Source organism: Adiantum capillus-veneris, chromosome 7 (genome assembly GCF_014529385.1).
Source record: "Adiantum capillus-veneris isolate H3 chromosome 7, ASM1452938v2, whole genome shotgun sequence".
Taxonomy (NCBI): domain Eukaryota; kingdom Viridiplantae; phylum Streptophyta; class Polypodiopsida; order Polypodiales; family Pteridaceae; genus Adiantum; species Adiantum capillus-veneris.
This window is the reverse complement of record NC_140937.1, coordinates 27,567,083-27,855,440: the sequence shown is the minus strand read 5'-3', so window position 1 is coordinate 27,855,440 and position 288,358 is coordinate 27,567,083. Positions and strand designations below refer to the sequence as shown.

At 43.7% G+C, this 288,358-nt stretch overlaps 3 protein-coding genes, 1 long non-coding RNA gene and 1 pseudogene across 7 annotated transcripts; 2 read left to right on the top strand and 3 right to left on the bottom strand.

Annotated features, from left to right (window-relative positions):
• Positions 1 to 51,206: 51,206 nt before the first annotated feature.
• Positions 51,207 to 53,364, top strand: LOC147453603 (uncharacterized). Its single transcript, XR_015188747.1, has 2 exons — positions 51,207 to 51,807; positions 53,000 to 53,364. It is a non-coding gene; the product is annotated as an uncharacterized LOC147453603 (long non-coding RNA).
• Positions 53,365 to 58,872: 5,508 nt separating this feature from the next.
• On the top strand, positions 58,873 to 62,058 carry LOC147453602 (isoindolinone tripeptide biosynthesis cluster protein B-like; annotated as a pseudogene). The gene is made up of 2 exons (XR_015188560.1): positions 58,873 to 60,149; positions 60,235 to 62,058. The product of XR_015188560.1 is annotated as an isoindolinone tripeptide biosynthesis cluster protein B-like (transcript).
• A 22,488-nt stretch (positions 62,059 to 84,546) lies between these two features.
• On the bottom strand, positions 84,547 to 117,865 carry LOC147453601 (uncharacterized). The gene is made up of 2 exons (XM_086516939.1): positions 117,643 to 117,865; positions 84,547 to 85,199 (listed from the first exon to the last, which is right to left on the bottom strand). The coding sequence occupies exons 1-2, from the start codon at positions 117,863 to 117,865 to the stop codon at positions 84,547 to 84,549; spliced, it is 876 nt and encodes a 291-aa protein (XP_086373065.1).
• A 12,938-nt stretch (positions 117,866 to 130,803) lies between these two features.
• Positions 130,804 to 262,978, bottom strand: LOC147453599 (protein ZINC INDUCED FACILITATOR-LIKE 1-like). 2 transcript variants are annotated; one of them, XM_086515748.1, is made up of 17 exons: positions 262,708 to 262,976; positions 252,784 to 252,824; positions 252,644 to 252,704; positions 244,911 to 245,013; positions 244,699 to 244,801; positions 244,561 to 244,614; positions 244,406 to 244,468; positions 163,621 to 163,670; positions 163,459 to 163,534; positions 145,809 to 146,033; positions 145,640 to 145,727; positions 145,467 to 145,552; positions 145,128 to 145,235; positions 132,829 to 132,873; positions 131,557 to 131,645; positions 131,337 to 131,380; positions 130,804 to 131,251 (listed from the first exon to the last, which is right to left on the bottom strand). In XM_086515748.1, exons 1-17 carry the CDS (start codon positions 262,859 to 262,861, stop codon positions 131,079 to 131,081), a joined length of 1,563 nt encoding a protein of 520 aa, XP_086371874.1. In that variant the 5' UTR covers positions 262,862 to 262,976; the 3' UTR covers positions 130,804 to 131,078. The 2 variants fall into 2 exon arrangements, with proteins under 2 accessions (XP_086371874.1, XP_086371875.1); XM_086515749.1 differs by lacking the exons at positions 252,644 to 252,704; positions 252,784 to 252,824 and having other exon boundaries at positions 262,708 to 262,978.
• On the bottom strand, positions 132,882 to 145,117 carry LOC147453600 (uncharacterized). Of its 2 annotated transcripts, none has more exons than XM_086515751.1 (3): positions 135,499 to 145,117; positions 135,247 to 135,408; positions 132,882 to 135,126 (listed from the first exon to the last, which is right to left on the bottom strand). In XM_086515751.1, exons 2-3 carry the CDS (start codon positions 135,283 to 135,285, stop codon positions 134,659 to 134,661), a joined length of 507 nt encoding a protein of 168 aa, XP_086371877.1. In that variant the 5' UTR covers positions 135,286 to 135,408; positions 135,499 to 145,117; the 3' UTR covers positions 132,882 to 134,658. The 2 variants fall into 2 exon arrangements, with proteins under 2 accessions (XP_086371877.1, XP_086371876.1); XM_086515750.1 differs by having other exon boundaries at positions 135,247 to 135,865; positions 135,951 to 145,117.
• Positions 262,979 to 288,358: the final 25,380 nt, after the last annotated feature.

The window sequence follows — 288,358 nt, the reverse complement described above, 5'->3', positions numbered from 1 at the left end:
CACCTCGACGATCCAGCTTCAACTCAATAGCTTCCGGGGACGGAATCTACATCAGGAAGGGGGGCATGTTAACCCTCACGGCTCACGGACACCCCATCACCTACGACAGACGTGTATTATGTATTCGATAGAGTCAGGTACCGGGCTTGTCGGACCAATAGGGAAAGGTAGAGTGATCGCCGATGAGAGGCGCACTTTAACTTGGACATTCAAGGGATTAGTTGGCTAAGCATGGGCGCCCAAGTGTGAATGGGGTGAGCTCCTATAAAAGCCAACTAAACCTAATTTTTACTCATTCTCTCATTTGTGCAATTGAAGAGTGCTCTTGCTCCATCTCCATCTTCTTCTTCTTCACCTCCTTGTGTGTGTGTGTGTGAGAGAGAGAGAGAGGGAGAGTGTGTGTGTGATCGAGCATTACAAAGGCACGGCGGCGGCGAGGCGGTTGAGCACGGCACGACTGCAGCTTCTTCTTCATCGCGGCGAGGAATCCACCACGAAGGCGAGAGTAGAGCGGTGAGTGACACACCCTTTGTTCTCTTGAGCTTGCTAGTTTAGGCTTGTTGTGTGCTTGGAGCCGTTTGTGGCTCGCATACGGTGTATTGGCAAGTCCCTTGCTTCGACAGTGCGGCAAGGAGCGCACACAAGCCTCTGGAGCAATATCCAACTCCAAAACTTCAGTCTTGCTTATCTCCTTGTTATGGTTCTCTAGGGAAAATTCCTTGATGCAAGATACCTTTAGCTTGATACACTGTCCTTGGTCCATGTTGGTGCACAGGCTTCTGTTTTCAAATCCCTCCCCTTTGCTCGATATGTTGTCCATCTTCTGCAAAGCCTTGCTAGCAGGCTGGTCTTCCTCTTCTCTTGTATCTTCCATGCTCTTTGCATTCCTCTTACTCTGACGAGGCCTCATCAACACTTTACGCCTTCTTACCCTTATTTCCCAATGCTGTCGATTGATTTCTTTGGTGCCTATTTCATCTAGGGTTAAAGATGTACTCACATTTGTAACACAATTTTCTTGACTCACCTCCCCCACTGGGGTAGCATCTTTTGATTCTTTAAATTCTTGTTCCACTGCTTCAGTCCCTTGAATAAGATTCTCACTTGAACCTTCTTTTGTTATCTTCATCTTGACCTCTTCTGCAAGACCAATGATACTTGGTGTGCGGCTACCAATTGGTGGTGGGCGTAGGATGAGTGTAAGTGGTGATTGTGGTGGTGGTTGCATCGGTGGCTGTAGGAATTGAACTAGTGGGGCTAGCTGTGGTTGCACGGCTGGTGGTGGGATTTTAATAGGTGAGATTGATTGCCTGGGCGGCGGAGGTCTTGCCCTTGGTGGAGAGATCTGATTCTGTCTCCCTCCTCTATTGAAATTCTACCTCCTTGGATGTGGGTAGTAGTACATACCATGGCCGTCTTCCCCGCAATTGTAGCAGTGGTACTCTTTGTTCTACCTTCGTTGTCCCCTTCCTTGTTCTGGATTTCTCACAGGTGCATGCCCTTGCTGCACCAGATGCACGGATAAACTCTCTAGTTGGGTAGTGGTGTGACTCAGCAGGTCTTGCTGCTCCTCTGATGCCTCTTGTGGTTGGGCTCTATGACTGGCTGTTGCATTCTCTGGGGTTGGTCGGGCCGAGCTTGTTTCCTCTGACTTGTTTACTCTTGCTTGCATGCACAGCTTCTTGTCTTTAAGGCGGGCTACTTCTACTGCCAACTCATATGTTGCAGGAAACCTTCCCTTCACCTCTCTAAGCGGCGACCACAGGCCAGCAATGAAACAGTCCTTCTTCAGGAAATTAGGTTCTCCTTCGCCTTCCTCCAGTGAGGCAACCCATCTCTCCCATAAGTCCACAAACTTGGACTCTTAGGTGGCATACTCTAGCAGACCTCCCTACTTCAATTCCGTCAGTAGCTGCCATAGCTTCTCCGAGGTTGTGCCTCGACCAAACCTCTTTACAAAGGCAACCCGTAACACATCCCATGCATTCTTGGTAGCCTGGGGAAATGCATTGTACCAGGACTTGGGCTCTACTTTCATCAGTAGAGGAAAAATTTGAAGTCGTGAAGCGTCGTCATCCTTGTTGGAGACAACACAAGCAATGTCGAAATCATCCAAAAAGTCGGTGGTGAGATCTTCTCCCTTCTTTCCACTGAACGTGGGGAAAGAAACACTTGCAATGGTAGTTGCGGGAAATTACAAACCTTTTTCTCTTTTTTTTTTTTTAATGACAGTAGCGGCTCATAGCGGCTTTTTATAGGGTTGGGTGGATAGATTAAAACAAGATAAAGAATGGATCACAAAGCTAGAACAGAATAAAAATGCTTACATCAAAAGAGTGGTAGTAATCCAGAAGGGGCAAGATGATGGGGCATGGAGATCTCAGGATTTCATCAAGCATCTTGGCTCCAAATAAGAAAACAATCTTTTGCTCGTAGAATATCTTCCTATCAATATACACGTTTACATGCATGTGTTGCAAGAAACGGAAAGGAAATACTTCTAGCCTATTGTTATTATCCATGTCGGGTGTAGGGCAAGGATCTTGACAGAGTTGTCACCTCATAGGTGAATCAAAAAAAGAATCTCCTAAAATATGAGGAATCGCATGGTGTGCTTTATATCAGTAGATAGAGCTTGAGGAAGATGTTCTAACTGTCAAACCTTCACCAACTTTGGAGTTTGTTTGCAAAAATTTCTCGATGCGCCCATTTTGGTAGAGAGAGGTAAAGTCAAACTTCTTAAAGGGCCCCTTTGTGAGTCCAAATTTCACCTAATGATCATGTTTGTGGTGAGGATGTCTCCCAAACACCAAGTAGAACTTGTCACTCTACTTTGGAAGTATGATATGGACTAAAGAGCAGACGTGCTTGTGGTAGCCAAGTCTCTCGAGCACCAAATGGATTAGTCATCCATTTTGGACTGATGTCATAGGGTAAAAAGGTATCCTCTATCCGCTAAGAAGCATGGACTAATGACTAGGCTTTATCCTCTCTACCTCATAGTCAAGGACGACTATGATTTCAAGAGAGAGGTAATGTCATAAAATATAATATCTAACTTTACAAAATGATTTTTCATATGAAACTGATCATTTAATATGGAAGATAAAAGGGGAAGAAGAGTTAGGATATAGATATGTGCTTCCAGACCTTTCTCAACAGGGGACCAAAAAGAGAAATGGTTGCATCTCAATAGGGGTCCAAAAGGAGATGGTCTACCAAAGAGCCATGTGCAATAAGTGCTTCTAGATTTACGTCAGTAAGGGACCAAGAGGAGAGATGGTTACATCTTAATAGCAGTCCAAAAGGAGGTAGTATTTCAAAGAGAAATGTGCATCTAATGGAGCTTATAAGACCTTAGGGAGAGCTTCATTAAAGACCTCCAAAAGTTATGTTAAAAAGTCCTTTGAAAGTTAGGCAAGCTAGGACTATCCTTGAGGTGGGAATCCTACCCAAGCATGAGGTGCTAATATGCTTAAAGTAGTTGTGGGAACCTTGCCCAAAACTTGAGGTGATTTTTATACTTAAATGACTAAGGTTCTTTAAGTGTTCAATTCAAAGATAAAATCTCAAGAGGCATAAACTCTTTCCATGCTTAATTGACTAAGTGCTTGAAGTGTTCAATTCAAGCCAAATGACTTAAGAAGCATAAAAGACACATGTTAATATTTCCCCCATTTGAGCCCTCGTGATGTGCTTGAATCCTATTGTATAGGCTATCAGGGGATCCAATGAAAATTTAGATGCATAAAAATAAATAATTAAGTTCTTTCTCTCAAAGAGGAAAAAGAGGACACGTGTCCAAAGGATATAATTAGATAAAGAGAGAGAGAGAGAGAGAGAGAGAGAAAGGGGGGGAGGGGGGTGGACCAAGCAAGAGAGGGGGGTATACTCTCTTACGTACACACACTCTCATTGTGTGGAGTGCAAAGTGCAAGAGATCCATCTCCTTCTCCAAGCTTGTTGAGAAGTTGAGAGCCTACACCAACACTCTTGGCTATGGAATGCAAATACAACCAAGAGACATGCTTCAATGCTTAAGCTTGCTATCTTCTTCATCTTCACTACTATGCTATTATGCTATGCTAAGCAAGAAGAGTGATGATAAGTGAGGAACTATTTTTTTCTCCTATGATGATTCTTCTTGCTCTTTCCTACCCTCATTCCCCACTAGCTCTCTCCACCCTTGAAGGTGTTTGAGGCCTTGGTACTGAGGCTTGGGATAGTTAATACTTTTTGTACAGTTTATGTTATGCTCTTGATGCATGAAGCTTTCCATCTTCATAGAATCACCAAGGTCACAAGGAACACAAAGATTGTATTGTACCAAGTCTCTCTTGATGGGAGAATCTATAATACAAACACCTTTTGGAGGGGGGACCGTCGGCTCCATGTAAATGTGGTCCTCAACTATTGGCATGTTCTCTAATACTCTCTCTCTCTCCTGCAAAAGTATTGTTCATGACAAGTTAATTAAGTACTATGTTAATGTGGCTACCATCAATTAAGTTCACCTCTATGTTCTCAAAGTGATCTCACAAAAATGCTCACTCTAATTAAGTACTATGTTAATGTGGCTACCATCAATTAAGTTCACCTCTATGTTCTCAAAGTGATCTCACAAAAATGCTCACTATAATTCGCTTAATTCCGCTATTCTCAAAGTTCATAGGCCATTCCCATTACATGAAGCAAAGATCTACGCAAGCATGTTAGTAGTAAGAGATGTGAGAGTTTATGAATATAAACCTAAGAAAAATAGATGCACTCACTTGATGGCTTGCACTCTTTTCTTGATTCCTCTCGAGCCAAATTTCACGTCCTCAATGTCTCTTAGTTATCTTTCTCTTTGGCGAAGACCTAGCACTGTTTTTTTTTTCTCTGAGTTATTGTGTAAGCTCCTTGATGTTCCTTGCTATCTGCAACCAATTGAGCACATTGCACGACTTTCTAGTGTAAGCGGACATTCTTGTTGTATAGAATATCTCTCTCTTGTTGCAGAACGTCATTTCTTGCAGCCAACTGCTTTGTGTAGTCATACAAGCCCTAGTGGCCATCTCTGAGATATTTCACTAAGGATGTAATATCCTTAAAAGGTGGAGTGGAGTTTGTGACGGGATGATTTGGATACATTTTGCCTAAGGTCCACATTTTTCATGACCTGTGATCTTAAGTGCTCCTTCAAAGCTTCAAAAAGTGTCTGTTGTTTGTTTTTCTTACAGAGGGGTTCGTATTCTCGTGAGACCTCTATGTGCATGTGATCTACATCTCTCCTATTCCTCGTAGAAGTTATTCGTGGAGAAGCTACAAGTGTTGACTAAGACATGACTGATCAAAACTGTGCGCAAAAGGAGGTGGGGCTGATAGAAGAATGGAAATTTGAATGTCCTGCACGCGTGAGAGAACGCAAGAGGGAATGGGGGGAAGGAGGCGAGGAAACGGAGCTTAGTCTCAAAAATGCAAAAGATTGAGATATTCGGCATTGAATTCAATTGCCACCACGCACAGTGAAGTGTTATCATGATTGAAATACTTTTTGGGTTTTTTAATAAACGTACCTTGCATGAATGCGATATCCAAATTTTAGAAAACATGTATGAAAAAGGGTTAGAATTAAAATCTATTATCTCTCTCTACGCTGACATGGCATTTCTTATAAGGCCCAAATTTGAGTCCACATTTTTCCTCATGATGCATATCAAGATCCGGCTCTTATCGCCTTTTGTTTGGGTCCCCCTTTATAATTTGGCATTGGTCATGGTCCATAGTGCTCGAAGTTTTTTAAACCCCAGAACTTGGATATGAGAAAGAGTAGACATAAAGTAACTAAATTTTAAGATTTTTTCACTAAATTTTCCTCAATGTTGTAGATTTTCTCACCTTCCACTTTAGGTAATCATGTAAAAAACAACATTCTAAAGATTGAAAATATGGGATTTTACAATCTAAGCTGGTCAAAATACACTAGACCCCGGGTTTTTCCTTTTTCTAACACTATTACACAGCATGCGTAACCACTATTTTGCAAAGTCTTGGAAATCTCACAAATCTCGTTAATGCATAGCAAGACCCAGCTCTTATTCCCTTTTGTTTGGGTCCCCCCTTAATAATTTTCCATTGGCCATGGCCCATAGTGTCCATGGCCCATAGTGTTAGAAAAATATGTTTTCCCTAACTGGTGAAAATAAGGGCAAACTTGAAATTCTCACATATTTAAGGTCAAAATTTGAAGGTTTTGTCGGTAACCACACTAAAATGTGTGTTAATTTTTTGGTTTCCTTAAAGGCAAGCTCCCAATCTAGCCGGGATTTTACAATTTCAGGTGGTTAAAATATGGTTTTTTGCTAACAATGTCGCACACCATGGGTAACCACTATTTTGAAAAGTCTTGTATGTCTCACAAATCTTGTTAATGCGTAGCAAGACGACCCGACTCTTATTACCTTTTGTTTATGTCCCCTTTATAGTTTGGCATTGGCCATGGCCCCTCTTCACTCGCTTTATGCTTCATGTTCACCATGGACACAGATGCGCGCACACACACACACACACACACACACACACACACACACACACACACACACACACACACACACACACAGAGTCTATGTGGGGATGTGTGTGTGTGTGTGTGTGTGTGTGTGTGTGTGAGAGAGAGAGAGAGAGAGAGAGAGAGAGAGAGAGAGAGAGAGAGTTTATATTTGACATCCTTTCATTAAAGAGCCATATACTGACACTTGACACAAGAAAATTGGATAAAGACAAGTTTTTTTATATATTGAACTTATTCTTTGTTCATCAGGTTTTCATAGGAGGCTTAACAAGCCCCATAAACCATGAAAATAGGCGTATACCTACCACCATCCAACAAAAAGCAGCAAGTTAGAACTTGGGCTACCTTAATGGGAAGGCACGTATCCAAACACCCTATTCTACTTGTTATCATTTTCCCATAGTCCTAGACCCCCTCACTCTCCTTGTATATATCAAGGGGGAGGGATTTTGCCTTCCTATCGGGCATAATGCGTATTTTAATGACTTTTTTCACTGCCATGATGCATTCTAGCTTAATGGGTACTTCTGGTTTAATGACGAAGCCTAGTCAACGACCTTTTGGGAAGTCCCTTATGGCAGAGGGATGAGGTTTTACATTGGGCTTAGTACTATCTTTGGAAATTTTGGATCAACATCATCAATAGAGGGTCTATTGATAGGAAGTGGAGTATGGGTATCAATATTCATAGTTAACTTAAGACAACCTATTTCAACATATTCTCCCCCGTGTTTTTCAAGAAATTCATCATTTACCTTTATGGAAAATCTAAGAGCAAGAAATAACTCTATTCATGCAAGAATGAACCATGTCTACACGGGTATTTCAAAAGAAATTTGTAAGTCCCGAGATTTTGCAAAGTTTTGACAGAGTTCCCCCTATTTTTTTATTATTCTATAAAAAAGCCATACGTCGAGTTACCCATGGCGACCTCACATTGAGAATTTTCTATCAAAATTTCTCATACAACTTATTTTTCATGAATCTTTCCTAAAAAACCAACACCATATTAGTAAATTTTGGAATTTCCCAATTCCCACTTTCAAAAAGAGCTCAACATTTGAGCAAAGGGTCAAATCTTTGCCAAAGTTTTGAGAGTACGGCTCAAAAGATCTTTTCAAGTACTACCTTGTGGAAGGCTTTGGTCTTTTTAAAAACATGAGATTTGTCCATATGGCCAAATCTTCAAACCATTGGTGATTCCCAAACTGGCTCTAAAGTCTCGAACTCTCTAATATGTTATTAACCTCATAAAACCACATTACTTAAAGTATCTTGGTAGCCAGGTCAAGCTAACATACCTTGAGCTTTTTCTTCAAACAACTAAAATGAACTTAACTCAGCGCGGCATATTCCCAACCATCAACACATATATCACATTATTATTTTTCTAGTACATAATTTGGAGACAACCATTTATCAGACCAAATTAGTGTTTTATGAAACAGAATCCAACCATGTTAAGTTTTAAGTGTGTTTTTATTTAAAACAAATCCATGTTAAACTAGATATACCCGCCCCTAATCAGCATACCTTGAAAACGAATATAACACCTCTCCATGTTAAAGTAGATATACTCACTCTTGATTTATCTACTAATTAGCATACCTCTTGCAATATTCATCAGCATAAAACTCTAATGCAAGTGCCGATGAATGATGAGATGCATGAGAATATTAATTTTCCGTACAGTAAAATAAACCTCTTAGTAGACCTCAAAAAGAGTTTCTAGCTGGTTTGATGAGGCTTAGGCCATGGATGCCAAGATGAGGGTTGTTATGTTATTGAACCAATGTGGTCTCAAACCCATTGAGTACTGCCAAGAAGAAGCTTGATCAACAAAATTATTGTTTCCTTACGATGGGAGGTGCTGGGTCTTTCTAGTAGCTATGCATGGAGGGTTCCCACCGAGCCTGGCCAGTGTGTTGGAGAGGACGTTGTTAGGAGTTTTTTGGAAGAAGTGATTGCATATATGTACATACGCATGCATGGTGCATCAAATAAATAATTTCACATTGTTTAGAGTCGGCGGGTGGTTACGTGGGGCCCACATGTGTACAGGCCGTAGGACAATGTATACATAGTACATCGATTTTCATTATCACCACTGTCAGTGTCTTTTTCTATAATACTGAGGAGTTGGTGGAGCGTAAAACTTCTCAAGGAAGCTATGATCAGGCCGACGCCATGAGGTAAGCAGGTGTGTTAGATGGCATCCAGTGGCTCAATACTTGCACGTGGTAAGCGAGGACACAATGTGGGTGTTTTCTTGTGACGAATTATGCAAAAAATGTCATCACGAGAACTGTATTTGGGGGCCACTTCACGTGATTGTGGGATGCATTATTAAAAAAAGTTGAGTGCCAGGTGTGCGGATGGATGTAGAAGGGTAACAAAAATGCACTGCGTGGCCATTTTTCGGCCTGTTCGGGGTCTATTTGAGGTCATTTCAAAAGGCCGAAGGCACCCAAGTGATTAAGTGAAGTGTGGACACTAAAAAACCTAAGAGAAGAATAGAAAAAACATGGAGAGAGGAGGAGGAACAACCACAACTTAATTTTTGGTGTTTTTGAAGCCTGTTTTGGCTATAAACTGCTCATCCGAGGTCGGATTTGAGCACTTTGACATTGTATACTAGGGTTTTGGGCCGTTCCAAGTGCAATGGTACTGTCCATTTTTCCATATTCCTCACTGTTTTTTTGTTGTTTTGGTTGTGTAAGTTTCTCATGTGAGCGAAGCCTCTACTCAAATTTGTAATTGTATCTGGCATATTTCAACCATATTGTGTGAGCTATTTGCCCCATTGGTGTTGGCCCAAGATGAATTATATCTAAACATAAAAAATATTCCTCTTTTGAGCTGAGTTTTTTGGGTGTGTATGTGTGTGTGTGTCTCTGTGTTGAGTGGGCAAATGGATAGTCTCTCTCCTCTCACTCCATCGGTGTGTTTCCTGTCTCGGCCAGGTGGCTTTTGTAAGCCGAGTGCTGCCCCATAGTGTGTGTGTGTGTGTGTGTGTGTGTGTGTGTGTGTGTGTGTGTGTAATCCCAAGAGTGTGTGTCGGGTGATCATAGAGGCATTGTGTGTGTTTCCATCCCGCTCACATTCTTTTGGTGCCCCCACTCAGGATCTTCTTAATTTGAGTACCTTCAACTCCCCTTCAACTTCGGGATTATAGGTTGCAGATTACAGGTTATAGGTTATAGGATACAGGTATAGGTACAGGTGATCCATACAGATACATGTAGCTGGAGTAGAGTGATACATTGGCAAGTGGAAGTCACTTGCAGTTGCCATGGGCATGCATCATTTGGCTCCTGTTTGAGCGCATTATCTTGTATTGTATGTTACTTATGGATACTACCATTGTACGCCTTTGTGGAGCCATACTTGGTTTTATTTGGCAGTCCCAGTCATTTGTGAGACTTGGTCTAAAAGATAGTTATTTTTTAGACTTGACTATAGGATATTTGCATAAACCTTCGTGAGAGGGTTGTGGTGAGGTTTTATTGAGCTGGGGGATTCTTAAATGTGAGATCCTTTCGGTGATACAGGTAGCTGGAGCACCCTTATTGCGACCTCATCATACGCTATGTACTAGTGATTCCTACTTGATGCTTGTGTACCATTGTTGGTAGGTTATGCATATATATACAATTGATATTGTGATTGTTTACTACTCTAATTTTGAGAAAACTTTGCCAAATTTTTTCCAAGTTGTGATGGCTGGTTTTTTGGTCTTTTGAGCCATTTAGGCAAACTCAAAGGGTCATCAGTCAAGTGTGCTTTCTTGGGATCTTCATGTGGACATGAATATTTTTTACCAGTAGCACATAGTCTTTATGTTTGGGCCAAGAAGATTAAGAGAGATACTAGAAGCCCATTTGCTTGTTGTAATTCCAATGATTAACTATGAAAACTCAATTGATGTGCATGTGTTCATCCTTTTCTAAAGCTTGAGCTCCATTGAAGTTTTTGGGGATTGAGTCAATAAAAAGTTTTGAGTTCTTGCACCTGTGTTAGAAGGGGTTCTCAAAGCATAGAAACTTGGGTACCCATGGCTTTCTCTTATCCAAAATCTCATGGAAGAAGTGATGAAAATGTGGAAGACCTTTTGGAAAAGATAGAGGTTGCCTGCATTAGCAACCAGATTCATGATCCTACACAAATGTTACATCTTTTCCAGATTTGTTTGAAGAGTGATGCACGAGTTTGGTCCAAAGCATTTAGACGAGTTGTGTGCGGCTGATCCACCTGTGAGATGAAGTTGGGACAATCTAAAGGCATGGATTGGAAGTGGAGTTTGTGAAGACAGAATATCCTGACAAAGTGTGGCAAGAAGTATAGGGTTTTGTGAAAAGGGAAGGTGAGTGAGTAGATACGTACATACGTAAGTTTTCAATGGCATGGGAGCGGATGTGCAAGCCCTTAGCACCACAAGTACCCTCACCTGACATGATGCAGAAGGACAGATTCTTTGCTGGTCTTCGGGAGAATATACATTGGAGAGTGGAGCTAAAGAAGCCTAGGACATATAAAGATGCACTAGATGTAGCAAGGAACAAAGAGTGGAAGCTGAGAAGAACGAGTCATCTAGGAGTAGAGTCTTTGCCAAGGATTCAGCCTATGGATGTTTTGCAAGGTCGCATGCCAAGGGGTCATCATGAACGAGTGGTTTCTGTTACTCCTCAGGTTATGCCAGCAGTGGTCACTACAATAGTGCAAGATGATGGGTTAAGGCAAGACATGAGGCAAGTGGTAGATTTAATGAAGAATCTCAGCCTAAACATGCTAGGCAATGTGGGAAATAATTGAGGTCAGGGGGAGGTTTGCAAATCAGCCAGGAGGTGAAGAAATACCCAGTAATGGTGTTGGACAAAGCAATGGTAGATTTTGGAGGCAGACGCCCATGTGTTATAATTGTGGAGAGTTGGGACACGTCAGCCCACAATGTGATAAGCCACCAAGTATGGGGGGAGACAGGTATCCATTGCCAAGACAGGTGCTAACTAGGTCAAATGATTATGGAATTGAAATTATGGGAGAAGAAGGAACCAGTGGACTAACCCAAGAGAAAAAGGGAAAGACAAAAGTGATAAGTGTGGTCACCTTGGAGAAGGCAGCAAAATCTGGAGGATACATTAGTGATGCCTATTGGAAAGAGGACCACACAGAATAAGGAAGGAAGAAGTGGCACAGGTCCTAGTAAGAAGAAGGGAAAGAGCCATGAAGAAGAGGATGTCAAGGCCAAGAGGAAAAGAAGGGCTCATCGCAAGTTTCATGTTTTAGATTTTCCACTAGGGGATGGGAAATTAACATATGATATGAAGGAGGATCTAACAAGTAGGAAAGTAGATGTTACTTTTGGGAAATTTAAAGAGATGGTACCTAAGCTAAAGCGATAGTGAAAGAGGATGGTTAACCCAATAGAGATAGAACTAGAGAGAGGCTCACTGAAGGAGTTGGTGATGGATGAGCTACTAGACATTTGCCCAATAGTAGATGTGCGGCACAAAAGAAAAAATTTGGGACAAGGTTATGTTGATGGTGGAGCCCAAATATGTGTCATAACATACTCATGCGTTGAGAAGATGGGTCTTACAGTGACTGGGGTGTCAGGCTTTCGGATCAAATTGACAAACCATCAGAAAGTAAAATATTTGGGTGTTGTAAAGAGCTTAGAAGTGGAGGCGTATGATGCAAAGGCGGTGGTTGATTTTCATGTGATACCAGCGGGGTTGGGAGCATATCCTATCATACTAGGTAGACCATGGTTACATGAAATGGGAGCTATTCAAGATTGGAGACGTAGTATGATTAGCCTCTATGAAAAAACAAGTGCCAAGAAGCTATATAATATGGACACAAGAAAACTATTTGAGGAACTTTATGAAGATGAGGATGAGTCTAGTGATGAAGACTATTCCACAGCGATTGACGAGGGTAGTGTACTACCAATAGTGATGAGGATGTTGATGTTGTATTTTTTCTAATGGACAAAGAAATCCATGAGTCTAGTTTAGTTGCATTTGTAAATGAGATTAAAGATGAAAGTGAAGGGCCTTCTGAAGTGATTGAAGGGATGATGCAAACCAAGGTTGAATTGTCAAAGAAGTAGGAATTGATGACACAAATGATCAGTGGAAAGCTATGGAGAAGGAGATATATTTGCACATGTTGGCTAGTTTTCCTGATTTGTTCATTACTTCATATGAAGATTTTAGAGGTTTCAAAGGAGAAGAGATGCATATAGAGCTGAAAGAAGGTCCTAAGCCAGTGAGACAAAGGCTAAGAAGGATGGGTCAAGAGTAGATGGAAGCCTTGCGGGAAGAGGTGGACAAGTTATTGAAGGTAGGGTTCATAGTCCAAGTGGAGACCACACAATGGGTGAGTCTAGTAGTAGTTAGCCCAAAGAAGGATGGAAAGTGGAGGATGTGTGTAGATTTTAAACCCTTAAATGCAGCCCCCAAGAAGAACCCATATCCTCTTCCATTCATCAATTAGATCTTGGATTCAGTGGCAGGTTATGAGAGGTACAGTGTGTGTGATGGTTTTTCAGGCTATTTTCACTTGAAGATTTATCTTAAAGAGCAAAGGAAGACAACTTTCATTACAGGATGGGGTTGTTATTGCTACACGGTATTGCCATTTGGTTAACAAATGGACCATCCTTCTATCAAGAGAGAGAAAATTGGGTATTGGCACCATTCATTGGTAGTTGTGTTAAAGATTTTATGGATGTAGGACTGAACACCATGAGAAGCTGCAGATGGTATTGGTTCGATATGATGAGTGTTGAGGACAACTAAATCCAAAGAAATGTCATCTAGCACAACCAAGGGTGAAGTTATTGGGCCATATGGTGTCAGAAAAATGGCATTGAGGCTGATCTAGAAAAGGTTAAGTCTATTATTCTTCTTCCATCACCTAATAGTACAAAGTAATTGGTAACCTTTATACACAAAGTGAAGTACATGGCATGGTTTATTCCATTGTCTTCACAGCTCCTTTATCCATTACAACAAGTGGCAAAGCATGATCCATTGCAATGGGATGACAAGTGTGAAGAAGTGTTTCAAGAGGTGAAAGAGGTGTTAGGGGGGTTGTCAGCTATGCAGGCTCCTAATTGGAAGAAAGTGTTTTATGTAAATCCATCAGTAGGGGATGATGCCATTGGATCCATGCTATTGCAAAAGGGGAATGGAAGCTATTATATGAGGCCAGTGTATTATGCAAGCCAAGTGAAGTTGGTAGCAGAAAGAAAATTGTTGCAAGTAGATCTAGTGATGGCCAGTGTAATATTTGCTTGTGGACGATTTCATTATTACTTGCTACCACAACCTTTTGTTTTCTTAATGAGTTACGCCTTTTTTCCACAGTTAATCAATGGCACTAACATGTCAACTGTGGTCAAGAAATGGGTAATTGAGTTGCAAGATTTTGAGTTCTCTTTTTTAGTGGAAGACAGTACAAGAGCTACCCTAGCTGATTTGTTGACTTACAAGGAGAATCCCCTTCTTGTTAAGGAAGAGGTGGTGAGAAGGGTAGTTGAAGAAGTGCCACAGATCAACAATTCACATGTGTTGTTCTTTGATGGTTCATATAGAAAGAGCCATGATGTGGCTTCAGGGGTATAGCACTTTACGATTCAGAGGGGAAGCTAGTATGCAAGAGAGGGTTCAAATTTGATGCGCATAGTAACAATGAGGCTGAATATGCTACGTTGGCAACCGGATTACACATTCTTTTGAAGCATGGGATTAGAAGGTTGAGCATAAAAGGTGGTGCCTTGTTAGTTGTGAATCAAGTGTTGTGTGTGTAGAAGAGAAAGAACACCTCATTGAAGCCAAAATGTGTTTCAAAATTAAAGGCCTGTTAAAAAAGTTCGAAGCATGGAGCATCAGACATATTGAACATGCTCTAAATGGAGAGGAACATCAAGCAGCTCAAAGCATGATTGGAGAGCTATTTGTGTTAAGGACCAATTTACCTCTTTATCATGGCTGGAAAGTTTGGCTCTAGAAGAGGAGTTTTTGCTAACAAGAATCATTCTGAAGGACATTCAGAAGTCTAAGAAGTATGTTTTTGTGCGTAGAGCATCCAAGTACAAATTTATTGGTGATGTCCTATACATGAAAGGGGATGATATCGTGCTAAGACATGTACCTTGGTAGGAGGAGCTTTATAGAGTGTTGGAAGAGAATCATGAAGGCGCATGTGGTGGACATTTTGCTCTAAAGATCACCTTGAATAAGATCTTGCAAGAGGGGTATGTATGGCCTAGTTTGCACAAGGATGTTCACCATTGGTGTAGGTCTTGCTTTACGTGTCAAGCATTTGGGAAGATATTGTTGAAGCAAGAGCTATGAAAAACCATTATGGTGTTTGATGTGTTTGAAAAGTGGGGGTTGATGCAATAGGCCCGTTACCTATCACAAGCAAGGGCAAAAGCTATATTTTGACTGTAGTGGACTATCTCTTGAGATGGGCAGAGGCTATAGAAGTAAATCAAATCAGTGCAAAGGATGTGGCAAAATTTGTGTACGATGAAATATGTTGTAAGTTTGGGGTGCCACTAGAGCTACTTTCGGACAAGGGGCCAGGATTTAGAGCTAAACAGTTATACTTTTTATGCACGGAGATGAAGATTAGGCACTAGCATACCACTCATTCTTATCCACAATATAATGGCTTAAATGAAAGATCCCTTTGTCGGAATATTCCTTTTCGCTGGAATATTATGGCCGGGCGGCGGCCGGAAAGTAGTCGAAAAACAACCGGTCGGTTGGCCAGTGGCCAGTGGCTAGCTATCGGAAGTCAATGGCCAGTGGCCAAATTCAAAAGCGGACTTGTCTTCTCAAGGGCGGCCACACATGGGCGAAAGGGTCCGATTTGGACTTATCTACACAAGGGTGGCTACACATGGCTGCCTCTCATGAGAGAGGACAACCCTTTTGGCCTATAAAAGGAAGCCATTTCTACACACATTTCATAGTGTGAAGTTGATGCAACAAGGTGGGTGTGAGGTAGTGAGAGTGAAGCAAGGCGGGAGCTCTATTAAGGGTATAATCCCTTTGTAAACTACTTCTTGTTTTGAAGTACTAAAGCCATTGAGTGGCTGCTTTCCCATGGATGTAGCCCACATTGGGTGAACCACGTATATTGTGTGTACTCTCTCTCTCTCTCTCTCTCTCTCTCTCTCTCTCTCTCTCTACTCTATAATCTCTTGTGTGTGAAATCTATCTCTCTCCATTAAGTAATCTTCTCAAATATCTATTTAGCTACGTCTTATTTCCTAACAAAAAGTGCCATAGAATACTAAGAAATAATTGAAAAGAACTTTTACGTGAAAAAAGGTATCCCGGAGAAAATGTGTGTGTGTGTGTGTGTGTGTGTGTGTGTGAGAGAGAGAGAGAGAGAGAGAGAGAGAGAGAGAGAGAGAGAGAGAGAGAGAGAGAGAGAGAGAGAGAGAGAGAGAGAAAGAGAGAGAGAGAGAGAGAGAGAGAGAGAGAGAGAGAGTTTATATTTGACATCCTTTCTTTAAAGAGCCATATATTGAAACTTGACACAAGACAATTGGAAGGCGTATACCTGCCACTGGAATTGGAGCTGATCTCTTTAGATAGCTGATTCTAGCCAACATATAGTCACTGAAATCGTTCAAGATCAGAAGAAGAACATCATCCTCTAGATGCATCCTAGTTATAGCAACTTGCTGATGTCTTAGTCTCTTGTTCAGAGTGATGAGTTGTAATGATTGTTGCTCATCACCTTCTAGAGCCTCAATCACAGCTTTACCTTTCCCTTTCTCATCCAAAATGTGTTGTGACTAGTGTACTGGTGAATTCCCAGTGTTGTTGGGTTGTTGATCTCCCACCTAATGATCACCCAATTGCTGACCCCTATACTGGTTTGGCTAATTTGTATTGGGCTGATTTCCCCCTATGGCCCCTGCTCCACCAGCACCAGATCCTTAAGGTGGGCATGGAGAAAAGCCATCATCATCATGCCTTTCTACTGGTTCATCCTCCTTCTCTTCCTCCTCTATTGCTTTATCATCATCCTCATTGAGGTTATTCTGTTGTTCATTATAGTCCAGGATAGCTTGATTTGCCAAAGCACTGTTGTATTCAAAAAGTTTATCCTGCAAATCACTGTGCATTATTTCCATGACCCTTAGATTATCTATATTGAAACAACATTTCCCTCTAGATTCAGTATCTCAACCAAATCATTATAGATGTATCTTTCAGTTAAAGTGGATTTCAATGCAGTGTGGCTGGTCAGCAATGAGTTGAAACCAACTCTCTTCATTTGCAACAAGGTTCTAAATCTGTCAGCAACTCTCTCAGCCAATACCTTTTCTTCTTTAAGCATCATTATCTCAAACTCCATCTTTTCATTCGGAATGGTCCTAGATGATTAATTTTCAAGAACACTGTGCTGCAAGGACTGTGATCCTCTCCTGCTCCAACTTCTCAACTTGCTACTCGGTCTCCCTCAGTTTGGCCTTTAACTTGGTCAATTCATCATTAGGCAGTGAGGCATCCAACATTTGTCATATAGCATTAACAATTGTGTTCTAGGATGACTGAATAAGTACTGAACAACCATCATTCACCGTTGCTGAGTCACAGACAAGTGGCTCATAAACTGTGACAGAAGCCATATATGGTAGTGTTGCATAATCAGGTTTGCGCAGGAGTAGGCGTCCTTTGAGATGATAAGTCTGTGGCTGTTGTAACTCGTCAAAGCCATTTCATTGTAAGGGATGGAAACTTTACCAATTGGACTCGAAGGTGTTGGTCCTTTTCCCTTATCAGTCTGACCCACCGGCTGCTTAGCATTGGTCCTATCTGACTGGTCTTTTTTTGCACTGGTGTCTGCTTATCTTTGCCCTGCTTGCTAGCTGGTTCCACCAGTGGTCTGGACGAGAGGATGGTCTGGCTGGTCAGCTGAAGTCTCGTCTGCTGGAGTCTTTTCAACAGATACTGTTTTGACTTGACTTTCTAGCTGCTTAAGGAGAGCACTGCTTTTGGCCAGTTTAGCTTTTTATCTTTTTGAACTACCAGCTTCCTCTTGCGTGGCTTTTCTCTTTTGTCCAGTGAGAGATGACTGGTTATCTGGGGCTTCTTCATCTGATGATAAATCCACATTTTTAGTTACTGGAAAGAGATTCTGGCTCTAAGCCATCCTTACCTGGTTATGAGCGTCCGGAGGAATTGCCCAGTAAAGGAACTGCCAAATATACCAAGCTTTGAAAACAGTTTGGGACTTCAACTTAGCAGTCTGTTGAAGCACATTATGTGACATAATCTGACATAGATTTATTGAAACTATGTCATCCAATATTTTTGCCAGTAGCACAGCAAACAGTTTCTTTGACACATAAGTCGGGTTGTTTTTGAGACTCGCAGCTTCATCCACAAAGCGATAAGCAGCGGGAATGTCCAGACCCAGTACTGAAACCCCTTGCACACTGGCTTTACGTTTCTTCTTGGCAACATCATCTTCTTTTAGAGTTGCACTAATCTGTTATGTTGTTGCCACACATGGCTTTGGCTCATTTGGCGACCTGAATGCAAAAGTAATATTTTCCGGTGTTACCCACACTTTCCTACCATATATCATAGCAATTCCTTTATCAACATTGAAGGAATCAAGAACTTGTCTAATGATAGCTGTGTCAAAATCAATTCCTGTGGCTTGCACAACCATAAGCAAATCCCACAGTTGGAGTAACTCCTCGGCTTGCTCAGTAAACACATACCGTTGTATTTTACTGTGAGGGATAAGTGGAAGAGAGGCTTTTGTAGTAGCAATAAGTGCTTGGGTTTCCTCTATATTTTTTGCATCTTCTCCGATATTTTCTTCCTAACCATACACCGTGACGACGATGAATCAGTATAAGAAGAAGAAGTGGACTTACTTGAATCTTCAAACCCATATCCTGGTGTGGCTGGTAAAGATAGACAACAATCAAAAGTTTCCTCAGACGAAGAAGTTTGTGGTTGCAGTGATGAAGCTTCAGCGCTTGGCGATGGCAAATGGTTAACAATAGGCAGACGTCACACAAGAGATTTACGAGGAAAAATTCCTACTCGCCTTACTATTATATACGTTCATGTCATAAAAGCTCCACTACTTACCATTCCTAGAGTCCTGTGCACTACAATTGACATGACACACATGCACTGGCTAATACTCTCCATCTTCTTTGAAATGATTACTACTGATAGTTCGACTGACCCTTTTTTCCATAAAAACTGCTATTGGTTTTGATACGTTACTGATTCTGGTACTGACATGGTTTTGTCGTACTGAGACTTTTTTGACCTATTGACTGGCTCTGGAATTGGCTGTACATGAAAAAGGCTTAAAATAGCTAATTCTGGAAATTCTTGGTCTTCAGTTCCCAGACTACCAGTACCCTTATCACTGGAAGTCTCTTTGTCTTCTGAATAATAGAGCTTGATTTTGGTCCCATTATATACCCCTGGCAACAGTAATCCAGATAAATCTTTCAATCTTACTGTGCCATTGGAGAACACCGAATCAACTTCATATGGACCTACCCAAGCTATCTTTAAGTTCGGTTTCTTAGGGCCTAGTTTTGATTGATATAGCAGAACCAAATCTCCTTTCTGAAACTTCCTGACTTTGATTCGTCTATCATGCCAGTGTTTCCTTCTTTGCTGAACAATTTCCTGTTCTAGCATAGCCGTACTGGTCTGGCATCTAGTTTCAATGGTATTTGATGTTGACATACCTCTGGATATACTCCTTTAAGATCAGTATGCTCCCATGTGAACACATTCTTGTACTACTGGAACATATGTTTGGCCTTCTCTTTCATCTTAGAATTCAGATGTTTGTTGACCTTGACCAATCTAGTATTTTCCTTAGAAACTAAATTCCATTCCTCTATTTCCTGATCATCTGGAAGTAACCCAGTTAGGCTCTCCGCTCTTTCTCTTGGTTGACTCCTCAGCGTAATCCCAAGATGGTCCCCTGAGCTCTGAACTGCTATTCTGATTTTCAGTAACTTCTTCACAATGTGTTTGTTCAGAATCCACTGGTGCATTGGAATAAACTGGTTCTTCTCGCCTTCCAGTCAGTTGAACTGGCCGTTCTCCAAAATTTTGCTCAGTGACAAGATTTGGAGCTCTTCTATAAGTGGTGCCAAATAGATGTCCTTGTTCTTTGCTTTTTACTTTCCTGGGATGATCAATGACAATAGCATATGTTCCTTCTTGATAGCTAGCCATGGTGGAAGATTATAATTAACCAGACAAATAGGCCACGTGCTCTATGACGAACTTTGTAATCCGAATGGGTTTACTCCGTCCATTGCCATACCAGAATGGGTACATCAAGGCTCGTTCTTTGTGCACGTATGTCGCACGTGTCAATGCAAGAAACTTGCCGATACACCGTGTGCGAGCCACAAATGGCTGCAAGCACAAAACAAGCCTAAACTAGTAAGCTCAAAGAAGGCGATGGTGTGTCACTCACCGCTCTACACTTGCTTAGTGGAGGATTCCTCGCCGCGAAGAAGAAGGAGACGCCGCTACGCCTCACTCAACCGCTTCACCGCCATCATGCCTTCGTAATGCTCGATCGCACTCTCTCTCTCTCTCTCTCTCTCTCTCTCTCTCTCTCTCTCTCTCTCTCTCTCTCTCTCTCTCTCACACACACACACACACACACACACACACACACACACACACACACACACACACACAAGGAGATGAAGAAGAAGAAGATGGAGATGGAGATGGAGCAAGAGCACTCTTCTATTGCACAAATGAGAGAATGACTGGATTTTAGGTTTAGTTGAATTTTATATGAGCTCACCCCATTCACACTTTGGCGCCCATGCTTAGCCAACTAATCCCTTGAATGTTCTAGTTACAGTGCGCCTCTCATCGGCGATCACTCTTACCCTTTTCCTATTGGACCGACAAGCCCGATACCTGACTCTACCAAATAAATAATACAATGTCCGCCGTAGGTTACAATGTCCGTCGTAGGTGATAGGGTGTCCGTGAGCCGTGAGGGTTAACATGCCCCCCTTCCTGATGTAGATTCCGTCCTCGGAAGCTATTGAGTTGAAGCTCGTTCGTCGAGGTGGAAGAGCATTTGAGATGAATGTCCTTAGCCTTCTTCAGTCTCGCTGCAAAATCAAACAACATTGGCACAGTAATTGCATTCTCATAAGCGATTAAAAAGAATATGCAGTTTTAGGCAGACAAATTGATTGGTAACAGAATTTTAAACAATTTGTCAGAAATACACATTAAATTGCAATATAATCAAATGCATAAATAGATGTAAAAGTAAAAAATTAAACAAGTCTGGGGTCGCTAATTTAACGGTCGAAAGGCACTAGAGATCGACTATTAATACCATGGGTAAGCTTCTTAATTTTCTCTGGTCAATTAAGTTGTTTAATCGCGAGAGCCAAGTATTTCATGTGCGAGGGCTGACTAGAGGCTATACCTAGAAGACCTGTAGTTAAGCTACGATAAAAGGAATTTCTCATGAAATCATCACCTGACTGATTACCTTTTCTTTGACCCCCCAAATTCTTTTCACAGTGATTCAATTTTGATGTGTGTGCTTATTTTGTATGCCTTGGGTTTTTTGCTTTTCAAGGAAAAGCGCCCACACTGGGAACCTCTAGGGCTCTAGTACCATAGGCGATACATGTGAGTGAAGTACCCAATCAAGCTGAGATTTCTCTTTCAGCTTAAGATTTTACATTGTGGCACTTTGATTTTTTGTTTGTTCTTTTTCAGCATTTTAATTTTGTAACTTTGGGGGGTCATATAACACTGATACACCTCCCGAGGTTCATCACACAAGTAAACTCCCTTTATAATACTTAAGCTAAAGGTCAATAGGGTCAAGCCCACTAGAAAGCCCTAGTACATTTCACACAATGCTGCCTAAATCGAATTAAGAACCTAAGTAACCATTGATTATTAGGAAGGAATTCCCCATGGTATTAAGAGAAGATCTCTAACACCTAGCTTGGTCAAACTAGCTTAGCCGGACTGCTTGATTTTTAAACCTAGACAAGTGATTATGACAAAAAATTACATTGAATTTAATGTTTGATACTAAACAAAGGCACTGAAGATTATGCTACCAATCACAATCAAAGCAAACAAACATGGATGCAAAAAAGATAAGCAGCCATGCTAATGGACAAGAAGCACCTGTTTGTGTCGATGATCGCACTTGATTTGAAGTGTGAATGAGAGAAAGATCCCATGAAGGTCCAAATCCTAACAACAGCAACACGTTCCTGTACACACTAAGAAACACAAAGAATACCTCTAGGAGTCACATCAGTGGGAAAAAAGAAACTTTGCTAATCACTCAACTCTAAAACAGAACTCCCATTGTACTAATCTTACCTACCCTCCATCACTCGAGTGATGAGGATCAAAGGTGTTTAAGACATAGGTTTCTGTTTTAGTGTACCGGATGTGAATGTGTAGGTCTCGGTCAATGTTTTGACTTTTATTGTGCATCCTCGTTTGCTAATTGCTCTTGCTCTTTATTATTTTTGTTTTTTGTGCGTATAAGGCTTTATATGTATATTCCCTAAGATTGGGAGATTAAGAGGTCAGGGAGGAAGGTTGAGAGGGGAGTGAGTGAATGATGACTGTCAGCAAACACTCCCCCCTTCCTTGGGTAGATCATACCGTTTGAAATGTGCTCGTCACCCTTTGAAACCAATTATTCCAGTCGATAATAGGTGAGGATTTTTGCCAGTAGTTTTCTCTTACCTTAGGTGCCTCGTCAAGTTGCAAGGGTGGTAAGGTACTCTGCCAGGATCGAACTTGAAGTGGTTCATTAAGTGATTCTTGAACACTAGGAGGTGTGGATTCTTTTGTAACTTTATGGAGGTCCACTATTGTAGGTGGAGGTTGTGGAGATGCTTTTACCTCTATGGATGCATTACATGAGGAGCTAGAAGATTCATGGGACTCCCCCCTTCCTGAGCTAGGTGGAACAAATCATTCTTTCTTCGGTACCCAAACTAGCTCTGGAACGGGTGTGTAGCATTCCATGATTTTTTCCTTTCCGCGATCTTCAATTCGTTTTGGAGCCACAGGATTGAGCTCACATGGGCCCGGTGACAAGTAAGAGCACAATTTACTTTTTGGTACCCAGATTTGATCATTTCCTTCATAGTAGCCTTGGGCTTCCAATAGTTTTTTAGGAATCCAACGCAATGTTTCTTTACATTTCTTGGGGCGAATGGGACGTCTCTTACCAGGCTCTTGTCTTTTAGCACTGGCTATGGTCGCTAAAGAAGCTTTAGGGACCCACTTGTATGTTTTCTTTGTTACATGAGGATGAGTCTTGTCAAAAGATATATGCATTGCTTGTAGCATATTTAAGGGTACGAGTGGTGGAATTTCATCCCCCTCAGGTGTTACCTAGGCCGTCCCCCTATTTCCCCAAGTGTCTATGGTTGCTGCTAGGTGGACCAATCCACATTGTCCGACTCAGTCATCCTAGGTAGTACATCCATATAAGGAGAATACTCCCCAACATCAGTGTCCGCTTTACACATGTAACAATACTGCAATGGGGCCGAGTGAATTGTGGTGTCAGATCTATGATCAATTATAAACCTGTTTCCTAGAGGATGTGCTCGACCCGTCACAAGATCCACTCGAATGAAAGAATCTTGGAACTGCAAGTAGACATGGTTTTTAGACTAGTCATGCACCATTTTTACTTCCCTCATGAAAGGACGTCCTAAGATCATCTCTGATGCCATAGTGTGTTTGGAGAAATCCATAACAATAAAGGTAATCCTTATTTTATGTCCAAAGACCTTGATCTTGAGATCTTTTAGCATCCCAATAGGTTTAAAAATAGACCCATTGGCCATCTTCACTACTATGGTTGTGGTCGCAAGGTGAGGTCTTCCCATAGTTTCCCAGCAATTTTTCGTCACAATGCTAACCCCAGGGCCACCATCAAGGATTCCCTTCACAGTTAATCCCTTAGTAGTGATTGGTATACTTGCATTGGATTCATCACCCTCAAACTATTGTCCCAACTTTTTAACAGGTATTTCTATAACAAGGTTCTCATCTAGGTTGGATTGTGGATCTAAGTGTTCCTCCTCTATTGGCATCTCCCGAGCTCCATCCATCTGTGAAAATTGTGGTAGCCCAAACTTCAGTTCTCCATTGAGGAATGCTCGAAGAGCTGAGACTAGCTCGGGGTCTTTATATAGTTTGGACATGATGGTGGTTCCAACTTCTGAAGACATGAAATCCATCAATTTGGCAATGTTTAACGGCACCTTTTGGCCTTGAGTCTCTTGACATGGGGAAGATGGGATCTCCATTTCTTCGATAGGATTAGGTAGTCCCTTTGTAAACATTCTTTCCATCAAAAGAAGTGAGTACGCCCACTTTCCCATGACTTTAAGTCACTTTCTTCTTGGATGACACTAGGTATGTCCAAGGGTCTATGGACTTGGTGAGGTTGTTGTTGTGTAGGGAACACGGTGTCTGTAATCTGGATCTTCCTAGGTGCTGGTTCTAGATCCCTTTGGGTATCTTCTATCAAACTCCTTAATTGCTTGACTCGCTCAATCTCCTCTGTAGGGTTTGGGTAAGTTCCTATCTTCTTTTTGGATCCTGGACATTGTGGCTCATGAAGATCTTCCTTGTTGGTTTCTATGTTAGTGGTCGTTTTGGTCTCCATGGTTTCACCTGAATCCAAATCTTCTTCAGCGTCGTTCATATATACGGGGTCATCACTAGTCCCTATGTTGGTCTTTGAACTGGGGTCTGACTTCGCTGCTTTTTGCGATCTCTTTCTTTGTGTTTTCTTCTTTTTCTTCGATTGGGCAATTGATGCCATGTCTCTTTCCTCAAGAATATAATTTTGTTTCTGGAGCATCGATCGTGTGAGTACGTTTATTGGTACCACGGGTGTACTTGGTGATGGCTCCTCGGTAACTTCAATCAAGTTTAATGGCGTGATCTCCTGTGCATTTAGATTATTTGGACATTGGGCAATCAAGTGATCTATGCCATATCGATTACACATGAGTATCGGAATTGTAGACGTGCTCGCTTGATTGGTTTGCATTAGTGTGGCATTCTTTTGTAGCCTAATATGACACTCGGCTACACGATGTGGATCTCCACGCAAGAGCAGCTACTTGATATACAGGTTTGAGTTGTCCCCAATAGTCCTCCATGTAGTATTGTGGACTTTCTTTAAGCACATCCATCCCATAGGCCATATTAGGATCTATATCTTCCTCATAGCCTTCCAAACAAGAAATAAATGACTCACAACCCACTTGATTCGTAGAAGTGATTCTTGGATGTGGTGGTTGCGGTGCTAGAAATGGAGGTGGTAAGGGTGTTGTTTGAAAAACATTTTGGGCCCTAGGGACCATGTGTTGTGCTGTTTGTTCCAGAGGTGGGGCCGACATCAATGCAGGCACTCGAGGTGTGTCTGTCCATGCTAAGGTTGGTCTATTGGCCATCGCGCGCTTTAAATACTATGCAATCCTTAGCTTGATGACCATACCTTCCACATGCATTGCAGTTCCCTTTGAATTTTACTCTAAAAGTAGGGCATTCACTGGTACTATGCGGTCCATAGCATACTGAGCACCATTGTTGCTCCCTTCTTGGATACATATGATTGTTTTGCGGAGCACGATTGTCTCTAAGAATCTCTTGAATAGTCTTGGTGAGATCTGCTAAAGTCATCTCAAATATCTTTGGCTCCTTAGCAATAGGCTTTAGGGTTATTTGCTGATGCCCTGATGCTTGCGAGCTAATAGATTTCGTCTCAACAGACACTCTTTCTCCTTGAATCATTAAATTATCCTCCAATTGGATCGCATTGGTGGTGACTGCTTCCCAAGTGGTGATACCTCTAATGACTAGGCCATTGTAGATATCCTCGTGCTGTAATCCCTAATGAATCTATCAAGCAATTGGTTATTGTTGAAGTGCTCATTTGGATTACAACGAGAATTCAAATGCTTCAAGTGACTTATAAAGTCTCTCACCGACTCTCCTTCCTCTCGTTGGGCTTTCTGAAGCTGAGAGGCTACACCCCAAAGCACTCCCTCTCATATGTATTCTTTTAAGAACAGTCTCCTAAGAGTAGGGAACATCGTTTTTTCTTCCACCCTTAGGGTTCTATACCAATCCCCAGCCTTTCCACTTAAGGTTAGGCTTAAAGCATTGCTCTTATGTAGGTCATTGTGTTCTCCTAGAGAATTGCATATTTGTTCAAACACTTCGATATGCTTTCTCACATCGCCGTCTCCACTAAATTTTTGAGTGAGCTTGGTTATTTGTATTGCCTTACTTCTAGGCTCTCTATCAGGCGTGTTACGCATATTCTCAGCAATAGATCGACCAATAGCTTGAGCAAATGTTGCCAAGTCACCTAAATGAGCAGGCACCGTGGGTGAAGGCGCTCTAGAGACTACATGTGGAGTAGGTATTGGCATTGGGCTTGGCGCATAGGAAGCCCTTGGGTTCCACGTTGGGTACGATGTTGTGCCATGTGGTGGTCCATAGCTCATATGGGTGGCCTTAGGCATAGCAGACATCGGATGTGACATGCTAATGCTAGCCCGTATAGTCCCATGCAAATAATAACTTGTGTATTGTGGTTATGGAGCATAGGTAGTTGAAACAATGGGAGGGGTAGGGACTACATGAGTGCGATGACCCATAGCTGCATACGATTGGTACACACTTGTAGGTACTGTTGCAGGCATTGAGCTACCATGTAGTGGTTCTTTACTAACAAATGACGTCCATGGTGTGTTTCTCGGCATGCCCATCATTGGGGTAGGAATGGTAGCCATGGTGTCATCAAGGGAAAGATGAGCTAGACTTGGAAAGGTGAAGCTATCACGTGTGGGCTCAGATTGCATTGAGAACCCTAGAGAAACAACATATGGGGGATCCATCGGACTTACCGAGGGAGTTTCCATTTGCGATAAGGTTGGTTGTTTAGCCTTCCCTGTATCCAAGAATCTCATGAGACCCGTTGAAGGCATGTTGATCCCCTTGTTCTGTCTCTCTAACTCAATGACCCTATGGATGACCTCACAAACTCTTTGTTGTTGATCCTCTACACTAGTAGCACCCATTGTGGATTGTAGGACATCTAACCAACCCACATGATAGGTGTGACCTATGTATAGGTAGGTCAGAGTCTCTGTTTGTAATTCGTACTCCCAGTTCTCATTTAAGAACACTCCATCTAGGATTGAGGTGCTAGGGGTGTCCTTTGAGCTAGATGCAATGTTGCTTTCTAGGGGTTGGCCCTTAGCATTTGCTAAATCAGGAGCACTTGATTGCTCTCTTAGAAAAAATATTGACATAGGATCTTTCTCTTTTAACTCTCTTCGTTGCTCCGCCTTGCGTAAGCTCTCTACTTCCTTTTCCCTCGCTCCAAGGATATATCGCTCAACCTCTTGCACTTCGGCAAGGCTTCTACCATCGGGTAATATGACCTTGGAGGGAAATAACTTTGAAGAGTTAGGAGGTGCAGTGAATGAAGTATTCACGTGCACATTCTCTAACGGTATAGGGTCTACGTTGGTCACGAATGGAGAATTTACTTCCCCACCCCCCTCATTTTACATCATTAGCTCCATGTTCGAAGCGAGTGGCTCTACTAAAGGTTTCCTTTAGGCGGCTAAGCACACTCGGCCCGGACCGAGGACCCATGGCATGCATGTCTTGGCTCGAGCTATCGGGATTAGGCATTGGGAAACCCTGCATGACGTCGTAGTCTGAGGAAGAGTCACTAGCCGCTATATTCGGGTCTTGGTTTGTACTACCTTCGGTCCCCGCCGAGGGTCCAGAACATAAAGTAGGTGGATATTGAGAACTTGCGTAAGTCGAAATTCTCTCTAGTTGCTCTGTCTCTAGCACACGACCAGAGCGCAGATGCATGTGCCTTTGGCGTCGGCGATTAACCTCGAAGGTTAACTGCTTACCTTTTTAAGCGCCCATTTTCACTCGTGTTTTTTACGTTTTTAATGTCTTTTTTTTAATGTTTGATTTTTTTTATTAAAGTGTGTGATAGCTCAAAGTGAGCGTATCACTTCGAGGATCATTGTGTGCTTTACAACACAATTTTCGGGCATCTGACGTTCTGTTGGTCCTTAAAAAATCGATTTTTAGCTACGTGTGAAGCTAAAATTCGTTCTTTTTTAAAAAAGGAACTGAGGCCTAGGCCTGAGTGTGAGCTTGGTCTTGGGTCTGGGAGATATTCCCGATCCCGGTCCTACCTTTAAATTATTATTTAAAAAATAAAGGATAAGGTCGTTGCGGCCTGCGCGAGAGCACACACACACTCCATCTACCTACTTCTAACTCATACACCTACTCTTACACACTAACACACTCTATTAACTCTCACTAATCTACTTCCTACTTACCATACACAGAAAACTAACTACCTTAATACACAGAGAATAAACACAGTACCTTTGAAATCTCTATTAACAAAGAAAACTAACTATCTTAATACACAGAGAATAAACACAGTACCTTTGAAAACTCCATTAACAAGAAAAAAACACAGTATAACACCAAATCCCTCTTCTCAACACACACACACTCTTTCCCTACTTTTCCTATAATTGAAATTGCACCACGGAGAAGCACAGAGTGCTACTCGAGCTTAATGCACGGCATTGCCCGGCAACGGCGCCAAAAATGTGTGCGTATGTTGCACGTGTCAATGCAAGGAACTTTCCGATACACCGTGTGCGAGCCACAAATGGCTCCAAGCACACAACAAGCCTAAACTAGTAAGCTCAAAGAAGGTAATGGTGTGTCACTCACCGCTCTACGCTTGCTTCGTGGAGGATTCCTCGCCGCGAAGAAGAAGGAGACGCCACTACACCGCGCTCAACCGCTCAAACACACACACACACACACACACACACACACACACACACTCCCAAGCTCTCCCGAAAGGGAAGAATGGACACATGGCAGACTCCTAGGCTAGTTGCCCCCAATTTCCCCTCAAAACCTATTGGATGGCCATAGAGGTGGGCCAATGAGAGTTAGGCTAGAGTAAAACTATTCTAATCAATTTAAAAATTCTTGATAAATGAACCAATAGAAATTAAGCTCCCTAGAAGACTATAGGATAGTCTACCAAGGGTCCAATGAGCATCCAACATCCCAATGGCTTGCCTGATTCTTATTGGCCTGAAGACTAAAAGGTCTAATGAGAGTTTAAATGAATTATTTAATTACCTAAAGCTCTCACAAAAGGGGAAAGTGGGACACATGTCACAAGGTTATTAATTATGCTTCTAAATTGTGATAGGCTAAGCTTTGCAGGAGCCAATGGGAGTCCAGCATGAGTAAATAGCAAGAGGGGTTGACCAAGAAGAGAGAGAGGGTTGCATTTTAGTCTAACACATTGCCACAACTCATGTGTGGAAGAAGAACTCCATCTCCTTCTTCAAGCATTGGGAAGTTGAGGCCTACACCAACAACTCTTGGATATGGAATGTAAATCCAACCAAGAGTTAAGCTTCAATGCCATGCTCATCTCCTCTATCCTGCCAATTACTAAGCTAAGCTGTGCTATTAGAGTGATTATGTGAGGAGAATACTTCTTTCTCGTAAGATACATCTTCCTCCTCTCAATCTATCGTCATTCCCTGCTAGCTCTCACCATTTTTGAAGGTGTGTGAGGTATTGGGACTGAGGCTAGGGACACTAGGTGCTTTTTTCAAGCATAATTTGGTGCATGAAGCTTCCATCTTCATTACACCAACAAGTTTTGTCAAGGAACACACTAATTGTATTGTACAAAAGTCTCCTTTGATGGAAGAAGTTATAATACAAAGCCTTTATGGAGGGGGACTGGCTGCATGTAAATCCAATCCTCAACTTTTATGAATTGTTCTATTTCTCTGCTATCTTGGCTCTATTGAACCCTCTCTTCTATTCCTTGTAATTAATAATATTCGATCCACGGGTATAGATGCTTGAGTGCTTATCTTTGAAGGGAAAGAGGAGTAGCAACTAGGGCTTGAAGTGCCAGAGTACAAGTAAAAATTTACACCTAAAATTTGCTAGTATGGCTGACAAGGAAAAAAGAGATTAAAATGAATGTTGATAGCTTTGACTTTTCTAATGAAAGAGCATCTAATGATGTCCCTATGCTTGTAAAATATCTTGTTTCTAGGCTTCAACAAGGCCTCGGCAACCCATCCCTCCAAGGTGAAGTGCTACAGCAATTGCACACCCATGGTATTCTCGAAACTCCCTACCAAGAAGAGAGAGTACCTAGGAAAGCTCTTGGTGAGACTTACAAAAGAGGAATCTCTCCGATAAGGGACGAAGAGGAGGATCCATATGAAGGGCTCAAAAACTTACTACTTGATGACGTATATCCCTCCCAAAGGAGAACCAAGTTTCAATGGTAGAGTCCCCCACCAAAAGAACGAGAAAGAAGTGAAAGCATGATAGGTTAACATGAAAATTCAAGAAGAGGTTTCTCATCACAAAAGGATCTCCTCTATGTCATGCTTGGGGAAAGGTAAGAGAACATGATGCTTTCATTCATGTGGGAGGTATGGTCATCAAGATAAGGATTGCATAGTATTTAAGCGTGCGATGGCCAATAGACCAACCTTAGCATGGACAGACACACCTCGAGTGCCTGCCTTGATGCCGATCCCACCTCTTGAACAAACAACACAACACATGGTCCCTAGGGCCCAAAATGTTGTTCAAACAACACCCTTACCACCTCCAGTGCTAGGACCGCAACCACCACATCCGAGAATCACTTCTGTGAATCAAGTGGGTTGTGAGTCATCTATTTCTTGTTTGGAAGGCTATGAGGAAGATATAGATCCTAATATGGCCTATGGGATGGATGTGCTTGAAGAAAGTCCACAATACTACATGGAGGACTATTGGGGACAAGTCAAACCTGTATATCAGGTAGCTGCTCTTGCGGCAAGAGGCCAAAATATCAATTACACCGCTAAGTGACCACCTCTTCAATGCTATGAGTGTGGAGGTCCACATCGTGTATCCGAGTGTCCTATTAGGCTACAAATGAACGCCACACTAATGCAAACCAATCAAGCGAGCACATCTACAATGCTGATACTCATGTGTAATCGATGTGGCATAGATCATTTGATTGCCCAATGTCCAAATAATCCAAATGCACCGAAGATCACGCGATTAAACTTGATTGAAGTTATCAAGGAGCCATCACCAAGTACACCCGTGGTACCAGTAAACGTACTCACACGATCGATGCTCCAAAAACAAAATTATATTCTTGAGGAAAGAGACACGGCATCAATTGCCCAATCTCAGAAAAAGAAGAAAACACGAAGAAAGAGATCGCAAAAAGTAGTGAAGTCAGACCCCAGTTCAAAGACCAACATAGGGACTGGTGATGACCCCGTATATATGAACGACGCTGAAGAAGATTGCGATTCAAGTGAAACCATGGAGACCAAAACGACCACTAACATAGAAACCAACAAGGAAGATCTTCATGAGCCACAATGGCCAGGATCCAAAAAGAAGATAGGAACTTACCCAAACCCTATAGAGGAGATTGAGCAAGTCAAGCAATTAAGGAGTTTGGTAGAAGATACCCAAAAGGATCTAGAACCAGCACCTAGGAAGATCCAGATTACAGACACCGTGTTCCCTATGCAACAACAATCTCACCAAGTCCATAGACCCTTGGACATACCTAGTGTCATCCAAGAAGAAAGTGACTTAAAGTCATGGGAAAGTGGACGTACTCACTTCTTGATGGAAAGAATGTTCACAGACGGACTACCTGATCCTATCGAAGAAATGGAGATCCCATCTTCCCCACGTCAAGGGACTCAAGGCCAAAAGGTGCCATTAAACATTGTCAAATTGATGGATTTCATGTCTTCAGAAGTTAGAACCACCATCATGTCCAAACTATATAAAGACCTTGAGCTAGTCTCAGCTCTTCGAGCCTTCCTCAATGGAGAACGGATGGATGGAGCTCGGGAGATGCCAATAGAGGAGGAACACTTAGATCCACAACCCAACCTAGATGAGAACCTTGTTATAGAAATACTTGTTAACAAATTGGGACAATACTTTGAGGGTGATGAATCTAATGCGACTATACCAATCACTACTAAGGGATTAACTGTGAAGCGAATCCTTTATGGTGGCGATGGGGTTAGCATTGTGACTAAAAATTGCTGGGAAACTATGGGAAGACCTCACCTTGCGACCACAACCATAGTAGTGAAGATGGCCAATGGGTCTATTGTTAAACTTATTGGGATGCTAGAAGATCTCAAGATCAACGTCTTTGGACATAAAATAAAATTTACCTTCATTGTTATGGATTTCTCTAAGCACACTATGGCATCGGAGATGATCTTAGGACGTTCTTTTATGAGGGAAGCAAAAATGGTGCATGACTGGTCTAAAAACCATGTCTACCTGCAGTTCCAAGATTCTATCATTCGAGTGGATCTTGTGACGGGTCGAGCACATCCTCTAGGAAACAGGTTTATAATTGATCATAGATCTGACACCACAGTTCACTCGGCCCCATTGCAGTAAGCTGCCTGTTGTCTGCAAAGGCTCGACCGCCTTGCACTACCTTCGATAAAACTAGTGTTAGTAGTACAAAAATAGTAAGCTGCCTGTTGTCTGCAAAGGCTCGACCGCCTTGCACTACCTTCGATAAAACTAGTGTTAGTAGTACAAATACCTATTGATCTATATATTTATTTAGTTTATATTTTTTGTGAAATATATGGTAAATCCATCGATTAATTATCTATAACTTGATATTTCTATGTATATATACCAACCTGTATATATACATGGACGTCATTGTTCATCTATACACGAACTATCATAACTATCGTAGGTTATTATTTATATCCTATCTCGCTATCCAACAAGACCATACATGGAGTATCATCATTATTATCTCGCTATCCATCAAGATCATACATGCAGTATCGTCATTATTATCATGCACTATGTTTGTAGATCACAAATATCATAAACATCTTACCATAATTGTTATCGTGTGTTAATATCACCCATTAGCTTTGTATATCTCTAAGTTATATCCTATCAAGTGGATATGAGAAACATGCACATTATTTATTTCATAGCTCGTACTTGTTACTGTGGCTCATCATCTCTCTGAGTGTTCCATTATTATAACTCTTCTCCACCCCTTTCTAAATTCTTGTAGCACACTTAGAGCTTCCCTTCAATAGCAGATAGGTAGATAGAATATCAAAAAGTTAGTTCTATAGACAAATAGATACTATAGCTGATATCATCACGTTGGCCTAATTTATAGTTTTTGTAGAAAATACCTCTTGATATATAGGTATTTTAATTATTATCGCACATTATTTATATCATAGCTCGCAGTTATTGTTGTGGCTCATGATCTCTCTAAGTGTTCCATTATTATAACTCTTTTCCACCTCTTTGTAAATTCTTGTAGCACACTTAGAGCTTCCCTTCAATAGAAAACAGGTAGAGATAATAGCAAAAAGTTAGATCTATAGACAAATAGATACTACAGCTAGTTATGTTGATACCTTTGTTGAGATGTAGAGAGAAAGAGAGAGAGAGAGATGGAGAGAGAGATGAGACATTCCTTTCACCCACTAATCTAATGTCAACTTAGTTTAAATGCTTTCAAATACAGTTCATTTATCTCTAAAATTTTATGTTGGTAAGTACCTCTAAATTTTCAATCTGAAGGTGAGAAAACTTACAAGTTACAAAATAAAAAAATACATGGCAAATATCTCTTGATCTACATATTTGTCTAGTTTATAGTATTTTGTGAAATATGTAGGGCAAGTATAGTACTTAATTATCAATAATTTGATATTCTATGTACACATGGAGTTGTATACATGTATGGACACTATCCGTATATACAAGGGGTATCATGATTTTTCTTATAGGTTGATGTGTATATCCTAACTCACTCTCGAACTAGACTCATGATACCACTATTATTATCGAGCACTATTTACATCGTATATCAAAGATAATAAAAACATGTGCTATATTAGAATTCTTAGCTCAGTTCTCGCTCAGTTTTGGCACCAAGATTCCATCTGGTTTAGATGGTTTGGGCATACAAAAGGATGGGAGATGTCCCGGAGGGCTCATTCACAAATTTCATGCGGAGATAATATGGAGAGATGTGTACATATAGGGACACTATTGATCTATACATATATACATGTAGGGACCCCATAGAACTATACAAGGGGTAAAGTATTTGTTGTATGTTAGTGTTTATATCCTATATCACTATTCAACTAAACTAGCGGTGCCTTATTATTATCACATCACATATTAGTTATGTCGTAGCTTGCACCACATGTTCTACATTCTTATTTCTATCTTATCTCACCATGCAACTAGACTAGAGCTATTGTCATGCATTATTTCTATTGTAGTGCACATATATTATAATTATTATGTAGCAAATGCCTCGTGATCTACATACTTGTCTAGTTTATAGCATCTTGTGAAATATATAGGGCAAGTATAATGCTTAATTATCTATAACTTTTAATATTCTATGTGCATGCATGGAACTATCCATCTATACAAGGGGTATGATATTCTTATAGGTTAATGTGTATATCCTAACTCACTACTATTCCCCGCATAGTTATTCCTTTAATGCTCTTCTTTGTGTGTGACCAAGAATGACACTTAGTTATGAGTTCAAATAACTAATAACTAAGCCGCATGTGACCATAGCCTAACTATTAACAGGGATTTCAAAATGACGTGATCACACTATAATTTCAGGCTAATAACAATAGAAATGCAAAATAACAAATATTATGTTAATTGACATTCATCTTTTTTGACCTCCAAGAGACTTGGAGACCGGCTCGAGGCCCACCGGGTAAAGCAATTTACCCGCCAGGCCCGCCGTGGCTATATAAAGGCGACGCCGGTGCTTGTCTTTTTCACAAAAGAGGTACATTGAAAAGTCTTCTTCACCAAACTTTCTGGCAGGTTTCCACATTCTCAAAGCAGTGTAGCAGTAATTTTTTAATCCCTTCCTTATTTTTTTGATGTTTTTTTGAGTTTTTTGCGTTAAAACTTAAAGGTATAAAATTTCTTTTATCAAATCATCGTACGTGGATGCACTAGAATATGGTTGCAATGGCGGCTAGGTGTGTCATTGCAAAAGCGTACGATGATTATGTTTTATATTGCTCCCAGTCATTCATGCTTCGGCACATGGTTGCAATTGCGACTAGGTGTGTTGCTGCTAGAATTGCAGGAGCATCTGTTTGAAAGAAGTCACCGTGCGTGGATGCACTGGCACATGGTTGCAATTGCGACTAGGTGTGTCATTGCAAAAGCGTAGGGTGATTATGTTTTATGTTGCTCCCAGTCATTCATGCTTCGGCACATGGTTGCAATTGCGACAAGGTGTGTTGCTGCTAGAATGACAGGAGCATCTGTTTGAAAGAAGTCACCGTGCGTGGATGCACTGGCACATGGTTGCAATTGCGGCTAGGTGTGTCATTGCAAAAATGCAAGATGACTATGTTTTATGTTGCTTCCCGTCATTCATGCTTCGACACATGGTGCAATTGCGACTAGGTGTGTTGCTGCTAGATTGACGGTAGCATCTAATGCATGAATGTGTGCTCAAATAATTTTATAATGCTTCATATGCTTGAATCTTGAAAGAAGACATCATGCATGGATGCACTGGCACATGGTTGCAATTGCGAGTAGGTGTGTCATTGGAAAAGCGTAGGATGACTATGTTTTATGTTGCTCCCAGTCATTCATGCTTCGGCACATGGTTGCAATTGCAACTAGGTGTGTTGCTGCTAGAATGACAGGGGCATCTATTTGAAAGAAGTCACCGTGCATAGATTCACTGGCACATGGTTGAAATTGCAGCTAGGTGTGTCATTGCAAAAGCGTAGGGTGACTATGTTTTATGTTGCTCCCAGTCATTCATGCTTCGGCACATGGTTGCAATTGCGACTAGGTGTGTTGCTGCTAGAATGACAGGAGCATCTGTTTGAAAGAAGTCACTGTGTGTGGATGCACTGGCACATGGTTGCAATTGCGGCTAGGTGTGTCATTGCAAAAGCGTAGGGTGACTATGTTTTATGTTGCTCCCAGTCATTCATGCTTTGGCACATGGTTGCAATTGCGACTATGTGTGTTGCTGCTAGAATGACAGGAGCATCTGTTTGTAAGTTGTTGTACGGTGAGGCATTGGCACATGGTTGCAATTGGGATTAGGTGTGTCACTGCAAAAGCGTACGAGATCTATTGTCTATACTGCACTTTTTCTTTCACGTAGAATTTAGAAAAGATCCAAATGGAGTGGCACATAGTTATATTTCACAATGTGTTGTTTGCAATAATACCATTGCAGGAAAAATGGATCCTTCTGCTACTTCAATGATAGAGTTCAAAAAGAAAATTAGACAATTGTTGATTACAATCGTCAGTGCACTAGATCCCGACGATATAGCGCAAATTGTTGTAGATGAGTCTAGATTGCAATCATTATACAGTGAGATTGCCCGCAAAATTTTGTTGTTATATCCAGACAAAACAACCGAATCAATAATCTCATTACTGAGCAGTTGGGTGGGCAATTTTCCCAAGGTGGCCTCTGATTTGAAAGAGGAATGCCCTCAAGAAGTAGACAAGGGTAAGCTAGAGCATTGGAACACGAGATGGAGAGCTGAAAAGGAGAGGTCAAGGCGAGCATCCCACATAGACACATAGTTTGGCCTAAGCAAGAAAATGCGAATGGCTATCACCAGAGTTATGGGGAGTAGCCAAGTTGGAGAACCGTTTATTGAGGAGGCTGCCATTGAGGGAACATCGAGTTCTACTGCTTCTGCCAGTCACCTGGAAAGCAGTATATACAATTCTGAATGTAGTATGACTCTGGTCATTCCGAATAAGTCCATTAAAAAGATCAAGAAACTTGGGTCAGGGGCTTATGGCACAGGGTGGCAAGTTCAAATCAAAGGGATCAGTTTCCTTCCTGCAATGAATACTTATTGTGCAAAGGAGTTCAAAGGACAGGCCAAGCATCAGTGGAAAAGCTTTGCATCAGAAAGTGTGGTAGATCTCAACCATAGAGGGATTGTGAGGAGTATTGCCCACTCTGTAACGTTGCCATGGTTTCTGATATTCCCCTACTTCAATGGGGGAACTTTAGGTGATCTTATGGAGACAGTGCCCCTTCCACATGGCTCTTTCACGACGCTTGTAGCGCATCAAGAGGGGAAAGGAAAGATCCCTGAAGACTTTAAATGGGAGCAGCCCTCTGAAGACAAGAAAACACGTATCAAGAGCTTGTGCAATCATGCTCCCTCGTTGATCCATGCCTTGGTGAAGGCATTGCGATTCGCACATGACGAGGGAGTGATCCACAATGATCTCCATCCATGGAACATCATGTTGGACTTTACCAAGGATCTCACTCCCCGTATTGGAATAATTGATTGGGGATTGGCTCTGCGTGTTGGCTTAGAGACACAAAAGACCAACAATACCGATGAAAACTGGCAAAAGCTTCATCCTTGGCGAGCTCCTAAGTTACTAGATGGCAAGAATTTATGCCCATGGACCAAGGCCACAGATGTGTACGCCATAGGATGGGTGATATGCCAATTTTGTAAGTTTTCTCTGACTACTACAGCACAGATTGGTTCAAACATAAGGTTTCAGTGGAGGTACAAGCCACATCTAGGATTGTTGTGGAAGGTTGGGTGAGGAAGAAATCCACAGACAGAAAGACCTTGGCACTTTGGACGAAGAATTAGAAAGATTTGAAGCCCAGCCAGAACGATGCTTACGCCTTCCCTCTGAAATGAGTGTAGCCTTTTTTTTATGGATATTGTTGAGATGTCGAGCTCTACACCTTGAGCTGGCATCCACTACGGGTCTTGGCCGCTTACGGCATTTACTCACTGGCGCGTTAGGTGACCGACACGGAGGATCTCTGCCAGTGATTCTACAGCTGGACTACACTTATAGTGCCAGCCTAGTACGCTTCTAGCGAGTTCACACTTAGTGACCGCATGTACATATGTGCTACTTTTCAGCTTTAGCACTTAGTCATTTTGTACTCTCTTTTCTGAGAAGAAGAAGAAGAAGCTTTCCATCTCTGTGTGCTTTGTGCTTGTCTTGTGTAGCTCTCTTGCATCCTCATTCTTTACATGGTATCAGAGCCTGGTGTAGGCAAGAGAGGCTAAGAGAGCAAGAGCATCACAATCCCTTCATTCGCAATCCACGACCAGATGCCGAAGGCGCCTCGCGCAGCAAAAAAAATTTTAGGAATTTTTCGCACAAGTTTCTGAACAGGTCTCCAAAGTGCAGTATATAGAGATTTACTGTACAAGTACAGTGGTTGTATGTACGCTTGATTGTGGACACTCGTTGAGTGTAGAAAGCGTTACAGGAACCACGATAGCAGGTTCAGCAGATTTGCAGGTTTTTGCAGATTGCAGCTATTTTGTCTTAGTGCTTCAAGATGTCTGACGGTTTCAGTCAGATTGTTACTCAGAAGCTTGAGAAAAATAACTACCCTGCATGGAAGTTCAGAATAACAAATTTCCTAAAAGGAAAAGGTTATTGGGACTATGTAGAAGGAGACAATATAAAGGAACTAGAGATTCCCGAGGCAAATGCTACAGCAGAACAAAGGAAAGCTTTGAGGGACTGGCAACAAGGCCAGAGCAAAGTGATGTATTGGCTTTCTATGAGCATCACAGATGGCATGATGGGCTATCTACAGGATGCTGAAACCCCCGCCATTGCATGGAAAAACTTAGGCAGAGTGTTCGAGGTGAACACCAAGGCCAGGAAGCTTCAACTAAAGTCGGAGCTAAATCAGGTTAAGAGGAACAACCTCTCCATCAATGATTATGCTTTGAAGATCAAGAGTATCATTGAGGCTCTTGGATCTATTAAAGTCTCAGTGGAAGACGATGACATTGTCCGTGCATGCTTGGATGGTCTAGGAGATGAGTATGTACATTTTAGGTCTTCCATGAATACAAGAGACGACATCCCCGTGTTCCAAGATTTGATTTCTATGCTTATTCTTGAGGAGAAGAACCTTGACACATCTTCTTCTCATGGCAGAAATAATTCTGGACAGGCCTTCTATTCTAACTCCAATAGAGGTAGAGGTAGAGGTCGTGGTCGAGGCCCAAGGGGTTGCAGGGGCCAATTTCTGGAAGGTCAATCAAATCAAAACAATACAGGTGGCAGGGGAAACCAGTCTCAAGGCAGGGGGAGTCAAAGAGGTCGTGGTGCAGGATCAAGCAGGCAGCAACATACTCCAGATAGTAGAGAATGTTGGACTTGTGGTGAAAGAGGTCACATGTCACGTGACTGTCCAAAGGGAAAAGCAAGTAGAAAGAGAGAACAGGGCAACTATGCATCTACTAGCAGAGATGCAGATGACAGCAAAAATGAGCGCATGTTTGTTATGCAACATGTAATGAATACAATGACTGCAGAGAATTCCACCCAAGATGATGTTTGGTATGTGGATTCAGGTGCCTCTAATCACATGACGTCTCGTGGAGAGTGGTTTAGAGATATGCGCAAACCAGATGTGTCAGGCTATGTGCAGACAGGAGATGACACAGCTCACCCCATTGCTCATGTAGGGGACATACCTCTAAATACGAAGAGTGGGAAATCAAAGTACTTAGCAGATGTACTTCATGTCCCAAACATTACAAAGAATCTTGTTTCTGTTGGACAAATGGTTGAGCAGGGTTTGCAGGTTCGCTTCAATCCAAATGGCTATTATGTAGAAGATTTCCAGAATGGTTGTAAGCTGATCACAGAGGGCAAATGTGTGGGCAGAATGTTTACGCTGAATGTAGACATGCCTGAGGTAAAAGCTGCATTATTTGCACAGGGCACAAGTGTTGTGGCTGATGTTGACATTTGGCACAAACGCATTGGCCATGTCAATGAGCAGAGATTGCGCAGCATGCAATCAAAACAGATTGTAAAAGGTTTGCCCAAATTCAAGGTGGATGGTATGCATAAAGTGTGTGCAGCATGCCAGTTTGGAAAACAGTCAAAGGGCTCATTTCCACATGAGCGCAATGTATGTAAAAAGCCACTTGAGATGGTGCACACAGATGTTTGGGGTCCAACCGATACTGCAAGTATACATGGTTGCAGGTATTATGTCTCTTTCATTGATGACCATACAAGGAAAGTATGGGTCTACTTCATGCGTAACAAAAGTGAAGTGTTTGGTCACTTTCAAGACTTCAAAGTCATGATTGAGAAGGAGACAGATATGCAAATCAAGACATTGAGGTCAGATGGAGGGGGAGAGTACTTCTCCAATGATTTTTCAGATTTTCTGCGAATGCATGGTATACACAGGCAGTTTACATGCAGATATACTCCACAACAGAATGGGGTCGCAGAAAGGAAAAACAGGCACATTGCAGAGGTTGCACGTGCATTGATGAATGAGAAGAACATGCCTCATCATTTCTGGGCTGAAGCTGTAAATACAGCTGTGTACATTATGAACAGGACACCTACAGCTGCGGTGCATGATGTAACACCTGAGGAAAAGTTTACAGGTACAAAGCCTGATTTGGCACACTTGAAAGTGTTTGGCTGCATAGCTTACGTGCATGTACCAGATGAGTTGCGTAGGAAATTGGATCCTAAAGCAGAGAAATGTATTCTTGTGGGATATTCCCTTGAACAAAAGGGGTACAGGTGCTACAATCCTACTACACGAGAATTACGAGTGAGCAGAGATGTAGTCTTTGATGAGATGAGCAGCTGGTACAGTAATGCACATGGCACTATTGGGGCTGATGTAAAAGATGATGTGGTTGTACAAAATGTGAGGCCACAGTCACAGGTTTTGAGTGGACCACAAGAGTCCTCTTCTCGTGGCTCTGTTGAGAAACCATGGAATGGTAGACTACGTACGCAGGTTACTCCACCAACAGGTACAGGGAATGTATCACGAAAAGGAAAGGAAAAGGTTGATGAACCTCCCTTTATGGTTGATGCATCATCAGGTTTTTCACATGTAGACATGGATTCAGATGGTTCTGAACAAAGTCTTGATGAGGAATTTGGAATTCCGGCTGTCAGGACACCTGGTGTAAGGAAAGTACAAGAAGATGCTAGAGGGCAAAGGAGTGACCCAGGACCGCGCAGATCTAATAGAGTCAAAAATCCAGTTCAAAAATTGACTTATGATGGGTATCTAGCGCATCACCGAGCCTACATGGCTAAGGTGATACAGGATGTGGAGCCCACATGTTTTGAGGATGCAGTTGGAAATGTGCATTGGGATGATGCAATGAATGAAGAGATGGCTGCATTGGAAGCAAATGACACATGGGATTTGGTGCCATTGCCAAGTGGCAAGAAAGCTATTGGCTGTAAATGGGTGTATAAAACCAAGCATAAGGCTGATGGTAACATTGAGCGTCACAAGGCAAGGCTGGTCGCAAAGGGTTATGCACAGACGTATGGCATAGACTATGAGGAGACCTTTGCTCCAGCGGCAAAGATGACGACTGTGAGAGCTGTCATAGCAGTGGCTGCATCTAGAGGATGGATTATGCATCAAATGGATGTAAAGAATGCCTTCTTGAATGGTGAGTTGCAAGAGGAAGTGTATATGGATCAGCCACCTGGTTATGTCGATCCAGGTTACCCAGATTATGTATGCAGACTTCTCAAAGCTTTGTATGGTTTGAAGCAGGGCTCTAGAGCATGGTATGACAGGATTGCCAAGTATCTTGTCAGTATTGGTTTTAGGAGAGCTCATGCTGATCATTCACTCTATGTACGTGAGAGTGATGTGGGGATTGTGGTCATTACCATATATGTAGATGACCTTATTATTGTTGGTGACAATGCTATGGATATTGACCATGTGAAGGGTCTTCTCAAACAGGAGTTTGAAATGAAAGATTTAGGCGAGTTGCGCTACTTTCTTGGCATTGAAGTGATCAGGACTCCAGAGGGTGTATGGCTATCACAGAGATAGTATGCTTTGGACATGTTGTCAAAGTATGGTATGGCTGATTGTAAGCCAATTTCTATTCCCTTGGATGTGAATGCAAAGCTGAGTGCAGAGAAGGGTGATGTTGTTGAGGATGTCAACATGTACAGGAAGATTGTGGGTAGTCTAATCTACTTGACTATCACGAGGCCAGACTTGAGCTACACAGTAGGCTTGGAGAGTCAGTTCATGCAACTTCCGAGGAAGCCACATTTGGATGGAGTACGACGCACACTTAGGTATGTGCAAGGTACTCTTGACTACGCATTGTTCTATGCAGCAGATGCACCATTAGCATTGTATGGGTATACAGATGCAGATTGGGCAGGTAGCATTGTTGATAGGAGATCTACGAGTGGCTTCATGTTCTCTTTTGGGAGTGCTGCTGTTACTTGGAGCAGCAAAAAGAAGCCTACGATTGCTTTATCGAGCACAGAGGCCGAGTACAGAGGTGCAGCAGTTGCGGCGTGCGAGGTAGCTTGGCTACACACATTACTTGAGGACTTGGGAGTGCAGGTGGACCAGCAGATTTTCATCCATTGTGACAACCTCAGCAGCATGCAGTTGGCTAGGAACCCAGTGTTCCATGCCAGGACCAAACACATAGAGGTCCATTACCACTACGTTCGAGTGCGAGTGTTGGCGGGCGACATCGACTTGGTCTACGTCAGCACAGAGGAGCAGATAGCGGATATCTTTACCAAGGCCCTCGGAGCTGAGAAGCTTCGACGTTTCCGGACTATGCTTGGACTCTGCGACATGCAGAGCTCGAGGGGGAGTGTTGAGATGTCGAGCTCTACACCTTGAGCTGGCATCCACTACGGGTCTTGGACGCTTACGGCATTTACTCACTGGCGCGTTAGGTGACCGACACGGAGGATCTCTGCCAGTGATTCTACAGCTGGACTACACTTATAGTGCCAGCCTAGTACGCTTCTAGCGAGTTCACACTTAGTGACCGCATGTACATATGTGCTACTTTTCAGCTTTAGCACTTAGTCATTTTGTACTCTCTTTTCTGAGAAGAAGAAGAAGAAGCTTTCCATCTCTGTGTGCTTTGTGCTTGTCTTGTGTAGCTCTCTTGCATCCTCATTCTTTACAGATATATGATGTACTTTATGAAGCAGGGTTTTCTGAGACTTTTGACTTATAAAAGCACTTTAAACATTGGGTTTTATGTGCCATGGATGATGTATGAGTAATAAAAACACTTTGTTATATCTCAATAGACAACAAATTTTCTATGAGTTTTGTTTTTTCTCTTAAGTTTCAAGCAATAAGCCACGTGGAGTCACTGATTGTCATTCATTGATTTAAAAAATGGTGGTTACTCTTATATCAATTGATTGTCGTAAGATGGTGGTTATTCTAATATCAATTAATTGTCATAAAATGGTGGTTAAAATTATAGCAATTGATTGTCGTAAAATGGTGGTTACTCTTATAGCAATTGATTATCATTAAGTTTGTATGTTGTAACTGAAGTATAGTGTTTAATCAGGATATGGATAATGATAATCAAAGGGCTAAGCCCGCTTTTGAGCGTCTCAGATCCATGTGTCAAAGCAGTGGAGTGAACGACACCGCTCGAATTGCAGCTCGTTGCTCCCAGTGGGCCAACCCATTGGGTACACAATGGAAAGAGGTGAACACTAGGATTGACCAAGAAATGGTCAAATCCATATGGCCAGGCATTGCACATGACAACATCAAGAAAGGCCGACTCAAGCTATCACAATGCATTAATGCAGACATACGAGACAATGGACAGAACATATATCTCGATGTTATGGGTCATCCTATGCATCATATGGATTGTCCATTGTGGTTTGCCAAGATGTTATACATGCATTATGTCTTGGGTGAAGCAGTGGACTTTAGCTCAAGGACACCTCACATGACGGTTGAGGACATTCGCAGTACTGCAATCACCGTCACACGGCAAGAGATGTCATTGGCACTAGAAGGTGCATCAATGGAAGTGCACCAAGTTAAGGAGGAGCTTCAAACTCAACTCAGGCAAGCATCACAAGCTACACAAGGCTCTCATGCAGAAGAAACCCTAAATAGAGACTTGCAAAGGGAGGTGAAGGTGCTATCTCACCATGTAAAAGAGTTAGAGGTGACTATAAAAAAACAAAATGCTGCCACATTGATTGAGCACCCAACATCTATTGAGGCCCCTCCAGCTTCTGGTGAGCACGGTGATCCTTGCCCCATATGTAGATCATTCTTTCATGAGTGGTGTGGTCACTTCAGCTTGCCATGCGGACATATGTATCATATATCATGCTTGATGCAAAGCATGATGAATAACTTTCATTGTGCTATATGTGAGTATGAGATATCCAAAAAGCTATATGCAATGTTCAAAATGTCTGAAGACTATAATAAGCTTAAAGGTCAGCGTGAACAGAAGAATGAAGATATTCTCACAAATATTTCACTATCACTTGGATAGTTTTTGTAACATTTGAAAACATTTACTAGTTGTCTTGAGAGAATTTATTAGTGAATTGTGAATTGTCTTCACTTCAACTTCAATTATGATATGTGATAATGCAACGATTTGTTAGGGCTTTGTATATTATGAAGCTTTAATAGTGATTTGTGGCCTTGTAAAGGTTTTTAAGGGCTTCGTTTATTATTGAGCAAATGTCTAAACCTTAAACTAAATATAAAAAAAAGCTTATAAGATAAACAGTTTCTGAACTTAACCAGAAGTCACTCAATGGATTCGATAATCTATTAATCAAACCACCGTCGCTTGCTGGGTCAAAGTTGGTTCAATTTCCAAATTCTCTTCAATCTCTTCTAAAGTACATGTAGTTTCTACTTCATGAGATTCCCCTTGCAGCTCACTGTCTTCGGCCACCTCATCATTGGTTACATCATAAGTCGAGCGCGGCATCTCCTCTTTGTAGTTCTCAGCTTGCACTCTTGCCAATAGCCGATGGTTGCAGTACATATACACCAATTTTTCAGCTCTTGAATTTAGAAGGCGGTTTCCGATGGTGGAATGTACATATTTATATGTACTCCAGTTTCTCTCAGAACTTGAATTGGATGCACATTGGGCTCGGATTCTAACAGCTAGGCGTTTAAGGGTGGGTGCACTACCACCATTCATCATCCACCACTTCTACGTTGGTTGCTCCATGGCAAGTTTCTGCACAAATTCTGTACCAAACTTACCCTCTTTGAGTTTAAACTTCGTAAGATCAGTAACAGCTGATGCATGCTCATAAGGATCATTATAAAACCTGCCTATCACATCATAAAAGTCTTCTAGCACCTCCTCATCAAGTTTGTCTTTTCCATTGCCCAATACTCTGGATCCAATAAGAAAGCTACGCTGTGTAGTGGACTATGTGCTCCAACCCATCGACCATGCACATACTTTCTCAAAATTTCTCTCCTCTTTTGAGTGAATGGTGTCTTCCAAGGCTTCACAATTGGCTCCTGGGGCTCCTTTGGATTTGCAAGGCTTTCTTGATCAGTCCACCAAGCCATCCACACCTTACCTATGTTAGGCAAGGCAGAATCCAGTTGGCGTAATGCGAGCATAATTGGCATCATGACATTGTGCACATCCACCACATCACCCCTATTTTGCTTTTTATCTTCTCCCTTTGACCAGCCTCCCATTCTGAAAAAGTGGCACAAACAAATGTCTCCATCATAGCATTCTTATTTTTTATTAGTGATTCTACCGTATAGTAGTTGGTGCAAAATCTAGTTTCGCACGGCAGTTTTAATATAGTAGACATCCTCTGATGGTACATCTGAAGAACCTTCTGACGCTTCAAAACAAACTTGACTATTAAGCGAGAATTGTCTACTATCCATTTGAACCACTCTGTGTCCTCCCTCTTGTACCAATCTTTCAATACCAAGTTCAAGATGTGTGTACTGCAACCAACACTATATAGGTGAGAGAAGCGACTTTCAAGTATCCTACCTGCAGCCCTGCAATTTTTGGCATTGTCCATGATTACTTGGACAACATTATCTTTTCCAAGTTCCTCAACTGCGTCGCCAATGATGTCAGCTATAAAACTGCCAGACTTTATTTGACCAGAGCTATCCACAGCTTTGATAAAACATTCACTACGAGGACATACAAGCATGATGTTGATCAATGGCCGCCTTTGAACGTTAGACCAACCATCACTAACTATGGTGTATCCAGATTGTTCTGTTGCATTTAATATTACCCTTTGAATATCCTGTTGTGTGCTTGTGTAACATTTATCCAACAGTTGGTTTCTCATATGGTGATATGTTGGAGGGGTAAATCCAGCACCATACTCCCCAATGCGTTTCCAAGCTGACTTCCATGCATCACGGGTGACAATGGCCAATGATCCCCCAGTGAAATAGACGGCTTTAGCTAGTGCAAGTTGTGCTTCTTCTAAGGCAAGCGTTTTGAAGCTCGTCTGTAAGCTAACCTGTCTACTTTTTGACGATCCTACCTGAAATTCAGGAGATCCATGGTTTGGAGGTGTAGTTCCATCGATATGAGAAGTTGGTTCCCTGCTTTGAGTGCTTCTATTGGTGGGCGTTACACCCAATGATCCCTCATAATTGGTTTGATCTTATCGATACCGGGGTGTGATGGTCGAAAGTAGAGAGTTTTGATCTTTTGCTCGTGGAAATTAGATTACCAATTAAAGCTTTTAAGCGCATAGCTGCTTCTTCTGCACCTAAGCCCTTGCACTTTCCTCCTTGGATTCTGGCATTGCCACCTAGCAAATGATCCCTTATTCTTGGTGCTCCTCCAGATTTCTCTTCGCCACAAAAGTTACATTTCCAATCTTGATACTTATTTAAATTTGTGGTAAAATTCCACTCGGGTCCTGGACTTTTTCCACCTGCCTTTCGCTTGCCCTGCGAAGTGGTGCTCTGCGAAGCAAGACCTGGCATCGAGGTAGGAGGTCTCCTCAAGGAAGCAAGGCTTGAGACACCAACATCCCCGCTCACATTCCCGGTGGAAGACATACTTATTGGATGCCTGCAATACCAATAAACATAGCTCAGTATGCTATCTCTTCTTTCAAGTATTATTCAAACCAAACATTAGTGTTATAATTAATATCACACACAAGCGTAGTAGTGAAGCCTGAAGGGAATAAACCTCAATCTACTCAAACATGAGGAAGCAAATACAACGGTGAATCAAATATGTGATCAGTCCATCCCAAAAGTAGAGATATCGACCCAAAGATTCACCTTCCTACCCCTTTCATGAATCAGTCCAATCCAAAAAAGAACTAATGACCCATGATTGGAGCTCTATCGAAATAGCAAGCAAATACAGCGGTGAATCAAACATGTGATCAATCCATCCCAAAAGTAGAGATATCGACCCAAAGATTCACCTTCCTACCTCCTTTCATGAATCAGTCCAGTCCAAAAAATAACTAATGACCCATGATTGGAGCTCTAATCGGAATAGCAAGCAAATATAGCGGTGAATCAAACATGTGATCAGTCCATCCCAAAAGTAGAGATATCGACCCAAAGATTCACCTTTCTACCTCCTCTCATGAATCAGTCCAGTCCAAAAAAGAACTAATGACCCATGATTGGAGCTCTAATCGGAATAGCAAGTAAATACAACGGTGAATCAAACATGTGATCAGTCCATCCCAAAAGTAGAGATATCGACCCAAAGATTCACCTTTCTATCTCTTTTCAAGAATCAGTTCAGTCCAAAAAAGAACTAATGACCCATGATAGAAGTTCTAATCAATATAGCAATCAATTTAGCAAATATAACGGTGAACCAAACATGAGATTAGTCCATCCCAAATGTAGAGATACCGACCCAAAGATTCACCTTTCTACCTCCTTTCAAGAATCAGTTCAGTCCAAAAAAGAACTAATGATCTATGATCAGAGTTACATTAAGTTTTAATTTTTTTTAAAGACTATTCATTTTTTTACCTTTAGTTTTTCTTCTAAGTATTAAAGGATGACCAAATTTAGAGGAAGCGGTGATGTGATGTGATGTCTACTACAGGGTTATATCGAGCCGCCAAATATGGAGGGGGTACATGACGGGGCCGGCGGGATTCTTGTTGTGCCCGCTGGGGCCGCCGGATTTCTTCATAAGCCCGTCGGGCCTGCCGGGATTGTTGGTTGCCCCGCCGGTTCTACGTTTTCTACCGGTTTTCGTAGGTCATGACATTAGATATGTTATTAACATGAAAAAAATAGTGATAATAACAACAATAATTAACATTTAACAAAATGCGTCATCGCGTAATTAAAATCCCTGCTAACTAATTTGTCTTAAAAAACATGGCCCAAATCGTGAATTCTTTCACATGGACGTCGAGTGACTCGAGTCCTTGTCCTCATCAACTTCACTATTCGAGGCAAAGAGGCGGGAATGGGTCCAAGTTGGTTGGCGGCAGGCTCCAGCATGTTGCCAAGCTCAGTGCCACTGCCAGTGCTACATACTGCCAGTATGCCACTAGCTACATATGAATAAGTTTATCTTCTAAATCCTTGATATGGATAAGAGATTTCAGTTTTGCATTCAAATCTACCCGAGGAGGTCACCTAATAAAAATGTAAGCTATCAGGTGAGTTCAATAGAAGGTATTTAAAGTTCTTGAAACGTACATAAATATATATATACAGAAGGGCATCATTTTTTCAAATTTGAAAAAAACTTGCAGATTTTAAAGGAAAAGGGTACACTATATTATGAACAAAATTCACATATAAGGGGTTTTACAAACATGTCTTGAACGCACGTGATATGGTAGTTTTACACATAGTGAACCCCCCGAGCAAATCTACTTCTATAACTCAGGGTCCCATTTCGGATTGATGCTTCCCCTAGCTCTTTGTCCTAGAACCTTACCAATACAGGATCCTGTATTCTTTAGCCATGGGTAGAATTCCACAAGAGAAGTCAACCCAAATGGGAGCCTTAGTTGGTTTAGGTCCCCTTGGGGTAAAGCCCATGTACCATTTAAAGGCAGATAAAGGAAAATTCCTTATAATCCATTGTTCTTGGTTGACAATCTGAAGGGCATCATGTGCATCTTCACAGAAAAGAGGTAATAATTATTTGGAAGGTACCGCACATGAGCTACCTTAATATTCTTGTTCCCCCAGTTTTGAGTCATCTAAGCTTTTATAGCTTCAAGGGAAGGTCTAGAACCATGCAATAGTCCTATGATAACTCTGACTTGCAGCTGAGAGTGCCACAATTCCAGCTCCCTGGTAGGGATGATAACCGCGATGTCCTTCGTTGAGTTCTCAGACTCATCATTTTGGTCTTCAATTTTGTTCTGAACTTGAAGATAGTGGTTGTGAAAAAGCGAATCTTGACCCCTTTATCACTTGTAATGGGTTCCATGGGACACACCCCATTACCTTTTCTCAGCTATTCCGAAAAGACTTTAATGTCTGGGTGGATTAGGCTTGAAGGAAATCCTGCATTAAGCTTAATCTGAGCGTGCTCCTGAGTCAAAAGGTGTGTACGTACTAGAGGTTCTCATATGCTCAAAAGCAGTAAACCCTCCATTGATAGAGTTTCTGGGAGGCATACTAGCCATGGATGCATAAGAAGGTGGGGGAGCTTGAAATAACGTTCCTCAGGGGCTAAACATGCCTGGCCGTGTAGGTGGAAACGTCAAGGAAGAGGGTTGCATTGGTTTGCCAATGACAGAATTAAGTCCCTTGGTACAGAGGATTGAAGGTTACAACAGAAGGAGACAATGATGGGATGACGACATTGTCTGGGTTGCTCGGCCCTGCTCAGCCCATTGCGTAGTGCTTCCTGAAGTTCCATGTAGCCTCACCCCGCAAAGCATTCAGAGTCGGCTCTACAACCTAGGCCATCCTCAGTTTCTTTTCGTGTCATTTTCAATTGGGAAAATTACCAAAACACCGCAATATTGGCCATATTGTCTATAGAGTTTCTGCTATCCCACTGAGTTGTTGAATGGATAGCAGTGAACTGCTCCTGGAGGCTAATAGGTATTGACATATTGGTATGCTTGTCTCCAGAAATGCAATTACTCCGCAATCCGTGTTCGTCAGCTTCTCCACCATCAAATCTCTTTGTGTGGAAAAAAGTATTAACTTCTGCTTCTGCTCTTTGACTATTCTTTTGACCCTGATCAGCAGCGTAGGCACTTGCAAGATTTACGTGACTTGACTTCCACTGCAATGTTGTTGCATCTCCTTGGAGCTACACATTAACCAACTCCCACGGACACCATATTCTACGTTGAATTGGTCATGAGAGATGGTTCTATTTGTCTGCAGATTGTTCTGAAATGCTTGCCTTATCAAAGTTTCAGATAGGCTATCAAGAGAGTTGGACAAGGAGTGCGACTGAAGCCAACATCTCATCAAACCATGATCACTTGCACTAGTGGAAATATTCCCCAATGCGTTTCCCTCGACATTGAGCTGTTTGCCACTAATCCCCTCACACACTCTGCTAAAAGCGCAAGCATCTAGCACTGAAGCCACTCGCTTATAATTACTTGAGGATAACCATCATAAGCTTTGGTGTGATCGATCCTGCTATGTTTTTCTGATCTCATGTCCATTTTGATGTTTACTCATTCCATTTCTACTGCCTCTGCCATCTGCATCACCAACAGCTTGATAACATCAATAGAAAAATGTGTTGAACGGGCTTGGGAAGGCAATGAGTGTTGGCGATTCGACTCCAAATTAGGCCAACTGATCATTGATTGAAATCTGATATCTTCTATTACAGTAGCACTAGAATAGAGACCTCTGCCATGCAGCACCCTAGCCAGGGGCTGCATACTGAGGCGCATGGGCGGCTCCTACAGTGTGGGGCTCCTCCTTCTTGTGGCCGCCCTTATGCAACTTGTCACCGATCTTTTCCATTATGTTGGCCATGCTTTCTCCCCCTAAGAGCTGCTAATCGATAGACTTGTCATTGGGAGTGCTCATCACGTTGGCAAGCATCCGACGCACCCTTCAACTTGACGATCTACGATTGCAATGCAACGCAGAGTGCGCTTTTTATTTTATTCACGTGGTAGCTTTTCACGACGAAGTTTGGCAGTGATGTTTTTTAAAAATTTAAATCTTTTTCAATTTAAATCTAATGCCACGTGGTGGCTGCTGAGTTCAGATATCGGAAAAAGGATCCTGGCTCACCAAGTAATAAACCTAATTTCTAAAATTTACTCTTAGCAAATTCAAGAAAAGAAATTTTGTATGTCTGGAAAAATGATTTCTCCCGAACACTGACTGCCACTCTCTCTCTCTCTCTCTCTCTCTCTCTCTCTCTCTCTCTATGTGTGTGTGTGTGTGAATCAAATATCACACACTCTGGAGCGTCATAATGGAGAAACGACATGGTCAGTGGGCGCTATTTCTAGAAAAATTAATATTCATTTCCAGGCTTTTGTAGGCAAAGCCAATATTGCAGCTTGTGATGACCCACGCTCCAGCCAGCCACACACGCGCCACACAGAATATGATCCACACGTCATGATGTTGAAGAACCGTCCAGAGCGACTCTCTCACCCCCCAAAGCGCACACACACATAGATACAAAAATGCTGCTACAACCATGCTCTTCTCCCGCTACATTTTCTTCTCTTTGTGACGCACCTCTGCAGTCTACTTTTGTAATGCTTTAGCTCGGCTACGTTTACTACAGTGCACATGCTTGAACAAGCCTATCCTCAAATGCCTTTACAGGGTGACACAACCGCCCAAGCTTGAATAAGCTCCTCCTCAAGCTAGCACTTAATCGTTACCTACTGCTGAGGTACAACACATATGTGTAATTCTCCGAGTCCACCTCCATCCCCTCATTCCACTTTCTCCGGCCAGCTAGGACGTCTCAAGCGTGTCGACGTTGGCAACGAGCTCATATGGGCACTCAGGTCGAGCACCAGCTCATCTCCACCTTCGAGATGACCAATTGGCTCGTACGTGCCATCAATTCGGAGAAGGCATATCAGTAACAAGAAGAGAGGGCCAGATCTACAATCCCATAGTATGAGTTCCATGCTTTGAGCAGGGCTGAGCTACAAGCGTCATACTCGAGGACTATATATGGCTTTCGAATGGTACTATGTGATGCATTTTGTTTCAAGTGTTAGTATCAACCCTTTCAATTTTGCTTGCAGCTTTGAAGATGTGAACGTAGAAAATAGGTAAATGTGATGGCATGGGACACTCTATCGGCTGTTAATTTTGCACATAGATTTTGTGGTACACCTCAATATTTAGAGGCTAGGTTTGCCAATGGTTTTAATGTCAAACTTTTCTTGTATTGGTGGAGGCTGGAGTGAGATAGGCATGAAGAGTGTGGCCCGTATACATGCTATGATGTGTTGGTCCAAGAGGGTATTAGAGGGTGGCCGCACATTTGTTCCTATGAGTCAAGCATCACCGATTCTCCATTCTTTTGAGAATATGAGCATGACTTCACAAAGCGAAGCTCTAGTATATAAGCAAGCCACAAAGTCCTCCACCCTTGTGTTAGTAAAGGTTGCTTGGATGCTTCTCTACATTATCATAGAAGTCAAGCTCAGATAGTAAGTTATGAAGAGCTCATGCTTCTAGTAAGCCTAAATTTTAATTTTTTATTGTGCTTTTTGTTTCTACCCTCCCTTCTGTATGCGATGAAAATCATCCAACAGTATGTTAATTTAAACAATTTCAATATGCTACTATGACATTGTTAATGCCACCTTTTGATTAACGGGTCTCTTCTGTGTAGATGCTTAAAATATTAAGGTCATGTAGAATTATTAAAAGGCCACAGAAGTTGAATGAGTCGCTTGATAAAGAGGTGAGATAAAGAAAATATGAAAGTTAAACATGTTCCCACTTAGGTATTGTTAATTGTCTTGTCGTGTGCTTCACTAATTATTGTGTGAGATCGACAATAGTCTAACTAACACGACAAGACATTGTATTGTTTAAAGAAGTAAAATTATGGTCATGCGAGGCTTAGTTATCAGAATTTTGAAATGATTACTAAGCCTCATTCTTGATCACAACCTAAAAAGAACATAAATTGGAAAATCATGCCTACCCTATGTATCTAGCTATGTTGATTTTGGCAGAGTTATAAAGTGGAAGACATAGTTAAGAGGTTGAATGAATAGCTAAGCCTTGTGACGATGGAAGAGGCTTTGTTATTCATCTAATTCTTTGGACATAGTTGACAAGAAAAATAGAGTATTTGGATATCTATCTTCCCATCAAGGTAGCCCAAGTTCTAACTTACTGCTTTTTGTTGCATGGTGGCAGGTATAGCCCTATTCTTTCATGGTTTCTGGGCTCGTTCAATCTCGTACGAGAACCGAATGCACCAAGAATAAGTTTAATAATAAAAGAACTTGTCTTTATCCAAATGTCTTGTGTCAAGTGCCATTATACGGTTCTTTAATGAAGGGACGTCAAATATAATCTCTATCTCTCTCTCTCTCTCTCTCTCTCTCTCTCACACACACACACACACACACAAGGTAGCCCAAGTTCTAACTGGATGCTTTTTGTTGGATGGTGGCAGGTATAGGCCTATTCTTACATGGTTTCTGGGCTCGTTCAGTCTCCTACAAGAACTGGATGTACCAAGAATAAGTTTAATACTAAAAGAACTTTTCTTTATCCAATTGTCTTGTGTCAAGGGTCAGTATATGGTTCTTTAATGAGGGGATGCCAAATATAATATGTGTGTGTGTGTGTGTGTGTGTGTGTGTGTGTGTGTGTGTGTGTGTGTGTGTGTGTGTGTGTGTGTGTGTGTGTGTGTGTGTACATGAGGGGTGAACAAGGAGCATAAAGCAAGTGAAGAGGGGCCATGGCCATGCCAAATTATAAAGGGGGGACCCAAACTAAAGGGGATAAGATCCAGGTGTTGCTATGCACTAACGAGCTTTGTGAGATTTACAAGAGTTTGCAAAATAGTGCTTACCCATGGTGTGCGACATTGTTGGGAAAAAACAGGATCCAGTGTAATTTAACCACCTTAAATTATAAAATTCTGATTAGATTGTGAGCCCGCCTTGAAGAAAACCAAAAATTTACACACGTTTTAGTGTGGTGATTGGAAAAAGCTTCAAATTTGACCTAAAACCCATGAGAATTTCAAGTCTGCCTTATTTTCACTAGTTAGGGAAAACGTAATTTCTAGCACTATGGGCCGTGGCCAATGGCAAATTATTAAGGGGAGACCCAAACAAAAGGGGATAAGAGCCTGGTCTTGCTATGCATTAACGAGATTTTTGTGAGGTTTCCAAGACTTCGCAAAATAGTGGTTACCCATGTTGTGTAATAATGTTAGAAAAAAACCGGGGTCTAGTGTATTAATTTTGATCTGCTCAGATTGTAAAATCTCAATTTTTCAAACGTTAGAATGTTTTCTTGACATGATTACCTAAAGTCGAAGGTGAGAAAATCTACAAAGTTTAGTGATAAAACCTTCAAATTTAGTTAATTTATATCTACTCTTTCTCATATCCAGGTTTTGGGGTTAAAATAATTTAAAGCACTCTGGGCCATGACCAATGTGAAAATATAAAGGGGGACCCAAATAAAAGGGGATAAGAGCCAGGTCTTGCTATGCATTAATGAAATTTGTGAGATTTTCAAGACTTTGCAAAATAGTGGTTAGCCACGTTTTGCATCATTGTTAGAAAAAACCAGGGTCTAAAACCAGGGTCTAGTGTAGTTTAACCGGTTGAAATTATAAAATCCCAAATGTCTTTAAGAAAACTGGAAAATTTATGCACACTTTAGTGTAATTACAATCAAAAGCTTCAAATTTTGACTAAAAAACTAAGACAATTTCAAGTTCATTAAAACATTTGCACATAGGGTAACTAGGCTCTAACCAGCTTTTTTTATATTATATAAACCATAGGGGCAAGGAATTTATATTAGAAGATTGAAGGATATGGGTCCTATGGGCAAGGCCACCGGGATGGCCGAATACTGTGTGCGCTAGGGGGAGGCTATAAGATAGCACGGTTGGGTGGAGAATCTTGTAATTCTTGTTATGTTTGTTTTACAACAGTTGCGCGTTGCTCTATAGAATTAAAATTGAGAGAACTTTACTCGTTAGATTTGTTAACACTTTGTTTATTAGTATAATTCATTGCACTTTGCATACCATTACTAGAATTCATCGCACTTTGCTCTTGAGGATTCACAAGACTTGGAGACAAGTAGTAACACAGAAATACTTCATCTATTAAATTTGCTTTCTGCAAAATAGAAAGCTCGACTGTACATATAAGAGGTGCAGATGGTATATTTTTCTCCCCAAGCAAAAGCACATGTTTACCATTGGCCATAAAGGATAAGGAGATGTGCTCATAACTAGTGTACAATGTGTTTCCTAAACCATGCAGCCATTCCCGTCCTAAAACTACATCAGCACGATCCATGTTCATAACTTGGAAGTCAAGGGTCATCGTATGATCTTGAACAATAAGCTCAACCCCTTGAACTACCGTGTCCCATACTTCTTTATCATTCCCATACATCTGCTCCACCACATACTTGTGAGAGAAGGGAGTCTATGTAAGCTTCAATTTCTTGACTAGCTTATAGTTCAAGAAGTTATGAGTTACACCATCATCCACTAAAATACGAACATGTTGTCCGTTAATAGTTCCATGCATGCGAATCAAATCATGGGGGCCAAAGGTGGGCTGCCACATTGAAGCAAGCACACAACACTTGTGCTTTTCTTCCATATGAAGAACCTCTACAACACAATATTTAGGAGATGAATCTAATGTGAGGCGTTGTACCGTGTGCATGGACTTTTCTTTGCCTTGCAAAAGAGGACAATCTTTCTTGTTATGTTGGTCCAAAAGACATCTAAAACACAAATTGTGTTTCTTTGCATGCTTAAAATCAACAGTGCTGAGATACCCACGTGGAGTATCTCGTGAGTGCTTAGGCTTCTTAGCCTCTTGTGGACGTGGAGAGGTAGATTGTCTCTTATTCCTCTTGGAACGTATGGAAGATCTACCTCGCCATTGGCTCTTAGCCACATTGCTCTTAGCAAAAGTATTCTTAGAGTAGGGAACATTTCCTTTCCTCTCTTGGTCATCATCATATCTTTGCGCGTGACTAATGGCTTCTTCCAAAGTTTTTGGATATTGGGTCTTGACATGAAGACGATAGTCTTTGTCAAGACCCCTATTAAAACCCCGTATCTTTTGGAATTCATCTAGACCTTCTAGTTTTAATATGATTTCCCGATACTTTGAAGGGTACTATCACCTGTGTGAGAGAGAGGCCAGACACGCGGCATCCATCCCATGCTAACCAATTCTTATCTTTTTCATTGGAGTCCAAAAAATTTGGAGAAAGAAGCTTGAAATGCAGCCCAAGACGGAGGACAAGCATCTATTGGAAATGTCATCCACCACTTATATGACTTACCTTTAAGAGATAGACTTATTTCCACAGCCGTCTTTATATCCGGGGTGTGTCTCGGTCTATGAACATCACTCCATTTGTGTAAGAACGTATTGACCGCATCTTTGTTGCGATCATGCTCTTCCCCATGAAACTCAGGAATGGTGATATTCTTAAGTAATGCATTGCTACCTTCTGCAGCACTTGTCTCATGGACTCCTTGAGTCGTGCGAGCTTGGTTCCCTTGAACCATGCCACTTGTGGCTCTTTGAGTTGTCATAAATTTCACGAGTAACTCCGTAAGATTGGTAACATTTGCATTAAGTGCAAAGAGGTTGCTTTCAAGTATGCTTTGGTGATGTTCCAAAGTCTTGAAAGAAGCCATATCTACAAGCCCATGATCTCCTAGATCATCATCATCATGCATATTAGTGTCAGCAACACTCGTGGTGCCCTGATTTTGATCTACGTGCTCAAAGTCAAACATGTGTGTAGGTGGGATATCCTCCCTAGCCATGGTAAACACACACTAATGTAAAGAGAGAAAAAAAACGACAACTTGTACCTTGTGAAATTGAAGTCTTTGAGTTTTGTATGCTCCGCGATTTGCTTTGCATGCGAACCTCGTCTTGCGGGAATTTGAGCACTTCACTTGTCGTTCATTGTAAGAACACCTTTGTTGATTCTTCACAAAAACCCGTCGTTTTTGTGAAGACTTTTGTTCACTTTGAAGCTACCTCCTTGAGGAAAAAAGAAGTTTTGGAGAAAAACTTGCCTTCCTCCCATAAGTGAAAAGGAAGGGTGAAGCTACTTCCTTGAAGTTTCAAGCTTTGCCTTTCCTTCTAGTTTTCCTTTCAACACAAGTAGACTATCTTTCCTTGCTATACACAATAAGGATCAATAGCTTGATGGTAAAGTGTTGGCCTGTTGGCCTCTTACCCTCATGGGGTGGGTTCAACCCTCCTTCATACAAGGGTTAAGCAGGCCTTCCTAAGCGCGCAGCCAACGGAAGCCTTTGGAGCCTTGGTGCCGTCGAGTTGCCGATCGAGTTTGCCTTCGTCGCCCGTTGTAGAGGGCGTAGATGGGCATGTCGCGCTGTCTATCCACGCGCTGCGCACAGGAAGGCGTGGCTGTCTTCTTTTGCTGCACAGCAAAGCCGTCGTTGTCTCCAGAATGTGGGAGAGAAGCAGAGCGTTGCACGCACATGCAAGCCGCTTTTAGCCTCCTCCCAAAAATAGCTCAGATACCAATGAAAAGGCGGTGGTAATGCGTGTGCTAGTCTCCACCCAACCGTGCTATCTTATAGCCTCCCCCTAGCGTACACACTATCCGGCCGTGCCGGTGGCCTTGCCCATAGGACCCATGTCCTTACAGAAGAGTTAAAAAGGTTACATCAGCGATAGCTTGATCGCACATATACAAGGACATAACATCGACATAACATGGGGTAGTCTGAAACATATACATATCACTGGGCACACAACCAAGCCCAAACCCACAAATCAGAAAAAAACAGAACATTACTTCCCTGTCAATTTCAGTTTGGAGTTGCTCTAGGTAGTAGTACCCTTCATTGATCCTTTCTTCAAGATGGGAAATCTCAATGTCTATTTCATTCTCCCAATCATCTCGTGACAGATTTGGTCATCGAGCTCGCTTCCTCTTCCCCCCCATGAGAGCACCCAATGATAGAAATACTTCGAATCTTTCTGAATATCCTTCTTAGTCATGTATAAGGTCACCTGATCTTTTGTTATCTTCAAATCCTGCACATGCGGAGAAGAAAGAAGGGTTTTCAGATTGGAAGTCTGGTTAGCACTCTCGAACATCTTACAATTTCTGTGTTGCCAGATAAGCCATAAAAACTCTGCTCTAGCTTTATTCCAAAAAATTGTAAGAACTCCTGCTTGATCCCCTAGGAGAAATTGAAGCCAGGAGGGAGAGAAGTCCAGGGTATGAATCAAAGGGGATAAAATTTGTTTATTGCCGGGACAAGTTAAGAACAGGTGGCTAGTGTCTTCCATGACCGTATTGCACTTGCAACATATACCCGATCCTAATTGGGCTTGAAAAGATTCTTTTGCATGTCCACAAGGCTTTATGAAGAATTAGCCATAGAAGAACAGACTTTTTGGGTTCGATCGAAGCAGACTAAATGTTGATGAAATTAAACTTCCATTGTTTCTAGGAGTAGTTGACTCTCCACCTTTTATTACAAGTGGTGGGGATGGAGGAGGCCACAATGCTAATTTTCAGGACGGGGTTGAGGAGTTTAACTCTGCCAGACCAAGTGAAAGCTCTGAGGTCCAAGGGGGGAGGATTATGGAGGGTCTAGATGAGTTCTGATGGGAAGGACCTAATCCTGGCTATTATGAGCTAGATTTCCCAATGTTGGGCTCGAAATCTGAGAGACAACTCAATGTCAGACATCCAATCCCTTGTGGAAGGGTCCCATAGATGATACCAACATTTGAGGCCGTTTTTATGGAGAGTTAGGGCCTTCCTATGAAAAGGAGAAGTGATTGGGGGGGACATCTATGCATGCCCACCAGATGGAATCATTGGGGGGAACAAAGTACTTGAGTTTGGAGAAGGTGTTCAACTGAAGGGTCCCTCTGTGTCTATTCCAAGCTTGGAAGATAGACCTTAATAAGTCAGATCCTACTGTTGAGATGGTGTTTTTCCAGAAGAAGATAGTAGAAGTCATGATAAGATGAGACCATCCTGGTAGATGAGTGATGTAGAACTGGTTGAGCTTTCTAAAGAGGAGCATTGCCCATTCCTCCCCAGGTTGATTCAAAGCAATAACAACCAGTTTGATTGCCATTTTGTCAACAATGAGGTTAAGGTTTTGTATCCCCAGACCTCGTGTTGTTTTGGGGAGGGTACATATGTCCCAGTAGACCTTGGCAAACTTTCTAATAAAAGAGTCCCCAACCCACAAAAAGTTCCTATAGATCTTGGATATTTTAAGCAAGTGGCAGTTGGCTTGCCTCCAACAACCAAAGAAGAACATGATATAAGAGCTGAGTCGCCCCAGCACCAACGGGGGCAGTGGGGGGAAGGAAGCGGCCTTGGTCGCACCGCTGCTCCTGATATGAGGCAAAGAATTTTTAGGGGTGGATCGTGATGATCAATCGGTTTCTGATTGGTTGAAACTACCCTACAAACAAGGAGAGGAGATGGCTCCCTGAAATATAGCTTAATACCTTCATTTCTCCCAGCGCTAGGAGGAGTAACATTCGCCTTCGCTTTTCCCTGCCTGTCTCTCGCTTTTCCTCAATATAGAGTGTGCTCTCCCTCCACTCCTCCCACTATTCCCTGGTGCGACCCGGCTGTAAGCATTGAGAAAGTGGCTGTTGACTACTCGCCCAACTAAGGAGTCTTGACACTTATCACAGACCCAGTCGCACCAGGCTCAAAAAGTGAAGAAGGTCTTTGTAGGGCCTTCAATAAATGAGAGAAGGACCATGACCATGACCATTGTTTGAAAAGTAGAGTCAGTGTGGACAACGAGTCACGACTATTGCTCGCACACACTCACTCTCGTTTAATCTTCTTTCTGTCTATAGAAAAGGAGACCAAGCTAAGACAAAAGAGGAGCTGAAGGTAAAGGATGTGAAGGATCCTCACTGGAGATGGCCTACTCATCAGAAATGGTACTCTCATATGGAGGGGGTGTGGAAGACCAAAGATACAACCAGTTCAGCTAAGGGCAAAAACCTACAAGATGGCCTCCAATGTCCCTTCGAGGTGAACACAATCCTCAAGGAACAGAATGAGGACCTTTCTGTGGTTCATGTCAAGCTCCGCTCGCCGTATCTCATCGCTGTGCTCCGCAAATACTTGCCAAAAGTGGCAGAGTCCGTCTACTCTGACGAGCCCAATATTGATGCCAAGGACCTCTTTGGCATTCGGAACTCTCTCCAAGATGAACTAAAGGTATCTCAGGATGCATCCAGCAATGCTCGTCCGCAAGGTGATGGAAGCAACACTGTTTGTAAAGATGAAGTGGCTATGCAGCTAGGTTTACATCTCTCTGATCTCTTCTTGCTCTCTGGGACGCTTGCAGACATTTGCTTATTGACCCCATTCCATATATTTTTTTGCAGGTAGCAATGAGTGGGCTGCGGATGGCAAGTATGAAGTTGCCCAACATGGCAGCAATGTTGCTAATGGTGACGTTGTTGATGGCGAAGATGAAGCACTTGCTAACATCCACCTTCAGCACCTGCTTCGTTTTCTAGATGCCCAATTTAAGGATGCCTTTGCCAAATATGCTTGGATGAAGCAGGAGGGCCTAGTCTCGTACAACATGCTGTGGGCCTTTCTTATCCCGGGCATTGAAGTGCGTCGTATCTACAACATCTCTGGGCAGACGTGCCACGCTGTCATATGCGGAAAGGGGAACTACGATCATAAGACATGGGCACCAGATAAAATGGGTTCTTGATGAAGCTCAAGGTCACAGACTTCAATGGAGAAAGCTTCCGCTACTGCACCATGAAGTATAAGATTCCAGAGTTTGATGGTGAAGTGCCCTTCACATCTTTACCTGTTTGTCCATGGTCTTTCTTTTCAAGCCAAGAGCAGCATGACCTGACAGACCATCTTCAACAGCGTGGACAGCTCTTCTACGATTATGCTGTGAAGGAGCCTTTCCGTTTCATGCATTTCAGGGGATCCCTGGGCTTTTACGAAAGAGATTTCAAGGGATGCTTCCAATTGAGAAGGGTAAATGCAGATGGGCGGGTGATGGTAGATCTGCTAAGCTTGGCCAGGGCAAATCCCGATTGGCCGTTGCAAAATGCACAACCACCCTCAGAGTTGCTGAGAGACGTTGCGGAGAAGGAGGTTGAAGCAACAAAGAAGAGAAAGCAACCCACTGAAGATCAGCTTCTGAGTGCACCTGCCATTGTGTATGGGTTCTCCTTTAGCATTAAGAAATGGGGCTGTTTTGATGTGGGGGGGCTCAGGGAGATAACCTTTGAGGATAAGCTTATGACCAGCTGGTCATGAAGAGTGCAAAGCAGAAAGAGATGCTAAAAGCCATTGTGACAACCCATCTGGCACTGAAAGGGGAGAAGGGCGCCCGGAGTGTGGATGTTGTAGCACAGAAAGGCGAGGGATGTGTGGTGCTTTGTTATGGGCCACCTGGCACTGGTAAGACCTTGACAGCGGAATCGCTGGCGGAGACACTGCGAAGGCTATTGTGGGCCATCAGTGCCTTTGAATTGGGAGAGGAGCCGGGCGATTTGGAGAAGAGCTTAAGCCAAGTGCTTAGCACAGCGTTGAGGTGGCGTGCTATTGTGCTCCTGGATGAGGCAGATGGTTATTTGGAGCGACGGGCATTCAATTTGGACGTGAAGCGCAATCTGATGACTGGTGTTTTCCTCCGATTGCTGGTGTCCTCTTCTTGACCACCAATCGAGTGGGTGCATTTGATGAGGCATTTTTGTCCCGCATCTCGCTTTGCGTCCGATATCCCCCCCTGGACGATGAGCGGCGAGGCTCGGTCTGGCGATCTCTACTGGCAAGAGCTGGCATAGCCTTCAGTGAGGACAATCTCAATTGCCTTCTACAATGCGGGCAACCTCTCAATGGGCGCGAGATTCGCAATATTATTTCTCTTGCTCATAACTGGGCTCATAGCCGTGCACAGTCCCTCAGCAATATTGATGAGATGCATGATGCGCTCTAGCTTGTGACCGCAGGCTGCAAGGAGCTTCTCAAAGACCTTAATGAATCTTCCACAGTAATTGTACCTTGAGCACCAGTCCATTAATGGTAATTCTGATGATAGTAGAGCCAGTTATGTAATGCAATTCACCATAAGCTCCATCCACATACTTATGTCCAAATATGCTAGACTCCACCAATTTTTCTTTGTCCTTCAACGTTTTCTTCACTTTAATATATATATATTTTTAGCATTATGAGCATTCCCCCTCGTGATGATACAAAGCACAAGCATTCCTTTTGGTGATGATATAAAGCACGTCTGTGAGCACCATCTTAGTCACTTGGCTTGATTGATGAGAGAGAGAGAGAGAGAGAGAGAGAGAGAGAGGGGCCTTGCACAAGGTACACTTTGCACAAAGGTACTATGACCAGAGAGCGAGAGAGAGAAACCAGGAGAGGCCACAAACAGAACAAGGGAGGGCGCAACCCCTAGATCGTGACGACGAGGGTGGAAGCATGGTGAGTTGAGCCCTGGGGCATCTGGGTGAGCATGGCGATGCACGTGGAAAACCATGCAGGCAAAGGTGTGCATGCTTGCGAAATAGATGAATTCAGATTCCTATTGGCTCTGCTCCCTGGCTCTACTCCCTTCTGTGTGAGCATACTGCTTTGATGGGCACAATAGAGAGACAAGCATAGCCTCGCGATGAATAGCACCTCCCTTAGCACCTACTTCTTCTCACCCTCATCATCACCCTCTCCTCTTGTCTCTTCGTTACAAACGCTTAAGAGCAATTTGCCCACTCTCGCACACAAGCTCCTTCTCCTCTCTGCTTCCCACCCCCCTGTCCCTTTCCTCTCTCTGTGTCACATACGCTCTGATACGCCTTCTTTTACATTGTTAGTTGCTTCCTTCAAACCCATCACACAGAGAGCTACAATGCACTTCAAGCCCTAGTTGCTACTCCTCTTTACCTTCAAAGATAAGCACTCAAGCATCTATACCCGTGGCTCGAATATTATTAATTACAAGGAATAGAAGAGAGGGTTCAACAAAGCCAAGACAACACCGATTCCTATCAAGCTTCTAATAGCTCAATAATGGTTAAGCCATAGGCAAGCCCCGTAGGACTCCATTATTAAGACCATAGCTCTTGACGATATCCCCGTTAACTGCATAAAGCAGAAGTGATTCAAGGATGAAAAATCCGTATTCTACTTACTCTTTTGCAATTAATAACACCAACCATTTGTAGCAAGTTTGATGACCTCTCTTCTTCAGCAAGAAAAGAGAAACCAATAGCTCAGATACCTTTGTAACATTTAATGCACTAGTAACTTGTGTGTAGCGGAAATTGATAACATAGTGAGTATTTCATTAAGAGCAAGCTCCTAATGAGCATAGAGAGAGTACTTAGTTTGAGAAAGCAACATAGAAATTTACATCTAGCTAATCTGGCATTGACAATACTTGAAAAGAGAGAGAAATAGAACAATTGATAAAAGTTGAGGATTGGATTTACATGGAGCCGGTCCCCCCTCCATAAAGGCTTTGTATTATAGCTTCTTCCATCAAAGGAGACTTTTGTACAATACAATTAGTGTGTTCCTTGACAAAACTCGTTGGTGCAATGAAGATGGAAGCTTCATGCACCAAATTATGCTTGACAAAAACACCTAGTGTCCCTAGCCTCAGTCCCAAGACCTCACACACCTTCAAAAATGGTGAGAGCTAGCAGGGAATGGCGATAGATTGAGAGGAAGAAGATGTATCTTAGGAAAAAGAAGTATTCTCCTCACATAATCACTTTAATAACATAGCTTAGCTTAGTAATCAGCAGGGTAGAGGAGATGAGCATGCCATCGAAGCTTGACTCTTGGTTGGATTTACATTCCATAGCCAAGAGTTGTTGGTGTAGGCCTCAACTTCCCAATGCTTGGAGAAGGAGATGGAGTTCTTCTTCCACACATGAGTTGTGTGTGTATGTGTGTGTGGCAATGTGTTAGACTAAAATGCAACCCTCTCTCTCTTCTTGGTCGACCCCTCTTGCTATTTACTCATGCTGGACTCCCATGGGCTCCTGCAAAGCTTAGCCAATCACAATTTAGAAGCATAATTAATAAACTTGTGACATGTGTCCCCTTTTCCCCTTTTGTGAGAGCTTTAGGTAATTAAATAATCCATTTAAACGCTTATTAGACCTTTTAGTCTTTTGGCCAATAGGAATCAGACAAGCCATTGGACTGTTGGATGCTCATTGGACCCCTTGGTAGACTATCCAATAATCTTCTAGGGAGATTAATTTCTATTGGTTCTTTTATCAAGCATTTTTAAAATGATTAGAATAGTTTTACTCTAGCCTAATTCTCATTGGTCCACCTCTATGGCCATCCAATAGGATTTGAGGGGAAATTGGGGGCAATTGGCCTAGGAGTCTGCCATGTGTCAATTCTTTCCTTTGGGGAGAGCTTGGGAGTATGTGTGTGTGTGTTTCTCTCTCATTTACTACTATTAGGACTCGCCCCCTCCTTCCTAAGGATGTGGGAAGACTTTTTAGTCTTCCCATGACCATCCAATTTTTCCCTACTTTGGCCATTAGACAATTGAATTAAATTTAGGAACTTTAGCCTATGGATGTCTTAATGGGGCTGAACCTTAGGTCTTTTGAGCCCCATTGAAGCACATTGATCTTTTGCAGACTGTCCCCCGTTGGATCCCTATTTTCCCTCCTTTGGATTCCGGACAGAGACCGGTCAAGCAGACTTACCAATATTCTAGCTTTTACTCCCCTGGTACTTCCCCATATTAAATGATCAGTTTTACATGAAAAAATAATTTGGGAGTATTAGATATTAGTTTTTATGACATTACCTCTCCCTTGAAATCATTGTCGTCCTCGACTATGAGGTAGAGAAGAAAAAGCCTAGTCTCATTAGTTTGTTTGCTAGCGGGCAGAGGATCCCTATTTTACCCTATGACATCGTTCCAGAATGGAGATTAGTCCATTTGGTGCTTGAGAGCCTTAGCTACCACAAGCATGTCTACACATTAGTCCGTATCAATCTTCCATAGTAGAGTGACAAACGCTACTTGGTGTTTGGGAGACCGCGTCTCCACAAACATGATTCTAAGCATGCATACTTATTAACATTTGTGCAAAATAAAGAAAAAGAGGGTCTTATAAGACAAAAGCTTTGTTCATTTAAACATAGTTACATTTTCTTACTCTAGGGAATCATTGTAATCATTGACAAGATTTAGGTTATCTTTTAATTGTATGTCTTTCATCCATCTAGCATCTTTAAAAGGATAATTTTTAAACTTGATAAGATATTATTTGATAGTCTTACCGCCTCATCATACCTTGTCCTCGTGTCGGAGAATGGACTCATGCTACAGCACCTCTTCTTGGGCCTTGATCTCCGGTGGGTCTTCAATGATTTCTTCTTGAGGTGGATCTCCTCTGTAAGTCTTTGGTAGGATCATGTGGAAAGCATTGTGTATGAGCCAATGGTTGGGAAACTTAAGTTGATAGTTCATCTCATTGATTGGTCTAAGAATCTGAAAGGGACCATTGTACCTTTTTGATAACTTAGCATATTACTTTTGGTGTCCTCTAGGATTCTTGCCCATTGTGTGCCTTAATCAAGCCTTGGGAAACTTAAGAAAGACCCAATCATTTTGTTTAAAGGCTAGGGCTCTTGTATGCTTAGCAGCAGTAGCCTTTTGCCTTTGCTGAGAGATGGATATAACATCCTTAATCTTTTGGAAATATTCTTGCAAGTCTCTGCTATATTTATCTGCAGCAAAGATCTTCCCATGTACCTTGATTAGTAGGGGAATTTTATGCTTCCCTCTATCACCTCAAAATGTGCTTTCCTTGTGGAAGTATGTACTGTGTTATTGTAAGCATACTCCACTAAGGGTAAGTCCTTCTCTCAATGGGACTTTTGATCTACTTCTGTGACATAAGCTTTTAGTAGATCAAGAATTGTTAGGCTAGCTATTTCACTTTGGCCATCTGTTTGGGGATGATAGGCCAAAGAGAAGTTTAGTCTTGTACCTAAATTCTCAAAGAGACCCTTCCAAAAATTATTGGTCATTCTAGGATCTCTATCCGACACTATAGACATTGGCAAGCCATGGTATTTGAAGATTTGTGATATAAAGAGGGTTTCCATTTGATGGGCCTGGATAATCTTTTTGAAAGGAATGAAATGTGCTTGTTTGCTAAACCTGTCTAGTATCGTCCATATTCCTGTATTCCCATGGATAGACTTGGGCAATCCAAAGATAAAATCCATGGATATGCTCTCCCATGGTGAATTAGGGATTGGCAAAGGTTGAAGCAATCCAGGTTGCTTTCCTCTATCAAACTTCGTCTTTTGGCATACCACAAATTTTGAAACGTACTCTTGTATGTTTCTTTTCATGGTAGTCCAATAGAAATATGTTTCTATCCCTTTTAGGGTAGACTGAATCCCTCTATGCCCCGCATAAGGAGGAGCATGAAATTCATACATTACTTTCTCACGTAGTGAGTTAGTAACACATATTCTATTTCCATAGAGAAGATAACCATCTTGTAGGGTAAATTGTTCTTCCTTCTTCCCTAGTGCAAGGACTGAAATCACATCTCTAAAATCGGGATTGATAGCGTACTCATCTATCATAGAAGATAGATCATTGTGAGTTGCTATGGATACCGCATTCACTCTCGGTCGTCTTGAGAGTGCACCGGCCACTTGATTATGCTTGCCAGCAATGTGAGCAATATGAAAATGAAATTGCGAAAGGAAATTTTCCCACCTCATTTTTTTGTCGGAGAGCTTGATCTGCGTCATGAAGTACTTAAGGCTTTGGTGATCCGTTCGCAGAATGAAAGGAGTCTCCAATAAACAGTGCTTCCACAAATCTAGAGCATGTAGAACTACTAAGAGTTCCTTCTCATATATGCCTAGATCTTGCTCAACCGGGTCGAGCCTTTGACTTTTGTAGGCTATGGCATGCCATTCTTGAATCAAAACAGCTCCAATGCAATCACCATAGGCGTCACATTGGACCCCAAATGGCTTGGAGAGATCCAATAGTGTAAGCACAGGTTGAGAGATAAGCTTCTCTTTAAGCTTTTTGAAAGCATTCTTCTCCTTGTTGGACCATATATACCTAGCGTTTTTCTTTGTTAGGTTATGTAATGGTCCCGCGATTTGTAAGAACTTTTCTATGAAGCATCTATAGTGTCCACACATGCCTAAAAAGCTTCTTAGTTCATGCAGATTCCTTGGATTAGGCCATCCTTTTATTACCTCTCACTTTGATGGATCCATTTGGATGCCATCTTGAGAGATAATGTGGCCTAAATATTGAATCTCTTGTAAGAAAAATTCACTTTTCTTTCGATTAATATAAAGTTTAATCTCTTGTAAAAATTGAAATATTATCTAGAGGTGTTGCTTATGTTCGTCTAATGAATTAGAGTAGATTATTATATCATCAAAGAACACTTCAGTTAAGGTTCGGTGAGACCTAAATAGCTTCTCCATCAAGCAGTTAAATGTGGCTGGTGCATTGGTCAAGCCAAAAGGCATGACAATGTACTCGTAAAGACCAAATGTACTGCAAAATGCGGTCTTTACAATGTCTTGATCAGATATCCTTATTTGATGGTAGCCACTTTTTAGGTCAATCCTACTGAAGTAGGTCGACCCCTATAGCTTATCAAATAGGTCTTCTACCCGTGGAACGGGAAACCTATTCTTGATAGTGATCCTCTTTAGTGCTCTATAGTCAACACACATACGATATGTGCCATCTTTCTTTTGCACTAATAACACTCGTGAACAAAATGGAGATGAGCTAGGCCTAACCATACCTTTCTCAACCAACTCATGCACTTGTCGCATAATCTCCTCTTGTTGAGCTTGGAAAACTCAATAAGGAGGTTTATTAGGCGGTGAGATTCTTGGTAAAAGTTCAATTGCATGGTCGTCATCCCCTCGTTTGGGAGGTAGTTCACAAGGGATGTTGTCAATAAAAACATCTTGGAATCCCTTGAGGAACTTGGATATATCTAATTCCTTTTGATTGGTTATATCTTCTTTTACTAAAACATTAGATTCATTTTGAGAATCTTTAACAAAAATCATGTACATAAAAATCAAGCTCTTTATTGCCTCATTGAAAGCTTGCTTATGTACACTGGGTATGGTACTACCCAACTCCTTAGCATCTATGTACATATCTTTTTCCCTAAACCTAAAGTAGATTTGTCTTTCAGGAAATTTAACATTGGTAGCCATGCGATCAAACCATGGTGCCCCTAGGATTACATCCTCATGCTTGAGAGGAGAGATGAAGAAATCCTCCTCGTCCACATAGCTTTGGACATGGAGCCTCAATTTCCCAATTAAAGGAGTGACTGAGGCTTCTTGCCCCTTGAAAGCAGCGTCGGCAGATATGACATCTCCCATCTCATAGGCTTGGATGCCTAGCTTGATGGCCAATTATGTGGCTATGAAATTATGAGTAGAACCAGGGTCAAAGAGAATGAAAGCATCATGTTCTCTTACCTTCCCCCAAGCATGACATAGAGGAGATCCTTTTGTGATGAGCATCCTCTTCTTGAATTTTGACCAAGGTAGCTCTAGGAGGCTCATTACGTGTATTCTTGTGGGGACAAGCACGATAGGCAGGCCCTTGCTCCCCGCACTTGAAACAACGGTTATCTTTTTGATAACGCTCTAGCTCTTTAGGAGAGACTTTATTTTTTCCTTTATAAACTCCCTTCTCCTCAGGTTTGTTGTTGTTGGCGTTGCCTTTGGAAGACTTTTGGATGTTGTACTTCCCCTTAGGCTTGTTACGGTCCTTGTTTTCCGTGGGCTTAAGATTTCTCTTAGCCCTGTGTTGGAAGTTTCTTCTGAAAGCCACCATGGTATGGTGTACGACTACAGATATGGTGTGTGGCCTTTGGGAGTTAACATACTCCTCCATATCCTCAGTGAAACCCACAATTTTATTTTTTTTTTGCTCTCCAAAATCCATCTTTTTGAAGACAATGGCTTTGAGGTGTAAATCCCAAAACTTGTCTACATATTTGTGAATAGATTCGTAGGGAGAGAGCTTCAAGCTTCACCATTCGGTGAGTACTTTGTGTTTGGCATCGGTAGCCAAAGTTTGCTTCATGATGGAAGCTCTTAAAGCTTTCCATGTTCATGGAGCTTCACCGTTTGCTCGTAGGCTAGACCACCATTGCCTGACAGACTTTTGAAAATGCATAGCTACATGATGTAGCTTGGAGGACTCCATGAAGCCCTCATCTCCAAATGTCACATCGAATGTTGGATAAAGGCCAAGAATTTGTCTATAGCACCAAAAGTTCCATCCTAGGTAAGGAAAGAGATGTTCTTTCCTTCCTCTTTGAACTTTTTGAGCTTGGACGACCTCTTCTAGGTGGCATAGGATTTTGTGTGGCCTCTTCTTTTAGGTGGTTTAAGAGCTGCACCATCACTTTCTTCAAAAGAGGAAGAGTATGAGGAGGACGGAGAGGAGGGTGACCTATTTCTCGCCTTTTTCTTCCCTAGTTCCTCCTTGTCTGCACCGTCACTTTCTTTAGAAGAGGAAGAGGATAAAGAAGATGGAGAAGAGGGTGCCATCTTTCTCGCCTTTTTCTTCTCTTTTTTTCTCTCTTCCCTCTTTGAATTATGGTGTAGAGAAGTATGCAATGGTATTCTCCGTTTAGGGGGTGTTGGAGAGTGTTTTGCCCACTGTCTTTGTGGATCCATCTTTGCCGAGGTGATAGGAGACTCACTTCTTTCTTGTTCTTTTGGTGGGGGACTCTACCATTGAAACTTGGGTTCTCCTTTGGGAGGGAGATACGTCATCAAGTAGTAAGTTTTTGAGCTCTTCATATGGATCCTCCTCTTCGTCCCTTATCAGAGAGATTCCTCTTTTGTAAGTCTCACCAAGAGCTTTCCTAGGTACTCTCTCTTCTTGGTAGGGAGTTTCGAGAATACCATGGGTGTGCAATTGCTGTAGCACTTCACCTTGGAGGGACGGGTTGCCGAGGCCTTGTTGAAGCCTAGAAACAAGATAGTTTACAAGCATAGGGACATCATTAGATGCTCTTTCATTAGAAAAGTCAAAGCTATCAACATTCATTTTAATCTCTTTTTCCTTGTCAGCCATACTAGCAAATTTTAGGTGTAAATTTTTACTTGTACTCTGGCACTTCAAGCCCTAGTTGCTACTCCTCTTTCCCTTCAAAGATAAGCACTCAAGCATCTATACCCGTGGATCGAATATTATTAATTACAAGGAATAGAAGAGAGGGTTCAATAGAGCCAAGATAGCAGAGAAATAGAATAATTGATAAAAGTTGAGGATTGGATTTACATGGAGCCGGTCCCCCTCCATAAAGGCTTTGTATTATAACTTCTTCCATCAAAGGAGACTTTTGTACAATACAATAAGTGTGTTCCTTGACAAAACTTGTTGGTGCAATGAATATGGAAGCTTCATGCACCAAATTATGCTTGAAAAAAGCACCTAGTGTCCCTAGCCTCAGTCCCAATACCTCACACACCTTCAAAAATGGTGAGAGCTAGCAGGGAATGACGATAGATTGAGAGGAGGAAGATGTATCTTATGAGAAAGAAGTATTCTCCTCACATAATCACTCTAATATCATAGCTTAGCTTAGTAATTGGCAGGATAGAGGATATGAGCATGCCATTGAAGCTTAACTCTTGGTTGGATTTACATTCCATATCCAAGAGTTGTTGGTGTAGGCCTCAACTTCCCAATGCTTGGAGAAGGAGATGGAGTTCTTCTTCCACACATGAGTTGTGTGTGTATGTGTGTGTGGCAATGTGTTAGACTAAAATGCAACCCTCTCTCTCTTCTTAGTCGACCCCTCTTGCTATTTACTCATGATGGACTCCCATTGGCTCCTGCAAAGCTTAGCCAATCACAATTTAGAAGCATAATTAATAACCTTGTGACATGTGTCACACTTTCCCCTTTTGTGAGAGCTTTAGGTAATTAAATAATTCATTTAAACTCTCATTAGACCTTTTAGTCTTCAGGCCAATAGGAATCAGGCAAGCCATTGGGATGCTGGATGCTCATTGGACCCTTGGTAGACTATCCTATAGTCTTCTAGGGAGCTTAATTTCTATTGGTTCATTTATCGAGCATTTTTAAATTGATTAGAATAGTTTTACTCTAGCCTAACTCTCATCGGTCCACCTCTATGGACATCCAATAGGATTTGAGGGGAAATTGGGGGCAACTGGCCTAGGAGTCTTCCATGTGTCCATTCTTCCCTTTCGGGAGAGCTTGGGAGTGTGTGTGTGTGTATGTGTGTGTTTTTTTTTCTCTCTCATCCCCTACTATTAGGGCTCGCCTCTTCTTCCCTAGGCTAGGGATGTGGGAAGACATTTTAGTCTTCTCATGACCACCCAATTTTCTCCTACTTTGGCCATTAGACAACTGAATTAAATTTAGGAGCTTTAGCCTATGGAAGCCTTAATGGGGCTGAAACTTAGTTCTTTTAAGCCCCATTGAAGCACATTTCTCTTTTACAGAATGCCCCCTTTGGATCCCTATCTTCCCTCCTTTAGATCCCTGACAGAGACCGATCCGGCAGCCTTACCAATATTCTAGCTTTTACCCCCTAGTACTTCCCCATATTAAATGATCAGTTTAACATGAGAAAATCATTTGGGAGTATTAGATATTAGTTTTTATGACAATGCGTGTTGGCTAGACACTACAAGAGGTCACTTAAATTTCGGCGCCAAATAATCGGCGTTGGTAAATACACCATGGAGGGAGATAAAGTTTTTAAAGATTTTCATTTTTAAATTTTTGACACCTGTTCCGATATGTCTTCCGACGCCTTTACGAATGCACTTTCCCACTCCTGTACGAATTCCCTTTTTGACTCCTGCATCGATATCTATACGGGCGGACCCTGCAAAAAAACAAAGCCGCGGGTCTTTCCCTTTGCATTTCTCTTCTTCTTGCGCGTTTTCTCTTCCTCTCTTCCTCCTCACCTCTTGCAGATCTGGTGCGAAACAAGTTGTTGGAGGTGCTAATCTTGCTCGTGGACTACTCTATAGCTCTAAGGTGGGATTGTTTTCAAGTTTACTTGTAGGTTTAGGGTTTAGGGTTTAACATGGTGTGTGTGTGTGCGTTTTTGCAGGTTTGAAGATGTTTACAACACCTTTTCTTGCTCAAATAGGCCGCGTGTGAGTGCTTGAACTTTTAATACATATTAAATTTATTTAAATTAATTTGTATATTAATAAAAGAAAATTTCATGCTTTAAACTTTCAATGCTTTAAAAGAAAGTATGGTTTGTGTTGTGAAATTTCATTTTGATTTATTTCATTTTTGAAATTATGCAATTGATGAGGTTTAGGTTTTAGGTTTAGTTTAGGTTATAAGTTAGGTTAGGGTATATACAAGTTATATGTTAAGTTACAAGTTATAAGTTAGGTTACGTTAGGTTAGATTAGCTTATAAATTAGGTTATAGGACATTAATTATGTTAGGTTATCTTATAGGTTAGGTTCTACGTTAGGTTTAAATTAGAAGTTAAATTAAGTTATAAGCTAGATTATAGGTTATAGGATATGTTAACTAGATTATAGGTCAGGTTTAGGTAACAAGTTAGGTTATAGGTTATACATAAAAAGTTAGGTTAGGTTATATGTTGGACGTTGTGTTCGGACAATTAGAACTTATGTACTTTTATGTTAATCTAACACTTAACGATGAAACGTCCAAACACGACCATCTACCAACGTCTAAACCATAACCCTCTAACCCTATTAGCAGACATAAATGGCTAAGCGCTACACTAAGTGGATTTTTAAGCGACCAAATAAAAAGTTGCCAAACCTAAGCGGATTTACATAGCCTACCCTAGCGCTCCAAATATAATAATATATTAGCAGCCAAAACAAAAGTCGCTAATCTAAAGCCACTAACCCTTAGCAGCTATCCCTAAGCAGACTAAATGGCCAAACAATACTCTAATATGTTTTAGAGCACTTTACCTTAGCGGCTTTACATAGTGTTCCCTAACCGTTCGGACACGGTGTGCCATCTATTACCGGCCAAACCAGAATCCATAGAACCCTAAGCAACTAGCCCTAAGCAGATTGAAACGGAAAAATGCTAAACTAATCCAATTTGGAATGGCCAAACCTAGGCAACTTTACATAGCGCACGCTAACACTCCAAAATACGGCCATCTATTAGCGGCTAAACCAACATTAGTCCTAAGACGCTAAACCTAGGTGGCTAGCCCTGAGGGGATTGAAATGGATAATTGCTATCCTAATCCAATTTGGAGAAGCCTAACCTAAGCGGCTTTACACACCATACCATAAGTTCTAACTGTCCGAACACAATGTCCATCTATTAGCGACCAAATGAAGATGACTTGTGTACTAAAAACGCAAATGAACTTCGGTTAGGTTAGGTTATAGGTTAGGTTTATGTTATAGGTTAGGTTAGGTTAGGTTTAGGTTAGATTATAGGTCGGGTTAGAGCTAGTGATAAATAGTAGAAAAAACGCAAATGGGCTTCGAAGATGACTCGTGTGCTTCAAAAAACGCAAACAGACTTCGATTAGGTTAGCCTATAGGTTAGGTTTAGGTTATAGGTTATGTTAGGTTTAGGTTATAGTTAAGTGATATTATAGGTTAGGTTAGAGCTAGCGGCAAATGAATAGTAGAAAAAACGCAAACGGACTTCGAAGATGGCTCATGTACTTCTGAAAATGCAAACGGACCTCGGTTAGGTTAGGTTATAGGTTAGGTTACGTTGGGTTATGTTAGGTTTATGTTATAGGTTAGGTTACATTATAAGTTAGGTTAGAGCTAGCGGCAATTAGTAGAAAAAATGCAAACGGACTTCAAGAATGACTCGTGTACTTCAAAAAACGCAAACGGACTTCGGTTAGGTTTTGTTATAGTTTAGGTTATAGGTTAGATTAGGTGCACACAAACTTAAAAAACATTAATATGTAGTCATTGATCTTGTGGTCCTAATCTCCGTGCACCTCTAGACTGAGGTCTACGAGGATCAGACATGGCAGAGAATGTGAGGTTGTTAAAGCTCGAGCTAGAAGCAAATAGTTGAAAAAACACAATCGGACTTCAAAGTGCACACAGACTTCAAGAACCTTAATATATAGTCATTGACCAATAAAGACAAGATTATTACCTTGTGGTCCTAATCTCCATGCACCTCTAGACCAAGGTGTGCGGGGATTAGGCCTGGCTAGAGAAGTGAGGTTGTTAGAGCTAGCAGCACATAGTTGAAAGAATGCAATCGGACTTCAAAAGTGCACACAGACTTCAGGGACCTGAATATTTAGTCATTGACCAATAAAGACAAGATTATTACCTTGTGGTCCTAATATCCATGCACCTCTAGACCAAGGTGTGCGGGGATTAGGCTTGGCTAGAGAAGTGAGGTTGTTAGAGCTAGCAGCACATAGTTGAAAGAATGCAATCGGACTTCAAAAGTGCACACAGACTTCAGGGACCTGAATATTTAGTCATTGACCAATAGAGAAAAGATTATTACCCTGTGGTCCTAATCTCCGTGCACCTCTAGACCGACGTGTGCAGGGATCGACTTGGCTAGAGAATGTAAGGTTGTCATGTATTGTCATGTACTTATTAGTAGTGTGTAGTTATAACAACTAGAGTGTTTTAATTATTTGTTGCATCACTGGTAGATAGAGTATGGACGATAGGATGGTGTATCCTTGTGCGCATTGCAAGCATCAGATCTTTCAAAAACAAAAAATGTGCGACCAACACATAGGCAATCACGATATCTTTTCGATAGAGCAACTACAAGACCTGCGTTATCGATTTCATGGCCTAGAGACTGAAGATCAAACTTTGCAAGTAGATATTGCTCCAACTTCATCCCAGAGAAGACGACTTTCAAATGACCAGCCATCGACTGAGTCCTCCCAACCAATACCTAATGTGGCATTTCAAGAAGTAGAGATGGAGCAGATGTTGGACGTGTTCTTTGACATGGATCTTATCATTGAAAACATAGAAGACAACAACATTGAATGCAATACTGAGGACCAACCTCAGTCATACCGTTCATATCAACGGCATGATAGCACCAACGATAAAGAGGGTGAGATGATGCAAAGCCTTGCACGCATGCCTCAGCCACAAAGATTTTCAGGTAAATACATTGTATCCTAAGCATGATAAAGTGCAAATTACAGTTCAATAATGTGATCGAGTGGCTGACTTGTTTATGTAACGACATGTTTCTCAATGAGTAAATCTTGCTAGAAGAAAATCACATGCCCTCTACCCATCCAGTCGCTAAAAAGCTTCTTACTAATTTGGGCTTGGATTATCACAAAATACATGCATGTCCTAATGATTGTATACTTTTTTGCAATGAGTATGCAAATTTGGAATAGTGTCCCAATTGTGGATCAAACAGGTATAGGGAGGACACACAAGAAAAATTTATCCCTGCAAAGGTCCTTTGACACTTTCCTATCATTCCAAGAATAAAGAGCATGTTCAGGTGCAAGTCCATAGCGGCTTTGATGACATGGCACTCAAATACTAGATTGGCAGATGATGTGATGCGGGTACCTGCTGACTCTCATGCATGGAGACACATAGAGGAAAGTTGTCCTACATTTAAGAATGTTAACCCTCACGGCTCACGGACACCCTATCACCTACGACGGACGTTGTAACCTACGGCGGACATTGTATTATTTATTTGGTAGAGTCAGATATCGGGCTTGTCGGTCCAATAGGAAAAGGGTAAGAGTGATCGCCGATGAGAGGCGCACTCTAACTAGAACATTCAAGGGATTAGTTGGCTAAGCATGGGCGCCCAAATGTGAATGGGGTGAGCTCATATAAAAGTCAACTAAACCTAAAATTCAGTCATTCTCTCATTTGTGCAATAGAAGAGTGCTCTTGCTCCATCTCCATCTCCATCTCCATCTTCTTCTTCCTCACCTCCTTGTGTGTGTGTGTATGTGTGTGTGTGTGTGTGTGTGTGTGTGTGAGAGAGAGAGAGAGAGTGTGGGTGATCGAGCATTACGAAGGCACGACGGCGGTGAAGCGGTTGAGCGCGGCGTAGCAGCGTCTCCTTCTTCTTCGCGGCGAGGACACACCATCGCCTTCTTTGAGCTTACTAGTTTAGGCTTGTTGTGTGCTTGGAGCCATTTTTGGCTCGCACACGGTGTATCGGCAAGTTCCTTGCATTGACACGTGCGACATACGCATACATTTTTGGCGCCGTTGCCGGGGAATGCCATGCATTAAGCTCGAGTAGCACTCTGTGCTTCTCCGTGGTCCAATTTCAATTATAGGAAAGGTAGGGAAGGAGTGTGTGTGTGTTGAGAAGAGGGATTTGGTGTTATACTGTGTGTTTTTTTGTTAATGGAGTTTTCAAAGGTATTGTGTTTATTCTCTGTGTATTAAGATAGTTAGTTTTCTTTGTTAATAGAGATTTCAAAGGTACTGTGTTTATTCTCTGTGTATTAAGGTAGTTAGTTTTCTGTGTACAGCAAGTAGGAAGTAGATTAGTGAGAGTTAATAGAGTGTGTTAGTGTGTAAGAGTAGGTGTATGAGTTAGAAGTAAGTAGATAGAGTGTGTGTGTGTGTGCTTTCGCGCAGGCCGCGGCGACCTTATCCTTTATTTAAAATTTAAAAAAAAATTAAAAAATTTTAAAGGTAGACCGGGATCGGGAATATCTCCCAGACCCAAGCCCAAGCTCACGCTCAATCCTAGACCTCAATCGCCTTTTTAAAAAAAACAAATTTTAGCTTCACAAGTAGCTAAAAATTGATTTTTTGAGGACCAACGGAACGTCAGATGCCCGAAATTTGTGTTGTAAAGCACACAACGATCCTATAAGTGATACGCTCACTTTGAGCTATCACACACTTTAATCAAAAAAATCAAACATTAAAAACGTAAAAAACACGAGTGAAAACGAGCGCTTAAAAAAGGTAAGCAGTTAACCTTCGAGGTTAATCGCCGACGCTTGTAGAGTGCCAAAGGCACATGCATTTGCGCTCTGGTCGTGTGCTAGAGACAGAGCAACTAGAGAGAATTTCTACTTACGCGAGTTCTCAATATCCACCTACTTTAGGTTCTGGACCCTCTGCGGGGACCGAAGGTAGTACAAACCAAGACCCGAATATAGCAGCTAGTGACTCTTCCTCTGACTACGACGTCATGGAGGGTTTCCCAATGCCTAATCGCGATAGCTCGAGCCAAGACATGCATGCCATGGGTCCTCGGTCCGGGCCGAGTGTGCTTAGCCACCTAAAGGAAACCTTTAGTAGAGCGACTCGCTCCGAACATGGAGCTAATGATGTAAACGAGGGGGGTGGGGAAGTAAATTCTCCATTCGTGACCAACGTAGACCCTAGACCGTTAGAGAATGTGCACGTGAATACTTTATTCACTGCACCTCGTGACTCTTCAAAGTTATTTCCCTCCGAGGTCATATTACACGATGGTAGAAGCCTTGCCGAAGTGCAAGAGGTTGAGCGATATATCCTTGGAGCGAGGGAAAAGGAAGTCAAGAGCTTAAGCAAGGCGGAGCAACGAAGAGAGTTAAAAGAGAAAGCTCCTATGTCAATATCCTTGCTAAGAGAGCAATCAAGTGCTCCTGATTTAGCAACTGCTAAGGGACAACCCCTAGAAAGCAACATTGCATCTAGCTCAAAGGACACCCCTAGCACCTCAATCCTAGATGGAGTGTTCTTAAATGAGAACTGGGAGTACGAATTACAAACAGAGACTCTGACCGACCTATACACATGTCACACCTATCATGTGGGTTGGTTAGATGTCCTACAATCCACAATGGGTGCTACTAGTGTAGAGGATCAACAACAAAGAGTTTGTGAGGTCATCCATAGGGTCATTGAGTTAGAGAGACAGAACAAGGGGATCAACATGCCTTCAACGGGTCTCATGAGATTCTTGGATACAAGGAAGGCTAAACAACTGACCATATCGCAAATGGAGACTCCCTCGGTAAGTCCGATGGATCCCCCATATGTTGTTTCTCCAGGGTTCTCAGTGCAATCTGAGCCCACAAGTGATAGCTTCACCTTTCCAAGTCTAGCTCATCTTTCCCTTGATGACACCACGGCTACCATGCCTACCCCAATGATGGGCATGCCGAGAAACACGCCATGGACCTCATTTGTTAGTAAAGCACCACTACATGGTAGCTCAATGCCTGCAACAGTACCTACAAGTGTGTACCAATCGTATGCACCTATGGGTCATCACACTCATGTAGTCCCTACCCCTCCCATTGTTTCAACTACCTATGCTCCACAACCACAATACACAAGTTCTTATTTACATGGGACTATACCGGATAGCATTAGCATGTCACATCCGACGTCTGCTATGCCTAGGGCCACCCATATACACTATGGACCACCACATGGCACAACATCGTACCCAACTTGGAACCCAAGGGCTTACTATGTGCCAAGTCCAATGCCAATACCTACTCCAAATGTAGTCTCTAGAGCACCTTCACCCACGGTGCCTGCTCATTTAGGTGACTTGGCAACATTTGCTCAAGCTATTGGTCGATCTATTGCTGAGAATATGCGTAACACGCCGGATAGAGAGCCTAGAAGTAAGGCAGTACAAATAGCCAAGCTCACACAAAAATTTAGTGGAGACGGGGATGTGAGAAAGCATATCGAAGTGTTTGAACAAATATGCGATTCTCTAGGAGAACACAATGACCTACATAAGAGCAATGCTTTAAGCCTAACCTTAAGTGGAAAGGCTGGGGATTGGTATAGAACCCTAAGGGTGGAAGAAAAAACGATTTACCCTACTCTTAGAAGACTGTTCTTAAAAGAATACATACGAGAGGGAGTGCTTTGGGGTGTAGCCTCTCAGCTCCAGAAAGCCCAACGAGAGGAAGGAGAGTCGGTGAGAGACTTTATAAGTCACTTGAAGCATTTGAATTCTGGTTGTAATCCAAATGAGCGCTTCAACAATAACCAATTGCTTGATAGATTCATTAGGGGATTACAGTACGAGGATATCTACAATGGCCTAGTCATTAGAGGTATCACCACTTGGGAAGCAGTCACTACCAATGCGATCCAATTGGAGGATAATTTAATGATTCAAGGAGAAAGAGTGTCTGTTGAGACTAAATCTATTAGCTCGCAAGCATCAGGGCATCAGCCAATGACCCTAAAGCCTATTGCTAAGGAGCCAAAGATATCTGAGATAACTTTAGCAGATCTCACCAAGGCTATTCAAGAGAGTCTTAGAGACAATGTTGCTCCACAAAACAATCATATGTATCCAAGAAGGGAGCAGCAATGGTGCTCAGTATGCTATGGATCGCATAGTACCAGTGAATGCCCTACTTTTAGAGTAAAATTCAATGGGAACTGCAATGCATGTGGAAGGTATGGTCATTAAGCTAAGGATTGCATAGTATTTAATCGCGCGATGGCCAATAGACCAACCTTAGCATGGATAGACACACCTCGAGTGCCTGCATTGATGCCAACCCCACCTCTGGAACAAACATCACAACACATGGTCCCTAGGGCCCAAAATGCTGTTCAAACAACACCCTTACCACCTCCAGTGCTAGGACCGCAACAACCACATCCGAGAATCACTTCTGTGAATCAAGTGGGTTGTGAGTCATTTATTTCTTGTTTGGAAGGCTATGAGGAAGATATAGATCCTAATATCACCTATGGGATGGATGTGCTTGAAGAAAGTCCACAATACTACATGGAGGACTATTGGGGACAAGTCAAACCTGTATATCAAGTAGCTGCTCTTGCAGCAAGAGGCCAAAATATCAACTACACTGCTAAGAGACCACCTCTTCAATGCTATGAGTGTGGAGGTCCACATCGTGTAGCCTACTGTCCTATTAGGCTACAAAATAATGCCACACTAATGCAAACCAATCAAGCGAGCACGTCTACGATGCCGATACTCATGTGTAATCGATGTGGCATAGATCACTTGATTGCCCAATGTCCAAATAATCCAAATGCACCGAAGATCACTCCATTAAACTTAATTGAAGTTACCGAGGATCCATCACCAAGTACACCCGTGGTACTAGTAAATGTACTCACACGATCGATGCTCCAAAAACAAAATTATATTCTTGAGGAAAGAGACACAGCATCAATTACCCAATCTCAGAAAAAGAAGAAAACACGAAGAAAGAGATCGCAAAAAGCAGCGAAGTCAGACCCCAGTTCAAAGACCAACATACGGACTGGTGATGACCCCGTATATATGAACGACGCTGAAGAAGATTCTGATTCAGGTGAAACCATGGAGACCAAAACGACCACTAACATAGAAACCAACAAGGAAGATCTTCATGAGCCACAATGGCCAGGATCCAAAAAGAAGATAGGAACTTACCCAAACCCTACAGAGGAGATTGAGCGAGTCAAGCAATTAAGGAGTTTGATAAAAGATACCCAAAGGGATCTAGAACCAGCACCTAGGAAGATCCAGATTACAGACACCGTGTTCCCTACGCAACAACAACCTCACCAAGTCCATAGACCCTTGGACATACCTAGTGTCATCCAAGAAGAAAGTGACTTAAAGTCATGGGAAAGTGGGTGTACTCACTTCTGGATGGAAAGAATGTTTACAGAGGGACTACCTGATCCTATCAAAGAAATGGAGATCCCATCTTCCCCACGTCAAGGGACTCAAGGCCAAAAGGTGCTGTTAAACATTGCCAAATTGATGGATTTCATGTCTTCAGAAGTTAGAACCACCATCATGTCCAAACTATACAAAGACCCCGAGCTAGTCTCAGCTCTTCGAGCCTTCCTCAATGGGGAACTGAAGTTTGGGCTACCACAATTTGCACAGATGGATGGAGCTAGGGAGATGCCAATAGAGGAGGAACACTTAGATCCACAACCCAACCTAGATGAGAACCTTGTTATAGAAATACCTGTTAACAAGTTGGGACAATACTTTGAGGGTGATGAATCCAATGCGACTATACCAATCACTACTAAGGGATTAACTGTGAAGGGAATCCTTGATGGTGGCGCTGGGGTTAGCATTGTGACTAAAAATTGTTGGGAAACTATGGGAAGACCTCACCTTGCGACCACAACCATAGTAGTGAAGATGGCCAATGGGTCTATTATTAAATCTATTGGGATGCTAAAAGATCTCAAGATCAAGGTCTTTGGACATAAAATAAGGATTACCTTTATTGTTATGGATTTCTCCAAACACACTATGGCATCGGAGATGATCTTAGGACGTCCTTTCATGAGGGAAGCAAAAATGGTGCATGACTGGTCTAAAAACCATGTCTACTTGCAGTTCCAAGATTCTTTCCTTCGAGTGGATCTTGTGACGGGTCGAGCACATCCTCTAGGAAAGAGGTTTATAATTGATCATAGATCTGACATCACAGTTCACTCGGCCCCATTGCAGTATTGTTACACGTGTAAAGCGGACACTGATGTTGGGGAAGATTCTCCTTATATGGATGTACTATCTGAGATGACTGAGTTGGACAATGTGGATTGGGTCCACCTAGCAGCAACCATAGACACTTGGGGAAATAGGGGGACCTGGGTAACAACTGAGGGGGATGAAATGCCACCACTCGTACCCTTAAATATGCTACAAGCAATGCATATATCTTTTGACAAGACTCATCCTCATGTAACAAAGAAAACATACAAGTGGGTCCCTAAAGCTTCTTTAGCGACCATAGCTAGTGCTAAAAGACAGAAGCCTGGTAAGAGACATCCCATTCGCCCCAAGAAATGTAAAGAAATGTTGCGTTGGATTCTTAAAAAACTATTGGAAGCCCAAGGCTACTATGAAGGAAATGATCAAATCTGGGTGCCAAAACGTAAATTGTGCTCTTACTTGTCACCGGGCCCATGTGAGCTCAATCCTGTGGCTCCAAAACGAATTGAAGATCGTGGAAAGGAAAAAATCACGGAATGCTACACACCCGTTCCAGAGGTAGTTTGGGTACCGAAGAAAGAACGATTGGTTCCACCTAGCTCAGGAAGGGGGGAGTCCCATGAAGCTTCTAGCTCCTCATGTAATGCATCCATAGAGGTAAAAGCTTCTCCACAACCTCCACCTACAATAGTGGACCTCCATAAAGCTACAAAAGAATCCACACCTCCTAGTGTTCAAGAATCACTTGATGAACCACTTCAAGTTCGATCCTGGCAGAGTACCTTACCACCCTTGCAACTTGACGAGGCACCTAAGGTAAGAGAAAACTACTGGAAAAAATCCTCACCTATTATCGATTGGAATAATTGGTTTCAAAGGGTGACGAGCACATTTCAAACGGTATGATCTACCCAAGGAAGGGGGTAGTGTTTGCTGACAGTCATCATTCACTCACTCCCCTCTCAACCTTCCTCTCTGACCTCTTAATCTCCCAATCTTAGGAAATGTACATATAAAGCCTTATACTCACAAAAAACAAAAATAAAGAGCAAGAGCAATTAGCAAACGAGTATGCACAATAAAAGTCAAAACATTGACTGAGACCTACACATTCACATCCGGTACACTGAAACAGAAACCTATGTCTTAAACACCTTTGATCCTCATCACTCGAGTGATGGAGGGTAGGTAAGATTAGTACGATGGGAGTTCTGTTTTAGAGTTGAGTGATTAGCAAAGTTTATTTTTTCCCACTGATGTGCCTCCTAGAGGTATTCTTTGTGTTTCTTAGTGTGTACAGGAACGTGTTGCTGTTGTTAGGATTTGGACCTTCACTTATTCACCATATTTTCTAGAGAGAGAGTGCAAAAAATACATTTTCTTAGAAGGCCCTCCAAATGACCTCCGAAATTTCCTAATGTCGCACAATGTGCAGCAAATTCAAGTTCAAAGAGAAATTGGAGTATGTACAAGTATGTTCATAGCACTATTCGCAACAGACTATTAGCAGACAGAGCAAAGAAATTAGTGTATATGTATTGCAACGAAGATACTAAATCACATCGAAAGTGATGGCTACGAGGAGTAAATTCCAACCTGGTTGTATGATTGTCAAAACAAAAATGAAGAAGATTTCAATGTTGGTGTATCTCAATGCACTATAGATGAAATAGAAGAGAATTTGATAATAGATGTTGAGGTTGAATTACAAGGAGAACCACAACACTCAGACTTAGAAACAGATAACATTTCAACTGATTCAATATAGCTTGAGAGTAGAATGAGTAAATGTCAAAAACCATTGTAAAAGATCTTGTATTCAAATGTGTTTTGAGTAATTACAATGCAAAATATTCTCGATAGTACATAGTTTGTCGCGATATTACATAGTTTTTCAATCTCAATTGTGTTGCCCTGAAGTAGCATCTTGCTCATCAAACAGATTTCTAATTTTGCTAGGGGTATCTGGGCATGATTTCTTGAATTTATATTCGTTTTCCATGCCAAACATAATATATATTCTTTTTGGAATATCTTGTGAACATATTGCGCATCGACTATTGTTTTGCATCAAACGAATAAGACAAACTAAATGATAATAGTGACCACATATCAATGTATAGTACCCACTCCATCCATTAAAATTCTTGTAGCAAACTGGACATTGGGAAGATGAGGATGTATCTGAAGTAGACAAGGGGACCAACTCCGGATGCAAGACAAGGTGGCTGATGTGTGTCCCTTGTACAGGTGTTGGATTCACTCGTTGTGTTAGGATTTGAACGTCCTGACTTAAGCGATGAATGCTTTTCTCCATCCGGACTTGTGAGGGTTGCGATGTCTGGGTGGCTATAGAAAGACATGTTATTTCTGCATATTTCTCTGCCAATTGTGCCATGTAAATATCCTTCTCTCTCTTTAATTGTAGGTCGGCGCCTTCCACTATCAATGCCAGCTCATCTCGAGTGAAAGTGGCACAATTCTCCCTTAAATCATGAGTGGCAACAGTTGTCTCCTTTGACGAGAAGTCTACTGGTTGCTGTTGCACAAAGTGAACATATAACATTTTGGCAAAATATAGCGCACAATCTGCATTGTGCAGGGGATGGCCATAAACCTCCAAATAAATCCTCTCAGCGTTATCTTTGATACCATCATGGGTGCACTTCAAAACCTTCCACCTTCCTTTCTTGATCTCTGCCTCCTCACATGGCCATATTGTCTTGATCATGTCCTTTGTCACTTCTTTATTGATCTCTTTCCACTACATATGGTTTGGATTTTCCCACTTTTAGAGTCGGCGAGCAGTACGCATCGCTTGTTGTGCCGACATGCCGTGTGCCAGAGACTTCATACGCTGAAATGCATTAACAGCTGCTTGTTGTTGATCATCAGGCAATGATTGGGTGCCAATATCTTGTTCTTGATCGGCCATTTTCTCTTAGAGCTGCAGTCAACAGAGTGGCAAATATTTAATATCATTGGAAAAGATATATTCTCACTCATTGGGACACTGCGCGGAATCTACTAAAAACCACCACTTCAAATGCGACTAATTGAACCACAAGGAAAATTTGAAATATTGACAGTTAAATGATAAATTTGAAATGATTAAAGATAATTGACAAAGATAATTGACTCAATTAGGTGAACCACTTCAAACCAGATAATACACTTCAATAAAAAAAAGAATACACTTGACAAGACATGTATATCATAGAAATGTTTAAATCGAATAAAATGATGGTGCAAGTTCAACCAGTGGATGTTGCACAGGGTTAGGGTCTGTCTTTAAATGTCCTTTGGAAAATATTAACACGTCAGAAGCATTCCTTCTTTGGTCCCACTCTTTTAACTTCATCCAGCAATCTACTTTAATTCGAATAGCCCTCATAACATCTTCGTCCAGGTGGTGAAAAACTTCGTCTGGAAAATAAATTTTTTTGGCTGCACTCCAAAAATCTGTCAGCATGTCGAACAGGTAGCCCAATGCATAAATATCATTGGCTTTTGTGTATGCATCTACGCACCGTGGATCATATAGTTCGGGAGAAATCCACGGTCGCTTAGCCATCTCGGCGTTCCCTGCTCTCTGTGCATTCAAAACTGCTTCGTCTGACTGTGAGGTTGGAGACAAATAATTATTTGCTACGCACTTAGCAGGTGTTCTCAGCATCATATCCCAATCAATGATACCAACGCGGGGTTTATTGGCGTGAGTAAAGTCCAACATTACGTTGAACGGGTGCAGGTAACTGTGCACTATACCGGTCGAGTGGGCAGCCACAACGCCGTCGATTAAGGCATGACAAATTGCCGGCATCTGCTCGACCACTGCTTTGATCCGCACAGTGTTTATCTCGCTTACAGGGTTGTTTGCTATAGGCAATAACCTCCAGCCGTGTTGTAGCCTGTGTATGTGTCGTCTTAACAATCCGTGAGCGAATGGTAAGCCGCACATCATGTCGCCCACGGTACCCCCATTGTAGTATGGGAATATCGTGATCCAAGGAGCTTCTGTAGTAAACCCAATGCACCTTACAATGGAGGGGTGAAGTGTTTGCATTCCTTGCTCTGTCTGAAAGCTGTCAAATTTTGTCTCACTCCCTCCCTTGTAACATTTTCCCACATATGAAATGTGTTCTGGAAAAAATGAGATGCCTTTGATAGTGTACAATGTGCACACACCGAAGGAGCCTGCTCCAATCCTCATACCTTTTACCAAGGCTTCATGAGGGATGCCGACAAGATGAGCGCACTTTGCATTCAAAGCAATGCGCATGATTGTGCCAGTGCCCCTGGCATCGGATCGACCTCCCAAAGCTGCTTGCGCATCTTGGGCCATCTTCAATCTCTTGGGTAAAGCTGCTTGGTCCTGCGCTTTCACACGCTTCATATTTACCTTCTGTTCTTCCCACAATTTATCTCGTAGCTCTAATTTTGACATGTCGCAAGCAGGTGGGATATCTTCCTTTAAGTCTTTGTAACATACTTTCATATTGCCCAACACTATCTTGACCTTTTTGTGGGGGTCAAATTCTCGTATCCCAGCTGGACTCAACAACTCGTATTGGCCTTCAAGTCGCAACCTGTGCTCTGTGTTCCCCCATATAGCGCTAGTGATGTCTTTGATGTAGATATCGCCTTCACTAATCTGTTGTATGCGATCAGGTGCACATGATGAGACCGCCAAAATGCATTCTTTACGAATGGCACGCATAATACATTTCTTTTGATCTGGCATCATATTTGCACTGGACAATACAAAAACAACATATCAAACACAAATTCATGGTTGCGAATGACAAACACTCTCACACTATCTCAGGTAAACTCTTAACCACCACTTGAAGACTTTAACAAATGTTATGAAAATATTGATAAAAATTGAATATAATCTTCACTTAAAATTGCAATCTGTTACACGTGTAAAAAGCAATTCAAACAAATGGTTTATAAGAACTTAATTCAGACCAAACAATACATGTTAACGGTCTTTAACATTTCAGCATATATTGAATTTTTAACTTATAATTTTCTCCATGCGCACATACTAATTCAAACAAAGCACACACCGACTTAAAATCTTCAAAAACATTTAAAACATTGGAATATACAAATTGGACTAGCAAATTGTGTTCATACACTTTTTTACATAGAATTTATGTAAATGTAGCAATCAAAAAGCGATGATAATTGATGCTCTTTAAAAGATACAAAAGAATATTTAACATGCAAATTGTATATATTTAGATTTTTTGCAGAGAATTTATGTAAATGAAGCATTAAAACTAGCGATAATGCTTGAGAGTCCTTTCAAAAGATTAAAAACGAATATTAAACATGCAATTTGTATGCAAATATTTTTTTACATGTAATTTATATAAATGGAACATTTAAATAGCGATGATTGATAAATAAACTATTCTATATAAATGAAACATTTAAAATAGCGATGATTGATGAATAAAGTATTCTATATAAATGGAATATTTAAAATAGTGATGATTGATGAATAAAGTATTCTATATAAATGGAACATTTAAAATAGCGATAATTGATGAATAAAGTATTCTTTTGAATATGATTAGCTAGTATATAATTTCAAATGGACAGTTAAAAACTACAAGATCAAACAATTCATACATTTTGTATCTGAAATACTCTTCACAGCCGCGTTACCGACCAAGTATTTCATATACTTAATACTTAAAAAATTAATTGTACATGCACATACAAATTATATGACGTTCGTACGGCCGGGTTAACGACCTGAACGCCACATTTATGCAAAAACATATGCTTCTAACAAACGACACTCTATTAGCCGCGTTACCGACCAAGTGCCGCCTGAATCTAAGGAAAAACAATGGCCTACATACGAACATCATATAGCCGCGTTACCGACCAATGCCCATATGTTTTCTTGGGAAAGGGGAAGGGAAGTTGACTTACCATAAGGATACTAGATTCTCCGCGTTACCAACGTAGTACCCAGACAGTAAGCCAATACTTACCACAAGGACACTATCTTCCCCGCGTCATCGAGGTGATGTCCCCGTGATAAGCATTGTTCCGTAGAACAGCTTACACACACACTCCCATTGTGTGGTAAGGTACCTTATGAATGCCGCGCACTATGACAAAAGGCACGCTACCACACAACACATACACACACACAACACATACCCGGATCGTGTGGTCAGGTACTTTGATGCTACCGCGTACTTCGATGCAGAGCACGCTCCCACACGACCCCCTCTCTCTCTCCTCTCTCTTCTCGACGTACCTGCAAAGGTGGCGCAAGCGCTCTCTCTCTCTCTCTCTCTCTCTCTCTCTCTCTCTCTCTCTCTCTCTCTCTCTCTCTCTCTCACACACACACACACACACACACACACAGAAGACGAAAGCGTTAATACACCCAGCGGGCCCGATCGGACCCGCGTATATATAACGTTAATAGCCCGCCGGGCTTTCCTATTTCCTCGACGAGCTCGCAGGGAAAATTGTAATACCCGGCGGGCCCGCCGGGAAAACAGAAAAGCCCGGCGGGATTTTTGTGGGTTTGCAAGTCACCCTAAACCGGTTTATGTGTGATCATGTAAATGTGTCAATAAGACCTTGTGATCACACAAAATTTGACGTAATGACGTAAATATTAAATCCCTGTTTGCATCTCCCGAAAATAGTCCAGAGATTGTTGGCTCTACCCAAGTTGGGCATATTTCGCAATGAGTGCATTCGAAGAGACACCGACATCTCGGACAGGAAGCTCCTCAAGCACTTTTTGTGCTTTATCCACATTTGGCATAAATATCAACGTTTTTTGTACTTCCACATGTGTGTACCTGATTGACACTTGAAAACATGTACAACATTTGAGCTACCCTCTCTCTACATCTGTTGAAAACAATCGAAAGCTTCCTGACCCTGTTGGACATATCGTGCAATCAATGCACTACATGAGAGAGCATTGCGGTAGGAAGCTCGTCGAGGACCTATTGCAAGGAAGTGTTGATCTCACAATAGAATGACTTATTCTCTTTCCATCCATGCTTGCTTGTGTGGTGGATATTGATGTTTTCTTGGCACTTCTCTGTGTTCACAAAACCAAGATACCTCGACCACTTCAACTACGTTCTGGTCCAACTCTACACCCCAATTAACCAGCACCATCTCGCTTGAACTTACTTCTGCGTCCTAAGCCACTCATCATCACATTTATCCATGCGCTATGGGTTGCTCTCACACAGTATATTGAATCATATTGACTATGCCTGCAGTATCCATACACTTTAACCACAATGTCTTTGTGCATCTTTGATTGCTATGTGCTAGTTTAAGGTTATAGCCTTTTCCATGTATATGTGAATAGTGTTTTTTTAGAGGAGGCATGAGTCCTTGCGGGTAGTGAGTGCCTTCTAAGCAGGCCCTTAGCTCACTTGTAGTAGTTTAGGCTATTAGAGTAGCCTTATTTCCTCTTTACTACGTTTTAGTCCTTTTCAGTACTCATAGGTCACTCAGCTACCAGGTAAGCACGAAAAGTGGAGCAGCGATGGACTGTGTGAACCAAGTTCTCCATCGGCACTGCTGCCCATCGGTCCACCTTGGAAAATAGTTGAGGTTGATGGGTAGTGTGAACCCTCTTTATTGGAACGACACCAATACTCGAAAGAAACTTTTTCCAAAAAAAAACTTTGACAAGTCTATATATGAAAATAGGTCTTCTCACCTTCAAAGTTAAAATTTAGAGGAGTTCTTTGCGATCTTTCTCTCTCTCTGGCCACGGTATTTATTCCAATCATGATTTCTTGCCAATTCATTTTCAGCAGAAGACAATTATATGGATCTTGTAAATGTTTTTCCAATTCATTTTCGCTAAAAGACAATTATCTGGTGTCTCCGCACCCAGCACCTGCGCATAACTCTCTCTATGGACAGATGGCGATTGAACTTTTGTAGGCACGGCTCCGTGGAGTGTAGCCAGTTGTGCGAGGGCGGACTGCATGTAGTTGCAGAGCTGTGCATGACCTAAGGCTGCAGGCCGGGGATGCATTGCCAGGGTGTGGCAACCCTTGTGCTTGACAGCGCCCGCAATGACTCCCGAGATGCACCCACCCCATGCAGGCTTAAAAGAGGCACCCCACCCGCAGCCTTGGCTTGGTGGCACACATGCAACACTGTCGCAATACCCCACCACCAACACTGCCTCAGCCCCTGCAACAATACCCAGATAACAGGATGGCTGAAGAACACCCAGAGCCCACTTATCGCCCTAGATCCTACTGTGAAGCGCCCGCATGAGAGAGAGAGAGAGAGAGAGAGAAGGGATGGCTCTGGTGATTACAAAGAAGTGAACACTGAAGCCGCGTATGGTCCTTCAATCTCGCTCTGCTTGCTGCAACAGAAGCAAAACTGTATGCCCACCTTATCGCCCTTAGATCCTGCTGTGAAGCGCCCGCATGAGAGAGAGAGAGAGAGAGAGAGAGAGAGAGAGAAGGGCTGGCTCTGATGATTAAAAAGAAGTGCACACTGAAGCCGCGTATGGTCTTCCCATCTTGCTCTGCTTGCTGCAATGTCTTGCTTTGCCAAACCCCCTGCGGTATCCTGCATTTCAAGGATTTGTCCCATGCTCCACTCACCCGCAGTGCGAGACCCGCTCTGAATTCAATGTATCGGCAGCCTCTCTCTCTCTCTCTCTCTCTCTCTCTCTCTCTCTCTGTGTGTCTGTGAGCACACAGGCGACGATGCACACTTGCCTGAAGTGGCCGGAGTAAGCATGTTCCACCATGTGTCCTGGGGGAGGGCTTTGATGATTAAAAAGAAGTGCACACTGAAGCCACGTATGGTCGTCCCATCTTGCTCTGCTTGCTACAATATCTCGCTTTGCCAAACCCCCTGCGGTATCCCGCATTTCAAGGGTTTGTCTCATGCTCCACTTACTCGCAGCCCGAGACCCACTCTCAATCCAATGTATCGGCAGCCTCTCTCTCTCTCTCTCTCTCTCTCTCTCTCTCTCTCAGCGCACAGGCGACATTGCACACTTGCCTAAAGTGGCCAGAGTAAGCATGTTCCGTCAAGTGTCCCGGGGGAGGCACCGGAATCCCTTCCCCCATTATGATAGTATAGATAGATGATGGTTTGCATGAACCTACACATGGCAAACATCTGATGGTTTTATCTAATGGTGGAGGAATTGCACCACAATAGGCTGGCGTTTAGAAGCTTTTATCCCTTTTTTCTAGACTGCTTGTTACCTAAAAATGCTCGCTCCAAAAGTTCGCTTCTTACATAGTCAAGCGTCTCTCTCTCTCTCTCTCTCTCTCTCTCTCATGTATGAGGTAAAAACAAGTCTACACAAGAGGATGGTGTACAAAACATGAAACAATCACTCAAAAGAACGCTCAACCCTCAAGCTACCCCACCTCTCACCAATAATGCATTATAACTCACCAATAATGCACCCTAACTCACATGCAACTTACCCTATCTTCCAAAATAGTATACCTCACCCCTTCTTTCTCTCTCCTATCATATCCCATGATCCAAATACCCCCCTCTCTCTCTCTAAAGGGCGCCATATCTCTTGTCTTGTAGCTAAATAACCTTCCCCACACTCACACACACTCAGTTTCACTGAAAAAGGTACCCACAGATCCATCCCCACCCAGTGGTTACCTGTTTTTTCTTGTGTTCACACACATTTGCACACAAATTCACTTCTGAACACACTCCCCTCTCTCCCCTCTTGTAATTACTTTATTCTCCATGTCACCTCTCACTTTTTTTCATCAACCCATCTCTCTCTCTTAGTCTCTTTCTCATGAGACTGCTGTTCTGGCACATATACACACAGCCAGACAAGTGGGGCCCACAGTCACATGGCCTATGTAGATAATGATTTCTTCATTTCTAAATTCTAGAATTCCTCCCCCCTCCTCCCCTATATAAAGAGGGGTCACCATCACACTAAATACACACACAACATCACCAAAGAACACACTATGCATTGTGTGTGCCTAGTGCACACACACACACACCCACACCATCACCGCAATCACCATGCTTGTTTTGAGCATGACCTCTACACCCTTGGCTATGGAAGATGAAGGGCAACTAAATGAAGGATGATGGCCATAACCCTCGTGCGAATCTTCGCCATCAACTCCCACCTATCCGTCATGTGCTCTACCACTCTCTCCCTTCTCATTCCCCTACCCTATGCTCCCCATTTCATTGCCTTATTCTCTAAATAAAGCTTGAGGTTTTGTGAGTATGTTTTCTTGCAATGTTTTTCCCATGTGAGGTGTGCGGAATCGCCACCTAGTCTTGTGTTTGGAGTGAGCTTGTGTATGTGTGAAGGGTGTGCGGATTCGCCATCCTTTTGTGGTGCCTAAGTACTAAGCCGCTATACCCCCTCCCTCTCTCTCTCTCTCTCTCTCTCTCTCTCTCTCTCTCTCTCTCACTCACTTGATCTCATTCCCTTTCCTCTTCATCATTACTCCCAAGCATCCATCTCTCTTGGATGAAAAATTTGTTATGGTGGTGTATTGTTTGCGTCCTAGCCGCTGAAGCTAGGTGGTGCCCCTGTTTGCTTTACCATGACAGGCTCGAGGCGCGCCATTCGGTCCCCGGTGTTTTAGAGGCCGTCGGGGGTTCGGGGTTCGCTTTGCTCCTATCAATGGACGAGCAAGTGCATTTGGATAGTTAGGCAGCTCGTGGGTAGATACTTCTCAATCATGAAAACTGCCTCAATGGAGTTAGCCCTTGCGACTGCAATGGATTCCTCTCGTATCTCCTTGGAAGAGATCCACCGCACTAGCTCTGAAATCTTGTATATGCAGGACCACACTTCCTTCGTTAAACACCCCTTGATCGCAATTGGAATAATAAATTGCAAGAACTTATGCCAGTCGTGCGATTTCAATCCTGATAGTTGATCGTCACGGGTGAATGCTGTCTTGAGACACCGCATGCATCCTGTTGGCGTCCTGAACTCTGAAATCACCCTTTTGACTTGTCGTTCATCGCTTTTTAGCAATACGCATGGCGCTCTTGGAAGCTTTGGTTGGCCCGCTGCATTGGTGAAAGGCCACAGCTCTGGCATCTTTCCAACTGACTGCAAATCATCTCGTTAAGCTCGATTGTCTTTCATTCCTATGATTGTCTTCCAAAGGAGCTCTCCCACATTCTTGAATATATGCGTTGGATCCAGCAAATGGTTAATTAGTAGATTACCCTACTACAGCAACGTATGGAGAATGGACAAACGCTTCATTCCTGGAACAGGTTGCCCCTCATGTTTCTCCCATCGGCGACGCCACTCTTGTACATGCATAGGACGACATTCAACATGACCAAGCTGACCTTCGTGCAAGTGATGGCCATCTGGAAGATAACGATGGTGGCTTTGATAAATTGTCTTTCAAAGCGAGGCAGAATAGCACACATCCAAAGACGACCCGCAAATTGGACATGCATTGTATCCCGAAGTTGTAAGCCCTGCATATATTAAAGCATGATTCAGTACTACAGAAAGTGCTTGCGAATAGCGAGAATTTTGTAAATCATCCACCATTACCAGAAGCTTCAGCGTATCCTGGCTTGATTGTACCTATTACCAGAAGAAAATATCAAATGACCCTTCTTGATGGCAAGCCACGGTGGGAGGTTGTAATTGACAAGGCACACAGGCCAAGTTCTCCATGACAAGCAAGCCAAATGGATTGACTCCATCCATTGCCATGCCCAAACGCAAATTGCGTGGTTCACTCTTAAAATGAGGCCAAGTATCTTCAATGTGCCTCCAAGACTTTCAATCAGCGGGCACCCTAAATGTTGCATCACTAGATCTATTTGTAGCATGCCACCGCATCAACTTTGCAATGGAACCACATTGTAGGGCATTGCTCCGCACTTAGGACATGACAGACAATCTGCAAATTCATTGCGAACAACTTTGCAATGGAACCACAACAAAACATGCTTTTTCTCCTCGGAATAATAGGAAAATTCCGCAACACTTTAGTTGGCACTGACTCGCCAACCGCATCTTATTTGTAGCGCATTGCTCCGCACTTAGGACACGACAGACAATCTGCAAATTCATTGCAAAAAAGAATGCAATCATTTGGACATGCATGAATCTTGTTGTAGTCCAAGCCAACTGAGGTCAATAGTCGCTTTGCGTCTAGCCTCGAGGGGGCATTTCATTGCCAACCGAGAGTAGTTGCTCCCACAATAACCTGTTTAAGCCACTTTAAATTAAAACCTCTCCAAGCACGTCACCGTTGCAATCGAAAAATATCCTTTGTAAGTTACGTATCTAAACAAAGCAGTGACGCTTGCATCTGACCACTGTACACTGACTGTAGATTCAAAAACGACAGACAAGTACGAACCACATATATTTTGGCACCTTCATAGATTGGTTGACGTGCCAACTTTCTCAACATGTCTTCAGGAGATAGGCGCACGTCTTCTGGTGCTGCTTCATTAGTGTTCTCCTCGCTTGGCTTGAAGAAGGCATCCAACATCTCCTCCATGCTGTCGTCTTGTGTCTGTAAGCCCTCCAAATGGTCAAGTCATGTTTGTGGCCGGTTGCTACATTCCTCACTATGACTCCAACTTTTATGCTTGCTTGAATATGGATAGAGATCAGCCCTTTGTTGAACTAGAGGAAGACATTGCTCATTACAAGGATCAAGGTGAAGTCATTGTTTTTGGAGACATGAATGCTCGCACAAATATGCTACAACACGACACACAACAAGTAGACATGCCGCATGTCTCAAGAAGAATGGATGACTCATACATGTATAATCGAAGTTCTAATGATGCAAAAGAAGTGGATCACTATGGAAAGTCACTTCTACATATGTGCAATAGTACCAGAATGCTCATTGCAAATGGTGTATCTCTATGGCAAGGCACCAATGACTTTACATGTAGAAAGCACAACAGTGCTAGCGTGATTGACTATATGTTGTTCTCGGAAGCCACTCTAGAATGCATACAAAGCTTTACACTTGGTGAATGGAATCCGGAATCGGATCATAGGATGTTATGTATTGACCTCAAGTGTGGTAAACGGCCCGAGCATGTAGCCTCCAATCATGATGTGAATCATTTGTACCTACGTCTAGACTTCAAACGAGCACTCATATATGCTGATATGGTGGACCAAATGTTAAGCATGATAGAGCATCAAGAGAGCCCAACATTAGAATGCAAGTGGAAAGTTTTGAAAGAAGTAATTTTCTCTTGTGCAAAGGAATGCTTTTCGGTGAAACACATGTCTTGCAAAAGGTCTAAGAAGGGTAGCACCAAGAAGAAATGGTTTGACATGGAATGTAGTCAAGCCCGAAAACACTTGCTAAGATTGGATGCAATCAAAGACAAAGAAGTTTACTTGGAATGTTCACACACATACAAAGCACTTGTTCAAAAGAAGAGGAGAAGGTGGGAAGTCAAAAAACAACTTCTTTTAGCACAAGAGAAAGCACATGCATGTGGCAAGTTTTGGTAAAATCTAAAAGGCAAGCACGTTGAGAGCTTTGGTGACTTGACTCTTGAGGATATGTATATGCATTGTGAGAATCTCTATGAGCAATCCAATGTTGATAAGATGGAGTGTTGTAGCTCCCTTCCGTTTATGTCTCCCTTCTTTACCATTGAAGATGTATGCCGAGCGCTTGAGAAACTTGCTACTCGTAAGGCAGGTGACCTTCAAGGTGTCAAGGCTGAAATGATTAAATGGACAAGCAAGAAAACACGATATTGGATATGCGATATGTTTGACCTTGCACTTCAGTATGGCATGCCTCATGATTGGAGTGCAAATTGGATCAAACCTTTGCAGAAAGGAGGAGATGTAAACAATGTGAACAACTATCGCACTATAATGGTTGGTTCTTTAATGGAAAAGTTATTTGGATGTATCATGGAGATGAAGATAAGTGAATGGGCTGAAAAGAATGGCAAACGTGCACTTGGCCAAGCAGGTTTTCGAAAGCATCATAGCACTATTGATCACCTTGTCACTCTTCGAGTTCTTATGGAAGCGTCTCGATTGAAAGGAAAAAAGTTATATTGTTGCTTTGTGGATTTCAAGAAAGCTTTTGACATGGTACCGCGAGGAAATCTTTGGAGACGTATGCAAAGCCTTCAAGTGCCGAGAGAAGTTATGCATGCAGTCTTTCGTATCTACCAAAAAGTGATATGTCGATTACGTATGGGAGATGGAATTTCAGAATTTTTTGCAAGCACTATTGGTGTCAAACAAGGATGCCCACTTTCCCCAACCCTCTTTGGGCTACTCATTGATGAATTGGAATGCATGGTTCTTGACTTTATGCAGCAAGAAGGCATGAAGAGGTTAAGATTGGAAATGCGGTGATCATGCTTTTGCTTTATGCCGATGATGTAGTGCTCTTGGCACATACCTTAGAAGATGCAAAAAAGCTTATGAGTGTCTTGGAACGCTTTTGCCTACATAGCGGGCTGATCGTGAATGGATCCAAAACCAAGGTTATGCTTGTAAAGACCCTCAATGATGAAAATCCATGCATTGTATATAACAATGAGAAACTTGAAGTGGTAGATCACTTCAAGTACCTTGGCCTTGAGGTTCCATCCAATCATAAATGGAAGGATTGTGCAATGCGTCGCTTGGAAGCCGGAAAGAGGGCCTATTATGCATTTGAGAACATGTGCAATGCAGGAGAGATCAAGTGTTGGGCTCTCAAAAAGTACCTCTTTGACACATTGGTGACACCGGTGCTTCTTTATGGAGTGGAGGTGTGGGGTGGAAGCATCGGGAAGTCTACTTGGAAAGAGTTTGAGAATGTCCAAAAGCATTTTCTCACCAACTTTCTCCAAGTCAAGACACAAACACCCTACATGCTCTTACTTCTTGAGTCTGGATTGCTTCCCATTGAGTTCTTGGGCATGCAAAGGGTTGTGGAGTACATGCGTAAGACACAACGTAGCCCTTTGCATTGACTTCCTAGAATCGCATATGAAGCAAGTCAAATGGTTCAAAAGACATGCAAGAGCAAAATACTAAGTTCGGGGTGGATGCTTGATATCAAGAAATGGTTTGGAAGATGGGATGCATGCCACTTGGTCAAGGATGCGTCGATCGACTCCCAAGTTAATGAGGCCTTCTTACAACGCCAATGTATCACGGCTTGGGAGAAATCCGGAGGTTCTCGCTTCAGCCATTACACCACACACGTTGCCCCAAACTACAAATCTCTCTTCTTCTCGGAACGAGGTAACCGAACCCATTCCTACATCCTTGAGCCCATCCCGTTGAGTGCGATCCGCACCATTGCCTCCATTCGTCTTAGCTCCCATTCTCTACGCTGCGAGACAGGACGTTGGGGCACTGGCGAGGAGTGTCATCGACTTTGCACCTTATGCCCTTGTCAAGTGCGAGAGAGTGAGTACCACACACTACTTGAGTGCTCAGCTTTTGACCACATTAGGTCCTCTTTTCCCCATATATTCAGCCATGATCTCTCCCTACATACCTTCCTCTCCCAACCACGATGTGGACTCTCTATTGCGATGCTCATTTCAGCCATTTTTGAGCATCGAGAGTCACTTATGAACTCCACTCACACCACGTGACATGTTCATTTGGTCCCATAGGTCATATTTGACCTCCCAGGACGATAATAGAACTATCTCTCTCTCTCTCTCTCTCTCTCTCTCTCTCTCTCTCTCTCTCTCTCTCTCTCTCTCTCTCTCTCTCTCTCTCTCTCAGATGTAGGTGTTATGTCGCGAAAATCAATGCCCGTTCCATAGGAGTCGTATCATAGATTCTGTACGGTTTCTCTAGCAAACTCTCCGTACTTGTACACATGCTCATTACATATCCTACGCTTGCGCAGGATTTGATACTTGCAGAGGTGCACGAGCATGCAATCTTTTCCTCCATGTTAGTTGATGACGTTGCCATCTACAATGATTATGAAGGTTGTCTCAATATATATACTCCTCACAATGTAAGCTACCTCGCATTCTCTGCCTTGCCCGATCTCCGCACTCCTCGGTCCAGAGGTGTATGGAGATCAGGACCACCGAGTCAAAATCTCATCTTTATTGGTCAAATCCTATATGGGTGACACATACGTGCACACCTAGGTGTACATGACAATGCATGTAGTAGGCAAACCCCTTTGCCTCTTTTAGTTCCATAGTTTCTTCTAGAGGGAGAGAGAGAGATAGAGAGATAGTTTCTGTCCTTTTCACACAATTGGTCAGCATCCAAGCTAACTCTTTTACCACTACTTTCTCTATCTACTACTATCTCTCTCTCTCTCTCTCTCTCTCTCTCTCTCTCTCTCTCTCTCTCTCTCTCTAGATCTCTCTCTATCCATCTCCGTAGCTATCTCTAGTTAGCTCTCTCTCTCTCTCTCTCTCTCTCTCTCTCTCTCTCTCTCTCTCTCTCTCTCTCTCTCTCTCTCTCTCTCTCTGGCTCTCTCTCTCTCTCTATCCATCTCCGTAGCTATCTCTAGTTAGTTCCCTCTCTCTCTCTCTCTCTCTCTCTCTCTCTCTCTCTCTCTCTCTCTCTCTATCTATCTATCTCTGGCTATCTCTCTATCTTTACCTCTCTCTCTCTATCTATCTCTGGCTATATCTCTATCTTTACCTCTCTCTCTCTCTCTCTCTCTCTCTCTCTCTCTCTCTCTCTCTCTCTCTCTCTCTGTCGCTATCTCTCATTCTCTCTCTCTAACTCTCTCTCTATTTTCCTATCTCTTTCTCTTTCTCTCTCTCTCTCTCTCTCTCTCTCTCTCTCTCTATTTCTGTCTCTCTCTACTTCCCTATCTCTCTCTCTCTCTCTCTCTCTCTCTCTCTAATGGAAGGCTTTGCTGTAACAGCATCTCAGAACTGAAAAAACTGTCAAAACTTTGCGTTTTTGTTGCCGACTTGAAGGCAATGTCAGACAAAACTCGCAAGGGTGGAAAAGCCACACTCGCCATGGAGAATGATGCAAAATCTCCAAGGAATTTGGATGCTAATCCAACCACATCGTCTACAACAACGGAAGCAATGATCATGGCTTACTTGATCTCGTTACAAGAAACCGTCAACAAGCAAGGTGAAGAGTTGCGCGCACTTGCAATGGAAAATGGTACTTTAAGAGTTCTCGTTGTGGAGAATGAGCACCTCAAGAAGGTTCTTGAAATGCAAACAACGCGCTTGATGCATCTTGAGAATGAAGTTCAAGAATGTAAACGCTCTCTTGTGGACATGAATGTAGTGAAAGAGCGCTTGAGCAAAGTTGAGAGTGATCATGTATTGAAAGAGGAAACGATAGATACAATACGACATGATGTATGTGAGATGAGAAATGCATCCAAATCATGGGCTGATATATGTAAGGATAATGTGGTTTCTACATCTCCTATCACGCAAGCCGTTGTCCAAGCAAAGAATGTAGAGAATGTGGACACGCAAGAATTGCAAGAACGACAAAAACGCTCAAAGAACATCGTCATTCGTGGAATCAAGGAGGAAAGCATGGAAACACCCCAATCTCTTGCGGTTGCTATTGAAGAGTTTTTTGCTACACACTTTGGCATGTTAGGAATCATGGCTTATGGTGCACATCGAGTTGGAAAACAAGGAGTCCCTCGCTCGGGAGAAAGACCTATTGTATGTACCATGGCTGATGAGGTAAAGAGAAAGATCATCCTTGACAATGGTTGGACCTACCTCAAAGGAACGGGTTGTAATGTATATGAGGATCGCACTCTTATGCAACAAAATGTACGTCGCAAAGCATACGAGGAAAGAAGCAAGAAGGTTAAGGTATCATCTCAAGAAGAAAAGGCACTTGAGGAGGATGCAAGTCCACCCAACAAATAGGGACACATGATCTATGAGACCAACTCACGCTTGCGAATAAGCTTTTGGAATTGTAACGGGTATCCATGGAATGCGGGAATTGGCATTGATGAGCTTACCAATGACTCCGATGTGATACTTCTTGTCGAAACATGGGAGCATGATGCGCAACGAATTCTTGGATTTGACAAATACGATGTACATTCTTTGATGTGGGCCAAAAATGCAAAGCAACGAAGAGGCCAAGGAGGCATAGCATGTATGACCAAAAAGGGTTTGAAAGATGTTTCCATTGTCAAAGAAGATAAGTATAAACGCTACTTATGGCTGAAAATCAGCCCACCAAATGGTCAAGTCATGTTTGTGGCCGGCTGCTACATTCCTCACTATGACTCCAACTTTTATGCTCGCTTGAATATGGATAGAGATCAGCCCTTTGTTGAACTAGAGGAAGACATTGCTTATTACAAGGATCAAGGTGAAGTCATTGTTTTTGGAGACATGAATGCTCGCACAAATATGTTACAACACGACACACAACAAGTCGACATGCCGCATGTATCAAGAAGAGTGGATGACTCATACATGTATAATCGAAGTTCTAATGATGCAAAAGAAGTGGATCACTATGGAAAGTCACTTCTACATATGTGCAATAGTACCGGAATGCTCATTGCAAATGGTGTATCTCTATGGCAAGGCACCAATGACTTTACATGTAGAAAGCACAATGGTGCTAGCGTGATTGACTATATGTTGTTCTCAGAAGCCACTCTAGAATGCATACAAAGCTTTACACTTGGTGAATGGAATCCGGAATCGGATCATAGGATGTTATGTATTGACCTCAAGTGTGGTAAACCGCCCGAGCATGTAGCCTCCAATCATGATGTGAATCATTTGTACCTACGTCTAGACTTCAAACGAGCACTTATATATGCTGATATGGTGGACCAAATGTTAAGCATGATAGAGCATCAAGGGAGCCCAACATTAGAATGCAAGTGGAAAGTTTTGAAAGAAGTAATTTTCTCTTGTGCAAAGGAATGCTTTTCGGCGAAACACATGTCTTGCAAAAGGTCTAAGAAGGGTAGCACCAAGAAGAAATGGTTTGACATGGAATGTAGTCAAGCCCGAAAACACTTGCTAAGATTGGATGCAATCAAAGACAAGGAAGTTTACTTGGAATGTTCACACACATACAAAGCACTTGTTCAAAAGAAGAGGAGAAGGTGGGAAGTCGAAAAACAACTTCTTTTAGCACAAGAGAAAGCACATGCATGTGGCAAGTTTTGGCAAAATCTAAAAGGCAAGCGCGTTGAAAGCTTTGGTGACTTGACTCTTGAGGATATGTATATGCATTGTAAGAACCTCTATGAGCAACCCAATGTTGATAATATGGAGGGTTGTAGCTCCCTTCCATTTATGTCTCCCTTCTTTACCATTGAAGATGTATGCCGCGCGCTTGAGAAACTTGCTACTCGCAAGGCAGGTGACCTTCAAGGTGTCAAGGCTGAAATGATTAAATGGACAAGCAAGAAAACACGATATTGGATATGCGATATGTTTAACCTTGCACTTCAGTATGGCATGCCTCATGATTGGAGTGCAAATTGGATCAAACCTTTGCACAAAGGAGGAGATGTAAACAATGTGAACAACTATCGCACTATAATGGTTGGTTCTTTGATGGCAAAGTTATTTGGATGTATCATGGAGATGAAGATAAGTGAATGGGCTGAAAAGAATGGCAAACGTGCGCTTGGCCAAGCAGGTTTTCGAAAGCATCATAGTACTATTGATCACCTTGTCACTCTTCGAGTTCTTATGGAAGCGTCTCGATTGAAAGGAAAAAAGTTGTATTGTTGCTTTGTGGATTTCAAGAAAGCTTTTGACATGGTACCGCGAGGAAATCTTTGGAGACGTATGCAAAGCCTTCAAGTGCCGAGAGAATTTATGCATGCAGTCTTTCGCATCTACCAAAAAGTGATATGTCGATTACGTATGGGAGATGGAATTTCAAAATTTTTTGCAAGCACTATTGGTGTCAAACAAGGATGCCCACTTTCCCCAACCCTCTTTGGGCTACTCATTGATGACTTGGAATACATGGTTCTTGATTGTATGCAGCAAGAAGGCATAGAAGAGGTTAAGATTGGAAATGCGGTGATCATGCTTTTGCTTTATGCCGATGATGTAGTGCTCTTGGCACATACCTTAGAAGATGCACAAAAGCTTATGAGTGTCTTGGAACGCTTTTGCCTACATAGCGGGCTGATCGTGAATGGATCCAAAACCAAGGTTATGCTTGTAAAGACCCTCAATGACGAAAATCCATGCATTGTATACAACAATGAGAAACTTGAAGTGGTAGATCACTTCAAGTACCTTGGCCTTGAGGTTCCATCCAATCATAAATGGAAGGATTGTGCAATGCGTCGCTTGGAAGCCGGAAAGAGGGCTTATTATGCATTTGAGAACATGTGCAATGCAGGAGAGATCAAGTCTTGGGCTCTCAAAAAGTACCTCTTTGACACATTGGTGACACCGGTGCTTCTTTATGGAGTGGAGGTGTGGGGTGGAAGCATCGGGAAGTCTACTTGGAAAGAGTTTGAGAATGTCCAAAAGCGTTTTCTCACCAACTTTCTCCAAGTCAAGACACAAACACCCTACATGCTCTTACTTCTTGAGTCCGGATCGCTTCCCATTGAGGTCTTGGGCATGGAAAGGGTTGTGGAGTACATGCGTAAGACACAACGTAGCCCTTTGCATCGACTTCCTAGAATCGCATATGAAGCAAGTCAAAAGGTTCAAAAGACATGCAAGAGCAAAATACTAAGTTCGGGGTGGATGCTTGATATCAAGAAATGGTTTGGAAGATGGGATGCATGTCACTTGGTCAAGGATGCGTCGATCGACTCCCAAGTTAATGAGGCCTTCTTACAACGCCAATGTATCATGGCTTGGGAGAAATCTGGAGGTTCTCGCTTCAGCCATTACACCACACACGTTGCCCCAAACTACAAATCTCTCTTCTTCTCGGAACGAGGTAACCGAACCCATTCCTACATCCTTGAGCCCATCCCGTTGAGTGCGATCCGCACCATTGCCTCCATTCGTCTTAGCTCCCATTCTCTACGCTGCGAGACAGGACGTTGGGGCACTGGCGAGGAGTGTCATCGACTTTGCACCTTATGCCCTCGTCAAGTGCGAGAGAGTGAGTACCACACACTACTTGAGTGCTCAGCTTTTGACCACATTAGGTCCTCTTTTCCCCATATATTCAGCCATGAGCTCTCCCTACATACCTTCCTCTCCCAACCACGATGTGGACTCTCTATTGCGACGCTCATTTCAGCCATTTTTGAGCATCGAGAGTCACTTATGAACTCCACTCACACCACGTGACATGTTCATTTGGTCCCATAGGTCATATTTGACCTCCCAGGACGATAATAGAACTATCTATCTATCTCTCTCTCTCCTTCCCTCTCTTTCTCTCTCTATTTCTCTACTTTCCTCTCTCTCTCTCTCTCTCTCTCTCTCTCTCTCTCTATCTCTCTCTATTTCTCTCTCTCATTCTCTATCTCTCTCTCTCTCTCTCTCTCTCTCTCTCTCTCTCTCTCTCTCTCTCTCTCTCTCATTTCCTACACACACACACACACACACATCTCTCTCTCTCTTTTTAATTTCTTACACACGCAGACACACATTTCTCTCTCTCTGTCTCTTTCTCTCTCTCTCTCTCTTCAATTTCCTACACACACACACACACACATTTCTCTCTCTCTCTCTCTCTCTCTCTCTCTCTCTCTCTCTTTAATTTCCTACACACACACACATTTCTCTCTCCCTCTCTCTCTCAAGCTACATTGTTGTGTGTGTATGTGTAGGAGAGAGAGAGAGAGAGAGGGAGATGGGGGGGGGGGGGGGGGGGGGGGGGGGGGGGGGGGGGGGAACAATACCTGCACTGTAGGTTTCCAAGAAGGGGCTAGATCTGTGCGCGCACTCGCAGACGAAAATGATCGCCTACGCGCGGGTGGGATTTTTCCCCAATTTTTTTTGCATCGATATACGCGTGAAAATACATGCTTTTCGACATACATTGCCATGTGTATTGTCACGTACATATTGACGCGTATATCGACGCCCGCTATACCCGTCGAAATGCACGTGGAAAGGTACGCCGCGTCGAAATGTTGCGCGTCGAAAAACGCGTAGAGTGTTGTAGTGAAAGGGCCATTGACTATGGGATCACACACAATCTTTCTCGTCCTCTTCCACTTTTTTTTCTCAATTTGTTGCAATGTTTCCAAGTGGTTTTTTAAACATTATTTTTTATGTTTTTGGAATATATTGTTGTTAAATAGTTTATTATTACACTTTTTTTTCAAGAAATGTAATATTTTTTGTGATAACAAATGTTTTAAAAATTAGTCACTTTCTTGTTTTCTCTCATAAAGAAACCGTTTTTTATTAAATTGTTGTCATGGCCTTATGTAGGCCAGAGTAAATTTTCACCTTGTATATTTGTAAATAAAAAGCAAGACTCAAAAGATAGAACAAGGAAGCAAGCTACACCCTTGCACTTTAATCTTAGAGTTGGCAATATATTTAAGCCAAAAGAGTTTTTCTTGTGTGATCTTTTTTTTCTTCTTTTTTTTATAAAACTCACAATTGTGAGTGATTGAATTGTGAGTGCTATGGTGGAACCCTAACCCCGCTTCTTTGTCATCAGCCTTGTGCAGCACGCATGAGCTTGGAAGAGCTTCAGGCGGCCATTGTAGGGGAGTGTTTAGTCATAGGCTTCTAGGAAGATATGGGCATGGCAAATGTGGCGTGCAAAAGCGTGGTCTTGGTGCGGTAGGTGAGTGGAGGTGCACCCCAGTGGGGGAACCTTTCCACTCTATGTCCCCCTTCATCGACGTCTTCAAGGTGTGGCGGCCACCCTTCTCTCATTGAGGTCAACTTTGCTCGCCCTGCCTATGGTTCGGCTATGGGGTGGAGGCAAGGGATCGACTAGTGGCAACAACCTTCGATTGGTGGGACCTTCTCCAGTGTGGCTTGAGATGTGGTGGTTCATTGATGGGTCTTGCCCCCCCTTTCAAGGCCTAGTAATCTTACTCCTTTCTCTTGCTCCTTGGTTGGTGGTGCTTGGCTCTTCCAGAAGGCCCCTTCTTCTTCCACTTGCTTCATTTTGGTTCATGTCCTTTCGGTGTTGATTTCGGCAATATTCTGACTTTCTCAAAGGGCATGTTGTTGACCGGTGGCAGGGGTGACTACATGGTGGCAATGTGCGTGATCTTTTCTGGTGATGGGGACTTGGGCCCCGCCCAAGTCAGCTGATATGTTTGGTTTGATTGTTATTGTATACTCAGGGCTGGCCTCCCCTGTTCTAGCTATTTTTTGGATGGTGGTATTCTTGGGATGATCCGGTATGGTTGGAGGCCATGGCTCGATATGAGTATGGTTTGATCTATGAATTTTTTGTTTCTTTAATATAATTTCACTCACAATATGGGAGTTTTTTTTAAAAAAACAAATGTCACCAAGAAATATACACACCAGCTTCAAGCTCATGCCGAGCCTTGAGGGTCAGATCCGAGCTTAGTTACAATTACCTAGTCGCATTCTATACTAAACATTCAAATCCTATATGAAGCAGGGCTTTAACAGATGGCAAGGGACGCCCTACGCCAATCACGAGTTATGTCTTTTACTTACCACATATATAATCTCCTTGCTTTCTTGTACTATCTCTGAGAAGCTGGTCACGAAAAGGTCACTATCAAAAACTCGACAATTCCTGGTCTTCCAAATATTACTGAAGAAACAGTATCTGAAAATTTGAGTACAGATTAGAAGTGCAAAACTTTGAAACTGTTTGCCACCAGGCATAAATCCTTCTTGAAAAATCCAATCTCCACATTCTTTGAATCCATTTGCACATTTTTCCCGCAAGGCCCCTAATTGCCAGGCATTCCATGAAAAGCTAGTTGAGGTCTTTGTGAGCCGATCTGCACTCGGAACATCTATCGGGCCCGATACCACATGCTTGAATCTTGGCGCCTATCGGCAAGGCCCCCAAAGCACCTTCCACTTTGAGGCATCTTCATAATTTGAGGCACCTTCCACTTTGAAGCATCTTCATAATTTGAGGCACCTTCCACTTTGAAGCATCTTCATAATTTGAGGCAACTGTGGATTCCAAATGTTCTTCGTGACCTCCACCCATCTAGCCTCCGACCATTGCTTCTTCCACTGCTTGTTAAGAGGGGCAAACCAATCAGCCTCATGAATTAAAACTTGGTAGATGCCCTTGGTATGGGGCTTAGAAAATTGGTTACTCATGGGCCATTTCCAAGCTTTCCACTCAAAAGAAGCTTCACATATAGGCATCAAAATATTATCCAAGCCTTCTACGACCGTGTTGATAAGCAGCTTTCATGTGCCAGTGAGTTGAAACTGGGTAGCCACTTGGTCAGAAGATTTTCAACTCTTGTTATTTCTATCCCAGAAGTGACCCGGCTATTGGAGACCTTTATTGTTGATCCTTCTTGCAATTTCTCTCCAGCAAGGGTTCAAGATAATCCCAGCATCTTTAGATAGACATGGGGACCAATGCGAGATGGAGTTCTAGAAGTATAATTTGAATAATTCTCCCCATTTCAATGCCCATGTTGCTCTATTGCACTTTCTCACCAGCTCTCCTGTGATGCCACTTAGTCTTAGGCTAGCCCACCTCGAGGCTAAAAGTTTGTCGTGTACCTCGATCCCTTTCCATTCACCACCTTCGGAGTAAAATTTTGCCTTGTCCATCATATCCTTGGTCATGATAGCCCAAGACTTGTCTTGATTAGCGAGTGAGACGACAAACTTGGCACACAAGGTCCCCACATGAACAAGAGGGTTGAGAATTCCTAGGCCACCTTGGTCCAATGGTCGAGCAATACCTTCCCACTTTGCCCATTGCCATGGTGCTAAGGTTTTAATTTTTTTCCTCCATAAGAATCTCTTAGCTAGTTTTAAGAACTCCTTCTAGTTACATTTGGCAATTTGAGGACCAGACTGGTAAAGGCAATATAAGGAATCATAATTGAATTGATCACTTTGACCCAACTCTGGAAGGGAAGCAACACATACTTCTCTCAACTTCTCAAGCTTGGAGAAGGAGATGGAGTTCTTACTCAACACAATGAGAGAGTGTGTGAGTATGCACCAAAAATGAATCCCTCCTTGCCTCTCTCTCTCTCTCTCTCTCTCTCTCTCTAGTAATATTTAATTATATCATTTGGGACATGTGTCCTCTTTTTACTCTTTGAGAGAAAGAAATTAATTATTTATTTTTATACATCTAAATTCTCATTAAACCTCTTTAAAGCCTATCCAATAAGATTCAAGCACATCACGAGGGCCACATGTGGAGAATTTTTTAAACATGTGTCTTTTATGATTCTTAAGTCATTTGGTTTGAGTTGAATACTTCAAACATGTGTCTTTTATGCTTCTTAAATCATTTGGTTTGAATTGAATACTTCAAGCACTTTGTCAATCAAGCATGGAAAGTTGATGCCTCTTGAGAGTTTATCTTTGAATTGAACACTTCAAGAACTATAGTCATTTTAAGCATAAAAATCACATCAAGCTTTGGGCAAGGTTCCCACAAACATTTTAAGCACTTTAGTTAGCAAGCCAACAAGCACCTCATACTTGGGTAGGATTACCACCTCAAGGTCTCAGCCCTAGCTTGCCTAAGGTCAAAGGACTTTATAACATTAACTTTTGGAGTTCTTTAATAAAGCTAACCCTAAGGTTTTTTTAAGCTCCATTAAATGCACATTGCTCTTTGATAGACTACCTCCTTTTGGACCCCTATTGAGATGTAACCATCTCTTCTCTTGGTCCCTTGCTGAGGTAAATGTAGAAGCACTTATTGCATATTGCTCTTTGGTAGACCGTCTCATTATTAAGATGCAACCATTTCTCCTTTTGGTCCCCTATTGAGATAGGTCTAGAAGCACATATCTATATCTTAACTTGTGTTTCCCTTTTATCTTCCTATATTAAAATTAAGTGATCGGTTTAATATGAGAAAATCATTTGGTAAGTTAGATTATATGACATTATCTCTCTCTTGAAATCATAGTCGTCCTCGACTATGAGGCAGAGAAGATAAAGCCTACTCATTAGTCCATGTTTCTTATCGGGTAGAGGATCCCTTTTTATCCTACGACATGATTCCAGAATGGATAACTAATCCATTTGGTGCTCTGAAGACTTAGCTGCCGCAAACATGTCTGCTCTTTAGTCCATATCATACTTCTAAAGTAGAGTGACAGGTTCTACTTGGTGTTTGGGAGACGTCGTCACCACAAATGATCCTAAGAATGCATACTTCTTAAATTTTGTGCACAATAAAAGAAAGAGAACGAGTCTTATAAGACAAAAACATTGTTTCTTTAAAATGCATTTTCATTTGCTTACTCTAGTTTAGCATTATAAGCATTGACAAGATTCATATTATCCTTAAGCTAGGTTCCTTGGATCCATCTAGCATCTTTAAAAGGATAATTATTAAACATAACAACATATAATTGGATAATGTTATCGTTTCTTAGTACATTGTCTTTGTGTCAAATAATTGATTCAAACTACAATACCTCTTGTTGATCTTCGATCTCTGGCGGGCCCTCCATTATTGGTTCTTTTGGTGGCTCTCTTTTGTAAGGCTTGAGTAGGTTCACATGGTTAGTATTGTGAATGAGCCAATGGTTGGGAAACTTTAATTGATAAGCCATATCATTCATTGGATTAAGAATTTTAAAAGAAAAGACCATAGTATCTTTTTGCTAGTTTAGCATAATACTCTTGGTGGCTCATAGGATTCTTGCCCTTAGTATGCCTTAGATGAGCCTTGAGAACTTTAGCAAGACCCAATCATTTTTCTTAACGTCTAAGGCTCTTTTGTGCTTGTTAGCAGTAGCCTTTTTTACCTTTGCTTTGAAATAAATATAACCTCTTTAATCTTTGGAAAAGATTCTTGTGAGTCTCGGCTATATTCATTAGCAGCAAAGATCTTCCCATGTACTTTAAGTAGTAAGGGACTTTTGGAGCTTCCCTCTTTAACCCCAAAAGGTGTTTTCCCCATAGAAGTATGTACAATGTCATTGTACGCATACTCTATAAGAGGTAGGTACTTCTCTCATTGAGAATTGATCTACTTCCATGACATAGGCTTTTAGTATATTCAAGATTTGTTAGATTAGTTATTTCACTTTTTCCATCCGTTTGTGGATGATAGGCCAACAGAGAAATTTAATCTACTTCCTAGATTCTCAAAGAGACCCTTCTAGAAATTACTGGTCATTTTAGGATCTTTGTCCGACACTATGGATGTTGGCAAGCCATGATACTTGAAAATTTGAGATCTAAAGAGGGTTTCCGTTTGATGTGCCTTAATAGTCTTTTTGACAGGCATAGAATGTGTTTTCATGCTAAGCCTATCGATTGAAACAATCCAAGTTGCTTCCTTCGATCAAATTTCAATTTTTGGTATACCACGTATTTTGGAATATACTCTTGTATGTTTACTTTTCATGGTAGACCAACAGAAATAAACTTTTACTTCTTGAAGAATAGATTATGGAATCCCTCTTTGCCCCGCATAAGGAGAAGCATGGGATTCATACATGACTTTCTTATTGTATTGGTGAGTAACACATAACCTATTGTTGTTTGGAGGATAACCATCCTTCAAGGTGAATGGTTCTTGTTTTCTTCCCTAATGCAAATGCTACAATTACCTACTTAAAGTCTTGGTCAGTAGCGTACTCATCTATCATAAAAGATAGATCATTGTGAGTTGCTATAGACACCACATTTACCATTGGCCGCTGTGAAAGTGCATCGACCACTTGATTGTGCTTGCCAGCAATGTGAGCAATATTGAAATGAAATTGCGAAAGAAATATTTCCCACCTCATTTGTTTGTCGGAGAGCTTGATTTGCGTCATGAATTTCTTGAGGCTTTGTGATCCATTGGTAGGATGAATGGAGCCCCCAAGAGATAGTGCTTCCATGTGTCTAGGGCATGTAGAATAGCTAGAAGCTCTTTTTCGTATATGCCCAAGACCCGTTCATCGGCATTGAGCCTTCGGCTCTCATATGATATGGCATGCCCTTCTTGAAGCAAAACTGCTCCAACACAATCACCACAAGTATCACATTGGACCTCAAATGGCTTTGAGATATCCGAAAGAATAAGGACTGGTTGGGAGATAAGCTTCTCTTTGAGCTTGTCAAAAGCATTTTGTTCTTTAACAATCCGTGAGTACTTAACATTCTTCCTTATTAAGTCATGCAATGGTCCTGCTATTTGAGAGAATCTTGCTATGAAGCATCTATTGGTATGCACACATACCAATAAAGCTTCTTAGCTCATGTAGATTCCTTGGATTAGGACATGCTTTTATTACCTCCGACTTTGATGGATTCATACATATACCATCTTGAGAGATAATGTGACCTAAATATTGAATATCTTGGAGGAAAAAGTCACTTTTCTTTTGATTAATGAAAATCTTATTCTCTCTCATAACTTGAAAGATTAGTTGGAGGTGTCACTTGTACTCCTCAAGAGAATTTGAGTGGCCTGAAGATTTTTGTCCATCATGAGTTTGAATGCGGCTGTAGCATTTGTCAAGTTAAAACTTGTAACTTATCAAATAGATCTTCTACCCGCAGCACGGAAAATCTTTTTCGTTTTTATTAGTGATCATATTTAGTGCTCTATAGTCGACACACATGTGAAATGTGCCATCTTTCTTTTGCACTAAAAGTAATGGTGAGCAGATTGAAGAGGAGCTAGTCCTTACCATTCCTTTTCCACCAAGTCATGCACTTGCCTCATGATCTCCTCTTGTTGAGCTTGTGAAACTCAATAAGGAGGTTTATTAGGCAGTGAGCTTCCTAGGAGAAGCTCTACTCCATGGTCTTCATCTCCTCATTTTGGAGGTAGCTCACTAGGGATGTCATCAATGAAAACATCTTGGAATACATTTAGGAAATTAGAAAAATCTACTCCTCTTGATTCCCTTTTTGCTACTCATGAAAACATAAGAATCATTTACAGATTCTCTAACAAATATCATAAATGCAAAAATAGAGCTTTTCATTGACTTATCAAAAGCAAGTGTATTTACCAGGAATGTGTTCCTTGACTCATTAGCATCTATGTACATGCTCTTTTTCTTGTAGGTGAAGTAGATTCTCCTTTCAGGGAACTTCATATTGCCAGCCATGCGGTTGAACCATGGTGCCCCTAGGATAGCATCCTCATCATTGGAGAGGAGAGATGAAAAAGTATTCTTTGTCGACATAGCCTTGGATATGAAGTCTCAACTTCCCAATCAAGTGAGTAACGGGGGCTTGCTATCCCTTGAAAGCTCCATCGGCAGTTATAGTATCTCCCATCTTGAAAGCTTGAATGCCCAACTTAGTGGCCAACTCTGTTGATATGAAGTTGTGAGTAGAGCCACGGTCAAAGAAGATGAAGGCATCATGTTCCCTTACCTTTCCCCAAGCATAGGAGAGAGGTGATCCTTTGCAATGAGTATCCTCTTTGGAGCTTCAACCACGGAAGCTCTAGGAGTGTCATTGAGTACATTTCTTTTGGTGCAAGAACGATAACCATGTCCTTGCTCCCTACACTTAAAGCATTTGCAGAAAGTTACATCAGATGCAAGGCTAGTTATAAATACGCACTATTACCAAAATCCCTTTACACACGGCTTGACTGGATGATGGCGAGGGTTACCCTAAGCCAATCATCCGATTCTTGCCTTCTACCTATCACATATACTAACTCCTTACTTTCTTGTACAATCTTTGAGAAGCTAGCACAGATAGGACACTATCAAAAACACGAAAAGTCCTTGACCTTCTAGATATTATTGAAGAAACAATATCTGACAATTTGAGTACAGATTAGAAGTGCAAGACTTTGGAGCTGTTTCCCATCGAGGCACATATCATTCTTGAAAAAACCCTATCTTCCACATTTTTGTACCTATTTGCACACCTTCCCTATTAGGCCTCTAATTGATGGGCATTCCATGAAAATGTGGGCGAGATCTTTGCTAGCCAATCTGCACCCTGAACATCTATCGGATCCGATACCACATGCTTGAATCTTTATGCCCCCACAGTACCTTCCACAAAAATACCTTCATAAAATGAGGCCACTGTGGATTCCAAATGTTCTTCATGACCTCAACCCATCAAGCTTTCGACCATTGCTTCTTCCATTGTTTGTTCAAGGGGGCAAACCAATCATCCTCATGCATTAACGCTTGGTAAATACCGTACCCTTGGTATCAGATTTAAAGAATTGGCTACTCGTGGCCCATTTCCAAGCTTTCCACTCAAAAGTAGATTCCCAGATCGGCATCAAAATATCGACAAGAATCTTCTTAGTGCCATTGAGTCCAATCTAGGGAGCCAACTAGTTAGAGGATTTCCAATACATCCCAAATATGTATCAACTGATGGAGTCCTTTATTATTCATCTTTCTAGAAATTTCTCTTCAATAATGAATCAAAGTTACGCCAATAACTTTAGACAACCAAGGGGACCACTGTGAGATGGAGTTCTAGAAGTACCTGGTTAATTCCCCCCCATTCCAGTTCCCATGTTGCTCTATTACACTTTTGCACCATCTCTCCTATGATGTCACCCAGTCTCAAGGTAGACCACTTCAGGGCTAATAGTTTGTTGTGCACCTCGATCCCTTTCGACTGACCACCTTTAGACCAAAGTTTTTCCTTGTCTACCAATGTCCTTCTCTAGATAAAAATACTTTTTGGCACATGTGATAGTATTTGTGGCGGGGAAAAAATTCAATATTATTGAACATAGCATGATGCAAGGTGATGGATCAGGTGGGACCAGTGTCAAAACACAAAAAATTACATTCAACACGTGTTTTTTTCACATGCATCATGTATGAATGCTTCATGTAGGGAATATGTAATAAATGCTCATTTTGTTATATGTGCACTACATTTGTAAGAGTTGAAATTTGTAGAATCATCAGATATGGTGGTTTCATTTTATTCTTTCTCTTTTGCATGCTTAGCATTTACCTTAGGTCAATTCTTAAATGGCATGACCAATTGGCTTTCTTTGCCTTTATCACTTTCTTTCTTAGATTTATTGGTATTATATGTGAAAGAAGATGTTGTGGTAGACCTTTTAACAGGAGAGAAAATAGCAGATGGGGTGCCTTACCACTTCTTCTCTTATGATTGTGCTTTTTGTGATGACTTGATTACTAAGGCATCATAAATGGAAAGATCAAATCCAAAATTATTGAGAAGTCTATACAATGATGGGAACAAAATGTGGATGGTGGGACAAGGGATGTCTATCAAGTAGTTTTGAGAACATGAGGAAACTAGTGAATCTTATGGCAGAGATAAAAAGGAGCCTGCAAGGTTCCTGGAGTTCAATCCTCAAATAAATGCAAGCACAAGTAACGCAATATAGCAAGAGCCACCAACATTAGGTTGTGACACTTAGCTGTGCACTCCTAGCTTGATATCTTTCTCAATAAAAACTCCTTCACTAAGCCTATACACAAGAAGTTTTGGACAAATTCTCACAATAATTCCCACATTGTGACTTACCTCAACATCATGAGCTTTTGTGAGGGAGGCACCACATACCTAGCTAGGTACGGCTGGGGGGAGGGGACCGCCGGCCCAATGGGGGTGCCGGCGGTCCCCTACCCCCAATCGTACTAGCTAGGTATGCGGTACCTCTTGAGCAAAAGCTCATGATGTTATTCATTGTATGAAAAACACTAGAAAACACTCCGTTTTTCTACATGAGAAAATCTCTAAATCTTCTTGTGATAATAGTCATTTGCAGGCTCAAGGACCCTTATAATAGCCACATAAAAGGCTTCTCAAGCCTCCTCAAGACTTCATTCTTGGCATAAGCTCATCAGTTGTCTACCAATGTTTTGTTCACATGGCCTACTTCTCCTTGTCGATGACGATGCGGTGATGCTATAATTTACAGCGCCATGACTCCTCTTGCTGCTAGCCACTCCACATGTGTATCCATGCTCTCCACACCCTTTATTGCCTCCACCTTGACAGAATGGCTTTCACAACATCCTCTACCTCAAGCATCTCCTCCCCTCTTCTGCCTTCACCACCCTCCTTCTTTCTATGCTACTCCCACAGGTACTCCTATAAGGGATGAGCTTCATATTTATGAGATTATGGAAACCCCATGACCTAAAAAATTCGGAGCATGACTGGTGATGCTTTAGAAGAGGATATGTCAGACAGCTTGCTTGTAAGGGAAAGAGCAGAAGTGGGCTCATACATGGTCTCACAATTCTTGAAAGGAGTTCAAACCAAGGTGGTAAGCTTGGCTTGATCCATCGATAAGAAGATTGATTTTCACCATAGAATGAGAAGCTTCTTCAATCTACATAAACTTAAAGGTAATGTTTTTCTCCCCTTGTAATGTTTTTCTTATTTTACACTAGTTTTGCAACGATCGACCATTGTGGGCCCCATGTGTGAATGGGCCGAACTCTTATAAAAGGTCCATTTGACCTAAAAATCCTCGTTCTCTGAGGTGTAAGCTAAGAAGTGCTCTTGCTCCATCTCTATCTCCTTCTCCTTCGTGTGCTCATAGGTGTGTGTGTGTGTGTGTGTGTGTATATGCTTGAGAGAGAGAGAGAGAGAGAGAGTGCATGATCGAGCATTACGACGGCATCGGCGGCAACAAGGCAGTTGAGCACGGCATCGACAGTGGCTGCTTGTTCTTTGCAGCACAGACTCCTTCACGATGGAAACATTGAGTAGTGAGTGACACACCCCTGCCCCTTTCAGCTTGCTAGGCTTTTCTAGTTGTGTATTTGCACCTTTCGAGGCTCGTACACAGTGCACAGACGAGTTCCCAGCTTCGACACGTACGACAAAGAGTACATTTTTGGCGCCATTGCGGGAGAATGTCTTGCATTGAGCTTGAGGAGCACTCAGTGCTACCACTGGAAGCCTTTCTCCCATCTGTTTTCTGTTTTTTGTTGTGTTGTGTGAGCACTGCTAAGTGGCTGCAATGGGCAGATTAGAAGGTTTTTGTTAACTACTGCTAAGTGACTGTAAAGGGCAAATTAACAGGTCTTTATCAGCTTCTGCAACGTTAGCATATAGTAGGTGTTGATTAGCATATTGCAAGTGCTAGTTAGCATATTCTAAGTTTAAGTCCCCTTTGTACTCAAGGTGCTAGTTAGCATAATGTAAGTGCATCTTAGCATATTGTAATGCTAGTTAGCAATCTTTATGTGCATCTTAGCATGCTGTAAGTGCTAGTTACCATATTCTAAGTTGTTGTAGAGGCAACTCAAGAGGCAAAGTTGTACATATTTGCCTTAAATTCTCATTTAGAAAAAGATGTGCCAAACATATGTAAAGAAAATGAGGGCTTAATGATGATGCTTCCAGTAAGCAAATGGCTTTTTCTTGTAGTTCAAGAAAGCACAAAGTGCAAATGAACTGTGGTGAGCTTTCTACAAAGGATTGATGTTCTCGTGCACATTTGTGAGATATGTGGTTTTGATTAGCTCCCTTATGCACCCATAATTGGGAATGTAAGTCAGTCATTTGAAGGGCATGAAAATGTAGGTCAACCATCTCACGGGAGTAACACTTCAATCTCCTTTGATGGGTTGTCGGGTCAAATATAAACGTAGGTCAAGTGTCAGTACAATTCCTTCGGATCTAACATTACAAATGAAGAGGAAGGGCACTAGAGTAATATACTTGCACATTTTAATCATTATCTCACGTGGGATTTGTCCTTGAAGCTTCGCTACATTTTATACAAATTTACGTGGCTATCAAGTTGATGTTGTTGTGAGGGTCTGATGGACAAGAGTAATTGGAGTTTGTGATCCGAATGGAATCATGTATATAGAGAATGCTTGTTGTCAAATTTTTGCAATGCCACACATCTTTGGCGGAAGTATGCTAGGAAATTTGATAATAAATAATGATATAATGTATGATTCAACATCATGGAGTATTGAAAGCGTCATGTACCTCTATGTTTGCAAGGAGAAAGGTTTCAATTTAGTTTAGCTAAATTTATACTTACCATTTTTATGGCAATAAAGTTCCTGATCCAAGTCTTACACATGAAAATGTTGTATTTTATAATCCGTGCTCCTTCACATATCTAGACATACATGGCTTTTTCCATGATAAAAAGAAGAAAATTCGTCCTGCGATACAAATAACTTTGACATCTCTATTGGGAAGCCACTTTAATAACTTTTTTGGTTCACCTATTGATGGCCCAAATATGATTTTCCATGCAGATCAGTGGGCACTAATGCTTGGAATCAAAAGAGAAAATGTATCGCTTTTGTGGATTTGAAAGGACACGAAGGGTACTAATAACTGACATATGTGCTCACAATCTTAGGGACTGTCACCAAAACATATTTTTTTAAGCCTAGAGCAACTAATGGCTGACAATGCTTCGAGATTAGAGATACTTAAAATACTTTCATAAGTTGAGCTAGGAATTGAGTATGTGACAATGAGTATGTGTCAAGTATAGTTGTAAGTTGTGAAAGAGGCATATGCTCCTTTTGTCAACAAGGAGAGCTATGGGTGTTATTGTTGTTTACATTAGCTAAAAACTATGGATACGTGGTTGTTATTTTTGTTCAGATAAAGCAAAGTGAGCTTCATTTTGGTGGCAAACAACTTCTCATAATTAGCATATGGTGTGAATGATGCATGCAATCAGGGTTGTCTTTCTTATAAATAAGTTGATATGATTAAGAACTATAATCTCCTCTATTATAGCATGAGAAAACCAAAGGGAAGGTTGTATGTCTTCATAAATAGCATATGGTACAAACAACTTTTGTTGGAGTTTCATAGAGATTACAATACTGTATGAGGATTGACAATGTATCCTTTGTCTAACCTATATTTTGGATTTGAACCATGTAAATACTAAGCACCTTGATTATACTTGAGTTTGCACAAATGTCTACTTGTAAAGGCAATGATTTAGAATTATTTGCAATGGACAGAGCTCCGTTGATCTGGCTAGAACACAATTCGATAATTTTTACCGAAAACGAGTTGTAAGAATACTAACAAAGTTTTCCAAGATAGTGATAAGAGTGTTGAGCTAGAACATTACTAACAAAGTTTCCCATGATAGTGATAGGAGTGTTGAGCTTTGCAGCTCTACGTGACTATTAGCAATACTATTGACATTGCATGGCTATTCTATTGTTTCTCATGGGAGAAAAAATATTAGAATTACAATCGATACTAAAACCCCAAAAACTCGTGGATCAACATGACATGAAGATGGCTTTAAAAGTAGCTCTAAAAATGGTTATTCAAATTAAATTTTGTTTCTCTGTCAAGTGGATACATGGCATGGTGTTCATAAGCAACATAGTGTCATGATATAAAACTAGGATAAGTGCTCAACATCCAGCTCCGAGGGTGAAAATTGAGTTCCAATAAGAGATAGACTAGAATCATGAAAATCCTTATCGAACTCAATGCTAATGCAATGTCAACCATAGTCTTCACATGCTCGTGCCATGCTTCCCACTCCAACAAAGCAATCAAGCACAATATCCTCCAGTTTGGTACACATGTAATTAGTCCGTTGCATTGACATGGTTGTATTAATAACATAATTGAGAAGCATAGCAAGACACAATACTGGAAAACAACATATTTTGCATACTTGCTTACATGGAAAAATCCATGTGTCTTTCTGTTGCACCTTGTATAGCTTCTCCACCAAGCTCAACTTAGTGTTCTTATGTAGCTCCACAATTTTGTCTACATTCTTTATGAAGCAACCATAAATGACCGCCTCATCCGCCCTTTCTCTCTCAAAAATAGCCCTCTCACCACATCAAACAAAAAATGTAACGACTAAAGTTGTCACCTACAAAATCAAAGAAAGTTTCACCATAGACATACTAAACTTGGAGAATACTTTGTCCCCTAAAATAAAATAAAACTTCCCATTAGCTTGATCATAGTAGTTATCTTCTCTATGTCATTAAGAATTACACGTTTATTAGTGACTGCACTCTCTAAAAATAGTATATGTAGCACCTTAATCCCTTGCACTATGACCGATGATAAAATATCGTGGTAGTGACTGATGTCAGAGGTGGTCACAAAGAAACCATTATTTGAAACTGTCAACACAGATGAACATAGCAAATCACTTCTCCAAATATTCCACTCGAGAATAACATCATGATCTTTAAACGATATAAGGCTACATGAAAAATATGCCCACACCAACTTGCAACTAGGTACGTAAAGAGAAGTCTTTAAAAGGCATACATTCCTCATGAAGTTTGACATTTTTTGCAAAGATATGACTCACATGTAGCTATGCACTGAGTTGCAAGCTCTCTTAGGTCCACATGCAATGCTAGGTGCTTTGTAGCAATACTGAGCACATATGCATCAACCTTAGATCTCTTTGCTGATGGCAGATCAACTTCTTCCTCGTCATATTTTTCCTCTTCTTCCTCCTCGCCATATTTTTTTGATGAGTCATCTTCCTCTTCGTCCTCATGAAACTTTCTTTGTGATTTCTTCTTCATGGTTGATTTAGTTTTGTTGTCCTTATGACCTTTTGCTTGTTCACCTTTTTCCCTAGGAGATGGCTTTGACTTCCCTTCGTGCCGCTTTCCACCCTTGGTTGGAAGCTTTGACTTGTCTGCGGACCTTGCGTTGCATCCTCCTCCTCATCTTCATTATCTAGCATGTGAGACCCTTTTCTCATGGTCTCTACTTGAAAACACATTGCTTACATCGTAAAGCCAAATATCATTAAGGACTGAAAAGTTTCTTCAAGATATAATTTCTTACCATGGTAAATCTCTCTCTCGTCACTTGGAAATTTCCCTTTGGGATACTCTAAGAACCAGGAATAGTGGCACAAATAGAATGTGGTACTCTCTTTGGCCATTGACAAAGATACAACCATTTGTGTTGCACTGCGATATCTCTCCACTCCTGAACATCCATTGGATCCCCATCCAAATTATCACATGATACCTTATACTCAAACCACCTGCAAAATTATTTTTACTATGAGGTCTCTTATGGATAAAATCAAAAGTCACATATACAAAAAAATGAACAGAAAACTTCAAATAGTTACCTATAGGTAAACCTACGAGCAGTACGCTCTAAAAACAACATTTTCTTCTTTGTCATTCCAGGCGTTAAGTTCTTTTTTAGCTCCTTGAAAGCATAATGCAGATGTTCTTTTTGGAAAAAGTTCAAAGTAGCGACATATTGAGTCAGGATCCTCGGACCAGACATCATGTCCATACTTTTTAATCAAATCAATATGCTCTACAACAACGTTTCAGTAAGAAAAGCATGCACTATAAACTTGCCAACCTTTCTCACCTCCTTCAAATCCCCATTCTTTGCCAAAATTACTAATTATGTGATCCATTGCAAATGCTTTTCTACAAAAGATAAACCAAAAAATTGCATGAAAAGAAAAATACTAGAGCATGATTGATATCGTAGTGTAGAAAGAATGAAAAATTACCTACTACATGGAACTTTTGTCTGAGCTAAGACAATAAGCTTATCCATAGTCACATTATGATCACTTTCCCACTCTACATTGAAAAGTTTGTTGAACCAATATTCACCTAAGCTAGGATTTGCAATGACTATCATCTTGGATCCTTTTTTGGCCTTTAAATTCTTTTCAACTTCATGTATGCACTTTGTGTACTGCAAATCGTAATCTTCACTGTGTCTGGATCAAGTTGATTCTCAAGGACCTTCTTGTTAAGCTCCTCTTTAAACTCAATCTAAAAAAAGAACTCTTGGTTAATAACTACTACATCACAATCTATAAAGCAAAAGCCTAATTATTAATTTCTTTACTTAACGAGTAAACAAGCTACATAAGTATTCCCAATGGCAATTTCCACCATATCCAAGGATGACTTTTCTTCTCCTCCTCCATCTCTTCATGAACTTTGTGAAGTGCGTTATCATCAAAATAAGTCTTCCATCTTCCCTCGTTCCCAAGTGCGAGTTTTTGAAATAAAAAAAACTTCACTTGCAAGTGTTCTTTTCACATGTGTTTGTGTTAGACTGCCATGAAACAAGACATTCAACTCATCACAATTAACACAATAAAGAAACAAACGACACTTTTTTGACATTGATCTACTTTACCTATTGATCTAGTCTAATGCTAGTAGCATTGAATGCTCTTCTTCTAGAGAAAAGTTCATCACGGTGCATTTAACACAAACATACTTTTCTCGTTCATTTTTACAAGCTACAAGACAATAAAATCAGAGCGTTATAAAAGTCCTCAATGTGGAGAATCAAGATTTTGCCAACACATACCATTGAGCCATCCATGATGTTAGGCCATGGTTTCCATCCAGAACAATCAATTTTTGGCCAGCCAAGTGCTGCCAAACTTTGAGAAAGATCTAATCCGCTGTCAAACTTATAATTAATCTCACCCCAAGAATATTGATTCTAAACTTGATTGTCCTCTACAGATACGTGTATGGTCTCTCGACTTGGCATCTGTTGGTACATAACCTACTCTCTTAAAAGTAGGTAGCAAGAAAGCATGCAAGAGTAGGTACATAACCTACTCTCTTAAAAGTTTCCTCAAATGCCAAACCAGTATCTTTGGTAGAATGCACAGACTCATTTGGGACAAGGCGGCAAAGAGGAACAGTTGGAAGATCTCCTAAACTACAACCTTATGCTTAGCAAGCTAGTTATTAAGAAGCCTAACATCTAGTCCCATGTATCGAGACTTGGACTTCTCTATAAGAGCTTTTTGTGGCTACAAATTTTCTTGGGTTTGTGAAGCAATAATTGAGATTAATGAATTGTTGTGGAGCTTGAAGAATGTGCTCCATCTATTTTTCATGAATTAGTGCATAAGACTGACTCATCAAGTAAAAGCACAACAAGAAGCACATATAACACTAGGATACAAAAGTATCTTCAAAGACCAAATGTCACTCTTCAAAATACACCTTTGTATGTATTCTTTCTCTCTCATTTACATACACATTGTATAAACACAGAGACTTGGTCATTATACTTAGCCTGAGTTGCTTCATCCTAGACTCACACACACACACTTTTCTGATTCACCCTTGTTTAACTAGGATTCACTTACGGGCTAATACCTAAATCTTTACCTGGTGTGACCTAAGGCTTGCCTTTGCCATGGTTCTTAGTAGTATTGTCTTGTGGGTGATTACCTAACATGAGTTCCTCATATGTACCTATTGACCTTCCTAACCAAGACTTCTCATTAGACTGCACTATGATTGGTTTTTCTTGCTATAGTCTTATGATAACCCTAAACACTACTAAGTCTCCTTAGCCCATGTATTTTATGGAGCTGCCTCTACCTATATTTTGGCAGCTATTGTTTTTAATTTTTTAACTTGATAGAACTAATGGTTTTTGTCATTATTACCTGGAGTATTTCCCGTGCTTTGGTCTCAATGGGAGGATCTGAATCTATTTTGCAGATACTAACCATTTGTGGGAACTTGTGATGCTTCAATGCTTACTTATGAATGGAACTTTTGGTGGTACATGATACTTGTGAAAGGAGCTTTTTATGTTGTGATCATTCTTGGACATGTGGTTCCTTTGACGTTTAAGCATGTGGGCTTTTTGGACCTCCTAACACTTAATGCACTCTTATGACTGTGTGCTTTCTGATTTCTTAATAACCTTGAGTGGGAAACCTGCCTTGGTTAAAGCTATGTGCACATTTTTTTTTCCAACTCTTATATTATTAACCCCTAACTACATTCGGTTTATTGGGTATGTCTAATCAGGTATATAGCCCGCTTTATGATTGAGTACATCTTAATTTAATCTCCTCCTGCTTTGGTCTCTCTAACGCTTCCTATTGCACTACACCAATGCCGATTTGAGTCCTCTACTTGCTAATTCTGTGTTTTCCAAGCAAGGCATGTCAATTTTGCTACTGGCCTTGGGCTCTCACATTCCCTCAACATCCTCCCTTGGTGCTCAGCTATTGCTGGTCTGTCTGTGCCCGTCATGGGTCGTTGACTCACAAGATCTGGGCAATTATTGATGGCCCTGCTCGGTGATTTCCTGCAATTGTTGCTAGATCTTCTACCAATGTTTCTTGGGAGGTGGTATCCAGCTAGTATCTACTTTCAAATAGTTGCAAACATCTATTCAATAGGTGAGGGTTCTCTGTTGCCCTCACTTAGCCTTGCACTAATTCTTATGCTCTACATTACTATCAATGAAATTTGATTAATGCCCTGCAACATTGTTTGAGTGAATGACTTTGATGGTGTGTTGAATGATGGTCGGAGTTCAAGCTTTGTGATTGAACACTCTGTTGCCATTGTCTTTGTGGAAATACCTACTTTCTCTCAGGTGCTCTCTCAATATCATCTTAAAAATTGATAAATTGTTGAGGCTTTGCATTTATTGGATTAGTAAAGTATTCATTGTGATAATGAATCATGCGGTCGTAACCTGTTAACGTTTTTCTAAAATGTATACCTTATGGCCTCAAAAACCATGTCTGAGCTAATTTGTCTACTTTTGACAATTTCTAAAATGTATACCTAATGACATAAACACTTGGCATTATTCACTCAAAGAAGGGGCAATGTGTGATGGCTATCAGAATAATCTTCTTGAACTAAAGGTAATGTTTTGAGTGATGATCTCCTTTGCTACACAGAAAAACTGGTAGTCTTCACTGAGATACAATTAATGTTGCTCTAATTTTGTTTCCTTTATTGGGATACAGGTTGTTTTTGCTATGACTAATTTTCTCTACTTTAACGTGGAGCTTGTTGAAGTCACTACCTCTTCACAATACCTACTCGCTATTTCAATTATTGTCATGCGGTTTTACTTACATAAGGGGAAATTCTTACCTCGGATGTGGGTGTTGCTTGGCCTAAGCTGCTACTTAAACTATTGGGTAGTGGTTGGTATACCTTGTGGTTGATACCTTATATGCCACTATTTGTTTTGACTACCCTTATAAATTATTCATCGCCTGTAATTGCTGACTTCTTTGGTTATAAGTATGGTTTTTTTTAAACAAACCCTAGCTAGGTTAAAACTACATGAGGATACTATAGGGTTGTGCCTCTACTTGTTGGGATTACTTGTATTATTTGATGTCTCAAGTTAAAATGATGGACCCCATATGGGTTAAACTACAAGGTTTCAGGTATGTCGTCATACTATGGTTCTTGGTTACTTGAAATGTTACCTCTATGTTGTGGGGTCATTACTATACATTACTTCATTTGTGATTATCAATTGTTGTTAGAAACCGACTTTACATTTGACTGGCTCAGTGATGATTATCTGCTTTGAATGAAAGACCAAGCAATTATCTGTGTACTCTTAATGTTTTAAAGTTTGGTAGTTTGGTCGACTAAATGGATTAATTTTGAAAATCATAGGTTATCTTTAAATTTCTTAAGCATTGCTAAAAACCTTACTTCAAATTTTACTATCTCAGTCTTTGTTATGGATCACTTAAAAGGGTTGAATGTACAGAATCTTGATTTGACTACTTGAAATGAATATCTGTCAAGACACTTGCATCAAAAGGGGTAATTGCCTTTGATGCCCCTATAGCGGGTTTGTAATTCAAAAAGCTACATCATGTTTTGAATACATCACACTTTTTTTCAAAATGAAATATTAAAGAGACCTTTTGACACCTGGATTAGAAGGGGTGGTGACCTTCTTATCACAATGAATACACTTTAAAATTAAAGGGACCTTTTGACACTTAGATCAAAAGGGGTGGCGGCCTTTTGATCACAAGGAAAACATGTGGAAATACACTTCTTTAGGTTTATCTACTTACTTTTGGAGATATTATTTAAATACTTTGCACTATTTGATACTATAAAAAGGATAGTAGTGTTAAATTAAAAAAGGTTTTAAGTAGGACATGGATAACAATTGATAGGTTCGTTGACACCTGTAATACATATTTAAATCTAGTGAATGTGTTGTTTTGTTTTATAGGAATGCATGTGAGAATTCTATCTTTACTTAGCAAGACCTTTCTATAATTTTTATTTTATGGGTGAAAGCGTGGTTTGGTGGTACAAAAAAAGGACCTATTTTACTTCTACCAATGAAAAAGTGGGGACTAGTAAAATTTTTGTAGTTTAGGTCAAAACTTTTCGGACCTTGTGTTTTTAGATTCTCCTTTTGAAGATCTATCCACTGATATATAGTATGATAGGTAGTTTTTCATGTGACATGTAGAAATTGTAGCTCAAAGATTTGTCAAAGGTGCTGTCAAGGACAGTCCTTTTTGTACCACCAAAGCATGCTTTTAGCCTTATCCTCAACATGTGATGGAATAACTTTTTCTCTTCTCTATGCCGTGATAAGAGTGAGGTGATGACTACTGGATTTAAACCTTATGGGACCCACCCCATTGTCTGAATTGAATGGATGTTGGGATGATTATTTATTTGTCTCACCCAATGCATGGTCCTTCACTGCTTTGTACTGAAGATATTCATCTTTATTCCATGCCTCTTTTTTGGCAAACCCCACGCTGGCTGTCTCCTAACTATGTCGGCCCTCTTGACTCCCTCAGTCATCTCCCTCCACACCCGCAGCTGCTTATGTTGATCCCTCCATACCTAATCACCTTTCTTGTTTCTCTCCCGCTCTCTCTTGCTCCCTTGTACCAACATAAGGCATTGCCTATTCTGAATATCGGTACCAACATGTTCCTTGCCTACTAAGCATACCTCTGAAGACTTCATAGCAAGGTCTAGTGGAGATTTTAGTTGTGCTTGGTTGAATGCTCTGCACACAACGAGGGATTTTGTCATCTCATTTGCAAACTCAGGTTTTACTCCCTCACTTAGCCTTGATTGTCTGATGTTTTTTTTTTTGGACAAGAGAGTATTGGTCCTTGTATGATTCTCTCAGGGATTAAAATCTTCACTTTGGAATCTGATGAGCAAACTACTGCAGCTTCTCAAGTGTTTAGCCTAATCACCTGACATCTTTTCATTGTTTTATTGGTTGTGTAAACACAACCAATATTTTTTTTTAAAAAGGGGGTGTGAGGTGCGATTGATGACTGTCATGAATTTGTGCCTTAAACTGAGAGTGAGGATGATGTGCCTTTTTTATGGTCTCTCGATAGGGATATTATGCAAAAACCTAGTATCAATTAGATTCTTTTTCAAACTACCTCTCTTTTCAAAATGCTGCCTCTCAAGTTGGTCCCAAACCGCCTGCAAGTTTTTGTCATAGTTAAACAAATTACTCAAAACTCATTACCGGCTTTTCTTCTAAGGTGGCATGATTTGTTGTCTTTTGAATAAAAGGGAAGTGTCGTTAACTAGCTTGAATGCAGCTTCTCTATCGTTAACTAGCTTAAAAGCAACTTCTCTGTCGTATTACAATTCTCAATGCAATTTCTCTGTACTGAATGGTGGGTTCCTATCTAATGTAGCAACATTTTTTCGCATACTTGTATATAAGATGTCGCATTTGGAGTTTGGACTAATCTATTGTAGGGTTGTGCCACTACTTGTCGCGATTACCTATATTAGTTGACCTCTTTGGGTAACATGATGTTTTTTTGTTTAAAAAAACCGGGATGTGTTAAAACCACAAGGTTTCAGGTCTATTGTCGTATTGTGATTCTTTGTTACTTAAAAACACTACCTCTATGCTGCTAGTTTCACTTTTTTTTTGTACTTTGATACTACCTTTATTTCATGGGTAGCTTGTAGTGCTAAGATCTATTGTTATGTAATTACTTCATCTTCTACTATGTAAAACCAGCACTCAGTTTGGCTATTCAAAAAAGAATGTGGGTTCGACTGTTGTAGTTGATAAGTTTTGGGGGTATATTAAGCTTAAAACTACTGATAATATCAATGTACGACCAATATAGATAATTTATACATGGGGGCCTTTCTAGCTTAATTGATTTAAATGGGATATTATTCACTAATATCCTTTGACATGGATAACTGAAAGCATTAATCTAAGCCATGCCCCTCATTGCCACACATTACTTTGCCGGTGGTTATCAATTGATGCCCACTTTATATTTGACTCACTCAGTGATGATTTTCTGCTTTAAAAGAGCAAGCAATTATCTGTGTACTCTTGATGTTTTAAAGGTTGATAGTTTGGTTGATTAAATGGATTAATTTTTGAAACTCATAGGTTATCTTTCAATTCTTAAGCTTTGCTTAAAACCTTACATAAAATTTTAATGCCGTGCCTTGTTATGGCTCAATTAAAAGGGTTGAAGGTACAAAATCTTAATTTAACTACTTGGAAAGAATATTTATCAAGACACTTGCATCAAAAGGGGTAATGGCTTTTTGATGCCCTATAATGGGGTTGTAATTCAAAATGTTACATCATTTCTTGAATACATCACACTTCAATAAAAAATGAATAAAATATTAAAGGGATCTTTTGACACATTGATTAGAAGGGGTGGTGGCCTTCTAATCAATGAAAACATGTGAAAATACACTTCTTTAGGTTTGTCTGCTTACTTTTGGAAAGGTTATTAGCCTCCTAAATACTTTGCACTATATGATACTCTAAAAAAGATAGTAGATTTAAGTTTAAAAATTTTAAGTAGGACCTGGATAACAATTGATAGGTTTGCTGACACTTGTAATACGTATTCAAAGCTAACAAAATTTTTGTCTTGTTTATATGGATGCAAGTGAGAATTCTATCTTTACATAAGAGTTTTTTGGCTTTTCTGTTGTCGAACTTTAAAGAATCTTGCCGATTCAACATGGATGTCCTCCACAACTCTATAGCTTTTTTGTATGGGATCATTGGAATGATTCCCCATTCTTATTATATTGTACAAAAATAAATCTAAGACTAGGTAATTTTATACAAATCTCTGTCCAGTTATCTAAAGTCAGTTGTCTTTTGAATGTTTTGTTCTTTTGTGTATATGTATTAAGTTTAATACACCAATACACACACACACTCTTACCAAAGAAGAAGAAGATTTAAACTTATTAGGAAACAATCAAAGTTATGTCCAAAGTCATGAAGACTAAGCTTCAAACCTATCTCCCTAGAGTAGCAATACGCTTGCAGTCTCAAGGGCAAACCTATGAAACAATGTATCAATAAACTTTGTTCTACAAGAAGAATTAACTCTATCACACAACCTAAACTATATGGCCAAATAATATGCAAAAGAGCCGAATTCAAACTTTCAAATGAAGCAATCAAATTAGCCTTTAATTCAGCAATGTGCTACTCACTTTAACTAGGGAGCAACATATCAACATAGAAAATCATGATTAAAAGTATCATCAACATGCTTGAATTAGAAAAGGCTATTAGTTTTAACTTTTCTAACAAGTGAAATTTTAAAATAGCGTACCTTTTACATTTTTGAGAGAGAAGAAATCTTTGAACAAGTGCTCCACTTGGAAGGTCAACATGTTTATGGCCACCATACTCAACCTAAGCCTTGTATCCAGTGCCCTGGTTTGGTAAGTTTATTCTTCTTTGAGGGTCATTACAAGAAGCCTATCAAAATGTAATCCATAAGGCTCTTTCAAGGCCTTGGGTCTTACAGTTGTAGCAGCTGGCCGCGAGATTTGTGCTTCTTGTTTTTTCCATGTTTTCATTAGCGTCAGTTCATTTTGTTCCAATTGATGCCTTTCCTTCATTTTCTTTAAGTGGCTTGATTGTTCTTGTGATGCACCAGGGGGAGCATGATCTTTACTGTCAGATCCTTCAGACTATCTTTAGCAATCTCTCTGAGCTGGCTCATTCCATCCATCTTCAAGTTTTGTAATAGTGTTTAGATCCTTCAGACTATCTTTAGCAATCTCTATGAGATGGCTCATTCCATCCATCTTCAGGTTTTGTAATAGTGTTAGTGCTCCCTTGTGAGCACTGACCTTGGATGTACTGGTGGTCTCTTAGCTCACAATTGGCCCTGAAAGCTTCGCTCCAGTCTGTGTCTGGCTTGTCATTGTTGCTCCCGTATTTGCTATTTTGGACTTTGACCCTAAGCTCTCCTTTGCATCTTTGAGACTATGGGGCCTCTTACAGTCCGCATCACTTTTATTGGTTTGGGCGTAGAGTTCTTGCCATATAGGAATACATGAGTAGAGTTTTTGACCCTTGTCCTTAATGGTTGCCATTTGAGTGTACATGGTCGTTGCCAATATTCTGGCCAATCACACTCCTCCCATTGAAAACCCTTGCATCTTCCATGAACACCCGCTCACACAGATACTTGTCATCTTTCTTTAAACACAATGCTTGGGCCACAAACTTCATCAATTTGACATGTTTCTTGATCTACAGTGTAGGAACACCCTGAGCACCCTTCATCCTCTTCGTCACATCCTCCTCTTTCTATCACCCAAGTGTGGTAGATTGGTTATACCGCCATTTCCCTCTTGAATAACAAGTCTTGAGTTCAACTGTCCTCGTCGGATAGATCTTTAAGGTCTCTTGGGATAATTTCCTACGACGTTAAAACAATCTTCTTCTTCTTTCTCTCCCACGTGATGGGCCACCACTTCAATTGTCCGGGCTTGCCCTACTTCTTTCAACGTCAGGCCCAAGTGGCTTAAGGATTCCTTATCGACTTTCATAGTAAGCCCTTTGATTGTCGTTTTCTGTGAGTCTTTGTCATAGTTTTGCACTACTTCTTCCGCTATAATATTATCCACTTGTTCCTACATGATGCAATACATACTCATTTGCCCTACTGCTTCAATCTCTCCTTGCTCTTCCGCCTCAAGCTTGGCTATGTTGATGCGTGTGGCTTTGGGGTTGCTTGATGAAGATGCCATGGTGTAGCTTTGTGTAATTAAACTTGTAGCAAACACTCAAGAAGAGTAGTGCAAGGAGTGTAGACAAGACAGTGTGTGCGATGAATGTAGAGAAGGAGAGTGCTTAAGCACATTTATACTCCCTTCATTGGTCATTTTGCTTAGCATATTTGCCCTCCGCCAAATATTAGCCATGTTACATGGTTGAGCAAGGGCCGCGTACCATTGAGCAAGAGCCACGTGTAGCATCCCCATGGCCACCTAATTGATGCACCACGTGTTGGGAACGACAGAGAGAACTCGTAGCAACCAGCTAGGAACCTCCTCCTCGGGTGACCCACCCCAAGAGGAGGATGCACTCGAGTGTCCAAGGGTAAGAGTCTTAGCACGTGAACACCAGGTGAGCACAAAGTGTCCCTCTAGAGTGTGACCCAAGGGGGGCTTCAAACCCACAACCGGTAGGTTGAGAGGCCAAAGCCTTACCTAGACCAACTCTTTGGGGACCTCTTTAATTTTTTATCATGCAAGGTACTCAAATGAATAGAAAAGAATTAAAACCGATAGTTTGGTTCAGAGTTTGGTGATTTTGACCTCATCAGTATAGTCAAAAATATTCTCTCTCTCTCTCTCTCTCTCTCTCTCTCTCTCTCTCTCTCTCTCTCATGCTCAACATTTTTTCTTCCCAACACACCAGAGGGCCCATAAGGGGAGGGGCTTATCCCTTCCAAATATTGGCCATGCTACATGGTCGGGCAAGGGCCACGTACCATCGGGCAAGAGCTTAGCTTTTGCTCACATTCAACCTTGTGTTCCTCGCATTTTCAGCTATGACCTAGACCTACATACTTTCCTCTCCGAGCCACAATGTGGGCTCCTCATTGCAACTCTCACCACCAAATGAGCCTTGAGTCACTTCCTAGCCCCACACATAGTAGATCACATATATCTTAGGTACCATATGTCATATTTGATGTCTAAGTATCCATCTATCTCTCTCTCTCTCTCTCTCTCTCTCTCTCTCTCTCTCTCTCTCAAAAGGAAGATAGTCAAGATTGGAGACCACCTCCACCAGAGACACAGGCAAAAAGAAATGGCTCATTTCTTTGGTAGACAAGACCCCACATGCACCAGATCAGTAGCGACCGACCCACTCCACCACATATCTTACACCCCCCCATCGTGGATTCACAATCGATAGAGCCACCACTCTGCACTTTGCGGAGTCCATCTTCCAAGGTGACATGAGAGGTCCATATTATGGTCTAATCAGAGCTATCCTAGTGAAACATCAAAGACACAACGCTTCAACCAGGACAACCTTGGCCCACCTCAGCTGATGAGCTCATGGGATGATCTAGAGAGAGTACAAGATCTCTCCCTTGTGGAAATTTGGCCCTCTTAGTTTTCAGCTCCAACCTTAAGTGCAGGATGTTGTTTTCAATCGTGTGTTTTATAGGCAAACAGACCTATTGAAACCACAAAGTCAATTCCCCATCTGCAAAAGCTCATCCCCATCATAAGTCATACTTAGTGAAACAAACTCATAGAACATGCAAGCACAAAACAAACAAGAAATAGTAGCAACAACCACAAAATGCACATGTTAGCACCTACATTGCCTTAAAATAGAAAGTTGGTGAGAAGAGTGAGTAGGAGAAATTACTTCTCCATACAAAATAAGGAGAGAAGCAACAGTTTTGGTGATGAAAGCGGGAGAAGCAAAAGGTGGTGTCACATCTTGGTTTTTGGATTATAAAAACACCACTTTTCCCATATGTTCCTCATGAGTATCACAATTGCAAAACCCAAGGGGGAGAACTCTTCTCAATCGATTTCGACTATAAGTACAAAAATAAATTTACGAAAATAAATCTTACCCTTTTTCCTTGCAAATCCATTTTCAAAGTTTCGCCGTTGCGCCCCACCAATTTGCCGGATTGCAAAAAAATGACGCAGATGGAAAAATGAAAAATCTCCCAAATTGATGCGTGGGTTTACCCATACAACGAGTTTCCCACCTTTGCGTCAATAATATGAGGCGGATTGAATATGGAGGGGGAAAAAGGATTTCAGTCTTCGAAAGCAAGCTCATTTTAATGAGCTTAAAAAAAGCAGTCATACACGGAATCGGGCCAATATTCAGTCTCAAAAGCACTAAGTATACCTACGCCAAATTAAAGGAAATTGGATTTTCCAATCCAATCTTGACAAATATCATTGCTTTTTTACTCCTTGCAGGTCCAGTTGCTAAATCTGCTCAAGCGATAAAAGGAGTCTGGGATTGAAAAGAGTTTTTTGTTTTCTCACGACCTAAATACCCGCGAAATTAGTGCTCCATCTGGGAAACCTGGGATTATTCAGCAGGCAATCCTGAGCCAAATCCCGTTCCACGTTGTGGAGTAGTGATCAGATCGCTAAAAAAGCGGGATAGGTACAGAGACTCGAAGGGGGTTATTCTAGCGGGCGAACTATTAATAACTAGTTTTCAAATATTGAGACATTTTGACATTGTCAAAGTCAACCTTTTATGTTGCTACTAGATTCTCCATCCTTTGGATGTAGGAATTTTTCATAGCAACCTATCGCATTTAGTTCATGGACTTTCCATACCCTCTTATTGTTTTCTTTTGGTTATCTTGTGTTGCAACTCATGAGGGAGTTGATTTATCCATTACTTCGTAAAGTACTTTCGACCACGGTCCTTAACTCGTGAAATGTCAAAAACATGTACATGTCTGCAAGGCAATAATCTAGTTGTACTAGTTGTGAATGAACACCTTGTTGCATATTGAATAAAAGTCTTAAGTTTTCCATTTACTCTCTCCATCATTCTCCCTAACTCCAACCATGTGATTCTGTAGTCTGCACCCAGTACCATGCCATGCAGCTCTGGGCCTTGGTCAAAGAGCAGTTCTTGCTTAACAAGACATCTTGATTTGCAGATCACTGACTAAAATGTAAAAGAGGCGGCGCGCTGTAGTTCGGCATCCTTCGTTGATGGTTCCGACCTCTCGGACTCTTCTTGGACAGGTTGTAGTAGAGACCTTGGTAGCATAGGCTCAAATGTTGCAGCAAGTATGATCACAACAACGATGTCAAGTAGAAAGAAGACCATCCACATGCCTGCACAAGCAATGGCAGCAGGGATTTGTTAAGTGTATCACAACTTTACATCTTCTGCTCAAGGAAAGATGAACCACTAAGAAACCTGGCAGGAAGGATGCATCCATTCGGCCTTCTGCCCATGAAAACCTGCCAGTGGATGAAATGTTAGCTAGATGACTGATCGAACATGTGGCCACATATAATCTCAGAGAGAATAACGAAAATGCAAAAACTGTATTGAGATGCAAAAGAGGTAATATGCAGTCTGCTTTAAAATTGAAATTCCTTGATTATGTTTCCATTTGAGTCATAGAGAAACTTACACGACGCCTGCAGACGCAGGCCCTATTGCCTTGAATAATGACATGCAGGTCATAGAGATTCCATTCACAAACCCTCGCTGTTTGGTTGGCTGCAAAGTATCAGCTTCAATCAGCCTTCTAGACTAGTACATATAGATATAATTCACCCTCTGCCTTCGGGGTCATTTTGGCCTCTTTAAGACGTCATTCAACTCAAGGTAACATAGAAAGGAAACAAGCTTAAAACATGAGTACACGAAAGAATGACACTAATCTAATCGCAAGTAAGCTTAAAGCAATACACAAGTGATTAAATTGCCCATGAATAGAATTTCAGGTGGAAAGAATAGTCATGAAGCAACAAAAAAAAAAAGAATCTTCACAAGCTTCTTGCAGTAAGGGGGACAAAGCAGTACTCTTTGGGGTGGCTGCAAATGTCTAAAATGGATTATATGACGATGATGTAACTTTTTGCTCTTTTAGGCCTTTTGCAGATGTAAATACACATTTCAGTTTATTTCATTTCTCTCTCTCTTTCAAAAAGTGTCTTTTACATTGTCTTGAGGTTTCCTAGATGTTGACATGGTTATCCCACTTCCCGCTTGAGTACTAGGTCTTTAATTTCAACAGAACTTGGAGGTCCCTTGGAATTATTTCTATAACGCTAAAAATTATGTTCTCTCTTCTGCTTTCCGAGTAGTGATCTAAGTGCCCTTCTATCTTCTATGCTCTAGTCTCCCCCTCTCCCTCTCAATTATCCATCTCTCAAGCCTCAAGCGAGCAATAATTATACATGCTCCACTTAGCTGTCTTCATACTCCATTGTCCAACACCGTCTTTCCATTTATCACAAGAAAGGTTCTAATGCCATTCTTGAACATAACTTCTTCTTTATTTTCTTCTATCTCTCTTCATACACCATTATCCATCTCCCTCTCTTTTCCTTCCAACTAGACGCAGAGCTGATGAGAAGCCTGTCTACTCACAAAGAGAGGCCCTTCCCTGGTAATGGCTGCTTTCCCTTTCGCCCCACCCCCCTCTTCTCTCCCTCATTTCTTAGTAATGAAGAACTAAATAAAGTCCAAAGATAAGTGAAGTCTTAAATATCAAACTGAAAGGAATTCAACGTATGATTTTCTTAAGCTTTAACATACACAACCAGATCTAGCACTAAGTTGTTTGTCTGCATTAAATGTCCTCATTGGTGTACTTTCCACAACACCATTACAAATGAGAGATATAGAGCCAAAAAAGAAGGCATCACTTGCATGTATTCTGAAATGGAAAACCTACCGCCGAGTTGTTTATCAAAATGAATAATCCAGTGATTATGCAAAGCTGCAGGAAATAAACAACGATAATACTTCAGGTACTGGAAGTAAACAAATTGAACCACACTTCGCACCACAAAAAAAATTTAGAAAGCCATCTTAAGTTTACATTATGTTTCTCTTGTTTGGACATAATATAGTGCTATATTGTGAATAAATACTCCACTTGCCATTGTGGAGCACAGTCCACGCAAGAAATGTGAACTAGTATAGACAGCCATTGAGACGTCGGGTGCATAGAGACATCCATAGGCAAATTACCTTCTGCAGTGATTGTGCTACAAAAAATGCATTTCAAGCTTAAATATTAAACATGGGCAAAGCATCTCTTTAAATTTAGTCTGTTAACTAGATAAACCTCCGTTTGTGACCATGAAGCAATATAATTCCCACCATAATATAGTTGAATTGATGTCACTTTCTTTTTTCTTGCCAGCAAACATATCTCACTATTATATTATGCTGTATGTGCTAGAGTGTCATTATCAAACAGAAAATTATAGTACACAATCAGCACTACACGGTGGAAACAGGGCATGTAGTGCATAGACCCATCTACAATACATGCTCTTCTTCTCCCCAAGAAAGAAAGTGTTGCGTATTCACACAATCCTCTCCCACCTCCTTCAAAGAAAGAACTGGGATGACAAAATGTTCCTGCCCCCCTCCTCAATGCATTAATAGTTTTGTTTTTCCAAGAAAAAGATCCTTCCATTAGTTAAGAAAACTGCCCATAGGGCTACAATCACCTCTATGAGAGAGGGATACATCTACCATAGGGGAGACTCTCCCAATGAAAAAACAACATATGTACAATGAGGGCTAAATCAAGAGATGGGAGGAGGGAAAAGCCACGCAGGTGGACGGTAGTGCCATCTGGGCTCACCCCGGACCATGGTGCTTCCCAAGACCCAGCCATAGAGCCAATATGGACATAGACAGTGATAAATACTCCATATGTTTCCCATGATGCAAAGAAACCAGTGACAACACGGTCTCCACATCGAGCCTATCTCAGTTTGGTGGCCCATCTTTTGCCTCTTTCTCACAGCCACCCTCGTCACATTATGCTTCACTTTTCAGTGGTTTTCCAGGCTATCAATCACCCGTCCCCCCTGCCTCTCACATTGACTCCCCTCCACTTGCTGCTCAGGGGGCCAGCATGACATATCAGATGTACCCTCATCCAAGGCATGGCCCCTATCCTCCCCCATATGCGTGCCCCCCATCCCCAAACCTGCATTTCTATCCGCCCTCACCATCCTCGGAGCATCAGTTTTTCAAAGGTTTCTTCACCATTCTCCAGTGTACATATCACCAGTTTTACTGCAGAGCCACTAGTTAGCTATACCACCACTCCCCTGGACAGTAAGTGGTCTTGTGGCAGGCAACCAAGACATGGGCATTGGTTATAGTTGGCTTTGGTCAGCGGTTACAGTAGCTTTGTACGCGTACGATGATGTGCGGTACTAAACGAACTAAAAAAATTTATGATGTACGATGACGTTATGTACGTTCAAATTTAAAAAAACAAATAATTCTCGAGTCTAAGGGCCTAAGGCTTAAGCCTTAATACTTACTTATAGAAACTTGACATTTGTATAGATTACAAGTTAGTAGTTACAATACTACATTGTACAATGTAAAGAGTCAAGACTCAAAGACTAAAGAGAATGAGCATTACATAAACCAAAATGATCATTGAAATTTGATAAGTAGAGACCAAGTGGCAAGGGCTACAAAGTACTCAAAAAGTGGCACACCATAATAGAGAGACTAAATAGTAAAGTCACTAGTCACTAGTGCTCTCATCATCTTCCTCATCTTCCTCTTCTGAGCCTTGCTCATCAACATCATCCTCTTCCTCACAAGAGTCGAAGGATGACGGCTCATAATCTCCATCACTAATGAGGTTGCCTTCATCATCATACTCTGGCTCTTGAGGCTCTCTATCCTCGGAAGTGATGGCAGCTGCACAAGAGCCGCTTCCGGAGCCTTGCCGCACATAGGTCCTAGGAGCCTCCGTGGGTGTTGTTGATGCTTTGTCTCTACCTCTTGTAGCCCTGGCACCTCTGCCTCTTGTAGCCGATGTAACTCCATGGATGACGACCTTCTTGCGTGATCGTGTGCGCGAAACCCGGCGATCAATCTCCTCAAGCTCCAAGTAGAGCTCACGAAAAATCATTTGCTCCTCAGGGTCTTGCTCTTTATTGACACTCTTTAGAGTGTCAATTGTAAGTGTGAGCTCATCCACGTTGACCTATTTGACATTTACAACATTGGACAATGAAAACATAATTAGTATATTCAAACTAATTAAAGACTAGACTCTAGAGTATAGAAAATGGAGTGAGTAGAGATTATAATTTATAATTTATACCTGTCGAGCCATAGGCATCTCATGCATAGAGCGCAACATGCGTAAATTGGAGCGACAATAGATAAGTCGCTCTAATTGCTTCGTTGAGAGCTTGTTTCGGATTTTGGTGTGGATGAGGGAGTATGCGGACCAATTACGCTCACATGCTCCCGATGAGCAATCCTAAAACACATCAAGAGAGGCATAAGCTATAAGAGACTATAGTTGAAGAGATTAAGCACAAAATGTAAAAGTTTGAGGCTTGTCGCTTACTTGGCCAAGAACCCTCAAAGCAAGTCGTTTGAGAGTAGGCAATTGATAGCCAAAGCTCTCCCACCAAAATAAAGGCTTCACCAAGGATTGCCGCTTCCAACACAAGTTGGAAGTAAATGCGGTGCCTCATTGGTCGCTATAGTTGATTACCTCTTGGAGAAATGCTCCAATGTCCTCTTCTTTTAGCACCTTAAAGAGGTAATTGTTGCGCTCCTCAATAAGCTATTGATTTGCAAAGAGTTCGGGCTTCTTGTAAGCCGGATGCAAGAGAGCCGCAAAGTAATGGATAGGTCTCTTCATCCAATCCCACCGCTTTGTGATTAGGAGGAGAATGTCGTCTCTCTTGGGAGAGTCCTCGAGGTAATCACTACAAGAAGAGAGAGGAAATGTACTAATTAGAGAAACAAGCATGTAGAATTTAGATATATAGAGAATGACATATGTAGTTATACCGTGTTCCATCGGGAGCCCCATCTAGGATTGTAGACTTCTCAATCTCCTTGTAAGCTTCCTCCATGAAGTGCCATAGAAGCCCAATAGTTGCCCCTTCCATGTAAGGTGGTAGACTTTGGCTTTTTCTGTGTATTAGGCTTTAACACACAGAGAAACCTTGTAGAAGGAACCCGTAACGGGAATTAACACTTCAAAGCACACATGGCTCGGAAGCTAGAATGCTCCAAGCGGATGCCGACAACTTGTAGGCCCAAAATTGGCGCCCCTTTCGGCATTTCTTTATTCCTTTAGAGGGAAGGTTACAAAACTTACAAAATTAGAGTCCTGGAAATCTTTACCTATATCCAACTAGATCACACCTGTTCTGGAAAAAATTTGGCAACATAACGGCCACAAAACTCGCCCTGAAGAAATTCCCCTGTTGGAACTCGCTTCCAAGGACATCAACCCTCTATTGTCAGCCCAAAACAGCAATTACAGCTCGCTGTATTTATTGGTTTTTACCCTGTTTTCAGCCCTGAATAGTCCCAATAATGTCCTCTAACAGTGGGCATTGTTCCCAATGCCTCTAGTATCCTTACGGCTGCAAAACAGTCCAAAAACAGCGCATAACCAACGCTGAAAATGCACCTTTAAGGTGAGGTTATCACCCTCACCGGTGCCTGCTTTTGGAGTAGCAGTTAACTACTCCTGTTCTTGCTCAAAGAGGCTCTTGCCTCGGCACACAAGCATAAGACCAAATGAAGAGCCCTCTTGTAAGGCATCACGTTACAGCACGTAGGGGGGTCACACACACACACACACACACACACACACACACACAGAGCACTGAATGCTATGCAAGGCTTCAGTTCTTGCATTTCACTGTACATAGAGGGTAAGCAAGCACACAATAGCTTTATTACCTGCAACAATCCACCATACGGCGGAAAAATGCAGCCCCCACGTTTATTTCAACGCTTCTCTCTCTCTCAAGGTGAAAAATGCCCAAAAATGTGCCAAGTGGCACTCATGCATGGTTTTCCCGTTTTGTGCCTTCCGGTCTAAAAATTGGAGGGGACCTAGATGACTTTGAACTGAGCCTAAACACCCTTTTACTACTCGAGTTCCAGTGCTAACCAACTTCCCATCTGCGGGTGAAACTACCGTTTCACACTGACCATACAATGTCCGGCCATTTGCAACTTCAAAAATAGGGTCTCAGAAATTAAACGAAAATCATCGGAAAGATAATCTGGAACTGGAGCATAGAGAGAATGTTTGCCCATCGCATATGCTTTTCGGATAACTTTGACTGTGTCAAGAAGTATCGCAAGGTCTGATGATCTGTCTGGACAACAAAATCAACACCTAATAGGTAGTGCTTCCAGCTAGAGAGCGCATGAATTACGGCCAATAACTCTTTCTCATAGATTTGCATAGTCTTTTTTGGCCCTTGCACGATTCTGCTCTCATAAGCTACTACACGAACATCTTGCATTAGCACTGGTCCGATGCTATTGCCACACGCATCACACTGGACCACAAATGACTTCTTGAGATCAAATAAAACAATCACGGGATCTGAAGTCAACTTTTCCTTTAAGAGACTAAAAGCTTAAATCCTGTAAGGTGCAGCGGATGTGAAGATTGAACTTTGCTCAAGATGAGTGCTCCGAACTGTGCTCAAGGCTTCCTTTTAATTACGGAAGGGAGAGCCTTTCATTCCTTTAGTGAGTGAGTGCAAATGATCACAAACAAAGTGGCAAACACTGTGAATGAAGGTGCTGCGACTGAGAGATAGAGAGAGAAGAATACGACACCAGAAATCTGAAAACGCTAATGGCTGAAATCTGCAAGTCTTGTATCTGCTGCTGAATTTTGACTCTATGTTGATGACGACGATGCGACGATGACACGCTGAAAACGCGGATGCTGAAATCTGCGTTTTCCGGGCTGAATCTGCAAATGCTGGCTGATCTGACCGTGCAGCGGGGGTCTGCTGCGGGAAGGTGAGATCTGCGAGGTTCGGGGGTTGCGGTACGGAGTCTATATGCTGAAAATGCAAAACGCTGATGCAAATATGGTACTTGTTGCCGAGGAACTGCAAAATGCTGAGGCTGAATTGCTGTCCAAATACGCTAGGGCTGATCTGATGTCTTGTTACAAAAACGCTAAGGGATCTGTTGTCGCCGGGCTGATCAGGAACTGCAAAACACTGGGCTGATCTGCATTTGCTGAGAAAACGCTGGCTGGTCTTGGTAGCTTGAAAAAGCTAAGTCTTCTTACTAGTCTTGCTGAGAAGGTGCACTTCCACTGTGGTCTGCTACCTCTTCTGCCAGAAAGTGCTAGTGCTAGCTTTTCTTATATACATGCTTGGTTAAATTCCCCTACCCAGTTTCCCAACAAAGTCACTTATTAATTATAAGTGAAAAATAACTAAAATAGGGAAAATAGGTCTGTGCACTGTAAAAATGCTCCTGATGGGTTTTGATGGTAATCTGATGATCATGCTGTGTGCAACCAGAGGATATGCATCTACTCTAAGTGTCTAGACATGCACGATCGCGAACAAATTCAGAAAAGTGCAAGAACACTTCCTAAGCTAGGCTAACTGAACTGAACCCAACCCTAGTCATGAAGTAGCTTGTTCACGTATACATAGGGTTAGATGTGCACATGACATCCCCTTCTTTTTAAAGTGAGGTACTGGTACTAAACTGTATGGCGTCGAGGGAGATCGCCAACAGCGTCTGGAATCCTGGGAAGGACTCTTCGCCGACCCACTTTGATGTGTGGGTCATGCAAAACTTGAACTTCATAAAGGTCTGCAACGCTTGCTTCTTTGGGCCGCGCCAAAAGCGACACAAAGTCATCTGTGGCTTCTTCAATGCTCCAACTGCGTCTATGGACGTAGGTCCACCTTCTTCACTCCAAGGAGGAAATTTCTTGAAACCACTTTCAACACAGAAACATGAACATACCCATTCCATGTAAAGTGACTTGAAAAATTCTTGTCTTCCTAAAAGACTGTGCATGCAATGTAGATGAACATATAGATGGAGTGTCAAACCGTTCATAAAAAACACGCAAACAATGGAATGAAAACTTGTCTTTTTTATCTAAATCTATCAACTGTTGCAAATCACAATGGAAATGCAGATGCTTGATGCTTAATCCTTCTTGTGCTCTTTCGGATACTGTGTCATGCCAAGGAAGAGACATGGAATGTAAATTCCTTGAATGCAAACATTTCATCTTTGCATAAGTAATCCGCATACATCCCGTGCTCATTCATGAGTGAATCGTGTTCATCGTGCAATATGTCATGCCTATGAAAGGGATCACATAAAGACGGTGACTAAAATACAGGAAACCATCACGAATGAAACACTCGAACAATGCCTGTGCTGACTAATCATGCGCACACATAATACTTCTTGTGGGGGTTCTTTGGACCTCGACTTGAGAGCCAAGATCGGTTCCTCGTGATTGATTGAATCTGCAATGAGGTTAGCTTCACTAGACAAAGTATCAACTAAACCATCATCCTTGTGAACGATCACATCTTTATCCTACAAATCATCATGATCGTGTAGAATCACATCTTGATCATACAAATCATGTGTGTCATGCTTTGGAGAAGAAAAGACTGAGAGCGTCTTCTTCTTATGATTCTTTTCAATCTGCATATCCACATTAGAAAATAGTAGGACCAACTCTTGCATGTGTTGGCCTCTCTGCGCTTTACGCTCTAACTCCAAGGCCGCTCGTCTATCTTCGGCCGCCAAGCGCGCTTGCTCACGCTCACCCTCCAAGGCTACCCTTCTGTCTTCGGTCGCCAAGCGCGCTTGCTCGCGCTCATGCTCCAAGGCTAACCGTCTTTCTTCGGTCGCCAAGAGCGCTTGCTCGCGCTCATGCTCCAAGGCTAACCGTCTTTCTTCGGTCGCCAAGAGCGCTTGCTCGCGCTCATGCTCCAAGGCTAACCGTCCTTCTTAGCGGTCATAATACAATTCGGCTTTTCTTTCTTCGGCCGCCAAGCGTGCTTGCTCGCGCTCACACTCAAAGTCGGCCTTTCTTTCTTCTTTCCTTTCTTCGTGTTCGTGCTCCAAGGCAACGCGTTGTGCTTCTAGTTGTAACTTCATATCCATCATCGTCTTGACCAAAGCCTCCATAGGATTTGGTGCAATCCTTGGCGTAGATGGGAAAGGGGGGGGGGGGATCTCCTGGTGGGGAAAATTCTTCTTTGCCACTTCCATGCGAAGTATCCATTCCGCTTCGGGTGATGATCATACACTGAAGTCTTGGTTCTTAAGTTCACGAGGAACTTGGGTTCTTGAGGTTCTTCTTTTTAGCTTGCAATCTGTGTTAGGGAAGGATCTTCTCTTACCTGAGCTTTTTTCTTTCCCACGGGCGCACCCTTTGGCGGCCTTGCGCTCACACCAAGGTTGCTTTTTCCCACCTCACGTCGATTGGCCGGCCACTAAGTGCACGGTCCGCTCTCAATGAGTGAAAAGAGAAACAAGGGGAGGCCGGACAAGCCCTTCTTTCTTGGGTTTCCTGTCACTCTTCAAAAACACGATTAGGAATCGACACGCCCAAGAGGACTTGGGTTACATGCAATCGCAACAAGCAAAAAAAATTATGTGGTTCTTTCCTTGAGTGATACAGAACACTACCAAAGCTCTGATACTAATGTAAGGTGCAACGGATGTGAATGTTGAGCTTTGCTCAAGATGAGTGCTCCTAACTGTGCTCAAGGGTTCCTTTTAATAACGGAAGGGAGAGCCTTCCGTTCCTTTAGTGAGAGAGTGCAAATGATCACAAACAAAGTGGCAAACATTGTGAATGAAGGTGCTGAGACTGAGAGATAGAGAGAGAAGAATAGGACACGAGAATGTTGTCAAACCCTCCTCCGAAGGCCCCACTCTCTATGGCGAGAGCGGTATATATCTCTACAATGCAATGGACTTGCCGACGATGAGAACGACGACGAGATGGGCTAAAATCTGAAAACGCTAATGGCTGAAATCTGCAAATCTTGTATCTGCTGAATTATGACTCTATGTTGATGACGACGACGATGCGGCGACGACGCACTGAAAACGCAGATGCTGAAATCTGCGTTTTCCGGGCTGAATCTGCAAACGCTAGCTGATCTAACCGTGGGCGAGGATCTGCTACGGGAAGGTGAGATCTGCGACGTTCGGGGGCTGCGGTAACGAGTCTATATGCAAAACGCTGATGCAGATATGGTACTCGTCGCCGAGGAACTGCAAATCAATTATCACTGAGGCTGAATTGTTGTCCAAAAACGCTAGGGCTGATCTGATGTCTTGCGCTAAGGGATCTGCTGTCGCCACGCTGATCAAGAACTGCAAAATGCTGGGCTGATCTGCATTTGCTGAGAAAACGCTGGCTGGCCTTGGTAGCTTGAAAACGCTAGGTCTTCTTGCTGGTCTTCTTGCTGAGAAGGTGCACTTGCAGTGTGGTTTGCTGCCTCTTCTGCCACAAAGTGCTAGCGCTAGCTTTTCTTATATACATGCTTGGTCAAATTGCCCTACCCAGTTTCCCAACAAAGTCACTTATTAATAATAAGTGAAAAATGGCTAAAATAGGAAAAATATATCTGTGCACTGTAAAAATGCTCCTGATGGGTTCTGATGGTAATCTAATGATTATGTTGTGTGAAACCAGAGGATATGCATCTACTCTAAGTGTCTGGACATGCACGGTCTGCAAACAAACTCATAAAAGTGTCAGAACACTTCCTAAGCTAGGCTAACTGAACTGAATTGAACCCTAGTTATAAAGTAGCTTGTCCACGTACACATAGGGTTAGATGTGCACGTGACAAATCTCTTTTTGGGTCCATCTGAAAGTGACCTCTTTCTTTTGCAAAGCGTGAAGAGGTGAAGCTATCTCTGCAAAATTCCTGATAAACCTTCTATAGTATGAGCACATTCCCAAGAAACTTGGGACATAGTGCACAGTCTTTACGTCTAGCCATGTCTTAATAGCTTTAACCTTTGCGGGATCCATTCGGACACCATCCTTTGACACTATGTGGCCAAGAAAGTGGATCTCTTCCGAGAAGAATTTTCTTTTTTTAGAATTGACAAGTAACCTGTGATTGCGCAACTCTTCGAACGCAATGGTCAAGTGACGCATATGCTCCTCTTCATTCTTCAATTAGACTATCATGTCGTCAAAGAATGTGCCAACAGACTTCTGATGCGAGCGGAAAATCCAATCCATCATTCTATTGAACGTGGCAGGAGCATTTGTAAGACCAAATGGCATCACTAAGAACTCATAAAGACTAAATGTCGTTCTAAACGTAGTCTTGTGCACATCCTCTCGCCTTATACGAATCTGATGGTACCCACTCTTAAGATCTATCCTGCTGAAAATTGCAGCACCCTCTAAACGGTCAAGAATATCATCAATCCTTGGGATAGGAAACCTGTTCTTGACGGTATTCTTGTTCAACGCACGGTAATCAATACACATGCGCCACGAGCCATCCTTCTTCTGCACTAAAAGCACTAGGGAGCAGAAAGGTGAAGAACTAGGCTGAATGAGCCCCTTCTCTAAAAGCTCCTCTACCTGGCTCATAATCTCTTTCTGTTACGCCACAGTAACCCTGTAGGGAGGTCTGTTCGGTGGGCTACACCTTGGCACCAAATCTATCACATGGTCCCCAGGCCTCTTTGGCGGTAATTACGACGGTAATGAATCAGAAAAAAAGTCATAAAACTCATGCAAAAATGCTGACCTTTCTTTGTCTAACACAGATAAATTTGACTGACAATTATCTGAAACATCACGTGCAAAGATCAAGTACACAGAAAGATCATTTTTAATTACAAAAGTGATAGCTGAAGCAAATACAATAGGGATATAGACTCCCCTTTAAGTTTTACATCCAAAACATGAGTTTTGCTCCTATGTTGAAGGGTGATCGTCTTGTCGCACACATCTAGCACACCATGTGTTCGGAACATCCACGGAATTCCCAATAGCGAATCGCACCCTTTCAACAGCATGATATAAAATTCTTTTGTGTCCACATATGATTGAATATGCAGACGCATCTTTCCAATGATGGGAGTAACACACTCTGAGTGGCCAGGACATGCCAACCCCGCCTCTGCCGTGTATTCCATCTCTTCAGCTCTAATGCCCAGCTTCATAGCTCACTTTGGTGAGATAAAGTTTGCTTTGGCACCTGGATCAAAGAGGATGAGTGTCGTCTGATCTCTGACTTTACCCCATGCTCTACATAACTCGCTGGCATCTATACTTGACTTGTCACCCACCATATCTTCTTTATCATCCGAATCAGCTGGCCTTTTCCCTTTGTGGCCAATCTGCAGCAAAATGACTAGGCTGCTCGCATAAAACGAATTTATTTTCAGCCATTAAGACCTTCTTTTCCTCGAGCACCTTATGCATAAAAGGCTTCCTTTTTGGCTTCTTTTGCCTGCGCTCCATAAGTTTCGGCTGAAACCTTGTCTTTGTTGACCTTTTCTGACCCCTATGGTGCTTTAGGAGCCGTTTTGACAAAGGACTTCTTTGCTGAATTTTTCTTTTGCTGCCCCCCTTTCGCGTTGCCCGGGAACCCACTGTACTCTCCCTTCAACAAGGCAAGACCAGTGTTGGTAACTTCCATAAGTTGACTGAGGGTAGCCACTCTGTTATTTGTACAGTAATCATAAAGCCCTTTAGGCAGCCCACAACAATACTTCTCAATCTGCTCTGTCAGTGGCACAAACTTGTAGGAGGTTACTGAGAGCAACGCTTTAGAAAACCTTTGATTGTACTCTTGTAGGCTCTTGCAAGTAGCCGCAGTGAGTTGGTGTCAATCTGTCATGACATCGGCTTCAAATTCATTTGACAACCACGCAGATGCAAACATTTGCTTGAAGTATACCCATGTGGCGGGCATCTGTCCTTGCATCAACAATGTCGTCCACCATGTAAGCGCATTGTCTTTCAAGAAAGTGGCAGCTTTCCTGACCTTAGAGACCTCTGTAAAATTCCCTCCTGCATAAGCTGTATCAAACTGCTCGAGAAAGTAAAGAGCCTTTGCCTTACCCTCAAAGCCACTAAAAGTGCTAATTTTTACAGCTGCACCACCTTCTTTGTAAGCTTTTGGTTTCTCTAGTGTCCCCCAAATTGTCATAGGGAATTGCCTGCAACATGGGCACTGTGATAGGGATCATCGACGCGTCTTGGCCATTGACATTTTGCGTCATAGGTGCCATATCTGGCTGCTGTCCAAAAAAACCAACCATGACAAAATTACCCTGTGGCACTCCAAACTAGCCCTAGTTGCTCGGAAAGCCTTGATGTATGCCGATGCTACCATACATGTGGTTTGGCATCATGCCTTGCATACCCCCAAACATTGCTCTTGGCATAATGTTGGTTTCCAGGCGCATAACCAGCCATACTTTGGAAAACAGATCCACCACCGAAATACCCAGGATGTACCGTGGGTGGTGGGAAAACCTGATGCATTGCCTGGAAACTCGTTCCCTGTCCCTGTAACGCAACATGCGGGCTTGGAAAGGTGGCAGGCTGAACTGGCAAAGCCTGTAGAATAGGCGTCCTAACCACCTGTTCATGGACGGAAGGAACCTGTTTGGAGCCCCTGACTCCCAGGAGAGCATGACATAGATTTCTTGCTACACAACATTGGCTATTGACCCTTGTAAACAAGGATAACTTTTCAACTCGTCTTGTAGGTTATCCTCGTAAGTATGTTTTATCATATCATACACCAAATAGCATGAGTATGAAAAAAACTATGGACTGAACCAAGAACTTAAGCCCTCAGCATTATCAAATTAGATCTAAACACGTTGCTTTCCTTTACAATGATTTTATGCAGTTGGTGACTAAGGTCTGCTCACCTATTGAGCATGATAAGAGATAAAAATAGACAATTTTTTTGCTAGCTCTTTTGATGGTTGGCTAACATTTGAGACAAACTGTATGTAACAATTTAATCAGAAGCGATTAATAGTGCCATCTCCTATAGACTAATCTTCGCAAAGTTTCACAAATTACCTAGATATTATGACAATGAATAAGATATTATGCAGTGTTGACTATTCTCTCGCTTTTCCTCAACTACAATTCACTAAAACAGGATGCATGAAGCAAAGAGTAGTTGAAGAAACACGCACAGACAGCACATTCTTAATGCAAGCTGCAGGAATGATTGCAATCCATAGACTGACACCATCAAGTCTCGCAATCAACGGATAAACTGCCACCAAAGGTAGAGTCATGACCTGTTCAAGCAAAAACCAGAATAAGAAAATTGTCCCCTATGAATAGAAACTCTCAAATGTTGTGGACCCTGCATCATACACGTCCTCTTTTTTCACACAACTCCATCCTGAGAATCTAACCAAGTGTATAACATTGAATAGCCATCAAGAAAAATGGAATGTTTATCCTAGGACCTAGATGTTTACAACTTGTTTCTGGAAAAAAATTCTTGCTGAAGTTGATATTCTTACAATCGGGACACGGATTATCTGAATAGCTCCAAATCTGTTGGCCAATGGAGCAAAAACAAAAAGCTGAAACACAAGAAGCGCAGCTCCTTTAAACAAGCACCCACATAGGTCAGTCTAGACACATCATGTTGACAAAACATGTGCGGGTAACAAATGCAGAACGAGCCGCTCACCAGCGGCAGAAAGGATGTTACCCACATCTGATGTGGTAAGCCCTAGCCCTCCATATGTTTCTGGGCTTACGCACCATAAAGAAAATATCTGGGAAAAGAAAATGTTATGACAGGTAGCAGATCATCATGAAAAGGAAAAAATCTATGGTATATTGACTGTATATCTTACTTCAGAATATGCCATATCATGTAAACCCCACAGGGAATAAATAGAAATGGCAGCCACCATACCCCAATTCCTCCAAAGAGGCCTTTTTGCTTCATGAAAGCCACTAAGCTCCACAATATCAGAATCACCGTCTTTCTTTTCTTCAACACTATTGCTCTTCTTATTAGAGATCTGTTTCCGCTTTGCACTACTATTAGAAACACCCTTGTGTGTGTGAATAGTTTCCTGTTCATGAAAAACAGTCAGTTTTCTAACCCAAGATCCTGCAGCATCCAGGTACTGCCACATGGTTCTTAGATTTCCCATGAAAAGGTCTCTGTGCCAAAAACCCTCAAACCACTTAAGAATGCCTCTTCCTTTGAAAAAGTTGATAAAAAGACATGATTGCAAAAATTACTGCAACATACCAGAAGTCAATAAGAGAGTGTAGGGATTGCAGCCCGTTCTTTATATTAAAATCAAATGAGAGCCCACAGAGGTAATGACTCATGTGTAAGTGATAAGAACTACAGCAGAAAATATAAAACACTCTTCTTGAGCTTTTCTACTTACAAAATTCAATTTTATTTGTGTAGACAGATATATATCAGTATCTTGCATCACTCGCTGTTTGTGTAGACTAGCCAAGAGAGCGTGCATATCTGCCAAAAGTGCATGCCTTGCAAGCCCTTTACATTCTCTTTTATTGTTGTTCCAGAGAGAGAACGATTTTGTTAGAAGGCACCCTGGCCAAGGTACAAAAACATCAGAGGGCATGGTACTCAAGGGTATTACCAAAAAGTAAGGAAAACAAACCTGCAGTCGAGCTCTTAAAGGATTGACAAGATACAAGCCTAAACTTGAATTTTGTTTTGCAAGGAAAAGATCCCTCCATCATTTAAGAAAACTGCCCAATGGGCTACAACCTGTCCCCGCTAGAGAGGGCTACATCAAAATGAGGGGAGAATCTCCCAATGAAAAGGTAAGATATGTACAACGATGGCTAAATCAGGATATGGGAGGAGGAAACAACCACACCGGTGGGTGGTACTGCCATCCAGGCGCTCCATGAACCATGGTGGAGAAGGGCCATGGTCTCCAGAGTTGCAGGAAGGCCTCGCGGCACTCCCGCATGCAGTCGGAGCTTCCTTCAAGTCTCTCAAATTGTCCAAGTGTATGGATCAGCTCCAGCCAGATGCCACGTACAGTCTCCACCGGTGGGACAGGACTAGCCCCAAAGATGCGGAAGCATCAGGCTCTCCAGATGAACCACAGTGTTAGGCTGCAGATGAGCTCCCAACAACACTCTTTCAGGGCTCCACTCCTGAGGTACAAGCTCTATGGCAGGCTGGAGTGTAGGCCGGCCCTCCTATATCACAATCAAATTGCTAACTAAAGCCATCTCAAAACGAAGTGTTAGGCCCGTGAGAGGGGACCAAGCTATAGCACCCCAAGTGTACTAGCTGGCTTTAGAAAGTGTAGGCATCAGCCGAAGAATCCAAAGCCAAACCTATTGTGCAATGGTGCAATCCCACAGACACTGGCGCTAGGTCTCTAATGGATGGTCACAAGCAACTAGCCACTCGAACATGGTGCCTCTCCTCGGCTATCTGTTGTCCTACAAGCGCCCCCAAAAATCTCACAAGAACTCGGTCGTGAGAACCCCCTCCTGCCAGTGGTCCGCTGCAATAGGACAAGCCTCTCTCCGTGCTATCAGTATGTGGAGCCCCAACCGAGCTGTGTACTGAAAAAAGGGGATCCAGGTGATCGGCTAGAGTAAAAGGATCTCACCAAAACCATCCCCCCCAGACCCACTAAACTCGCACCAGAGGGTTGCTCTCCCAAGCCCATAACTGCTAGAGTCCTGACTCAAGAGTTGACGGGTCAAGGTCTTTCACATAGATCCTCCCATTGATGCCCACAACTCGGATCCGCTAAAAGCAACGCTTGGCCACCTCTGGTGCCTCGGTAGTGACTTTGTGAAGGCGACCCTCTCTCTGAGCCTCAAAGAACATGTAGAAACCTATGTCTGAGCAAGCCCTAACTGCAATGAGGACCTCTAGTCGGGTGAAAGCCCCCATCCAGCATGGAGCTGCCGGCTCAAAAGGGGTGTGCCACACTTCTAGTATAGGCTCTACAATATCCTGACACGTGCTTTGCACCCCCCTCATCTCTTGCAGCTGAAGGCTCTGAATATCCTCAAGAAGTGTTGTAAACTGTAACCAGTCCCCAAAAGTGCGGATTAGACCCTCTCCCTTGGGACCCCAAGAGACATGAGGTTGTTGGAGCAAGCAGCAGCTATGGGGAGTGGAGCCGAGAGCAAGCCATGAAAAAGGGATGCAGAAGAGGACGAGCAGAGAGTATACGAGAGAGAGAGATCGACTCAAAAACGCTATATTTTTTATTGAAAGAAACCTTACATATAAAGTAAAAATGCCATGCACACTTAACTTTAAGTGATCCTCCTCGCATGCATCATAGAGGGAGTTTCCCATAGGCTGACATCTAAATCCGTGAGGGCTTGGAAACCCAACAATCCCCCCCTCAAACCCGAACTGGACAAGCAACTCATGATACCTCGAGTTTTTGGTATACTCGTCAACAGTGAGTTTTAGGTTTTCTCACAACCAAGGATTTTAGTTTATCCATAACCTGGTGCTAGATCAGTAACCCCCCCTTAAAAAGATAGGGTGTAGGCCAAATATGTAGCTACCAAAAGTGGAGTTTTTGGTTCACTGCCAAACCTTGGGTTTAAGGTGTACCCAGTAACCTCATAAGAAGCGGACAAAATGGTACTTGAGAACATAAAATGATAAATTGGGAGGTCTTACCACTCATGGGTGGCAGTGTCTATAGCCCGTACAATTATTTTGACTAAACAACATGAAAAGAGTTGATCTAATAAATTTCCTCATCAACAAAATATATTGGAGATTCAGTGTCTCCCTCAACCACATGAATTTGAGTTTTACCCTTTTGAAAACACTTATTTGACGGATGATTTGTTTTACCACAGTGAACACAAGGATTCTTCTTGAAACAATCTTTCGTCTGATGATTGTTGCGCCCACAAATGGCACAAGTTCTGGTTTCATTGAATGGTCGAGATGAAGCTACTGTAGCAGCACATTTAGTGACTACATATGCACTGGAAGTATCAGAAGAACTGGTAGGTGACACGGCATTCGAGACTGTATATGCCCTGGGAATAATAGTAGAATTGGTACTAGGTACCCTGCGTTCTTCTTCCTGCAATGAATTGATGATACCATCCAAGGAGGGCAGCGGATCTTTCTCTTTCAAAACAGTAACAATCTGATGAAATTTGTCAGTCAAACTTTTTAACAAAATGGCTATGAGATCTTCTTCTGGTACTGAAGCTTCGACATAAACAAGTTGAGTTCTAATACTCTTCAGTCTATTGGCTAAGGCTGTAATATTTTATCTTCACGCATGCGGATGGAATATAATTCCATTTTTAAACTCATTTTTGAATACTTAGCTTTGGCACCGAAAAGCTTCTCTAACTCTATCCAAGCAGCACTTGAAGAATCAACATCGTCCAAATAATGAATAAAATCATTTTCTAAGGAGGTTAGGATAATACCAAAAGCTTGTTCGTCTTTCCTCTGTAGCTCAGCAGATAGTGCCCTTGTAACTGCTGCGGATGTGCCGGATTCGTCGGCTACGAGAGGCTTGACTACATTCCAAAGATTTTTCCGCATCAGATAACCTTTGACTTTAATTTGCCAGGTATGGAAACCAGATCCATTAAATTTGTCGACTTTTGATGCCATATTTGACAAACAATTGAATTTGATTTGTTATCGAAAATGCCGAAACTGAAATTGGCAGCTATCGAACTATTGCAATACTGAAATTGACAACTTTCGAATTTGAAGCCGATCACCAAAATGCGCACAAAAGACTTGATGATTTGCCAAGGGTGTGAATGCCAACTTGCTTGAAGGCCAAAGGTAAAAAAAAAATAGGGCTGGCCAATTAAAAACAAAGGTGGAAATAAAATTCTGACGATTTTCTGCTGCTGCAGACAAATACACAGCGATGGCGCAATTTGTCGAAAGCCACAGCCATGCTCAAGGCGGGTTCAATTTCAGCAGATGACGTCGCTGAAGTGTCGAAAACTCGACAAAACGCCAAGGTGCATCTATTGATGCCGGTTCTCTTGCTTCGATGCAGGTCGACAAGCTTTCTTTCTTCTCTGCAAGCAGCGGTTCCTGCCAAGCTTCTCGAGCACAAGCCTAAAGGGCTTGATTCCAGTTGTTGGAGCGAGCAGCATCTATGGGGGGTGGAGCCGAGAGCAAGCCATGAAAAAGGGATGCAGAAGAGGACGAGCAGAGAGTATATGAGAGAGAGAGAGATCGACTCAAAACGATATATTTTTTATTGAACGAAACCTTACATATAAAGTAAAAATGCCATGCACACTTAACTTTAAGTGATCCTCCCTGCATGCATCATAGAGGGAGTTTCCCATAGGCTGACATCGGAATCCGTGAGGGCTTGGAAACCCAACAGAGGTCGCTACCAACCATGTGACCTAGGGTTCTATGTAAGTGATGACCAAAGGGTTTTATGTAAGTAGTTGCCTCAAGCGCTGCTCAAGGCATGTCACATGCACATCTAACCCTATGTGTACATGGACAAGCTACTTCACGACATGGGTTCAGTTCAGTTAGATTAGAAAGTGTTCTGGCACTTTTGTGAGTCTGTTCGCAGTCTGTGCATGTCCAGACACTTAGAGTAGATGCATATCCTCTGGTTGCACACAACATGATCATCAGATTTCCATCAAAACCCACCAGTAGCATTTTTGCAGTGCATAGACCTATTTTCCCTATTTTTTGACATTTTTCACTTATTATTTTTCAGTGGCTTTTGTTGGGAACTGGGCAGGCAAATTAACCCAGCAAGTATATAAAGAAACCTAGCACTAGCACTTTCTGGCAAAAGAGGCAGCAGGAACTTCGCGTTCAGTAGGCACCTTCTCAGCGGAGACCCCCAAGATGCCCTAGCGTTTTTGCATCACAGCAAAGGCCTAGCGTTTTTCACACAGCAGATCAGCCCTGGCGTTTTTGCATGGAAAATCAGCCTCGGCGACAACAAGGCACCGCAGACATGCCCTAGCGTTGGCAGTTTTCCACAGAGAGACAGGTTAGCCCTAGTGTTTTTGGAGCAGCATAACAGCCAGCGTTTTGCAGTTCCGTCGCGACAAGACATCAAGAAGGACCAGCATTTTCAGTTTTCAGTATTTAGACACAGTAGAAGAAGTCCTGAACCTCGCAGATCTCTCCTTCTCGCAGCAGATCCTCACCACACAGTCAGATCCCGCGAAGTTTGCAATTTCAGCCCGGAAAACGTGGATTTCAGTATCTGCATTTTCGGCGCGTAGTCGTTGCATCATCGCCGACATAGAGTCAGAATTCAGCAGATAAAGATTTGCAGATTTCAGCCATTAGCGTTTTCAGATTTCAGCCCGTCTCGTCGTCGTCGACATCGTCGGCAATCCAAAGCATTGTAGAGATTTGTGCAATAAATAGTAGACCGCTCTCGCCATAGAGAGTAGGGCCTTTGGAGGAGGGTTTGACAACATTTATGGTGTCGTATTCTTCTCTCTCTATCTCTCAGTCTCAGTGACTTCATTCACAGTGTTCACCACTTTGTTTGTGTCCATTGCACTCTCACTAAAGGAACGGAAGGCTCTCCCTTCCGTAAGTAAAAGGAACCCTTGAGCACAATTCGGAGCACTCATCTTGAGCAAAGTTCAACATTCACTTCCGCTGCACCTTACTAGGCATGTGGTTTGGTACTCAAGGCTACTCCGTAGCTGCTCCCAAGACCGAAGCAGGCTCAAAGCAAAAAAATCCTCCATCTCCTGCTCAAGCCCACTCTTCGCAACTCTGTGAAGATCCAACGAGTGGGAGGGCTCCATGGGTCGCCCGTCTGTGGGACCCGGGCACGAATTCAATGAAGCAACAACTCCTTCCAAGGCTAGTATAGCCTCTACAATATCCTGACACATGCTTTGCACCCCCCTCATCTCTCGCACATGAAGGCTCTGAGTCTCCTTAGGAAGTGTTGTAGCCTGTAGCTGGGCTGCAGTGTCACTCTACACGGAAAGACAAGACAGTTATAGTTGGTCGTGGGTTCACACTTGGTGGACTTGACACGTGGCAAGAGTGGTGGTTTAGAGGACACCGTGGCCAGTTCTTCTCCGCCACAATTTGGGGATGGACAGTCAGAGATATTTGATGTTATCTGTTGGTTGCCCTTTTGGGGTTGTATATATTCTCACATTTGCTTTAGTCTGTTCTAGATGGTTTATGAGACTTGAGTCTAGCGTCGAGTCGACTCGAGTCTACATCACACACAGCACCCTCCTTGCACATCTTGAGCCTCGACACCCCCATTGTACCTGTGAGTTTTGGGCTTGGAGCAGAGAGTGTGCTGCCATGCCAGAGTCTATACTCGTTCATCTGAGCTAGTCGAGTCCCTTGTTGTTCAGGTTCTACTATCGAGTCTGTTGTTCTATTGAGTTATTTTTTTCATCGTCTACAGTGTTTTCATTCTGTTGGGAGTGAGATTTCATGCACATTGCACTCAGGAGCACCCACACTAGAGAGCATGACACATTATTCCTGCTACAGGTGCTCTCATTTTTGGCACACCCAGTGGGACCTCAACTGAAGTTTCACTCCGTTGTGCCTACAAGTCAAGGAGCTAGCTCATTTAAGCTCTCGCATGTGTCGGTCTGCTAGTCTGGACTAGAGTAGCCCAGCTTGTCTACCCAACTCAGTCCTAGACCAACTGGTCTACTCGTCTTGCTCTAGTCACCCGTCTTGGTCCAGTCACCCGTCCTGGTCTAGTCTCTCGTCCTAGTCTAGTCTCTCGTCCCCCGGTCTAGTCAATCATCCATGGCTAGTCTCTCATCCAAATCACTCACACTGGTCTAGTGGAGTCTATACCAGCTAAGTAAAAGTCTTAGTGCCCAAAGCTTGGGTGGGTTCTGATTACTGCATGACACATACAAGGCAGTCCAAAGATCAACAAAGTCCATTACTGAGTCCTCTGAAGTAGTATCATCGAAAGCGCCAACCCTTTGTGCCGATTAGAAGTCCACCAGCCCTGTTACCCCTACCTTCCCACGCTGCTACCTCCACTCCCTCAAACAGTTCTTCACCTCCCAGGTCACCTTTGCTGCTAAATTGGCTTTATCTGACAGAAAAATAATTCTAAATGAATTATTGGATTTATAAGTGAGAGGGTTTTCTCGTTTGGAACACCAAGGAAATATAATTCTAGATGAATTATTGGAATTTTAAGTGAGAGGGTTTTTCTCACTGGAGACATCCGAGTACAGAGTATTCCTAGTGCGTCATTTAGAGTAATGACAAGAGTACTGTGAACGGGAATATCTGTAAGGCCACCAGGAACGGGTACTTCTGATGGGTCAAATCCGATGGGTGACAGGGAGCATCGAAAAGAAGTATCCGACCATCCGGAACGGACAACTCTGATGCGTCATAGGATGGGTGACATAGATCATTGTGAAGGGGATTGTACCGTAAAGTTCGGTAGGAAAGGACTAGGTGATGGGTATTCCTGATGCGTCACAAGGTGGGTGACGGGTGCATCCGAAAGGGAATATCCATAGTCGAGAGAAATCCGAATTGGAAAAGAGGAATACGCGTAAAGACGCAAGCACAAGAATAAAGATGGCTTCTGAGAAGATTTTCTTAAAAAGCGAAAAATTTGAACGAGTTTTCCGAGAAGAGCAAACGCTTTCCCGCGAGGAATCTATGTCTGCATTGCATTTGTGCATGTGGTTGCATCCAGGGACGCCTGGGAAGTGCTATGAAAGCATTGTTTTTAACTTATAAGGTTTTATTCAGTTTCTGGGCAGATTCAAACTATTTTTAAAATACGCCGGCCGCCCATTTAATAAGTGGGCAGCCATCCGATAAATAAGGCAACCATTTAGCCAGCGTTTTCTCTTTCTCTTTTTCTCGCAAAACAGCGAAAAAAAAAATGGAAAAAAAAAAGGCCGCGATCTCTACGCGAGCAGCTATTCGTGCCGTGGCCAAGGAGCTATAAAAGCACCACATGCCCTCACTGAAAGAAAGTTACCAACGTCAGCAAGAGAAGACTCTGCCGTCAGATAACGCAAGAGATCGCGAGACTACGAAGCACGGAAGTCGCTTTTCCCGCGAAAGAGCGACGGGTATCTATTGTGGGTTCGCCATACGAATTGTTGTCGCGTGTTTGCGTGTGTGTTTGCAGGTACTTCATCGCGAAGGAGAAACAAGAAGGCTTCGGCCTACGCTTGGGAATTCCGGAAACGGAATTCGGAAATTGTTTGTGAAGTCTCAACTCCGAGTACAGACGGAAAAAGGATTGAGAGCTCGTCTCTCGGATTTCCCTTACGAGAGGGAACGACCATCGAGTCAGAGATTTAGAACGGAGGGGTTTTCTCCGGTTCTTGTGCTTGTAAAAAGATTCTCCCTAATAAAGGATTCTCTTTAAGGGAGGGGACCAGCCCATCTTCTGGTCCCCAATACTGTGTCTCGATCTTCTCACTCTCTCTCTCTCTCTCGATTTATTTCTCTCTATATCCTTTGGCTTCAGTATTAAGTGATAAATTCTATTTATCCGAGTATATTTTATATTGTTATGCGCTCCCTTTTGTGACAGTGGTATCAGAGCATGGTCTCATCTCTTTCTCTGTAAAGGAGGACGACTCTGGGAAGATACGGGAAGAAGCCATGACAAGCCAAGAGAGAAGTAAGCAGGCGGAAACCTAAGTCCTGTAGGAAAAAGCTCGCAGCGTTGGAAAAAAAAATTTCTCTCTGCAAGAAGTGGACACAAGACTTGGGATTCTCTGAGAAGGCAACAAGAGCATGATGCTCAAGAACCTAGAGAATCCAAGAAGCGGAATGCTCGAGATCCTTCAGAATCCAAAAAATATCCATGAACCTTAATCCATAACCATAGCCAAGAAATCCCGTCATTCCGAGAAGGATATGAAGAAGGTCTTTAGACCTCAGAACACTCCGGTCAAGTTTGATACTTTTGACGGATGGGAAGATGTCCCAAAAGCTAACGCTTTCATTCGACAGTTTGAAGTTGCCTTTGCAAACGGACATATCTGAGTAGCGTCGAAGGTGAGGCATGTGACCAAACACCTCAAGGGGATTGCAAGTACTTGGTGGTATACCAAAGCTCTGCAAGGAACTTACAACAAGACTTGGATCCAATTCAAGGCTGAATTTTCCGATGAATTTTTTTCCTCTACGCTTTGAGGAAGGCATCCAAGAAGATTGGGATCGGTTTACCCGATAGGAACGAGAGTGAGTCAAAGCAAGTAGTGGTTCACTCTTGCCAAGGTAGCTCCACTCTCGACCCTCTCTGAGGGAGGAAACATGAAGAAATCCAACAAAGGACTTTTGCCCGAATTTTGTAAACCCATCTGTAAGATACTTTGCAGCAGATGGTAGGGTCAGCAATAAAAGCTGAAAGTGTACACCTTAGTGTACATAGAATCCAATCCCCGTAGTGGGACGGGAACCATTGAACATAGAAAGTTGCGAGTAAGGGAATTCAATCCAACTCTTGAGTTCTTGAATAGAAGACCCTCGAACTTTAAGTGAGAGGGCAGGTTTTTAATCAAAGTTACATCAAAATCATAAAGTACATTGTGCTTGTTTGCTCTTTTGCACGAGGTATGGTTATGTCTAACCGGGACTACTCACTCTCGAGTGGTTATGAGAGCAGGATCAAATTGAAACATTGTTTTCTGAGATGAATTGGTTTGCTTAACTAACCGGAAGGTCAACTATTGATCTGGTATCCGGTAATTCTCGAACAGATTACCTGCTACTGCGGGTAGGAAATTATAAAGGAACCATTCTAACCTTTCCAGCAAAGAAAAGCTTTCATTAAGCTTGAACACACCCCCTACCCAGTAAGGGAAGATATGGTAGTGCTTTTCGCACAAGTGAATGAACACTCTCTTTACAAGGGAAGGAACAAGCGACGACTACGGCCTGTGCTTGAGGAATCCAAGGATTCAAATCCTAGATTATTTGACAAGCGGGTTTTGCTCTAAGATCGAGCCAAGGGATTGTCAAGTTGAGCGTCTTCGCTCGAAGGATCTTACGAAGGGAAGGTAATTTCCCAGGTTCACCGAAACTCTGTCACAGCTTAAGAATTATGTATAATTTTGAGTACATGGATAACACACGAAGATGCAGACCTATGCTAAGGTGGGTTATCTACCAATCGAATTTTTTATTTTTTATTTTTTTCTGCTGAACAGAATGAGATGAACCAACTTCCTTTTTAGGATCTCGACGAGAGTTTGTTATACTCTCTTGAGCGCCTTTTTGCGCGCAAGGATATTCCGACACGAGAATCTCTATTTGAGATATGTTCGGTAGAAGGAATTTGAGTTTCTCTACCGAGAAGAGGCTTTCTGATGGTCGTTGATCATTGAGTACGCTATGTGCTTTTACCATTACAGTAGCAACTTTTGGTTGCGGTATATGTTTCTCCATGAGCAGGTCAAGTAGCATTTACACGCTGCTGGAATAAATTCGAACTATTATGTTCGTAAGAATATAGTTCGCCAACCGTTTCAAAATGGTAAGAACCAAAGAGGGTTCGTTCTATTGTGAACCAGGTTTGAACATACCTTCAGAAAATGCTATGGCTAGAATTCTATCTGCCTGAGATTTTGCAAGACATCATTGATGCTCGCAAAGTGATCATTTTTTATGATTTTGTAAGGAAGAGACGCTAATGGGCGTCGGGAAAACACTGCTGGTGGTAATAACTCGTAGGAGGAAAAAGATTGGAAGGAAGTGCCGCCGTGCACAAAGAATCTTCGGATTGGAACCGTCCACCTACGTTGAGCGACGGCCCGGAACACAGAACCTTCTTTAAGGTGATCTCAAACTTTGTTTGTGAAAGAAAGACATCGAGTTTAATGCTCTATGATTTGGGCATTCCCTATGTGGGAGGTTTAATACCCTCAAGACTACCAGCGCAGCATTATGCACAAAGACAAATACCTAGATTGATTTCTAGGAGGATTATTCTTCTCGGATTGAGAAGGTAGACTTGAGTTAATAGATTCTCGGATGAGGAAACTTCCGATCTGCTGGAAAGACGCGAATGACGAGTTCTTACATGGCTCGTAAGTTTGATGATTGGTGAAGGATATCCTTGAGGTACTAGAGGAATGACATGAACCGATAAGGTAAGTATTGAATTATTGAATTTTTTTGAATTTCTATTTAATTTAATTTTTAAGTTCTCTTTTGAGAAAGGACCAGCTCAACTCACCATTGAGCAAGATTTGGAATTTTTCCGATTTCTCCTCGGCAGTTCAGTTGGACCTCTACAGTTGAGGACAACTGTTTATAAGTGAGAGGGATGTTGCTAAATTGGCTTTATCTGACAGAAAAATAATTCTAAATGAATTATTGGATTTATAAGTGAGAGGGTTTTCTCGCTTGGAACACCAAGGAAATATAATTCTAGATGAATTATTGGAATTTTAAGTGAGAGGGTTTTTCTCACTTGAGACATCCAAGTATAGAGTATTCCTAGTGCGTCATTCAGAGTAATGACAGGAGCACTGTGAACGGGAATATCTGTAAGGCCACCAAGAACGGGTACTTTTGATGCGTCACATCGGACGGGTGACAGGGAGCATCAGAAAGAAGTATCCGACCATCCGGGAACGGCCATCTCTGATGCGTCATAGGATGCGTGACATAGAGCTTCGTGAAGGGGATTGTACCGTAAAGTTCAGTAGGAAAGGACTAGGTGATGGGTATTCCTGATGCGTCACAAGGTGGGTGACGGGTGCATCAGAAAGGGGATATCCATAGTCGAGAGGAAATCCGAACTGGAAAAGAGGAATACGCGTAAAGACGCAAGCACAAGAATAAAGATGGCTTCTGAGAAGCTTTTCTTAAAAAGCGAAAAATTTGAACGAGTTTTCCGGGAAAAGCAAACGCCTTCCCGCGAGGAATCTATGTCTGCATTGCATTTGTGCATGTGGTTGCATCCAGGGACGCCTGGGAAGTGCTGTGAAAGCATTGTTTTTAACTTGTAAGGTTTTATTGAGTTTCTGGGCAGATTCAGACTATTTTTAAAATACGCCGGCCGCCCATTTAATAAGTGGGCAGCCATCCGATAAATAAGGCAACGGATCAGCCAGCGTTTTCTCTTTCTCTTTTTCTCGCAAAACAGCGAAAAAAAATGAAAAAAAAAGGCCGCGATCTCTACGCGAGCAGTTATTCGTGTCGTGGCCAAGGAGCTATAAAAGCACCACATGCCCTCACTGAAAGAAAGTTACCAACGTCAACAAGAGAAGACTCTGCCGCCAGATAACGCAAGAGATCGCGAGACTACGAAGCACGGAAGTCGCTTTTCCCGCGAAAGAGCGACGGGTATCTATTGTGAATTCGCCATACGAATTGTTGTCGCGTGTTTGCGTGTGTGTTTGCAGGTACTTCATCGCGAAGGAGAAGCGAGAAGGCTTCGGCCTACTCTTGGGAATTCCAGAAACGGTATTCGGAAATTGTCTGTGAAGTCTCAACTCCGAGTACAGACGGAAAAAGGATTGAGAGCTCGTCTCTCGGATTTCCCTTACGAGAAGGAACGACCATCGAGTCAGAGATTTAGAACGGAGGGGTTTTCTCCGGTGCTTGTGCTTGTAAAAAGATTCCCCCTAATAAAGGATTCTCTTTAAGGGGGGGGGACAGCCCATCTTCTGGTCCCCAGTAGTGTGTCTCAACCTTCTCACTCTCTCTCTCTCTCTATTTATTTCTCTCTATATCCTTTGGCTTCGGTATTAAGTGATAAATTCTATTTATCCGAGTATATTTTATATTGTTATGCGCTCCCGTTTGTGACAACCTTCCCCTGTATAAGTCTCACCCCCTGTGCTACAGCAAGCTCTTGAACAACAAGCTCCTGAACAGGTAGCCATGGAGGAGCTCAATAAGCGTCCTAGCTAAGGTGAATATAAAGTTTCCGACTTTCAGAGGACCCTCCACAGAGGATATAGACGGCCATGCTAGGAGATTTGTCTCCCTCTGCAGGGGTCGTGGGCTCAACTGAGAAGACGCTTACCTAGTGCTCTTCCCTTCAACCTTGGATGGCTTAGCCGATAAATGGTACAGTCAGTTTGCTGAGAACCATTCTACGACCTGGGCCACATTATGAAGGCAATTCTATGAAGCTTTCAGAGCAGGGGGACTTCCAAGAAAAGGTTTTGAATGAATTGGCAAACCTCATGCTATAGCCGCATGAGACTTTTGCAGAACTCGTGACAAGAACAAAGTCTCTGGTCGCAAATCTTCCTCAACAACCAGGAGAATTCATGGTCAAGAAGTGGGTAGAGAAGGCTCTTCCTAAGACTTCCCAACAAAAACTAGAGTCTCCAACTTGAATCCACTCTAGAAGAATTTATTGTTGCTGCTGCTAGGATAGAGGGGGCCACGAAGGTGTTCACCGACTCTCCTCAGGTAGAGACTGCCTCAGTATTCTTGGAAAGTCCCTCTGACCCTTTGACTTCTTTACGCAGCCCTGAAGTTACAACGCGCTCTTCAAGAGGAGAGATCATTTTCTCTTCGATAGGAGAAGCCTCCACATCAAGAATCTTTGGACCAGATCGAGTGCGAGCTGGAGGAGCTCAAGACTCATCATGAATTCAAGGCTATGATATGGTGTAGCTCCTGCCATTCTCCAGGACATCCTCCGCAGGAATGCCCGCTTCGAGCTTATTGTCACTTCTCTGAGAAGTCCGGCCATGATGACTAGGCATAGTGCCCTTAAGGAAGCCCCAGTCAACTCTATCGTAGGCCTCCTCAAAGTTGAGGAGGATCACACTTTGAGGGGAGCACCACAAGATCCTCTCCTCGTAGATGAGCGAGAGTAGCCACCTCCCAAAAGGTAAAAATGTTTCCGAGGATGCTACACTCCATGACATAGCCTGTATGTGCCTCATACATGTTGCAAGTAGCAGCCGAATTCTCAAAGTCAAAGCCTTTGCTAGAATTTTGTAGGCAGAGTGGAGAATGGTGATGGGTCACCACTACCGAATCTCATCCAAAGAGCCCCCCTCCTTGGGGATAAGATAGATCAAACCCTCACTCATGCTGTCCGGCATCTCCTTAGTGTGTAAAATGTGCTGGTATACACTGCATAAGTATCGACCAAGAAGCAGCTCGGAGTCATACCCTCGTCTCTTGGACAGCTCCCTTGGGGGAGTGCCTTGAGAGCCTCTTGAAGCTCCTCTCGCTCGAGAGGGCTCTCAAGCCTCTGCCGCATGTTCTCAATGACTAAGCAAGGCATTTGTGCCCACATCTGCTCTCTGCTTTCATCTCAATGGTGTGACTCTGACTCGGCTGAAAGCAACTTACAAGTAAGTCAGTAGCAGTTGCATGCATATCATCGGGCTATGCAGCAACACACCCATCAGGTCTTCTCAACTGGCAAACACTAGCATGCGCATCACGAGGACTCGTCATCTCAAAGAACTCACCGGTAACTCTGTCTCACACCTGAGTCCGCTAAGATGCCTGACGATGGAAGGCAAACTCGTGGCACCGCTCCTCGATGTTAATCAGCTCTTGCCGAGCCTACTAAATTTGCTCCTCCATCCAAGGGCTACCAAGGTGACGCTCCTGCAATGGCCTGTCGGAGCAAGCGAGCAGCCGACTCCTGGAGGAAGAAACCACTAAGCTCCACAAGGCCAGTGGCCGCTCTAGCCGGGGTCCCCCAGTGTGTCGAGACTCGCTGTCCAAAGCACCACTACTTCCTCTCTGAGCTCTGTATGCAGCAAAATCCTCTCTAGAATGCATAGATGAGACTACCACTCCACTGTCTATCTGAAAAAGTAAGAATCACTCGCGCATAATCTGCCAAAATGCATATTGAACCGTCCATGTCACAGATGTGGTCACTAGCGTAAAAATGATCTATCCTGGATAGATTCACACCTCCTACTCTGGGGTCAGGCGGAGAAAAAGAGAGGTTTTCTGAGGGCAATACAAAGCCTCCATGCTTCCATCTATCTAGCAAAGTAAGAATCACTCGCGTATGATCTCACATACTAGTCTCCGCCAAAATGCATATTGAACCGCCCATGTCACATATGTGGTCAATAGTGTAAAAACGATCTATCTTGAATAGATTCACGTCTCCTACTCCGCGGTCAGACCGAGAGAAAGAGAGGCTGAGTACAAAGCCTGCATGCAGCCATACATCCGAAATCCTCAGTCATACATAGGCGCTCCCAAGCAGCCAACTCATCCCCCATGGACAATAGCATGGCTGCCTCCAATCCTATCCGAGGGGTCCTCAAGCATGTTGAAGTCCCCCCTAATGCACCTCTACTCTGCATGAAGCAAAGACTCCGCAATATGTGACCAAAACTCAGCCCGTGTACTCGCATGGTCGGGCACATAAATGTTCAAGAAACCCACAAGGATACCTTGAACTTGCATGGTGACCCACTGGGCCACCCTGCTTGGCGCAATAATACCTCTACCCACAATGGCCTTCTACCATGAGTCCGCAAATCATTTTAGTGTCTAGTAGAATGGTTTCTCTTAGTGACGGTACCATCTCACAAGGCCACTTTATTTTGGACAGAGTCTATCTTCATACATATAGCACAGCTTCGTGAATCCATCTCACAAGTCCACTTTATTTTGGACATGAGTCTATCTTCATACAATATAGCACAGCTTCGTGAATCAGTGGCTAGGCTTGATTCCTGCTCTTTTGTCTAAAAAATGGTGGGAAGTACATTCTCAGGAAGGTTAGTGCAGGACTTTATTCAGGTTTCATTAGTAAGGCGCGTTTTCAAGATTGTTATTGTCTCCCCTTGAGAAGAGGCCAATTCAAGATAACGTCGAGACAATTGAACACATGACAGCCATTCTTGCACAAAACCTGCGGACTCTCATGTTACCTTGCCCTCAGTTTCTTTTCTGGTAGTCATTGTTATTGTTGTCTCAGGAAAGGTCAAAATCTCTCTCATGGGATGCTCTGACACAGAGATGAAGTTGTCTCCTGTGGCGGTGATGATGGCTCTGACTAACTATTGATGGTTTAGGGCAAAGTCTTGGTGGACAGGGCATGTGGCTTAGCAAAGTGTGATGGCTGTGTCAAGGGTGACTCCACCTGATGCGGATATATGAGATGTCTTTCCCATCGAGGAGTACCAGAGGTCGTGCTGGTATTTGCTACTATAGTCGTGGCCCTGAAAATGTTTGCCATGATCCCTGTTATGAAGCATCAACATCTCTTTGCACTACACTGCCTGTGTAATCTGAAAATTATACTTGTATACAGATGCCAGTTGCACCTCCATACTGTTCAGAAATCTGCTGCTGATCCTGAGACTGAAGCACAACAGCACCATGGCTCAAGTAGTAGTACTGGGAAGATGACTTGAATCACTTTTACATCCAACATTAGGTCCTCCAACAGAACCACAAATCTCAGTGGCAGCATGCCCTCTTGATGCCCTTCATTCCCTGTTTCAAAAACTACGCATCACGAACCTGCGCTCCTTACCTGTACACTAGCCTCTGCATTCTCATCTTGGCCAATCAATTGCAGACAACCAACAAGCAATGGGCAATGCCCCACATAACTGTAATGATCCTCTCAACCTGAATGCTATTTGAACCCTCTTCAGCCATCTGAAACACCTTCTCTGCCGCATTGGCCTCCTCCAGTGTGCATGTGACAGAACACTGCAATGCTCTCTCATTTTATACCTTTTTGTTTTATCCATGATGTGCAGAGATTCCCAATCTTTGTCCTTTCATTTTTATCAAAATGCACATTGGAACTAGCATCATTTATCTCATAGGCCGATTTTCCCTTGAGACAAACCTCCCTACTTTACCAGGGTATCTTTAGGGATCTGGTGAATTATCATTGATATATTTGACACCTTGAGGGGACTGAGGGGACTGTCGGATTATCACTAGTAGAGCTACCTATAGATCTCATCTTCCACCCTCTTAAAAAAGATACGTATAATGCAACTACCTAATCCCCCTCCTCCCATGGAAAGGAGAAGAGAGAAAGAAATAAAGATCTGTTTACATCTATTAGAGGCCAAAGTCAGCCTATGACACAAATCACACATGCACGTGTTAATCCTCCATTTATTGGGAAAGGACAAAAGTACAAAGTAACAAGAGAACACTTTCAAAGACTTGGTTTAACAATGATTTTAGTGAGTTGCGGAACCATCAGGCTGCAGCAGAATATGCATTGCTGTTCGTGTGATTGGTTTCTATTCGTTATCATCTAGCACTCTAGCCTATTTGTTGAACAAAACTCAAGCAGTGTGTCAGTGTGTGTTTTGATTTCTTTTCTTTTTTTTTTTTGGGGGGAGGGGGGGGGGGGGGGGGGGGGGGGGGGGGGGAGGGGTAATGGTTTGGGGTGTTGTTGTATTTTGCACTGTTTTAACTGAAGAGATAATCTTTGGCATCTAAACCACTCCATACTTTTCAGTGTGCCAACTGGAAAACAAAATCTCAAGACTCACTGAGCTAAAACACACATGAACAGGAGCCAACAACTCTCAGAGACTAGAATGAGAATTGCTTACTGGAAGCAAAAAGCTCAGGGGAAGTCCCAGAAAAGAGATTGCTGAAATGCATAGACATGGTAGCGCATAGGGAAACCTGAAATCAACATGACCACATTACATAGGTCAAATCCTATGAAAATTCCAGCAAGAGTGATTGTTCCACAAACAACTAATAAATACCGGTCAAAAAGAGATCCACTTGAAAATAATGATGGATACTTGTCAGAAGGCTGCAGAAAAAGGTTGATAGAAAATGTATTAGCTAATGTTATTGCATGAGATTATAACAAAAAAGATGCAGACATACATTTCATATAACAAAAACCACTTTTGACAAAACTCATTTGCAGAACATCCACATGCAGTCAATCTTCAAATGAAAGAAACACACATGCGCACGCACGCACGCACATTTATATAAGTCACCATTCCTTTCAAATTCTGCTTTAGATCTCTCCTTAAGAAAGAAATTTGCCGTGAAACGCCCTTTTCGATAGATGAAATTTTTTGGGGCTGAAATGTCTCCCTGACAAGCATGGATACATAGACACACTCTTTCCCTCACGAGCGCACACAAAATCGCATCCCCTCTCGTTTTGGCCCTCCTTTCTTCACATTCACACAAGTTGTCCCATGCTCACCAATCTTGGCCATCCTGCAAGCATCTTTTTTCACTTACACTCCCTCTTAGTTGCATTTGTTGCTGCTTCCATTCCAGTCCGATTGCCACATCCATAGCATAGTTAAGGGTTTTGTCCTCATAATTCATCTCCTCTCTGTGCATTGTTTTGCCTCTCCAACAATGAACACGGGTGGTGTCCTTTATTTTGTCGTGGAGAGGCTTTTCAAAAGCCCCCTTCATCTGTTACTATATTATGATAGCGATGTGTGTGTACATGCTTAAGACTGCAAGCACACTTTTTCCCTCAGTATGAGGTTTTTTTCCCAAGCTTATATAACTCATCATTCTAGGGCAAGCCTTATCTTTGTATTCACACTCACTGATACAACTTCCCATGTTGTGCCCTCTTGCGCTTCTCCTTCATCTTGTCCATCTTCACATGTAATCTATAGCCAAAATTCCAACAATTGGTATCAAACAGGCTTCGGCATCCGGAGCAGCATCACCAGCACACCCCACTTTCTTAAATTGAGTAGATGGTGAGCATTAACCACTGGGTCAACTTGTACAGTCAGTTTTAATTCAAGCTCATTTCGACCTCCATTTCCATGGCAAACTGTGGAGACAATTTTGTCTTTTGTGCACGTTTTTTGACAGTGCACATTTTTGTATAACAAGCACTTTGTAGTCTACTAAGGGTTGTGCTAAATAGCACAAGTTGGTTTTGTGCGGTTCTCCTCTTCCCAGCTAGCCAAAGTTTCCATCAGCAGTCACTAGGCATGGCTGACAACAATGATGATTTCCACATAGCTCCTGAGGAAAAACTAGATGGGGACAACTACCTACTTTTGGGCACGGGCATACATGATGCAGCATCTCCTTGTTGCAAAGGACGTTTGGAATCTAGTTCGCGGTTATAATGTAAGACCGGGTTTGTGGGCATAGGTAAGATGGATGCTGGTGTAAATTCTAGCAGCTTCACTGCTAGAGTTATTTTGCCTACTAATGAGCAGTGTTAAGCAGGCATGCTGGGATGCTAAAGATGCATATCCTCATGTGTTGATTGCCCTTTCTGTTAAGCATCCCACTACTCCACACGTTTACTTAGCAAGAGCAGCAAGACTGGGATGGGGTACCCTAGCTCCTTTGCATGTAGGTCCTAATTTGGCAAACATTGCTTACCAGCGTAAGAAGTTAGAGTCAGTGGTTATATACGAGGAGGATGATGTAGATGTATGTCTTGCGGAGATTAAAGATGTAAATGAGCAATTAATGCCATTAGTTAGGTCATTCTTGAGAATTCTCGTGCAGACAATTCTCGATGCTTTGCCAAATTCTTATCACTTTTGCCTCCATCTGGAGACTTGTGATAGAGAATAAACCTCATGATGTGAAGCTTGATGGTCTTATCTCTAAATTGCTACAAGAGGCCCAAGTCTAGAAAAAACAAGGCTAAATGGCATGATGTTAAACCGACATTTGTGGCTATGCAGCATGTTAGGTTTCAAGCCAATTGGCCGAACACCCATCACACTGACCGTACTTACCTTATCTATTCTTTTGATCATATAGAACAATAAGGAGTTGTAACAGACTTGGACACTCCAAGTCGAGAATCTACCGTGACACCACAAGAATTCACTTCAAAACAGTTCACAATTCACAATTGATTAGAACGCTGGCCCGGTGGAGTTCCGTGCCTAGAGATGTTGGCCCCAAAGACTGGCGCCCCTTTCGGTAGTTCTTTTTGTATTAATCTGCAACCCAAAGTACAAGGGAGTGGGAGGCTCTCACTCTCAGACTCTGCGTCCAGATGCTCTGAGAAGTGGGAGGCCTACCCACTTATTTATTCATTACAAGGGATGCCAAAAGTAGAGCCCCTAAAAGCTGAAAACTCAAAAGCCTTTTAAAAATAAACCCTTCATCTCTCAAGCCATATTGAATAAAGCAATTAAATAAAAGCTCTCTCTTTCTCCTTGCATAGCTATTGCGTAGCCAAAAGCTGGCCCCAAAACTGCTTTTCCATACAACTATTGCCGCCAAAGGCGCCGCAAAACGCGCGTGTCCGTACAACAGGCCACGTCAGCATTCTGCCTCGAACCTGCCACGTTAGCATTTTCTCTAGACTGCTGCCAGCGGGTGTGTGTGAGTAGTGGGCAGCCATGTCACCAGTTTGTGACATACCCCCTCTTGAAAGCATTGTAATCGCCCTCGATTACGCCTGCAAAACAGACAAAAGCCATAAACTATCTTAGCAGACATTGACTGTTAGTACCGATGCACTAGGAACACACATCTAGCACATGTACCAATCGACAGTCACATCACATCACATCACATCACATCACAGGACATCACTTGACATTACACGACATCACATGACAAATCACATTCAACATTCATTCGGATCTCATACCATGATTTATTGCAATGCAATTAGCAATCGCATCTAGATCCACACAGGACCTCATAGATGCCCAATTGACTAATCCCTATTGCAACCATGTCTATCGAGATCATTCAGACCAAAATGCTACAGCCATTTCGTCTATCAGGCACTTAAACAAGTCAAGAACAAATCAGTATCATATTATCGGGAATTCCAATTCATAAAGTCATTAGAGCATAATACTGTCACTCAGAGTATCCCTGAAACTCAAAGAGACATCAGTGACTTTAATATCAAAAATCGAGGCAATCCGTTGACAAAGAGTGGAGCGACTCCCCTCTTGTGCATACCCCCTGCACCAGATTCCGCCCAAGTTGAATTCGAGTTCCATTTAGAATAGACTATACTAATCCAAATGCTTCAAGGTAAAGATTCACAATCTGAGGAGTATCAGCTAGGTCCTCCTCCTCCATCCACTTCGCATCCAATGCAGGATAGTTCTTGAATTTAACCAAGAACCGCCTTATCGCTTTACCCTTAATCTTTTTGTCTTTATGTGCCAATATCTGTTCTGGAACAAGGATCTCCTCGTTTTCTTTCACTTCCGGTTGCTGATCAGGCTCCCCATCTTTGGGCACATCGCCTTTAAAAGGCTTCAGGAGACTCACATGAAAAGTATTGTGAATCCTCCAAGTATCGGGCAGCTTCAGTCTAAAGGAGACATCATTTATCTTTTCGGAGATCTGGAAAGGTCCGTAGTATCGCATACTAAGCTTTGGAAAAAGCCTCTCCTTTCCCTTTTTCTTTCTCAGGCGTGCCTTCTCAAAACATAAGAGCACACAATCGTTCTCCTTCAATTTCAAATCGCGACGATGGCGATCTACTGCCTTTTTCTGTCTTTCTTAGGATTTCTGCAAAGCCTCACGGACCTTGGCAAAAGCCGTGTCCAAGTCGCGCGTGTACTCCTCGGCTTCAAAAATCTTATCTTTTGTGCTTAGGAAGGGTTTCCACCTTCAATAATCTCAAATGGCGCCTTCCCCGCCGAAGAGTGTATCATGTTATTGTAGGCAAATTCTACCAAAGGTAAATACTTTTCCCATTGAGTCTTCTGATCCAAGACGTAAGACTTCAATAAATCTAATACCACTGAATTGGCAATTTCAGATTGCCCGTCAGTCTGTGGGTGGAAAGATGACGAGAACTGCAACCGCATGCCAATGCTCTTCCAAATAGCCTTCCGAAACAAATTGGTCAATCTAGGGTCCCTGTCGGAGACAATCGTCTCGGGCATGCCATGTAATCTGAAGATCTGGGCCACAAACAGTCTCGCTAAGTGATCTGGCTTGACTGTTTTCTTCACTGGAATGAAATGAGCTTGCTTGCTAAACCTGTCAATAACAGTCCAAATACCATCGTGACCACTTTGTGTTCTCGGGATTTCATTTTCTCGCTAAGTGATCCGGCTTGACTGTTTTCTTCATTGGAATGAACTGAGCTTGCATGCTAAACCTGTCAATAACAGTTCAAATACCATCATGACCACTCTGTGTTCTCGGGAGATCAAAAATGAAATCCATTGCAATACTTTCGCAGGGGCGGGTGGGTATGGGGAAAGGCTGTAACAATCCCTGTGCTTTATGCCTGTCAAACTTGGCCTTTTGGCATACCAAGCAAACTACGCACAAACTCGTCCACATCCTTCTTGAGTCTTGGCCAAAAGAAGTATCTCTCTACCCCTTTGAAGGTGGTAGCAATGCCGCCGTGGCCCGTAAAAGGTGGACAGTGGCATTCGGTCATCACCTTTTCCCTCAACGGCTGTGTAACGCACAACATGGTTTTCCTCATCAAGTAGCCATCCCGAATGGAATATCCCGCTACTATCTCCCCATTCTGTATCCGAGTGAAAATATCTGCAAAATCTCTATCCGTGGCATATTGATCGACCATATCCTCAAAGCTACTATGATGTATCGCGAAAATAGCCAGAACCAATGGCTTCCGAGTCAAAGCATCTGCCACCAAATTCTTCTATCCCTGCACATGGACAATCTGGAAGTGAAATTGTGACAAGATGTTCGCCCACCACATCTGCTTTTTCGATAGCTGCTTCTGTGACAAGAAGTAGCGTAAACTCTAATGGTCTATGAAGACAGTAAAATACGCTCCGAGTAGGTAATGCCGCCACTGAGTAAGAGCATGGATAACCGCCAAAAGCTCTTTCTCATAAATGTGTGTTGTCAATTCTGGCCTTGAGAACAATCGGCTCTCGTAGGCAATGACATGGCCTTCTTGCATTAAGACCCACCTAGACTACGACCACGAACATCACAATATGCTTCAAATGACTTCTGCAAGTCCGGCAAAGTCAAAACTAGTCCTGTAGTCAATTTCTCTTTCAATGTCTGAAAGGCAATCACCTCTGTGGGTCCCAAGAGAAAGGGACTTCTTTTTGTGTCAAAATATGCAAAGGGGAAGCAACCTCTGCAAACTTTCTAATGAACCGCCTGTAGTACGTACTGCTACGAACACAAGCCCAAGAAGCTTCTAACTTCATGGACATTCTTCAAATCGGGCCAATCACGGATAGTCTCTATCTTGGTCGGGTCCATCTACACTCCTGCTGTTGACACAATGTGTCCCAAAAAGTGTATCTTTGGTAGAAAAAATTCACTTTTCTTCGCATTAATCACCAACTTGTGCTCTCGTAATTCCTGAAAGACCTGTAGCAAATGTTCTTTATGTTCTACCTCATCCTTGGAGAAAACAAAGATGTCGTCGAAGAAAGTGCCAACAAATAGTCTGTACTCTCGAAAAATCCTGTCCATCATCCGGTTAAATGTCGCAAGAGCATTGGTTAGGCCAAAAGACATCACCAAAAACTAAAATAACCCAAAAGTCGTCCGAAAAGCTGTCTTGTAGACATCTCCCAGTGCGATTCGGATTTGATGATATCCACTCTTCAAATCGATTTTGCTAAACCACTAGGATCCCTGTAGTCGGTCAAGAATATCATCGATCCTAGGAATAGGAAATATGTTCTTGATGGTGATTTTGTTGAGAGCTATAATCGATGCACATTCTCCGAGATCCGTCTTTCTTCAAAAACAACAATGGAGAGCAGTACTAGGCTGGACAAGACTCTTTTCCAAGAGGTCTTTCACTTGGTTCATAATCTCTTCATTCTCGGCTCGGCTCACACGGTAAGGTGGCCGGTGTGCTTCCAAGTATCAGATCAATGGTATGATGCTCAGGACGAGCGGGTGGTAACTCCCCTGGCAGGCCCTCTGAAAAACAATCGGCATGAGTGTGGAGAAAATCCTGGCGTTCTCTATCAAGTTCCGACATATTTGTCCTATGCTCATCACTCAACTCTCTCAAAAAGATCGAGTAAACAAACAGACTGGATTTCATTAATTTTGAAATGGCAGAAGCCGATACAATAGGGACAGACTCGCCCTTAAGTTTCACATCAAGTACAATGGTTCGGTCCTTCTCTGTAGTCAAAGTCGCTTTTCTCGCTCAATAATCGACCACGGCGTTGTTCTTATGGTACCAGGGAATTCCCAAGAGGACATCACAACCTTCCAAGGGCATTATGTAGAAGTCCTCATGCCCCAAATACCCCTGACAATGCAGCCGAAGTTTGCCAATGACAGGTGTAATGACTACGTCCCTGCTGGGTGCCGCTAGAACTGCCTCTGCTAGTGGTCCCATCCGATCAGGCGTAATCTCAAGCCACGCCGCCAATTCAGGTGAAATGAAGTTGGCCTTGGCTCCTCCATCAAAGAAAATCAGGGCTTCTTGGTCTTTCACTTTGTCCCAAGCTCGGCAAAGTTTTGTACTCTCATCAATCGTGCTTGGGTCAGTACCCATGCAATTTGGAGCCAGTCCTGCTTTCATCTTGCCTTTTCGTCCACGTTCCTCAGCTGCTTTCAAACCCTCAGGCCTGTCTTTATCCTTGTTGTTCTGTTCTTTCGGTGCCTTTTTAGGGCACTTCACGGAGATATGCCTAGTTTCCCCGCATCCAAAGCACTTCCCCTCTTTGATGTAAAGAGCTCTCTCCCGAAGAGTAAGCTTGGGTCATGCATCCTTTTCTTTCTTTTCTGGGTTGCTCTTCTTCTTTCTACTTTCATAATTCGAAGTGTGTTCGTTCCTCTGCGTCATGATTTCATCCGTGGAGTAGGTCAAACTGCCTGAGTGAATGGCAACACCCCATTTCGCATGACTCATCAATTACTGAATTGAATCTGACTTTTGCTCTAAGTAGTGATCTCGGATCTCTGTAGGAAGTCCCAAGGTAAACTGCTCTATTTGTTCTTTGAATGAGATCTTCTTAAATGAAGAGGCTGGTAGAAAAGAGCTCCAGAATCTCTCGCAATGTGTCCAATGAATCTCTCTTGGTCATCCGAAGATGGTTCCAAGCAGTTCGTATGTCACGTTCGTACTCCCGAGTCAACCAGGAAGAAATAAAAAGCCTTTTAAATTTCAGCCATTTAACTGGCACTTTCTTGTTCAATAGAAGCATGGACCACCAAGTTTGAGCATTTCCCCTGAAGTAAGACGTAGCCCTCTGAATCTTGGAGTGCTCTGAGTAACGCCCTCCTGAGAAAGCTATGTCAAAACTGTTGTATGAAGGCCAAAGCCTTCGAAGCATCTCGAAAGCCAAAAAACATGTCAAATTTAATTGACTGTCCACCTTCTTTGAACTCTCTAACTTTCTTGCTTTTATCTTCCACAAAGTCATACTGTTTGGCTTTGTAAAAATTCTTCTTCCTTGCATAAAATCTGCGGTCATCAGAGTCCGAACTATCCGAAGAAGAGTCCTCTGTAGAACTGTCCGAAACTGGGCAAGATTTAGACTTCTTTGCCTTTTTTCTTGCCCTTTGTGAAACTTTGCTTTTTGCTTCGCTTTTTGCCTTCTCTGTCTTCTTCGCTCAAATCGGAAGAGCTAGAAGAACTCGAAGAAGAAGAAGAAGAAGAACTAGGTAATCCTTCAAACTGCACACGCTGTTCTAATTCTTCTAATCAACCACCTCTTCTAATTCTTGCTAAGTAAACATCCTTGGAGTAGGTTTCTTGAGTATCGGTTTGGGGGGTGATTCTGTGGTTTGCTGCCACTGTGCATACACCTCGTCAAAGGAGGTCTGGGTCATAAATTTTTCAAATTTCGGATCCTTCGCAAAATTTAACATCATCTTTCCTGCATCATCGATCAATCGTCGACACTCCATCTCTTCAAGCTCCACCACAGTAGGCCGAGGTGGGCCGTACTCCTCGCGTGAATCCTCTTCGTGATCTCTTCCCGCATCTCCAGATGCAGAGGAAGTCGACCGATCTCTGTCTGAATCCATAAGTGCCGCGTAAAAAGAATCGGACTTCAAGTAGAAGAGAAATCGGTCGTGCTCTGATACCACTGTAACAGACTTGGACACTCCAAGTCAAGAATCTACCGCAACACCACAAGAATTCACTTCAAAACAATTCATATTCGATTCGACACTGGCCCGGCGGAGTTCCGTGCCTAGAGATGTTGGCCCCAAAGAGCCCCTTTCGGTATTTCTTTTTGTATTAATCTACGACTCAAAGTACAAGGGAGTGGGAGGCTCTCACTCTCAGACTCTGCGTCCAGATGCTCTGAGAAGTAGGAGGCCTGCCCACTTATTTATTCATTACAAGGGATGCCAAAGCAGAGCCCCTAAAAGTTGAAAACTCAAAAGCCTTTTGAAAATAAAGCCTTTATCTCTCAAGCCATATCGAATGAAGCAATTAAATAAAAGCTCTCTCTCTTTCTCCTTGCGTAGCTATTGCGTAGCCAACAGCTGGCCCCAAAACTGCTTTTCCGTACAGCTGCTGCAGCAAAACGCGAGCGTCCGTACAACAAGCCATGTCAGCAGTTCGACGTCCGTACAGCAGGCCAGGTCAACATTCTGCCCCGAACCTGCTACGTCAACATTTTTCTGTTGTTCTGAGACTGCTACCAGCGGGTGTGTGTGAGTACTGGGCAGCCACGTCATGTGACAAGAGTAGTGAGGTGATTCCAATCCTCACTGAGAGCTCCACCAACACTCTGTGTCTGCTCTTCTTCTCCCTCTCACTCTACATGCACCGTGCACTCTTCAAGTGGTATCAGAGCTGAAGGTTGTGGTGCTACTCCTCTCTCGGTGTTTTCCCTCTTCTCAGTGAGCTTCACATCGACTACATTGGCAACAGATCGAAGCTGGGAGCTTCCATGGCTATGGAGGCATAGTGAGCTTGGCACATAGAGCTCACGCATCAAGGTGAGAAGGTGTTGAACTCCACAAGCCACAAGGGGTGAGAGATTGAGCTTTCTGTGAGCTTAAAGAGAGAGAGAAGAAGGATGCTCAATTTAGGGCAGATTGACAGCGGATCACTATTTTGCTCATAACTAGAGCTACAAAGCTCCGATTCAAAAACTTTTTTTATCAAAACAGAGATCGCTTCGAGCTCTACGACTTTGTAGAAGAACTTGTCAGTTGGTTTAGAATGAAGATATGTCTAAAATAGAAAACACAAAAGCTGTTTTGTCACGACAGGTTGTGCATTCGAGTTAAGAGAGGAGAGAGAGAGTAGAGAGAAAGATAGAGATAGCTTCATCTCGTCTTTAGCAACGAAGGCCTCGAACACACACTCTTCAAGGGAAGAAGAGAAAGGGGATTCCATAGAAAGAAAGAGGAATTGTGTGAGTAATGCAACACACACATTACGATTCTCAAGATCGACAACCCATTTTCTTGGCTTGCGGCATCGACGACTTCTCCTTCAACATTAACATGCATGGTTGAGGTGCCTCTTTCATAAAGGAGTGACACCCAACATCGGCATCGTCTTCGGCGACTACAGGTTTTCACATGCTCTCTGGCGTTACAGACAGCGAGACAGAGAGAGTTTGTCCGTAGTGAGCGGCAAGTTACAAATTTTGCTATTAGCAGTGTTTCTATGAATTTTCTAAGAGCCGATTTGGATTGTCAAATACGTGTTTGGTGTAACAGGCTTGGACACTCCAAGCATGAAATCAATAGCAACACACGAACAGAAACTTTAAAATCATTGAACTTTAATATATATATATATATATATATATATATATATATATATATATATATATATATATATATATATATATATATATAGAGAGAGAGAGAGAGAGAGAGAGAGAGAGAGAGGGTAGACACGACCTGGCGAAGTTCCGTGCCCAGAGGTATTGGCCCCAAAGTTTGGCGCCCCTTTCGGTATTTCTTTATCATTAATCATTGCAAAGTACAACTCTCGAGGGACCTTTGATCTCAAACTCTACGTCCAGATGCTTTGCAGAGTAAGACTTCAAGGGCTCTTTTAAACAATACAAGGGATGCCAAAAGCAGAGCCCCAAAAGCAATCAGTTCAAAAGCTTTAAGTTCCAAAAGCATCTGGTTCAGAAACTGGCGCCAAAAGCTTCTAGCGCAAATCGCGGAATTTCATACAGCTGTCACGTCAGTACAATCAACGCGTTTTCTCGATTTCCGTACCGCCTGCCACGTCAACATGTCAGCACGATTTCAGGCTTTCCTTACAGCTGTCCAATCAGCGTTTTTTAATCTCGTGTCCCTTGGGCCTTGTCGGCAGGTACTTATAAGTTGGAACAACTTATAAAGTGACTTTGGTGTCCAGGTAGTAATGCCACGTCATCAGTTTGTGACATACCCCGCTCTTGAAAGAATTGTAATTGCCCTTGATTACGCCTGCAAAAACAAACATAAGCCATAAACGAGTTCAGTAGACACTAACTCTAAGTACCGACGCACTAGACCACACCAATCCAGCACTTGCACAAAGACGACAGTCACTGAATATTCACATCACATTCAATTTAAATCACATAAGGACCTCTCCTCTTGAAGAGCTCGCTGTAAGTTTAGGGCTTCTAGTTGCCTACGTACAGAAGTCAAGGGGTCAGATGGACTTTCCAGGAGTACAGAGGCAGTCTCTACTTGAGGAGAGTCGGTAAACAGCTTCCTTGCCCCCTCTATCCTAGTAGCAACCATAGTTACCGGGAACGCGGAACGGGAACGGCAACGGGATCCCCGCGGAACGGGGGAACGGCTAGGGGTCCGGAACGGGAGGTATAAAAAACACCCAAATAGTGCAATTTTTACCTCCTTGTGTTTAAATACAAGGAGTATTAGAGTGCTTTGACTCTAATACTCACAAAAAACTCGTTTTGACGACCATTCAACCTTGCTATGACTAGATGATGAGAGAGAGAGAGAGAGAGAGAGAGGGAGAGATTTGAGAGAGTGGGAGGGAGAGGAAGAGAGCTTGAAGGCTTGAAGCCTTGAGCCTTGAGAGAGTGAGTCTTGAGAGGGAGAGATCTTGAGAGTGAGAGGGAGAGAGCTTGAGCCTTGACGATTAGCTTGTGAAGAGAAAGGGGGAGGGGGGTGCATTTTATGAGTCCTTGAGGCCTTGCACACTTTCAAAAGAAGCCCAAACATTTACTTCAATTTTTTCAATTTTTGCCAAATTTGTTTGTAGCCGTTGGCCGTTCCAGGGGCATTCCGGAACGGTCCGGGGGCGTTTCGGAACGTTCCGGAACGGCCGTTCCGGTTTGCATTGGCCACCCGGAACGTCAAACATTCCGGGACGTTCCGGAACGTTCGGGAAGGGAACTGCCCCCCGGAACGCCGGAACGAGGGCTAGGGGACGTTCCCCGGTAACTATGGTAGCAACAGCAACAAACTCCTCCAGAGTGGCTTCAGGTCGGAGACTCTCTCTGAGTTTTTGCTGAGAAGTTTTAGGAAGAGCCTTCTCTACCCACTTCTTGACCATAAATTCACTTGGTTGCTGAGGAAGCTTGGCCACCAAAGACTTTGTTCTGGTCATTAGCTCTGCAAAAGTCTCTTTGGGCTGGAGCATCAAGTTGGCCAACTCATCCAGAACCTTCTCTTGGAAGTCCCCTGGTCTGAAAGCTTCATAGAACTGTTGTCTTAATGTGGCCCAAGTCGTAAAGCGGTTTTCTACAACTGACTGTACCATTTATCTGCTAAGCAATCCAAGGTGGATGGGAAGTGTACTAGGTACGCGTCTTCTCAATTGAGGCCACGACCCCTGCAAAGGGAAACAAATCTCCAGGCATGGTCGTCGACATCCTCAATGAAAAAACCATTGAAAGTCGAAAACTTGATATTCACCTTAGCCAAAACGCTTGTGAGCTCCTCCATGGCTATCTATGCAGGAGCCTGTTGCTCAAGAGCTTGCTGTAACACAGTGGGCGAGAACTTTATTGGGGAGGGTGACCCGGGAGATGTAGAACCGGTTGAGGGTATGGAGGTAGCTGCGTGGGAAGGTAGGGGTAATGGGACTGGTGGACTTCTACTTGTCACGAAGGGTTGACGCTTCCTGTGGTAGTACTTCAAAGGACTTAGTAGTGGGCTTTGTCACTGTTTTGGCTGCCTTGTATGTGTCATGCATTAACCAGAAGCCCACCCAAGCTTTGGGCACGAAGACCTTTAGCTTACTGCACACTGGCCCAAACTCCACTAGACCAGGGCGAGTGACTGGACCACAGGGCGAGTGATTAGACCACTTGACTAGACCTGGATGAGAGACGACTAGACCAGGATGAGAGACTAGACCAGCAGGTCTAGACAAGCAGGTCGAGGACTAAGCAGGTCGAGGGACAAGCAGGTCGAGGGAAAACTGGATGAGACCAAGCTAAAGCAGCCCAGACCAGTCGAACCCAATAGACTAATACAGAGAGCTTAAACCAGGTAGCTCGTCGACTCGACTTTCGACGGAGAGAGACTTCAGATGAGGTCCCACCTGGCGTGCCAAGAAATGAGAGCACCTGTAGCGGGGATAATGTGTCGTCCTCTCTACAGTGGGTGCTCTTAAGTGCAATATGCGTGAGATCTCACTCCAACAAAATGAAAACACGGAAGACAATTAATAATAGAGCAAACAAGACCACAACTTAACAATGGAACCTGAACAGCATGGGACTCGACTAACTCAAAGAAACCAATACAGACTCTGGCATGGCAACACACTCAGCTCCAATCAGAACTCACGGGTACAATGGGGTTGTCGAGGCTCAACTGTGCAAGTATGGTGTAGACGTGTTGTGCATGAACTCCCAATACTAGACTCAAGACGAATGACCATACAAAGTAGACGACGATGCTAATAACTCCAATTAGCTACGCATATATACAGCCACAAAGAGCCACCAACGGCTCACAAATATCCAATCCAGCTAAGTCTATCCCCAAACTGTGGTCGTGGTGATCTAGCCCCGTATCGACTAGACTACCACCCGTATGTCTGCCACGTGTCAAGGCCTAGGCGAAAGTCCGTCAAGTGTGAACTCCAGCCCAATTGTAGCTAACTGCCTATCCCGTGCCTGTGACACTATAGCCCTGCTACATACCCATACCCTCCCGTCCCTAGGAAAGCATTGCCATGGATTTTATTTTTGATCTTCCCAAGACTCAAAGTGGGCAAGATGGCATTTGGACAATCATCAACAGATTTAGTAAATAGACCCACTTCATTCCAGTAAAGAAGACAATTAAGCCCAATCATTTGGTGAAACTATTTGTCTCACAGATTTTCTGGTTTTGGACAAAGATTCCAGGTTTACTAAATTTTTTTGGAGGGCAATCTGGGAAAACATTGGCACACGGTTGTAGTTCTTGTCCTCGTTCCACACGCAGACAAATGGGCAATTTAAGATAGCCAATTCAGTGGTTCTGGATTGTTTAAGTCTTATATTTCAGATTAGAAGACTCAATAAGAAAAGTATTTGCCCTTGGTGGAGTTTGCCTAAAACAACACAGTTCATTCTTCGACGGGGTAGGCGCCATTTGAGGTAATTGAGAATGACTAAGAAAGATACATTGGCTGACTATTGCCAGAGGTTTTCGGATACTTATTTGCCAGAGAGACCAGATTGAGCGGTTTTGTTGTGGTTTGCCACGAGAGATTCGAGACTATTGTCTAAACCAGAAGTCTGCTTCCATTCAAAGACTTATGAGACATGCTAAGCAACAATTTGGAATGCATGCCGGCTCATTGACTTATCCTACGGACAGGATAGTATTGTAGCAGGGCTACAGTGTCACTTTCACGAGACATACAGTTAGTACAGTTGGTTTGTTCTGGTTCACACTGGAAGGACTCTCTAGGCTGGACAGTGACACGTGGCAGGATAGGGACGATGGTCTACTGGACATCGTGGCCAGGTCACCACCACTCAGTTTTGGGATAGACTTAGATGGCTGACATTTATGAGCCATTGGTGGCTCTTTATGGTTGTACATATGAGTAGTAGCGGTTTGGTCATTGAGGAGTTTTCTTTACATTTGGTCCAGCGTCGTGGTTGATAGCATAGAGTCTCTACACACAGCACGTCTTCACCATCCTTGCACATTTGAGCCTCGACACCCCATTGTACCTCAGAGTCCTGGGCTGGAGTTGAGTGTGCTGCCACGCCAGAGTTTGTATCAGTTCCTGAGATAGTCGAGTCATTTGTTGTGGTCTGCTGTTGTGGTGTCACTGTGAGCTCAGTTGTTGTCTTGTTGTCTATTGTTTCCTGTTTCAGTCTGTTTTGAGTGAGATTGTCACGCACATTGCACAGAGGAGCACCCATTGTAGAGAGCACGACACACTATCTGCGCTATAGGTGCTCTCATTTTGGCGAACACGATGGGATCTCAACTGAAGTCTCACTCTCTGTGAGGTACAAATCTTGAAGCTAGTTGGGTTTATCTAGCTTCGCCTACTTTGCCTTGCACTATGTAGCCTGTTGGTCTGGTCCTCTCTCGCCCTTGTCCATTTGGTCTGGTCCTCTCTTGCCCTTATCCAATTGGTCTGGTCCTCTCTCGCCTTGGTCTAATTGGTCTGGTCTCTCTAGCCTGGTCCAATCAGTCCTAGTCCTTGGTCTAGTCTCTCCTCGTCCCTGGTCCAGCCTCGGTCTAGTAGAGTCTAGACCGGTCTTCAACCAGTTATAGGTTTTCTTGCCCAAAGATTGGTTGGATTGGTGGTCACTGCATGACACATACAAGGCGGTCAGTCGAGCGTCAAAGCACACTACTGAGCCCTCTGATGTACTACAACAGAAGACGACCCTTGGTACCTAGTAGAAGTCCATCAACAACATCACCAATTCCTCCATCACGTTCCACATCTTCCAGATCACCTTCTCGAGTAAAGCTCTCTCCTATTCTGCTACAGCAAGCTATTGAGCAACAGGCTCAGCAAGGGGCCATGGAGGCGTTGGCTAGTGTTTTGGCCAAGGTAAACATCAAGTTCCCTACCTTCAAAGGACTCTCTTCAGAAGATGCTGACGACCATGCAAGGAGGTTTGTATCTCTTTGTAGGGGTCGAGGTCTTAACAGGGAAGATGCTTATTTGGTACTCTTTCCATCCACCTTGGATGGCTTAGCAGACAAATGGTACAGCCAATTTGCAGAGAACCATTTTGCAACCTGGGCAGCCTTAAGAGTTAAGACAACAGTTCTGTGCAGCTTTCAGGCCAGGTGACTACCAGGAGAAGGTGTTGGATGAGTTGGCCAACATGGTGCTCCAGCCAGAGGAGACTTTTGCAGAGCTTATGACTAAAACCAAGTCTCTGGTTAAGAAGTGGGTGGAGAAGGCGCTTCTCGAAACTTCTTAGCAAAAACTCCGAGAGAGTCTCCGACCCGATGCCACTCTGGAGGAATTCATCGCAGCTGCTACTAGGATAGAGGGAGCTAGGAAGCTGTTCAACAACTCCCCTCACATAGAGACCCCCTTTGTGTTTTCGGAAAGTCCTGCTGATCCATTGACTTATTTACGTAGAGAACTTGAAGCCCTAAAACTACAACGTGCTCTTCAAGAGGAGAAATCAATCTCTCTTCGTCCGGAGAAACCCCCACATCTTGAGGCTTTGGATCAAATCAAGAGAGAGCTAGAAGAGCTTCGGTCTCAACAAGAGACTAAGGCTATGGTATGGTGCAGCTCGTGTCCCTCTCCAGGACATCCTCCACAGGACTGTCCCCTTCGGGCTTATTGCCACTTTTGCGAGAAGTCTGGGCATGAAGACAAGGATTGCTACTATATCAAGGGATTACGGCAGATACAACAAAGTCTAGGTCCTTCTCTCCAACAAGGGCTAGCACCTGCATCAAACATGGTGTCACCCTATAGCCATCAGAACCCGATGCCACCTCTGCTGACAACACCTCCTATGCAAGGTATGCATAACAACTTTACATCCCCCACCTTTTATCATGCTAGTACTCCTTTAGTTCCCCAAAGCTTCTACACGTCAATATCCGGTCCCATGCAGCAAGAGCCGAAACCACCTCGCCCCTCAAATAGGCCAATTTTGTGCTACAGGTGCGAGGAGTATGGACACTATCAGAGCAAATGTCCGTTACCAGAAGGGTCCCCTCCTTGCCGACATTGCCTTGAAACTAAGGATCACTATAGTAAGGACTGCCCAAAACAACGAGCATCCACATCTACAAGCACAAGCCAGAACCAGCAGGAGTTTACATTCCCAACGCTTAACCTCATCACAGTAAGCACCATCCCACAGGCCCCGCCTTCCACTCTTGTAGTTGCCTCAAGCGATGAATGGAAGCAAGAGGAAGAGCCGGTTGGTGTGCTCATACAAGCACAGAGAGCTGCTCTTGGTCTCGGCCTCCCTGGCGGTCCAATCTTTTCATCTCCAGTCCCACAAACGAGTCAAACTCCCTTGGTATCTGACAAACCAGTAGGTAGTGCCAAGAGCCAACCTACCTCTCTTCTATCAGATATTGATGGTGCTTCCATGGAAGCAGTAGAGGACTTGCAAAAGATTAAGATACTAGAGCAAGATTTAATCAAAAGAGAGAAGCCTACAGCAGAGTCTATCTTGAAAAACACCTTTCAACAAGTGTCACTGTACGACATGCTTCGACTTGATACAAATTTTAGAAGTGACACCCTGTCCATCATCCAGTCTCTGTACCCTGGTGCAGGGCCTAGTGGCGGGCACCTACCTGTGCAACCCTTGGAGTCCTACATGATTTCTTATCCAGTTGCTCCCCTCACCGACTACAAAAGTCCTCGTCTCACTGTGTCTATACTTGGGCATGAATTCTCAGGCATAATCGTGGATGGTGGCTCTAGGATCAATCTGATGCCCGAATTTACCATGTTGGCCTTAGGTCTGCAGCCTACCCGCCCTGCTCCATTCACTGTTATATTGGCGGACCAGAGGATAGTCTACCTTGTGGGCATAGTAGAGAAGGTGCCTCTGATGGTACAAGACTTCACATTTAGCTTGGATTTTGTGGTGGTCAGTCTTCCTCGGGTGGAGGGAGGATTTCCTTTGCTTATTGGTAGACCATGGTTGCGGCATACTAAGGCACTTCATGATTGGGGAAACGACGCCATGTGGATACATACTCCTGGCTCCCCCATGCAACCAATCTGGCTTGAAGGAGGGATGGATCCAGTGGTTCATCACAGCTCATTGTCAGTACAGTCCAACCCCGACCCTGAGCAGCCCATCCCACCTGAAGGGTCTGACGAAGACCTGCTTGCAGTGGTTGGAAGCTACCACCTCGATGCCATGCTATGTGGTCTCTATTCAAAACTCACTTGTACCAGTAACATTCTCTCTCCCAGCTCCTCAGGCAAACACCAATGTCCCAAGTCACGCAGCAGACAGTAGTCCTACAGCAGACAGTGTACCAGTCGAAGAAGTAAGTGTGTTAGTCCTTGATTCTCATGATTTAAATGTTCCTCTGATGGAAGCTGTCAGCCTCGGGGAACCTATTACACATCACCGAAGGGGGAAGAAATCTCCTCTGCATGAACTCGCCAATGATTTCCCCCTTCCTCTAACATCTCCCAAGTCGGACGCCCCGCCCCCTCTGTTATGTCTGTGTCTGAAGATTTACCCTTCGAGGAGCTTCCACCAGGATGGTTAGAAGAAGAGTATGCGGAGTTTTCAATCGATCAAACACCAGCACATGATGTCTCGAAACTCCAAGAGGCAGCTCACTTCTCAACTTCTGAAGTACCCTCCACAGTTACACCTCCTGAACCGGTCAAAAAAGTCAACCTCGGCGACCCTGACAACCCTCAGCACGTCCTCTTAGCAGCTTGGTTATGGGAGCATCCCGCATTACTTGATCAGGTAGTTTCTTTTATACACTCTTTTAAGAATGTTTTTGCTTGGTCCTACAAGGATTTGGAAGGGATCCCACCAGAATTGGGTCTCCACACTATTCCTCTGGTTGAAGGGGCTAAGCCTGTCAGAGGCCGAGCTTACAAGCTCAACCCCAAGTATGCAGAGGCTGTCAAGTCAGAGCTCGAAAAATGCAAGAGGCAGGGATCATTGTACCTGTGGAGCACTCTGAGTGGTTATCACCCATGGTGATAGCACCTAAGAAGCAGTCCAATAAAATCCGGGTGTGCGTAGATTACCGCGCTCTGAACAAGGTAACTATCCCATATGGTTTTCACACACCTTTCACTGAACGTGTGCTCGAAGATGTAGTAGGGCATGTATTGTACAGTTTCATAGATGGGTTCAGTGGATACAATCAGTTGGGCATCCATCCAGGTGCTCAGCTTAAAACGGCCTTTGTGACTCCCTGGGGTATTTTTATCTACACTAGAATGTCTTTTGGGTTGAAAAACGCTCCACCTTCTTTCAATCGGGCGGCATATCTCATCTTTTGTCCTCTACTTATGGATCATCTTCGCATCTTCATGGACGATTTTTCAACCTTCTCAGGTGCTCAATGTTCAACCCCAATGGAAAATCTAGAGGAAAACCTCGCTGAGCTCTCTGCTGTCTTCCTCAAGTGCAGAGAGGCACGCCTAAAGCTAAATCCTAACAAATGTCATTTTTTGGTCACTGAGGGCACACTTCTAGGCCATGTGGTGTCTGCTAAGGGTTTAGCGCGTGACCCTGAGAAGATCGTGGCAATTTTAAAGTTACCACCTCCCATCAACCCAAAAGGGGTGCAAAGCTTTGTAGGCCACACAGGCTATCATCGCAAGTTTATACGCATGCATGCACAGGTGGCTCAACCCCTAACCCACCTAACCAGTGCTACTGTTCCCTTTCAATGGTCAAATGCAGAGGCTGAAGCTTTTGCATATCTCAAAAAACGCCTAATTGAAGCGCCTATCCTAGTAGCTCCCAATTGGTCTCTCCCTTTTCATGTGCATACTGATGCCAGTCAACTGGCAGTGGGTGTTGTGTTGACTCATCCTACTAAGGAGTACAAACCTGGATCACCCTATTCACTATGCAAGTCGCCTACTCACCAAGGCAGAACGCAACTATAGCACCACAGAAAGGGAAGGTTTAGCTATTGTGTATGCTCTGCAAAAATGTCGGCATTATTTATTAGGGGTCCACTTCACAGTTATTACTGATCACCATGCCCTGCGCTATCTGCTCAACAAGCCGCAAGTTACAGGTCGAGTATGGCGATGGCTACTCTTATTTCAAGAATTTGATTTCGAAGTGGTACTCAGGCCTGGCAAACATCACGTCCTTGCCGACCACCTCTCTCGCATTCACACGGGTGAAGAAGCAACGGGGGTTGCAGACGACTTTCCAGATAGCAGTCTCTTTAAGGTGGATACCACTCCGGGATGGTATGACGATATTTTGCATCTGCTTTCTACTGGCATGTACCCAGCAAACGCTTCTCCACTACAGAAGTGACGACTGTTGTTGAAGTCTAGGCCATTCACTCTGATTGGGGGCCAGCCATACAAGTCAGGACAGGATGGTGTTCTGAGGCGGTGTGTCTCCCCTCATGAAGTGGAGTATATTTTGGAGGATGTCCACAGTGGTCCCATTAGTGGCCATTACCCTGGTCATATTACTACCCAAAAGATTCTCCAGTGTGGCTTATGGTGGCCCTATATTTTTCGGAATGCAATCGCCTGTGTAACAGTATGTGATGTGTGTCAACGCTGTGGCCCTAAACCAAGCAAGCAGTCAAACCGTCCTCTTCATGTCTCTATGGCATGGCAGCCCTTTGAGAGATGGGGCATTGATTTTGTGGGTCCAATTACTCCTTCCACCCAACCAGGCAATCGGAAGTATCTACTAGTGGCTACAGATTATGCAACAAAGTGGGTAGAGGTACTGGCAACAACAGATTGCACTGGCACTACTGTAGCCAAGTTTCTCTACGAAAATATTTTGTGCAAGTTTGGGTGTCCCCTGGAAATCACCAGTGATAGGGGTAGTCACTTTGTGAATGAAACGATTTCAACCTTGCTTGCCAACTACAAGATTTTTCACCGAAAATCTGGTTCCTATTACCCTAGAGCAAATGGGCAGGCTGAGAGCACTAATAAGGTTCTAATAGCACTTCTGCGGAAAGCATGTCATCTCCATCCTGCGACTTGGACTCAAGCTATCCACGGCACCCTTTGGGCATACCGAACTTCTTTCAAAGCCACAACCAATCACTCCCTGTTTCAATTAGCTTTCGGTTTGGAAGCAATAGTACCCTTCGAATTCAACTCAGGATCTCCGCGAGTGGGTAGTCTGCGTGCCAATGGAGATTTGGGGTCGGCATCTGTCTCTCGTCTTTACCTTCTGGATGAAAGCTGAAGTTTGGCTTCTCTAGCTCTGGAAGCAGAGCAGCTTCGTCGCAAAGCATGGCATGATCGCCATCTCCGAAAGCCGCAAATAACGCAAGAAGCACTGGTGCTACTTTATCAAGCTAAGTATCTGAAAAAAGCTAAAAAGTTGGTTCCAGCCTGGCAAGGGCCATTTAGGGTACAGGAAATTTTGCCACAAGGAGCAATCCAGTTAGTAACTTTGGACGGTGTTCCATTGCCTCTGGTAAATGGCTCCAGAATCAAGTGCTATTACTCCTCTGAGTAAACAGTCTGCAACTATTCCGTCATCCGTAGGTTCTATATCCCATCTCTCTCCTCCCCACTACCTTTCCACCAGAATGGGTGTTCTGTTACTGTCTCAGTCTCTGCAATACTCTCAGTCTCTACTATGTCTCTAGAAGTTTCCACCTTTCCTCCTAAGGTATCCTTTCTCCACTCAGTCTCGGCAATTGGGTATTGTCTTGAACTTCTTACACTCCAATCACTCTTTCTCTAATTGTTTCTATCCTCAGTGTTATTTGACGTCAGTACTAAGGTCTTTCCAGTTAAGCTCCTAGTCTGTTTTGTGATATTTCTTTAAGTTTGCACGCTTCTCTCTGTAGCATGGAGTTGTCTGTCTCTATTGGGAGTTGTCTGTCTCTATTGTAAACCCTTCCCATCTCTACTCTCTAAAGCCCAAATCGGGTGCCTTGGCATTGGTGCTTTCCAAGCACATCCTCGGCTGTCTTTAAGACAAACTTCACCTCTACTTACTTCGCGGAGCTATAGTTGCAGTCTCATTCCAACCGACTAATAGGCTCTTATCCTCCAGAAGAACAACCGCACTTGCAAGTGTATCACCCAGTCTACCTCTACTCTAGATGTCCAGCAAAATATCAACTGTCATGCCAATCAACAGGTTGCTTTTAACTCTCACAATTATGGCCATCGCATTCGTGGTTACAAGCTAGTAGTTTGAGCAAGAAGATGCTACCTTGAATTCACATCGCGATCCCAGCATTCGCAACAGTGGAGCCACTAATATATTCATTAAGAATCTAGATAAGGACATTGACAACAAGGCTTTGCATGACACTTTCTCCATTTTTGGTCCAATCTTATCTTGTCGAGTGGCGTTGGATGAGGCTGGAGTCTCCAAGGGTCGTGGTTTTGTTCAGTTTGAACAAGTGGAATCTGCCCAGATGGCGATTGAGAAAGTGAATGGAATGTTAATCAATGACAAACCAGTTTATGTGGGCCCTTTTCTTAGAAAACGGGAAAGAGACTTGGCAGCTCAGGCTCAAAATTCAATAATGTCTATGTGAAGAATATTGCAGAGTCTATGTCACATGAAGAATTTAGGAGCGTCTTTGAAACATTTGGTCCCATTAGCAGTGCGGTTATTATGAGGGATGCTCATGGAAAATCAAAGTGCTTCGGTTTTGTGAATTTTGAGAGCGCAGATGATGCTGCAAAGGCAGTTCAAGTTCAAAGTCCTCCTGTGACTGCAAGCCCACCTCCCATGTATCATCCTGGAGCTCCAAGAATGGGCTAGCAAATGTTTTATGGCCAGCCCCCCTCTTCCCAATTCACCCAGCTTTCTCCCCTTTATCCCAATTCGTTCCCCTCCTCCCATCTCCCAGTTCGTCCCTATTCCCTTCTCCAAATTCGTCCCCCTAACTCCCTCCCAATTCGTCCCAATATCCCCTCTCCCAATTCATCCCAACCCTTCCCTCCCCTCCCAATTCGTCCTCCTCCCCTCTAACCCCAAATTCGCCCCCCTCTCCCTCTCCCTATTCGTCCCCCCCTCCCCTCCTAATTCGGTCCCTCCCCTCTCTACCAAATTCGCCCCCTTTCCCCCTCCCAAATTCGCCCCCCCTCTCCTCTCCCAATTCGTCCCCTCTCTCCCCAATTCGCCTCCCCCCCCCCTTCTCTCCCCAACTCGCCCCTCCCCCTTTCCATAATCGCCCCCTTTCCCCCTCCCAAATTTGTCCCCCTCCCCTCCCCTCTCCCAATTCGTCCCTCCCCCTTTTCCCAACTCGCCCCTTCCCCTACCAAACTCGCCCCCCTCCCAATTTATTTTCAACCCTCTCCCAAATTCGCCCCTACCCTCTCCCAATTCGCCCCCTTCCCCCCCAATTGGCCCTCCTCTCCAATTCGCCCATCCTCTCAAATTCGCCCCTCCCTCCCTATTCGCCCTGTCTTCTGCAAATTCCTCTCAAATTCGCCCCTCCCTCCCAATTCGTACCCTCCCTCCTCTTCAATTCGCCCTCCCTCCCAATTCGCTCATCCTCTCAAATTCACCCTCCCTCTCAATTCGCCCCTCCCTCCCTATTCGCCCTGCATTCTACAAATTCGCCCCAATCCCTATTCGGCCTACTTTCCCCTCTTTCCAAATTCGCCTACACCTTCCCAATTCGGCAGTTTCCAATTCGTACTCGGGTTTCCTCACCAAGTCGCCGCGCCGTCTCGGGTTCGTCAAAAATCTACTCGAAGTTTTTAAAGAGGGTAAGCTTAGCTTCCAAGCAGCCATGATAGCGAGAATCTGTCGCCGCGCTACCCAATTCGACAGCTTGGCCTCCCTCTTCACCTTCTTTCAGCAATTCGAATTTTAATAAAAAAAACAGTATACAGTAATCGGGATAACAGTATTCAGTGAGTGAAGAGTTATCACAGAATTAGCACATGTATGCAAGTGTGGATATGTATGCAATTGTGGATCAGTTTTTGAGTCTGTTCAGTGTCTGACGTTCTTCTGCTCTGCATTAGAACAACTTCAGTCTCTCTGGACAGGGTGTGCACAACATCATTTAGTGTCAAGAAGATTTGCAATTATCATGGCAGGTACCAACAAACCCTCCAGAAAAGCAGTCAAGAAGCCACCACCTCCGCAGCTGAGTTCTGCTGAAGAGGAGGAGGATTCGAAAACTAACAGCCAAGATGTGGATGACTTCACTTCCAGTGATGCAAGCGATGAAAGTTACAAATCAGAGAATTCCCCGGACCCAGGATAAGATTTTGAGCAAATCAGTATGATTTAGATCTGGATACTGCTTTTGCCAAGGTGCACGAGGCTCTTGAGAAGTCTTAACCACGGCATAAGAAGGCAGCCGACAAGAATCGACGCGACTTGCAGTTGAAGGAAGATGATTGGGTGCTCTTACGGTTTGAGACGGCACGCCTAAGGAAACGAAAGGAGAAGGAGTGGCTATTTACAATGCTAAGAATGATATCATGGCCCTTTCCAGATTCAAGAGAAGATAAATGATGTATACTTCAGACTAATGTTGCCTACTACGTGCAAGATTCACAATGCTTTTCATGTAAGTCTCATGAAACCTTTCAAAGGTGAAGTGCCAGTAACCACGGAGCTTGAGGAGCATTCAAAAGTGAAAGAATGCGAGGAGATACTCGTTCCACAACGGGTACTGGCTCACAAGGAAAGGAAAGTGAAAGGTAAAGTGATACGGCGGTTCTTAGTGAAATTCAAGAACTATCCGGCATTGTGTCACCAAGAGGTGTATTTTTCCTATTGCCTTCTCTAAACATGTACTACATATTTTTCTTTATTTTATTCTTATTTGTTTTTCTCGGAACCCTTGAAAAGGTGCAAGTGGACATTGCATGGCCAGTGTGAAACGACTACGGTCGAATAGGTTTCTCACATCAGGAGTCTAGTCGGTTAGTCTGGGACTGGTTGGGCCAATTAGCACTGAATTCTGATGAGTATGGAGGCCTCTGTGCGCCAAATGAAGTCTGGGCCACTCGGAAAGTCACTTACTACTTCATAAGTGAGTGGGAACTAGGGAGTTAACTCAGAGGGGCAAACTGACACTTGGCAGTTGTAGAGCAATCTGCAGGACACCTCAGCTAGAGGGGAAGCCCGAGAGAGAGAGAGAGAGAGAGAGGGCTGATTTTTACTATACAAGTGACCTACAGTGTGTGTGTGTGAGTAGTGGGTGCAGGTTGACAACTTTAATGGAAAGCTTTCCTTCTCCTCTGTCTCATGTAGCGTGATGATTTGCTCTTGTGCATCTCTCTCCCCCATTTGGCACAAATGGTAATGCCCCACTAGTTGGGCTACTCAGATGAATATGTACAGTTCTGGGGTTTATGCACATTTGCCAAGGCAAGAGCCTTCTAAACCGGATTAGATAACTGCTAATCCCCCACAGGTACGCATAGTTCTATCGCGGAAGATTGCGAGTTTGGAGAGTTTTCTCGCGTGGAAACTCATCCAATTCACAAGGGAACTGTCCCATTGCGGGCGGGAGTCCTTGGGACACGCGTAGGCCTGTTCGCTCCGCCAAAAACGATCCAAAACAGAGAATTACAGCCTGCTGTGTTTTTCTACAGGTTTAGGGTTTCACAACTAAACTGCAAGGGAACACCAAGGGAGCTCCGTGAGAGCCTTGGGATGTGTTGGAGAGGGGGAATGGGGGACGACGCCCGGCACGACCAGAAGTGCCTCTCTATAGCCCAAGGTCAACACAACACCCCAATCCACTCGAAGACACCTTCAAAACGACAATTTGTACATAACCCGCTTCACTTGCACAGTTCCCAAGCGCACACGTGCTTTCCAAGATTCCAAAATGAGTCCACACCTCACTGCACCTGCTCTACCTCCTTCCGCACATACACTTTCTCTCTCTCTCTTTTTGCAAAGCACCAACGATCCGGGCGTACACACGCTTCAACGGCACCGCGGCTGGCAACAGACGAGACGAAAAGAGAAAAGGGGAAGGGGGGTGCAACACGGCACAATTGGCCAAGAGGGTTGTTCATTAATAGCTTCAAAACTCCATTACAATGCTCCTCTGAGCTTCTCACTCTCTCTCTCACTTGCTCTCTTACACGTACAGTGCAAAAAAACAAAGAGCTCCTCCTTTTACAAAGAGTTTAGCCCCTTTATTGGGCTCGTTTTTTAGTTTTTAGGCATTTTTCATGGTAGGCCGACACATGGCACTCCCCTTGGGAGGCTCAACTTGATTTTGACTGGCTTGGTGTGTGTCTCGAGGCTTCACACTTTACTCTACACACAAGCACCCTCTAGGGAGCAACGATGGCACCGTCGTTGCTCCTAGGGATTCACATTGCCCTCAAAAAGGTTATGGGCAGATTTGGTCCGCGGGAAACGGCCCCGACCCTGCGGGGTGCCACGTCATCACCTCCAACTCGCCGCCCGCACGGGCGCGTTGTCCCTAGCGCCGCCTACCTTGGCCAAAACCGCCACGGACTACCACCCGCCGCCTGCGCAGCGTCGGAGGCGCTCACCACCATAGCTCCATGAGCCTAAGCTCCTATCAACTTCAACACTTCAAATGGGCGCCCTTTGCGGATTTATACAGCACGGTACTGGCTCGCCTTTGCACATGTGGGGTGATCCCCCGCCACGTGGCAGCTGCTGGCGCCCTTGCCCTCAAACTCCATGAAATCCTTCTCATGAAAATATATGCAACACTCAAGTCCTTTGGCCTTCTTCTGCCGGCTTCCCTTTGTTGCTCCCGGACCCGATTACCAAGCAGAAGAAACCCACTAAAACTCCACATTCCCGGCCACATCTACACCTGCCGTCTCTGGATTTCGATCCCTCAGCGCCCTCTAACTAAGGCCTCCAAAACGATAAAAAACCATCTGCAACTCTTCACCGCCCAAATGCTCCCAACTTCATTTCGCTGTATCTGACCGACCGAGCATCCGATGGACGTGCAGTCGATTCCGACTAGCTCCACATGGCTCACTCTATCATCGAGAACCTTGGCGAGGCTCAAAAACTGCCAAATGGCACGTCCCCCAATGCGGCCAAGTGGGCTCAGACCCGGCCCCCGGAAAATCTTCAACTGACCTTAACTTGCTATCCAGAGCTCTGATTTGCGATCCGAAAAGACAGGCATGCTCCATACTGTGAGCACTACATGTGTATGCATTCACCTCACCCTGTTCTAACCACCGGCGCTTGGCCCATCCACCGAGGATCTGGAAGCCGCTCTTGCACATAAAGCCCCATAACTTGCTTTCTAGGGCTCCGTTTGACGAGCCGTTCGAACCGGCCTAAAGAGCACACTGAAGACCACACCTTGGCACATGCTTGCCGCCTTCTGGATACCTTTGACTGCCAGCCCTGTTAGCCCCCGTCTGGAGCCTTCTTGGCCTAAAAAACCGCATTGGACATACATTTCCGCTTCCACTTGGCCACAACAGCTTTAGACACATGCCATAGCACCACCATGTGCACCTGCATGCATACATACCCTTGCACGAGCCCCTATCTGGCGTCGACATGTTTTGGGTGCACCATCATTGCCCAACCCTCTTGTTGAGCATTCATGCTCAACTGAAAGCACACTTTAAAACCGAAAACTGCAACACTTGACAAGCACGGAATGAAGCAAAAAACCATAGCTGTATGTACATGCTATGTACAGAGTATGTACAAGGTGTCCTCTCTCTTCACAAGCTCCCTCTGTCCAAGTTGGTTGCACAACCCCCGTAGCTACAATCTGGTGTACATCAGGCACTAACCCCCTGTCAAAGTACAGCTTGAGCCGTACACCATTTACCCTATGCCTCAAATGCCTGCCATTGGCTCTCACCAGCTGATAGGTCCCATTCGGAAAGGCTTTATGCACTTTATACGAACCTGCCCACTTCTTCTTGAACTTCTTCTGGAAGGTAAAGTCCAAGTAGCTCTCATACTTCATCACCAGATCTCCCTCTTGAATCTCCTTGTTTGGCAAGCTCTTGTTGAATTTAGCCACTCGCTTATCCCTCTGCTTCACATAAAAGTCTGCCGCAACCTCCCTATCCATCTGTAAAGCCTCCAAATTAGTGATCCTATCCTGCAACACGTCCTGTTGAGTGGCATTGACACGCCACATACCCTTCAATGCACCTGGTTGCGCATGCACTGGCAAAACTGCCTCTTTACCATAAACATGATCAAATGGAGTGAAGTTTGTGGCCACCTTGTAGGATGTGCAGTAGGCCCACAAACACTTCTCCAAGTTCACCTCCCACTCTGTCACCTGCTTATAAACATACTTGGTCAACATCTTCACAATCTGCCCATTGGCACTCTCTACCAGACCATTGCACTGCGGGTGATATGGCGAAGAGAAGCGGTGTTGGATACCCAGCTTTTCCACTAAAGCCCGCACCAATTTGCTTCGAAATCCTTGGCCTCAATCAGAGATCAGCACCCATGGAACACCAAAACGGCAACAAATGCTGTCAAACACGAATTGAGCCACCACATTTGCATTTACCTCTTTGACAGCCTTGGCCTTGACCCACCTGGTAAGGTAGTCTATAGCTACCACAATGTACTTCTTCCCACTTGACGACTTTGGGAATGGACCGATGGCATCCAAGCCCCACTTTTCAAAAGCATTCTGTGTTATGATAGCCCCCTGTGGTTCCGCAATCAAATTTCTTTCACCTATAGCTTGGCACTCATTGTAGGTCTTGCACCAATAGTGTATATCCCGAACTATGGACGGCCACCAAAAACCTGCTCTCAACACTCGAAACAGCACCTGATCCTTGCCTTGATGTCCGCTCTCCTCATGGCACTGCTCTAAAACCATGCCAATCTCTTCTTTGTAAAGAACCCTCCTTAGTACACCATCTCGACCATAGGTCATCAGATCCTCGCCAACTAAAGTGAACCTGCGAGCTTTTGAATAATCCTCCGCTTCTGCAACTTGGATACTTTAGGCGAGCACTGGCCGTGCTCAAAAAGTCATCGACATCCTTCAAAGTTTCTCTACCTGCATACGTAGCCGGGGCTACATACAATCCCGCAACATGCATCTGTATCCTTCCACTAGCCAACTGGTCTGCCATTTGATTCTGTTCTCTCCTAACGTGCTTGAATTGTATGGCCTCAAAAAACTTTAGCAGCTTCTTGATGGCAAAAAACCAATGCTTCAAGGAATCCCTTTTCACCTGCCATTGCCCTAACAGTTGCTTTATGACTAGCAACGCATCACCCTTCACAACGAGCTTGGATATACCAAACTCCACACACTGTTTCAACCCTAAATGGAGAGCAAGATATTCCGCCTCATTGTTGGTGTGGACATCTTCAAGATCATAGGCTTTAGAGAAGATGATTTTACCTTGCGGGTCCTGGATCACCACACCTCCTCCTGCTTTCTGCATCACTCTCCTATAAGCTCCATCAAACCACATAGTGAAAGCCCCTTCTAGGTCAGGCTCTCCTCCAGCATCATCTCGAACCACTCTTGGATAGACCGATAAATCAACATTCTTGTTGACTAGAATATCTGTCAGGTGAGATCGACTTGTATGGTCAACTTTGAATTCAAACTCAAATTTTTGTACTCTATCACCCATTTCATGATCCGTTTCCCTGGTTTCAAGTGCAACACTACTTCTAGCAATAAATTATTGGCCGTTAGCACAAAAAACTTTCGCACGATGAGATACACCTTGAACTTCCTGCAGGCAAAAACTAAGGCCATCACCCACTGTTCGGATTCAGTGTAGGTTGCCTCCCCAGGACTTATCACCCTGCTTTCAAAATAAATAGGTTTATAGCTCCTTCCCACCTTTTGCAATAGTATTGCCCCAATGGCCACAGTGCCTACCGTCATGGCAACATAAAAATCATCTTCATGATTGGGAGGACACACCGTAGGCAGTTGACACAAGATTTCTTTCACCCTGTCAAAAGCTACTTGAGCCTCTTCATCCCATTTAAAATCATGCACCAGTTGCGCCCTTTTTTGAAGGGGGTATACATACTGCGACAACATCCAAAAAAACCTTGACAGATACTTCAACCTGTGCACGAACGACGCCAAAGCCTGTGCACTGGGAGGAGGCTCCATCAAGACTAGAGCCTTGACCTTTTTTGGATCCGCTTCAATCCCATTTTGTGACACCACATGGCCCAACAATGATGCTCAGGGTTGTGCTAATTTGCACTTCTTGGGGTTCAACTGACCTCCCTCTTCATCCAATCTCTGAAAACATAGTCGTAGCTTTGACAAATGATCCGCCCTTGAGCTATAACATCCAATGTCATCCATGAAAACTCTAATGAACCTGCCCAAATAGGGACCAAACACCCTATTCATCCAGTCTTGGAAGGTGGCATAGGCATTCACCAAACCAAACGGCATCTTGCGATAGGCAAAGCAACCCCATGGAGATATGAATGTCGTCTTCAATTGGTCTTCAAGAGCAATCCCTATTTGAAAGTAACCTGAAAACCCATCCATAATGGAATACCTCTCGTGGCCAGCCACCTGATTCAAAATCTCATCCTGAAACGGCAATGGGTAGTGATTCCTCTTGGTCGCAGCATTCAATGGCTTATAGTCGACACACACCCACCATCTCCCATTCTTTTTAGGAGTGAGAACCACCGGGGAAACCCACTCTGATTCCTTTACGGGGTATATAATACCTGCATCCAGTAACTGATTGATCTCCTGCCAAAGGGCTTCCTTTTTAATTTCACCCAATCTCCTTAGCTTCTGCGTCTTAGGTTTGTATCCTTCCTTGAGGGCTATTTTGTGCTCAACACCCTTGGCTCCTCTCAAATCTTTATACTCCTTTGCAAATAGGTTTGGAAAAGATGCACACAACTCGACATAGCTTTCTTTCTCCTTCTTGGTCAAGTCTCCACTTGGCATATTGACCACCTCTTCAGTACCTATGGCATGCACCTGTGCTTGCACCTCCTCTACAAGGTTCTTCCACAGTGACCCCAAACAAGTCAGCATCAATCTTGAGCATGTCATCCTCGCTTTCTTCTTCCTCCGTATCTGTATAGCCCTCATCATAGGCCGTTTCAGTCTCATACTCATAGCTGGTGGTGTCCTCTTCGTCTCTAGCCGCTATTGGATGAAAATGGCTTTCCTTGGTCTTCAAGTCTAGCACCACTTGTCTTCCTTTCTCTTTATCGGGTAGGGTAAACACTTTACTTTCCCAATCCTGTTTGGCAGCTATTGCCAACAGCCACTGCCTACCCAAGATTATAGGGTACGCGTTATCCCCAGCTTTCATCACAAAGAAGTCGATCAGGCACTCTATGCCCATCACTTTCACTCTCACATCCTGGGCCACTCTCAAACACCTAGCTTTAGCATGGTTAGCCGTCCTCATGCGCACATTCGACTTGGATACCGCCTTGACCCCTGTTTCCCTCATCGCAGCTTCTGTCATGACGCAAACCTGTGCTCCGCCATCCATATAGGCTTGAACCTGCATCCTTTTCTCGATGACAGCATCCACCAAAGGAAGAACATCCGTCGGGCTACCTACCCTGAGTGCCATATTTTGCACCGCCTGCACATTGCCTTTACCCCTTGGTAGCCTAGTGCTAACACTAGCCGACCACTGTCGCCTCAACGTTGGGTTCAATGCCAACAATTGTCCAAAAGTAATATTAGCTCTTCGACTTTGGACATCACTCACCAAATCATACTCTGGATGGCTGCACCCAAGCTGGAAATCTGTTTGTTTAATCCTGCGACGCCTTCTTTTCTTGCTAGTTGCAGGCTTCTCTTTCCCCTCGTATACCTTCCCTTTGCCTTTACGAGCTCTAGTCTCCCGCTCGGTTTCGGTCTCTCTTTCAGCTCTAGCTCTTTTGTTAGCCAACACTTCGACATCCTGTTTATCCACCCCAATGATGTTCACCCTAGGGACTTCACCACCATCCGTTTGGGCTTGCTGCATTGGATTCTCGACTACCTGCTCCCTTGGGCCATTAAATTGTGCTTGGCCTCTCCCTCTACCAAACAATGGGTAGATACCACCTCTTTCCCTCACCAGATGGGGACAGTCGGGTGCATAATGCCCTTCTTCGCCGCAATTATAGCACCTTCCAGGTAGAGGCCTTGCCCTGCCCCTTGCTCCTCTCGGCTGTCCCCTGTCCATTACACTCAATCGAAGCTCTTGCATCTGCTCTAATAGATCCTGAACCGTACGTATCCACTGTTGTGGAATAGCAACCGTAGCCCTATTCCCTTGATTTTCCTCTTGAGTCGACTCTCGAGGGCTTTGTGGTTGAACAGGTGCCATTGCTTCATAACCTGCTACGCCCTGCTTATCTTTTTTAAAATTTCTCTACTTTTCGACCTTGCAATTGCCACTGCCCCACTGTAGTTCTCTAGGGTTTCAAAGTTCACTTTCTCTCTCACTTTCGGATGTAAGCATGCCATAAACTTATCCAATTTGAAGTACTCACCATTGGCTAGCTGCATAGCTGCTGCTAACTCTGCCCAACATTCTTCAAAACGATCCAGAAACAAGCTAAATTCCTCACCTACATCCTGTTTTAAAGCCTTTAGCCTCACATCCATCTCAACTAGAGAAGCTTCTTTATGAAAATCATGCAAAAATCTTGTCCGTAGAGCCGGCCATGCTTGTCTCGGCTCAATCTCCAAAGCTTCGAACCACAGTTTGGCCTTTCCGCGCATCACCAAAGGGAAAGTTTGCATCTTGCTGTCCTCATTAGGCATTCGCAAAGACAACATGTACAATTCAAAATCTGCAAGCCATTCGTCTGGATTCTCTTCACCTGTAAAAATCGGACCATATCTTCGAGACGCCATCCTTACCTATACGAAAACCTGTATTTTCCTTCACTAACGGGAGCAATCAGCGTGCTCCTCCGTGGGGGCACCAGAAGATGGAGAGGGGGAATGGGGGGGAATGAGGGAGGACGCCCGGCACGACCAGAAGTGCCTCTCTATAGCCTAGGGTCAACACAACACCCCAATCCACTCGAAGACACCTTCAAAACGACAATTTGTACATAACCCGCTTCACTTGCACAGTTCCCAAGCGCACACGCGCTTGGGAAGATTGCAAAATGAGTCCACACCTCACTGCACCTGCTCTACCTCCCTCCGCACATACACTTACTCTCTCTCTCTCTCTCTCTCTCTTTTTGCAAGGCACCAGCGATCCGGGCGTACACACGCTTCAACGGCACCGCGGCTGGCAACAGACGAGACGACAAAGAGAAAAGGGGAACGAGGGTGCAACGCGGCACAATTGGCCAAGAGGGTTGTTCATTAATAGCTTCAAAACTCCATTACAATGCTCCTCTGAGCTTCTCACTCTCTCTCTCTCACTTGCTCTCTTACACGTATAGTGCCAAAAAACAAAGAGCTCCTCTTTTTACAAAGAGTTTGGCCCCTTTATTGGGCTCGTTTTTGAGTTTTTAGGCATTTTTCATGGTAGGCCGACACATGGCACTCCCCTTGGGGGGCTCAGCTTGATTTTGACTGGCTTGGTGTGCGTCTCGAGGCTTCACACTTTACTCTACACACGAGCACCCTCTAGGGAGCAACGATGGCGCCGTTGTTGCTCCTAGGGATTCACATTGCCCTCAAAAAGGTTGTGGGCGGATTTGGTCCGCGGGAAATGGCCCCAACCTTGCGGGGTGCCACGTCATCACCTCCAACTCGCCGCCCGCACGGGCGCGCTGCCCCTAGCGCCGCCTGCCTTGGCCAAAACCGCCACGGACTACCACCCGCCGCCTGCGCAGCGCCGGAAAACGCAGATTTCAGCATCTACGTTTTCAGCGCGTCGTCATTGCATCATCGTCATCGCCGTCGTCATCGACATAGAGTCAAAATTCAGCAGATTAAAGATTTGCAGATTTCAGCCTTACAAAACCGCAGCAACCCAGCGCTTAGAGGAGCAGCATGTCTAGCGTTTTTATGATAGACTGACTAGCGTTTTTGAACCAGTGCAGGACAGCATTTTGGCTAGCAGATTCAGCGTCAGAAGGACAGCATTGGCAGCGTTTTACAGGGCAGCAGAACAGCGTTTTGCACATGCAAATTCAGCGTCTTCAGCAGCCGGACCTCAGCGTTTTCTCAAGTAGCATGAACACTAGCAGATCAGCCCGTCATCGTCGACAATAGCAGATTCGCAAGAAATTCTCAAGCATTCAGTTTTCAGCCCTAGTCTCGTCATCGTCGGCACCACCGTCGGCCTCGACATAGCCTATTTAGCTTTGCATCAGCATCTTGTACCAGATTGTGCAATCAATAGTAGACCACTCTCGCCATATAGAGTGGGGCCTTCGGAGGAGGGTTTTACAACATCCCTAGTGTCGTATTCTCTTCTCTCTCTATCTATCAGTCTCAGCACCTTCACGCACAGTGTCTATTCACTTTGTTTGTGATCACTTGCACTCTCTCATTAATGAACGGAAGGCTCTCCCTTCCCTAAGTAAAAGGAACCTTGAGCACAGTTCAGAGAATTCATCTTGAGCAAAGTTCAACATTCACTTCCGCTACACCTTACATTGGTATCAAAGCTTTGGCAGTGTTCTGTATCACTCAAGGAAAGAACCACAAGAACCACAAAAAAAAAATTGCTTGTTGAGGTCGCATGTAACCCAAGTCCTCTTGGACGCGTCGATTCCTAATCGTGTTTTTGAAGAGTGACAGGAAACCCAAGAAAGAGGGGCTTGTCCAGCCTCTCCTTGTGCCTCTTTTCACTCATTGAGAGCGGACCGTGCACTTAGCAGCCGACCAATCGACGTGAGGTGGGAAAAAGCAACCTTGGTATGAGCGCAAGGCTGCCAAGGGGTGTGCCCGTGGAAAAGAGCAGAACTCGGGTGAAGAGAAGATCCTTCTCTAACACAAATTGCAAGCTAAAGAAGAACCCCAAGAACCTCCAGAACCTCAAGACTCAAGAACCCAAGAACCCAAGACCCAGAAGAAACCCAAGTTCCTCGTTAACTTAAGAACCAAAGATCTCAGTGTATGGTCATCACCCGAAGCGGAATGGATACTTTGCATGAAGGTGATGGGCATGAAGAGGGTGAAGAAGAATTTTCTGCACCAAGAGGTTTTTCTGACCCTCCCCCTTCCCCATCTACGCCACGGTTTGCACCGAATCCTATGGAGGCTTTGGTCAAGTCGATGATAGACATGATGGCACAACAAGAAGCGACTCGCATTGCCTTGGAACGTGAGCGCAATCCACAAAAAGAAAGAAAAGCACAAAGAAAGAAGGCAGCCGAAGATAGGCAAGCAACCTTGGGGAATGCCCTACTTTTGGAACGGTGCTTGCTCGCTGCTGTTGTCGCGCCCCCCCCCCTCCCGGGCCCTCGCGCGCCATCGCTACTCCCTCCCCCCTTGCCCTCGCTGCCCGCACCTGCTGCGCGCTTCCTCCAGCGCACTGCCCAGCCCAACCCGCCCGCTACCCCCTACCCGCCGCTTGTCACCCCGCCCGCTGTCCTTTGCCCACCCGCTGCCCTGCCCGCCCTTCGCCGCTACCCTACCCGCCTGTCGCCCCGCTTTTTACCTCAGCCCCCCAGCCCCGCCTCCCAATCTAGCAAAATGACGGCCATCCAGCTTGTCGGACCTCGCCAGTACCAGTGACGGGTTCGCTCCAGCAAAAGCTTCTCTTTTCGACGACGCTTCTCCGCCCTTTCCTCACAGCAACAGACACAGATGGAGGCTCCAGCTCCGCCACAGAGGGACTCTGATGAAGTCCCCTCGCCTAACCCCGCTGAGCCCACCAATCGACTTGCTCTTTCTCCGACAGAGCAAGCAAGCCTAGCCGCAGAGGTGGATCATCTACAGGCGACCTCAATCATCTGCAAGATTCTCGGCACTAGACCCAGTAGAAGAGAGCTGCGTGACCTTCTCCAGGTCCGCCTTCTTGCAGAGGTGGGCAAGATCTTGGACGTTCAGATCCTCGGACGAGGCTACTACCAGATAGAGTTTGAGACCCCCGAGATGGCATCCAAGGTCATCACCATGAGTCCATTGACCATCCGAGCAGCTCGAGCCCACTTTTAACAGTGGAGACATGTTTTGACCCTGCTTCAGATGTTCTGGTAAAGGAGGCAGACATCCCTATCTCCGTCTGCTTTCCAAGTTTGCGGAGGGAGTACTTACCACTTTTGTCCAGGATAGGCTGAGCGATTGGGACTGTCCTAGAGACACCTTGCACGGCAGCCTCAGTAGTTGCCAAGGCGGCCGGCATTCCCTCAGTTCGCATTCTAGTTAGGGACACTCACACTCTCCCGAAGGTCATTCTTCTGCCTCAGGTGAGTGGGGGTTGGTTTAGACAGAGCGTGGAGTATTCGGGACTCCCGAACCAGTGCTTCATTTGTCAACAGATGGGCCATCTTGCAAAGGCTTGTCCACGAAGGAGGCCTCGACCTACACCACAGACTCAACCCCAGCCTGCAAGAGCTGGCCGGCAGCCACAGGCAGAGACAGCACACACATGCAGAGCCACCCTCCGAGCCTCGGGCTCCAGTGGAGGAGAGATGGCAGCAGGTCCGTGGTCGACGACGACAGGGGCCACAGCGACAGCCTAGCACTCAGCGTGGTCCTCAGGCGCCTGCCAGCAGCAGTGGGTTCCCACGGGGAACCGTTTCGGTCCTCTTGAGCAGGATGAGGTCCTCCTCCAGCCCCCACCTCAGCTTCACCCTCGACAGCCCCTCCCCCCCCCCCCTAGAGTTCCCCCCCTCCTCATTATCCTTCCTCCCGCCTTCTGCTCCCGCCGCCTCTTCCCCCCGCCCCTCTACCTTTGCCACTCCCCCCCGCCCCTCTTCTCCACCTCTTCCCCCTGCTCCTACACCCCCCCCCTCTCGCTCCAGTTCCACAGTCGACCAAGGGGGCAGGGCCATCTCCGGCTGCTAGGAGATCTCTTGGCAGCGCCTTTGCCACGAGTCGCTTGGCGAGAGAGGGACAGCCTTTCTTGCAACCCCCTCTACAGGTACAGACGTCTCCCTTTGCGGCAGTCCCTCGTGGTCTGACGAGCTTCGACATTCGGCGCCGATGGGACTTCTTCGGCTACGACTTTACACATTTTCTCGGCGACCCCTCAGCAGACTATGAGGCAGTCTGCTTCAGGGTCCATGTTCTGTTCCTTGCAGCTAGGGGGATAGAGGCCTTGGACTCAACGGTTGGCTTCTCTTTTCCCCTTTGCGGCAAGGACCACACTCAGTGGAGTCTCGACTCAGTGTTGGAGTGGTTGCATACATAGGTCCTAGAGTTCTCTCACCACATGGGAGAACAAGGAGTTACAGACATGCTTCAGACTTTGTGGCCATTGGCCAAGTTTGCAGTGACCCCTCCAGATACAGCAGGATGTAGACACATTGTGTTTTATTCTTTGCTGATACGTAGTGCTTGCCATGCTATGAACACATTCATGAAGACTCCTCGACAGAGGAGGTTGCTTTACGTACGGCTCGCTCTACTTGGGCTTGGGCCAGGCACTCATTGCAGTCACGCCTGTCTAGAGGACGCTCGGATGCGGATTACTCCCTATCCAAGCCAGCCTCGAAGACAGCACGTTTAGCTGCTACGGCAGCATATGTTCTCTCTCGCTCCCCATGCGGATCGTCTCATGGAACGTGCAGGACTTGGTGGGCCCCAGTTTCAGCATCAGCGGTGCCGACTACATCAGGAGCTTCAACGTTGCCTTGTGGGAGGAGAGATTGATATCCTTATGCTACACGAGCACCATCTGTGTGAGAGCCGCATTAGACGTTGTGGTCAGCTCTTGCGTGGACGATATGATACTTTTTGGTCAGCTGCTTTTGGACCTGGAGGCTTCCAGGGTGGGGTATGTATGACTATTGCGGACTCTTTGCAACAGGCCATTGTGGGCAGAGGGATTATTGTGCTAGGCAGGGCTCAGTGGATCACTATGTAGATTCAAGGTTGCCTTGTGGGCTTCCTGAACATCTATGCGCCCAATGTGGCAAGTGCACGAGCAGAGTTTTGGTCACAGATAGTTGAGTCTCTGCCGCAGGCAGAACACTGGTGCATAGGGGGGGACTTCAACATGTTGGAGGACCCTTCTGACAGGATTGGTGGTAGCCATGCTACTGTGCATGGAGTTGAGCTCGCAGCTTGGGAGAGGTTCTGTATGACTCTGAGGGTCTCGAATGTGTGGCAGCACTCTAGTTTTGTGAGGCCCCCAGACAGCCTGGCCTTCTCTCGTTCGGACCGCAGAGTGGGAGGAGTGAATCTATCGCGGATAGATCGCTTGTACACTAGTGACCATTTTAGTGACTTGGGTGGGACAGTTGGCATTCTGGCAGGGACTTTCTTCTCGGACCAAGCACCAATGATCCTCACAGTGGCAGACAGGCAGAGGAGGGTGAGCACGATGCTTCGCATCCCAGAGAGGGTCTTGCTGGACTCTGCACTCAGAGAGCGAGTAGAGGCTCTTTGGACAGAGAGCTTGGACATGCAGGATTCTCCTGCTAACAGTGTGGCCTCAGGACTAGCTCAGATTAGTCGTTTCTTTCTCCAGGAGTCTTCGGCTTGCCTGGCTGCAACGAGAGAGGAGGAGCAGCGTCTCAAACGGGTCGTTGCAGAGGATGCAGGAGCAGCATCTAGACAATCCTTGGGTGGAGGAGCATGGGTGGAGCAGCAGCTACAACAGGCTTGCCACGAGCTTGTTAGCACAAAGGAGCGGCGTCATGAGTTTGCTTTCCATCGACAGGCATCTCAATGGACACACGTGGGTGACAGAGTGACTGGTGCTTTCTTCGAGGCAACGGGACCTCGGCATACGCATGCCAAGGTCAGTCAATTGAGGAGGCCCGACGGGTCAGTTGCTTCTGAGCCAGAGGACATGCGTGCAGTTGCTACTGACCTTTACCATGAGTTATTGTCTGCAGAGCCTCAGTCAGAGCGTCAGGATGCATGCAGGGAGCAGGTGTGGGCACAGATGCGTCAGAGGCTTGAGCTGCCACTTCAGCTTGAGGAGCTACACACGGCTCTTAGTGCACTCCCCCGTGGTAGCTGTCCAAGTGAGGATGGATTGACTCCCAGTTTTTTTTGGAGTACTGGGACTTGCTTGGCTCAGATCTCTATAGTGCTTTTCAGTACATCTTGCACACAGGAGTGATGCCTGACAGCATGAGTGAGGGTCTGATCTACCTCATTCCCAAGGAGGGTGGCTCCTTGGATGAGATTCAACAGTGGCGCCCCATCACCATCCTCAACTCAGCCTACAAAATTCTTGCCAAGGCTCTGAGTTTGAGGATCCAGCCACTTCTAGAGAGCCTTATACATGGGACTCAGACAAGTTTTGTCAAGGAGCGCAGTATCCTTGACAACATCTTTACTTTTTGGAAGGCTTCTGCCCTAGCGCGGCTCCGTGGTGAGGATCTGGTGATTCTTCTTCTCGATTTTGAGCAGGCATACGACAGAGTTGACTATGAATTTCTAGAGGGCACTCTACACAGGATGGGCTTCTCAGATGCTTGGATGAGAGGGGTGTCAACTTTGTACAGACAGGCACACAGCCAGGTACTTTTGTCAGGAGGTATAGGTGATCGTTCCATGCTCACACGTTCGGTCAGACAAGGCTGTCCTCTTGTCCCCTTCCTCTTTCTATTCTATGCTGAGGCGATGAGCAGGTTTTTTGGTGTCGCAGCAGGTTGGTCTACGGGGCTTAGCACTCCCTATTCGAGGAGATGAGCTACTGGACGCTGAGTTTGCTGGCGACTCAGCCTTGTACTTGGATGGCCAGGAGGCCAACCTCCATAGGTGTGAGCAGGCTCTTGAGACCTTCTGTTGTGCATCTAGCGCACTGATCAACTGGAGAAAGACAGTGGCTTTTTCAATTGGTAGTGCTCCCGTGCCCGACTGGACACTAGGTGAAGGTTTCAGGTGGATTTCCCCAGGGACGGCAGTTCTGTACTTGGGCTGTCAAGTTGGTTTGGACTTGTCTCCCGAGCAGTAGATTGCTTCCCTCCTCCTATCGATCAAGAGGAAGTTGTTACATTGGAGCTCCGCACGACTTTCTTTGGCTGGCAGTGTTGTAGTGGCCAACCAGGTGTTGTTGGCTACTATGTGGTACATCACTTCTTGCTGGATCTTTTCGAGTTCTTGTATTAGCCAGGTAGAGCGGCTGATCAGGAATTTCCTTTGGTCAGGGCGAGACACTCTGACTGCCCGAGCCAAAGTGGCTTGGCAGGTCATCATTCTTCCTTGTTCACAGGGAGGGCTTGGGATCATTGACCCAGCACAACAGAGCAGAGCCCTTCTTGGGAAGTTCATCGTCCGAGGTCTTCTTCCAAGTGAGGAGCCCTGGAAGGAGTTCTTGTTACAGCGGCTTTGGGCTAGGGTGCCTCAGGCAGGAGGCCCTTGGCAGCCTTCGACCAGATAGATCTTCACAGAGATACGTAGAGTTGGTTTGAGCAGGAGACTGGAGGATCGCTTTGCTGTGGGGTTGCTGCGATCTTGGGAGCACTTGCGGTGAGGCCTGGAGTAGCGCCAGCCTACTTGCACGGAGGAGCGCCTGCGATAGCCACTTGTTTGGAACCCCATGGTTAGCACTCAAAGAGGGCACTTGGTTGGTAGTCGGCCTCATGTTTCTTGGGGTTCCATGGCAGCGGGTCCAACACGCTCTTTAGGTGACCGGTTACAGTTTTCAGGCTTGTCAGAGGAGCTACAGGGCTTTCAGCTCTGCAGGGCATGAGAGGGGTGTAGAGCATGTGTCAGGACATCTAAGAGGCAGTACCAGCTGAGTGGCTCACGCCTCTCGAGTCAGCAACGGCCAGATGGATGGGAGCCTTCACGCGACTGGATATTCTCATCTCTGTTCGAGATTGCTCAGAGACTGTTCCCTCCCTGTTTTTCGAGCTACAGGGTGAGGGACGCTTAAAGCGAGTTGCAGTAGAGGCCCCGCAGGTGGCAAAGTGCTGTTTTCAAAGGATTCGAGTGGTGGGTATCTTTGGGAGGACTTGTGTCATCGATCCTGACCCAGCAGCTCTTGAGACTGGACATTGGAGGCTGTGGGCCTGGGAGTGTTGTCCTCTCGCACGAGTACAATGGGACCCTGGAGAGTGGCTCTGAAGGGACAATTTCTCTTCTGCAGACCACCCAGGTGTCCCTTTCTTTCAGCACACTGTCCGACTCGAAAGAAGTCACATACTGGCAGCACAGAGAGAGGCCCCGCTGCAACACCTCATTGGCAGGAGGAGGGTCTCACAGTTGAGTTCTTGGTAGCTTTTTGGGAGAGGTTGTAGGACTCCAGACAGCCGAGGCAAGTCACTTTGTTTCAGTGGTTGGTCGCAGACAGAGCTACAACAGTTGGGAGTTGGCTGGTGCATAGTGGTCTCTCAGTCGCATGTGCAGCTTGTGGCCACCTTGTGGCAAGTTAGCGTCATTGTCTTTGGGACTATCCTTTGGCACAGCAGGTGTGGCTTCGTGTTCTTCGGCTGATGCCTGCTCTTTCCACGGCTCGACAGTACACTTGGGGGACAGCGGCTTGGTCCACGCTCACGGGTCCGGCACTTCAGTTTGAGCTATCTTCCACCAGCACGATGGTAGTGATACAGGGGGGGGCGACCTACACTCCTGCCTGCCACAGAGCTTACTCCACATGAGTGGTGCAGTGAGAGAGAGGAGTGTTGGGAGCTCATCAGTGGCCTGACACTCTGGTTCATCTGGCGGGCCCGTTGTTTCTGCATCTTTGAGGCTCGCCCTGTACCACCAGCAGAGACTGTTCGCGATCTTTGGCTAGAGCTGATCCACACTCTCAGAGGACAACTCGAGAGACTCCAGGGCAGCTCCGACCGCATGCGGGAGCGTAGAGAGGCCTTCCTTTGACTCTGGCGTCCTGGGCCTTCTTTCACCATGGTCCAGGGTGTACCCAGATGGCACTACCGTCCACCTGTGTGGCTCTTCCCTCCTCCCATTTCTTGATTTAGCCTCATTGTACATATGTTGTTTTTTCATTGGGAGAGTCCCCCCTTCATGGTTGTTGTAGCCCTCTCTTGAAGAGGTGGTTGTAGCCCTGTGGGCAGTTTCATTAACTAATGGAAGGATCTTTTTCTCAGAAAAAAAACAGACAAGCGGCGTTGGAGGCCGATTGTGAGGTTCAGAGAGACCTACGCATGCAAGAGTTGGTCCGACAGGCTCTCACCTCGAGACCCGCACCGGACAAAGATTTTGGTGGTTCATCAAGTGGCTCACGACGAGATTTGGACTTGAACAACCCCGTCACGGAGAAGATCACTTTCAGTATGATGGTAAGATGGATGCTACGGTTATTCACTCTTGGTTGCATCAATTTGATTCTTATTTTGCCACAACTAAGAAGACAGGAAATAGCAACGTTTTGACGGCAGCTATGTACCTTGCCATATCATTTCTAATGTGCAGGCGAAGATTGAAAGGATTCAAGAGAGGGAGACTCTCTCAGTCTCGTCTTCTCGAAAGCATAACACACAGGATTTGCATGATGATAAGCATGATGAATTGAATGAATGATAATGATCAGCACGATGATTTGAATGACAATGACAAGCATGATGATTTGCATGATGATCACGATGTGATTTCTCACGAGCAGGATGATTGGTATGATCAAGACGTGATTGTTCACAAGGATGATGGTTTAGTTGATGCTTTTTCTAGCGAAGCTAACCTCATTGCAGATTCAATCAATCACGAAGAACCGATCTTGACTCTCGAGTCAAGGTCCAAAGAACCCCCTCAAGAAGAACCGATCTTGGCTCTCGAGCCTAGGTCCAAAGAACCCCCACAGGAAGTACTATGTGTTCGAATGATTAGTCAGCACGCATTGTTCGAGTGTTTCATTCGTGATGCTTTCCTATATTTTAGTCACCGTCCTTATGTAATCCCTATTCCTAGGCATGACATATTGCACATTGAGCACGTTTCCCTCATGGATGAGCACGGATGTATGCGGATTTCTCATGAAAAGCTGATAAGTTTGCATTCAAGAAAGTCACGTCCCATGTCTCTTCCTTGGCATGACACAGTTTCCGAAAGAGCACAAGAAGGATTGAGCATCAAGCATAGGCATTTTCATTGTGGATTGCCACAGTTGATTGATTTAGATCAGAACGTCAAGATTCGACCCCATTGTTTGCATGTGTTTGATGAACGGTTTGGCACTCCGTCACTTTGTTCATCTGCTTTGCATGCACAGTTTTTTCCAAGGAATAGAATTTTTCCAGTCACTTTACATGGAATGGGTATGTTCATGGTTTTGTGTTGGAAGTGGTTTCAGGAATTTTCCTCCTCGGAGATTCTTGAACAAGGTGGACCTACGTCCATAGAAGAAGTGGAAGCATTGGAGGAGCCACAGATGACTTTGTGTCGCTTTCGGCGTGGCCCACAGAAGCAAGCATTGCAAACCTTTATGAAGTTCAAGTATCGCATGATCCACGCATCAGAGTGGGCCGGCGAAGAGTTCTTTCCAGGATCCCAAACCCTGTTGGCAATCTCCTTCGACGCCATACAGTTCGGTACCAGTAACTCACTTTGAAAAGGAGGAAAAGTCACGTGACACATCCAACCCTATGTGTCCGTGGACAAGCTACAGCATGACCAGGGTTCAAGTCAGTCTAGAATAGGAAGTGATCTGGCACTTTTGTGAGTCTGTTCGAAGACCGTGCATGCCCAGACACTTAGATTAGATGCATATCCTCCGGTTGCACACAACATGATCATCAGCATTACCATCAGAGTCCATCGGGATCATTTTCCGATGAACACAACATATTTTTCCTATTTTTGATATTTTTCACTTATTTATTGAGTGACTTTTGTTGGAAATTAGGTAGGGCAAATTTACTAAGTTTCTGTATAAGAAAACCTAGCACTAGCAGTTTCTGGCAGAAGAGGCAACAGGAACAATGTGTTCATCAGGCAACTTCTCAACAAGACCCGTCAGCATTGGATGCCTAGCGTTTTGCAACATCTGCAGCAAAGCTAGCTTTTTCCATCAAGAACCCAGATCAGCCACCGTTTTTGCTTCTGCATCAGCCTGGCGACAGCAAAGGACAGATCAGCACTAGCTTTAGTGGTTTGCACCGGCAGACCCACAGCGTGTTTGCAGCAGGACCCACTTTCAGCCCTAGCGTTTTTGGTTTGCAGATCAACCTCGACATTTTTGCAAATCTTCGCGACAAAATCAACCCATAGACTAGCGTTTTCAGTTTTCAACAGTTAGTGTCACTAGGAGGTGTATTTTTCCTGTTGCCTTCCGTAAATAAGTATTAGATATATTTATTTTATTTTTACTTGTTTGTCCCGGAACCCTTGAAAAGGTGCAAGTGGACATTGCATGGCCAGTGTGAAACGGCTGCAGCCAAATGGGTTTCTCACATCGGGGATCTAGGTCGGTCAGACAAGGGCTGCCTGGGCCAGTTAGCACTGAATTCTGATGAGTATGGAAGCTCATGTGCGCCAAACTGGAATTTGGGCCACTAGTCAAGTCACTGCAACTTTATAAGTTGAAAGGGGCAAGTAAATTAACCCACATTGTAGATGTTGGTCAAATGGTAGTCTTCAATGATGGTTAGGAGACCGATAGGGACGCCATGGAAGCATCTCCTAAAATTTAGGGAACTGCTATTTTTGACCGGAAAATGTGTTCGCGTCATTAGCTCTGGAATGACAAGGGGAACATTTTATTGCTTTGCTGCCAAGTCAACTGACGCACCAGTTGAGATATTTTTAGCAGGGAAAGCCCAAACTCGGAAACTGGGCGACGTGTCAGCCTGTGAGCGATTCTGCCACTCTCGGAGGCAAAAACGAGCTGCATATCAACAAAGGGGGCGCCATTTTCAGCCTCAGGTGGATTGTAGCAGGTATAGAAGCTATGGAATGCTTAGCTTGCCCTCTATGCACAGTATGGTGACGGGAGTGATGCCCCGCACGCTACATACTGCTCTCTTTCTCCCCTACGTACAGTATGTTATGCCCCACTAGTGGGCTTCTCATTTGACCTATGTACAGCTGTGGGGAAATATGCTTTCATGCCGAGGCAAGAGCCTCTTTGCATAGGAACCAGTGTAGCTAGCTGCTGCACCAAAGTAGGTCCACGAGAGGGTGATAACCTCTCGATTGCGCAGTAAATTCAGCACTGTTTGCTTGCTGTTTTTACTCTGTTTTGAGACTGTTTTGTGCCCGGGATGCTTCCAGAATCAAGGGGCACCAAGCCCAAGGTGCAGGGAACAGTGTAGGGACCGTCGTGTGCCCAAATCAGGTCAAAAACAGGACTGAACCAGAAATTACAGCGACCTGGAATTTACTGTTTTGTGCTCCCGACTGAGGGATAACGCCAGTGGGATAGAGTCCTGAGCTTGGAAACTGATTCGGATTAATTTCGGTACCGTTATGCTGCCCAAATTTTGCCGAATCTGGAGCGTACTAGCTGGATGCAGGTGTTATCTTCCAAGGACTCTCTCTTTTTGTAATTCCCTCTCTCTAAATTAAAGAAATACCGAAAGGGGCGCCAGTCTTTGGGGCCTACAGGGTGTCGGTCTCGTGTGCGCAGTGACATTCTAGTCGCTGGACGCAACTATGTTCTCTTCCCTTCTCAGTGCTCTTTGTAAAGTTAACAGGTAATTGAAATAGTACCGCCCTCTACGTTGTATAGGCTGGTTATATGGTTCCATCGACGGGATAGTCACTTTTTCTTCAAAAAGTGCAGCGTGGATTGTTGTGGGTGAAAGCAACACAGAGCTTGTCGATATGGCAGAGAAGAGAGACCAAGTACCTAAAGAGGGATCTTCCTCACATGGCACAGAGAAAATTCCTTCAACTCTTCAAGAAGAGGACAGGTTGTTTAGAACTCAACTGCGTTGTTGCATGGACATGTTTCAGCAGTTGGCTAACAACCCAAGGATGCAGGAATTCTTACAAGCTCCGACACAGGGTTTTCAGCCTCCTACACAAGGCATGACTGAGCCGTTGCAGAAAAAGGAGATTTCGAATGCGCAGAGGACTCATGATGCTCGAGGGAAAGCCCATGTGGTTGAGCAACTAGCGGTGTCCAATGATCCAAAGCAACTTGCTTTAGCTGGACAGGAACCGTTTGTGAATGGTCAAGGGAGCAATGAACAAGCTATGCGTCAGACCCTTCCATTACCTAATACTTATCCTAGTTATTTTGGAGGTGGTTCAGTGTTTCGAGCTATGGCTGGACCTTCCACAGGTTATATGCCAGGGAATGTGTTCGAGACAATGCAAACAGGCATGGGTAACCCTATGTACGCGAACATGGGTGTCCAACCAGGTTTTTAGGGTGCCTATGGCCAGTTTCGAGTGCCTGGAACACAATTTGGTATGGCTGGTTTTTCGCAGCCATACGTACAAAATGCAGATATGACAGGGAAAACAGTTGATGCGAGTGCTGGAATGAACACTCATGGAGCACCACTATTACAGGCACCTGTTTATGATAATGTGGCTACTTTGAGTCAGCCTAAGGATTACAAGGAAGGTGGGCAGGGAGTGAAGTTTGAAACTTTCAGAGGAACTGAGGACCAATTAAAGGCTTTGACCTTCATACAGCAGTTCCATGCAGCTTATGCTGGAGGCAACTTCACGGAATCTTCAAAGATACGCAAGGCTGCCACTTTCTTGAAAGGGGATGAGCTTCAATGGTGGACCGCATTGTTGAACCAAGGTCAAACCAAGGTCAAGCCCCAACAACGTGGGTCCAATTCAAACAACTTTTTGCGCCTGCATGGTTGACAAACACTTTTGAAGTGGATGTAATGACGGAATGGCACGAGTTGAATGCTAAACAGTGTGCGGATCTGGAAGAGTACAATAAACGGTTTTGGGCCGCACTGTTGCCAGTCACCTCTTACAGGTTTGTGCCTTGTCAGAACAAATTGAGAAGTACTGTTGCGGATTGCCCAAGAAAATCAGGGACTACTGCACAAAGACTACTGTCATGAATATGTTTCAATTGATAGAGAATGCAAGAGTGGCCAACAATCTGTCGAAGGGAGATTCCGATGGATTTAATAGCCACAAGAAAGGGGCCCAGGGCAAACAGTTTTCAGCCAAGGGCAATGTTGCAGCAAAGCCTTTTGAGTCTCCTGCAAAAAAGCCCTCCACTGAAGAAGCTGATACGTCCAAGAAGCAGTCTAAGTCTTCTTCGGGACGAGGACAAGGACAAAAAAGGCATTTTTCTGGCAAAACTTTTCAAGAAAGGAAAGCTCTTAGGGAGGCCAAGAAATGCTACATTTGTGAACAGGAAGGACACTTTGCAAATGAGTGCCCACAGAAGAAGTCACAGGATAAGGATGACAAGTCAGACCATAAAGGGAAGAAGCCAAAGCCGAGTGCAGGACTTGTTCCAGATTTGGTTGGAGATCAGCCAAACACAGATGCCACGGAGCTGTGCAGAGCTTGGGGCAAAGTTAGAGACCAGACAGTGCTGGTTTTCTTTGATCCAGGAGCCCGTGCAAATGTCATATCACCAGAATTGGCATCAAAGTTGGGCATTCGTGCAGAGGAGATGGGTATGACAAGAAAAGCAGGTTTGGCATGCCCAGGACATTCAGAGCCTGTTACTCCCATTCGGGGAAAGCTTCGTCTGCACATTCAGAGCTATGTGGATGCGGAAGAATTTCATATTATGCCGCTTGAGGGCTGTGATGTGTTATTGGGTATCGCATGGTGTTACAGGTTGCATGCTATGGTGGATATTTACTACAAAAAGATTACCCTTGTACATAGAGGAAAGACTCATGTCCTTGATGTAAAGCTTAAAGGCGAGTCTGTTCCAGTTGTTTCTGCTTCTGCTATTTCATCTATAATAAAGAATCATCTTTCTGCGTACTTAATCTTTGCAAAAGAAGTACCTCAAGTTGTATCTAACTTGTCTACCTTAGATAAAGACAGGTCAACTTTTTTGAGTGGTTTCAGTGATTGTTTTTCGGACTCTTTGCCAGGGGAGTTACCTCCTGAGAGACCTGAGGATCATACTATAGATCTTGTGCCAGGTTCTAGTCAACCGAATAGACCACCATACAGGGTTAGTGCAGCCCAACAGAAAGAGATTATGGGTCACGTCAACAAGTTTTTAGAGAAGGGGCTGATTCAACCAAGTTCATCCCCTTTTTGTTCGCCTGTACTCTTAGTGCAGAAGAAGGATGGTTCATGGCGCATGTGCATTGACTATCGCGCCTTGAATAAGAATACCATCAAGAACAGGTTCCCCATACCGAGGATAGATGACATTTTTGATCAGCTTGAGGGAGCGTCATTGTTTACAAGAATAGACCTAAAGAGCGGGTATCATCAGATACGCATTAGACCAGAAGATGTCCATAAGACTGTGTTCAGGACAACATTTGGTCTCTATGAGTTTCTTGTCATGCCATTTGGTCTCACAAATGCTCCTGCCACATTTAATAGAATGATGGACAGAATTTTTAGACCACATAGAAACTTCGTGGGTACCTTCTTTGATGACATGATTGTCTACTCAAAGTCTAAAGAGGAGCATAGGGATCACTTGACTGCAGTTTTCAATGAGCTACGCAAGAATAGGCTACTCATTAATGCGAAAAAAAGTGAGTTCTTTTTGCAAGAGATTCATTTCCTTGGGCACATTGTTTCAAAGGATGGGGTAAGCATGGATCACGCTAAAGTGGAAGCAATTAGGTCATGGCCAGACTTGAAGTCCGTACATGACATTCGAAGCTTTCTAGGCTTATGTTCCTATTACAGGAGGTTCATCCGAAATTTTGCTGAGATTGCTTCTCCACTACATGCACTGCAAGGAAAAGGAGTTACTTTCAAGTGGACAGCCAAGGAAATTTTAGCGTTCAAACACTTGAAAGAGAAGCTGACTTCAGATCCGGTAATTATTTTGCCAGATCTTTCTAAACCTTTTGTGGTTCAATGTGATGCGTGTGGCCATAGTCTTGGTGCAGTTCTAATGCAGAATGGCCGAGTAGTCGCATATGAGAGCAGAATTCTTTTGAAGACTGAAAGGAACTTGCAAGTCTATGAGAAATAATTGCTGGCAGTAATTCATGCTCTCACTAGTTGGAAACACTATTTGCTAGGGGCTGATTTTGTTGTCCAAACAGATCATCAAACCTTGCGATATTTTCTCACACAGACGAAGTTGTCTGAGAAGCACATGCGATGGGCAACCATCTTGTCAATGTTCCATTTTCAGATTGTGCATGTGCAAGGGAAAAAGAACGTGGTGGCTGATGTGTTGTCACGAAAGCCCCAAATTTCAGCAGTGTCAATTCCGTACCATTGTGAACTAGACGAAATGAAGACAAAATATGCTGAAGATTCAGATTTTGCAAGGATCTATGACCAGCTTGTTGATGGGCAACATCATGAGCACTATATGCTTAAGAATGACTTTCTCATGATGCATGGAAAGTTATGCGTAACTAAACAGTCACAGCCAAAGATTTTGATCGAAAGTCATGCTCCACCTTATGCTGGGCATCGTGGAATTGATGCGACAGTGAAAGGGGTTGAGGCATTCTTCTATTGGACAGCTTTGCGTCAAGATGTTGACACATTTGTAAGATCATGCTTAGTATGCCAAAAAGTCAAATTTGACAGACAAAAGCAACCAGGATTGTTGCAGCCATTGCCGATCCCTGATAGGCCATGGGAAAGTATAGCAATGGACTTTTATCTTTGATCTTCCAAGGACGCAAACAGGAAATGATGGGATTTGGACTATCATTTGTAAGTTCAGTAAGCAGGCCCATTTCATTCCTGTTAGGAAGAAGATAAAGCCAGAACACATGGTCAAGATATTCATGAGCAATATCTTTAAATATCATGGGATGCCTCAGTCAATTGTCAATGACAGGGATCCACGTATGACGAGTCTTTTCTGGAAGGCATTGTTTGAGAACATGGGCACTACGCTCAAGTTCTCTTCTTCGTTTTATCCGCAAACTGATGGACAGTCAGAAGAGGCAAATTCTATTGTCTTGGACCTGCTCAAATGTTATGTCTCAGAGCACAAGGCAACTTGGGAACACCATCTCCCATTGGTTGAATATGCTTACAATAACACTGTGCATACGTCAACAGGTAAGGCACCATTTGAGATAGTGGAAGGAGGAAAGAAAGTCCCGCCCATTTTGCAGACTAAGGACAAGATATTTGAGGCAGACAAGTATGTGCAAGATATGGATGAAACATACAGGAAGATAAAGATTGCTCTTGAGAAGACTCGGGCTAAGCAAAAGAAAGCTGCTGATCATCACCGTCGTGAACTTGTATTTTCACTTGGTGATTGGGTACTTTTGCGCTTTGAAAAGGCTAGGTTAAGGAAAAGGAAAGGCAAGGAACGCTTGTTTCCTAAGCTCAGTATGCGATATTATGGTCCTTTTCAGATTTCAGAAAAGATCAGCGATGTAGCTTACAGGTTAAAGCTACCAGAAGGCTGGAAAATACATAATGCTTTTCATCTCAGCCTTCTAAGGCCCTTTGTTGGTGATGTGCCAGAGAATATGCTTGATGAGGAACAACCCGAAGTGGAAGTGGACAAGCAAGACCTCCAAGCTATTGGACGCTCGCTGCTGCTGTATCCCCTGCGCTACGCCCCTCCCTTCCCTCCCCCCATCGATACCCGCTTGCCCTCTCTCTGCCCCCCCCCCCCGCCAGCCCTCGCTGCCCCCTTGCTGCCCTGCGTGTCCGCGCGCTGCCCCTCCCCAGCTGTGGCAGTTCGTGGCACTGCCGCTGCTGCCGCCCCGCCCGCCGCTGCCATCCGCTGCCGACCCCCCCTGTTGCGCCGCTCCCGCCATTGCCCCCGCCCGTTGCTGCTCGCGCTCTCGCAGTAGCCATCTCCACCCCCCCCCCCCCCCCCCCCCCCCCCCTCGGCCCGCCTACTTTTTTCTCCTCACTGTTACATCTTGCACATCGGTACTCTCAGCATTGACTCCGTTTTGGGACAGTGCTGGCGTGTCAAGTTGCAGATTCCGCCCGCCATCCTCTTCTTACGCCACAGCAGTAGACACAGATGGAGGCTCCAGCTTCGCCACAGAGGGACTCGCCTGAAGCCCCCTCGCCCGACCCCGCTGAGCCCACCATTCGACTTGCTCTTTCGCCGACAGAGCAAGCGAGCCTTGCCGCAGAGGTAGACCGCTTGCAGGCGACTTCGGTCATTTGCAAGGTTCTTGGCACCCGACCTAGCAGAGGAGAGCTGCGAGACCTTCTCCAGGCCCGCCTTCTCGCAAAGGTGGGCAAGATCCTAGATGTCCAGATTCTCGGACGGGGTAACTACCAGATCGAGTTTGAGACTTCCGAGATGGCCTCCAAGGTCATAGCTATGAGTCCACTGGCCATCCGAGCATCACGCGCCCACTTTCGACAGTGGCGACATGGTTTTGACCCGACTTCGGATGTGCTAGTAGAGGAGGCAGACATCCCCATCTCAGTCTGCTTTCCGGGTTTACGGAGGGAGTACCTTCCACTTCTCTCCAGGATTGGTTCCGCCATCGGGACAGTCCAGGAGACACCTCGTACGGCAGCATCAGTAGCTGCCAAGGCGGCTGGCATCCCTTCAGTTCGAGTTTTGGTCAAAGATACCCACACGCTCCCGAAGGTCATCCTTCTGCCTCGGGTGAGTGGGGGTTGGTTTAGACAGAGTGTGGAGTACTCGGGTCTCCCGAACCAGTGCTTCATTTGCAGAAAGAAGGGCCACCTTGCGAAGGCCTGTCCACGGAGGAGGCCACGACCTGCACCTCAGCCTCAGCCTCAGCCTCAGCCCCAGCCCCAGCCTGCCAAGGCTGGGCCGCAGCCACAGCCAGCAGCACAGCGCACAGATTCAGAGCCACCCTCCAAGCCTAGGGCTCCAGCGGAGGGAGGGTGGCAGCAGGCCCGTGGCCGTCGACGCCAGGGGCCACAGCGACAGCCTGGCACTCAAAGTGGCCCTCAGGTGCCTACTCAGTAGCAGTGGGTTCCCACGGGGAACCGCTTTGGTCCTCTTGAGCAGGAGTAGCCCCTACACCAGCAGCCACCTCAGCTTCACCCTCGCCAACCGCCCCCCCTTCAGAGTTCCCCTCCTCCTCATCCCCCCCCCCCGCCTTCTGCTCCCGTCCACTCCCCACCTCGCCCGTTTGCCTCTGTCGCCCCACCCTGCTTCTCTTCTCCTCCGCGCCCCCCCCCCCCCCCCCCCACCTCCTTCCCCCCCTCCTCCTGCTTCAGTACCACAGTCGACTCAGGAGACTGGTCCCTCGCTGGCGGCTAGGAGATCTCTTGGCAGCACTTTTGCCACGAGTCGCCTAGCGAGAGAGGGTCAGCCTTTCTTGCGGCCCCCTCTGCAGATTCAGACATCTTCCCTTGCAGCTATCCCTCGGGGTCTGACGAGCATTGACCTCCGATGCCGCTGGGATTTCTTCGATTACGGGTTCACTCGCTTTCTCGGTGATTCCGCAGCAGACCACGAGGCAGCCTGCTTCAGGGTCCATGCTTTGTTCCTCGCCGCTAGGGGGACAGAGGCCTTGGACTCAGCAGTTGGTTTCTCTTTCCCCCTCTATGGTAGGACCGAGAAAGAGTGGTCCCTCGACTCAGCGGTGGGATGGTTGCATACACAGGTTCTCGAGTTCTCTCACCACATGGGAGAACTTTGAGTTACAGATTTGCTGCAGACTTTGTGGCCACTCGCCAAGTTTGCGGTGACACCCCCAGATTCGCAGTGTTTGCCTTGCTATGTAGACATTCATGAGGACTCCTGGACAGAGGAGGTTGCTTTACGCACGGCTCGCTCTGCTTGGGCTTGGGCCAGGCACTCACTGCAGTCTCGCCTATCTCGAGGACGCTCGGATGCGGATTACTCCCCATCCAAGCCAGCCTCGAAGATAGCCCGTCTTGCTGCTACGGCAGCATCTGTTCTCTCTCGTTCCCCATGAGGATTGTCTCGTGGAACGTGCAGGGACTAGGTGGGCCCCAGTTTCAGCGACAGCGGGGCCGATTGCGTCAGGAGCTTCAGCGTTGCCTTGTGGGAGGAGAGATTGATCTCCTTATGCTTCAGGAGCACAATTTGTCTGAGAGCCGCATTCGACGATGTGGTCAGATTTTGCGTGGACGTTATGATACCTTTTGGTCAGCTGCTTTTGGACCTGGAGGCATCCAGGGAGGGGTATGTATGACTATTGCGGACTCATTGCAGCAGGCCATTGTGGGCAGAGAGATTATTGTGCCAGGCAGGGCTCAGTGGATCACTATGCAGGTTCAGGGTGGCCTTGTGGGCTTCCTGAACATCTATGCACCCAATGTGGCGAGTGCTCGTGCACAGTTTTGGTCACGGATTGTTGAGTCCTTACCACAGGTTGACCATTGGTGTGTAGGAGGGGACTTCAACATGTTGGAGGACCCTTCTGACAGGATCGGAGGCAGCCATGCTACTGTGCATGGAGTCGAGTTAGCAGCTTGAGAGAGGTTGTGTATGACTTTGAGGGTCTCGGATACATGGCAGCATTCTGGCTTTGTGAGGCCTCCAGAGAGTCTTGCCTTCTCTAGATCGGACCGCAGAGTGGGAGGAGTGAATCTATCGCGGATAGATCGCTTCTACACTAGTGACCACTTCAGTGACCTGGGGGGATCCGTGGGCATACTGGCAGGGACTTCCTTCTCGGACCATGCACCAGTGATCCTCATAGTGGCAGACAGGCAGAGGAGTGGGAGCACGATGCTTCGCATCCCAGAGCGGGTCTTGTTGGACTCAGCACTCAGAGAGAGGGTAGAGGCTCTCTGGACAGAGGGCATGGACAGCCAGGCTCTGCCTGCAGACAGAGTGGACTTAGGCCTAGCTCAGCTTAGCCACGTTTTTCTCCAGGAGTCTCTGGCTCGACGGGCTGCAACGAGAGAGGAGGAGCAGCGTCTCAGACGAGGCATTGCTTCACTACAGAGGATGCAGGAGCAGTATCCAGACAGTCCATGGTTGGAGGAGCAGTTACAGCAGGCTCGACAGGAGCTTGCTTGCACAAAGGAGACGCGTCATGAGTTTGCCTTTCACCGACAGGCATCTCAGTGGACTCAGGTGGGTGACAGAGTTACAGGTGCCTTTTTTGAGACAGTGGGACCTCGGCACTCACATGCCAAGGTCAATCAGTTGAGGAGACCCGATGGGTCAGTTGCTTGTGAGCCCGAGGATAAGCGTACAGTTGCTACTGACTTTTACCGTGAGTTACTGTCGGCTGAGCCCCAGTCAAAGCGACAGGATGCATGCAGGGAGCAGGTTTGGGCACAGATGCCTTGTCTTGTTACTGAGGAGATGCGCCAGAGGCTAGAGATGCCTCTTCAGCTTGAGGAGCTGCACACGGCTCTTAGGGCCCTCCCTCGTGGTAGCTGTCCCGGTGAGGATGGGTTGACTCCCAGCTTCTTCTTCGAGTACTGGGACCTGCTTGGCCCAGATCTTTGTAGTGCCTTTCAGTACATTCTGCACACAGGAGTGATGCCCGATAGCATGAGTGAGGGCCTGATTTACGTTATTCCAAAGGAGGGTGGCTCCTTGGATGAGATTTGACAGTGGCGCGCCGTCACCATCCTCAACTCAGCCTACAAAATTCTTGCCAAGGCTCTGAGTTTGAGGATTCAGCCACTTTTGGAGAGCCTTATACATGGGACTGAGACAGGTTTTGTCAAGGAACGTAGTATCCTTGACAACATCTTCACTTTTTGGGAGGCTTCTGCCCTTGCACGGCTCCGTGGAGAGGACCTTGTGATTCTTCTTCTCGATTTTGAGAAGGCATACGACAAAGTTGACTGGGGATTTCTAGAGGGCACGCTACGCAGGATGGGCTTCTCAGATGCTTGGATCAGAGGGGTGTCAGCTTTGTACAGACAGGCTCACAATCACGTGCTTTTGGCAGGAGGTAGAGGTGAGCGGTTCATGCTCACACGATCGATCAGACAGGGTTTTCCTCTTGCCCCTTTTCTCTTTCTGTTCTATGCGGAGGCCATGAGCAGATTTTTGGTGTCACAGCAGGTTGGTGTGCGAGGCTTAGCACTCCCTATACGGGGAGATGAGCTTCTGGACGTTGAGTTTGCCGATGACTCAGCCTTGTACTTAGAGGGCCAGGAGGCCAATCTACACAGATGGAGTCGAGTTAGCAGCTTGGGAGAGGTTGTGTATGACTTTGAGGGTCTCCGATACATGGCAGCATTCTGGCTTTGTGAGGCCTCCAGAGAGTCTTGCCTTCTCTAGATCGGACCGCAGAGTGGGAGGAGTGAATCTATCGCGGATAGATCGCTTCTACACTAGTGACCACTTCAGTGACCTGGGGGGATCAATGGGCATCCTGGCAGGGACTTCCTTCTCGGACCATGCACCAGTGATCCTCACAGTGGAAGACAAACAGAGGAGTGGGAGCACGATGCTTCGCATCCCAGAGCGGATCTTGTTGGACTCGGCACTCAAAGAGAGGGTAGAGGCTCTCTGGACAGAGGGCATGGACAGCCAAGCTCTGCCTGCAGACAGAGTGGCCTTAGGCCTAGCTCAGCTTAGCCACTTTTTTCTGCAGGAGTCTCTGGCTCGACGGGCTGCAGCGAGAGAGGAGGAGCAGCGTCTCAGACGAGGCATTGCTTCACTACAGAGGATGCAGGAGCAGCATCCAGACAGTCCATGGTGGAGGAACTGTTACAGCAGACTCGACAGGAGCTTGCTTGCACAGAGGAGACGCGTCATGAGTTTGCCTTTCACCGACAGGCATATCAGTGGACTCAGGTGGGTGACAGAGTTACAGGTGCCTTTTTTGAGACAGTGGGACCTCGGCACTCACATGCCAAGGTCAATCAGTTGAGGAGACCCGATGGGTCAATTGCTTGTGAGCCCGAGGATATGCGTACAATTGCTACTGACTTTTACCGTGAGTTACTGTCGGCTGAGCCCCCGTCAGAGCGACAGGATGCATGCAGGGAGCAGGTTTGGGCACAGATGCCTTGTCTTGTTACTGAGGAGATGCGCCAGAGGCTAGAGATGCCTCTTCAGCTTGAGGAGCTGCATACGGCTCTTAGGGCCCTCCCTCGTGGTAGCTGTCCCGGTGAGGATGGGTTGACTCCCAGCTTCTTCTTGGAGTATTGGGACCTGCTTGGCCCAGATCTTTGTAGTGCCTTTCAGTACATTCTGCACACAGGAGTGATGCCCGATAGCATGAGTGAGGGCCTGATTTACGTTATTCCAAAGGAGGGTGGCTCCTTGGATGAGATTCGACAGTGGCGCCCCATCACCATCCTCAACTCAGCCTACAAAATTCTTGCCAAGGCTCTGAGTTTGAGGATTCAGCCACTTTTGGAGAGCCTTATACATGGGACTCAGACAGGTTTTGTCAAGGAACGCAGTATCCTTGACAACATCTTCACTTTTTGGGAGGCTTCTGCCCTTGCACGGCTCCATGGGGAGGACCTTGTGATTCTTCTTCTCGATTTTGAGAAGGCATACGACAGAGTTGACTGGGACTTTCTAGAGGGCACGCTACGCAGGATGGGCTTCTCGGATGCTTGGATCAGAGGGGTGTCAGCTTTGTACAGATAGTCTCACAGTCAGGTGCTTTTATCAAGGAACGCAGTATCCTTGACAACATGGGACTCAGACAGGTTTTGTCAAGGAACGCAGTATCCTTGACAACATCTTCACCTTTTGGGAGGCTTCTGCCCTTGCACGGCTCCATGGGGAGGACCTTGTGATTCTTCTTCTCGATTTTGAGAAGGCATACGACAGAGTTGACTGGGACTTTCTAGAGGGCACGCTACGCAGGATGGGCTTCTCGGATGCTTGGATCAGAGGGGTGTCAGCTTTGTACAGATAGTCTCACAGTCAGGTGCTTTTGGCAGGAGGTGGAGGTGAGCGCTTCATGTTCACACGATCGGTCAGACAGGGTTGTCCTCTTGCCCCTTTTCTCTTTCTGTTCTATGCAGAGACGATGAGCAGATTTTTGGTGTCACAGTAGGTTGGTCTGCGAGGCTTAGCACTCCCTATACGGGGAGATGAGCTTCTGGACGCTGAGTTTGCCGACGACTCCGCCTTGTACTTAGAGGGCCAGGAGGCCAATCTACACAGATGTGAGCAGGCTTTGGAGACCTTCTGCTGTGCATCGGGCGCATTGATCAACTGGAGAAAGACAGTGGCTTTCTCGGTTGGCAGTGCTCCTGTGCCAGATTGGATGCCAGGAGAGGGTTTCAAGTGGATTCCTCCAGGGACTGCAGTTCGGTACTTGGGTTGTCACGTTGGTTTGGACTTGTCCCCTGAGCAGCAGATTGCTCCTCTTCTCCTGTCCATCAGGAGAAAGCTGCTACATTGGAGCTCAGCACAACTTTCGCTGGCTGGTAGAGTAGTAGTTGCCAACAACACCTAGTACATCACTTCTTGCTGGATCTTCTCGAGTTCTTGTATCACCCAGGTAGAGAGGCTGATCAGGAACTTCCTTTGGTCAGGTCGCGATACTCAGATGGCCCGAGCCAAGGTGGCTTGGTCGGTCATCACACTTCCTTGTTCTCAGGGAGGGCTTGGGATCATTGATCCTGCACAGCAGAGCAGAGCCCTTCTTGGGAAGTTTGTCGTCAGAGGACTTCTTCTAGGCGAGGAGCCCTGGAAGGAATTCTTGTTGCAGAGGCTTCGTGCCAGGCTGCCTCAGTCAGGAGGCCCTTGGCAACCTTCGACCAGGTGGATCTTTACAGAGTTGCGCCGAGTTGGTTTGAGCAGGAGACTGGAGGACAGATTTGCTGTGAGTTTGCTTCGATCTTGGGAGCTCTTACGGCATGGCCTAGAGCAGAGACAGCCGACGTGCACGGAGGAGCGCCTACGGCAACCCCTCGTCTAGAACCCCATGGTTAGCACTCAGAGAGGCCACTTGGTTGGGAGTCGGCCTCATGTTTCTTGGGGTCCCATGGCGGTAGGTCCAGCGCGTTCTCTAGGTGACTAGCTAGAGTTCACAGGTTTGTCAGAGGAGGTACAGGCTGTCCAGCTACAGGGCATGAGAGGGGTGCAGAGCATGTGTCAGGACATCTCAGAGTCAGTTCCAGCTGAGTGGCTCACGCCTCTCGAGCCAGTAGGACCCCGGTGGATGGGAGCCTTCACACGACTGGAGGTTCTCATTTCAGTCAGGGCTTGCTCAGAGATTGTCCCAACCCTGTTCTTTGAGCTTCAGGGTGGGGGACGATTACAGTGAGTTGCAGTAGAGGCCCCGCAAGTAGCAGAGTGCTGTTTCCAAAGGATCCGAGTTGTGGGCATCTGTGGGAGGACTTGCGTCATAGACCCTGACCCAGCAGCGCTTGAGACTGGACACTGGAGGCTATGGGCTTGGGAGTGTTGTCCACTGGCACGAGTACAGTGGGATCCTAGTGAGTGGCTATGGAGAGACCCCTTCTCTTTTGCAGACCGCCCAGGAGTCCCCTTCTTTCAGTACACTGTTCGGCTTGGACGTCATATACTTGCAGCACAGAGAGAGGCCCGCCCCGCTGCAGCACGTCATTGGCAGGAGGAGGGCCTCACAGTCGAGTTCTTGGCAGCTTTTTCGCAGAGGCTGTGGGACTCCAGACAGCCGAGGCACGTCACTTTGTTCCAGTGGCTGGTTGCACACAGAGCCACAGCAATAGGGAGCTGGCTTGTGCATAGTGGTCTCTCGGCCACATGTGCAGCCTGTGACCAGTTGGTGGAGAGTCAGCGTCACTGTCTGTGGGACTGTCCCTGGGCCCAGCAGGTGTGGCTACGTGTTCTTCGGCTGATGCCTGCCCTCTCTACGGCTCGACAGTACTCTTGGGGGGCAGCGGCTTGGTCCACCCTCACGGGCCCAGCACTTCAGTTTGAGCTATCTTCCACCAACAGGATGATAGTGATACGAGGGGGCGACCTACACTCCAGCCTGCTACAGAGCTTACTCCACAGGAGTGGTGCAGTGAGAGAGGAGTGTTGGGAGCTCATCAGTGGCCTAGCTCTTTGGTTCATCTGGCGGGCCCGCTGTTTCCGCATCTTTGAGGCTCGTCCTGTGCCACCAGCAGAGACTGTTCGTGACTTTTGGCTAGAGCTGATCCATACTCTCAGAGGACAGCTTGAGGGACTACAGGGCAGCTCCGACCGCATGCCGGAGCGCCGCGAGGCTTTTCTTCGACTCTGGCACCCTGGGCCTTTCTACACCATAGTCCAGGGGGTGCTCAGATGGCACTACTGTCCACCTGTGTGGCTCTTCCCTCCTCCCATCTCTTGATTTAGCCTCATTGTATATATGCTGTTTTTTTCATTGGGAGAGTCTCCCCATCATGCTTGTTGTAGCCCTCTCTCGCAGAGGTGGATGTAGCCCTATCGGCAGTTTTCATTAACTAATAGAAGGATCTATTTCTCAGGAAAAAAAACCCGAAGTGGAAGAATTGGATGAAATCATTTGTTCCTGAACAGATATTGGCACATAAAGAAAGAAAGGTTAGAGGAAAAGTTGCAAGACACTATTTGGTGAAGTTCAAAAACTATCCATCGTTAGATGCCAAATGGATGGAAGACTCTGAATTGGTTGATTCACCTCAGCTATTGCAATTGTATCTTGAAGCCTTTCAGATCGAACCCACAGTGACTTGATGCAGCCTTTTTGGAGCAAGGCAAGAGCATGGTTTATGATGCTCAAGAGAGTAGTTAAGCAATTGTATTTACTCTTTCCATAAAGAATTTAGCTAGAGAAGTTTGTGCTCAAGAGTACACTAGAAGACTTCTATGCTTGATATATGTGTCGTAGCCAGGTTGGTGGGATTGTTTAATCGTACAACGCTACATTTCCGGAAGCATGTATATCTGGGATTCCCATCATAGAATATATGTGATATCAGGAGATATCCGCATGTATTATTGGCATGCAAGCCAGGTCGCTTGCAGTATTTCAAGGGTGGGGTGTGTCACCACGAGGTGTATTTTTCCTGTTGCCTTCCGTAAATAAGTATTAGATATATTTATTTTATTTTTGTTTGTCCCGGAACCCTTGAAAAGGTGCAAGTGGACATTGCATGGCCAGTGTGAAACGGCTGCAGCCAAATGGGTTTCTCACATTGGGGATCTAGGTCGGTCAGACAAGGACTGCCCGGGCCAGTTAGCACTGAATTCTGATGAGTATGGAAGCTCGTGTGCGCCAAACTGGAATTTGGGCCACTAGTCAAGTCACTGCAACTTTATAAGTTGAAAGGGGCAAGTAAATTAACCCACATTGTAGATGTTGGTCAAATGGTAGTCTTCAATGATGGTCAGGAGACCGATAGGGACGCCATGGAAGCATCTCCTAAAATTTAGGGAACTGCTATTTTTGACCGGAAAATGTGTTCGCGTCATTAGCTCTGGAATGACAAGGGGAACATTTTATTGCTCTGTTGCCAAGTCAACTGACGCACTAGTTGAGATATTTTTAGCAGGGAAAGCCCAAACTCGGAAACTGGGCGACGTGTCAGCCTGTGAGCGATTCTGCCACTCTGGGAGGCAAAAACGAGCTGCATATCAACAAAGGGGGCGCCATTTTCAGCCTCAGGTGGATTGTAGCAGGTACAGAAGCTATGGAATGCTTACCTTGCCCTCTATGCACAGTATGGTGAAGCGAGTGATGCCCCGCACGCTACATACTGCTCTCTTTCTCCCCTACGTACAGTATGTTATGCCCCACTAGTGGGCTTCTCATGTACAACTGTGGGGAAATATGCTTTCATGCCGAGGCAAGAGCCTCTTTGCACAAGAACCAGTGTAGCTAGCTGCTGCACCAAAGCAGGTCCACGAGAGGGTGATAACCTCTCGATTGCGCAATAAATTCAGCATTGTTTGCTTGCTGTTTTTACTCTGTTTTGAGACTGTTTTGTGCCCGGGATGCTTCCAGAATCAAGGGGCACCAAGCCCAAGGTGCAGGGAACAGTGTAGGGACCGTCGTGTGCCCAAATCAGGTCAAAAACAGGACTGAACCAGAAATTACAGCGACCTGGAATTTACTCTTTTGTGCTCCCGACTGAGGGATAACGCCAGTGGGATAGAGTCCTGAGCTTGGAAACTGATTCGGATTAATTTCAGTACCGTTATGCTGCCCAAATTTTGCCGAATCTGGAGCGTACTAGCTGGATGCAGGTGTTATCTTCCAAGGACTCTCTCTTTTTGTAATTCCCTCTCTCTAAATTAAAGAAATACCGAAAGGGGCGCTAGTCTTTGGAGCCTACAGGGTGTCGGTCTCGTGTGCGCAACGACATTCTAGTCGCTGGACGCAACTGTGTTCTCTTCCCTTCTCAGTGCTCTTTGTAAAGTTAACAGGTAATTGAAATAGTACCGCCCTCTTCGTTGTATAGGCCGGTTATAGTTAGAACCTGCAGAAGAAGTCCCGAACCTCACAGATCTCACCTTCCTGAAGCAGATCTCGCCGCACGGTCAGATCCCGCGAAGTTTGCAGTTTCAGCCTGAAAAACGCAGATTTCAGCATCTGCGTTTTCACCACGAGTCAGAATTCAGTAGATTAAAGATTTGCAGATTTCAGCCTTACAAAACCGCAACAACCCAGCGTTTAGAGGAGCAGCATGTCTAGCGTTTTTATGACAGCCTGACTAGCGTTTTGAACCAGTGCAGGACACCATTTTGGCTAGCAGATTCAGCGTCAGAAGGACAGCATTGGCAGCGTTTTACAGGGCAGCAGAACAGCGTTTTGCACATGCAAATTCAGCGTCTCCAACAGCAAGACCTCAACGTTTTCTCAAGTAGCATGAACACTAGCAGATCAGCCCGTCATCATCAACAATAGCAGCTTCGCAAGCAATTCTCAAGCATTCAGTTTTCAGCCCTAGTCTCATCATCGTCGGCACCACCGTCGGCCTCGACATAGTCCATTTAGCTTTGCATCAGCATCTTGTACCAAATTGTGCAATCAATAGTATACCACTCTCGCCATAGAGAGTGGGGCCTTCGGAGGAGGGTTTTACAACATCCCTGGTGTCATATTCTCTTCTCTCTCTATCTATCAATCTCAGCACCTTCACGCACATTGTCTATTCACTTCGTTTGTGATCACTTGCACTCTCTCATTAATGAAGGAAGGCTCTCCGTTCCCTAAGTAAAAGGAACCTTGAGCACAGTTCGAAGCACTCATCTTGAGCAAAGTTCAACATTCACTTCCACTGCACCTTACAATTGTTAATTGAATAAAAAATACCGAAAGTGTCACGTGACACATCTAACCCTATGTGTCTGTGGACAAGCTACACCACGACAAGGGTTCAGTCAGTCCAGTCAGTCTAGATTTAGAAATGGTCTGGCACTTTTTGTGAGTCCGTTCGCAGACCGTGCATGTCCAAACACTTAGTGTAGATGCATATCCTCTGGTTGCACACAGCATGATCCTAAGCATTCCCATTAGAATCCTTCAGGGGAATTTTGCAGTGCATTTAGCCTATTTTTGACATTTTTCACTTATTAATTTAAGTGACTTTTGTTGGAAAGTAGGTAGGGCAAATTGAGTAAGTTTGTATATAAGCAAACCTAGACTAGCACTAAATGGCAGAAGAGGCAACAGGAGCACCTTGCTTAACAGGCAACTTCTCAACAAGACCCACCCCCGCGACAACTCTGGCGTTTCTCTCAACAGAAGGCCTAGCGTTTTGCACTAGACCGGCCAACGTTTTTGCACTTGCAGATTCCCGGTGACAGTAGACAGCAGATCAGTCCTAGCGTTAGCAGATTTCCACGGCAACACAACAGATTTCCTAGCGTTAGCAGATTTCCCCGCAAGGTCAGCTTTCAGCCCTAGCGGTTTTGGTTTGCAGATCGACCTCAGCGTTTTTGCAGATCTTCGCGAAAGATTCAGCCCTAGAACCAGCGTTTTCAGCTTTCAGTAGTCAGACATCGCAGAAGAAGTCCCAAACCTCGCAGATCTCACCTTCCCGCAGCAGATCCTTGCCGCACGGTCAGATCCAGCCAAGTTCACAGTTTCAGCCCGGAAAACGCAGATTTCAGCATCTGCATTTTCAGCGCATCGTCACCATCGGCATCGTCGCCATCATAGAGTCAGAATTCAGCAGATAAAGATTTGCAGATTTCAGCCCTTAGCATTTTCAAATTTCAGCCCGTCTCGTCGTCGTCCTCATTGTCGTCGACATCGTCGGCGAGTCCAAGCATTGTAGAGATTTGTGCAATCAATAGTAGACCACTCTTGCTGACGAGAGTGGGGCCTTCGGAGGAGGGTTTTACAACGTCTCTGGTGTCGTATTCTCTTCTCTCTCTATCTCTCAGTCTCAGCACTTCCATTCACAATGTCCATTCACTTTGTTTGTTGTCCATTGCACTCTCTCATTAAGGAACGGAAGGCTCTCCCTTTCGTAAGTAAAAGGATTCCTTGAGCACAGTTCGGAGCACTCATCTTCAACAAAGTTCAAACATTCATTCCGCTGCACCTAACATTGGTATCAGAGCTTTGGCAGTGTTCTGTATCACTCAAGGAAAGAACCATAAGAATCACAAGAATTTTTTTGCTTGTTGCGGTCGAGCGAACCCAAGTTCGCTTGGGCGTGTTGATTCCTAATCGTGTTTTTGAAGAGTGACAAGAATCCCAGGAAAGAAGGGCTTGTCCAGCCTCCCCTTGTGCCTCTTTTCACTCATTGAGAGCGGACCGTGCACTTAGCGGCCGGCCAATCGACGTGAGGTGGGAAAAGCAACCTTGGTGTGAGCGCAAGGCCGCCAAGGGGTGCGCGCGTGGAAAAGAGCAGAACTCGGGTGAAGAGAAGATCCTTCTCAAACACAGATTGCAAGCGAAAGAAGCCTCAAGACCCTCAAGAACCCAAGAACCCAAGACCCACAAGAACCCAAGTTCCTCGTGAACTTAAGAACCCAAGACCACAAGAACCCAAGACTTCAGTGGATGGTCATCACTCGAAGCGGAATGGATACTTCGCTTGGAGGTGATGAGCATGAGAGAGGCGAAGAAGAATTTTCCCCACCAAGAGGTTTTTCCGACCCTCCCCCTTCCCCATCTATGCCAAGGATTGCACTAACTCCTATGGAGGAGTTAAAGCAGATGTTTCTGGAAAGGAAGTTAGAACGCAAAGCAAGATGCAGAAAGAATGGCAGAAATGGAATGCAGACACGCAGAAAGAGAAGCAGAAAGAAAGACAGCCAAAGCAAGACAAGAACAGAGCGACCGACACAGGAAAGAGTTGTTGCGACTCTTTTTCAAGTTCAGGCACAAATGCAAGAGATTCGGGAAAACGAGACTCTCTCGGTCTCTTCTTCTCCCAAGCATGACACACAAGATTTGCATGATTATGTGAAGCATGATGAATTGAATAATAATGACAAGCATGATGATTTGCATAATCAAGATGTGATTTCTCACAAGCATGAGGATTTTCATGAAGATGATGTGATTGTTTACAAGGATGATGTGTTAGTGGATGTTTTTTCTAGCAAAGCTAACCTCGTTACAGATTCGATCAATCACGAAGGATCGATCTTGGCTCTTGAGCCTAGGTCCAAAGAACCCTCACAAGAAGTAATACGTGTTCGCATGATTGCTACGGACGCATTGTTCGAGTGTTTCATTTGTGATCGTTTCCTGTATTTTAGTCAGTGTCTTTATGTGATCCCTTTTCCTAGGCATGACATATTGTACGTTGAGCACGTTTCACTCATGAATGAGCACGAATGTATGCGGACTGTTCATGAAAAGTTGAAAAGTATGTATGTAAGGAGTCACATTCTAGTCTCTTCCTTGGCATGACAAAGTTGTAGAAAGAGCACATGAAAGTATGAGCACCAAGCATGGGCATTTCCGTTGTGAATTGCCACAGTTGATTGCTCTAGATCATAAGAGAAAGATTTGATCTCATTGTTTGCGTATGTGTGATGAACGGTTTGGCACTCCGTCTCTTTGTTCATCTACATTGCATGCACAGTCTATTAGGACGACAAGATTTTTTTCACTCACTTTACATGGAATAGGTATGTTCATGGTTTTGTATTGGAAATGGTTTCAAGAATTTTCAGCCATGGAGATTCTTGAAGAAGAAAGAAGCATGACTCTAGACGCAGTTGACACATCGAAGGAGCCACAAAAGACATTCTGTCGCTTTCGGCGCGGCCCAAAGAAGGAAGCGTTGCAGACCTTTATGAAGTTCAAGTACCGTACGACCCACACATCAGAGTGGGCCGGCGAAGATTCCCTTCCAGGATTCCGGATGCTATTGGTGATCTCCCTCGCCGCCATACAGTTCGGTACCAGTACCTCACTTTGAAAAGGAGGGGATGTCACGTGACACATCTAACCCTATGTGTCCGTGGACAAGCTACAGCACGACAAGGGTTCAATCAGTCCAGTCAGTCTAGATTTAGAAGTGATCTGGCACTTTTGTGAGTCTGTTCGCAGACCGTGCATGTCCAGACACTTAGTGTAGATGCATATCCTCTGGTTGCACACAGCATGATCATAAGCATTCTCATCAGAATCCATCAGAATCCTTCAAGGGAATTTTCCAGTGCATTTAGCCTATTTTTGACATTTTTCACTTATTAATTTAAGTGACTTTTGTTGGAAAGTAGGTAGAACAAATTGAGTAAGTTTGTATATAAGCAAACCTAGACTAGCACTAAATGGCAGAAGAGGCAGCAGGAGCACCTTGCTCAACAGGCAACTTCTCAGCAAGACCAACCCCCGCAACAACTCTGGCGTTTTCTCTCAACAGAAGGCCTAGCGTTTTGCATCAGATCAGTTGTTTTTGCACTTGCAGATTCCCGGCGACAGTAGACAACAGATCAGCCCTAGCGTTAGCAGATTTCCCCGCAAGGTCAGTTTCAGCCCTGGCGTTTTTGGTTTGCAAATCAACCTCAACGTTTTTGCAGATCTTCGCGACAGATTCAGCCCTAGAACCAGCGTTTTCAGTTTACAGCAGTTAGACATCGCAGAAGAAGTCCCGAACCTCGCAGATCTCACCTTCCCGCAGCAGATCCTTGCCGCATGGTCAGATCCAGCGAAGTTCGCAGTTTCAGCCCAGAAAACACAGATTTCAGCATCTGCGTTTTCAGCGCGTCGTCGTCGCATCGTCGCCATTGACATCGTCACCGACATAGAGTCAAAATTCAGCAGATAAAGATTTGCAGATTTCAGCCCTTAGCATTTTCAAATTTCAGACTGTCTCGTCGTCGTCGACATCGTCGGCAAGTCCAAGCATTGTAGAGATTTGTGCAATCAATAGTAGACCACTCTCTTTTCTTCACAGTGCTCTGTGTAAAGTTAACAGGTAATTGAAACAGTACCGCCATCTACGTTGTACAGGCCGATTATATGGTTCCATCGATAGGATAGGTACTTTTTCTTCAAAAAGTGCAGCGTGGATTGTCGTGGGTGAAAGCAACACAGAGCTTGTCGAAGTGGATGTGCTGACAGAATGGCACGAGTTGAATGCTAAACAGTGTGCGAATCTAAAAGAGTACAATAAACAGTTTTGGGCCGCACTGTTGCCAGTCACCTCTTACAGATTTGTGCCATTGTCAGAACACATTGAGAAGTACTGTTGCGGATTGCCCAAGAAAATCAGGGACTACTGCACAAAGACTACTGTCATGAATATGTTCCAATTGATTGAGAATGCAAATGCAGATTTCAGCAGTAGCAAAAACGCAAATTCAGCAGCATAAAAACGCAGCAGATCAACGTTTTTAACAAGCCCAGATCAGCCCTAGTCGGATGCAGAAGAACCCCCATTTTCAGCCCTCGAAAATGCAGCCAAAACAGTCATTTTCAGCCACCAAAATAGCCCCAAGATTTGCAGATTTTCAGCAGTTAGAAGACCACAGATTTCAGCCTAAGTCGTCGTCATCATTACTACCGTCGTCATCTGCATAGTCCAAGTTGCATCAGTCCATTGCATACGCATTGTACCACTTCGTGCAATCAAAAAGTAGACCACTCTCGCCGACGAGAGTGGGGCCTTCGGAGGAGGGTTTTACAACGTCTCTAGTGTCGTATCTCTCTTCTCTCTCTATCTCTCAGTCTCATACACTTGCACGCACATTGTCCATTCACTTTGTTCGTGATCATAGCACTTTCCACTAAGAACGGAAGGTTCTCCCTTCCATAAGAACTAAAAGGAACCTTGAGCACAGTTCAGAGCACTCATCTTGAGCAAAGCGCAACAATCATTCCGCTGCACCTTACAGAAGGCCCCACTCTCTATGGCGAGAGTGGTCTACTATTGATTGCACAAATCTCTACAATGCTTGGGCTTGCCGACGATGTCGACGACGATGAGCACGATGACGAGACGGGCTGAAATCTGAAAACTCTAAGGGCTGAAATCTGCAAATCTTTATCTGCTGAATTCTGACTCTATGTCGGTGACGATGTCAATGGCGACGATGCGACGACGACGCGCTGAAAACGCAGATGCTGAAATCTGCGTTTTCCGGGCTGGACCTGCGAACTTCGCCGGATCTGACCATGCGGCGAGGATCTGCTGCGGGAAGGTGAGATCTGCGAGGTTCGGGAATTCTTCTACGATGTCTGACTGCTGAAAACTGAAAACGCTGGTTCTAGGGCTGAATTTGTCGCGAAGATCGGCAAAAACGCTGAGGTTGATTTGCAAACCAAAAACGCTAGAGCTGTTTCATGTCCTGCTGCAAAAACGCTAGGGAATCTGTAGAGTCTAAGGTCACCAAGCTGATGCAGAAGCAAAACGCTAGGCTGATCTGAGTCCTTGTCCAAAAACGCTAGCCAGTCCGCTGTGGAGCAAAAACGCTAGGCTATTCGAGGGTGTCCTGCTGAGAAGTTGCTTGTTGAGCAAGGTGCTCCTGCTACCTCTTCTGCCAGAAAGTGCTAGCGCTAGGTTTGCTTATATACAAACTTAGCAAATTGCCCTACCTACTTTTCAACAAAAGTCACTTAATAAATAAGTGAAAAATGTCAAAAATAAGGAAAATGGGTTTAATGCACTGGAAAATTCCCCTGATGGATTCTGATGGGAATGCTTATGATCATGCTCTGTGCAACCAGAGGATATGCATCTAATCTAAGTGACTGGTCATGCACGGTCTGCGAACAGACTCACAAAAGTGCCAGATCACTTCCTATTCTAGACTTACTAGACGGAACTGAACCCTGGTCATGCTGTAGCTTGTCCACGGACACATAGGGTTGGATGTGTCACGTGACAATTATGGTCCTTTTCAAATTTCAGAAAAGATCAGCGATGTAGTGTAGCCTGCTACAGTGTCACTTTCACTTTCATATGACAGTAGTTTACAGTTGGGCTTTGGTCAGTTGATCTTTAGTCTGGTCGGTTCACACTTGGGCAGAGACACGTGGCAGGGTGGTCTAGTGGACATCGTGGCCAGGTCACCACCGCCACCCAGTGGAGATAGACTTAGATGATGTTCTTTATGAGCCGTTGGTGGCTCTTGATGATTGTGCATATGAGTAGTCGTTTTGGGCCAATGGCATTATCTTTGTACGTAGTAGTCGTCTAGAGTGGGTCTTACACAGAGCAAGTCTGCACCATCCCGGCACATCTGAGCCTCGACACCCCATTGTACCTGAGAGTCTTGGGCTGGAGCTAAGTGTGCTGCCAAGCCAGAGTCTGTATCAGTCTTTGAGATAGTCGAGTCATATGTTCTGGTCTGCTGTTGTGTCTTTGAGAGCATGTTGACGTCTATTGTTTCCTTTCTGTTCATCTGTTTGAGGGAGATTCAGTCTGTTTGAGTGAGATTGTCACGCACATTGCACTGAGGACCACCCACTGTAGAGAGCAAGACACGTTATCCATGCTACAGGTGCTCTCATTTTGGCGATCACGCTGGGACCTCAAAGGAAGTCTCACTCTTGTGGGGATAGAATCGTGAAGCTAATCGGTTGTTACCTGGCTCTGCACACTTGCTCACACTGTGTAGATCGTCTGCAAGTCTGGTCTGTTCCTCTCTCGCCCTGGTCCAAGTCCTTGTCCTCATCCTAGTCCTCGCCCCTGGTCCTTGGTCTTGGATCCTGGTCTAGTCCTCGCCCTCGCCCTCGCCCTCGCCCTGGTCCAGCCCTCCTCGTCCTTCCAGCTAGGTGGTCTAGTACTGGTCCCGAGCCAGGTGACCTAGTCATATCCTCACCTGTTCTAGCACTCTTCACTGTTCACTGCATGACACATACAAGGCAATCAGTTGAGCGTCAAAGCGCACTACTAAGCCCTCTGAAGCACTATAACAGAAGACGCACGGTGGTATCTAGTAGAAGTCCATTAACCTCATCAACCTTACCTCCACATACTCCATCCCCCATTCCTTCATCTCCCATTCCTTCATTTCCCATTCCTTCATCAGGTTCCACATCTTCCAAATCACCTTCTCCAGTAAAGCTCTCCCCTATTCTGCTATAACAAGGGGCCATGGAGGCGTTGGCTAGCGTGTTGGCTAAGGTAAACACCAAGTTCCCCACCTTCAAAGGACTCTCCTCGGAAGATGCGGACGACCATGCACGGAGGTTCGTATCTCTCTGTAGAGGACGTGGTCTTAACAGGGAAGATGCTTATTTGGTACTTTTTCCTTCCACCTTGGACGGCTTAGCAGACAAATGGTACAGCCAGTTTGCAGAGAATCATTTTGCAACTTGGGCAGACTTAAGACAACAGTTCTGTGCAACTTTCAGGCCGGGCGACTACCAAGAGAAAGTGTTGGATGAGTTGGCCAACATGGTGCTCCAGCCATAGGAGACTTTTGCGGAGCTTATGACCAAAACCAAGTCTATGGTTGCCAAGCTTCCCCAGCAACCCGGTGAATTCATGGTTAAGAAGTGGGTGGAGAAGACGCTTCCAAAAACCTCTCAGCAAAAACTCCGGGAGAGCCTTCGACTTGACGCCACTCTGGAGGAATTCATCGCAGCTGCTACTAGAATAGAGGGGGCTAGGAAGCTGTTCAACAACTCTCCTCACATAGATACTCCCTCTGTGTTCTCCGAAGGAAGTCCTGCTGATCCTTTGACTTCCTTGCGCAGGGAACTCGAAGCCCTCAAACTAGAACGAGCCCTCCAAGAAGAGAAATCAATCTCTCTAAGACAAGAGAAACCATCGCACCTAGAGGCTTTCGATCAAATCAAAAGAGAACTAGAAGAGCTTCGGTCTCAGCAGGAGACCAAAGCTATGGTATGGTGCAGCTCTTGTCGCTCTCCTGGACATCCTCCACAAGACTGTCCCCTTCGGGCTTATTGCCACTTCTGCGAAAAATCTGGGCACGAAGATAAGGATTGTTACTATATCAAAGGATTGCGGCAAATACAACAAAATCTAGGTCCTCTCCAACAAGGGCTAGCACCTGCATCCAACATGGTCTCACCCTACGGCCATCAAAACCCGTTGCCTTCTCTGCTGACAACACCCCCTATGCAGCAAGGTATGCCCAACAACTTTGCACCCCACAGTTTTTATCATGCCAGTACTCCCTCAGTTCCCCAAAGTTTCTACACCTCAGCCTCCAGCACCATGCAACAACAAGAGCAACGACCACCTCATCCCCCGTTTCGTCCGTCAAATCGGCCAATCCTATGCTACAGATGCGGTGAATATGGGCATTACCAAAGTAAGTGTCCTTTACCTGAAGGGTCTCCTCCTTGCAGACATTGTCCGGAGTCTTGTCCGAAGTCTAAGGACCACTACAGTAAAGATTGTCCCAAACAAAGGACATCCTCATCTTCAGGCCCAAATCAAAATCAACAAGAGTTTACATTCCCGAAAATCAATCTAATCACAATGAACACCACCCCTCAGCCAGCACCTGCTACACATACAGTTCAGCCACAACAAGCAGCAGAGCCTACTGGGTGCTCACTCGAGCACAAAGAGCAGCCCTGGGTTTAAGTTTGCCAACTGGACCATCAGGTCCAACACTTCAGCAACCTGTTCAAAATGTCGCACCCGTAAATGGTGCAAAGAATAGGCCAATCTCTATGCTTTCGGACATTGATAGAGCCTTCCTGGCAGCAGTAGCTGACTTGCAACAGGTCAAAGTTTCCGAGGAGGCCCAGGTTGTAGAAGCTAGGCCCACTGCGGAAGCAATCTTGAAGAACACCTTTCAGCAAGTATCTCTTTATGAGAGGCTTCGGCTAGATGCAACTCTTAGAAGTGACACCCTCTCAATAATTCAATCCTTGTACCCTGGTACAGGGCCTAGTGGCGGGCACCTACCTGTGCAGCCCCTGGAGTCCTACATGATTTCATATCCAGCTGCTCCCCTCACTGACTATAGAAGTCCACGTCTTACTGTATCTATTCTTGGGTAGTCATTCTCAGGTGTCATAGTGGATGGTGGGTCTGGAATCAATGTGATGCCTGAATTTACCATGTCAGCCTTAGGTCTGCAGCCTACTCGCCCTGCTCCGTTCACTGTTACATTGGCAGACCAGAGGACAGTCTATCCTGTGGGCATAGTAGAGAAGGTGCCTTTGAAGGTACAAGACTTCACATTTAGCTTGGATTTTGTGGTGGTCAGTCTTCCTCAGGTGGAGGGAGGATTTCCCTTGCTGATTGGTAGACCATGGTTGCGGCATACTAAGGCACTTCATGATTGAGAAAACGACGCCATGTGGATACACACTCCCAGCTCCCAAATGCAACCAATCCGGCTTGAAGGAGGGATGGATCCAGTGGCTCAAAACAGCTCATTGACAATACAATCCAACCCCGACCCTGAGCAGCCCATCCCACCTGATGGGTCTGACGAGGACCTGCTACAGTGGTTGGAAGCTACCACTTCGATGCCATGCTACATGGTCTCTACTCAAAACTTACATGTGCCGCCAGTAACACTCTCTCTTCAAAATCCTCAGGAGGACACTGATGTCCAAAGTCCTACAGCAGACAGTACAACAGTCGAAGAAGTAAGTGTGTCAGCCCTAAATTCTCATGCGTCGAATGACCCGCCGATGGAAGCCCTCGGTCTTGGGGAACCTATAACACATCACGAAAGGGGGAAAAAATCTCCTTTGCATGCACTCACCGAAGATTTCCCCCTTCCTGGAGCATCTCCCAAGTCGGACCCCCTTCAAAAGCACTCTGTCATGTCGTCTGCATCTGAAGAGTTACCCTTCGAGGAGCTCCCACAGGGATGGTTACAAGAAGAGTATGCAGAGTTTCCAATCGATCAAACAGCTGCACATGATGTCTTGAAGCTCCAAGAGGCAGCTCACCTCTCATCTTCAGAAGCACCCTCTCAAGCTACACCCCTAGACCCGGTCAGAGAAGTCAACCTGGGAGATCCTAACAACCCTCAGCACGTACTGTTAGCAGCTTGGTTATGGGAGCATCCCGCATTACTCAATCAGGTAGTCTCTTTCATCCACTCTTTTAAAGATATTTTTGCTTGGTCCTACATGAATTTAGAGGGGATTCCACCAGAATTGGGTGTCCACACTATAGCTCTGGATGAAGGGGCTAAGCCTGTAAGAGGCCGAGCTTACAAGCTCCACCCGAAGTATGCTGAGGCGGTCAAGGAAGAGTTAGAAAAAATGCAAGAGGCAGGGATCATAGTACCTGTGGAGCACTCTGAGTGGTTATCACCCATGGTGATAGCGCCTAAGAAGCAATCCAACAAAATCCGTGTGTGCGTCGATTACCGTGCTCTGAATAAGGTAACTATCCCAGATGGTTTCCCAACACCTTTCACTGAGTGTGTACTCGAAGATGTAGCAGGGCATGTATTGTACAGTTTCATGGATGGGTTTAGTGGATACAATCAGTCGGGCATCCATCCAAGTGATCAGCTGAAAACGGCATTTGTGACTCCCTGGGGTATTTTTATATACACTCGAATGTCTTTTGGGTTGAAAAATGCCCCACCTTCTTTCAATAGGGCGGTATATCTCATCTTTTGTCCTCTGCTTACGGATCATCTTCGCATCTTCATGGACGATTTTTCGACCTTCTCAGGTGCTCAATGTTCAACCCCAGTGGAAAACCTAGAGGAACACCTCGCTCAGCTCTCTGCTGTCTTCCTCAGGTGCAGAGAGGCACGCCTAAAGCTAAATCCTAACAAATGTCATTTTTTGGTTACTGAAGGCACACTTCTAGGCCATGTGGTGTTTGCTAAAGGTTTAGCGCCTGACCCAGAGAAGATTGTGGCAATCTTAAAGTTACCACCTCCCATCAACCCAAAAGGGGTACAGAGCTTTGTAGGCCACACAGGGTATCATCGCAGGTTTATACGCATGTATGCACAGGTGGCTCAACCCCTGACCCGCCTAACCAGTGCTGCTGTTCCCTTTCAAATGGTCAAAGGCAGAGGCTGAAGCTTTTGCATACCTTAAAAAACCACTCACCGAAGCGCCTATCTTAGTAGCTCCCGATTGGTCTCTCACCTTTCATGTGCATACAGATGCCAGTCAACTGGCTGTGGGTGCGGTGCTGACTCAACCTAGTAAGGAGTATAACCTGGATCGCCCTGTTCACTATGCAAGTCGCCTACTCACCAAGGCAGAGTGCAACTATAGCACCACAAAAAGGGAAGGTTTAGCTATTGTGTATGCTCTGCAAAAATTTCGGCACTACTTATTAGGGGTCCACTTCACAGTTATTACTGATCACCATGCCCTGCGATATCTGCTCAACAAGCCGCAGGTTGCAGGTAGAGTATGGCGATGGCTACTCTTATTTCAAGAGTTCGATTTCGAAGTGGTACTCAGGCCCGGCAAACATCATGTCCTTGCCGACCACCTTTCTCGCGTTCACACTGGTGAAGAAGCAAAAGGGGTTGCTGACGACTTTCCTGATAGCAGTCTCTTTAAGGTGGATACCACACCGGAATGGTACGGCGATGTTTTGCATCTGCTTTCTAATGGCCTCTACCCAGAGAATGCTTCTCCCCTGCAGAAGAGACGCCTGTTACTGAAGTCTAGGCTTTTCACTCTCATTGGGGGCCAGCTATACAAATCAGGGCAGGATGGTGTTCTGCGGCGGTGTGTCTCCCCTCATGAAGTCGAGTATATTTTAGAGGATGCCCATAGTGATCCCACTGGTGGCCATTACCCTGGCCATATTACTGCACAAAAAATTCTCCAATGTGGCTTATGGTGGCCCTATATTTTCCGCGATGCAATTGCCTATGTAAAGGTATGTGATGTATTTCAACGCTGTGGCCCTAAACCAAGCAAACAGTCAAACCGTCCTCTGCAGGTCTCTATGGCATGGCAACCCTTTGAGAGATGGGGCATAGATTTTGTAGGCCCAATTACTCCCTCTGCCCAACCAGGCAATCGAAAGTATCTCTTGGTCGCTACCGACTACGCAACAAAGTGGGCAGAGGTACTTGCAACAATGGACTGCACTGGCACTACGGTAGCGAAAATATTTTGTGCAAGTTTGGATGTCCCTTGGAAATCACCAGTGACAGGGGTAGTCACTTTGTGAATGAAACAATTTCTACCTTGCTGGCCAACTACAAGATTTTTCACAGAAAATCTTGTTCCTATTACCCTAGAGCAAACGGGCAGGCAGAGAGCACTAATAAGGTTCTGATAGCACTCCTGCGGAAAGCATGTCATCTTCATCCCTCGACTTGGGCTCAAGCTATCCACGGTACACTTTGGGCTTATCGAACTTCTTTCAAAGCCACAACCAATCACACCCCATTTCAATTGGCTTTCGGGTTGGAAGCGATAGTACCTTTTGAATTCAACTCAGGATCCCCGCGAGTGGGGAGTCTTCGTGCCAATGGAAATTTGGGGTCGGCATCAGTCTCTCGTCTTTTCCTTTTGGAGGAAAGCCGAGGTTTGGCTTCACTGGCTCTAGAAGCAGAGCAGCTTCGTCGTAAAGCCTTGCATGATCGCCATCTCAGGAAGCCGCAAATAAGGCAAGGAGCACTGGTGCTACTTTATCAGGCCAAGTTTCTGAAAAAAGCAAAGAAGTTGGTCCCAGCATGGCAAAGACCATATAAGGTGATGGAGATTCTACCCCACGGCGCTGTACAATTAGCCACTCTTGAAGGAGTTTCTCTGCCTCTAGTCAATGGATCTCGGATCAAATGCTATCATGCTTAAGAAGCCGCTCAAGGGTCTAACCGCGCGACAATCAAGTGTTGAGCTTCGCCGACTCTGAACCTTTAAATAGCCTCAGAATCACTATCCTCGGAATCACTATCTTCCGCATCTTGCTGTTCCGTTTTATCTTATCTCTTAGACCCTCTCCTTAGACAGCTCTCCTTCTGCAGACTCTGTTAAGCTCATAGGTTTGATTCTGGACTTGGATCAACTCTATCCTTCACTCTCTCTGTCTTCAATCCCTCTCGGTCTTGGGCATAAGCAAATCCCCTCAGTCCTCAATCTCGACTCAGTACCTTTTCTCATCTTTTGCCTCTCAAGTAAATCATAGTTCTTTGATATGGATCAATGTCTTTGTATCATTGAGTGGGGTGTTTATGAAAGTACTTCGCGTTCTATCCACTGCTCATTCTTTCTCAGTACCTCGAAATTATCCATGCTTTCTATTAATCAAGTCTGTGTATTGGTTGTCGCTAAATCTTTACGATCGCTGGGATAGTTCCTACGTGTTTTATATTTTTCTACCCTCGACTTTGTCTATCCTCTCAACCCCCAGCCCTAATCCTAGCCCTAGTGCTTTCCCCACCCTAGGCCCTAGCCTTGACCTTACTCCCGCCCTCGCCCTAGCCTTGGCCTGCTTCGCCCTTGACCTAACTTATCCCTAGCCCCTCGTCCTCACCCCCTATTTTCTCGCCCCTAGCCCCTCACCCCCTATTCCTCGCCCTAGACCCGCACCCTCTCGCCCTCGCCCCTCTTCTCTTGCCCTAGCCCACCCCTAGCCCCTCGCCCTCGCCCCTAGACCCTCACCCTCTTGCCCTCGCCCCCTAGCCCTCGCCCTCGCCCCTAGACCCTCACCCTCTCGCCCTCGCCCCCTAGCCCCTCGTCCTCAACCACTCCCTCGCCCCTAGCCCCTCGCCTCTCGCCCTAGACCCCCTCACCCTCTCGCCTTGTCCATCCCCTCGTCCCTAGCCCTCCCCTTCACCCTCTCGACCTCTCCCCTAGCCTCTAGCCTTGGTCCTAGACCTAGCCCTTCCTCCCCTCGCCCCTCGCCCTTGCCCAAAAAAAAAAAAAATTAAAAAAATTAAAAAAATTATTTAAAAAAAAAAAAAAGCAAGCGCCGCGAATCTGCGAAACGCAATTTGGGCGGTTTCTCACTTCTCACCAAGGGCATATTTTACATGCGAAAAGCATGCAAAAAGCCAACCCCAAAAGCAGAGAGCCTTTATAGCCTTGGTACTCTGTTCAGTCTTCATCCAGTACCGAAGTGGGTCTCGCCCTTTTGCTCCTGCTTCAGTGGGACTCATCAATCAGTATAGATTCTCAGGCACACTTGATAAAGATGGTTAGAACTCGCAATAAAGAAAAGCATCTCCAATCTGAGGAAGAGTCCTCGGCCTCTGGGGATAGCTCTGACAATAAATCAGATTACACTCCTAGTTCAGAGCAGCTTTCAGAGGAATCTTCAGAGGAAGAGTCGCCCCAGTCAGTCACTGCTGACACGGTCACCACTCTCCAGGTGCCTCGCCCGTGTGGTGCCCTCTCCAAGGTACCTCTAATAATGATATATCATTTACAGGCTCCGAATCCAGCACTCAAGGATGTGTTCTCTCAATAGCAACTGATACACTTGGGTCTTCAAAATTTGGCTCAGACCGACTTGTCTGCCAATATCTCTACTGCCAAGCTATGTTCCCTCTTGCTAAATTTTCCAAAGCTGAATGATACTGCACTTACAGCGGAGGATATAGGACAGGCTATGGGAATATTCACTGTGCTGGCACCTCTGCCCGCAACAAAAACCTTCTCGAATCACTCACCAGAAGAAACTGCGAATGCTTGTCAGGAACTTTTGCTGGACTCACATCCAGACTATCACAGGAGTCAGCAACTGTATTCAGTGTTACACTATTATTTTTTACTGCGAGCACCTGAAAGAACAAGGGTTCCATCTTCTCCAGGTTCTCCAGCAATATGTGATGCTCTTTTTTGTCTCTATCACTGCCTGCCATACCCATTTCACAATTTGTTGTTTAAAGCGATACAGGACAGGGCAAAGCGTTTTCGGACTCAGCGTAAAGGCAAAGCGAAAAGGTTCAATTACTATGCAGCGCCTATTATGTATTGGGTAGTACAGATTATGCAGCAAAAGACAAATGCAAAAGCAGTTATCACCCTTCAAGATGATCCAAAAGAGCAAGAACATTCCAAAATGGCCAAAGGGAAAGGCATCTTGCGCAAGAGGGCAAAGGTGCAAAAAGATTCATCTAAGCAACTGGCAACACTACCTTTCTCAGAATCACACGTCAAAATCTCGGACGTCCATACTACAACACCAGCAGTGCGTATGTCTACTTCTGTGGTAGCCACCTCTTGTGAGTAGTGTTGTAGTCACTAAAACACAACCTCCAGTTGTGTCGCCAGCACCACGTACTACTCTTACTGCTGGGGCACCGAAGGATACTACAGGGGCATCTAGCTCTGGGGCGCCTACATCTGACAAGCATGACATGTATGATACTTTTGCGCCTCAGGCGACAGACTTTTAGAGGCAGACAGAAGAGCCATTTCGACGATTATCAATGCAGCCCTCTCATTGAAAGGTACCAACGGTATGCATCGCGCTTGCTATGACGGTATGACAAGGGAAGTGCAAACACATCTTCAACGAGCGATGGATAGGGAAAATTTCATTGCTACAGCTCAAGATCGCATAAGAATCTTAACTCAACAGGTAGTGGACCTCAAACATATTGTCCACACTCAGCAAAAACAGTTAAAAGAGGCAAATGATATGACCGCAGCAGTTCAGGACCTCTCTCCGATGATACATACACTATGTCCTTGCGCAAAATACCAAGCTGTAGCCATTTCACAGGCAGTTCCAGCTATAGCTACAACTACAACCCCGGTTTCTCAGCAAGTTCCTGCTATGGCAACACAGGTACCAACACAGACGGACATTGCCAAAGCACATTCAGGGGATTCTCAAACAGCAGAGAAAGCAAATTCTACCAAAATGGAGTCTAAACCAACATGATCGGTCTCATCACACTTTCAGGGTCCCTCTATGGCATCCCCCTCCCAGCCTCCATCCTTTCCTCAACACTTCTACGGCTTCCCGGGATTCCAACAACCTGTTCCACCCTCGCAGCCTGCGCAGTCTTTTCCTGGGTTTCCACCAGCTCCACCTACTCACAGTCAACCGTCTCACATGACGCGGCCTGCTGCTCATGGGATGGCTACTTCATACCCGATGTACCCTCCTCATGGCCACTACCCCTCACCATACACTTGGCCTCCATCTCCTTACCCACCTTACTATCAGCCTCCTCCACCTCCTCCTCCATCATCTGACCACCGACAGTAGATCGTCGATATTTCAGTTCTTCAGTTCCGCTCTCCGGGACGGGCAGCGGTCTTGTGGCGGGCAACCTGTAGCCTGCTACAGTGTCACTTTCACTTTCATATGACAGTAGTTTACAGTTGGGCTTTGGTCAGTTGGTCTTTAGTCTGGTCGGTTCACACTTGGGCAAAGACACGTGGCAGGGTGGTCTAGTGGACATCGTGGCCAGGTCACCACCGCCACCCAGTGGGGATAGACTTAGATTATGTTCTTTATGAGTCGTTGGTGGCTCTTGATGATTGTGCATATGAGTAGTCGTTTTGGGCCAGTGGCATTATCTTTGTACGTAGTAGTCGTCTAGAGTGGGTCTTACACAGAGCAAGTCTGCACCATCCCGGCACATCTGAGCCTCGACACCCCATTGTACCTAAGAGTCCTGGGCTGGAGCTGAGTGTGCTGCCAAGCTAGAGTCTGTATCAGTCGTTGAGATAGTCGAGTCATATGTTCTGGTCTGCTGTTGTGTCTTTGAGAGCTCTGTTGACGTCTGTTGTTTCCTTTTTGTTCATCTGTTTGAGGGAGATTCAGTCTGTTTGAGTGAGATTGTCACGCACATTGCACTGAGGACCACCCATTGTAGAGAGCACGACACGTTATCCACGCTACATGTAGCTTACAGGTTGAAGCTACCAGAAGGCTAGAAAATACATAATTCTTTTCATGTCAGCCTTTTAAGACCCTTTGTTGGTGATGTGCCAGAAAATATGCTTGATGAGGAGCAACCTGAAGTGGAAGAATTGGATGAGATCCTTGTTCCTGAACAAATATTGGCACATAAGGAAAGGAAGGTTACAAGAAAGGTTGCAAGACGCTACCTGGTGAAGTTCAAGAACTATCCATCTTTGGATACCAAATGGATGGAAGAGTTTGAATTGGTTGATTCACCTCAACTATTGCAATTATATCTTGAAGCCTTCCAGATGGAACCCAAAGTGACTTGATGTAGCCTTTTGGAGCAAGGCAAGAGCATGGTTCATGATGCTCAAGAGAGTAGTTAAGTAATTGTATCTACTCTTTCCATACAGAATTTAGCTAGAGAAGTTTGTGCTTGAGAGTACACTAGAAGACTTCTATGCTTGATATATGTAGTAGCCAGGTCGGTGGGATTGTTTAATCGTCCAACGCTACATTTCCAAAAGCATGTATACCTTGGATTCCCATCTTAAAATATATGTGATCAGGAGATATCAGCATGTATTATTGGCATGCAAGCAAGGTCACTTGCAATATTTCAAGGGTGGGGTGTGTCACCAAGAGGGGTATTTTTCATGTTGCCTTCTCTAAATATGTACTACATATTTTTCTTTATTTTATTTTTACTTGTTTTTCCAGGAAGCCTTGAAAAGGTGCAGGTGGACATTGCATGGCCAGTGTGAAACGGCTACGGCCGAATAGGTTTCTCTCATCGGGAGTCTAGGTCAGTCAGTCTGGGATTGATTGAGCTAGTTAGCACTGAATTATAATGAGTTTGGAAGACTATGTGCGCCAAATGAAGTCTAAGCCACTTGGAAAGTCACTTACAACTTTATAAGTAAGTGGGAACTAGGGAATTAATTCAAAGGGGCAAATTGGACACTTGCCAGTTGTAGAGCAATCTGCAGGACACCTCAGCTGGAGGGGACGCCCAAGAGAGAGAGAGGGCTGATTTTTACTCTACAAGTGACTTACAGTGTGTGTGTGTGTGTGTGAGTAGCGGGTGCAAGTTGACAGCTTTAATGGAAAGCTTGCCTTCTCCTCTGTCTCATGTAGCGCGATGATTTGCTCTCGTGCATCTCTCTCTCCCATTTGGCACAAATGGTAATGCCCCACTAGTTCGGCTACTTAGATGAATATGTACAATTCTGGGGGTTTATGCGCGTTTGCCAAGGCAAGAGCCTTCTGAACCGGATTAGCTAACTGCTAATCCCACACAGGTACGCATAGTTCCATCGCAGGAGATTGCGAGTTTGGAGAGTTTTCTCACATGAAAACTCATCCAATTCACAAGGGAACTGTCCCATTGTGTGCGGGAGCCCTTGGGACCGCTAAAAACGATCCGAAACAGAGAACTACAACCTGCTGTGTTTTTCTGCAGGTTTAGGGTTTTGCACCTAAACTGCAAGAACACCAGGGGAGCTCCGTGAGAACCTTGGGATGCTTGTGCAGGGTTTTGGGCACCCGACAGCAGAAAAACAGAGAATTACAGCACGCTGAAATTCTGTTACAGCTCACCAGAAAGCTTCTAAATTGCGAGGGAATCCGTCCTAGACAGGTGTTTTGACCTACAGGGGTTCTGGCACCGTTATGCTGCCAAAATCAGGTCGGAAACCTGCGTTTTCAGCCCTCGCCAGGTTTGGACAGCTTCATGCCAACTGTTCTTTCAGACACAAACTTCAGACTAGAGCATCAGCATGATCAATACTCTCACACCATCCCTTGAGTAGAATGGTGATCCATGTATGCAAGGGACCTGCCCTGTGCCCTCCTCTGATTTTTACATTCAAGCTTGACTGCGGAGCACAACGTACATTGGGCATTAATCACAGCCTCATCCTCTTGTTCATTTTGAAAGCTTTCTGCGTTCATATGGCTCAAGAAAGTTTACACTCTAAGAGACCAGTAATGTTCTGAGCAACTTTGGCCACATGAGTCAGCATAGCCACATCTTCATCAGCCTTTGGCAAGCAGGGCCTTTCTTTGTGATTGAGTGTGGCTCTGTTTACTGCAGCCTAGGCCTATATTTGACCCATTTGGCTACTCCTCAACGTTGTATGATAAAGTCCTTTGAGTTTCTTCTTCTCTCTTTAAGAATCTCCCAATTATATCCTCGAATATAGGATATTGATTGCCTTCAAGGTAGATTCTTTAACTATGATAAGGAACCTTTTTCTTTTATTGGGGTGTTTAGGCAGGCTGGGGGGGGGGGGGGGGGGGGGGGGTGTTTGGGTTGTAGTTAAGGAGATATACATGGAGATTGAAGAATATCAAAAACTTTGAAAACAAAGGGACATTCTTAGTTACTTTTTGGCTATTGCGCAAGACAATTTAAGTTGCACAGGATGATGGCTCGATCATCATCAATAACTTGATACAAATCCACAAGTGGATACTAGCAAACAGGATAATGACTTGCACCCAATTGATCATAATCAATAATTTGATACAAATCCATAACTGGATACTAATAGACACAGAAAGCAGACTGAAATTAATTGACTGACCAAATACAAGCACCTGCGCTAAATATCCTCCAATAGCTGGACCAATAACCAAACCAAGTCCCCACATTGTGCCCACCTGTTAAAACGAAGGGATAAAGCCACAGAAACTGCCTGAGTAGAGATAACGATATCAGAGCCGAATCTATTCAAGGAAATTCTCTCGTTTACCAGTGACAACCCTAGTGCTTGATATTCTTCAGTGCATATCTCTGAAGCATATGCCTGCAAGATTGTAGAGGAAGAAAGGCTTGCTGCATTACAGGACATCTGTTGACCTTAAGCCTAACATACACCAAACCAACCTACCCGAACAGGTCCTAGCATCCCATTGACAAGCCCCAGTGAAAATCTAGATGCAAGAGCAATCCAAAAGTTTGTACTGAAGCCAAAAATTGTGTTGAACACAAATCTGAATATTCACAAAACCAAAACAACAATTACTTAATCAAATATTAAAATTGTGAATTTACAGTAAAAGATATCTACAAAACCTTGAAAATGGACTTCCATGAAATTACATTGAAGCAGTGCCCACTATGATGGTAGGCTTTCGTCCATATCTGTCAGCCAATATTCCCCATAGTGTCGAGCTGAGAAAGCGTCCAACCATAAGGGATGACCCTGCACACCCGTTTTCAGATTCCTGGTGACTTTGAGAGTCTTTTGCCACACATGCTTAGTCGGGTACCAATAAACATGATGTACTAGGTGCTCAAAACTCGGTGATCACTCACCTCATTGTTCCAAAGACAGATCAAAGAAACTATGCAGCTTGCACAACAGAGTTATAAAGTATAAGAAGACAAATTTGTCAATACTGTTATCACCTACCACAAGATATTTTTCGACGGCAATATCTTCAAGATTCCCGTTCCAGGATATTTTTTTGTAGCTTAGTTTTCATAATGTAAAGCATTCATATCGTTTTATTTTACAAAATCTTAAGTATCACAGCTGGAGCTATGGAGCTCCAATCTAGGTGTCCTCACCCGTCCAATCAATCACTATGATTTCAAAACAAATATTGAAACATGAGCTTCTAAATGTCCCGCCAAGGTTTTCAAACAAATGACATATTTAAGCAAGATGCTACTTAAAATACAGAAAAACTTAGGTAGTTGGAGCATTGTAATTTCTTAGGTTAGAAGCAGTGACTTACGAGTTACAAAAACTAGAACTTGTTACGAGTTGGTGATGTGGCACCCGCGGAAGATGCTGACGTGGCCCTATAAGGACTGCTGTGAAATGTGGAACCTCATTTTGGCACCAGTTTGACTCGATAGCTTTTGGACATAGCTTTTCATGTGGGTGCTTTTCGAGGCCAAGATCCTTCAAATATGTAAGATGGGCTCTCTCTCTGGCATTCCAATTTGTAGGATGCAGAGTAGAACCTGGCTCTTGTACTTTGATTGATGCAATACAAAAGAAATACCGAAAGAGGCACCAGGCTTTTGGGGCAACTGCTCTCTAGAAGTGGAACTCCGCCACTCTATGTCTCTCGCGTGGATTTTCTCTCAGCAGCCGGATGAGCGTGCTTCACAGCAGAATTCGGAGCCCACTTCTACCAGAGGTATATTAGTGGACAAAGCCACTGAGCTTGGGAGAGCTAGACGCCCACATCTATGGGGGCGACCACGACATCGACGGAGGCTCCACCAGAGAATCAGGAATATACTAGCACGACATGGGAGATGCCCAGTACGATTATTTCAGAGGCGGACATTGACGAAGCTCTTCAACGACCGATGTAATATTTTCTCGGACAACGCCCGATGCCGGGCATCCTCAGGCATGGATGATGCTGATGATTTTTCAGGCTGCCGATTTGAGTCTTTTAGTTTTAGTCTTTCACTTTACTTCATTTTATTTTTGTAACCAGACATTGGATTAGATCCACAAGGATTGTATCAGTTTGGTCTCATAGATCATTTTGGCTTTTTGAAGACGTTTAATATAACATTTCATTTCTCTCTCTCTCTGTGCTCGGCTGTTTTGAAGTGCTAAAGTCTCTTCCCGTCTGCTCTTTTCAGTTGGCATGTGGTGCCCTTCCATCCTAGTGGTATCAAAGCTTCATGCATCTGCTCTGCTAAGAGCACACCGATCCCTTCCCAAACACATAGGACAAGATGGCGCTTCTTGATTCCACAAAGTATCTGAAATTCTTTCTCGATGAACTCCATGACATACTCTCGAAGCACCCTCAGTAGAACCTCCCGATTCTGCAGATCTTTCAACAATTTCTCAACTACATGTTGCCACCTTTGTTGCCTCAGGCTTTTCCTCCTCCGGCACTAGAAGGTACAAGGGCCTCCTCTCGACAACCTACTCAATCTTCTATTCCGATTCAGAGTGTTTTCAAAAACATGGTGCAATCATCCGAGTTTTACCTGGTGCAACCTCTCCTTTGCCACCACCTCCCCCACCGCTACCTGGGTAAAACGATTGGATTTTGTATGCCTACCCCTATTATCCACCTCCAAGACTTGCATGGCATCAACCCAAGGACTTCAAGGATACATTAAAATTTTCACCTTTTCGAGAGTGATCTAGATCGGAAGAAAGCTTTGCAACTTCTCCCTCAGTTCAACAATATCTATGTTCTAGGGACCTACACCAAAGAATCAAAGATCTCTCGAACCGTCGCTTTTCTCAAAGACAATGCGATGCACTCGTGGAGTTCTATAACTACCAAGCCTCACGCTCCAAGGACTAGGCAAGCTTTCAAGAATATTTTTACCGGAGTTACATGACATCCTCATTTGAAGTGCAGCTTCTGGCAAAATTGGGCAACTTGAAAAATGTTGGCCACGTAAACTATATGGAACACTACAACCAAAAGTTTCTAGATAGCTACCTTCTAGTGTATTTCTCCAAGTTCATACCTCAGAGGACCATTGTGAGCACTATACCATAGGATTGCTATCACCTCTACAAGAATATTGTTTGTCCAAGCAAGTTTCTACACCCCAAGCTTATGGACAATGTATACATGCCCACTGCCTCTCCAATGCACCAAGTGCTTTATATGCTCATGCAAGTCGAGCCTCTAATGTGTCTCGCTAGGCAAAACATGGCCCTTTAAAAGTATTCCCAAAATATTTATCCCAACTGGCTCCCCACCAAAAGTGAACCAATATGTAGATCATGTCACTCATGTTGCTGAGGTGTTGAAGACCATCACTTTGGTCTTTTGCAAGTTCACTTAAATGAGATGCTATGGCCATAATTACCCAAAACATGAAATCGGAACAGGGAACGGGGAACGGCAACAAGCATAAAATGCCATTCCCTATTACAGATACTCAACGTTTGAAACACGGAACGCATATTCGAAACAGGAAGTTGGTACGGGAACGGGGAACAGAGACTTGAAAGTGGCAACTCCCTGTAACCATAGTTACCCAGAACAGGATTCGGGAACGGGAAACAGGGAACGGCAACGAGCATGAAACACCATTCCCTGTTACGAATATTCACGTTTCAAACACAAAACAGGAAGTTGGAAGGGGAATGGGGAACGAAGACCTGAAAATGGCCATTCCCTATTACGGATACTCACGTTTCAAACACAGAACGGGGATTAGGAACGGGAAGTTGGAAGGGGAACGGGGAACGAAGACCTGTAAATGGCCATTCCCTGTAACTATGGAGCCTATGGCGGCAGCCTCCTATGCTATGGTGCTGAAGAATAGTGAGCACTATACCATAGGATAGCTATCACCTCTACAAGAATACTTGTTTTCCAAGCAAGTTTCGACACTCCAAAAGCTTATGGACCATGTATACATGCCCATTGCCTCTCCAATGCACCAAGTGCTTTACATGCTCATGCAAGTCGAGCCTCTGATGTTCTCGCTAGGCAAAACATGGCCCTTTGAAAGTATTCTCAAAATATTTATCTCAACTGACTCCCCACCAAAAGTGAGCCAATATGTAGATCGTGTCACTCATGTTGTTGCGGTGTTGAAGACCATCACTTTGGTCTTTTGCAAGTTCACCCAAATGAGATGCTATGGCCATAGTTATCATTAACAGGAAATCGGAACGGGGAACGGCAACGGGCATAAAATGCCATTCCCTATTACGGATACTCACGTTTGTAAACACGGAACGGGGATTCGGAACGGGAAGTTGGAACGGGAACGGGGAACGGAGACATGAAAGCGGCCATTCTTTGAAACTATGGCTATGGCAGCCTCCTCCTATGCTATGGTGCTGAAGAATAGTACTGATCCGATGGAAATGGGTGGGTTTGGGTCTTCTTCTTGGACAACATGGACCAATGCCCTATCACAAGTGATTCCTCGACTGATGATCATGCCCTATCACAAGTGATTCCTCGATGATCGTGCACTAAGGATCCAATTTTTTTAAAACCATAAGCGCATCTTGAATTCAATAAAAAGAGACAAAATGATAGATAACAAAGAATGGTTCAATGGTTACAATATACAGCTTGTTGAAAGATAAAGAGACAGAGTTAGAAAGCTTACCAATAGGAAAAAGTTAAAAAGGATCTGACAGATCCCTTAAAGCCTTCGCAAATGCCCTTAGACACTTTACAATAATTATTAAATTGAAGTCATCAATATAATAAACTAATCACACTATAAATGCATAACCATTTCAAAGGAAGACAACTACGTTACGGTCAAGAAGTCGTTCAAAATAATCAAGCATAATTCAATCAGTCCTTGTCCATAAACAAGTTTTCCCTCTGTGCCCTTGATTAGGCTGGGAGATTAAGCTGCAAACCACCACAAGGCAGTCTCAACGATGGAAATGGATGGGTCTGGGTCTTCTCCTTGGAAGACATGGACCAATGCCCTATCACAAGTGATTCCTCGAGATGATGAAGGCTTCCGATGGTGTATCTCTACCACAGAGAGAGAGAAATAGAGGGGGAGCGGGTGTGTGCGTGTCGCAGCCGATGGTGTATCTCTACCACAGAGAGAGAGAGAGAATAGAGGAGGAGGGGGTGTGTGCACGTGTGTCGCAGCCGAACACTTCTGTGTTCTTTCTTTTGTACATGATCCTTTCTGTGGGTTTTCCTCGCCTCGAGGTTTCTCAATTGTAAATTAATCTCAAAGATTTACAAAAAAAAAAGGAGTAAGAAAATAGAGATACAACGTTTACAGACACTTTCAGCACATACTCTACAAACGCAACGCTAGCTCATTATCGAAGTATTAGTTCTTCATTGATGCAGAATATACAAAAGTACCAAGGGATATTTGGCGCTCATGCAACAGATGTAACTCCTTGAGATCCTCCATTGGAATGCAATTTGGAGACACCATTTTCGTTTTAGATCTGACTATGCTATTGTTCCAGCTCTCTTTTGGACTCTCGAGACTCTCTCTCAATCAACAGCAAGCAACTCGCACAGGCTAGTTTCCTCTTGGGCTGATTAGCCTACAATTTACAGGCCAATCCAGTTGGTTTTTGCCTTAGATCAAGTAGAAAATCTAGCTTCAACAACAGCAAGAAACCTCTATTGGCTACATCTATGAGCAGATCCAGTCTGATCTTGGCTTAGAGCTGGTGGCAAATCTATCTGCAATCTGACAAACTTTTGGCTGCTCCCTCCTTCGCTTCTTGCATTTGAACCCTAGGGCCTAAAGCATCCCTATCACCCCCATGGGTACCCACACCCTTAGGTACCTTTTCCACATGATAACACATGGTTATTTTGCCACCTACGCATCCAAGTAGGATAGAGGAGATAGACACCAATATAGGACAAAGCCCAAAATTCCCAACAACCCTCCCCTTGGGGTTTGAACTATGACAATAGAAAGTAGCTACACCAATCCGGGCTGACCATAATCTCCAATCCAAGAGATCATCTCCAATCCACGAAGAACCGATGATAACCACTCCAATCAAGGAGCACAACTCCAATCCAAGAGTCCACCACACAGCTCTAGTCCAAGAGTTTGCAAAAGAACTTTCATTGCCACATCTTCATTGTTTATCTTCCTCCCCTCCTACTTCTTCATCTTCCGACTCTGTTGCTACCTGCATCATCTTGGTGCTGCTGCTGCCATGGTTGTTGCCATAGCCTTCTCATGAGATTTATTGAATGAAAATGTAATGCTAAAAAGCACTATTGCGAAACAAAAAATTGATGCTGATGCTCCTCCCCTTGAAATGAGCTTTCTAATCTAAGGCAGCGCTACAGGCTGATCTTGAAATGCAGGTGCAGCAATTGAAATAAGCAAGTATAGCAACACTAGCTTCGCGGGGGCAGGGGGGAAGAGGGGGGGGGGGGGACATAGGAAGCAAGGGGCTGATTGTGCTTGACAGCATCAGATGACTTTGCTACTTATCTACTCTTCAACTCCCCCCTTACCAATAACTGCTCTTCAACATGAATTACTGGTGCTAGCAAGTGGCAACCATACCCCTTTCCTGAAGGCCCCCAATGCCAGAAAAGTGACCATCCAATTTTAGTTGCCACTAAAAGCACCCGCCAAAATGAGCCTAGTTTCTATTGCACACTTTGCACATTACAAGCACCGAATCAGCATGAGATCACAAGCGCAGCTTCTATATGCTAGACTCTGCGTGATGAGGGTACAGGATGCTCATATGTGTACACGGTAACGACAATGCGTTTGGAAAATAGCACTTAAAGAGTATTATGCAGTGTGCATCCTATAATGGACTAATCCTGTTACACAGGTCTCTTAAGATTCTCTGGACTTACCTCGGCTGGTAGGTACAATGTGCCCACATGGCACATCTACATCCATATGTGCGTGTGGCTCACAGAAGTAGCCTTTGTTTCCAAGTTGCGTATAAATGTAAGCTGGTGTTTAAGGATGGAAACTACAGGTTCCTCTGTCAAGAGAGCAAGAGAATAATTATTGAGCCTTTTATCCGTGAGATTTCTCTTACAACTGAGCAATGCAAATATGGCACGGGGAAACTGCTAGTCCAGAACATAGCGACATGATTTTGGTTCTTAGCCAGTAACACTCAAGCTTTATTCGACTTGAAGAATCAGATTTGCTAGACTAGGCTCTCATACCTTTTACAGATTGCTGGTCTTATGTTCATGAGAGCCCCTCACTGATTGGATATGGGTATTTTTGACGGACTATATGAAGACTATTTGCATGTTTTTGTGGAGCTTCTATACCATATACACATTGTAAGATTAGGAAAGTTTGTGCATCTGTAGGCAGTTTGTGCATGAGGATGATGCTGTAAACATTGTGATTTATATACAGGATTGCACCAGAGGATGACGTTTAGCATTCCACTATCAGTTCAGATGAACGTTTATTGTTCGCAACCCTTAATCTGTTATGAGGTGAGGAATCGGTATCGTAGATGGGGACAATACCATGCATCCACTTGCAGGCTCCTACCTCCTTCAAAGTCCAGGCTCAGAGGGCTGCGCACCAGAGCTGTCAATCTACAAGCCATTTTATTGCAGAATTTTAGCTGCAATTGCACGATGATTGACACCTCAGCACATGTAATGCAATTCGTCAGTAGCCAATCATTGGCGTCCAACTCAGCAGACAAATCGTACTTGGCATGTGTCATCTGCCTGTCTGTGCAGCTGTGTTGCCCCCCTCCCCTGGACATTTGACAGCCGGGAATGGTCCCCTATTGACCATTCCCTGTTTTCAGCACTCCCGCCAATGGCTCCTGACATCCACCGGTCGCCCTGAAAACAGGGAATGGTCAGCAGGGGACCATTCCCTACACCTTCCCACCACTCATTGGTGGTTTGTGTACTCTTTATCTTTCTTTAGATATTGCGTATGTTTTCATAATAAGATACTTTTCTAAATAGAAAAAGAACATAGACCTGCTAGAGATACTAAACACCTCAAATAAGAAACTGATCAGAAGAACTTAAAAGTGATTCGGTGTTTCCCACACAAGATGTTAAAAGAAAATCGACAAAGCTCCCTTCTTTGCGTCCCTTTCCATAAAAAAGGTAGTCTCCCTCTCTCCCAATATGTCAACAATCATCCTCCATATCGTCCAGGGGGTGCTCAGATGGCACTACTGTCCACCTGTGTGGCTCTTCCCTCCTCCCATCTCTTGATTTAGCCTCATTGTATATATGCTGTTTTTTTCATTGGGAGAGTCTCCCCATCATGCTTGTTGTAGCCCTCTCTCGCAGAGGTGGATGTAACCCTATGGGCAGTTTTCATTAACTAATAGAAGGATCTATTTCTCGGAAAAAAAATAATAATAATAATGAAAATGTATTTGATGTTTTCACCTATGTAGCCTGCATATGTGGCAATTTGTGTATCAGCCTTTGCTATACCGAAGTCTCTAACCTGTAGAAGACATGATCATAATCAAATACAAAATAAACAGTCCTAGCTCTGCTTTCAGCCTCAAATTTCAGATACTGACCATAAAATAGATGAATGGAAATATCGATGAGATTGGCAATGCTGTACATAACAAAGAATGGTTACAATACACAGCTTGTTGAAAGATAAAGAGACAGAGTTGGAAAGCTTACCAATAGGAAAAAGTTAAAAAGAGCCTTCGCAAATGCCTTAGACACTTTACAATAATTATTAAATTGAAGTCATCAATATAATGAACTGATCACACTGTAAATGCATAATAATCTCAAAGGAAGATAACTAGGTCAAGAAGTCATTCAAAATCATCAAGCATAATTCAATCAGTCCTTGTCCATAAACAAGTTTACAATTGTGCCCTTGATTAGGCTGGGAGATTAAGCTGTAAACCACCACAAGGGAGTCTTAAACGCTTTGATGCATCAAAGCTTTGAGATTTGATGCATCAAACTGGGAATGAGAACAACTGTAGATTTCATCATTGAGCGGTCATAAACAATGCCCCGCAAAAACATGTCCAAGTGAAACCGGCCCGTAGGGCGGTAGGGGTTGGCTTTCCCCTGAAATTCTTAGCTTTAGACACACACACACAGAGCACTTTGCAAAGAGAACTTGCGACGGGAATTAACACTTGAATACACACACGGCTCGGAAGCTAGAATTCCCCGAGCAAACGCCGACAACCTGTAGGCCCCAAAATTGGCGCCCCTTCCGGTATTTCTTTATTTTTTAGGAGGGTAAATTACAAGGTAAGGTCCTGGGAATCCTTCATGTGTATCCACCTAGATACCATTTGATTTGGCCAAATTTCGGCAACATAACAATCCCAAAACTTGCGCGAAACCAATTCCCTTGCTGGAACTCACTTGCGCCGGCGTATACCCTCTGATTCCTGCCCAAAAACAGTAAATTCAGCACGCTCTATTTACTAGTTTTTGCCTTGTTTTCAGCCCCAAACAGTCCCCTAACTGTCCTCTGCCAGTGGGGCATGATTCCCAAAGGTTCTGGCGTCCGTATGGCTGAAAAACAGTAAAATTACAGCGCATACACAGCGCTGATTTTGCACCTGTACGGTGAGGTTATGACCCTCACCAGTGCCTGCTTTGGAGCAGCACCTAGCTACCCCTGTTCCTGCTCAAGGAGGCTCTTGCCTCAGCACAAAAGCATGAACCCACACAACTGTACATCAGTCAAATGAGTAGCCCTCTTGTGGGGCATCACATAACTGCACGTAGGGGAGAGAGAGAGCGGTGTGTAGTGTGCAGGGCATCACTCCTAGCACCACACTGTACATGAGAGGGAAAGGAAGCACTCCATAGCTCTTAACCTGTGCCAGATTGCATAATGAGGCCTTCCCAGCTTAAAAATTCAACGCCCATTTTTCTAGAAGAGGCAAGTGCATGAAAATGTGACACTTGGCGCATTTACAAGCATTTTCCCGTTTCGGGTTCGCCGCTTAAAAATATCCCAACCGACGCGTCAGTTGACTTCGCGGCAGAGTTATAAAATGTTCCCCTAGTCATACCGGAGGTAATGACGCGAACACATTTCACGGCCCAAAATAGCAGTTCCCTAAATTTTAGGAGATGCTTCCGTTGGGCTCCCACTGGTCTTCTGACCATCTATCCTCATTGGGACCGCATCCAAAAGTGCAATGTGGCCCAACTGTCGGATACTTTTTGTTGGTAGTCCCACCTTGACTTTACGCCTTAATTGAGTTCACTTCCTAGTATCCACCAACTTGCTAAGTGCGACGGGGGAACCTATATGAAAAAACTTGCTCAGGTACCAGGATCATCAAGTTCCTCAACTTCTGGCTGATCCTCATCTGGCATATCTTCTGGCACATCACCCACGAAGGGTCTTAGAAGGCTCACGTGAAACGCATTATGAATCTTCCATGCATCACGCAATTTCAACCTGTAAGCCACATCGCTGATCTTGTCAAGCACTTGGAAAGGCCCATAGTAACGCATGCTGAGCTTAGGAAACAGCCGTTCTTTGCCCTTCATCTTCTTTAACCTTGCCTTTTCGAACCTTAACAGAACCGAATCACAAGGTGATAATAGCAATTCACGACGGTGACGATCAGCAGCCTTTTTCTGCTTTGCCTGAGTCTTCTCCAAGGCAACTTTAATCTTCTTATACATCTCATCCATGTTCTCAACATATCGATCTGCCTCAAAGATCTTGTCCTTTGTATGCAAAATGGGAGGAACCTTTTTGCCGCCTTCAACAATCTCAAAAGGTGCTTTGCCAGTAGACGAATGCACCGTATTATTGTACGCATACTCAAGCATAGGCAAATACTGTTCCCACTTGCCCTTATTATCGGACACATAGCATTTCAGCAGATTTAAGACAGTAGAATTAGCCTCTTCTAACTGTCCATCAGTTGTGGATGAAACGAAGACGAAAACTTGAGCGTAGTGCCCATGTTCTCAAACAATCCTCTCCAGAACAAACTGGTCATATGCGAGGATCACGATCATTCATTGATAATCAATTGTGGCATACCATGGTACTTAAATACATTGTACATGAACAAGTGTGCCATCTGGTCAGATTTTATCTTCTTCTTAACAGGGATAAAATGGGCCTGTTTGCTGAACCTGCAGCTAATGGTCCATATACCATCACTCCCTATTGGCGTCCTTGGAAGATCAAAGATAAAGTCCATAGCAATGCTTTCCCATGGCTTATCCAAAATCGGCAGTGGTTGTAACAACCCTGGTGCCTTTTGCCTGTCAAACTTGACCTTTTGGCAAACTATGCATGCTCGCACAAAGGCATCCACATCTCTCCTCAAGGTAGGCCAATAGAAGAATGTCTCTACCGCTTTAACTGTTGCATCAATGCCACGATGCCCTGCATACAGTGGGACATGACTCTCTTCCATGACCTTATGTCGCAGTGGCCTAGTGACACAAAGTCTGCCATGCATCATCATAAAACCATCTCTGAGGAGGTAGTGCTCGTGATGTTGCCCCTCTTGTAACTGTTCAAAGATCCTTGCAAAATCTTCATCAGCAATATACTGTTCCTTCATGTCATCTAACTCATGATGATAAGGAATTGACACAGCTGAAATTTGTGGCTTTCTTGATAACGCATCAGCCACAACATTCTTCTTGCCTTCCACATGCATAATCTGGAAGTGGAACATGGAAAGAATGTTTGCCCATCGCATATGCTTTTCGAATAACTTTGACTGTGTCAAGAAGTATCGCAAGGTATGATGATCTGTTTGGACAACAAAATCAGCACCTGAGAGGTAGTGCTTCCAGCTAGAAAGCGCATGAATCACGGCCAAGAGCTCTTTCTCATAGACTTGCATACTCCTCTCTGGCCCTTGCAAAATTCGGCTTTCATAAGCTACTACCCGTCCATCTTGCATTAGCACTGCTCCGATGCTACTGCCACACGCATCACACTGGACCACAAATGACTTCTTGAGATCTGGCAAAACAATAACTGGATCTGAAGTCAACTTTCCCTTTAAGAGACTAAAAGCTGAAATCTCTTTTTGGGTCCATCTGAAGGTGACCTCTTTCTTTTGCAATGCGTGAAGAGGCGATGCTATCTCTGCAAAATTTCTGATAAACCTTCTATAGTAGGAACACAATCCCAAGAAGCTTTTGACATCGTGCACAGTCTTCAAGTCTGGCCATGTCTTGATAGCTTCGACCTTTGCGAGATCCATTCTAACACCATCCTTTGAGACTATGTGGCCCAGAAAGTGGATCTCTTCGAGGAAGAATTCACTTTTCTTAGGATTGACAAGTAACCTGTGACTACGCAGCTCTTCGAACACAATGGTCAAGTGACGCCTATGCTCCTCTTCATTCTTCGAATACACTATCATGTCATCGAAGAACGTTCCAACAAACTGTTGATGCGAGCGGAAAATCCGGTCCATCATTCTGTTGAACGTGGCAGGAGCATTTGTTAGCCCAAACGACATCACTAGAAACTGATAAAGACCAAATGTCGTTCTAAATGCAGTCTTGTGCACATCCTCTGGCCTTAATACGAATCCGATGGTACCCACTCTTAAGGTCTATCCTATTGAAAATTGCAGCACCCTCTAAACGATCGAGAATATCATCAATGCGAGGAATAGGAAACCTATTCTTGATGGTATTCTTATTCAACGCACGGTAATTAATACACATGGACCATGAGCCATCCTTCTTCTGCACTAGGAGCATTGGGGAGCAAAAGGGTGAAGAACTAGGCTGAATCAGCCCCTTCTCTAATAACTCCTCAACCTGACCCATAATCTCTTTCTGCTGCGCCGCACTAACCCTGTAGGGAGGTCTATTTGGTGGGCTACACCCTGGTACCAAATCTATCCGATGGTCCTCGGGTCTCTCTGGCGGCAATTGCGACGGTAATGAATCGGAAAAACAGTCACTAAACTTTTGCAAAAATGCCGACCTTTCTTTATCTAACATAGATAAATTTGACTGACCACTATCTGAGACATCACGTGCAAAAATCAAGTACACCGAAAGATGATTCTTTATTACAGAAGTGATAGCACAAGCAGATACAATAGGGACTGACTCTCCTTTAAGCTTTACATCCAAGATGTGAGTTTTGCCCTTATGCTGTACAGTGATCTTTTTGTTGTAGGCATCCAAGACTCCATGCACTCGGAACATCCACGGGATCCCCAACAAGGCGTCACAACCTTTCAGCGACATGATGTAAAACTCTTCTGTGTCCACATACGACTGAATATGCAGACGCAGTTTTCCAATGATGGGAGTAACACACTCTGAGTGGCCAGGACATGCCAACCCTGCCTCTGTTGTGTACCCCATCTCTTCAGCTCTGATGCCCAGCTTCATAGCTAACTTTGGTGAGATAAAGTTGGCTTTGGCACCTGGATCAAAGAAGATGAGTGCCGTCTGATCCCTAACTTTACCCCATGCCCTGCATAACTCACTAGCATCTGTGCTGGGCCTGTCACCCACCATGTCTGGCACTAAACCTGTCGTGGGTTTTGGCTTCTTGCCTTTCTGGTCTTCTTTATCCTCTGAGTCAGCTGGCCTTTTCCTTTGTGGACAATTGATAGAAAAGTGACCAGGCTACTCGCATATAAAGCATTTGTTCTCAGCCATTAGGACCTTCTTTTCCTTGAGCAACTTGCGCACAAAAGGCTTCCTTTTCTGTTTCTTTGCCTGCGCTCCAGAAGTCCCGGCTGAATCCTTGTCTTTAGTGGCCTTTTCTGACCCCTGTGACGCATCAGGAGCCGTTTTCACAAAGGGCTTCTTCGCTGAATTTTTCTTTTGCTGCCCTCCTTTGTAACTGCTCGGAAATCCACTATCCTCTCCTTTCAACAAGGCAAGACCAGTGTTTGCAACTTCCATAAGCTGAGTAAGGGTAGCCACTCTGTTCTTTGTACAGTAATCGCGAAGCCCTTTAGGCAGCCCACAACAGTACTTCTCTATCTGCTTTGTCAATGGCACAAATCTGTAGGAGGTCACTGAGAGTAACGCTTTACAAAACCTCCTATTGTACTCCAGCAAGCTCTTGCACGAAGCTGAAGTAACCTGGTGCCAATCTGTCAAGACGTCGGCTTCAAATTCATTTGATAGCCAAGCAGATGCAAACATTTGCTTGAAGTAAACCCAAGTGGCGGGTGCCTGTCCTTGCATTAACAATGTCGTCCACCATGTAAGCGCATTGTCCTTTAAGAAAGTGGCAGCTTTCCTGACCTTCGAGGCCTCTGTAAAATTCCCTCCCGCATAAGCTATATCAAACTGCTAGAGGAAAGTAAGGGCCTTTGTTTTATCCTCGAAACCACTGAAGGTACTGAACTTTACTGCTACACCACCTTCTTTGTAAGCCTTCGGCTTCTCTAGTGCCCCCAAATTGTCATACGGAATGGTCTGCAACATGGACACTGTAGTAGGCATGATCGGCACGCCTTGGCCATTCACATTTTGCGTCAGAGGTGCGATATCTGGCTGCTGTCCAGAAAAACCAGCCATGCCAAAATGACCCTGTGGCACCCCAAATTGGCCCTGGTTGCAGTGGAAACCTTGCTACATGCCTATACTACCATACATGGGGTTTGGCATGATGCCTTGCATACCCCCGAACACTGTTCCTGGCATGTACGGCTGACTTCCAAGCGCATAACCAGCCATACTTTGGAACACTGATCCACCCCCGAAATACCCAGGATGTATCGTGGGTGGTGGAAAAACTGAGTGCATAGCCTGGTATCCAGCTCCCTGTCCATTCAAGACAGCATGCTGGCTCTGAAAGGTGGCGGGCTGAACTTGCATACCCTGTGGAATAGGCGTTCTAGCCACCTGTTCAAGCACGGGAGGAACCTGCTTTGGAGCCCCCGCCACTGCAACATGCGAGTGTTCCCTTTCCTCCTGCGCCACATGAAGTACCTGGGCTTGAGCATCAACAAGCTCCGTACGCGGCGTAGGTTGCCTATTTTGCTGTTGCACTGGGGGCGCTTGCAAGAATTCCATAAACCTAGGATTCTGCACCAGCTGCAAAAGACATTCACCGCGGCAACTAACTGAGTTTTGAACGCATCATCCTCAAGTTGCCCTATCATAAAGCCCTGTACTACTGGAGGGACATTCACATTGACAGGAGGTATAGACTGATGTGGCCGTGAGCTCTCGCCAATCTCAAAAACCATAGGAATCTCCTGCTTGTCCTTTGAAGAGGAACCCTCTTCCATAATTCCCTTCCCCTTGTCGGCCATAGTGTAATCCCCGCGTTCCTGCACTCTGTGTCTTTACCCTAAACAATCCAGGCTCACTCTTTAAGGAAAAAGTGATTGATGTCCCGGCGACGGAACCATGAAACCGGCCCGTAGGGCCGTAGGCGTCGGCTTTCACCCGAAATTCTTAGCTTTAGACACACATACAAAGCACTTTGCAAAGAGAACCTGCGACGGGAATTAACACTTGAATACACACACGGCTCGGAAGCTAGAATTCCCCGAGCATACGCCGACAACCTGTAGGCCCCAAAATTGGCGCCCCTTTCGGTATTTCTTTATTCTTTAGGAGGGTAAATTACAAGGTAAGGTCCTGGGAATCCTTCACGTGTATCCACCTAGATACCATTTGATTTGGCCAAATTTCGGCAACATAACAAGACCAAAACTTGCGCGAAACCAATTCCCCTGCTGGAACTCACTTGCGTTGGCGTATACCCTCTGATTCCTGCCCAAAAACAGTAAATTCAGCACGCTGTATTTACTGGTTTTTGCCCTGTTTTCGCCCCAAACAGTCCCCTAACTGTCCTCTGCCAGTGGGGCACGATTCCCAAAGGTTCTGGCGTCCGTATGGCTGAAAAACAGTAAAATTACAGCGCATACACAACGCTGATTTTGCACCTGTACGGTGAGGTTATGACCCTCACCAGTGCCTGCTTTGGAGCAGCAACTAGCTACCCCTGTTCCTGCTCAAGGAGGCTCTTGCCTCAGCACAAAAGCATGAACCCACACAACTGTACATCAGTCAAATGAGTAGCCCTCTTGTGGGGCATCACATAACTGCACGTAGGGGAGAGAGAGAGCGGTGTGTAGTGTGTAGGGCATCACCCCTAGCACCACACGGTACATGAGAGGGAAAGGAAGCACTCCATAGCTCTTAACCTGTGCCAGATTGCATAATGAGGCCTTCCCAGCTTAAAAATTCAACGCCCATTTTTCTAGAAGAGGCAAGTGCATGAAAATGTGACACTTGGCGCATTTACAAGCATTTTCCCGTTTCGGGTTCGCCGCTTAAAAATATCCCAACCGACGCATCAGTTGACTTCGCGGCAGAGTTATAAAATGTTCCCCTAGTCATATCGGAGATAATGACGCGAACACATTTCACGGCCCAAAATAGCAGTTCCCTAAATTTTAGGAGATGCTTCCGTTGGGCTCCCACTGGTCTTCTGACCATCTATCCTCATTGGGACCGCATCCAAAAGTGCAATGTGGCCCAACTGTCGGATACTTTTTGTTGGTAGTCCCACCTTGACTTTACGCCTTAATTGAGTTCGCTTCCTAGTATCCACCAACTTGCTAAGTGCCACGGGGGAACCTATATGATCTTGCTCTGAGCCTAGACATCCTCTTACCATACGAATTCCAGTGCCGACCACTTCCCGTCTGCGTGTGAATCTACCGTTCACATTGGCCATACAATGTCCGACCGTTTGCTACTTCAAAAAGAGGGTCTCAAAACAAATAAAATAAACCCCATTGGAAAGAAACCAACAACCAAGGTTAGCAGTAGCCACATCCTTGTGACATGGTTAATAACTGCCACGTCCTCGTGACACCAAGCCCATTATGTTTTTCCTTTTTTGTTTTAAGTGTTTTGATAGACATAAAAACATTACACTACTAAACCTGCTTCCACACCAGTTGACATTGTGGTGCTGGCTGTACCTTAACACAAAACAATACGGCATCCTTGACCACAGACCCCAATCGTGGAAAAAATAAAGCATCAAATCTACAATCTTCTAGGGGAGCACTGCTTTCGCTACTATAATTGTCAAAATAAAGCTGGCTTGCACCATTGTTTGCACACAGGCGGCAAAGGACAGGATCAAATGATTTGACCCATTCGTGTGATCTCTTCCATTCATGGTCCGAGGTTACTAGAGGATGTACTCGGCTGTGAGGACACCAGCTTTTACACCAGACTGCTTGAACGTCACCTTGAGACATGGCCACTTTTTGAGGTAATGAGTCTGCCTTTTACAGACAGTGTCCATCACTGGGGGGGGGCAGCCACCTGATTAGACATGTGACAGGACTTACAGCTCTCAAAGAACCAGAAATTTTGTAGTGTCCGGCAATCAAAGACATCGCAACATTCTAAAAAAAGTTGAATAAAGGACAACAAGAAAGAGGGTAATCATTCGAACTGTGAACATCAAGACATAACTTTGTGTGTGTTACTTTTCAAGAGTTCAATGTGAGCACTTTTCATGACCCAAGCTGATAGAGCCAGCTGTTTTGGCCAAGGCCTGGTAGCCAACGACAAATTTTGCTTTTAAGTCAAAACCTTGCTGGATATATCAGTGCAACATTAATGGTTTGGACTGGCTTTAAATCTCTTAGAAACCTCACATCCAACGACGATTTTGCTTTAATTCAAAACCTTGCAGGATAAATCGGTGCAGCATTAATGGTTTGGACTGGCTTGTTTGATGTGTGCTGTATTTCTGTTTTATCTTTTTTCTGTGATGCAAGGCAAAAAAGAACGGACTCAATTGCACTACATGGTCTGTGATGCACAAAGCGCTTCTAAGTCAAGCACCATGGCTCATATGTCAGAGCTCGAGTCCACCAAAATATATGTCTCAATTCATTTAACATGAAAATGACTCGGCCAATGAAACAATCTCAGTCAAGTAATGCTTGTGTATATGTACTGAGCTACACCTTGAAGGTCCGCCCTTTTTTAATGGTGATAGATGTACAATATAAGGGTAGCACGGTCCTATCTATGGCACACACATTCAGTGGCCAACGAGTCAAAAATCTCAGCTTTTCATGGTAGATTTGAATGCTGTTTGGAGTCGACTTATTTGACTAAATAATAGAGAAGTCATCAATGCAAATTTTGCATTGCATGCTTGTGGGCATTTAGTGAGCGACCTCTAACAATATCCCACTTGAGCAGGAAGTATGCATGCATAGAAGAATGTACAAACGAAAGCAGGCAAGAAGCCTGTATATATAGCATAGAGCTTAAAGGAAAACTGACTATATAAGTGGTAGTCTAGTTATGACAAAACTGTAGAGAATCCAAAATGTTGTCATATGGTAGATTTACAAGCTGTATAATTCTTGTTCAATCAATCAAGAAGAATTTATCAATGCAAAGATCCATTCCTGACAAGCGAGAACAATGACGACGAGGAAGCTCTACACAATTAAGCTGGAATTGACAAAAGTAGCACGCAGGAAGACTACCGTTGCAAAGAACCATGAAAGCGATCAAGGCAAACTCCTTCTTGGGGGCACCTTTGGAAGCAGCCTTGCGGCGTTCGACCAAGCATCCGGAGCAGCCATCGAAGTAGGGCTTTTCCTGCAACAGAAGAGGGCGATAAGCTTCGTCACCGGCCATGGCAGCAGCTGCTTGACGGCTGAGCTTGGCGAGTGAGCTCTTGCCCCTTTCACCCTTTTAAACACGCGCAAATCGTGCCAATAAAAGCAGCGTAAAGCTCCAGCCTTGCGATGCAATCGCCATCTCGTGTACGTTACAGTGTTCGCCAACTTTTAATTGTCGGAAATTGGAATCCTTTTACAGCCTTGGTTTAGTATGCCTAGAACAGTAAAACAGTGAAACCCTCCTAATCGGCTGGTAAAATCCTGGTTAGATTTTGAGCTTGCCTTGAAGAAAACTACACAAAAAGCTTCAAATTTTGACTTGAAAACCGGGAGAATTTCAAGTTTGCCCTTATTTTCTTCGGTTAGGGAAAATGTATTTTTCTAACCCTACTTCAAACCCAGTGCTAGCCAAGTCGCACACAAGCGATTCGTGGTCTAGGCCTCTTCTTTCATTTGTTGTCCTGTCGGCTGTTAGCTACCTCTTTGTCCCGCAGCCTACCACTACCTCTTTGTGTTGCCTTTGCGAAAGGTTGCCTTTGCGAAAGGGGGTATCTTTGTAGATTCCCCCTAATGAATTCCTTATGCAAAATCGTATACACACATACTGTTGTATTTTTAACAGACTAAAATTGCAACATCTTGGCTAGATACCGAGCTTGTCTTGAAGAAAATCGGTAAAATTTAACGAGTTTTAGTTTACAGAAAGAGTTTAAAGTGCCCTTATATTCTTTCGTTGGGAAAAATGTTGTAACTAGGTTCACTTTATCCAAAACCTGCTCAAATCAAAATATGGTTGCCTCAATTTTTTTCAAGAAGGATTTTTAGTTGAAAACTTCAATTTTATACATAATTTTCCTTCTGAAATATGGTTTTCACCTTCTCCGAAATGGGTGAAAGGGATCCTAAGCCGGCTCCATAAAATTATTTTCTCGAGACATGCTTTATTGTGAGTCAAGACCCAAAACATTTGATTGCATTGCTTGCAAACAAGGTGAAGCAATGCTCAAGAAAAGTGTACCTCAACTTAGCCTTTAGCCAGTTGGAATTCAAGAATAGTAGCTTGAGACAATAGGGAAAAGGAGAAAATCTGACTGAGATTTAGAAAGAAATGGTGTAAAGAAACTAAAAATACACGTTATTTGGTTATTTTGCATTCTTTTATTTAGGATTTCTTTAAAGGGATTGATGCATGTTTGGCAAAAGGACTCCCCAATACTTAGGTGAGGGGTCATGTTGGCATTTCAAAACAAAACCAAGGGATGAAAAGGAGTCTCTCTTAAATGAAAGCTCTCATTCTGAAACAAAACAATGACTTGAAATATTGTGAAAAGGACCCAGTAATAAGTGTGCTAAATTTTTTAAAAGGACCCATAAGAGGCTCTTTTTTTTTTACCAGAATAAGGCGGGCATTATTATTAGAAAAGACAAAAGGTTACATCAACATTATATTAGAGGCTCTTGGCTGAAGGATCCATTTACAAACTATAAACTATGAAAAGGACCTATATGAGGATCTTGAACTAAGGATCCAAAATTTGAACTACATAATGAGTCCTTAGTAAAGCGTTGGATTTTTGGTACAATTGTGGATCATTGGATAAAGTTCGCAGATTAGTGCCACATGGCAAAAAAAAATATTAATATTTTATTTAGGTGTTTGTGAGAGGTGTTCACATTTGTGTACCTCTCTCTTTAACATTAGATTGGTAATGGGACATTTTTATGTCGTGAGACACTTTTATGTTCTGTTAAGTAACCATTTTGTTTGAATTATTTGAAGAGATTGAAAATGAATTTCTAGGTGCTATATATCCACAAAATTGCCTCATGAGCTCAAAAACAAGTTTCTATTTTTTTGGAATCTTAATCTCACCATTAACCTTACTCTTGCACAACATTTATAAACCTAAACTGTTTGAAAAAACGTCAAGTCCTGTTTTTGGCTTTTTTGCAAAGTTTTGCAATTATGCCACTCTAAAGTTCATAATTGTGAGGTTTAGATTGCTAGAGGATTAGCCTTAGTAGTTCTCAACATGTTCTCATGCTTCTAGGGAGAACCAAGTGAAAGTTGAAAGTTATGACCAAATTACAAGAATTGCTTGATCCCGTTTTTTGGCCAAATTTAGCACTTTTATGATTTTTTTGGTGGCTTTCTTGATGTTCAAATGCAATTTTGGATTGTGCAAGTGGCATGTACAATAATATAAAAAGTATCTTCCTTGAGTTTTGGGGCATCAAATACCCTATATAGCATAGTATGCGATGATGGTTGAGTTTTTCACTTGTAGAAGAATACGAGAAATTCTAGTGTAGTAAGTACAACTTTCTCAATATTACTAGTTTCTTATGCTAATTGTGTTCATTTTGTAGGTAGTAACCATATCTAATCATAAACTTCAAATTTGGCTAGATATTGAGTAGTTTCTATGGGATTCTAGAGGTCATAATGTTAAACATGATTTTTTCATATTTGTTGTATTAACACTTCATCATTGTCTCCAAAGGTTCCACGTGGCAAGAGATCCATTATTCTTTCGACATGCAGATCCATGGCTCCTTTTGAATCCAAAGGCCCAGCGAAAACTAAGAAAACATGTATATAGTATCTGTATTGAGCGTGACTATAGAAACTTTGATGATAGATCCACAAAATGGCAAAAATGTAACTTTTTGGTCCCTAATTTTTTTGCCAAGAAAAAAAGTGAGGCAAAAGAAACCCTATGTTTTGATCACCAACCCATTGAAGTTAATGCTAAATTTTATCTCATGTCCTACAAAAATCCCCAATCTCATTTATATGCAATCAACCATAGGAAATGGTTGTTTTGGGCAAAATGAACTGGTCCATCAGCTTTGGAGGCTTGTTGTGACCAAGAGATGAGAAATTTTACAAGTTTCTCATGTTTTCCATATGTAGTAGTCCTTGTACTATAAGCTCATGAAAGGATTTTCCATTATGAGTGGATCTACTATGGTTTTGGAAGTTTTTTTCAAAACCCTAAAAGGACACTTTTATGTCATGTTAAGTTACCAAACTAGTGTTAAAGAGGGCCATTGAATATTGGGTCAGACACAATCTTTCTAGTCCTCTTCCACATTTTTCTTTCTCAATTTGCTACAATGCTTCAAAGTGGTTTTTCAAACATTATTTTTTTTGTTTTTGGAATATATTGTAGTTTAAATAGTTTATTGTTATACTTTTCTCAACAAACATGATATTTTATTGTGATAACAAATGTTTTAAAAAATTAGTGTCACTTTCTTGTTTTCTCTCATAAACCAACCTTTTATTATTATACTATTTTCATAGCCTTATGTAGGCCATAGTGAATTTTCACCTTGTTTTAAACAAGGTGAGGAGGCACGAAGGCCTGCTAAGGTAAGGGGCGATGAGGGTCAGTAAGTTTAAATATGTGCCTACAATCACATGAAATTTTTATTTTGTTTTTATATAAAATTAAATTATCTATTAGGGGGTACCAGTTGTTTAAAAATGATAATTTCCTTTAATTATCTTACAAGATTCTTTAGTTAAGACTTTTTTATTGTTAGGGTTGCCAACAACCACTATAGTTATCTCTCTCTCTCTCTCTCTCTCTCTCTCTCTCTCTCTCTCTCTCTCTCTCTCTCTCTCTCTCTCTCTCTCTCTCTCTCTCGTATGCACCAGCCTGCAGACAACACGTGTCTCCATCTCTCTTCTCTTTCTTTTTCGTCGCCCCCAGTCTGCATTGTTTCTTTGTTTCAGCCCTCCCCCCCCCCCCCCCCCCCCTCTCTCTCTCTCATCATGTCATGCCACCTCAAAGTGTGTGCATGGCCCTGCAATCTTTGCATATGCAAACTATTGAGTGCAAGCTCGCGATTGGGGTAGAGTTAGCAGCAGTTGATGGCTAGGCACAAGTGATTGGGGAGGGAGGCAACACGAGGCGCATGTGATTCTAAAACATGTGAGAGCCAAGGTTTCACCCAAACTCTGTAGCGTGCAAGGGAACTTGTGAGGGCCACAAAATTCACATAGATTCACATAGAGATTGCTTGTCACACGACTATTGCAGGAGGTCTTAGTGGGAGATTTTGTAGGAGCCATTAGTTGCAAAGATTATCTATTATACAGATATAATCACAAATGGTTTTTAAAGTATGAAAGGCCCCACTTAAATAATATGAAAGATGCACATTGCACATCAATAAAATAAAATGAGAAAGAAGTAAAGTAAAAACAATAAAAAATACAAATACAAATAAAAAAGATTTTGTGTCTTTTTCATAAGAAAATGTAAATTAAATAAACATTAAAGGTAATAAAACAAATATTGAAATAAGTCTTTATGAAATCCTTACATCAAAGGACTCTTTATCAAGAATTTATATCATGGGATCAAACTCTTTGGAATACTTTAGAAAATAGCATTGAATAGACAATGATTCCTTTTCATTCACAAAATCAAAAGACTTTTGAGCCTCCTTGGGACACTTGTCATGCAAACAAAACTAAACGACCTTTGCCCATAGTACACTAAGGCCTTTAGCAGGCCAAAAACCATGAGCGCATTTTGAATTGATTAAAAAGGAGACAAAATGATACATCATGTGGGACAATAAAGGGAAATTGTTTATTCCTCCTATGCTACACTGAACTATCCCTTTACAAACTTTAAAACTAAAGAATTCTGGGCTCTTGAAATTGAAAGAAGGGCCTATTTACAAACTATAAACCTAAAGAAAACTTCAATATTTCACATGCCAAAGTCAAATGTATGTTCAATTCTCTTCTTCACTTTTATATCTCTATTTAAAAAAAATACATGTGCAATATAGTTAGAATAGTTACTAGAGTAGATGGCTAAATTTTCAATAGTAAGTGGTATAAAAGAAATAAAAGCTCTTTAAAAAATCTCTAAAATTAGTAGAAATAAACGTGTGCTCTATACACTAAATAGTTACTAGAGTAGATGGCTAATTTTTCAATAGTATGTTAGTACAAAAGTAACTAAACTATCAAATTTATAAAAAAAGATTTAATAAAAAAATGAAAAGATTATAGATAGGATATCATACAATCTAAGGGTAGAGGGGGGTGGTTTGTACCCCCCCTGCTACCTCGGATACTTTTGTATCCGTTTGAAAATCCCTCGCGATAATAGTAGTGGCAATACCCACGGTAATATCCGTGGTAATAGTAGCTGGTGCCTGAAAAAGAAAGGGAGAGTAGAGTATGTCGTGTATTTGCAACATACTCTACTCAAACTCTCGCTGCCATTGCGCTTGCACCCCCAAGATTCTCCCTATTCTACCTTTCCTCAATCTCTCTCTCTCTCTCTCTCCCTCTCTCTCTCTCTCTCTCTCCTCTTTTTCACATGCAAATGCACACACACAAACACACACACACACACACACACACACACACACACACTTGGTCAAATACATTTTATTATGAATGCTTCATCTAGCTACACAACCAATACTTAGGCTAGTGTTTTTGCAGGTAGTTAGCTTGTATTATGTATAAATACCTTGAAATCCTTACCTTGCTTTAATCTACCTAGAGATACATCTATTGTTGCACCCGCAGTATGTAGCTAATAGCTATTTTTGTCTTATAAATTATTAATTGCAAAAGTCCATTCACTTGCTAGTATTGGTAATATTGAAATACCTTACTACATTCTTGTGCTTCAAAATATCCCATTTTCTTTGCCAATGCATGAAATTTTTAAATTCTAGTCAAAAACTAAAATATACATTAAAGCCCTACTCCAAAATTTTAAAAAAGGGTTTTAAAAAAAACACCCACCTCAAAATTAAACCACAACCCCCCTTCCCTCCTTCCTCTCACTTGGGAAACTGAACATGAGATGAGGCACTTACGATGACCACCCTATGGGCATCTACCCTACTACCTTGGTTAAAACTAAAGGATAACCTTTGGGCATAACCTTGTAATAGTACTATTGATTTTAAACCCCTTCCCTTGTCCCTATCGAGGTTTTAATTATCTGCAGTACGACGTACATGATCTCATGCCTCACATAGACTGTGTGTTGTCTTGGCATCGAGTCCTCTTTGCGCGCTCTGTAGTGCATTGGACCGAGTATACTAGCTTGGATGAAGGGATCTTTGAGCCCGCCTATAACCGAGGTGCTCTGCATAGTATGCACAATCGGCTACTTTCTAAAGGTATTACACATCCTATACATACTATCCTAATCCCCCACTTAGCTAACTCTATGAAGCCTGAGACCTTGGAAGCTGAGCCAATTTTGGAGGTTGAATTGGTGGGATACACTCTTCTCTGGATTCGCTGTAGAGGCCCTCAGATACTATAAGTAAACAAGTGAGAGATGTCTTTCCCCTCACTTAGCCTTGACAATACTTGAGTGTGTGAGTTTTGAAAGAAAGAGTGAGGGTTGTTGTTGCTGGGGTTGCTGCACTGGTGCTTGATTGACTTGGGCATGATGGAATTGGTCGAACAACAATCTGCTTCACAGGTTGGTGCCACACCCACTGCATAAAAAATGATGTCACCTTCAATTATTGTCGTCTGTTTTTTATATGATTTTATTTGAAAAAAATGGTGGGAGAATGGTTGAGCCAGGCAATTGCTGTCATCTTTTTTTTACTGCCATGCACAAATGTATCTTTTGAAGAAAATAATAAGGATTGATTCAACAAATGCAGCTCCATCCCCCATAGTTGATGACGAGTTGTGTGTTTTTTTAAATGGTGATATTTTTGTTTTCTTGTTAGTAGCTATTCTGCCTGTCAGAATAAGGATTAAAAAAAAACCCCGCCTTTCATTTAACATGATCTCAATGTTGCCTGGCACTTGTTAGGTCTCTACCGTAAAATGTTTTTTTTTTCTTTTTGGTAAAGTTATTTAGATGATCACTACACACAAAGCATAAGAGAATGAGCTTGGGAAATGGCATGTCAAAGGAAATTTCTACTATACCTGACAATTTTATGCCTTGGGCTTGACATTGCTTACTTACATTATATATGGTTAAGTTGTATCTTTAAAAAGCATTACCCATATTAGACATTGGTTTAGTACTTTCATAAAAGATGATTTAGTCCTCCTATGGAGCATTCGGAATTAGCTCAAGCTTTTATAAAAAAGAATGAAAGCTTGCCAGTTGATATGTATCGATGCATTTCTTAGGGCACTCATACTTTATTCTCTAAAACAAGTGTATACTCTCAAAATACATGATTGGTGTCAATATTTTCATAATAGTAGGGCACTTTATGTTCTTGCATTTAGATATGGAAAAGTATTAACTTGATTTCCTTTGCCTACTTACCCAAAGAACATCTTGTATACTAGGGAGAAGTTCTCCTAGTTTATGCCATACTTTCTTTACTTTAGGTGGTTTTTTCCTGTCCTTTTCATCTTTTAGGCAATACTCTCTACATAGATAGTGCAATAAAACATGTTTTTCTCTATGGATTCAAAAGAAATAATCATATAAGACAACGACTTTGGTTAGACATTGTTTTGATTGGAAGGGGTAGTGGCATTATATTAAAATTTTATCAAATAGAGATTTAAAATAAAATAAAATACTGTAGGTGTTGGAATTGGAGCTAATCTCTTTAGATAGCTGATTTCAGTGTTAGAAATTACAGCTACTGGTAAGTCGTCAGTTTATTCAATGAAGATGGACTAGAAGATAGGAGTTGAACTGGAATAATTGACTGAACTGAAATACTCTACTGGAACGAGAACAGATTGAATGACTGGAAAAGTATTTCAGATTCAGATTCAGTGTTTATAATGAATGAGTACATGGCATACTGACTGAAGCACAATTGACTACTGTAGTAATGATTTCAGAGTAGAATTACAAGTAAATGATTGTAGCTCAAGATCAGTTTGGGTAACTAGACCAAAAGACAAACAGCCCGATCACAATACAGATAAGCCTTCGATTACCCTCCCGACAAGTAACCTAATTACAATGTAATGGGTCCTGTTTATAGCCTTTCGCAGTTATTGTGGTAACTACCATGGTAATTACTGACTTCAGCTTCAGGAGAGAGTTCCCGCCTGTTGAGAGTGTCTTCGCCTTCTACATCCTTCCCTTCTTTCTTGAATTTTGGTTTGAGTCCAAAATTTTGAAAAAAAATCCACCGTCTGATTCTTCCTAGATGTTGAGGAACTTCTTTGCCCGCTTCCTGAGTAGGCCGATGTTCCTTTTGGTATGGCTAGCTTTATGCCATATTTCATGCTTGTTGAGTGCTTGACACCCCTATAATTGTAATTCCAAGGGTGTCTAGCCTGGAAATTCCAGCTCCCTTCTGGAAAAATCCACCGTATGATTCTGAAATGGATTGGGAAAATCCACCGTCTGATTCTGAAATGGATTTCCCAACGTCCTTCCACTTCTGAAATGGATTACCCAATATCCTTCCACCAAACCCACTTCATCTTGCCCTTCGGTCGTGTTGGTGCGTCAGAAGTCCCAGTGTCAGCATTGTCCTTCTGAATGAGTCTGTAAATGGCCTCCTGCTCAAGCTGATCCCGCCTTTCTGTGGTCATCTCCAATTCATAAGGCGTGAGAGGATGATAGGTTTTGGTGTCAGGATCATAGAGCGTGCGTTTGCCTTTTGTCAGACGAGTTTTGGCCAGTTTGTACAGTGCGAAGTTGTGTGGATCTATCCTTCTGGAAGAGGCTGATTTGTTTCAATCCTAGCTTCAAAGAGAATTTCGGCCATTTCTTTCTGTGGTCCCAGGCCTGGTTTGGCCGTAATATTATTTTTAGGAACTTTAGAGGATTCCACACTAAGTTGCAGCACAACTGGTTTGTGATCTTGGTGAGACCTCTAAGCTGGATTTTCCATTGTGCCATACATAACTTAATCCTTTCCAGCTCACCCTTTAATGCCCCAAGATCATGTAATTGGAGAGCATCATTGAGTAGTGTTTGCTAGGTTTTCCATTCTACAGTGGATCGCTCATACCAATCTTGAAGAGCATCAGTGATATTATAATATGTGAGTCGATCCACTCGCTCTGGATGTTGAGGATACAGTGTCGAGAAAAACCTAGGTAGCTCTCAGCTTCTCTAGCTGGTAAAGCATACAGGAGGACTGGGGAATCAGGTACCAACTCCAGAAAGGTTAAGATAGCCTAGTTCTCCTGCTGCATCATCTTCCTAGTAACCTTAACCAACTGAAACAGTCTTCTGAGAGCCGTTGCTTGTTCCCCTACTATCATTTGAGTTTGAGGCCCTTTACTGCTGGTAGTCTGATCTTCAATAATAGCTTTGACCCGTTGATCTAGAACTCCTCTGGCAATTTGCATTTGCAGTAATACTTCCTTCAAATGACTTTTGACCTCCTTCATACATTGATATTTTGTCCTGTTCCCTAGCAGAAGCTCTAATTCAATAGCTAGAGAATGACAATTTGTAGTAGACTGTCACTGCAAATGTGGATTAACTAGTTTATCATCAGAGGTTAGTACCCACTCTTTCTAGCACTTGAATTTTGCTAGGATGTTCACGTAGTTGGCACACCGCAGGTGATTTCCAATGTTGAACCATTTCTTTGGCACCAACATATAGTCACTAAAATCGTTCAAGATCAGAAAGAAGAACATCATTCTCCAGATACCACCTAGTTATAGGAGCTTGTTGATGTCTTAATCTCTTGTTCAGTGTGATGAGCTACAATGAATGCCGCTCATCTCCTTTCAGATCCTTAGTCACAGCCTTTCCTTTCCCCTTCAAATCCACATTGTGGTGTGACTGGTGTGCTGGTGAAGTTCTAGTGTTGGTTTGATGATCTCCAGCCTGTTGATCACCCGATGACTGACCCGTATGCTGATCTGGCTCGTCTGTATTGGGCTGATCTCCCCCTGTGGCTCTTGCTCCACCAGCACCAGATCTTGGAGGTGGAGATGGAGGAAAGTCGTCATCATCATCCCTTGCTGCTGGTTCATCCTCCTTCTCTTCCTCTTCTACTGCTTCATCATCATCCTCCTGGAGGTTATTTTGCTACTCAATATAGTCCAAGATAGCCTGATTGGCCAAAGCATTATTGTATTCGGAAAGCTTATCCTGTAAATCATTGTGCATTGTTTCCATAAGTGCCCTTAGATTTTCTATATTGAAGACACCCGTCCCCTCTGGATTCAATCTATCAGCCAAATTATTGTAGATATGTCTTTCAGCTAAAGTGGATTTTAATGCAGTGTGAATGAACATGGTCTCTAACCGATCAGCAGCTCTGTCGGCCTCTGCCTTTTCTTCTCTTAGCGTCCTTATCTCAGACTCCATCTTTGACAGCTTATTTTCCAATATCTGAATAGTCCTGGTTGATTGATTTTCGAGGACATTGTGTCGTAGAGACTGTTCCCCTCTCTCCTTTTCTAGCTTTCCAACTTGCTTTTCAGTCTCCATCAGTTTAGCCTTTAACTGGGTCACTTCGGTATTAGGCACTGAAGCATCCAACATTTGTCCGGTAGCATTAACAATAGTGTTCCAGGAAGACCGAATAAGAACTGAACAACCATCCCGCACAGTTTGCTGGGTCATAAACCTCTGGCTCATAAATTGTGACAGGAGCCATATAGGGTAGTGTTGTATCATCAGCTTTATTCAGGAATAGCCGTCCCTTAAGAGGTTGAGTGTGCAGTTGTTGTAATCGATCCTTCCTGGTCAGATTCAAGGCCTGCTCACTATAAGAGATGGAAACCTTCCCACTGGGACTGGAAGCTGCTGGTCTTTTTCCCTTATCAACCTGAACCATCAGTTGCTCAACACTAGTTTGGCCTAACTGGGTATATCCTATACTTGTGGTCACTGATTTTTGCCCTTTTGGTTGGTTAGTTCCACCAATGGTCGGGATTTGAGACTGGGATGGCTGGTCAGCTGAAGTCTGTTCTACCGGAGTCGGTTCAGTAGCCACTGTTTTGGCCTGACTTTTGAGCTGTGTAAGAAAAGCATTGCTCTTGGACAGTGTAACATGTCGTCTTTTAGAATTGTCAGCTTCCTCTTGTGTGCCCTTCCTCTTTTGGCCAGTGAGAGTTAACTGAGTCTTTGGGGCTTCTTCATCTGATGACACTTCCAAATTGTTAGTGATTGGAAAAGGTTTCTGGCTCCAAGCCATCCTTACCTGATCATGAGCGTCTGGAGAAGTTGCCCACTAAAGAAACTGCCACACATATCATGCTTTGAAAACAGTTTGGGACTTCAACTTAGCAGTCTGCTGAAGCATATTATGTGATAAAATCTGACACACATTTATTGGAACTGTAGCGTCCAGTCTTTTTGCCAGTAGCATAGAAAACAACTTTTCTGACACAAAAGTTGGGTTGTTTTTGAGACTCACAGCTTCAGCCACAAAATGGTAAGCAGCGGGATTGTCCAAACCTGCTATTACTGGAACCCCTTGCCCACTGGCTTTGCGTTTCTTTTTGGCAGCATCATCTTCTTTTAGAGTTGCACTAATCTGTTCTGCAGTTGCCACAGATGGCTTTGGCTCATTCAACATCCTGAATGCAAAGGTAATACTTTCTGGTGTGACTAACACTTTCCTACCATAGACTATAGCACTTCCATCTTCACCATTGACGGATCAAGGACCTCTCTAATGATAGCTGTGTCAAACTCAATTCTGGTGGCTTGTACCACCACATGAAAATCCCATCGCCGAAGTAATGCCTTGGCTGGCTCAGTAAACACATACCGCTGTATCTTATTATGAGGAATAGGCGGAAAAGAAGCCTTTGCAACAGCAATCAGGCCTTGGGTTTCCTCAATAGTTTCTTGCATTTTCTCTGACATTTTCTTTCTACCCATGCACTGTGAAGAAGATGAAACAGTGTGAGAATGAGAAGAGGACTTGAATCTTCAACCCCGTATCCTGGTGTGGCTGGTAAAGATGGACAACAATCCATAGCTTTCTTAGACGAAGAGGTTTGTGGTTGTAGATGAAAAATTCTGAATTCAAATTCCATTAGGAACATCATCCATCTTATCAGTCTACCTTGAATAATGACTGTTGATTAGAAACAATAAGGCCTGATGATCCACATAAAAATGAAATAGCTTACCCAACAAATAGTGTCTGAACTTAGTAGCACTGAAAACCATTCCTAAAGCTTCTCTTTCAAGTAGTTAAATACCCTTGTTCAGCTTGACTGAACCTGCCGACTAGCAAAGTATACTGGATAGTCAGTTCTTCCTTCTGGTTGAGCCAGGATGGCTCCCATTGCCAATCCCGAAGCATCCACATGTACATGAAAAATGACATCCCAGTTTGGTTGTCGAAGAGCTGGTTTGCTGATAATAACATTCTTTAAATTCTAGAAACTCTCCTCACATTCAGTAGTCCAACTGAACTTGCTGGTCTTCTTTGTAAGTTCATTCAAAGGTAATGCCTAGGAAGCAAACTTATGCACAAATCTTCGATAAAAATTGATATATCCCAAGAGAGAACTTAACTTTAACACATGGCAAGGTGCCTTGGCTTGTTGGACACACTGGATCTTGTCACTGGCCATTTCTATACCATTTCTGGACACTACATGTCCCAGTAGCTGTCCTTTCCAGACTAAGAAAACGGATTTGAATGGATTTAAACAGACTCGCTTTTCCTGACAACACTGGAAAACCATCTCCAAAAAAAGTAAATGCTACTCTTTCGTTGAATATACAATGAAGTCATCCATAAATATGGCCAGAAATTGGTGAAGAAATTCTCTTAATATTTCCATCATGCATCTCTGAAAAGTGGCCGGTGCATTGCAAAGACCAAATGGCATCACCAGATATATAAATGCTCCCCACTCAGTAATGAAAGTGGTTTTACTCCGGTCCTTAGGAGCAATTTGTAATTGGTTGTATCCACTATAACCATCCATAAAGCTATACATCTCATGCCTTGCAATTTCATCAAGCAACATATCTGTGAATGGTAATGGAAAAGGATCTTTAATTTTTTGAGCATTCAGCTTCCTGTAATCCACACACACTCTAAGCTTTCCATTTTTCTTGGGTATCACCACAATTGGAAACAAGCAGTCACTACTGGTTACTTCAGTAATGAACCAAGCTTTTAGAAGATTATCAATCTCCTCCTTAACCTTCTTGGCATAATTTAGATTCATTCGGTATCGTTGCAGCCGTACTGGTCTGGCATCTGGTTTCAATGGTATTCGATATTGACATACCTCTCGATCTACTCCTTTAAGATCAATATGTTCCCATGCGAACACATCTTTATACTGTTGAAACATATGTCTTGCCTTCTCTTTCATCTTAGGATTCAGACGCTTATTGACCTTAATCAATCTAAGATTGTCATCAGAACCCAAGTTCCATTCCTCTATTTCCTGATCATTTGGAAGCAACCAGTTAGGCCCTCCACCTCTCCTTTTGGTTGACTCCTCAACATAATCCCAAGACGGTCCCTTAAGCTCTGAACTGCTATTCTGATTCCCAGTTACTTCATCAGAGTGTGCACTGGAATCTACTGGTTCTTCTGGTCTTCCGGTCAGCTGAACTGGCCGTTCTCCAGAGTTCTGTTCAGTGAACTGTTCTAGAAATTGCTTCCTTTTCTTTTCAGCCTGATCCTTGTCCAGTAACACTGCGTTGAGATTTATCTCGGTTAATGAAAAAATACCTATTGCTGCTAGCATCCTTTCATTTTTCTTCACTTTATACTTCTGGCAAAGCTCTTGAGGTCGCAACTCCTTTCTCCAGCTCCTAGTATTATTTGTCTGAATCTGAATTCTGCTATTGGCACCTTGTATTGTCAGCGTCTGATTAGCATAGTCGTGAAAAGCCTGTGTTGTTTGCAACCATGGGCGCCCCAGTAGCATCCCATACGCGCCCTGCACATCTAATACTAGGAAGCTGGTTTTGAACTTTTCTTTGCCCACCCTTATCTGCATACTCTCTATCATTCGAGTTGCTTGCATTACTCGATGGTCTGCCATTCTGACTTTGAAAGGTGCTGGTTTCAAATTTGTAGTTCCCATTCTTTGCTGAAGATGTGCTCCCAAAATGTTTACTCCCGCTCCTCCATCCAGTATAACTCCAGACAGTGCCTCCCACTGTTTCCTCACCTTATAATGTACCTGGATCACTGGTACTTCATCATCTCTGACCGTAGCCAAGTCAACTGTTCTGGCTTCTGCTTCAGCCTTCCTTTGATGTCTGATGAATATTGCTGCTGTAGGCAGAGTTTTTCTAATATCTTCCAACTCAACTGTGAGTTTCTGAATTCTGTCACAAATTTTGACATGAATTTCCTCCCTCTCTTCTTCAGAATTACTGTCAGAACTGGAAGAATCAATAGTATTTTCACAGCGCCATTCCTGTGCTTTTCCCTCCCCGAATTCTTTCCTCTGTGTCTGAACTGCAGCTAACATGGTCTCAAGATTCCCAGATCCCGACTGATCCGATGGTGCTTTCTTAGAAGACTAGGCTGGTATCCTTTGAATGACCCAAGCATCAGAACTTTCTGGATGTTCTGGCAATTTCTTGGCTAAATCTTCTATAATCTTAGCCGCCAATTCTCTCTGCTCCTGCCATTCGTCAACTACCTTTTCTTTACCCTTTGCCTTCCACACCTCTCTCTACTGAGCCCATTTGTTGCTTTCACGACTGACTGGTTTTGCTAGCTCCTATGGAATTTCTTCAATCACCACCCCTTTACTGCATGTTACCGCTCTTACTGGAATTGGTTCGTGGACCTTCACCTCAGTAGTCGTAGGAACAGGTGTTTCTGGACACTGAGCCGCGAAATGCCCATACTTACCACAAGTATAGCAATTCAAACTTTGTCCTTGGAAATTACCACGACCCGGCCCCGGCCAATATCCCCTTGGTACCCACCGCGCCCCGTACCAGTGGTACCACTAATACCTAATTTCTCTGTTTGGGGTACACTGGTAGTCTCCACTCTTACTAGTAAATTCCACCACAGACATATCTTTTCCTTTTTTGAAATGATGAATGCGTATACCACAGTTGTTCCAGAGATGGCCATAGGCTCTGCAGTAAGTACACTTTGGACATTCATTGGAAACATGATCTCTGGATTTACACTTTGAACACCAGGTTTCCATTCTTCTTACTGGTTGTCTGGTGTGGCTGATTTTAGCAATCTGTCGGGCCATCTCATCAATCTTCCTAGACCAGCTTCTATTCTTAGTCTTGTCTTTGCTCTTGTCTTTCGAGCTACTTTCAGAACTACTAGAAGTCTTACTGGAATTGGAATTCTCAATAGAAGTAGTGCTACTACTATTGGACCTCCTCTTCTTATGATTCCTTTCCTTCTTAGCCTGCTATTCCGGCTTTATGGCCCATTGTACCAAATCATTAAATTTCTTTGTTGGGGAAGGCATCTCCTGTTCCCGAAGATTCTTGCTACGGAAACCATTTAGAAACCATGCACGCAACCGCTTCTCTGATGGTGGTTCCTGAGCTGCCTAGTCAGCTCCTTGATTTTCTCAACATAACTTCTGACTGATAATTTCCTTTGTTTTATCTTATCCAGTTCACAGAGGATATCCTCATCTCCTCTGTTATCTGAATATTCCAGTCGGAATGCTTTGAGCAGTTTGTTATAGGATCTGAGTTGGCAGACTGGGTAATGGTAGTAGCACTTCCTGGCTGCTTCCTTTAATGTTTGAGGAAAGTATTCCCCCCAGTCATCTTCATCAATATTTTTCAACTCAGCATACTGTTCAAAGGCTTGGATATGAACATCTGGGTCATCTCTCTTTCCTCCTTTGAACATTGAAAAAGAAATTTTTAATGAAGAGGTGTAATCATGGCGATCAACATCGTTTCTGCTTCTTCTCTCCTTAGGAACCTGACTTCTTCTTGAAGATTTCTTGTAATGGTATGTATCTGCATCCCAATCAATTTCTTTCTCCGTCTCCTTTTTGGCCCTTCGACTGGAACTATGGCAACTACCTTTACTGCCTCTTGCGCCTTCATCTCCCTGTGTGGTCCGAGAACTCTTGGCCTTGTGTTCTGCCCGCTGAGCCCTTCTTCTTCTGGGCTGACTGGAGTGCTGAGAGTCGTGAGCCTCCTCAGCAGGACTGTACTCCTCTTGAGCCTCGGTCTCAGTCACCGGTTCATTCTTAGGATCATAATCTCTTTCTGACTCCTCAGGAATAGGGTCAACGCGGTAGGATGTTTTACGACCACGACTGGATTTGGGTGCCATAACTTTAGCTGAAAATTCAAACTGGGAGAAGAGTATTCTGGTCAACGAGCAACAGCTCTAGCCACTGTGATCACCAAAATGGAATTGGAGCTGATCTCTTTAGATAGCTGATTCCAGTGTTAGAATTTACAGCTACTGGTAAGTCATCAGTTTATTCAGTGAAGATGGACTAGAAGATAGGAGCTGAACTGGAATAATTGACTGAACTGAAGTAGTCTACTGGAACGAGAACAGATTGAATGATTGGAAAAGTATTTCAGATTCAGATTTAGTGTTTATAATGAACGAGTACATGGCGTACTGACTGAAGCACAATTGACTAATGTAGTAATGATTTCAGAGTAGAATTACAAGTAAATGATTGTAGCTCAAGATCAGTTTGGGTAACTAGACCAAAAGACAAACAGCTCGATTACAATACAGATAAGCCTTCGATTACCCTCTCGACAAGCAGCCTAATTACAATGTTATGGGTCCTATTTATAGCCTTTTGCAGTTACTGTGGTAACGGCCATGGTAATTACTGACTTCAACTTCAGGAGTCAGTTCCCGCTTGTTGAGACTGTCTTCGCCTTCTACAGATGTCGAGAAACCCGGTTATCAAAAATACATTTTGATCAGAAGGGGTGGTGGCCTTCTTATCAAAATTTTACTTTATTTAAATAAATATAAACTCTTTTCTAAAAAAATGGGGCCACTTACTATCCTTACTTATAACCTATGACTTAAGAAAGGAAACTAAAGGAGTGATGACCTTTGGTGCTTAAAAAGAGTAAAAAATGATGATTCCCTCAAAGGTAGGTTTAAGGTAAAAAGATTCTAGGTAGGACATGGATAACAACTGATAAGTTTGTTGACATCTGTAATACATATGCAAGGCTAATGAATCTATTAACTTGTTTACATGGATGCAGGTGAGGACTCTATCTTCACTTTGGATCTTTTTTGCTTAAAGCTGATGTGTGCCATTGGTATATCTTAGCCCTTTCTACTATAGACATCACTACTCATAACTATCAGTGTACAAATACATTGGAATAATAATTCATTCTCATTGTAAAGTGCAAGGATGAATCAAAGACTGAGTCATTTTTGTGCTTCTCTAGTTTTTCCTTTTTCTAGAGCCGACCGTCTTTTGAAATAATATGTTCTATTGTGTATAAGTATTAGTTTAAAACAACAATACACACGTCCTAAACACAAGGTTCTCCCAGTTATCGAGAAGACCAGGACGGTGGCTTTAGAAAAAAATTGAACTATATGTCTTAGATGGACCCACTATCCGTAATTCTTGTTTAGGTTGACTAGTGTTAGATGGCCCCTCTTTGACTATAGTTCAGGATTCTTGCTCACAGCTATCGTAGTCTTTAGACTTTGCCGGTTTTAAGGTTGCAAGTTAATCCATAATTACTTACCCTGACTTTTGATATTTTAGGTACACAAAATCACATGAATATGACTGATGATATGATAGTCATCCATGACCCACTAAAACATGCCATGATTATGGAACAAATTACACAATACTTAAAGGATCATCCCCCTAAAAAGTCCCTGTCATCTAGAACTAGGTATTTTATTCCTAGAAAAGCTAAAAGCAACATGAAATCTTATCCCAAATAACCCTATCTAATGTGTCAAATGTGTTTTACAGGCCTTTTCCCTATCCCAAGGACTTGAGCTGCCCTCTAATCCCCTTTCTATGGCTAGTTCTCTTGTTCTTTGATGTATTAGCAATCTGGATGCTTCACAACTTATCTATGGATCAGCTCTAATAGCTGACAAAAAGTCGTCTATTTTACATATGCTGTCTTTCAATGAATGGGTCAAGATTTTAGCTTCCTTGGATAAAGGATGGAGTTGTTGTGGTTTCTCATATGTAGCCCAACTCCCTATTTTGGCTATACAATACAATCAAGAGCTTGCTCAATTATCTTCCTCTAGTGCTGAACTTGCTAACTTTCTTAAAAAGTTGTGTGGACTCAACCTAGCTTTTATTAGGACAGTCAGGTACCAATGTTGTTCCACAAACATGTGGCTTGTTCTGCAGAGACAATGCTACTCTAGAAGCTATTAAATAATTCCAAAGCAATCTTTGTACCCTCAGTGATTTCACCCTCCTAGAAATGGTTCCTCAAGTCTCTAAAGTTTTTCCCTTCTTACCAGTTAGATAGATTGAAATTTTGGTGTAGAACATGAGTTATGGATTCTCCCCGACAAAGTCTTTTCAACACCTACACTAAGTGAAACTTGGGTTTATCTGGCTAATCTTCTTGCATCTACTGTGGAGGATTGAAAATTCAAGGTACTAAAAGGAGGAAAATTTTTAGTGGATAATGGGGAACTCGTCAAAGCTCCTTTTAACCTCAACTTTATTGATAATACTAAATGTACCTCTAATGCTGGCTTATACATCCGCACTAAAGGGAATATGGAGTTTGCCAAAAGCAACCTTGACTTCTACATTGAGTTAATCTAGAATGTCTTTTGACCCTACATAAAGTGTGCTTGCAAATTCCTTGACCCTAAGGCTTCATGTGAATCCAACATTATGTGGTTTGATCATACAATTTGGTACATTCTCAACAATTTGGAACATTTTTTTTCCAAAAAACCGATAGATTTCCATTTTTCCTTAATCTGCTCCTAGCTTGGTGGGCAATCTAAGTCCCTTGCTATTGCCCAAATTACTTTCAATGCCTTTAGAAACTCGATGCTAGACATTCTCAAAAAGAGCTTAAATCTGATGAGCCTGACACTTATCTCACCACATATGCTAACTATAAAGGAGTTAAGATTGCCACTGGGGTGCTCAAACCTTATATTGAAGATGATGACTCTCCGTCTCTCAAAAGGCCCCAGCTGTGTGACCACCCCTAATAACTGTCTTCCCACCCCTAATAACTGGCTGACCACCCGTAATAACTCTTTTACATCATTTTTAACACCCAGCAGTTCAATTAGCTGTAGTAGGGGTAAATCTCGTAGTTTTACAAGAGTTAGAGGGAGAAACACCCCTGTTCGACATCTCCTTGACTTGTAGCTTATTTTCATGTGCATGCGATTTTAGGCCCTTGCAGGAGAAAAACCATTGCCAGCCATACTTCTGCAGGAAATTATATTTTTGTACATTGTTTATATAAGAATGAACTCTTCAATTGGTTTTCCCCTAAGTCTATTTTTCGTGAGTGTTTTAAACTTCTTTTTGGTAATCATAACATGTTGTATTCTACCCCACACACACACACACACACACACACACACACACACACACACACACACACACACACACACACACACACACATATTAAAACAAGCCAAGATAGAGAAAGTGCACATATCTTGTCCATTTTCTCATATGATTAAATTAGAATTAGGGTTTATGGTATTTTCTTGTAGGTTGTTTGGGTAGAGTAGATTAATCTTCCTACAATTGTTGTAGACTTTGAAAACGACGTTTTGTTTGTAAATGGATATGCTTGTAGATTAAGTTTGTTTGAGATTGTGTAAAATAGTTAAAGATTAAAAAAGAAAAAAAAGAAAAATTAGAGTAGAAAGAAGAATAGAGTAAAAAGAAAGAGTAGAATGGAGAGCGAGAAATAAGCAAGGGAGATTAGAGAGAGAAAGAGGAATTATAAAAAGAGAAGAAAATATAGGATAAATAGATATAGCGGATAGGGAATATAAAGAAGAGAGAGGTAAAAATAAGAAGATAGAGAAAGAGTATAGAGATAGAGAGGGAAAGAGAGAGAGAGAGGAGAGAGATAGAGAGGGGGAGAGTAGATAAAGATAAAAATAAAAAGACAGAGAGGGAAAGAGAGAGAGGAGAGAGATAGAGAGGGAGAGAAAGAGAAAGTAGACATAGAAACAAAGAGAGGGATAGAGAGGGAGATAGAAAAGGACAGAGAGAGAGTAGATAGATAAAGAGGGAAAGAAAGAGAGATAGAATTTTAGAGGTAAAGAGAAAGAGTAGAAAGGGAGAGAAAGAGAGAGTACAAATACAGAGAGGGAGAGATAGAGTTGGAGAGAGAGAGCGAGAGGGAGATAAATAGAGAATAGGGAGGGAAAGAAAGAGAGGGAGAGAGTAGAGATAGTGAGAGAGAGAGAGAGAGAGAGGGGGGGGGAGAGAGAGAGAGAAAGGGAAAGGGAGAGAAATGCATAGATGGAGAGATAGAGAGGGAGAAAAATAGCAATAGGAGTAGATAAATCTCCTATATCCTCTCTACACCCTCTCTACCTATACGTTAGATAGATCAATAGAGGACAATAGGAGTAGAGAGAGAGGGGAGAGAGAGAAAGGGAAAGGGAGAGAAATGCATAGAGGGAGAGAAGGAGAGATAGAGAGGGAGAGAAAGAGAAATAGGAGTAGAAAAATCTCCTATATCCTCTCTACACCCTCTCTACCTATACATTAGATAGATCGATAGAGGACAATAGGAGTAGAGAGAGAGCAATAGGAGTAGATAAATCTCCTATTGCTGTCTCTCTACTCTATTGCCCTCATCCTACCCCTCTCTATGTCTCTACAAAGAGAGTGTAGAGATAGATAGTTGGTGATTAGAGATTAGGTTTCTTTCTTCTCTCCCTTAGAAGAGATGCACTCCTCTAATCTATGAAAGGTTGGACTTTTCATTGCAATAGGGTAAGTGGGACTGGGATTTATTATTTCAGTTGGCATGCCTTTTCGAAAGACAGCATCGAGAACTATGTTCTTAATAACAGAGTCTTTTTGGACTTGCCTACAACATAACCATTATTGAGCTATTAGCAAGCTCGATAGAAATTGGTGTCAACTTAGCACTGTTAAACCCATCCCATTGCTCTTTGCAATAAACAATATTATAAACCAAGGTTAGTTACTTGAGTGCATTTTTTCAAAGGCTAAGAGAATTAGTAACCGAAGCTTTAATCTCTATCTATCTCTACCCTCTCCATACATTAGAGAGAGAGAGAGAGAGAGAGAGAGAGAGAGAGAGAGAGAGAGAGGAAAGGGGTAGATATAGAGAGAGAGATAAAAAGGGGTAGATGAATACATATGTTTAGGTTTAGGTGTACATATGTTTAGGTGTAGAGAGAGGATTGGATGTAGACATGTAGAGATATGCATATTGAATATAGCGCTAGGTCTTGATACTTATCAACCTTTAATGTAGATCTTAGACAAGAAACCATATGGTGGGGAGCAGCCATCGCATTCTTCTTTTGGTTGGTTCACATCCGAGATGGGTGAATGTGGCCTCTAGTGGACCCGAGTCTTGAGGTGGTAAGTCCAAGCAATTAAATTAAGCTTATCTGTAGCTAGTTTTTTGTGAGCATGAGTGTAGGTTTCTCTTTGTTATTCGTAGGCATGGCCCTCCTACACCTACAGAGGTGCTGGTCTATCTACCCAAGTTCCTCCGCCGATGGTAGATCCAAAACTCTAGCACACATTCTCTTTGCAAGACGAGTACCTCCGTTCGACGGAGGGATTGTTTGGACGCTATACTCAAAAATAGCTTGTGCACTATTGTCTTTCTCAATAGACCACGCCATGGGGGAGCTAGGGAGGGACTCCCTACATCTTGAGCCTTGCACCAACGACATGTCCTTCTATGCTCTCTTCTTACTGATCTACTCCCCTTCCATCGCAGGCCCCCACACCACTCCATTCCACTCTTGCTTCACTTGAGCATCGTCAACGATTCACAGTTGCTCTCGATGCACTTCTTTTGGTAGTGTGCACCAATGTTCGTCTCAGGATAGTGAGCACTAACATTCATCTAAGGGTAGCGAGCGCTGTGTGGCTTCACTTGTTTTGGTTGGGGGGGGGGGGAGTCTCCTATTTCAAAGCGTGTTGCCCTAGATGTAGAGAACAAGGATACCGATGCACCCATGCCAAACACGCACGGATACTATTACAGACTAAAGTATGGAGGGAAAGTGGACTTTGGTACAACACAGGGTAGGGCATTTTGATGCCATCTTCAGATTCTTATAGATTCGACGTATAATAATTTTTTTGTAAAGTTCAGAGACCAGTAGCCTGATCATGCAATGGTTCGGATTAGTCATTTCTAGTTATATACTAGTGATCTTTAATTAAGATGGAACATTGTCTACAATGAAAAAAAATGAAACCATTGGCCATGGCATACAAAAGTGTGTTTGGACGAAGCATGTTTTGAAAGAATAGAATTTAAGTTTTATAAGAGCATCCCTTGTAATTTACCTACAAAAGTGATGGGAATGTATAACATCAAAACCTACCTTTGGATGATAAGTCTTTATAGTTTATTGTTGTATTTATTGATAATAAAAACTTATCTTGTTTAATTAGAATTTATTAAGTCCTCTAATTGGCTTGGTAAAAAAGGCATTCAAGAACAAGGGATTAGGGTGTGCATTCATAGGAGTTTGATCCAATGAGGTGAAGTATTTACCCAATGAAAATTCCCTTAAAATTTATAATTTATGATTTGTGAAAGAACCTTCGATTTAAGGACTTCACCATGGTCCATTTCATTATATTTTTTAATTATTTCATATGTTTATTAGATCTATCTTTTCCTATGAAAGAATTGATTTTTTTTCTCAATGAGTCACTTTATTATATTGTTTTTATTTGACTTCCTTTTCATGTTATTTTATTTTAAAATTTTGATGCATGCCTTTCATCTTGTTGTTTAAGCGGGGCCCTTCATAACATATAGAACATTTTTGATTCTGTGTGTATAATGGACAATACAATCTTATATTAGAAACACAACAAAAATGGCATGTGATTGTAGGCACCCATTTAGACCTACTTGCCATAGCTCTCATCCCCCCTTATCTTAAATGGGCCTTTGGGACTCCCCACCTTGTTTTTCTTCCATATTAACAAGGTGAAGGTTCACTATGGACTACATAATGCTATTGAGAGGAATGTAATAACATGAGGGTTCTTTTTGAGAGTAAAAATGAGAAAGTGACACTAGCTTTTTTTTTTTTGGCTTTCTAAAAGAAGTCTTAGAGAAGAGTTGTGTTCTGCATACTTTCAATGTTTTCAATGATGATTGAGATTTATTTTAAATGTTTTTTTGGTCTTAAAATATGAAATGGATTTGTTTATGTCACCTTTCATTTCACATCCTCTCATGGCTTGACTTCTCTTGCATTCTATTCTTTTAGAATACTAAAGTGAAGCTTCACCTTGCATAATTCTAGTAAATTTTATACATACATATACACATACATATATAAATGAGCTCCTTATATATGTGTGTGTGTATATATATATATATATATATATATATATATATGAGCAAACCATGGTAAAGGGAATAAAAATTGGTGAAATATGTGAGAACTTAGTTTAAAAACCTTGCAAATTTAAAAATATCTACTAGTGTTTTTGGTTTTCTTCTTTGCCAGGAAGAAACTCCATTACTTAATAAACAAGTGAAAGGGTCACGGAGGCTTTCAAAAACAATAAGAAAGTGAAAAAATTGTTAGGTTGAATTAAACTGGTATCAGTGTTTGGGAAAGGATTGCCTCAGCTTACTCTTGAGCTAATTGAAAATCGAGACTAGCTAACTGCAAACCATGGTAAACGGAAGAAAAATCGATGAAATATGTGAGAAAGTCGTCCAAAAATTTTGCAAATCTCAAAATTTTTGCTAGTATTTTTGAATTTCTTCTTTGTGAGAAAGAAACAAAGTTCAGCAGCCGCTTAATAAAAGAGACTTTTTCGAACGTTAACACTGACTGGAATCGAGCTATAAAATGCAAGAAATGTAAAGCCATGTGAAGTTGTGAAATGAAAGGTAAAATAAAAAGAACTAATTAATATATATGTGTGTGCATAGAATTTATTAGAATTATGCAAAGTGAAGCTTCACTTTAGCATTCTAAAACAATAGAATGAAAAAAAAACCGTGTGTGTATGTGTAAAATTTACTAAAATTTATGCAAGGTAAAGCTTCACTTTAGCATTACAAAATAATAGAATTCAAGAAAAGTAAAGACATGTCGAGATGTGAAATGAATGGTAAGTCTATGAAAGGTAAGTGTGAAGCTTTAGCATTACAAAATAATAGAATTCAAGAAAAGTAAAGTCATGTCAAGATGTGAAATATGTTACCATATACATGTGGTAGTGATGTGTGTGAACACACTAGGACCGCTAGGGCATTTTTTCCTTCTTTAGGAGGTTTTTTCCCCGTGCATTGTATATACGCCCATCACTCTAGGGCTATCTATCTTTCCATTGCACACTAAGAAACACTCTCTCTATTGTGTGCCTTGAGCTTCCTTCGTCTTCTCCAAGCTGTGTGTGTTTCTCTGCAACCCTAATTCCAACAATTGGTATCAGAGCTGGTCACGTCCTCCCGGGCTTAGTCGCCAGCTGCTCCAGCACACGCCTGCTCACTTTCTCCGATTTCAGTGAGCTTTGGCGAGCGTTCGGAGGTCGGCAAATATTTTGGGCTGAGCTCGAAGAGCTCGGTCTGCTCAGAATTTTGATTTGGGCTCATTTCGGCCTCCGTTTCCACTACAGGCAGTACTGCACAGGCTATTTCGTCATTTTGTGCAGATTTTCTATCAGTGCCGTTTTCTGCATAACAGGTGCTTTATAGTCTTCTACGGTTTGTACTATATAGCACAAGTTGTTCCCGCTCCATTTCTCCTATTTTCGCGCAGTTTTCACATCAGGTGCAGCATTTACCATGGCTGACAACAACAACACAGATGTGTTCAAGATGTTTGCTGCTGAGGACAGGTTGGATGGGGACAACTACCCTATGTGGGCTTATATGATGCAACATGTTCTTGTGTCAAAAGGTGTCTGGAACATTGTGCAGGGCATTGATGTACGTCCTGGTTCTGAAGATGTAGGCGATGTTGAGGATGTTGCAGGTCTTGCTGCAAGGATTGCAGCTGTTAGAGTTGTTTTGCCTACGGCAGAACAAGCTCGTTGGGATGTTAAGGATGCGCAGGCTCATGCATTGATTGCGTTGTCTGTGAAGCGCACCATTATTCCTCACATCCGTTCAGCAAAATCTGCAAAACAGGCTTGGGATATTCTAGCAGGTCTTTATGCAAGTCGCAATGAGGCTAAAATTGCTTTGCTGCGTAAAGAGCTAGAGTCGAAGATTATGCATGAGGAAGATGATATGGACACTTTCCTTGCTAGTGTCAAGGATATCAATGAGCAACTCATTTCTGCAGGTGAAGTCATTTCGAACAGTTCCCTTGTGCAGACTGTTCTTGATGCCTTACCAGATTCCTACCAGACTTTTGCTAGTACTTGGAGACTCATGACCCAAGGAAATCCTGAAGTTGTCAAGTTTGATGCATTATGCACATT

What these genes read in the sequence shown, in the direction of transcription:
- LOC147453601 (XM_086516939.1), bottom strand. Translation starts at nt 117,865, where the DNA reads ATGAAGAAGAAATCACAAAGAAAGTTTCATGAGGACGAAGAGGAAGAT. An exon ending in AACTCAGTGCATAGCTACAT is followed by an intron (nt 85,200 to 117,642) that starts GTGAGTCATATC and finishes TATTGCCTATAG; the next exon opens with CAAACAACCCTGTAAGCGAG.
- LOC147453600 (XM_086515751.1), bottom strand. Translation starts at nt 135,285, where the DNA reads ATGTTGCGCTCTATGCATGAGATGCCTATGGCTCGACAG. An exon ending in AGATGCCTATGGCTCGACAG is followed by an intron (nt 135,127 to 135,246) that starts GTATAAATTATA and finishes AATGTCAAATAG; the next exon opens with GTCAACGTGGATGAGCTCAC.
- LOC147453599 (XM_086515748.1), bottom strand. Translation starts at nt 262,861, where the DNA reads ATGGCCGGTGACGAAGCTTATCGCCCTCTTCTGTTGCAGGAAAAGCCC. An exon ending in TTGGAGGATATTTAGCGCAG is followed by an intron (nt 163,671 to 244,405) that starts GTGCTTGTATTT and finishes CTTTTTCTGCAG; the next exon opens with CCTTCTGACAAGTATCCATC. An exon ending in AGTGGATCTCTTTTTGACCG is followed by an intron (nt 163,535 to 163,620) that starts GTATTTATTAGT and finishes TGTTGATTTCAG; the next exon opens with GTTTCCCTATGCGCTACCAT.